Here is a 254,776-nt window from a genome sequence, read left to right on the forward strand (position 1 = left end):
TTTTTCAACTCAACTAAATACTCTAGTTAGGATACATACCTTTTGACTAAAACAATTAGATTTTTTAAATTAATTATAAAATATATGTTCCCCAAAAATATTATTCAGCTTCAATATTGTGAAATAATTAAGTTGACCCGATTGAAACATTTCATATAACAAAGGTCCTGAAACAAAGAAAATTATTGGGCTAAAATCCTCTATCAGCTTTGAGATGGCAAACCCAGCCCAGACTTTAAAGTCCAAATTGCCATTCGGAGGCAAATGAAAACAGTAAGTGGTTCATTTAATATTGTCCAGAAACTAATTAGACATCACGGGATATGAGTGGTGCAGAGTTATTAGGAAATGGTGTTGGTCACATTATTTATAGTTATTATTTGAAAATATAATAGTGTTTTTGTGTTACCCTTGCTTGAAGCACGTGGAATGCAACGAAATTGTGTTAGTTGCACTTATGGTATTCATGGAATATTTGTGTGTTGTAATAGGTCTTTCTTTTGTGGTTATTTTGTGTCTTCTTCTTTTTCCTATCTTCATTCTTGAGATTCATAATTTGATGACTTACGCTTAAACCAATTTGTTTAGGGATGAAAAACAAAACAATCAATATTCCAAATAAGATATTTGGATCTTCTTTCTCTCCAAGGGTTTCTTGAGCATTCTTTTTACATATAAGAAATTGTTTGTCCCCTAGATTGATCACTCTCACACCTTTTGCTCGAGGTTGCAATCAAATCAATTATGACTTCTGAGATTGTTCTCGAACAAAATATACTTGGATATTAATTTTACATAGTGAATGACCCATTATGCTCTTGGAAAAATCTAAAGTTAACTATATATAAATTTTTAATCTCATCTATCTGATAAAGAAATGATTTTGTTATATATATGACTAGTGAAAAACATTTTTGGTTATATTATTTATTTCGTTCAATTTCAACTCTCTGCCATAATTTTTTAAAATGCAACAATGTGGTATTAAAATAAACGTTGGTAGTTTTATAAATTCACTATGTGTATTGATTATAAATTACATCATGTATAGTATTGTTTTTTTTTTAATTATTTTACTATTAATTGGAGGAAAAGTATAATATATATATATATATATATATATATATATAATATACCGCTTTTAAGCTTCAACAAAATATAATAGAAGGAAGAGTATAGAGAAAATCAAATGTTATATTTTGTTGAAGCTTAAAAGCGGTCTATTATATATATATATATATATATATATATATATATTATAAGTATTTCAATATTTAAGGGTTAAATATGTTTTTTTTTTTTTTCTTTTATGTTTTCATATTAAATTAATTTTCATTTTTAGTCCTACTTTAAATTTTAAATAAGAAAATTATTGCAATTGATCTTTGTATTATTTTTATACGATAAACAAAATTTCAAGATCAAAATTATAAAGGAAAAAAAATGATAATAACCTATTTCAATAATTTCTTTAAAAAAATATAAGATTTGAACCGGAGACAAATCAATTTCACAATATAAAAAATATATTTAATTCAATATTTAACGAGATTTTTTGAAGCAAAATAGATGAAAAAGAGATTTGATATATGATTCTGTACGCAGTAATACCAGCAGGAGTTGCATAAGTTGTAGTATTCATGCATGCATGACTGAAATTGTAGGAACGATACAAAACATATAATGTAGAATGAGGTTGGTAACAATTGGTATTATATGTGTGAGGGATCATACTTATCCCTATATATAAGTTCCATATCGATTATGTATGGGTCTTTATGAAAATGCTTCCTTCGCGTTTTGGTGAACTTCAAGGGATACTTCTTCTCCATGCTTCTGTTCATCACCTTTCTCCGACAGTTTTTCCAGTTCGAGCACCGTGCACTTGTTTTTATTCTATTTCTTCACTCACAAAAATACCAATTTAACAAAAATCAATGCCTTTCTTTCCCTGCTCTGAAGAACAATGGACAAGACAAACAAAAATTAAGTGGTAAATCAAATATAAAATAAACTATACGCAATTTGATTCATTTTTATTTTTTCATTTTTAAAAACTGTGTTAAAAATAATAAATATTTTAGAAAAAATATTCCTTTTCAATCGTGCTAAACATGTTTTTAATTTATAAAACCTAAAAGATTAAAATAGTATTATAAAGAACATTAGTTTTTATAACATATTTGTTTGTATCATAAAAAAAATAAGGTAAAAATATTTTTCACAGAATATCTCGCAAGGAAAAAAGGGGTAACTATTTTTTTTAAAATAAATGTTAATTAAAAATTCCAAATATATATAATAGCTTTTGACAAAATACACCCTATAGCAAATCTGATGAATAGTTTCAAGTGTATTCTCTTTGGCTTCAATTGCATACATTTCTCTAAAATTTTATCATCCAATAACAAAATAATGGAACCAACCACTCTGAGTATGTTTCATCATTGATGTGTATGCATGACTTGACTCTCTGATTATCACTACAAAAGTAATCTCTTGTAAATTATGTGTACGAGATATTCCAACACACTTTTTGATGTTGATGTCGACGAGATATGTAAGAATGGTTTTCTCTTTTCTCTGTTGAGTGCAGCTCAATCTTGGACCAATTTTGGAAGAAAGAATTGAGACTAACCATTTGTGAAAATGAGTAGACATTGAAGTAAAGAGCCATGTAACAAGAAACTTTGTTACTCGTAGTGAAGAAATTCCAAATCACAATGTTTTACAACATCTTCTGTAGACATGTATTCGAGAGGAGTGTGAGCTTGAGACATTAACAAGCTTATGAGAAAATTATCATCACTCAATTTAAGAGATATAAGAGTATTTTCAAAGTACATAGTAAAGGAAAGAGGAGTGGAAGTCATGGTCAAATGTTAATAAACTCCTGGAAACCATCTTACAGAAGAGAAAGATGATAGAAACAAAATTATATTATGATGATTCTCAGTACTAAAGAAAAACAAATATACATAAAACTTACTAAAACTCTATTAACATGAACAGTTACATTATGAGGTACGGTTAGATTATAAAGTGGTTTTGTGTGAATTAATACTTTAAAAAGTAAAATTGAAAATGAATGCATGGAGCTTGTATTGTAACCAAGTAACCAGTGACGTTGGTGAGGGAGCTTTTGCCTTTTATAAATAGATAGAAGAGGAGCAAGAGATACTTGCAGTTTGTTGTTGGTTGGGTTGGGTCTGCTCATTTTGCTTTGGGCAGTTCAGTATGACTTTTTCCCTCTTTTCTTCTGTCCTTTTCCTTCTTTCTGCCTTTTCCACCCTTTCTCACTCCCTCACTCCCCTTTCCCACCACCACCCTCACTCTGCCATACACAACTACAGAGATGCTCTCACAAAATCCATCATCTTCTTTGAGGGCCAGAGGTCAGGGAAGCTCCCTTCTAACCAGAGGATGTCTTGGAGGAGGGACTCTGCTCTATCTGATGGCTCTGCCATGAATGTATGATACTGTTAACACCAGAGTCTTACCCTTGATCTAAGTCCCCATTTTTTTTGTTATTTGGCCTGTGTACTTTGCTTATTTCGGCTCCAATGTACAATGCAGGTTGATTTGGTTGGAGGGTACTACGATGCTGGGGACAATGTCAAGTTTGGTTTTCCCATGGCCTTCACCACCACCATGCTTTCTTGGAGTGTTATTGAGTTTGGTGGGGTGATGAAAGGTGAGTTGCAGAATGCCAGAGAGGCCATTCGTTGGGGCACAGATTATCTTCTTAAAGCTACTGCTCATCCAGACACCATTTATGTCCAGGTTAGTCTTCTCTTCTCTTCCTAATAGTTTCTTTTATCTGTCAACTTTTCTCGTGTTATATTGGTGCGCCAAAATGCTTATGACTACGGAGAAAGCAAGGGAAGTAGGGTTATTGGGTGTGGTTTTTTGCAGGTGGGAGATGCGGAGAAGGACCACGCTTGTTGGGAGAGACCTGAGGACATGGATACCCCAAGAAGTGTTTTTAAAGTAGATAAGAACAACCCTGGTTCAGATGTGGCTGCAGAAACTGCTGCGGCCCTTGCAGCTGCTTCTCTGGCTTTCAAGAAAACTGACCCAGCCTATTCCAAGACTTTGGTTAGGAGGGCTATTCGTGTATGTGATTTATTTGACATGAAAACCACGTTTTGATTGTAAAGGAGTTATCTCAAGTAATCTTGAAAATGTGATGTTGTACCTGTTTATGAATATAGGTTTTCCAGTTTGCTGATAAATATAGAGGATCCTACAGCAATGGGTTGAAGTCCGTTGTGTGCCCTTTCTATTGCTCCTACTCGGGTTATCAGGTAATGTTGTAATATTTAATGAGAAGCAGAGTTGTACTGCATTTTTGTGGAGAGCAAGAACAGGTCATGAATGATGATGCCTTTGAAAATATGTTAGGATGAGCTGTTGTGGGGAGCTGCTTGGCTTCACAAGGCTACTAAGAACCCAATGTACCTAAACTACATTAAACTCAATGGACAAACCCTTGGGGCTGCAGATTCTGACAATATCTTTGGATGGGATAACAAGCATGTTGGAGCAAGGATACTGCTTTCCAAGGTCCAAAACCATCCCTTTTCTTTTACAGGGCTGGTAACATCAACAATAATGGTTTCCAACTCATGTTTGTGTTCTTGGTTTCAGGAATTTCTTGTTCGGAAGGTGCAATCCCTACATGATTACAAGGGGCATGCAGACAATTTTATCTGTTCTGTTATCCCTGGTTCCTCCTCTTCCCGATTCACCCCAGGTAAGTTGCTTTTGATTTCCTTTTTCTTACGCAACTATGTGTTAGCGTGTAAAAAGGTGATGTTTTGTTAACACAGGTGGACTTCTGTTCAAGATGGGTGATAGCAATATGCAGTATGTGACTTCCACCTCGTTCATACTCTTAACTTATGCTAAATATTTGACCAAAGCCCATGTGGTTGTGAACTGCGGTGGAACCACAGTGACTCCAAAGAGACTACGAGCTATAGCCAAAAAACAGGTACAGAAAGACCAGACCCATGAGTAGAGGGTGCTAAAATATTCTGTTTGATCTTGATTTGTTGTTATTTTCAAGGTGGATTACTTGTTAGGAGAGAACCCCTTGAAGATGTCCTACATGGTGGGGTATGGACCACGGTATCCGCGAAGGATACACCACAGGGGCTCATCGCTGCCGTCCATTGGTGTTCACCCTGGCAAGATCCAATGCTCAGCAGGGTTCAGTGTGATGAATTCAGAATCACCCAATCCCAACATTCTAGTGGGTGCCGTTGTTGGAGGACCGGATCTGAATGATGGGTTCCCTGATGAACGGTCAGATTACGAGCAATCAGAACCTGCTACTTATATCAACGCACCTCTTGTGGGATCACTTGCTTATCTCGCACACTCCTTTGGCCAACTCTAGGAAACACTGTCTCCAACTTCTGTGTGCACCTTTTCTTTTAATCAAAATGTTAACCAGTTTAAGTGTTAATTCCACCTCGTTGCTGTTGATTTTAATGGAAGATGGTTTATTTTATGTTTACACGCTTGGTTCCTTGTGAACATTGAATAACTCAAAAAGTATAAAATAATTTGAGGGTGGGAATGTGAGAATGTACAGTGATGATGGTTTGTTGGGTTCCCTAACAGAGGGCCTAATCCTTGAAAGTTGGAAGTAATGAATAGTTAATAAACAGTGAAAGAGTAGCAGAGGATATAAATATAATAATGAATGGGATATAAATATAAATATAAGTGTGCTAAGATGATCCAGTAATAATATTTATTTGAATATTCTACTGGGTTGCACATAACGAGCTTTGACCGTTGAAAAGCATATAGAGAAATGTGGATGAAGATTGACATGTGAAGTGTAAGAAGTAGCAGGTAATGAGTGGTGCGAGGTGAAGGGATCATACCTAAGATGGAAAGACATTCCTCCACCCTCACTCACATAAATGTTCAACATACACATTATTTCTTCCCTGTAACTTTTTGAAGAATAAGAACATATATAGGTTTTGTTTTCTTCTTATTTATTATTTTAAAAGTACTTATACTAGAGTTCTTAAAACAAATTCTAACTTCATTGCACCAATGTATTTTTAACAAGAGTATTCTTAAAAGCTTTTTCTCCAATGAAATTATTTTAAAAATATATATCTCCTATCTCTTTCTATCTACAATTTTTAGTTTATTTAATTATAACTTAATTTTAAGATTCTGAAAATATTTTTATGAAATAATGTTATAGAATTTCTTTTTGTAAAGAAATCAAACAACAGTAGTTTATGATTCCTTCTTCTATGATCTTAGTTCATGGTAAAAGTGTTATTTTCAAACTTCAAAATTCAAGGCTATTTAGCATGTAGTCTTACACCCAACAGTGAATCGATCTCATCACAAGTTCTAAGATATACTCAATTTTTTATTCTTACTCATCAGTGAGGATCACAATCCAAGTCTAGATCATTGCCAACTACTAATCAAACGAAAACAGGAGACATTCAAACTCAACAACCAGTGCTCACCAGCTCTCATATAGTCCAACTTAACATAGATAAGTATCCATGAAACTCCTCTATGTCGCATCACATCACAAGATTTGAGAGCACGAGAAGTAAAGTTTTATTTGTATAGATTCTTATTATGTCTGCTGTCATGCCTCGGTAAAAGTATCTAGTTAACTTGCATCATCCTTTGCTAGCGGGACAGATTTTGCCTGCAAAAAAGGTAGTAGAGCACAAAATTAATGCTATAAATAAGAAGCCACAGGGCAAACCTCTTCATAAGAACTAAGAATGCATGTAAGAAAAATGCCACACACAATTATTGACTGCAATTGAGTGAAAAGTTACAATATTTTGTTATAATTTTGCAGTGTTCAATAAATTCGAGCTAACAATAGATAGTATATCTGTGAAAAATAGAAAAAATTAACTATAAGACTACTATATGTTAACTCAGTTGTAATTTGAAAATTTTGATTTAGTCATGAAAAGATAGTTGGGACTATAAACGTGTGGTGGGGCAGAACCATGAACTAATGCTAGCACTGTTCAAGATGATAAAGCTCGTAATCCTGCATGAACAAATGTCATGTGACTCACCAAATCGCGGAACTTGAGGATGTAGAACATCTCAATATATCGTCGAGTTTCACGCCTCTCTAATTTGGAAACGTATTTCCAGAAACTGTAAACTCCCGCCAAAGTCATGAGCCTTTCAGAATAAATCTTCCAAGTGTACCTGTTCATATTAGCTGAGCTTAGCATTTGTCACAAGAAAGGCAACAAAGTTTTAGCTTTGATTACCTACCTTTCATAAATTCTTTGAAGACCAGCTTCAGATATTTTCTTCCAATGGCTTGGGTCCTTCTTGCATTTCTGGAAGAATTCAACCAATAGCTCTGAAGCTTGTTCAGGGTGATAAGGATCAATGTGAAATCCTGATATACCATGCTCAATGATCTCAGCAGGACCACCATTGGAAGTAGCAAATGTGGGGAGTCCACAGGTCATGGCCTCCACAACTGTAAGCCCAAAAGCTTCATAGAAAGCAGGCTGAAAAAATGGAGTAGTTACAAAGAAAACCTGAGCGATTAAATCAAATAGGAAAGAGATATGAGTATAATAATTATAATATTAATACCTGAACGAAAGCACCTTGTGTGTCTGCTATGTAGCGATACAGCTCCCCGTTACGTGCCCTATTTGTCTGGGCAGCAATCCAACGAAAATCACCATTTAATTTGTACTCTTTCATGAGGCCATGCATCTTCTCAATTTCTGCAATTTCTTCTCTGTCGCTGGACTTCTTTACATCAATGTAACCAGCTACTATGACAAGGTTGACCAGTTCCCTCAATTTGCTGTTCTTAGCAAAGCATTCAACCAATCCTGTTATGTTCTTCACTCTGTCTAGCCTTGCCATGGAGAAAATTATGGGCTTTGACTTGTCATTCAGTGATCCACTGTCACATAGAGACAGTGATAAACGCATTAGCTTTGGCATGCGCATAACGCCAAAACACATCTTAACAGTTCTTACAAACAGCTTGAAGTATTATATCCCTTATTCGGAATAAGTGTGTGGTGGTCTGAGTGGGTTTTCAAACATGGGATCAGTACTGAAGGACAAGTTATGACTTGAAAGTGGAAGCTGATGGACAATACTTAAGTTTATGCATGATGCATAACAGACAACTAAGTCAACTTTCATTTATATTGATCCTTTAGAGCATGGATGGTAAAGGAAGAACTATTAAATTAATCATAAGATCAACTACACATGGAGATACGGATTAAAGTAAAAGTTTTGCATCTGAAATAGACTCACGTGTATTCATCACTCTGTGCTGTATCATACAATAGCTGTTCAATTGAACCATGTAGGGATGTAAGCCTCTTCTGCTTTTCAGAGTAGGGGAAATACATTGACATATCTGCTCCAGGAGAAACAATATTGAACTTGGGATCAAAAACATCAATGCCATGGACAACCCTATACAACCCAGGAAGAGTAAAACCAGTGTGGCTCTCATACTGTCCAACGGTATTTTTCCTGAAATATAAGGTGAAAGAAAAAGAAAATGAAATGAGTAGCATTCGCATACCGAAAACCAAAACATACATAAAGGTTACTATGAAAAAACTTAAATATAGGTTAGCATCAAGCATGGATATCTGAGATGTCTAGAGAGATGCTTAAGCAAAATAAATGTAGGTTAGCACCAAGCATGGATATCTGAGATGCTCAGAGAGATGCTCAAGCAAAATAGTTAACTAGCCTACGTGCCTATCATAGAGGTTTCCAAGACAAAAGAAGTGACTAGGTGTATGATATAACTGAGTGCAATTTTGTAAGCCATAACTAATTATGTTATACCAAAACAAAGAATCAATTTCATGGTACAATCATAGGTAATGAGCCATGAGTAAACTCACACAAGAGATTATGACAGTAACTCCAACAGAAAATCTCATGACAATGGGTTTATATCAGTATTTTTCCTTATCTGTTGTTAATCTTGCTCATTTTGACCAAGTGTGTGAGACTCTAAACTCACTTGGATTCCTAGCATAATTGATAACATTAATAAGACATGTGACAAAGGGGATAAAGGTGTAGAGCGATATCAAGAATTATGATTCTAACACCAGTAAGGTAAACATATACAGTGAAAAATATTCTTACGTTCCTGCAATCTCTTGGTAAGTACTGGTGATGATAAAATCAGCATTATTCATGGCTATTAGATCAGCAGTGAACTGGCATGAAAAGTGATATTTATCATCAAATTTCTTCCAATATAAATCTGAATCCGGATATTTTGTCTTCTCAAGTGCATGCGCGATGGTGCACTACACATGTGAACATTCAAAATCAATTTAAGGTGGATTGTCAGCAGTAGATAACACGAGATTTCACATTTAGAAAGGCAAAGTAAGTTAAGAAAGAAGAGGGACAAGAACCTGTGTAACTCCCATCTTATAAGCCAGTAAAGACGCAACAAGATTCCCATCACTGTAGTTTCCAATGATGAAGTCAGGATAACCTTGTAACTCAGCAGCAATTTCACTGGCAACATCCTGTTGACATACTCAACCATCAATATTAAATGAAAATGATAGCACAAGCAGTAAACGTTCTGAGTTACTCGACTCTTTAACAAATCTAAATTAAGCTAAGAAATTGTTTAAATTTTAATAATGATTCATGGTCAAGTGAACAATTCAAGCTATATATGTTTATGGTCTTTTACCTCTGCATAAGTCTCTAGATAAGGCCACACATCAAACCTTGAAATCCATTTACGGAGAGTTCCTGACTCTGATCTGAATGGAACTCGCAAAATATGAGTGTGGTCAGTACCACTGACTCTTTCTAGTCGTTGATTGCAAGTTGTCCCCTTTGCATCAGGTATTAGCCTGGTAACCTTCAGAACAGCCGAGAATTTAACTTGATTTGAACTCAAAAAACAATCAAATACAATAGCAAGATCGAAAGAGTTACACGTACAATTAGAATTCTAGGAGTGAAATCTAGTCCTTGTTTCTTAATCCGAAGGAGCATCTCATTCTCAAGGGCACGCACTTGATCTAGTATATAAACAACCTGCATAGAAAACCTTTCATGTAAGATAAAAGGATGGAAACAACTAAGGGAAACGAAAAGATGGGGCATTGAAACAACATATGCGTATCCTGCTCAACTATTCTTTTCAGTATATGGCAAATATGATACCTGCCCACCAGTGTCTGGCAAACCCAAGACATTGGCTTGTCCGAAGAAGCCATGAGGAGATAATATAACAACATTGAATACCATTGGCACTCTGCCAAGAAAAGTCTCTAGTGTAGAAGGATCAGGAGCCTGAAGAATATCCAGTAGCAGATGCATCGTTTCCAATACCCTTTGAGCAGTATCACCCCAACCTCTCTCAAAACCCATTCCTTGTAACCTACATTCAGAACGGATCATAGGGGGCAAAAAGCTAAATTGTCCTACAAAATTCTCACAGCACTCTATTGCAAAGTCAATACACGTAAACCCGTTATCACATATCCCTTACACATATTCAAACTCTGAATAGGGTGTATCACGTGGAATCTTAGAAAGATAATCCTCAGTCTTGGCCAGAGCAGCCTGAAGTTTGGAAATGTTATGTATTCTATCATTTAACATCAGAGCCTGCAACATGGACAACAAGGGAGAGAAAATGTTCACAATTATTGATTCCTCCTACTAAAACAAAAAATATAACTAAGACATTGAGTACTCATAAGCCAGTTTAAGAGGATATATATCATCAAGAGAGAAGTCCATAAGTTTCATTTTGAAACTATAGCTGCTGTCATGTAACATAACCATATTATTGAAGTTCATAACATAACAGAACATACTTACGTGGCCCTTATATTTGTGAGCTCGGAGGAAATCAAGCAAGGGTTCCAAGGAATCTTTGTTGCGGAACATATTTGATGAAAGGTGGCGATTGAGAAATTGGACACCATTGCCAATAGATGATGAACGGGATGGACGAGGAAATGAGGCATTAAATGGCTCAAAATCAAGTTCCAGTACAAAATTGTCATTACTCCTAATGCAAAATAAACAGAAACAGTCACCAATTTCAGAAACAGTCCAGGGTCAGAGTTTATTTCTTCAATGAAAGCTAAGCAGTATTTCTTACTTCCCATCCACGAGTTCTTCCTTAAAGCTGAGATATTCAGAAACGCTTAATTGCTCCACGCTGAGTTCAGAGACATTAACACGGACATATTCCCAAACACCAGGTCTTGGACGAACTCCTATTGCCACAAAAGGAGGCAAAACTATGGCTTCCTGTCACAAAAATAATGCTACACATTTTAATTACATATCTTAAATCTTCCAATGTGATTGCGAAGTAACTTTCCCGAATATCACAGTTTCAATCGTTGACAGTACCAACAACAGTACTGGGTAGCTGACAATGACAATAAATTTTCGTAGCCATTGTCAATCACACACGTCAATTGCATGCACACTTGAAATTCCAATTTAATGCTTTGTTTTGAATATAAAATATATATTTGTATTTATTAAGCCCTTATCGCTAGGATATAAATCAAGGTCCCAAATACTTTGTATTTATTTCAGTTATTTAAAATAATAATTGATCTTTGCAGGAACTGAAAAGAAATTCCTAAAGATTATCACATAAGCTATAGAATAAGGCTAAAGTTGGGTGGAATCTTTCATCACACAAGTACCAAACTCTTCAATTATTTTTTAAAAGAGTATTTATTATCAGGCCACTTAAATCTCATTAATTAAACTGGTTAAACTTCCTTTAGTGGGACCTGTATGAAATTTTATGAAATCTTAAAAAATACTGAAAAAATCACAACATTTTTAAGATAGTATTTGATCTAAACCCAAAATCACCTGTGCAGCCCTGACAATCTCACCGAATGGGCCATTTTTAAGGTCCAACTTTGCTTGCTCGTCACCAGGGATGTTGTCAAGTTCATCAATTAAGTTATGAGGTTGCAAAATCCCTTTCCCCTGAGCCACATACCTTAAAAAACAACAACATGCAAATACCTTAAAAAACAACAACATGCAAATACAAGCACACATAGAAATGAGACATACTAAGAAAGGTGCATCAAAGACATAAAAAAAACATGTGGGGTTGATAAACTAAGAACCTGGAGAGGAGAGAAATGAGTTCGTTACGATGAGCTGAGAGAGTGTCTTGAACTCGGTCTCTGATACTGGGAAGCCGACCAAGTGTTGGTTTTGATGGTTGCTTAGCCATGTCCGAACACTGTTGTTATGTATATATATTCGTTAAGTTGCTCTACTTAACTGCAAACTGATTCAGATTGAATTTTTTGGAGTTTCAAATTGCAAGTGGAAAAACATGGGAGTTAAAGAAGAAAATTGTTATCGATCATTAGAGCTGAGTTCATTTATATAGCGAAGAGAAAAGGAAGGAGAAAGGGTACACGTGTCAATCATTCACTTTTTTCCTCAATGATGTTGTTGAATGAGTACATTTTTATATTTATATCTTTATATATTGCTTAAATAATCTTAGTATTTTGTACCATTGTATGAGTAACAACACTTCTTTTAGTTTTTATTTCAAAGAGATGATAAGTCAAATTAAAGTTAATTACCTAACAAATCGTCCAACTATCTTTTTAAGTTAATAATTACTATAAATTTAAAACTCAAATTAAGAGTTTTAATAATATAAGAGAAATTATTTTATACTTTAATGTACAGGTTTTTTAAGAAATAAATATTAAAACCTATGCATAGGTGTTTTAGAGTGTTTGTCAGTTTTTTAATTGATTTTAAAAAAAAATTGAAATCTCATCATGTTCTTTTTTTTATAAAAAATTTAAATCTAATTTATACTCATGTTTATATAAATTATTTTAAGCCAATTTCAATATACTTGTTTCAATTCAAATCTATATTTTTAAATTTAAAATTCAATATAATTAGTTAGATTTGGAGTGAGTATTTTAGTAAGATTTAAACAAAATATCTTAAAAATGAATTAGTTAAGACAATTTAGTAAATATGTAAAATTCCTCTTTAATTACACTTGAGGTGTCTTTGGTTCAGTTTCAGTTGAGAAATTATCCAGTCTATCTCTATTAAATTATCATTTATCGTTATATTAAATATTTATAAATTGAATTGTCACTCATCGTTATTTTAAAGATAAATCTTGTTCCTCTCATCAATTATAATATATTTTCAAAAAAAAAATGAAAAAATTTCAACAGACATAAATTATAATATTAAAAATCGAAAAAAAATGTAGAATATACTAGGTGTTCATATTTTAACAAATCCGAAAAATAAGAAAAAATTTATAAACAAAGAATTAAATAATAAAAAAATAATGCATGAAAAAAGGTTTCAATTAGAATAATCAGACATTGATCTTCTAGTTGAACCATCCTACTATTAACAGTGGTATATAATCCCTTATTCTCTTAAAATTACAATTTAATCTTGAAAAGTAGTTTAATTATTTAATAAAAATTAATAACTAAATTAATTCAAATAAAAATTAATTTAAATTTATAATATATAATAATCTCAATTTTTAATGACAAATTTATTCAAATAAAATGAATGTGACTTTAATATAATTTAAATGCAAATTAACTTGTTCCGAATAAATAGATATTTAGGTTTCAAATCCAATCTATTTTATTGGATATACAGTTATCCATCCCTAATCAGCAGAAAAATGTTTTTTTCTTTTACGATTCGAACAAAATTATAATCCTAAAAAAATATACACTTAAACATATATAACAGAAATTATTTTTTTACATGATTGAGTACAACGGTGTTTAATTTTGAGTTTAACTACTGACTAAAGCGTCAGAAATAAGCTAAATACATGAGTTCACTTTTGCTTTAACTTGTAATTTTAATTTTTGATGAAAAATTATGTCTAAAAATATAAACACGCGTATAAAAAATTATAAATTTGCTAAAAGGATATTTTTCAAAAAGTGTATTGGTAATTGAAATTTTATACTTTCTATAAAACAAATTTCTCAAAATATTTTGTATAATTAAGGTGGTTGGTGTTAATGTCATAAGAAAACGAAAATTCTCTTGGAACAGAGACAGATACGCTTATTAGGTCATCAACCTACCCCAATAGACATTCATGAATCTATCTATTGTTCTTTAATACACATCTTTTGTGTTAGCATCATGAATAATCCAATAAACAGTTTCAAACGTAAAAAAGAAAAAAGGGTCACCAACACATCTTATCCTAAACTTTTATAAAATAATAAAACCTTGTGCTTGTGCCTTTAATGCACTCATTGATGATTGCCAAAGGAATCCATTGATTTGGTAGTGGCTCGCACCAAAAAACTCACTGGGTTTCACCTTCTTTATCCCATTATTATATTGAACTCAATACTGTTACTATTTACTGTGACGTGCTTCTTTTTTATATGTTTTTGGAGATTTTACGCCATTAAAAATAAGTCAGTTTATAATGATAAATTTTATTCGAGGATTTAATTTTATAAGGTTAAGTATTAAGAAATAATTTTAAAATTAATTGAATTTTATAAAGTTTTTAACACTATAAAAAATCATCAAATTATAATTAATTCTAGAAATCAAAATAATTAACTACTATTAAACTAAATTAGGTATTATTTTAAAAATTAAAATATTATTAGTATTTAAAGTAATTTTTATTATTAATAAAAAATTATAAAATAATTAGTATATAATAATTAACTATATTTTATCTATTAATATTTTAGATTTTAAATTAGTTTCTGAACAATTAATTGAGATCAATTTAGAATCTAAAATATTAGTTGCTAAAATCTTTATAGTTAATTTAAATACTAATTTATAAATTATTTATTTTATTAATAATAAAAATCACTTTAAATTTAAATAATTTTTTAGTTTTTAAAATGGTATATAATTTAGTTAATATATTGACTAATTATTATTTTTATTTAATTTTAATTGTTATTTAATTAATTTTTTATAATATAAAGTGATATTTATATTTATTTATATTGTAAATTGTCATTTTTAGTTGATGTGAATTTTTAACATTAAATTAAATAAAAAAGTTAAATTTATTATAGTATCTATTATTGAATTTTTTACACCTTACGAGTTTTGATAAGTTGAAATTCACTTTTGAAGAGTATATGCAGCATGATCTTGTGGTAGTTTCTGGGATATGCACCATGATCTTATGCATTCAGTATCTGCCCATGGTTCTATCACCTTCGGTATTCTGTGTGCCATAATTGAACGACCTACTTCTGTTTTTTTAATAAACAACACACTTATATGCTCTGGGATTTGACTAGCGAACATTTTTTATTTTAACTTGGACCTTTTTTTCTAAAGGAACTTAACTATTTTATTTGGACAAACATTTTAAATCAATACGTGGCTGAGACAAAATTTGGATTGTATTTTTTATGATATCTTATATAAAAAAAATGATGAATCGCTTTGAAAATTTCATTTCAACCTTCCATGATAACATTTCTTGCTCAAACTTTAATTATGTTAATTCTCAATGCATTGTTTGTCAATGAAGTTGTTTAGGTTATTTTTAGGAGTTTTTTTTGTTTTTTTCTGTATAAGTTTAATTTAGTTTCCTGTATTTTTTATATTATTTTTTATATGATGACGCGTAATATTTAACATAATTTTTAAAAACCAATATAAATTGTTTTGGTCAGTGTATTGTTATTTGAAGTAATTAAATTACATTCTCTTACCTTAAAAACATGATCTTCTTTTAAAATATGCATGCAGTCTCATCATCTTCTTTAAACGATCCACTTTTCTATAATTTTTATTATACACATAATATATTTTTTTGTTGTATTTTAGAAAAATAATGTTAGGGATCCAGTGATTCTACCTTGTTGATTTTCATGGGTGAAAAACTTCTTAAACTGTCATACTGTTTCCGTTTTGTCTATTAGGCACGAAGCTTCATTGATAGGGTTGGGAAATAAAACCATTACTCTCTTCATTCACTTTCTATCAACATCTTACAAACATTACTACAAAAGACACATAGACCTAATTTCTCATGTTTTTACTCCTACCTTCATTGGTTACTCAACAATACCACATCCCAATGACTTTTTATAGAGAATAAGTTGAAAATAACAATTTATTATAACCAATTTTATAACTTCTTTCTCTTAGTTGTACTTCCATATTTTTGGATTTGAATGATACATGCAAAATGTATTTTGATCCTCAAGTCAGACTTCAACATTGACACTCAGTGTTTAACATTAAATGATTGCTTACCTATCCATTATGATATATGCTAATTTATATAATTATTATAGGTTCATTATCATTAATAAACCTAATTAAAGGAGATTAATAAATATTTAGTCGTTAATCATTCTGTTATTGGTTATGTGAGTCACTATCGATTGGATACAAATCTTATCGGTACAATAATTTTAATAAATGACTGACAAAATAAATGATGCATTAATTTTCTACATATCATTAAATATTAATAAAATAATAATACTTTATTACGAGAGATATAATTGTGATATTTTTGTGAGTTAAAATTAGAATTAACATAATAAATATCAACATATCATATATCTCAATTGACCTCGAGTAAAATTTATAATAGTTTATGCTTAAATTTTTTATAATAAAAAACAAATAATTTCTATTTATACTTTATTTATTTTTTTCACTCCAATTCATTTCATCTAAATATTTTTTTTACTCTAATTCTCTTCTCCCTCTTTTTTTCATTTCCCTTCTTTATTTTTTTTATCATCAGACAAAATATAAAAGAAACAAAAGAATCCCTTCACATGTAATTATTCTTGGTCACATGTGTTACAAAGCTTATCCCTTCTTTAAACATGTGGCTTTCTTTATGAAGTCTTTCTTCCTCTTCTTTTCCTACAATGGTATATGGTTTCTGACCAAATTGAGCAAGTCAATGTTTAAGGAAGGCATATGTAACTATGGAGAACATATTACATCGGAATCTATAATATTGATGTGATATATTTTCTTAAATTTTATATTTTATATCGATTTTTATAATTAATACAATATGCCATCACATATTATATCATTAAGATCTATATTAATAATAAAATTAGGTACAAAATTAGGTATAATATGTCTTTAATGGATGTAATATATATTATTTGGTCTTTTACCTGAAAAATAATAAAGTGAAGTCATATTTGCCTACACCAAGATCATATCATGCACCAGACACGACAGCACACTAATCAACACCAAACCCTGCAAATTATCTCCAAAAAAAGGACGTGTGTCTTTTTCACAGTAAAAAGTTTTCTTCAAACAGTTCCTGAGTTTTCCAGATGGGACCACCTTCATCTGTTCTATCTCAGACTAACCACAGATTTATGAACGTGTGTTTTCTTAATTTAATATTCTGGCCACGTAGCAGAATAAACTGTCACCATCAATATTAGTATTATAGTGTGAATTTTTCATTTTATACTAACTTAAATAATGTTATCTTAAAACACTTTATTGAAGAAGTTTCTTTTTCCATTTTATGTGCAAGTATATAATAAGTCATTTTGTATGAAATACTAAAAGAAAAAAAATTATAAAATAAAAAATAATTTTAAAAAATAAAAATAATTAGTTTTTATATTAATTAAATTAAAAGTTATTTTAAAGATTAAAAAATAATAATTTTTAAATTAATTTCTATTATTAAATTAATATTTAATTAATTACTAATATTTTAATTATTAATTATTTAGATTCGATGGAAAAATTGGTAGTTAAATAGATAATAATTTAAAAATTATTTATAAATAATAAAAACAAATTTTAAAATCAATAAATTTTAAAATATATTTAATTTAATTATTAGTAATTAATTATTTTTTATTTTTAAAATTATTTTTTATTTTATAATTTTCTTCTAGAAAAATTTACATAGCAGTGGTATCATTAAAATGGAGATGGTGTATTGTTTCAGTAACACATGAACATATGTAATTTTCATATCAACCTTGTCTGTCTAAGTTAATTGAGTTGACAGGTAGCAGAAGTGGAATGATGGATACCAAATTGAAAATATATGGTTCATTATTTAAAGATGAAGATATATTCGAGTGAATCAATTTTATGTTTGTATCAAATATGGTTTAATTAGTTTTTTTCTTTAATTCTAATTATATATTTTAGTTTAATTCTAATTTATATATTTTTGTTGCAATAATTATGCCTATAATTTTTTTTAACATTACGCTGCATAACGAGAAAACACAAAAACTATTTACAATTTGTTTACTAAAAATTAATATTTTATTAATATATGTTTTTATATTATAATTAAATAATAAATAAAATAATTTAAACTTTGTGAAAATATTTTAATTTCTTATTTTAAATATAATTTTTATTAATATTTTTTAACTTAAAATTATTTAATTTTTATCTATATTTCTAAAATTATTTTTTATATTAATTTTTTGGTATTAACACTCGTACTGGTAAAGTTTTGCGTCATCTTCCTGTTAGATGGAGTTTCCTTCACCAGGCTGGGTTAAAATTAACACTGATGGGGCTGCTAGGGGTATCCTGGTCTTGCTACTTGCGGAGGTATTTTTCGTGGGAGTATGGAGGGATTTATTGAAGCTTTTTCTGCATTTCTTGAAGTTCAGACTGCTCTGGTTGCTGAGTTTTATGGGGTTATACATGCTATGGAGGAAGCTCAAAAGATGGGGCTTACTAATGTCTAGTTGGAATGTGATTCTACTTTGGTTTGTGCTGCGTTTCCTGCTAGGACAATTGTTCCTTTGATGGATGCTTCGTAATCGATGTTTGTCTTAATTACTGTGGGAAAATTAGGTTTACGGTTACTCATATTTTTTCATAAAGAGTCTTTTCTTTGGTATAATAGGCTTCCACCTTGTCTATTCTTGAAATTCTTTATGAATAGGTATAGTCTACCTATGTATCGTTTTTGTTAACATATGGATTTTGGTATAATCTCCCCGTATTTTTGTATTTTCTTTATTTTTTCTTTTGTTCAAATAATACTTTTTTCATGTGATGGTAAATGATTGTTGTAACTTGAGATGTCAACCCAGCTGAGATCTTAAGTTGCATAGTGATACCTAACATGGAAGCTTTTATTTAAAAAAAAAAACAAAAAACATCCTTAGTCTCTTTTTTCACTTTCTCTTTTCCCTTTCACCCTATTTCCAAATCAAACAAAATTTAGTTTAATATATATATATATATAATTAATTAAAATAAATCAAATGGCTTTGTGTTGACATGCACCAACTTTCTTCTTCCTACCACTGACAAAATTATCTCTTTCCACTGCTTACCTGGAGCATCCAAAACATGTATTTGGCTGTTCTTCTTTCATTATAAATTCAACTTCATTTGTTAAAAAATATATTAAACTTAAGTTTGACTTATTTATAATTTAATTAATTTTGATTTTATAAAAAAATACCTTTCAATTTAATCACTATAACATTTTAGAATTATTTTAACACTAATTTGCTTAAAAAAATATACATAAACACAAAAAGTATATATATGCTTTTAGAACCATGGTTGTGATATATTTATACATTATAGTATATACCATATAACTCTTATTAGTTATCTTTTATAAGTTTAACAAATCTCCTAAATATATGTATAATATTGTATGAAAAATAAAATATTCACACCAAAAAACTCGATGTTATTATTTATCATCTCCTTTTAACAATATTTTATTTTAGTTTTAATAATTTTTATAACTTTTCTTTTATTCATATGTATCGATACTTTGTTATTGCAAATTTATATATATTAATCAAGTTAAATATATTAGACTTTTTTTACACACGTTATAAAAAAAAAATAACCATAATTATTTACCAGATATTAATATAACTACAATAATATATTTAATTAACACAAGTTTTTTAAATATTGATTATTAAAGGATATGAATACAAAAGTTAAAGAAAAATGTTAATATTAATGGTGTCTTTTCTAATTTTTAATTGTTTTTATAAAGGTGTATATTGAATGTACATAAATGGTTATCACATAGTTTCTCTTATTCATATTAACAACTACTCTAGGAGAAATGTTTTTATGCGGTGTTAACGATTTAATAACTATCTTTGTAGCTCTAGAATGTTTCAGTTTATGTTCTTATCTACTATCTGGATATACCAAGAAAGATATACGGTCTAATGAGGCTACTACGAAATATTTACTCATGGGTGGGGCAAGCTCTTCTATTCTGGTTCATGGTTTCTCTTGGCTGTATGGTTCATCCAGAGGAGAGATCGAGCTTCAAGAAATAGTGAATGGTCTTATCAATACACAAATGTATAACTCCCCAGGAATTTTAATTGCACTTTTATCCATCACTGTAGGAATTGGGTTCAAGCTTTCCCCAGCCCCTTCTCATCAATGGACTCCTGACGTATACGAAGGAGTGCGGTTCGTTCGATAAATTCACTACAAGAAAATCATGAAATAAAAACCAATTTTTAGAGACCAAAATAATTAGTTACAATAGGAACTAAAATAGAGACCATTTTAAAAACTATAAAAAAAATTGGTTTCTAAATTAGTTTATATCATTTTTTATTATTGTTAAATAGTTTCTAAATTGGTATTTAATTAACAACTAAGGTTTTGGATACCAATTTATAAACTATTTAACAATAATAGAAACTAATTTAGAAACCAAATTTCTTTTTAGTTTCTAAAATGGTCTCTAATTTAGTTACTATTGCAACTAATTATTTTGGTTTCTAGAGATTGGTTTCTATTTCATGATTTTCTTGTAGTGATTTCTATCTCTTTCTCTATTTCTGAGATGTTTGGATTCTTCAAAACTCCATAGACATGCAAAACCTTTATTTTGTCGGTTTTGATATCATATCTAAAAAATTGACTTTAAACCTTTTTCTATTTTCGTAAATAAAAAAAATTATTTATTTTAATAAATAATTAATTAAAAAATATGCTATAAAAAATAATTAAATAATAATTAATTTAGAGAACAAAATATTCACTATATTAAATAATTTAGAGACTACATTATAAACTAAAGAATACTAATTATTTAAAATTATTTAAAATTATTAATAAAATTTTGTAATGTAATTAAATACTATATTTTTAGTAGCTAGTAATCATAAAATATAATTATTTATTTAGAGACACTTTTTTAAGTCTCTAAGATGTAATTAGAAACATTTTTGTAGTCACTTTTAATCTATTTAGAGATTAATATCTAGTCAATAAAAATAATAAAATTAAAAACTATTTTTTTTATCTAATTATCATATTATTAGATACTTAAATTTTTAGTTATTATTGTCTAAATATAGATACTAATTTTGGAGTAACTAAATTAATATCAATAAATTTTAAATTTTGTGATGCTTTTGAACCCATAATATTTTATTAGGATTTTGAAAACCATGATATTTTACAAATTTTTTGAAACATGTGATATTTTACGGAGAGTTTGAAACTCATGTTATTTTACAAAAATTCTAAAGTCTATGATATTTTACAAATGTCCTAAAATCTATGATATTTTACAGGGTTCTAAAACCTTAATAAAGTAATAAATAATATTTAAACACTATAAAAGAATCAGTAAATAAAAATCAATTTTATATTTTAGAGACTAAACAAATTACTGGTATATAAAGTAGTTTATATTATTAATAAATAGTTCTGAATTAGTATTTAAAGTTGATAGCTAAAACTTTGATAACTAATTAGAATCTAGTTTATAAATTTTATTAATAATAAAAACTATATACCAATAATTTTTTTTCTTTAAAATAATATTTAATTTAATCAATATTAAAATTAATTGTTTTTTCTCTAAGATTGATTAATATTTAATTTTTTTTCAAGTGAAATAACTGATTTCGGTACGATTCTCTTATAATAAAATAATTAATTTTGATTTAGTTTAATTTTAAAATATCAAACTACAAACTGAATTGAAATACTGGGTTTCAGACAAATTTAATCGATCTAAAATTTTATATATTTGATTTATTTTACCAACTTTTAGATTGATTTTCGTTTAATTAAATTTGTAAGAACAATCTTTATGTTAAATTTAAAATTAGGCCTTTTATGTTAAAACTTGGACTAGTCCAAAACCCACTCCATTTTTTAAAATTATGAAAGTTATAATTATAACAACAAAATATTTTATTATATAAGAAATTAATAAAAATAAATAAGTCATTATAAACTAATATACAAATATATAAGTGCTTTTATTTCGCATTATTTTACTGTTTATATAACAATGTCAAATAAAATATTTTTGTTTCTATTATATAATATAACAATAATAGATAATAAAATGCGTCAACTTTAATAATAGAAAAAATATTAAAATTGTAAAAGGTGCTTATGAAATGGATAGTAGATAAACCTATATTATCAAATTTTTATTTTGTGATTTTATTAATTATAAGAAGCAGAAATAAATAAAACTAATAAGTTCGCCTAAAATTAGGTCAACTAGCTCAATCCAATACAAAAAAGATACGAGTTAGGTTGGATTTAACGAAAATAATTTCTAATGACGAAATCATTTCTAACTTAAATTTTCACAACTTAACCTATAACTTTCAGACCCCTCTCTTTTATATTTCCACTCCCACCACTTTACTATTTGCACCATACTTCATATGTCTGCACCATGGTTTCAGAAGCCTGGGCCCATTCTACTACCTATCATTTTTTCTATCTGCACAACGCTTATTATATATGCACTTCATTTTAAAGCCTGGGCTCATTCAACTGGCCCAGCACTTTTGCTATCTGCCATTCCTTTTTATTTTAAACATCTACCAACTTTTAATTTCTTTTAATATATATATATATATATATATTATTTTAAATTTTAATTTATAAAATAAGTTCCTGCACTGATTTTTTTTTTAATTTTCCTCTAAATTAAAATACATTAAAAACTAACATTTGCCTTAATTGGGCCAGTTATAAAACTAACATCCTGTTATATGTTTTACTAGAGCATCTTAAAAATTGTTTAGTTTTTACTAGAGCATCTTAAAAATTGGAGATTCATCTTAAATTTTTTTATTAATAAAATTATAATTTTAATGTAGATATTTCAAATATGAATTTTATAAGTGAAGCGCAAAGTTATTTACGTAAATTACTATTTTCATAATAGATTTTCAAAGCTAATTGCTAGTGATAATAACTGCCATACAAAATAGCCAAGCACCAAAGACCAAAAAAATCATCCTGATCATCTTGTTGAAGTTTTCCCTTTCAATAATTTTGGCCTAATTCATTCTTTCATTTTATTACGTAGGAGCATTTTAGTTTTAATAGGTTTGCATTACAAAAAGGTTTCTTTTACGTCCACATTTACACCTTAATTTTTTTTTTAGTTCAATTTCAACAAACCGACAATCATAGAAAACTTCAACAAACCAGCAACGATAAACCAAACATTCAACAATAATAAACTTACCTGATAACTCATGCAGCAACAATAAATCAAATTGAAAATTTTAAATGCGGATCAAAATTAAAATTTCAATTTCAATTTACCTCCTTCTCATCATCCTGAACCACACATTCCTCAACATGATGCTCACCAATATCCACACCACCATCATCAACATCATCTTCTAACACATTCAAGTTCCATACTAGCTAGACCTTCCTCCTCCTCACCACGAGGCTCCACACCATCCTAAACATCACCTTCAACAACCACATTTTCCACACCATCATGCTCACTGATATCATCTTCTACACCACCAACATCACCCAAAATCAACATCACTTCGACCTCTGCAACAACGTGCAATAAAAATAAACGAACTTCAACATATTTATTTACAATTTTCAACATTTCTATTGCACCAATATCATCAACTAGAAGTTGCAATCTATTTTCCAACCATTTACAACCTCCACGTGAATACCACATCTCCATCTCTTGTACGGTTAAAACCCCCATCTCCTTTACAATGCCAGCTATTTCAAAGTAGCTTGATCTATTAGAGTCACATGACCATGTTGATGTATCGCCACTAACATATCTCCAATCACAAAATGTCCCACTATGGTAGACCACAAGCTCAAAATAACCTTCTAACATGATATAGAGTTTATAAAAGGTATTCCTATAAAATGTACATATGACCACATATACCAAACAAATTACAAACAAATCATTCAAGTAATTATGTCAAAAACCAAATGTTGGCTCAAAAAATTTGTTCACATTGTGGGACCCTACATCATAAACTACTTTGTAAATGTTCTCTCAAAGTAATCAAAAATAGAACATACAATATATAAAATAAAGCAATGAATTAAACAACATTTAAAGACCCCGTAATCATTCAACAAACACAGGGTAAGTGAAAAAGTCCTATCCTTAGAAAGGAGCAAACACAAAACTGCACAACGCTCAACAATAGTTGCACTTCACACAATTGTTGTACATGAGACAATTGCACTTCATGGGATCGCACCTCATAAATTTACTGTTTGTCACACCGATTGCAATTAAAAAATCCTAATTGCAATTCAAAAAACCCTAACCTCTAATTGATTTTTTACTAATATATGAATTCACGCCACTTCACACCTCACACAACACTCAATATTACTTCTCTTAGTTACATAAACAATATTTGACGCTCTAAGGTGAAATTTAACAAAATGACCAATTTGAATATATTTTAAAAAATATATACAAAATTGATTTTTTTTAAAATAACCATACTAGATTAATATTAATCTAAGTAAGGAAGGTATTTATACCTATTATTTTTCTGAACATATGCTATATTAGGAATCCACTTTCTCTGAATGTATGTCGTATTAAATTCTAAATAATTAAAAATGAAAAAGTTAGAAATAATTAAACAGTACATTTCCAAAAATTACATCACAATATAACTTTTCTAAACTATAAAATAAAAAAAGAGAATATAAGTTGTCTAAAACTAAAAAAATACTGAAATTATTTTTAATAACTTTCTCACAATCCAATAAATATTTCCTTGAAAGTTGAAACAAGCATCTCACGTCTAAATTGTAAAAAATAAAAAGTTAAGAATAAAAAATGTAAACGGGTCCGCGAACAGAGAAACAATGTTTGGAAAAATATACGGTCTGAAAACCAAACAAAGGAGCACGCTTTACATTTCAATGATTCCATGTGTTTAGGAGAAGTTTTTCCCTTCTCATTTCTTTTCTCAGGTCATTTTTCTTTTCTGCCACCCCTTTCATTTCCAAATCCTCCTATCAATTTCGAAGCATCCCCTATGCTGTAACAAATTATTTGTTAATTGAGATTTTTTTTTCATATAAAATATGTTTTTTTTAAATGGGTATCATTGTATGATTTTACCTTTTTGGATCAGGTTAAAGTTTCCTTTTTGATCTCGCTCTTGAAAGTGTTCATGTTTGTTTTCCGTTTCCAAGTGGTGTTTTTGTATTAAGAGCGATGGAGTCTTATATTGGAGATTTTGGGTTTTAGCTTTCAGAGGCGTATTGATTGAGTTCCATTTCATGTGAGGCTATAACACATTTGGTTTCAGCCTAAGTTTTTAGGTTTAGGCTTGGATCCTGTAGTTCATGGCATGTATTTGGGTTGTCTAGTTGCTGCGACTTTGAACATTTTACTTTTTGTTTTTGTTTTTGAGAGAGTTGGATGGTTTGTTTTGATCATGCAAATTTGGTGTTGTTGAGTGTATTCCTTTTGGTGGGCACTTTTACTTTGAAGTTAGTAGGTTTAGGCTTTTGAAAGAAAAGAGAATTAGTGGGTTTGCACTAAACTGAAAGATTCCAATTATGTTTATTCCTCCTAGTGAGCTGAATTTTGTGTTAGTATGTCTTTGCACTGTATTCTTTTTGCTTTCAGTTCATGTTTTTCTGTGCAGTCATTTTTTATAGACAAGGACGCTTGCTCTGATTTGTTTGAGTACTGTGTTAATAAAGCCTGCAGAAACCTTCAATTCAGTAACTTATATCATATTAGATGTGTTTTTATTTTTTTATAGATATTGATTGCTTTGATGTACAACACTGGCCGATTTGAATTGGATTAACATGCAAGCATAATTTGTACTTTAGATAATATCTTATATTGGTTTAAGTAAGTAAATTAGTTAATGTGTTCTAATATTGTTGAGCTGTCAAGGGAGGTCATTGTTTAGGGATTTAAGCTTAAAAATGATGTTACAAAACTGTGAATATGTGTTTTTCACCTAGGGACTTTCCGTAATAACTGTAATTTGTGTGTGATAAAGTGATTGAATTCTGCTTTTGATTAGAGTGTAAAAATATTATCAAAAGTTGAATAATATGTCATTTTTAACTACAAAAATAGGATTTGGTACTAACAAGAAAATAGCATCCTATCTGTAATCTGCTTGTATGATTATAAATTGAGCATTCTGTGTCCTTCAATTTTTTTTTTTTAAATTTAGTGTGAACTCTCTTTAAGCCGTGTTTTCTACGAATAGTCTAAGGTGAGACAGTAAGAGCTATCAAAATGTACATGTTGCATCATGTAAAGTGGTAAAAAATGAAAATAACAATTGACAGAAAAATATTTGACCATTTTGTGTTCATTTTCAAAATAAGTTAGCTAATCAAGTGTTACCTTCGTGGTCAAAGCAATTATTACAATGTTCACTTTACATAATTGTAAGCTGGTTATTGCTAAGTGTGCTAAAGGAATGCCTTAGGTACTAGCCTGAATAAATAATCAGAAACTTGGTTTTCTAAGATGATTACTTATTATAGTTTAAGCTCTTTGTTTCAAATATTGGTGCTAAGTACTGTTTAATTTTTCGCTTTATTCTGCTTCTTTCATGGAATCTTGTATGTATTTTTTTTCTTTTCATTTTCATACTTTTATGTTATGGGATTGTTTTTTCCTCATACTTAAGATCAATTCTGTGTTTGATTTAGGCATCTTTTAAAAAATGTATTATTTCAGTGTAAAATACTTTTATAATTCAGGCCTTTTCTCGTCAGTCAGTTTGAATTTTGGATTTCCTTTCAAATTTGTTCAAGTTGATTTTGTGATCTTCAAATTCAATCTTCTGTCAATTTTCAAATGGGCACCTTGCAAATTCCTATATTTATTTGTTCTAATTGTTCTTTTTCAAAGTTCAGCAGGTTGTGCTGAGGCTTAGCTTATCCTCGAAGCTTATTCTGGACTTATATCAGAGAACAAATGGGTTATATCGGGTCTCACGGTGTTGCAGCTCTTCACAGATATAAATACAGTGGAGTAGATCATTCCTACGTGGCCAAATATGTACTGCAACCCTTTTGGACCCGCTTTGTTAATTTTTTCCCCCTATGGATGCCGTGAGTACTTTTATCATTTGAATGAAACGAAGTTCTTTCTTTATTTTGACTTGATTATTTGTTTATATAGAAACATCTCTTTACTTCAAGGAGGATAAATCTTAGTATGAACTTCATTTGAGCAGTTTGAGTGTTTTTCTTAGTCATGAAACTTTTGTTATAAATAAATATTATAATAATAGTTTTTTTAGAGTTATTGTAGCTTGATAATATCATTGTCAGTTTGAGTGATATGCACAAGGCTAACACTATCCCTAGGATATCCATTCACAATCTTTTCTTATGTTTGTAATTTAGTTTTGATTCATATATATATGTCTGTTTTTTTGCTTTTCTTCTATTTACTTAGTCTCTTAAAATTTCTTATACAACCATCACAAGAATTTACATATTTCCTATGGGAAAATTCCAAAATGATATTATTTACATAGAAGTGTTTTCGTTGACCTGTGGAATAGAAATCATCTAGTCACTTATATCATCTGACATGGAGGTTATTTGGATGGGAATAGTTCTCTTCCTGATTGAAATATATGTTGAAATTTCTGGCTATAACTACATAATCAATCACTCTTATTTTTTTTGTAATTTTAGTTTTTGAGTTCTGAATACACTAACTCATACCTTTTTGTTTTATTTATCCTGATGAATTGGCATTCTTCAAATCTTTGCAGTCCAAATATGGTACACCTTTACCTCCTTTCTTATTGTAGCGTCACCTGTTGTTTTTAGCATTCTAATTGACACTGATGAATCATAAATTTCTTGATTGCAGATAACTCTCATGGGATTTATGTTCTTAGTAGTGTCTGCATTGATTGGTTATGTAAGTGGAACTTGAGTCAGTTATTCTTCCTACTTCCAAAATTAAGTCATAGCAGTTATAGCTTCCCAATGCTTCACTTTATTTTTGTCATTTTGTCAAATGATAGAATGAAATTTGCAATTTTTAAAAACAGTATATGAAAAGGAAGCGTATTTAAGATTGTTAGTTAGTTTCATGCATTATTGATAATTTCTTTTGTGGAATTGTTCTTTACATGGTTAAGGTAGGCAATTTTGTGAAACTGTATTGAAACAGTGAATTCCTAGATACATTATACATAAATTTTATCTATTTATTTTGCAGATATACTCCCCACATTTGGACTCAGCTCCTCCAAGATGGGTTCATTTTGCTCATGGACTACTTCTGTTTTTATACCAGGTAGGATTAAATACTTGTAGTGCAGTACTTGCCAACTTTGCAGTCTCTTTGACTTTAGTTTCTATCTTTATTTTTCCCTGTTTTTCTGCCTTGATGGCGACCAACTGAAATGAATTTTACTTATGTGGTAATCAGTTGCCTTGAATTGTTATCTCACTTGAAGGGCATAATATTCTCCCTCTACTAATCTCTTGAATCTTGATTATAATGGTGTTGTTTCACGAGTCTAAATGATTTGAATTACTGAATCTTTTAGATGTATAAACCTGGTGCTCTCATGGTTAAATTGAAGCCTTTTATATTATGATATTATTGAAATTTTTTACCCTTGACTTTGAAAGATGTTTACATCTGACCTTCTGTTTCATATTGCAGTGAAATTTCCATAAAAAGCAATCAATAATTGGAACTCTTTTTTTAATGTTTTCCGCATTGCCATTCTGATTATTTATATCTTACTATGTTTAGTTGTTCCATGAACACTTGTAAATACATGTAATATTCATTTCATTGGTTGATGAACAATTAATAAAATTTCTCTCGTTCTGTTTCTCTAAGGCATGACAACTAAGCAAATTCATATGGTTTATCCATGGAAGATCTTTACTACATGGCCAATTTTCCATTATTTGCTATAATGATTTGATTTATTGCTTTCTTATGTTTGTGTGTGTGCTCTAGACATTTGATGCGGTTGATGGGAAGCAAGCTAGACGTACAAATTCTTCAAGCCCATTGGGGGAGCTCTTTGATCATGGTGATTTTCTTGCTTGTATTTTTTACTCGATTGTTTTCATTATGCTTACCTGTTTGTTATTAATGAAGATATTTTCAAATTTATTTGCAGGGTGTGATGCACTTGCTTGTACAGTATGTCTCTTTTAGTTTTGGCTATTACTCTTAAGTGATTGGAAGAGATTAAATTAAAGACTGTTATATATGATAACTTGTTTTCAGTTTGAAGCATTGGCTTTTGGGAGCACAGCCATGTGTGGAAGAGGTACATTCTGGTGGTGGTTAATATCTGCAATTACATTTTATGGTGCAACCTGGGAGCAGTAAGTTATCATGTTCAATTAATATATGATAGATGATATGTTATATAATATTGTTAGATTTTGCGATGTCCTGTTTGTATTCTTGTATTATAATGAAAGTTTTCTTATACTTAAGCTGTCATCTTTCCTTGTGTAAAATCACAAATTTGGAAATTTGGCATGATTATATATTTTAATACCACATTGCATATATGCTGTTGGACAGACTAGGAATATTGATTTCTTTTAAATGTTGTTTTGGATGCAGCTATTTCACCAATACTCTTATACTGCCTGTTATAAATGGGCCCACGGAGGGTCTTATGATAATATACATCTGTCACTTTTTCACTGCTATCGTGGGTATGTCTTTTGTTGTGTTCACACACACAGCTGCTAACTTTGATAAGAATCCTTGTATGTTGTTGTTGTTGTTGTTCTTATTATTATTTTATCATACAGGTGCTGAGTGGTGGGCTCAACCATTTGGAAAGTCTTTGCCATTTTTAAGTTGGCTTCCTTATCTTGAGGGTAAGACATCCTTCATTATATAGTATTCTTTCTGTTTTGAACCAAAAGGTTGTCTCTGTTGCTATTTGTGGTAGTTGTTGTAGCTGTCCCAAGTTTCATATGTAACATCTAAAATGTATTTTTTGTATTTCCTTTGCTGAAGAATTTTCATGCATTTGGAGAGAACTTTTTATACATTTGATTGTCTTTTACATGAAACAATCGGCTCAGATGTTTACTTGTGTTATATGAGCTTTGGGAGTAGGGTAAATAGTCATAAGAAACATATTTTCTAAAGTGCATAAATCATTTGCATAGGCCTAACTAGACTCTTTAAACACATACCTCCCAACCAAATCCATGTGAATTCCGTAATAGATTTCCCACCATCACACTTCCAACCATTCCTATCCACTGAAGCCTCTACTTTATCATAATTTTTCTTTTGTCACAAAACCCCGAGGACAAGGTTCTCATTCAACCCGGTGGCAATGATAGAATGGGCTTAGAGACAATCCAAAGAAGAAAAAGAAAATGGTTCAAAGGTTTTATAGGATGATCCGAGAATACTAAAAATAATATTTATAATATGTAGTTTATAGTTTTAATTTCTTAAAATGAGATTATGATATTTGTATTGTCATAATTTAGTTGATGACATGTGTTAAGTTTTTGATTAATAGTACAAACATATCAATTGAGAATGACATAAGAAGCTAGCCAATCACAATTATATCTATTCATTTTGCGTAAATATGGAGTAATAAAGTTAAGGTTGTGTGGTTCAAATAACAAAAAGTGGGTTCCATTTGCTTGTCCAGTATAGCTTATCATAATAAAGATTGTTGGTTTATATAAAGTTGATGTTTCAGATAAGTAACTTGATTTTTATTTTTCTTGACTGCTTTTCAGGAATCGCAACATTCAAAGCTATATTGTGTTTGATGATAGCTTTTGGTGTTACACCGACAGTTACATGCAAGTATGTATAACTAAAATTATTAAGGTTCAACATTGTTAGCATGTGCAATACCCCCTTCTTCTTGACCCAAAATTTGTTCATTTTTTCCAACTCTGATATCTCAGATATTTTCTTTTATGTTGAACTATTATATACTGAAACTGAGATCTAAGTAGTTGGAATATAGAAAATAACTGCCTACATTGTATCTTTTAGAATAATTTATAGTTTCTTAGATTATCTTCTTTAATGGTTTCTTGATTTTTAATTTTTAAGTCTAGTGCTACTACTATAAATAGGGACCAGTGCTTTATATTTTTTATGGGATTATAAATTTATAATACATCAAACCAATTTAAACTCATGTTAATTTGAGTCCATTCACCCTTCTATTTTTCTCAAATCCTGTAATTTCAATACGGCATTAGAGTGGTGTCATTGTACATGATCTGTCCTGTTAGTTTTCTTTCCACTGCCTAGATACTTCAAGTTAGGAGACCCTGTTACATATGAGAATTCTGGTCACCAAAACCTTTGGGTGGTTGAGTTTCTGGTTTTAAAATTCAATTTTCAAAACAAAAATGTGTTCAGCAAAGAATGCAGCTGGAATGGTTTTTATCTTGATTATGAAACTTTTTTACATTCATTTTCAAAACCAAGGAAAAATATTCGTAAAATCGATTTAGCTTTAAAAAAAAAACTGTTGCTATCTTTGATAACATAGAATTAGTGTTCGAATCAGCCATAAGAATCACTATGCACTCGATGTTTAAAACTGAAAAGCTGAAAAAGGACGAAAGAGGTTAACTATCATTTCTTAATGACAGTTGTTATAGAAATCTATTTATAAGAGTTGTCCTAATGACAATTGTACACAGAAATAGGCAAGTGCTTTTTACCACAATATACCCCACATTAATATATTATCCTATTATTCATTTTTTACTTCCTGAAACCCTATAATCTCAAGACATGTTTGTATTATGACATTTTTCTTTCTTGTTATGTTCATTTGGTGTTATTTTAGAGAATGTAGAATTAATTACCTTAAATCATCCAGAATCTGATAAAAGTTAGCCAACAAATATCTGCGTATATGATATAGGCTAAAATTTTACACCAATTTAAGTACAGAATGATCTTTGTATTTCCATAGTTTATTTAGCTTATTTGATGGTCAACATTATTTTTTTGTTCCATACAGTGTTACTAATGTTTATAAGGTTGTGAAGGCAAGGAATGGAAACATGCCACTTGCATTGGCAATGGTAATATGTTTTTTTTCATATGATATTCTTTCTCTAAAATCTGGATGCTTTATTAATGTGTTCATTCTTGGGCAGCTTTACCCATTTGTTGTACTTGTGGGAGGAGTGCTTATGTGGTATAAACTCAACTCAAGATGCATCAATTTTGTACCCAATTTGTTTGAAAGATATGCATATTATTCTATTATTCTTTACTTATAAGCACTTGAGTGATTTTTGGTGCAGGGATTATTTGTCACCATCAGACATCATGGGGAGATATCCACATTTAGTTGTTATTGGGACAGGACTTACTTTCGGATACCTTGTGGTATGACAGTTGTGTTTAAATTTGAAAAATTGTTTGCTTTTCTTGTTTTTTTTCCTTTTCAATTCTTATAGCAGCATTCAGGCTGTTTTATGCCTTATTTTCTTTGGTGTGCATTTTAGCTGGTTACCATTTATTACCGTAATTATTCTTGGCTGATGGCTCTCTGTAGAATTTGTGTAGGACTAGATATCCATCAAAATGTAATGTTAATTGATTTGGTTATGGGGGCTTATTAAATATTTACAATTTCATTTGATCTACCAGAACCTAGTTTAATTTTAGTGTCATGGAAGATATGAAAATAACAGAAACTTCGGGATTGTTGAATAACAAATAAAATTATATAAATAATCTACAGAATCATCATGATATCTTTTAGCATATTCAAAAGTAAAAAAGAAAATTGGTTACTCTAATTTTTTAAGGATCTAGATCCAAAAGACTAAGTAGATTTTGTACTTATTTTTTCTTTGATGGAAGAAAAGAAGTCTGCAGAACAAAGTACTCTATCCATAGAGAAAATAAATTAATATGGAAAAAATGTTTGTACGGTTATTGAATATTTTGTATCACGTTTTCTTATTGTATTTATCGATTATCATTGGAATCAAGAAAACCTTTACCAATATGTGAGAAATAATTCATGCACCATCTAGTTTTGATAAGCCAAACAGTTTTCTTTTCCCATCATAAATAAGTATGCTGTATTTTTTTAAAAAAAAAAACTCATGCTAGCTAGGCATCATTATGAATTTTGACATCTCAACTAGGCATCATTATAAATTTTGACATCTCAGCTAGGCTGACATTTCAAAATCCACTAATTATCTGCTATCACATGAAACATAACATAAAAGAGAAAAGAAAGGAATACAAAACATGGGGGGACCAAACCAAAAAACCATGGAAGAAAAAGGAACACAATCTAAACCCTAAACAATCACATTTTCTTAAAAAATAAATCAAAGCCGCTGAAATGAATGTGTAGTTTCTAATAATATTTTTTCTAATTACTATAGAGATATTAGGATGTTTTTATGATGGATTTGAAACAAATATGTTCTTAATAAGCACAAATTCATCTTCTTGCAGTGTGTTCTAGAACCTTTTACATATATTGCTTCTATCTTCCTTTTAAAAACAACTCCATGTATTATTGATTTTTATGAGGGAAGCTTAAATTTGCAGGGGAGGATGATTTTGGCTCATTTATGTGACGAACCTAAGGGTCTAAAAACTGGGATGTGCATGGTATGTTTTAAATATCCTGAATTACTTTATTAAGATGCTTGATTTGGCTGTTGTCCTCAATATAAAACTGTGAAAACACAATGATGACACGGGTCAAAAATTGTTCAGGCTTTCAGCAAACTTCTCTTTCATTTATGTTTACTGTAGCTATAAAACTCACATAGTACGAGTCTCAATCCCTTAAGATTGTTATATCCTTTAGGTTCAGCATTATTATGCCTAGTGTCTGGATTATTGCGAAACTGTGTCATTGAATGATTAACATCAGCCTTACATATGCAGCCTCCTTTATGGAAGCGAAACACCATTTCAGCAACCCTGCTGTACTCTTTCAGCATTCAATATATGTATTTTCTCTTTGAAGAAAAACATTGGTATTCAATCTTAACTTGAAACAAGAGTTGTAATGAATTAACATGGAGGTATAACTGGGGACAAAATATGTATATTTTCAGTTTGGTGTTTTTATGATTGAATGTCTAATATACATGATGGGTAGGGTGGATGTTCGATGTTTTTTTCAAGTTCACTATTTTTCTTCTATAGTATGTATAATGTTCAAATTAGCAGGATTTGTTGATGAAGGGAAGTAGTCGTTGCTTGCCTCCAAAACCATTTTCACATTTGGAATGATATTTTTCTTGTGGCATTAGAGTAATTTTAGTTTCTAAACATCAAATATTGATTCATAACAATGCCTTTTTATTCAACAAAAATCTTTATTTTTCAAGTTTTGAATTTGGTACTCAGTCATCAATCTTTGATCTAGTAACATAATTGAGCTGAAGCTCAATGGCTGAAAACTTAATCCGTTGAAAACTGGAAAACTTCATCAAACATATCAGTGATGTTTTCTTTGAAGCATTTAAGAATAAAATTCGAATACAAATCTTTTCAAACAATAAAATTTAATTCACGCATTTTTCAAAGGAAAATTTCTAGATTGACTTTTCATATTAAATTTTTAGATTATCTAGCATCTATTCAGTGGTATAACAACATTAATATTATTGTTTGGAGATTAATCTTAATGGTCATTGTCTATCAATGGTGGAATGACAAAAACATGCTAGAAAACACTTTGATGATGATTCCATTTCAGTGATTGATTGTCATCATTATTGATATAAGCATTATTTATCTTATTCAGTCCCTCGTGTATCTCCCATTGGCCATTGCTAATGTACTTGCATCAAGGCTGAATGATGGGTATGTACTGTGATTTTTCATTCTGAATTTCGTTAGTAGATGCTTTTCACATTCTTTTGTTTCTGATACTAAAACTCATTTATATATATATATATATATATGTATTTTTTTTTGCAGGGTTCCTTTATTAGATGAGAGACTAGTTCTTCTTGGTTACTGTGCATTTTCAGGTGCAACTGCTTCTCATTTTTCTTAGGAGTTAGGAAAGTGAATGAGTAGTTATATATTGACACTTCTCATTTTTATTAGGAGTTAGGAAAGTGAATATATACATTGACACCTAAATAGTAGTGCCTACAACTCACAAGAAACTTGTTATTTCTCTCTATCTTTTTATCATATCATATATCTTTCACGCTTGCATTTCTCTCTGTTTCTCTTTCTAGGTGTAGATTAGCATGTGAGTGTTCATTGATTACTTTTTAAAGCAAAATATTCTTTTAAAGAGAAAGAAACAAGTACAATAGAAAAAAGGATAAATATCCTCTCAAGGAAACACAAAAACGCAATAACCTGGACAGAGAAGAGCACCATAAATTGGCTAAGTAGACTTTATCATATAACATAAATTCTTTGGTTGTCTTTGGACATTTTTTTTGTATATTTTCCCCTATATAGATGATAAAAAAATGATTTCACCATCTCCAAAAGCCTCAGACATTCCCAATGCAAAAATACATTTTGAAATTACCAGAAAGAGTTGACACCACAAATATGTAGCATACACCAATGTTTGACTATCATGCTTTTCGTATCAGATGTTGGGTCTTATGATTATGGCTTTTATTTGTTTTGCTTGTAACGTAAAGAAGCTCATCTCACTAAGAAATTACTATCAAGTATTAACAAACTATTACAAACATGAGAAATTGACACATCAGCATTGCTGTATTGTTCTTGAGTTAAATTTTGTTTTGGCTAACACTTGAGGTTGATTAAATATATAATTTGTGTATACTTTATCCCGATGACTCTTTGTTTTACTTAAGGATTCTGTTTCTATGAACACAGTGACACTTTACTTGCACTTTGCCACATCAGTCATTCATGAAATTACCAAAGCCCTGGGAATATACTGTTTCAGGTAAAATTACCAATCCTTATTTAGTATGCATGTTGTAAAGTTTGGCATTTGTTGTTCCCCTTAAATCATTTTTAGTTATGAAGTCTAATTTATTTTAGATCATATAAAAAATTTGTTTTGTATGCTATTTTCATCGATCCTTGCTTTTATCAATACACCGATTTTTCTCAAGACAATGGCCCTTGGCACTAAATCTTACCTTTTGTTCACTTGCAGGATAACTAGGAAGGAAGCTTAAATCTACCCAGGATTTCCTTTAGGTATGCCTTTACTAACTAGTGATTTTGGACATGTTATATATTTTCTAAATTTGTCAATTTCAATATATAAAGTAACACTTTTCTTTCCTCTGTGTCTTGCTTAGCCATTATTTTTTTCTTTTCAGCTTGCATGTCAAGCCAAAAGTACTGGCTAGGCTTTGGTCAGTACTAATTTTGCTTTATTTGACAAATTTGAACTAACTTGGAGCTTGTAATTGTATATTATTTCATAGATAGACTAGGAGATCTATTTGTTCAGTGTTTCAATTCAACCACTATAAATATTTATTTTAATTTTGAATATGACTAAAAAAAATCTGCATATTTTGTTTTATGTATACATATAGATAGATATATTTGAATGTGTCTTTGACATGGTTATTTGAGAATATAAATAATAGAATTATAAGGAATTTGTTTGCATTAAAAAAGAAAGAAACTTACCAAACTGTATTGTCATTAGTATAGATTCATTGGCATTTTTAAACTGTAGTTACAATTTACAGAGGAAAATTTTGGTTACAAATTATGTGATTTATTAATTCACCCATCAAAATGTCACATGTCCTCTTTTTGTTGTGCCACACATCTACCCTTTTCTCATATTCTCACCCACCTTCGGTGATAATTTTCCGCAAGTGATACGGTAATGAGAATATTTCCATGAATATAATTTTTTTTCCTTTAATTCCCCAAGTAGCACTGAAGTTGGGATACGGTATCAAATTCTCACCTTTGTTATTTATTAGAAAAAAAAAATGTTATCAGAATTTGGTTTATAGGGAGATGAATTTTGAGGTATTTTTTTCCGATAATGAACAAGAGATGAAAAGGATTATTTGTTTTTTATTCAAAAAAAAAAAAATGTTCTCAGAATTTGATTTGGTTTATAGGGAGCTGAATTTTGAGGGTAATTTTTTTTTCAATAATAAACAAGACTGGAAAAAGATTGTTCGGTAATCCAGTTTTTGAAAAATATAAAACGTACAAATTTTAGGAAATGAAAATGTTCACAGAAATTAGTTACTGGTTATTCTGGTTATTGATGGGCTTAATTTTGGGAATAGTTTTCAATTTTATTTCTTATTTTCTTTGTTAATGTGATAGAGATTTGGGTTTTATGATGGTAGTGACTTATAAGAACTTAATTTTTTTTTATATATATTTCCAGCATTGAAGTAAAGAAAGAGCCTAAGATATCATAATTTGGATATAATTTTTTTTATTTTGGTGTCTAAAACTTCATCCAAATGAACTATGGATTATCCAAAATTTTTAAAAAAAAAGTATAAAAATGTTTTAAAAACTTAATTAAAAATATGGATTATCTAGAATGTTTGTACAATTTGGTATACAACCTTAAATCCGATTTGAACTATCGAATGGTACAAGTTGTTATTTAAAATTATAAAAAAAAAATGTCCTAATTTGCTAAATCTAGTATAAAATTTTATAGGATGATACGAGAATATAAAATTTATATTTTAAATTATATAATCTATAATAAAAAGCATTTTGAATTACACAAAAATTTTGTATTCTAAATTGTACTATCTAATGTATAAATTTGTATCTCATTATAAATAAAAATGAATAATTTTGGTATTTAATACGGAGGTGCTGGAAGAAATCAAATCATGGGGTGAAAGGAAGAGATCACGGGGTGCAGAAATCGCACGACTGTTTCTTCTTGTAAAGTCATATGTTCTTTTCTTACTCCATAAATTTTTGTTCTTCCAAAAATTTCTCTATAATATTCTGGATTATGTAGTTTAAAAGTCTTTTTTTTAAATTTGTAATTAATTCTTGGATTATGTAATTTCGAAGTTTTTTCAAATGCATGATTAGTTTCTGGATTACATAATCTAAAAGTCTAGATTAGCTTCTGAATTATGTAATCTGGAAGCATTTTTTCAAATGCGTGTCTGGATTACATAATTTGTAAGTTACTCTCAAATCCAGACTTCTAAATTATATAGTCCAGAATACAATTTTTTAAAAATATATTATGGATTACATAATCTGCAAGTTATTTCTGGATCTGATATTAACTTTTGGATTATTTAATCTAGAATATGTGGGTGACTGAAAAATAAAAATAAAAATATTTTATTTTGTATGGAATGGTAGAAGAACATATGGAGGTGCTAGGTGCAGGAAGAAACAGTGAAATGGCTGATACTTTACTGTTGACACCTTGTTAATGATTTTTTCCCCATTAAAATATCTCTTGCAAACAAACGTTTTTATGGGTCTAACATTCAAAACAAAACAAATTTATTACATAATTAATATATTTACACGCTTTAATAATGTTATACTGTTTATTTTTTAATTGTAATAATTTTTCATTTATTTTAACATGTAACCAATAATACTAATATTGACAATGTTTGTGTAAGATTATATCAACACTAATATAGAAAGTTGTACAAAATAAGTTTAATTAAACATGAATAAGTACAAAATATATAAGGAAGGTTCTTAAAAAAATATTTGAATTATATTCAGGTTTGAATTGAATAAAAAATTTAAGTATTTTAGAAAATTAAATTAAATTATTCTATTATTTTAATATGTAAAAGTTGCATTGCTTCTCAATAAAATCGATTAAACTAAACTGATTATAACTTATAAAAATTAAAAAATATATATTTTAAAATAAAATGCTTATTGGTAGTAATTTAAACAATTTAAATATCTTCTAACGTACATCAATATAGCATATTTTACGAGTGTAAGAAGCTTGTGTCACGTGTCTTACACTAGTAGGAATAAAATAGTGATAATTTGTATGTGGAATTAAGTTTTGTGAGCAACAAACCTTCAACCACTGTCTTTGTTATTACGACTACTCTGATTCGTGCTTCACATTTGCGAATGTTGTTGTATATCCAAGAAGAAATAATAAAATTTAGTAACCTAAAGCATGAAGCATGTGTGGTATTTATAGAGTTTTACTCATAAAGTTAAAACTCTCTAATTCTAATTATGATTAATAGTCAACATTCTCTCTTAATTCTGATTTGGAATAATCTTCATGCCTAACATATCTCTTAACTTGATGAAAACATCGATCTTCAATGGCTTAGTGAGAATATTTGCAATCTGATCTTCTGATTTGCAGTATTCCAATTTGATCATGTTCTTGCCAACTTGGTCTCGTAGGAAGTGATTTCGAATATCAATGTGTTTACTTCTTTGATGAAAAATTGGATTATTTGCAAGATTAATTTCCTCTCAGTGTGAGACATATTACGCCTTATTCATTCGGTATCTTGAACTGAAATTTTTACCATACATTCTTTATTGTGTGTATTGAGTTGTGGCTGAGATTTCAACCCCAAGTTCGTTCCACAAGATTTGTAATAAACCCTAAACCCACAAGGTTGCAAGTACTAGGTTACAGGTAGCAGGTTGCAATTAGCAGGTTGTAGATTACAGGTAGCAGGTAGTAGGTTGTAGATTGCAGGTTGCAGGTCACAGGTAACAGGTAACAAATTGTAGGTAACAGGTTGTATGTTGCAGGTTACATGATACATGTTGCAGGTTACAGATTGCAGGTAGCAGGTTGCCGGTAAGAAGTTGCAGGTTGCAGGTTGAAGATGCAAGTAGCAGGTAGCAGGTTGCAGGTAGCAGGTTGCAGGTAGCAGGTTACAAGTAGCAGGTTGCAGGTAGCAAATAGTAGGTTACAGGTAGCAGGTAGTAGGTTGTAGGTTGCAGGTAGCAGGTTGAATGTTGCAGGTACCAGGTTGCCGGTACGAGGTTGCAGGTAGCAAGTTGCAGGTGCACGTAGCACGTAGCAGGTAACAGGTTACAGGTAGCAGGTTCTAGGTTGCAGGTAGCAGGTTGCAGGTTGCAGGTAGCAAATAGTAGGTTATAGGTAGCAGGTAGTAGATTGTAGGTTGCAGGTTGAAGGTCGCATGTAGCAGATTGTAGGTAGCAGGTTGTATGTTGCAGGTAACAGGTAACAAGTTACAGGTAGCAGGTTGCAGGTTGCAGGTAGCAGGTTGCAGGTTGCAGGTTGCAGGTAGCAGGTAGCAGGTTGCAGGTTATAGGTTGCAAGTAGCAGGTAGCAGGTTGCAAGTAGTAGGTTGTAGGTTGCAGGTTGCAGGTAGCAGGTTGAATGTTGCAGGTTACAAATTGCAGGTAGCAGGTTGCTGGTACGAGGTTGCAGGTAGCAAGTTGCAGGTTGAAGGTGCATGTAGCAGGTAGCAGATAGCAGGTAACAGGTTACAGGTAGCAGGTTGTAGGTTGCAGGTAGCAGGTAGCAGGTTGCAGGTTGCAGGTAGCAAATAGTAGGTTAAAGGTAGCAGGTAGTAGGTTGTAGGTTGCAGATTGAAGGTCGCAGGTAGCAGATTGTAGGTAGCAGGTTGTATGTTGCAGGTAGCAGGTAACAGGTAACAGGTTGCAGGTTGCAGGTTGCAGGTAGCAGGTTGTAGGTTGTAGGTTGCAGGTAGCAGGTTGCAGGTAGGAGGTTGTAGGTAGCAAATAGTAGGTAGCAGATTGCAGATTAGAGGTAGCATGTAGTAGATAGAAGGTAACAAGTTGTAGGTTGCAGGTAATAGGTAGCAAATAGTAGGTAGCAAGTTGCATATTGGAGGTAGCAGGTTGCAGGTTAGAGGATACATGTTGGAGGTAGCAGGTTACAAGTAGCAGGTAACATGTTGCAGGTAACAGGTTACAGGTAGCAGGTTGCAGGTTACAGGTAGTCGGTTGCAGTTAGCAGTTAGCAGGTAACAGGTTGGAGGTAGTAGGTAGCAGGTAGCAGGTAACAGGTTGCATGTTGCAGGTTACATGTAGCAAGTTGCAAGTTACATGTAGCCGGTTGCAGTTAATAGTTAGCAGTTCGCAGGTTGTAGATAACATTGTAGATAACATTGTAGATAACATGTAACAAGTAACAGGTAGCAAATAGCAGTTTGCAGGTTGCATGTAGCAAGTTGCAAGTTACATGTAGCCGGTTGCAGTTAGCAAGTTGCAGGTAGCAGGTAGCAGATAACAGGTAGTATGTAGCAGGTTGTAGGTTGTATGTAGCAGGTAACAAGTTGTAGGTTGCAGGTAGTAGGTACCAAATAGTAGGTAGCATGTTGCATATTGGAGGTAGCAGGTAGCAGGTTGTAGGTTGCAGGTTAGATGATACATGTTGGAGGTAACATAGCAGGTTGCAGGTTAAAGGATACAGGTTACAGGATACAGGTTGCAGGTTACAATTAGCAGTTAGTAGGTAGCATGTTGGAGGTAGTAAGTAGCAAATTGCAAGTAGCAGGTAGCAGGTAGTAGGTTGTAGGTTGTAGGTAGCAGGTTGCATGTAGCAAGTTGCAAGTTACATGTAGTCGGTTGCAGTTAGCAGTTCGCAAATTGCAGATAACAGGCAGCAAGTAACATGTAGCAGGTTGCGAATGTTGTTGTTATATATCCAAGAAGAAATAAATAAAATTTAGTAACCTAAAGCATGAAGCACGTGTGGTATTTAGGGTTTAGGATTTTACTCATAAAGTTAAAATGAGTGGAGATATATTTGGCCAACACAATCCTTTTTTATACGTTATATTAAGTGAAATTAATATTCTCCCACTTAATCCAATTTTTATTAACAATAAATTAAATATATAAATCCTGATAAGTCCTTCGATAGTAAGTATTATCATCTTCAATGTATTATAAAATAAACAAAAAATGTTTTTATATTATAAATTGGCCGAATCAAATCTCAGCATAAGAGATAAAATAATCTATTATACTATAGAAAATATTCAATGCAAAGAGTCTTATGTGTAGTTCCATGCTAAAATTTTCATTGTATAAATAAATAAATAAAATGTTTACTGAGTTCGCTCTATTTACAATTAATTATAAACATTGGAAATATAAGTTTATTTTAACATTATAAATAAAATAAATCGTGACTGATTTTAGTCATAGAAATCAATTGTAAATATTGAAAATTTATTTTTAAGGGCGAAATTATTGATAACGAAATGAAATAAATAAGGAAGTTGTACTTTGATGTTTGTGTAAGATTATATCAACACTAATATAGAAAGTTGTACAAAATAAGTTTAATTAAACATGAATAAGTACAAAATATATAAGGAAGGTTCTTAAAAAAATATTTGAATTATATTCAGGTTTGAATTGAATAAAAAAATTTAAGTATTTTAGAAAATTAAATTAAATTATTCTATTATTTTAATATGTAAAAGTTGCATTGCTTCTCAATAAAATCGATTAAACTAAACTGATTATAACTTATAAAAATTAAAAAATATATATTTTAAAATAAAATGTTTATTGGTAGTAATTTAAACAATTTAAATATCTTCTAACGTACATCAATATAGCATATTTTACTAGTGTAAGAAGCTTGTGTCACGTGTCTTACACTAGTAGGAATAAAATAGTGATAATTTGTATGTGGAATTAAGTTTTGTGAGCAACAAACCTTCAACCACTGTCTTTGTTGTTACGACTACTCTTATTCGTGCTTCACGTTTGTGAATGTTGTTGCAGATTGTATCTTGCAGGTTACAGGATACATGTTGCAGGTTACAGATTGCAGGTAGCAGGTTGCCAATAAGAGGTTGCAGGTAGCAGGTTGAAGGTGCAAGTAGCAGGTAGCAGGTTGCAGGTAGCAGGTAGCAGGTTGCAGGTTGCAGGTAGCAAGTTGCAGGTTGCAGGTTGCATGTTGCAGGTAGCAGGTAGTAGGTACCAAGTTGCAGGTTACAGGTAGCAGGTTGCAGATTGCAGGTTACAAGTAGCAGGTTGCAGGTTGAAGGTAGCATATAGTATGTTACAGGTAGCAAATAGTAGGTTACAGGTAGTAGGTTGCAGGTCGCAGGTAGCAGATTGTAGGTAGCAGGTTGAATGTTGCAGGTTACATGATACATGTTGCAGGTAACCGGTACGAGGTTGCAGGTTGCAGGTAGGAAGTTGCAGGTAGCAGGTTGTAGGTAACAGGTTGCAGGTAGCAGATTGCATGTTGTAGGTAGCAGGTAGCAGGTAGCAGGTTACAGGTAGCAGGTTGCAGGTAGCAGGTTACAAGTAGCAGGTTGCAGGTAGCAGGTTGCAGGTAGCAAATAGTATGTTACATGTAGCAGGTAGTAGGTTGTAGGTTGTTGCAGGTAGCAGGTAGCAGACTGTAGGTAGCAGGTTGAATGTTGCAGGTTACAGGATACATGTTCAGGTTACAGATTGCAGGTAGCAGGTTGCCGGTACGAGGTTGCAGGTTGTAGGTAGCAAGTTGCAGGTTGAAGGCGCACGTAGCAGGTAGCATATAGCAGGTAACAGGTTGCAGGTTGCAGATAGCAGGTAGCAGGTTGCAAATAGTAGGTTACAGGTAGCAGGTAGTAGGTTGTAGGTTGCAGGTTGAAGGTTGCAGGTAGCAGGTAACAGATTGTATGTTGCAGGTTACAATATACATGTTGCAGGTTACAGATTACAGGTAGCAGGTTGCCGGTAAGAGGTTGCAGGTAGCAAGTTGCAGGTTGCAGGTAGTAGGTAACAGGTAACAGGTTACAGGTAGTAGGTTGCAGGTTGCAGGTAGCAGGTAGCAGGTTGCAGGTTGCATGTACCAAGTTGCAGGTTGTAGGTTGCAGGTAGCAGGTTGCAAGTAGTAGGTTGCAGGTTGCAGGTAGCAAATAGTAGGTAACAGGTTACAGATTGGAGGTAGCGGGTAGCAGATAGAAGGTAACAAGTTGTAGGTTGCATGTAACAGGTAGCAAATAGTAGGTAGCAAGTTGCATATTGGAGGTAGCAGGTTACAGGATGCAAGTAGCAGGTTGCAAGTAACAAGTTGCAGGTAGCAAATAGTAGGTTACAGGTAGCAGGTAGTAGGTTGCAGGTTGCAGGTTGCAGGTTGCAGGTAGCAGGTAGCAAGTTGCAGGTTTAAGGTTGCAGGTTGAAGGTGCAAGTATCAAGTACCAGATAGCAGGTAATATGTTGCAGGTAGCAGGTTGGAGGTTGCAGGTTGGAGGTAGCAGGTTGCAGGTTGCATGTTGCAGGTTGCAGGTTACAGGTTGCAAGTAGCAAGTTGCAGGTAGCAGGTTACAGGTAGCATGTTGCAAGTAGCAGGTTGTAGGTAGCAGATAGCAAATAGTAGGTTACAGATAGCAGGTTGCAGGTTGCAGGTCGCAGGTCGCAGGTAGCAAATTGTAGGTAGCAGGTTGTGTGTTGCAAGTTACAGGATACATGTTGTAGGTTACAGATTGCAAGTAGCAGGTTGCCGGTAAGAGTTTGCAGGTACCAAGTTGTAGGTTGCAGGTTGAAGGTGCAAGTAGCAGGTTGCAGGTAGCAGGTAATAGGTTGCAGGTTGCAGATTGCAAGTAGCAGGTTGCAGGTAGCAGGTAGTAGGTTGTAGGTAGCAGGTTGTAGGTAGCAGGTTGTAGGTAGCAGGTTACAGGTAGCAGGTTGCAGGTAGCAAATAGTAGGTAGCAGGTTGCAGATTGGAGGTAGCAGGTTGCAAATTGGAGGTAGCAGGTAGCAGATAGAAGGTAACAAGTTGTAGGTTGCAGGTAATAGGTAGCAAATAGTAGGTAGCAAGTTGCATATTGGAGGTAGCAGGTTGCAGGTTAGAGGATACATGTTGGAGGTAGCAAGTTACAAGTAACAGGTAACAGGTTGCAGGTAACAGGTTACAGGTAGCAGGTTGCATGTCGCAGGTAGTAGGTAGTAGGTTGCAGGTCGTCGGTTGCAGGTTACAGGTAGTCGGTTGCAGTTAGCAGGTAGCAGGTTGGAGGTAGTAGGTAGTAGGTAGCAGGTAGCAAGTAACAGGTTGCATGTTGCAGGTAGCAGGTTGCATGTAGCAAGTTGCAAGTTACATGTAGCCGGTTGCAGTTAACAGTTAGCAGTTTGCAAGTTATAGATAACAGGTAACAAGTAACAGGTAGCAGATAGCAGTTTGCAGGTTGCATGTAGCAAGTTGCAAGTTACATGTAGCCGGTTGCAGTTAACAGTTAGCAGTTCACAAGTTGTAGATAGCAGGTAGCAAGTAACAGGTAAGAGATAGCAGTTTGCAGGTTGCATGTAGCAAGTTGCAAGTTACATGTAGCCAGTTGCAGTTAGCAAGTTGCAGGTAGCAGGTAGCAAATAACAGGTAGTAGGTAGCAGATTGTAGGTTACATGTAGCAGGTAACAAGTTGTAGGTTGCAGGTAGCAGGTACCAAATAGTAGGTAGCAGGTTGCATATTGGAGGTAGCAGGTAGCAGGTTGTAGGTTGCAAGTTAGATGATACATGTTGGAGGTAACATGTTGCAGGTAACAGTTTACAGGTAGCAGGTTGCAGGTTACAGGTAGTCGATTACAATTAGTAGTTAGTAGGTAGCGGTTGGAGGTAGTAGGTAGCAGATTGCAAGTAGCAAGTAGCAGGTAGTAGGTTGTAGTAGCAGGTTGCATGTAGCAAGTTGCAAGTTACATGTAGCCGGTTGCATTTAGCAGTTCACAGGTTGCAGATAGCGGGTAGCAAGTAATATGTAGCAGGTTGCGAATGTTGTTGTTATATATCAAAGAAGAAATAAATAAAATTTAATAACCTAAAGCATGAAGCACGTGTGTTATTTAGGGTTTTACTATAATTTAAATTGAGTGGAGATATATTTGGCCAACACAATCCTTTTTTTATACGTTATATTAAGTGAAATTAATATTCTCCCACTTAATCCAATTTTTATTAACAATAAATTAAATATATAAATCCTGATAAGTCCTTCTATAGTAAGTATTATAATCTTCAATGTATTATAAAATAAAAAAATGTTTTTATATTATAAATTGGCCAAATCAAATCCCAGCATAAGAGATAAAATAATCTATTATACTATAGAAAATATTCAATGCAAAGAGTCTTATGTGTAGTTCCATGCTAAAATTTTCATTTGTATAAATAAATAAATAAAATGTTTACTGAGTTCGCTTTATTTACAATTAATTATAAACATTGGAAATATAAGTTTATTTTAACATTATAAATAAAATAAATCGTGACTGATTTTAGTCATAGAAATCAATTGTAAATATTGAAAATTTATTTTTAAGGGCGAAATTATTAATAACGAAATGAAATAAATAAAGGAATGAGAAAGAAGCAACTATAAAAAGAGAGGAAGTGTGTTGGGGTCTAGAGTTTTCAATTGAAACATATTAATGGTTCGTATTTATTTGTTGAGGCATAACGTCATTGCCTACCTTGCCTTTCTATATGGCACAACACCGATTCTCACCAATTTCATGACATCAGTTATTATACACGTTAGTATTTTGTACTTCAAAATCAACCATGTGCGATTAGGTTTAATCAAAATTTAATAAAATAGAATGTATAACTACTTTAAATTATCAATAAAATAATATTTAATTTAGTCATTATACTGATTAATTATTTTTTTCTTCAAATTAATTATTAATAAATATTTTTTTTAGTGAGAACAAATATAAATAAATTAAAAAAAATAATATTTCAAATTCATAATATGTTAATTTAAAAAATAAATATAGTAACTTTTTTTTTATCTTATTTATATAAAGTAATGAATATATTAAATAATAAATTACACACCTAAAATAATCTAATTATCTTATTTAAAGCATTCTTCATTATGCCAACTATCTTAATAAATGTTGTTTATTATTTGAGTTTAATAATTCCAAGAAAATATTTATAAAAGTAAAAAGTAATAATTACAAAAATTAAATTGAGTTACAACTAAATTAAATTTAGCAGAATTTTTCGAATATTCGCTTGTTACATTTTGTTGAGTTTCATAAGAAAAATTATTAAAATTCTTTAATGGTTACGGTTTTTGGTTTAATGGTTAAGGTTTCCAGTTTATTTTTAAGTGTCTCATATTTAAAATTTTATCATCATTATTAATTTTCATAGTTTTTTCAATCAAAATAATACAACTACTTTTTTTAAAAATTATTCCATTATTTTAAAAAATTAACAAATTTTATTTAAAAATAAATAAATTAAAATTATACATATTAAATAAAATTTTAGTAAAATATGATATACCTGAAATTGTACATTACACCTTACAAATATAAATTCAATATACTTCCAATAAACTTTCAATATACATTGATCCATAATTTTTTTTCAAAACCAAATGAAGAGATAACTTCACAAAATCCAAAACCTATGTTGATGCCAAATATTAATAAGTTATATGCCAAAATAAGATTTATGAGCAACAAATCTCCAACTATTTATATACATCCTAAAATTTATATGTACGAAGATATATTTCACTGAAACAATCCAATCTCTATACCTTATATGATAATGAATTGAATCTAGTTGATCAACATGATCTTAACTTTTATAGTTTATATTAATCCTCTAAACATTTAGGAATATTTTATAATAAAGTAACTATAATTTTTTACCTTCAATTAAGATAATATTTAATATCTCCTTTAATATTGTTTATCTTATATAAGATTAAGAGATTTTACTTTTAAAAAACACTTTTTTACACTTAAAAACTGATTAAATGTAATTGCACTGTGACAAATATAAATTCAATTATATAGATACGATAAATATAAATTTAATTATATAAATATCATATTTCATATGTGAATTCATTATATGTGTTAATTAAAATCGTATTTCACAAATACCCGTATTTATGATATTTTTTAAATTATAAAAAAAATAATTTTCACATAACTCGTATTTATGAAATTCACTTTTTTAAAAAATTACAAAAATATCAATGATTTATTATTTCTTTCAAATTAAATCGTATTTTTTATATATTTCATTTTTAAAATAAAATAAAATTATTTAAACATTTACAGAAATATAACATAAAATTACATTACTTTGAAAAACAAAATCTCATTTCCATCACAAAACTAAATATGTTTAAGTAAAAAAAAATTGTTCAAGTTATAATTACACTAATAAGGTTCGGTCACACGTAAATTATACATTTGCAGAAGTTTAAAAGTGTCTAAGTCAAAATAATAATTACTAAATGTCAAATTCATTTCATGAATATTAGATTGAAGCTTGTCAATTAATGAGAATTTGTTTGTTTTTATCAAATTAAGGAGAGTTTGGTGTAACATCAAGAGGAGTTAATAATTCCTACGATAATATATCCAAATTCATATCCACGAATTCCTCGAATAAAATTGATTTTTTATCATTAAATATTTTACAATTAATGCAATTAAATACTTATTAATGTTTTGCGAATAGTCATTAATTTTTGTTTTGTTTTTAGCATGAATAAAGTTGAAGTTCAATTAATACAGAGAAAGGAGAAATAAGTATTAATTTATTTGGTTTTAATAGAACAGAGTACTAAATGTAAAAAAGAGAAAAATATCTTTACGAAACGGTATTTGTGTGGCCTGAGCTAAACTCGATATCTCCTGGAAGGTGTGTTTGTTATCGCTCGCACTTGTTTCATCTCTTCCTTTCTTTCATTCCTTATTTGAACAACAGAACCACTCTCACTCTCCAATTCCAAATCCTATTCCAATTCCCTCTCAATCCAAAACTCAATGACCTTATCTTTCGCTCGTTGCTTCCGATTCCGCACACTTTCGGGATTCAAGATTCAATGAGATTGCTCTCTTCCAATAAAACATGGCCTCTGCATCCTCCATGTCAGGTACGTCTACTAAACCTTCATTAAAACCTTCTCCTCCCAAATCTGCATGCACACACGTCTCTTCCAATTTGCTTAATTCCTTCTTTCCACTCTGTTGATGCGCTCTGGATTCTTTATTCCCTGTGCCAATTCGCCGGATTTAGATTCTTTAATTCTACTGAATGTGCCTTTTCGCGTTTGGTTCATAAGCTCTTGTTCTTTCTTTTGAGTGGAAGACTTTGCGAGTGTGGTTTTCTGAGTGAAGGTGTCATGCTGCAGTTTCTTTAGAATGCGTGAACGCCTGCAAGCTGTGGAGAGGGGACGGGAGCGGAAGATTTGACTGTAGTCTTCTTTCGTGCGCGTGGAAAGCTCCGAGGGCTCTCACCGGCTTTCTTGCGAGCACTGCTCATCCTCCTCACCAGTGTTCGGACTTGTCCAATGGGCGTAATGGACGACGGAACCGGTATAATTTTGTAAGTTTTTTATGTTTCCCTTGGCCTTTCGAAGTGTGAGTGCTTTCGATTTGTTAATTGCATTAGGGATGCTGGTTCTTGGTATGAGAATGATTGGCTGATCATTTTCCTTCTCTTTTGACCACCCTTGTTGCATTCTGTTTATATCGAGTCAGTATGGTTAAAATGGATGTTTATATTACTAACTATGTTATCTGTTAATCTGCAAAATTGGTAGGGATGTGAAGCCTTTAGTGTTGGTGGTTCGTGTCCCGATGAACCACTTGATATTGTACTTTTTGAAGAACTGTCTAGATCAAACATGTCTCAAGTTGCTCCTAGAAGATGGCAATTATGTTGTTCTTCAGCGTTCCCTTCGAACACTGCCACCGAGTTTTCCCCAAAAAGTTTGTGGGAGGTACAGTCCTGAATTTTACATAATCTTTTCTGTTCTTGATTATAGTTCTGTGAATGGGGATTTCCTCTTTGCTAGTGGCTGAGTCGTACCATCTATCATATGATTGCCTCAGGACCTTAAACCTGCTATTTCGTACCTGTCTTCTAAAGAACTGGAGTTAGTCTACAATGCTTTTATGGTGAGTTCATTAGCTGAAGAAGCATGCTTAGCATACTCTTTCTGGCAAAATAATATCTTCAACATAGTTGGGTTTATTTAATTTGTTTTGTTTATTTTTATTCCTGGTTGTTACAGATGGCGTTTAAAGCTCATGATGGTCAGAAAAGACGCAGTGGTGAACCCTTCATCATTCACCCAGTCGAGGTTGCTCGTATTCTTGGAGAACTTGTGAGTTATAAAGAAAGGCTTCCTCTTTTGTAAAATTTACGAAATAAATGTGCTTAACAAATCAATGTTTTTTATGGATCCACCCATTTGTCCAGGAACTTGATTGGGAGTCAATTGCTGCTGGATTACTTCATGATACAGTTGAGGATACAAATGTTGTTACTTTTGAGAGGATAGAGGAGGAGTTTGGTGCAACCGTACGCCACATTGTGGAAGGAGAGACCAAGGTACTTGTTATTTTTGAATCTTGATTGAAAAACATTGATGGAAGTCTAAAGTGCTCAATAGCTTTAGTGCCATATTCATAAATTTACCAAATGAATTAAATGCACATTGCATTCTAAATTCTAACTAGGTATCAAAACTTGGAAAGTTGAAGTATAAGAATGAAAATGATTCCGTTCAAGATGTGAAAGCAGAAGATCTTCGACAAATGTTTCTGGCTATGACAGAGGAGGTGACCTAATAGATTCTTGTGTATTCCAAATGTATTGTATATTGAAAGCGGTTTGGCAACTAATAAATCTGTCATTTCAGGTTCGTGTTATAATTGTCAAATTAGCAGACAGGTTGCATAACATGCGCACGCTATCACATATGCCTCCACATAAACAGGTTAGGGCCACTCATTTGAAAGACTTTTTGTGTAGTGCCACCGGGAGGAAACTGTTATGGTCATGCAGTTCTTTTACTCTGAAATAATAATATAGTATGAAAAGAGAATGGATCTTCTCATGTAATTTTGTTGATTTCCTTCTACGTAACATTGAATAGGTGGGTCCCTATCTAAAATTTGAGACTGTCTATAAAGAGAGATGCACACAATTTTCCGATTACCTCGTCATTTGAAAATCTAACTTGAAAAGATACATTCCCATACCAAAAGGACTTTGCAATAGTAAATTTAGGGACTTTGATAGGAATATTGTGAATTAGCAACATGAAACTGAGATTAATAAATCCATGAAACTATCAGTGTCTTGAAACTAATGATGACTTTCATTGTTATAAAGAATTATCTTTTTTGAGTGGCCTTTACTGCATTCCATTATTGTCATTGATTTTTCTAAAAATGTGACATAATATGAATGGTACTAAATATGCCCAAGGGTTACATTCAATATCACCATTGTTGGTTTTTTGACTGGTTCTCATCATAGGCTGTTATAATACTAACACTCAGGCCTGGGGGTGGTGGTTAGGTATAGTGCTCCCCACAACAATGAGTCAGTAGTTACCTAAAGCAACCGTTATTGGTTTATAGAAATATTACTGTTTTTTTAATCTTGTTATATGCATATCAAATGGATTGAGTGCATAGAAATCCTTGCTCCTAAATTGTGTTTCTAACTTGAATACACTGTGCACAGACTAGCATTGCATTGGAGACATTGCAGGTATTTGCTCCTTTGGCGAAGTTGCTTGGGATGTATCAAATTAAGGTATCCTATAATTACATAATCTCTAAGAACTAGCATGCATGTTTTTTTTTCAGTAATGCCATGAGTCTGCATATTTTGAGTAATTGAAATTCTTTTAAGTTAATTATAATAACTTAATGATGCATCCTATGAGGGAAATTCTGATATATTATGATTCATAGATATTCTTGTTTGATGATGCAGTCAGAACTAGAAAATCTATCATTTATGTACACAAACGCGGAAGACTATGCTAGGGTGAAGAGAAGAGTAGCAGAGCTATACAAAGAACATGAGAAAGAACTTTTGGAGGTAATGCTACTCTATCTTAATTTGGTGTTTGAATAGATAAGTAGACAAATTATAACTGCTTGCCATCTTTCTATATTTCCATTTATTGAACCTTTTCTTCCAGGTGATTGTGTCGCTATAGTCCATTGATTAAGCTTATTTGTTCTTTTTGTGATAGGCAAACAAAATATTAATGAAGAAAATCCAAGATGATCAATTTTTAGACCTTCTAACTGTTAAAATGGAAGTCCGTGCTGTATGTAAAGAGCCTTACAGGTTAAGCCACAAATCTCAATGTCAATGCTACCATTTTGTTTATTCAACGGTTTATGTTGGTTGACTTGTTTGACATTTTAAATGCCATAGTTTTTCTATTCTATTCTTCTACAATCATTATGCATCCCTTGTTTGTAATTTGAGCTGCTTTTCTGGCTATTCATTTAGAAATATTGCTGATCATTTGCAGTATCTATAAAGCGGTTCTCAAATCAAAAAGTTCAATCAGTGAGATTAACCAAGTTGCACAGGTTGGCTTTCATATATGTCTTGGATTACTTAATGTTATAAAGATTTTGCATAAACTTTTAAGTTTGTTTGTTGAAAACCAACTTTTTGTTGTAACCAGCTGCGTATTGTTATTAAACCAAAGCCATGCGTTGGGGTTGGGCCTTTAAGCAATCCACAGCAGGTAACTACTTATCAAGGTCTCAAACATGACTTCTTCACTTCCCTTTTTATTTGGTATATAAAAAGACTTTTCTCTCGTGTTTTCTCCAGATTTGCTATCATGTTCTGGGGTTGATCCATGGAATCTGGACCCCTATTCCTAGATCTGTGCGTATGTTATTTTTCTATTCTATTTGAGAATAGAAAGAAAGTGTTAGTTTTAAGAGAAATATATTTTCATTGCTTTGTGACTGGTCAGAAATATTTGATTTGTGCTAGGTGAAGGATTATATTGCAACCCCCAAACCAAATGGCTACCAGAGTCTCCATACCACTGTGATTCCTTTTTTGTACGAAAGCATGTTTAGGCTAGAAGTCCAGGTTTGTTTGTTTTTTGCATTTTCTAAATTTTACTTTTGCATGTTCCATTTTCACTAACTAATTTTTATAAACGGTGGTCCAGATTAGAACTTCATCTGGATCAGCTACAAGTTCATAATAAAATTTTCTTATTAGTATCTTACTTTTTGCAGATTAGAACAGAAGAAATGGATTTGATAGCTGAGAGGGGCATTGCTGCCCATTATAGTGGGAGAGAATTTGTCACAGGCTTGGTTGGAAGTGCAACACCAAGTAGTAAAAGCTCAAGAGGGAAGACAGTTTGTCTTAACAATGCCAATATTGCTCTCAGAGTATATTATCTGCCCCTGAGATTACAATACGATAGAAATAATCTTTTAGATTTTAAAGAGAGATTTTGGTGTAGCCATTACCCAATTTTGATGCCATTAGGTTGTTGGCCTAATGGTAAACCTTGGCTTTATAATTGCAACCAAAATAAATTCTTGATGCTGATCTCATGAATGAAGTATTTCCGTTCCTACAGATTGGCTGGCTCAATGCAATTAGAGAGTGGCAAGAAGAGTTTGTTGGCAACATGAGTTCTAGGGAATTTGTGGACACTATTACAAGAGATCTGCTGGGTAGTCGTGTCTTTGTGTTCACACCAAGGGGAGAGGTAAGGATGGACTATGTCATGTATTATATGACTAATTCCCCCTACCCGCCCCCCTTCCAGATTGATTGAAGAAGACAATTAGAAACTTGTATCTGAATACTGGCTGCCGTTTCTTGATGATTTTTTGTCACAATATTTGCAGATTAAGAATCTTCCTCAGGGTGCAAGTGTCATTGATTATGCTTATATGATACACACGGAAATAGGCAACAAGATGGTAGCTGCAAAGGTATCACTCCCCACATTTGCATGCTTAAATCATGTTAGTCATAAAAGAGATGTAAATGTGTTGCTAAAATATTAGAGGCACATTTGGTGTAAATGCAGGTCAATGGAAATCTTGTTTCTCCCTCACATGTACTTGCAAATGCAGAAGTTGTGGAGATAATCACATATAATGTCAGTATTGTTCAACTCATCCTAGTGTTTGTTTTTTATTTGATAGATTTGATGTAATTGGAAACTCATTATGTTTTAAGTATATGTGCAAATATAAATTTACTTTGCGATGTTAGAATTAGGAAGATATTGAATTATATGATTCACTCTCTATGCTCTAAGTGTGTGCTATCTGTTAGTTTTGTTATTAAATAGTACATGTATGCATGCACTAATTTTATTTGTTAGAATACCTTGCTAGTATATATTATATCTTAGCATATCATCATAATATATTTGTAGTATCTTTGACTACCTATAGAATATATTATGAAACAATTATTCTTTGAAGTTGTTAAAATATTATGTTTCCTTATGATTCTCAAATCATTGAGGAATCAATTACTACTAGTAATCTTGTTGGATTATGTTTCCCCTTCATTTTGATTTGTATGTTTCTTCCATGACAAAGACAAATTGGTTACACGCTTTTTACTCTGTTATTTAAGGAAAATGTTTTGTTTATAGATACATAAATGGTTAGTCACAATTATCGTATATATTTGCTTTTCGCTTCATTAGAGCTCATAATTTAACTGTGTTCGTAGGCACTTTCCAGCAAATCAGCTTTTCAGAGGCATAAACAGTGGTTGCAACATGCTAAAACACGGAGTGCGAGACACAAAATAATGAAGGTAAGATTTCGTATGAAGGCTTTGTTGGGTTTACCATCTTCAACAGGCTTAACCTTGAAAAATTGTGTTTTAAATAAACATTTTATATTTCGTGTAGTTTCTGAGGGAGCAAGCTGCACGCTCTGCTTCTGATATCACTACGGAAGCAGTCAATGACTTTGTTTCTGATTCCGAGGGGGATAGTGAATCTGAAGAACTATCAAAAGGTTCCAGTGGTTCCAAATATCCGTGGGGTAAAACGTTTGTGAATGGAGAGGAAATATCAACTTCAGCAAGAAGTGAGACTGTCCATAGTAAGAATGGAAGTGTTTGGACCCCTAAGGTCAACGGGAAACATAATAAGCATGTGCAGCATGAAAGTTTCAACGGAAAAGGGGAGATGTTACTGCAGGGTGACCTTGTTGCTAAGATGATTCAAGTTAACATTCCAAAATATAAGGAAGTCCTGCCAGGTTTAGAAAGCTGGCAAGCCCAGAAAATTGCTTCTTGGCACAATATGGAAGGGCACTCCATCCAATGGTTATCTGTAGTATGTATTGACCGAAGAGGTAAGTTTGCTATTCTGAACAATATTTGATTAATTCTGCTCTTGCTTGGATGTGCAAAATGCAAATGAATATCGTTGATAAGGATATGCTATGCAAGAGTCGGGGTAATCATAATAATACACTATCAACATAAAATGTTAATCGATAATTTTTACTCATTATCCGTGCCAGTAAAATGGATGCTTTACACCTTGTGGCCTATTAACATTGTGGTAACTGCATTTTCGGATCTAATAATGTAAGAGTGGAGTGCTATCTAGATGAAACATTGGGTCAGAATTTGGCTTAGAGATGGGGGATGGTACGACGGAGACACGAATATTAGTAGTGTTTCATTAAATGCTCTGGTTGATGACTCATCTCTCTGACACATTAAACAAACGTTATTTCACCATCTCGACTGTAACCTGTTGAACAATTATTTCAGGCATGATGGCTGAGGTCACTACAGCATTGTCCACTGCAGGCATAGCCATATGTTCTTGTGTGGTGAGTGTTTAAGCCAAAATTCAAGCAATTATACAGTACTCAAATAAGACGTCTCGACATTATATTAGTATGGTTCAACTTTTGGCATGTCTTTGACACGTTTTACTTATCAAATGACCAGGCTGAGATTGATGGAGGAAGGGGAATGGCTGTTATGGTATTTCACGTTGAAGGAAATTTAGAAAATTTGGTACAGTATAATGTCTGAAAACACTCATTGTGATTGATACTTAATCTAGATGATCCTTGTTCATCAAATGTGTACTTTGTCATCTTACAAAAATAAATTGTTTTTCAGGTCAGTGCTTGCTCTAAAGTAGATCTGATATTGGGTGTTTTGGGATGGTCTACCGGTTGCAGCTGGCCAAGCTTAATGGAAGACCGTGGCGTTCTCGAATGCTAGTTGATTCGATTGCTTTGTCTTTTGGCGTCTACTTCAGCCAACGATTACAGACCCAGACCAGGGAATTAAGTTTTGTCCACAGCAACGTAGGCATTTATGTGGCTAAATTTTGTTTATAGTTCTTATATATTTATTCGAACTTACTAACCTAATAATCCGGCAGCAGCCTATTGAGTAAAAAACTCAAAACTCAAGGCACTGTAAATAGAAAAGAGTGATAGGATAAAGGAGTATACAATGTAAATTACTTGTGCAGAAACTAAGCATTTTACCCAAGGAGATTGCTAGGGTGTCTCTTGCTACAAAATGTCACTTTTCCTGGCCATAAGTCTTCCATTTCTACTTAATTTGGGAAAAAACTGCTAATAATTGGTATTTGTAATAAGCAGGATCAGTAAACGCATTCTGTTTCCTTTAAAAAAATTACCTTTTTATTTTATGCAAATAACTTGACTTTTAAATTTTTTAATTGATTGGTATATGGCTTCTCCAAATGGATTTATTTCCACTAAAAATGTTAATTACCTTTTTTAGTACACTTTGTTGTCAGTAGGAATTCGTAAGAATTCATCAAATTATGATTTAGGCTATACGTAAACTAAAAGTGAGAGCTACAAAATTTCATAAATTTTAAATGGATATTAATTTTAATGTATTATTAATGTAAAATTTTGGCATAGATATATTTCCACTAAAATGTTAATAACCTTTTTTGGTACACTCAGTCGTTAGTAGAAGTTCATCAGAATCCATAAAATCATTATTAAAGCTAAGTAAATTTAAAGTGAGACTCGTAAATTTTGAACAGAGATTAATTGGCATATTAATGATGTAAGTTTTTGTACAGGTAATTAGTTATATTGTAATTTTTTAAACAATTATTAGAAGAACGATAAATGAATAATGAATAATATAAAAAAAAAAAAAAACTACATCATCAGTCTAATTAACTAAAGAAACAATAAAAAAATTGTATTAAAAATCATGTTATAGCAAGCAATCCTTTCTCCATATATCTTAATCCATGGCAATGTACTTTTCCAAACTCATTGAGAGGATAGTGAGTATGGTTACTTTTTGCTTATATAAAAGAATGGTTAAATTTTAAGAAACCTATATTTGTGGGACTGATTAAAATTATATTTTAAGATGATCTAATGGGAAAACCTTTTAACATTTGATTCCCTAAATTCGCCTCACTACCGAATGACCCTCATCTAGTACATAAAATGACTCCTGTGGGCGACGGGTGAGTAGAACTAAGAGCATCAGCAGCGCTAGCAACAGCAATGGAAAAACCCAGGTTAATGGTTCATAATTCGGAACCATTAAGAAGTTCAGATTTTGGTTCAAATTTGCTTTGTGTGTCATTATCACCTCCTCCTCCTCCTCGTCGGAGCTATCCATATCAGAGTCGGAGCAGACATGGGTGACTCCCTTGAATTTTTGCTTTGCATGTTGTATCAGCTCTGAGGGCCAAACTTGCTCCTCCTTGTAGTCCAGAGAGGTGCTACCTGTTTCTTTTGAGCTATCCTCTGCGCCAGCCTCTGAAACTTCATCGGACATCATCTCATCCTCATCCTCGTCCTCGGTTTCAGTTTCGGTTTCTGTTTCTGTTTCTGAGGATGTTAGATCGTCTTGATCTACTTCATCCTTTTCATCCGCCTCTTGTTCTTGGCCACTTGGTCTGTTAAACAATGACACCATGCATTCTTCCGCAACCCCACTTCCGTTGGACGAAGCCGCACTTTCTGGGCGCGAAGAGTCAGAAAACACAATTTCCTGATGTTGAAAGCAGGTTGGGCTCTCCTGATCACCACTTCTCGGTTTAACCTCGCTTTTCTCCTCCTGAAAATATATCCAAGTTTTTCTCACAATTCAAAGGCCATACACAAACTCAAGCTTTTACATTCATAAAAGGAATTAAGGATTGATTACTTGGTCGATGCTCATATTGGATGTCCAATAGCTGCATGCAGTAACAGACAAACACTGGTTAACGAAGCCTTGGAACAGGACAAAAAGACACAAACATGTACATAAACAAGGAAGTGCATGTTCCTAATAAATAATGTTCACTTAGCATACCACGTGGCATCTCCATTTTGGATCGATGAGTTCTTAATGAGAGAGGTGAGACTTTGGTTGGTGTCATGATCTTCTTCACTCTTGCATTCGTGTTCGTCCAACAGCAATTGTTGGGGTTTAGGTTTAGGTTTAGATTGTTGATCATGGGTGCCCTTTGCCTCTCGTTTGTTGCTGGCGAAAGAAGCAACTGCCATGAAACCTGCAATGGCCAAGGCTCCACCGAATACAAAAAGACCCGCAATCCCTCCTTCGCCGCCAATACACAAGGCACCTAATGGAAGGACTTTCTTCCTTCCTTGCGTGTTTGTGATGGTGCTCTTTTTGTCCTCCATGGATATGTATGTATATATCTTTGTTTCTTAACAGTTCTTGTCCCTTTTTGTTCCTTTGTTTGTTCAGAGTGCGACACTAGGTGAAGGAATGGGGTTGTATGTTATAAATAAAGGAGAAGGAGAATGAGAATGAGAGTGAGAGAAAGATGTTTGTTTATCGACCATGCATGCGCAATTATAGCTTCATGGACTAAAACTTGTCCACTATTCAAATAAAATTACTTAATCATGCCTAATCTCACTACACAGATCCGTGAATAACTCTCTCATTGCCCTACTTTTTCTAACTCGCACACACGTTCTTTTCTGTGGAATAAAATAACCACTGCTTAGCTTACTATCTCTCACCACTATTCAGATATATGCTCTTCATGCTAATTTCATTTACATAACTTTATAATAAACCTTCATTTCTTTTATACTTTTAATAATGATAAGGGTTATGCCTCCAGTGCGAGAAGGTAGCATCCCAAAAGTATTTCTTGAAAGGGATGAAAAAATCACTCAGAAACTCAAAAGAGAAAATAAAATATATATGTTTTAAAGATATGGTGATTTTTATGAAATGGAGTTTGAATAGTTAAGTTTTTTTTGTATTTATAAGATTTTTAACTTAACTAATGAAATCTTCAAATTTCATGTTATTCAAACCATTAATACTCTTAAAATAAATTTTATTTGATTCTTACGGAATTCAGTTATTGGGAAACTTAATTTGGCATGAAACAATAAATGGTTATAGTTTGGTAAATAAAGTTGTCAATAGTTTCTTTTTGTAATTTAAAAACAAACTATAAGTGGACCATCAACCAATTGTAATGTGAGTTTCTTTCTAAGGAAATAACGGTAAAGTTGCTTCAAAATTTATTTATTATATAGGTTTTCTTATTTGTAATCTAGGGTTACAGAAATCATATTTGTAATTACAAGAGAAGGTGTTGCCATTGACAGAAGAGTTACCTTTCCTCAATAAAAAAAATCATTAAATAAAAATTAATTAAAATTAATTATAGAGATAAAAAATAATTAATTACTATAATAACTAAAATATATATTATTTTAAAAATTAAAAAAAATTATTGATATTTAAAGTAATTTTTATTATTAATAAATAGTTTCTAAATTAATATCTAATTACCTAACGTTTTAATCTAAATATTTCAAATTAAAATTTCGAATTTTGACTACGATTCATGTCTTATAAATATGAGTATATTTTTCATTTAAAAATGCAATTTGATTGGTAATTATAATTCAATTGAATTTGTAACTAAATTTTTTACTGCATAATAATTTGATTTAGAATTTAGATTTTTATACATATTTATTAAAATGAATGACAATGTGTCGGTTAGATCAATTTAAGGATAATTTTTTTAATTATTATTTTGTAACGTCTAATACTTAATATATAGTATCTCATTTAGGGTATGTTTGGATTAGAGAGGGGATATGTGGAGATTTGAGAGAGTAAATCTATGAGGATGTGAGAAAAAGTGTGAAGAAAGTGATAGTGTTTGAATTGGAATATTCTAGAATGGATGTGTGAAGAAAATTTATGGGAGTTTGTGAATAGTGTGATGATTATGAGGGAATTTTGATTTTTTTTTAAATGTATAAAATGTTAATTTGAAAATTTACCATTACCTATTAATTTTTTTAATAATAAAATGAGTTTTTTTTTTAAACATATTCATAAATTTTAAAATTATAATTAAAAAAAATATGTATTAAATTTAAATAGGCATAATTTAAAATTATAATTAAAAAATATGAATTCAACAAATTAAATAAAAAGACTTCACGTAATTTTTAAAAATATTAAACATGTATTATAAAATTTGACAATAAATCAGAAAATAAATCATATATTATATAAATAAATAAATATATTATTTGTTAATATTAAAAACCCTATAATAATGAAAAAAAAAATACTACAACAACAAAACACAAGGTAATTAACAATAGAAAAAAAAATCATAAAAAATATAATTAAATAAATTATAACCCATAAACATAATATACACAAAAATATATTAATATAAACACAAGAATAAATAAAATAAAAACAAAATTTTAAGTAATTTCTTAAAATATTAAACATATATTATAAAATTAAAAAATAAATCACATCTTATATAAATAAAAAAATAGTATTTTTAATATTGAAAAATCTTGCAGTAATGGAAAATAAAAAAATACTATAACAGTAGAATAAATAAGGATAAACTCGAAAATGTCATGCTGACTTAACTTTTCCTATACATCTCTTCATTCTGATGAGAGATAATATTTATTGTTCACAGCTATATTCTCTCATTCTCTTCTTCACATCACAAAATCTTGGATCCAAATAATTAATATCTCATCACTTTTTTACTTGTGAACAATACATACACAAACTTCTTTGCCTTTTATATGTTAACAATACATCTACAAACTTCTTTACCTATAAAAAGTACATCCATAAACCCTTAGTATGAGTTTAGATTTAGTTAACGCTAATAGTATTCCTACTCTAAGACTATACAAATGTCATAACTTTCATGATTAGGAAGTATTTTTTAACAGACACTAATCAGTCAACTTAATATCGACGGATGTCATTTATCTTAATATTTTTAAGTTGCAAATTTTCTTATACTAAAATAATTAGATATCATTTAATTATAGTGTTGTGATATTTCTAAGTAATTTCTAAGTAAGTAATTTCTAACCATATTTATTTTAAGTAAGTTTATGAAAATTTATGTTGAAATTACTTCAAGACTCAACATTAATGAAATTACCACGAAAAAAAAATGGTGTAATTTTTATTTCATTATTTATCAATACTTAATTTAACTTAATTACAAAAAAAATATTTAAAGATATCATTTAAACTAACATAATTACATTTTATAAAATATAAACACCTAAATATTATTTTAAAAAATTAAAATCATTACATGCTTAGAAGTTAAAATATAAACACCTATGTTAAAATAAATAAATTCATCCTACCATTTTTTTTAATAAAAGTTAATAAAAGAATCAAAGTCGTGATTTGGATTACTGTCTTCTTCATTAGAAATTCGTACACCTAAAAGAAACTTATCTACTTTATAATTTGTTTAAATTATCTAAATTCGTAAATTTCTCATAAAAAGTAATTTTTTTATTCAATACAATAAAGTGTATACTATATTTTAAAACATTCATTATTTGAAAAAAATATAACAATTAATTATTAATATGTAGAATGAAATTATTTAATTAATTTAATAAAATTATTGACGTAATTTAGTAAAATTTATTAATTTATAATTAGATGAAACATGTATGTATTTATTGTTTTCTCATTCAAATTAAAAGCAAAAATCTAAACTAAAATAAATATGGTTCAATTTAAATTAATTTTAAATTGAAGAAAACTTAAATGACCTTTGTTTATTTTGTTTATGTTAAAATAAACACCTTTTGGACTTATTTAGGATAAGTTTGTTCCATTTCTCAAAGTTAGAAAAGAAATTTGAACATGATTTGAATTTCAATTTGATCATTCAGATGAAAATATATTTAAAATGTCCATTCTGAAATGTATTAATATATTCTAAATTACATATTTTATAATGTCTTTTTAGATTTAAAATGTATTATTAGATTGAAAATTCAGAATATATTTATATATTTTAATTGTATATTCCGGAAAAGTATTTTACAGATAAAAAAAACATACTAAAACGTACAATTCAGAGTATTTTTTTTCAAAGAGATTTCATTTTCACCTTCTCATATGGATGTAGAATACAATGCCATTAAAAGTAATATAAACTAATTTTGGACGGTTTCTTCCTATAACTCCATACCTTATTTTCTCACCTCCATGAATTTTCAAATTTTCAAAAATACCCTTCTATAATATTCTGGATTATGTAATTTGAAAGTTATTTTTCAAATTTGTAATTAGTTTCCGGATTACATAATCCATAAGTTTTTTTTCAGATGCATGATTACTTTTCGAATTACATAATCCAAAAGTCTTATTTAACTTCCGAATTATGTAATCCAGAAATCTTTTTTCAAATGAGTTTCCGGATTACATAATCCAGAAACTATTATATGGGGGTGACACAAAAAAGATAAAAATGTATTTTATATTGTGTATGAAAGTGGCAGAAAAAGATATGGAGGTGCAGGAAGAAACAGTCCTAATTTTGGTAGAAAAGAAGAAACGCAGAATTGGGTGTTTATATTGGGCCGTCAGAAAGTGAAACGGGCCGTGGAAAGTAGTCCATGGCACTCAAACCCAAACCAACACGCATATTATTATTACCTGTGCACTTCATCCAAAACCCTAGGCTTATAAGGTGCTTCCCCTTCACCGTCAGTGATAAGCTTGGCTGCACCAACATTTGCAGCAAAAATGGTTTCGCTCAAACTGCAGAAGCGCCTCTCTGCAAGCGTGCTCAAGTGCGGCAGAGGAAAAGTTTGGCTTGACCCAAATGAAGTCAACGAAATCTCCATGGCCAATTCTCGTACGAACTCCCTCTCTCCCGCACTTTTTATAATTATTCATTTCATTCCATTACTTTCGTTTTAGGTTTTACAGGATCTGAATCTTGTCGGTGTTTTTAAGCGTTTGTGACAATATAAGGGAATGCTAACACGAGCTATTTTAGTTGTAGATTGCAAATCCTATTTCACAGATGTTATCATTGAGTGTTCTTGGTTTTTCTAATGATTGCATAGCATTTGGGGGACCCAAATGCCTTACTCGAGATTCTGTGTATTTTTTTTAAACACTTGGGAGTTTTTATTTTCAGGCCAGAACATAAGGAAGCTGGTTAAGGATGGATTTATTATCAGGAAGCCCACCAAGATTCACTCTCGCTCACGTGCCCGTAGGATGAAGGAGGCCAAGAGAAAAGGACGTCACTCTGGATATGGTATATTTAGTCACAACCCTAATTGCCCTAATGTGAAATCCATTCTATCTCATTTTCGGGGATATAATCATTGTTAGATCATTTGTTTTTTTTCTTTTCAATTGGTTAATCCTTTCCAGTCTATTTTTATTTATATTATATTTATATTACGAAGTAAGCACTTGAAATGGTTTAGAGTTTTTTAAATAGTTTATGATATGTCCTTAAACATATTTCTGAAATAATCTCTGCACTATAACTAGTTAAAAATGGGTCAACTTACTTTTCTTTTGATTATAAAACCATTATGTATAATTAGGTGCCTTGTTGCCTGCATAATATTTACCTATTCAATAAGACTTTAATGTGCAATGTAATCTTTATGTTTAATTCTTACTGTCCAAGACTTTATTGGTATTTAACTTAGATATCATGAAATTGCTGTGATATTATAATAGTTTACTGAGTTTGCCATTTTGACCAACAATGTTGTTAAATGGTGGTGCCATGGCAGAACAGTGTGGTGTTTTTTTTTTTCCTGACTGCCATGTGTCATGTATGAAGTGACTCCTACAATGTTGGCACCATAAGCCATAATTGCATGTTTATATGCATAATTTTGGCTTTCTGTCGTTTTCTATTGATAACACTCTTTATAATTGGGTTGATCAAGTTTTGCAAAATAGCAAGTTTATAAGAAACGTTTATGGGTGAGACAGCGAGGAAATATTGGATTAATTATATTGTTTCGTGAATACTACTAGGTAAGCGTAAGGGTACAAGGGAGGCAAGGCTTCCCACTAAAATCCTTTGGATGAGGAGAATGCGTGTGCTCAGACGCTTGCTTCGCAAGTACAGGGAGTCGAAGAAGATTGACAAACACATGTACCATGACATGTACATGAAGGTTAAGGGTAATGTTTTCAAGAACAAGAGGGTTTTGATGGAAAGCATACACAAGTCGAAAGCAGAGAAGGCAAGAGAGAAGACCTTATCCGATCAGTTTGAGGCCAAGCGTGCCAAGAACAAGGCCAGCAGAGAAAGGAAAATTGCCCGGAGGGAGGAACGATTGGCCCAAGTGAGTTTCATACTGCATTGAGTATTTATATTAAATTTGAATGTAGTGATTGTTGCAGTTGGGGGGTTTAATGCAATCAAAATTATTCTTGCTGAAATTGGAATTTGACTATTGGCTCTTGTAAAATATCTAGGGTCCAGGAGAAAAAGTAGCTGCACCCAGTGCTCCTGCTGCTACAGCGTCACAGCCTGCCCAGTGAGTAGTTTAATTTATGCTTGTCCCATGTTTGCTCCCTTTGGGCTTTATGTGTTGTCTAAATGAACATCTTTTATTGCAGAGCACCAAAGAAAACCAAGAAGTGAGCCACATTCTGATATTGGCTCGTAGAAATTTTTTGGCTGCCAGTCTCAGTTACTGTTTTAAAGTAGTTTTGACAAGTATTGTGGAATTTCTGTGTTGGCTTAGACCTTCTTTAGTTTTTATTTAATTATATGAGATTATAACATTATGCCCGTTCTCTCGGTTTTGGTTTTTTTTTGTATGGATATCATTATTGTTTGGAAATACTTGTGTTAATTCTTTTATCGCTATGGCTTTAATGTTCTTGAATCGTTCGCCTACTCCCGATCGAATTTGTTTTATTTGCCGTTTTAACAATTCAAATATTTACATAAATATATATTGTTTGTAATATATTCTTGTACAAATACGCATAGGAATGTTTAATAATTTATTGAGATTAGTGCGATGTAAAATGCAAGGATAGGAAAAGTAAGTTATTTTGTAGTTAATTTCATGTATGGATAGGGTAATTTACCGTATTTTGTTTATTAATTTTAGAGAAACTTATTTTTGAAGATATTTTCGTGAAAAAACTGTTAAATGTGCAATATTTTAAATTTAAATTTTAAATTGCATTTTATAAACTGTCTAATTAAAAATATTGATTTGGTTCTAACTAGAGCATAAGATTCATGTGCTTGCCATTCTTAGAAGTGATTTTGAGTCAAACTTGAAATCAAAGCATAAATTTAATTCAATGCATAAAATGAAGATATGGATTTTACAATTCACCTGTAGTTGTCAATGTAAAATATCTATAGTATTATCTCTTTCTCATATTGTTTTAGACATTTCAAAAATATATATTCAACAATTGATGTTTTAAAATTTCATTTTTTTTTCTTAAATATACTTTTATTTGATTTAATTTAATATATTAATATATCTCAGGTGGTGCAAACATTTAGAATTAAATTAAGGTATTAAAACAACATATTTTAGCCTATATGTAATTACATCCTTAACATATCTTTCTATTTTAAGGTTAACGTGCATTAGTAAAAAAATGTTTAATAAAATTAAAATATTAGTATATCTAATTTAAACTAAAATGTCCTTTTCTAATGTACTGACCTTTCATGTATATATCACCTATAGGAGTTAAATAAATATTTGAAAAAACATTAACTAGACTTTATAATTTCTAAATATCAATTATTTGAAATAAATTTTTTAAACATAACATTAAAAGATATAAAAAAAAGTATTAAAGTTTTACTTTTATGAAATATTTCTTGATATATGTATTACCTTAAATATAAAAATATAGAAAGTGTATAATATTAGGATGGTGCTGAAAACACATGAAGTATCATAGGTAAAATCGTATAATTGAAACACTTTAATTCAAGGCGTTTGGTAAAATGAAAATAGAAGATAAATAGAGGAAATAAAAGTGCTTAATTTAAAGAAATAAAGAAAAAAAAATCAAGTAGGTGAGAAAGAATATAAATAGTGTGAACATAAGAATGGGATTTCATAACTTTAAATTTATTCCTTCTTTTTAATCAATCAACCTTGTGAGTTAATTAAATACATAAAAGAAGCTAAGAATCTTTGTTTCCGCCTACAAATTTGTGTCATGGTGAAAGATATGCAGTAATTGAGACGACATTGAAATATATGAAATATGAAATCTTAATACTTGGTCTTAAGGTTTGATTATTGTGATTTCGGTAAAAATGAACTTTAATTATTAAATGTAATTGTGCATAAAGATACACATCGTATTAGCTTTCATCCATCTATAAAGAACAACTTAATGCATTTCAGAGGTGAGAATTTTTAGTACCTGAACGTGATTATTCTCTGATATCATGGTAAAGTGGAACTGACCATTTTCCTTTCAAGTATTAAGCTCCAATCTACAAATTCTATACCTATATCAAAGCTTCTTGGTATGTTCACTTGTATAATATTTCTTTGACAATACAGTTAAAGTTCAACACAAACTACAGACAACGAACCATGTAACATGGTGAGAGATGGAGAATTGATTCATACCGATACTGTAATTTTTATGAAGACAAATGCCACTAACGCAATATATACTACAAGTCATATTAAGTAACGGATCGTCTCTCAACTTTGTTCCGTTGTATTGTATTCTAGTTAATACGGCAAGAGTTCGGATGAAAACTGTTTGTTAGAAATATGCCTGACATCCTAATCTACAGCTGCAAACTGTAAATTATACAATTTAGAACATGCAAAATGAAAGTGGGTTTACTCCATCTTGTCGACTGCGATTGGAAGGTATGCCATTTTGGTGTCTTGGATATTAGAAACTTCTTTGATTGCGCCGAGTAGAAAAACCACTGTCGTCTTCATCTTTGATGAAGGGTTTAAATCTGGCGAGGCCTCCACTTCCACTATATGCTTGGCTTCTGTTTGTAGCTTGATGATCTGATGGATCTGGATTGCCACAAATCCCAAGTTTGACGATAAATGTAGCTGTGCTTCCTTTGCCAGGGCCCTCGCTCTCAATCCATATGTGACCTCCCATGAGGTTTACAAATCTGAATCAATTTCGTGGAGGAGTCAGACTTAATAGACGAAAGACAACTATTATTTACGCTTACAGTTTTAACATCCATTTAGCATATTTTGAGAATTGAGAGACTGCTGCAAACTCAAAGTAGTATTCGATGTTTCTCCCCTACCTTTTACAAATTGCAAGCCCAAGACCTGCACCACTGCTAGGTCGGGCTGGTCCACTCCGAGACTGAGCAAACTTGGTAAAGAGATGAGGAATATCTTGTGGGGGAATCCCACATCCAGAGTCCTTAACCTGAACAAAGGATGGTGCTTGTGTTAATAATAATAACGATAAAGAAAAAGCAAATTTAAGTTAACTTCTAACAGTCGCTAAATTGACAACAATAACAAGAAAAAATATCTTTGGTTTAATTCCTAGCCTTTGATCTCGGTATATCCATATGGATGATCTGGATGTCTCAATCATTTAGATTACCAAGGAATACAATCACATCACTATATGAAAATGTAAAACACGTGGGATTTTACTAAAAATTTATCCAAAAAATTAAAAAAAGTTAAGGCTGAGATATTGAATGGCAGAATCATAACCTGGACTCGTATGTAGAAATGGCCATCACTTGATGTTGGATAAAACTCTGGAGGTCTCCAATCTTGTAAAGATTCTGGTTTTGCTACAGAAGCTCTTATAGAAACATAACCCTCCTTAGTGAATTTGACAGCATTACCCACCACATTCAAAAGTGTTTGTGTTAGCCGCTTTTCATCTCCAATGGCATGAGCAGGCAGATCAGGAGCCAGAATTAAAGTAATAGGTAATTTTTTCACAGATGCTATTGGCTTTATCAGTTCAACAATCTGCATTCAAGATAAAAAACAAGAACACAATACTTAAACTCAATACACAGTAAAAGACAAGAGAACTATGTTACTGCTATTTCGGAACAATAAAGCATAAAAACTAATAGCAACTACCTCTCCCAAAACAGCATGAAGGTTTAATTTTCCCATTTCTAATTCGAGGCTACCATCTTCAAGCCGAGAAAGATCTAGAACATCATTAATGAGTGTCGCCAAAACATTACTACTCTTCAACACTGTCTCTATCATAACCCTCTGCTCTGGAGTGAGTTCAGTCTCCAAGAGAAGTGACGACAATGCTATGATTGCATGCATTGGTGTCCTCATTTCATGATTCATGACAGCAAGAAAATCATTGCGAGCATGGATTGCCATCTCCGCCTCTCGCCGAGCCAAATCCAGAGCAACATTCTGCTCCATGAGTTGATCACGGGCTCGCATAGACTCCTCCAAAATAGCAGCATGAGAAAGGGCAACTGCTACCTGTTTGAAAACTACAAATGAATTCAACAAGTAGAGGAATAGACACTGACTATAAATATTTTGAAAAGTCTTAACAATACACAGCCATGTTGCCCATTTGACGGGAGGCATATAAAGAAAAAAAAATTCCACCATGACACCAGAAAGTGTAAGCAAATTTTTGAAATGGCAATTTCCACACAAATAAAATTTCAAATACTAACATAGTCATTTAATTTAGTAAGAAAACAATATTCCAAGAAAGCATACAACTAAATGAAATGTTTCGCTTGTAATTAATATAGTTATTCGTATTAGAAGGCATACATAGAAGTAAGGAATGAGTCCTACCCCACCCAATGAACTACAGATTATATTTAAGCTAGAAAGAACTACATCAGATTAGCTCAATCTCTTCAGTCAATATATGCTACTAGACAGTATCAAATGTCTGTTCTCACCTTTACCTGATATCCAAGAGAGCCAAGAGAGGTTTGTTACTATTCCGCATCAACTAGGTATATAGCCAAAGAACCCTTTATAGTGACTTGGATCATGTTCCCCCTTGAGTTAGGCCCAGTCCATTCTCAATTTTAATATAGTATCAAGTCTATTCTATTCCTAATACCAGAGACATGATGAAATTTGTGTATTGACTACATGGTGGAGGTTGAATAAAATAGAGAAGTAATAAATACAAATATCATAGAAATTCTAATAATTTCAATCACCAAGTGAAAAGCAATTAAAAATATTTTTATTATTATAATTACATCATTCGACCTTGCTTCCACCTTAGTTAGCTTTTATGATTGGTTTACCAAAAATTTACTGTCTTTTTCATTTCTAAGTGGTTGAGGAAAACCTGTAAACCCCGAATCACCATTGTTTAAGGCAAGGCCAAATGACCCAGGGTTAATAACCATTTCCCAGTTCTCTTGAATATTCCACACTCCAGAACAAGTTCAATATGACAGTAAGAACAGAACTTCCAAGTGCCAAAGACAATGAATATGACTGTCTAAGCAAACAAACAATGAGTAAAGGAAAACACAGTAATGGAAATAAGGTATGAGGAATATACAATCAAAAGCAAGAATAACAAGAAAAAGAAAATGACAACCAGTGTGATAAAGGAAATCTCAAATGAATCCAATACCTGATCTGCAACCACGTCAACAAGTTCCAACTCATGGTCTCGCCATTTTCTAACACTGTCAGTCGGGAGGATGAGAACCATGATTGCATAGCTTTTTGCTGAAATATCGGGCCAATCATTAATTTGAAAATTGGACAAATTTAGAAGTGGCACCCGAACAGCAACAACTTCAGGCGGCACATATCTTCCCACGAGAGGTCTGATCCGGGCCAGTGGACAGGTGGGTGGTATCCGCATAGCTCGAGGGCTGTTGAAAACTTCATTGACAATAGGATTGTTGGTTTGCACTGTAGACCCAACTTGAACATGGTAGGTTAAAGTATGGGACAGTTGCAGATTCAGACCATTTCTGGAAGGCATCCATAATGCACATTCCTCCAAGCCCAAAGTCCTCCCCAGCTCCACAAGAGTAGTCTTTAAAATTGTATGCCTGTCAAGTGTGCTCCTAATTTCATGAGTCAACATTCTAACATGCCTTCCAGTCTCTTCCTGAGTAAGAATAAGTCCCATCTCTCTGTCAAGCTCCTCGGCCTTGTTCTTGAGGAACAACTCACGCGTCTTGACACTCAACAGATCAGGAATAATGTGCACAAGCATCAGAGCCGTCGCGCAAGACACAATAGCACAGGACACTTTAGCAATCGTCATGACAACAGCAACAGCCTTGGAGTGCGGAGAGAATGTCCACAGGTTTATGAAATGAGTTGCTCCACAGAGGACAATAAATGCACCAAACTGCATAAGCACCCATCTATACGGAAAGAAAGCAGACTTCTGCACAAAGTAGATGAGCTCCACCGGAATCGAAAAATAAGCAAGTGCAATCAGAACATCCGAGATATACTGATACTTGACAAGAAGTTCATCCGGCGGATATTGCGTATCTATACAATCACACGACTCCATCATCTAACCCCGTACGAACGGATCTGTAATAACAGGATTCAAAAATATCATTCTCCCCGTAATTGTATTCCAAAATTTCACAAACTAACCCTAAAACACGAGTCGAGAAGCCGAACCAAATACTTCAAAAAAAAAAAAAAAAAACACTCCAACACGTTTCAATTCAATATATATTAGTGAAATCCAATAATCAGTGAAATCGTGCTAAAATCTAGCGGCAAAAATTAACGGCGTATTTAATCTAGACAGGTTAACCGTGAAAAGAAATCTGGCGCAAGCGAAAACAGTGAATTAAGCAAGGCTTAGAGTGCTTTGGAAAGTGTATAGAGAAATAAGGAGGAATGGATCGAGAGAGAGAGAGAGAGAAGTGATTGTTACCAAAGGAAGAGGAAACGGAGCGGTGGATCAGGTGGTGGAAGCGGCCATTCGGTTAGGCGAAGAGGTGAAGAAGAAAAAGGAGAGAAAGAAAGAAAGAGGAGTGTGTTGTGTTGTGTTGTGTTGGGTTGGGTTTGTAAGTTAAAAGCATGACATGAAATGAGGCACTCATTGAATTCAATAACCTTAACCCCTCTCACGGACAAGCATGGCAAAACTCCTACTCCGACTCGGGCGTGCCATGCCCTTTTTTCCATGCTTCTCTCATTTTACTTTTCGCTTTACACACGTGCCACATCGTTTTCGTATTGGCTGTCACCTTATTGTATCTTTTTCCCTTTCTTTCTCATTTGTGGTAATATTTGCCAAAACTTAATACCACTTTTGCTTTCTGTTTAGAGCTTAGGGAGTGAGAGAATTCATTGGACGGTGGTGGCCCAACTCGGCTTCACTTTTCTGTGTACGTGTAAAATTTAAGTTCGATTCACCCATTCGCAAAAAATACTGAACCGCAAATACAGGGCTTCTAAATTCTGATTTCTTGTTTGTGTTCTTTGAATTTGGTCCACTATATGGATCTGTGTTACCTTTTGCTTTGAGTGTTGACAAATTAGTGTGAAATCCAGCGCATCCGGTCCAAATTCCCAATTGCATTCTTTTCTTTATCAAAACCCACGGCTGCTGCCTCCATAATCCATATTATTTTAAACACCTTTTAATTAATGCTAAATGCTTCACTAACCACTAATTAATTCCTCCCTCAAATTTCACTCACATTTCATATGTATTTTTTCTTAATCAAATTATATTTATTTTAAATATTATCCATTCGTGTTCTCGTCTACGTTAAGATATATCTTAAAATAACGTTTATAAAATAAAATGAATTATTTCGATTTTAGAAGGATGAAAAGTTTAAAAAGTATCTTTTAAAATTAAAACTAAAATTGACATTGTAGGGATATCGTGTGCGGAAGCATGATAATTTCAACCAAAAATTATGACAAATTAAAGTAACAAGTAAAGTGAAAATGATACCAGAATTTTTAGGTGAAAAACCCCTTTAAATAGAGGTAAAAAAACTACCGGCAAGAAAGCCAAAACTTGCACTATAACAAGAGCAGAAATAGAGAGTATAGGAAAAGAGAGAGGAAGCAAGTGTGAGTTGTTGTTTGTTGTGTATACATTGTTTGAAGGAAACCATTATATATAGTGGTTCTAGGAGACAACAATAATAAATACAATTAATGGTAATTAACCTCCCTTTGATGACAATTAATTGTAGCAATTAACCTCCCATTGATTGCAATTGATCGTGACAATTAAACGAAAATGTGAGTCATAACCCACAAACATATTTTTCACTGAGAATGATAATTACGAATTTGATAGGAATGGAAAAAAATATTAAAACTAAAATCACAATTTGTTAAAAATATATTTAACTTTTTTTTTCTAAACGTATGTATTCACTTTTAACTTTCTTAATAAACTAATAATTAATTTGTATCCAACAAGAAAACACACACAAACATCAAACATTGATAAGAGTCTCATTTTAGTAAAAATGTGACACCGCATCACCAACATTTTCACCTTCTTGTATGTGAGAAACAACCATCATGTTAGATGATGTGTCATTTTTATTGCATCTTTTCATAATGAAACAATTTTATTCCAACTAGTATTTATTTAATTCCTTATAATGAAATTTATGTCATAACATTGTTGTGGTGTTCAATTTAGATAAAGTTGGTTGTATTCAGATTATTTAATAATCAACAATATTTTAAAATGATTAATTCTAAAAAATACAGAAAAAATAAACACTTACAAAAATAAAAATATAAAATATAAAAGAAAAACGCATTTGAATCCATTTAAACCATATTTTCGTAAACATTTACAAAATAAAAAAAAGTGAAATAAATTTATTTCATACATAAATTAAAAAAATAAAATTGATTTTATAAAAGCTAAAAGAATAAAAACTCTATCCATTAACTTACATAATTCATAAAAGCTATTTTTAAGTTTTTTTTTTTTTGTTTCTTATGTATGCATTCTACTGTTTCTACTGACAAATCTATAAAGGCGCACATGTTGGTATGGCAGTGCAGTTGACTGACTTGGCTAGGCTAATCAACCATGTGTTTTATAGCTCTAAGCAAAAGAGAACAGTAAATTGGCAATGCACTATAATTCACAAAAACTCTCTTTTATCATGTTTTTTTTCCATTATTTCTATTAAAAATATTTTATACTTTTTTTCTGAAAAACAATTTATACACCATACTTTTATAGTTACTTATTTTTCAAAACTATATTTCTTTTATTCTTAAAGTCTTGTCTGTATGAAGATGAAGAAGAGTATTAGGAGGAAATAAAAAAAATACGTAATAATAAATCTATCACTCTAACATGTTTGTATCGAACACGATCCTTGAAAGACACTCGTCCAACATAATTCTAACATGATTCTAATATAATTTAAAAAAAAAACACATTAATTTTATAAAAATTAAAACTTATCTGTATGAATTTTTAGTATAATTATAAAAATAAGGAATAAATCCTTTTAAATTAATAATAAAAAATATATTTATGATAAAAAAACTAAAATATATTTATACATATAAATATTTATTGTCATATTTATATAATTTATAATTATATAATATATAAATCCGTGTCTTGTATCTTACATTTTAGATATTATACATATATTTGTATCCGTATCCATATCATATCAAGTTAAAAAATGATAATCATAATAATAAATATTTTATTTTGCGGATAAAAGTTTTTTTTTTTCATCTGTTTTCTCTCCAACTAAATAAAAAAAAAACCATTGCTCATTTTTTTTTCCCATGAAACATATGATTACTGATCTATCTAGTGGGTGAATAGCAGCTACTGTACTGCAAGTGTGATGTGTGCATCCCAAAAATCTGACCCCTTTTAACATATTTAATAAAATGTCTTGCAGGTTGAAAATTACTCTTTTCTATCAGTACTGGGACATAACTACCGCACATTTCGTGATCTGCTTCCAACTACGAACTCCTAAACCAGTTATCTCCATTCAATTATCACGTGAACCCAATCCTTTGGTTTACATTCATACAAACATTTGAGTGGCGCAAAAAATAAATACAACGTAAATTGGAGTTAACTAACTGGTTTTTTCAGTTGTAAATTTTAAATATTTCAAAAATTAAATCATTTCTTTTTTGTTTTTCCTTCAGCCTCTAATTAAAAACATTCACATTAAAGTTGTTATCATTTCAAAATTAGTTTAAGAATCTAATTAGTGTGAAAGAGTTTTACAACTGGGTTAAAAATATTTATTAATTCAATTTTAGCCAAAGGCATTTTATTTTGAAAAATAAATCTAAAAAAATCACAACCTTACTCATTAGACTCTTCAATAATGGCATGTGAATGTATTTTTTTTCAAATGCGCGTTTTGTGCATTAATATAAATGTGTAAAATAATTGTAAAGTGTTACTTAAATTTAGTGTATATTTAAGCCTTAGTTTTATTTCATGATATATGTTATTCCGTGCATAATTTGCATTAGTGGTGTAAATAACAATTAAGTGATCAATTTGAATGGGTGGTGGAGTTTTGATAACTATTAAATTTTTTTCTATTCAAATAATCATAATTCTTCATCTCTTGATTCTCACATATTCCTTTTTCGTGTTTTTTTTTTTCAATTCACAACCATAGACTCCGTTTTTTCTCCTTACTTTCATAAATTAAACTTTCAATTGGTTAAGAAAAAATCACTAGAACATGTGATATACATCAAACTTGGGGTTTACAAATTTAGAAATTCTTTAAAGTGAGTTTTGATCAAGCAAAAACTTATATGGGAAGAGAGTCAAATGCGACAATATTTGATTATAAAGTATCATTTAAAAGAAAGCCCTTGCTCAAGTGGTATTCTTCTTATTTTAAATATATTTTAACTTGTTTAAATTATTCTTAAACTATCATACTTAAAGATTGATTCTTTTATAGTGTGGTGATTGTTGTTTGATTAATTTATTTTGATATATTATATTTATATAACACAGAGTAGCTAATGAATTTTAAAAAGTTTGAGAAATGATTGTTGTGAGATATATTATATAAATATGTAGTTATTTAATTGGTAATTTGACCCAATTTAAATAAAATATGACCTTTCATAGATAGTGATAGAAATCGATGAAAGTTTTCCCAAAACAGTTTGTAAAGTTTGTGCAAGGAGTTACCCAATTCCCTCTCACTTCTCAAGCTTCATGTTTTTTACAAGTGTTTTTTACTATATTGGAGTTGCATTTGTTCTCTTTAAATGATTACTTTAATTAAATTTATGTGATATTAAATAATATATTAAGTTTGAACAAAATAAAATTAAAATAATTAAATTATATAAATAACTATGCATTAAAAGTATTAAATTTAAAATAATATATAAAGTAAATAACATATTATTATTATAAGGGTTAAATTTGAATTCAATAAACGAGTTTTCACTAATTTTAATTAAATTTATTAAAAAAGAGTTATGTTAAGAAAATTCATTACGGAAATGAATACTCTATATTTAATATTTCATAGTGCATTTAATCCTCTATTTTTTTAGTTGCTTATTTGATTCTCTTCCTTTTTCTTTTCTTGTAAGGCATATGAATCCCCATGAAAAAAAATAATATCAATATGTGATGCGATAAAAGCATGTTCACATCATCTTTTTTCCCCTCCCTTAAGCTACGTAGACATACATGCTATGATTTGTAAGACTCAAAATCATTGCTACTCAAATCAGGAGAGAAAGACAGTTAGATAATACAAAGTTTTATAAGAATTGAGTTTAATATGTTAATTTATATGATATATAATTTTATCTTTAAAGTCTAATTCAACAGTGATGATAATTTGGATAGGAATGACATTTCAACCATTACATAGTCAATATATTTAATATTTTAAAAGTAACTAAATATATAAGATGCTGATACATTATAATAATCTCTATTAAAAAATTCAAACCTATCTTATAAATTAATTTTATAAAATTAAATTAAACTTAAAATTTATTTTTTAATATTTTATCAAAAGTATTTAGGTTATTCGCTATTAAAATCCCACATCTAAAAAAGATAAGGATATTATAGTTTATGTCTTCTTAAAAACACAGACTTAATATAAGTTAGGTAACAGACTCTTGGAAAACTGTGTAACATATTTTCATCCTTTTGTGTAAAAAACATTGGAAATGTGTTTCATTATAATTGTGTAATTGTCTTATCGACGAGTTATTTATTATTGATCGAAAATAAGAAAAATGATTAATATTAAAAGAAAAAAAAAAACTCTCTTATGCTCTCTGTTACACCAATCAATAAAAATATTTAAAATTATGTAAGTATGAGTATTAAAGTTCTTAAAAAGTATGCACTTCTTAAAAATTATTATATATTTACAAATCTTTATCACAAGATAAGTGATAATCATATTAAAATTCAAATTATATAATTTAATTATCACCTTTAATAAGTTTGAATATATGGTACTTGTATTCGTAGATAGATAAATTTATAATAATAAAAACTTAACTAAAGAAACATGCTATAAATAATTTTGTTATGTAATTGTTGTTATTAATGATTTTATATTTATATTTATAAATAAATTACATAATTTTATAGTTAAAAATAATAATACAAAATAGCCATTTTTTTAATGAATAAAAATACATTATAATTAAAATATTATTGAATTTTAAAATAATTTTAAGAGACATATTTATATTATTAGTTTCCAATTAATTCTAAATCCCTAACACGATTTTATTCGATTTGGTTATATTTTTAATTCAAACTTAATTTTTAAAATATAAAAAAAAATTAATCAATTTTGGTTATTTTTTACAGATTTAATTTAAATACCTTAATATTAGATCAAGTCAAATCACAATCAATAATATTTATTAAACTAAATACTACTTTAAATAAATTTTTTATATAAAAAAACATAAATAAAAAAACTTCAAAACATCAAATTTACTTTTCTCAAGAAAGGCGCTTACGCAAATTGACCGTGAAGGTTTAATTTATGTCTCTCTGGCATAAAGATATTTTATTTAAAACTTTGGTAAAAAAAATACAACTAATTGCAGTACATTCTTAATGTGTATACTAAACAACCCCGTTGACATTTATTAAATTTTTAAATGAATTAATGCAACATTTGTTTGGTAAGAATTTATTTTTTACCAAGGTGGGTAAAAACAAATATTTAGTATATTTTTAGTATTAAATTAAAAAAATAATGATGTCATTCTGAATAATGAGTTTGTAGGTAGAAGTTTGCTCAGATGATGAGATAGGTGAGTTGCTCAGAGGACACGTGACTTAGGCGCAAATTAATGTAATAAATTAGTTTAGTTAATTAATAAAAATAAACAATTGTACAATTTCATATATTTGTCGGCACACGGCATGGGAAGGACCATAATTTGCCAATTTCATATATTTCCATAGTATATTAAAATAAAAATAAAAATATTGTTGTGATTTATTTTAGAATCTGTGAAATATTATTATTTATTATTAACTTATATTAGTTTCTTTGTTGTTGGATGCGTATAAATTTGTTAATGTAGAAGGTAATAGAAATGTACAAGCTGGCATTCTGGTATACCTTTTTTAGCTGGCTATTTCTCTTACCACCTTTTTTTATTATTTTTTTATGAGTACAGAGTACTTCCCTGCACTATATACGAAATACTGCTTCACTCTTTCTCTTGTTCTGTATTCTATGTTCTTCATCTAACTCTGGTTCCCTCTCCTTTGCTCCATGCAACTGTTCTTGCACTGGTTTCAGAACTTTGTTGATTCATTGCAGTTTCAACTTGTTGCTGCTCAAGCACACATGAAGGGGCTAGTAAGTACGTTGTCTTGTCATACCATAATATATTTTAAACTAAGGTTTTTTTTTCTAAGGTTGTTATAAACGGTTTTTTTCTTCTTCCAAGGTTTGTTCGAAGATAGCCTTTAAAATAGTTTGTTTCACTCTCTTCAACAATTACAGTATGTCTTGATTTTTGTTCATGTGTTTGGTTTGTACAGTAAACTTCCAAGTTCATGTAGCAGTCATAAATTATGTCAATATCTTGTCAGGTCTTAGGATCTAATATAGAATTATGTGGAGAGAGTTTGAGAGAATAGAGATCGGTGACTCCGCTAAGGTATGGTAGTTGAGATATTGCTTTCTTGTCTGTGAAAATTGATGTAGAGATAGTTCAGTTGGTACAATGTATGATGGTAAGATATTGTTTTCATATAACATTAGAATTTCAAATGCTAAAACGGTTTGCTTGATTGATTTACGTGTTTCAGTTTACTTTCTGATGAAGTATTTGCATATCTGTAGAGTGTAGGTTATGTTTCTAGACATTGTATCCAACTGAATAGATTGTTATAGTTTCAGAAGCACTTTCTTATTGTGAAGTTGGAATTGCACGTAATTCTTCTTCTTTGGTATCTTGTTTTTAGGTGGCAGTGCTTTTAGTTGTGGCAATATGCACTGCTGTGGAAAGCAACGGAGAAGAGAATGGTGGAACATGTAAACGGAATGCGTTGAATGCTAGGCCTCACAGTGTGTCGATCTTGGAGTTTGGGGCTGTTGGAGATGGAATGACACTGAACACAGTTGCGTTCCAAAACGCAATATTTTATCTCAAGTCATTTGCTGACAAAGGGGGTGCCCAACTATATGTTCCATCTGGCACATGGCTTACTGGGAGTTTTAACCTCACCAGTCACCTCACTCTGTTCCTTGAGAGAGGTGCTACGATCCTTGCATCTCAGGTTCGTTTTATTTGCCTCTTTCTTAATAGCAAAGAACAACAAACGTAGAATTCTAGAAGTGTCATAGAAGAAGAAATGGAACCAAAATCTTTAATTTCATTTTCCTAATCCTTGCCTAGCATGGCTGGTTGTTAACTTGTTAACCTTCTGAATGCTTCTTGTACTATTTCCAAAAAAGTGTAGATGATGTGATTCTTCTGCATCCTTAAAAAATTACTATTATATTGGAAAATATTTTGATAAAGGACCTAATTTGTTCTCTCTCTTGAAAAATTTTAAACTTTTCTTTTTATCTTATATCACTTCAGGATTATTCTCATTGGGATGTACTGGATTCCCTCCCTTCTTATGGTAGAGGAATTGGGAGATATCGCAGCTTAATCTACGGGCAAAGTTTAAGCGATGTGGTAGTTACAGGTGAGAAGTTTCTTTGTTTACCATTTTATCTTTCAAGTTTTCTCTCATGGTATATGCAAAGCAATTCTTGCTCACTTAAATTGGTATATTTAATAAATACAACAGGTGATAATGGAACTATAAACGGGCAAGGTTCTATCTGGTGGACGCTGTTCAGTTCTCATTCCTTAAACTACAGTCGACCAAATCTTGTAGAATTTGTTGATTCCGTTGATGTCATAATTTCCAATTTGACTTTTGTAGACGCTCCAGCTTGGGGCATCCATCCAGTATATTGCAGGTACCACAAGCTCCTTTTTGGGTTTACTGACCAATTTCTAAAAGGAATCTGTTTCCCCCCTCTTTTTAATCTTTCTTCTTTCCACAACGCAGTAACGTTCAAATTCAAAACATTACTTCTCGTGCACCACCCGAATCCCCTTACACAAGTGGTATAGTTCCAGGTATATTAATTACTTTTAGTTGTCTCTTAGCAAACAAGCCACACACCTTTGAGTCAAACTTTTTAGTTTGCTAAAAACCTTTTTTTCGCAACCAATATGAGTTTTAATTATAGCTGAAGAAAGTATTGTTTACTGTTAATTGGTTTATTAGTCCCTTGATTTTGTCATCATTTTGATATTACGTAGTCTTGCATTGCTTTCCTTGGAGTTTATTTTGCCGGTTATTATGGGGGGGCGTCATGGCTCATTAGTTATTGAAACTTTCAGATTCTTCTAAGTATGTATGCATCGAGAACAGTAACATTAGCACGGGTCATGATGCAATTGTGTTGAAGAGTGGTTGGGATGAGTACGGAATTGCCTATGGAAAACCAACCTCCAGTGTTCACATCAGCAATGTTTACCTACAATCATCGTCAGGTGCTGGCTTGGCTTTTGGGAGTGAGATGTCTGGGGGAATATCAGATATTATTGCAGAAAAGCTTCATATACTTAACTCGCCTATAGGCATTGAACTGAAGACAACTAGAGGCAGAGGTGGCTATATGAAAGGCATCTTCATTTCTGATGCAGAATTGGAAAATATTCACTTGGGAATAAGCATGACAGGATACTCCGGTTTCCATCCAGACGACAAGTATGACACAAGTGCACTTCCAGTTGTTGGTAGCATTACTTTCAAGAATGTGATGGGTGCAAATATTGATGTTGCTGGCAATGTTTCAGGAATAGCTGAATCACCATTCTCAACAATCTGTCTTTCAAACGTGACTTTTTTTCTCAGTTATGAGCTATCCCCTTCATGGTTCTGTTCTAATGTAATTGGTTTCTCCGAGAAGGTGATTCCTGAGCCATGTCCCGATCTCCAGAGCTCTTATTCTAAGTACTCCTTTTCTTGCTTTACTTCCCTATATCCACAATTTAGTAATGTCTCAGGCTCTTCGGATCAAGAATTATAGTCACACGTTTCATTCACTCTGTACGAGATACAAATTTCACTATGCATCTAGAGCCTCTTCAACTTCGTCCATTTTTCCACTAAACCCAAATTCTTGATGCAAATATGTTCCTACTCTTCAACATTTCAATCAACCTTCCATTTGTTGGTGTCAAGTCCAAATAGTATACTTATGTACAGCCTTAATTTCTTCATTCTATGTGAGAATTTTTTTATGGTGGAGCCTTAGACGCTTTTTGCTTTGGACGTATCATTTAAAACAAGGAGTGCTGCTACCTTGATTCTCTGTCTATCATGAATTGGCACTGTGGTACACGGTGTATTGGTTTTTGTTAAAGCAAAGCTGACAGTATTCTCCTTAATTCACAGTATATGATTGCTTCTGTTGACTTGCTTGGTATGGCAGAAGCATGCATGGTGCTGGAATCTATTAACCTTGAACTGCATGACATTGTTTTATTGTCACAGCAAGCATAGCCAATCTTAAAATAACACGAGGACAGGAATATTAGGAGATAGATTTTGATGAACAAGGTTGAAAGGCTGGTGTCCAATATCCAATGTTAGGTCAGTGGTCTTGATTCTTCTGCTTTTCCTTTTCTCCGTTGGTAGACAGCTATACTTGACTAAATCTGATGGATTGCGAGAGGCCACCAATGCCATCAATGGCTGTGCATTGTCCCACTCCACCCTGGAGCTGGGAAACCTGAATCAGCTGGTTACATCACTTCAACTTTCTTACGTACCATCTAATTAATGGAGACACCACTAAACCAACAATTGGCGTGCAAAACATGGTCACCATTGTCATCAAATCTATAAGCGATACGTTACTTTCTTCATTTGCATTATATTCACAGCTATGTAAGTACTATCATGTTTTTCTTTACAAGAACTTGTAAGGATTTTCTAAAATAAAAAGATTCTCGTACACTTTTAAGTCTAACAATACTTAAAAAGTCGTTACATCGAACAATTATTTAATGATGATTGTTTCTTTATTATTTGAAATGGAGGGGCCTGGTTTCATGTCCTTTGCATTAGTATTTTTTTCATCGCCATCAAGAACTTTGTAACACAGGATTACAAAGTTCTGCTACAGCAAACATTTAGACATGGTGAACCAAAAAAGAGAGTGCAAAATTGATTGATTTACGGGTGAGAAGCATTTGGCTATACACTTGTCAGCTTAAGAATTTTGTTTAGTGCAGCTTGATTCTCTTTCATTGGCCAATTTCAGTAGTAAAATTAGGAGAAAAGGAAGAATAAATTCGTCTCCAAAGCAAATTTGTTAATACTGCTAAAGTCTTTAGGACATAATAAACTTGTCACTGTTCTGAATTGAAATCAAAACTACTACAATTTGTAAACACAAGTCACATGAGAACCGGAGGAGAGGGAGAAAATCATTTTGAAAGAATTGCCGAAAACAATTAAAAGAATAGTTTTCTTCTAATTGAGAAGTATGGAGAACCTAAGTAAAAAATCCAATTTTTTTTTATTTTTTTTTTATTTTTTTTTTATTCTAGTGTATGTTATTTTTTTTTATGTCCTCACTAAGTTTACTAAGTTTATGCGTTTGGAATTAGTCATGGTCATACATCAAGTTGTGTCAGCACTAAATTTATATGCTTGCAATTCATTGTCAACATGTCGTCACCAACTTTTTAAATACTGATACAACATACAAAATATTTCCTTACACACTACAATTTTTTTATGAAAAAGTTATATAAAATTGGAAAGATCAGTTAAACATATTAAAAACAACAACTTACTGTAATAAGTCAATATACAATATTATTTTAACTTTTAAAAAAATGAAGAATCACCTAAAATATTTGTTATTTTCTATTATTAATAAATATTCATAGATGTTATTTGTTTCATATTTTCGTATGTAATTTAAATTAAGTTAATGGATTGATCAAATGAACCAACACAATGTCTTATCTTGGTTTGAATTTCATCCGAGGTAAAGGTAAAGTATCTTTATGAATAATTTTTAAATTAAGAAGCATTTGCTTAATTAGATTGAACTCATCCTCTATGTCAATTCTAATCATAAAAAAGTCTAATTAAGTGTGAATAAGTTCTTCCAGATATATTTGATGCCTTGTAACAAAATTGTTTTAATAGAATTGATTTCTTCCACTATACACCCGTTTTTTTTATGTAAAAAGTGTAATTAAAGTTAATTAAAATGTACATTTTAACTATGTTTAATAGTTTAAAATTAATCTCATTCAACTTTAAAATGAAAAAAATAAATACAAAACAATTCTTTTTTCACTCAAACATGATAAATTTTAGTTTAGTTAATTTAGATGCATTTACATGTGTTTTCTCTGTGTGTGTGTATAATATTCAATATTTCAAAATTTATTTTATCAAAATCAATTTTATTCAATTTCTATAATGAACCCTTAAGCTTTTACCACTTACCATTTATAGTCACCATATTTGCTGATATTGATATCTTAATTTGCAGAGAGAGAAAAAAAAATGGCATTATTGATAGCTGAAAACTTAACGATGTTAATAATTCTGAACTATTTAAACTGTAGAGTGATAAAAATAAATTATAATTAATTGATTGTAACACTGGAATCATACAATACGTGTCCTCTTTGTAGGACATGGTGTCCTCCTTGTAGGACATGGAGATGAATTCCAGCTAAACCCATACTTCCATGTCCCTTCATTTTCTTCCACCATCATTTCCCTTAACAATCCCTGCAGATCCTCCATTGTCCCTTTCTCATCCTAAAAAACAATTATTTTAAGAAAACCAATAAATAAAAACTCCTCTCAGTGTTAAACATGCTAACCAAAGTAATCAATGTGGATTGCCATATACTTAATAGCCAAGTCTTGTTTTGAAGTTTTATAATCAAAATAGAGAAATTTGTAAATAAAAAAACATATTTTAATATGAAATTTTAATTATATTTTAGTTACTAAAATTAAGAACAAAAATATAATTAGAGTTATATTCATAAAATGATAGAAACTCAATCAATTTGCTACTTCCATTCTATTCCTATAGTATTTATCACATCCTTGAAATGGAATGATTCTCCATTGAAAAAAAAAAAAATTATTTCTGTCTCTAAATTGAAAAAAAAAAATAGTTCCTCAAATTTAAAAAGTACAATTTAATATTAAAATCAAATAACATTACAGGAAATGGTGATGTTATACAGTATGTAGACAATGTTAAATGCAAGCAGAGTCACTTTCTCAACCTAGTATGGTTTGAAGAACTAAATATTATTTTTTTAAGATTTAAGAAGTTAAATTTATTTTTTTTCAATTTAGGAGACAAAAAACGAAGTTGTCTTAAATTTTAGATACTAAAAATGAATTAAACTGAATATAAATATATGATTTAAACTAGTTTAAGTAGAACGAAGCACATTTTGAATGATTTAAAATTAATTTCAATAAAATGAATCTCAATAAGCTTCTGCATCACCACTTGCATACCTTGGGTCTTACATTCTGCATCATCAAGATCATTTCTTGCATGAAATCAAGAAATCCCTGTAATTTTGACATACGAAATTCAGCCATAAAATCTCATATGATAATTAATTAATAATTCATAGCATGAAACCCACCTCATCATCGTCCTCTCCAATTAGACCAAACAAACCAGCATCATATATCCTTCTCTTCCCTGTGTTGGACAAAACTACATTTACAGAGGAAAACAGAGACATTCAGTTGCGGCTTTCTGATAATAAAAGTCACATAACAGGCACATAGGTTTAATTTGTTGTCGAAAAGTAAAGCACCTGAATAAGCCTCTTGAACGTGCTGAAACTGTTTTTTTGCCTCTGGTGCAAACTTTGGGTCCTTGGTCCATCTATCAGGATGCCACTTCTTTTAAGCCAAAAGTTCAACACAAATGCACTCAATTCAGAACCATGTTAAATTCAAAAGAAATGAACAATATAAACATGGTACAGTGTTTAAGTTGAGAGAGTAATATACAAGGAAATACCAGAGCCATCTTACGATAAGCGCATCGAATTTCACCATCGCTCGAATGTTTGTCAATCCCGAGCACCGAATAGAAGCAAACGGCATCGTTTGACTCCACGATGCCTGACATTTTTGCTTGGAACAGTTAAAACCTAAAGGTGAAATGTTGTTGTTTTAGTTAAACGATGTGGGAGCTTGTGGAGGTTCTCGTAGTTTATTATGTTGTCAGAAAGGTTTGGAAGTGAAAGATCCATGTTGTGCTCTGCACCCAGAAAGTTCCAGAGACTTCCTCTGGGTCTTCAATGTTGTCCACCAGTTACTTGACCAAAGCACAAATCGTTATTGCCTCGCCACGTAATTTCCATTATTTATTTCCTACCTTATAAATTATTTTAAAAATTATTTTCATATTTAAAAAAATACATTATGAAAAAATAAATAAATTTGGAATAGATTTTTGTGTTCCGTAAATAAAATTAAAAAAATCAAAATCTCATTTTAAAAATAAAGTCTGTATTTTAGAAAAGAGATTCTGAAAATAAAAAAATTTAAAAAATCTAACTGGCGGATAAGTGTTCTGGATCCAGAATGTATTTTTATTCACAACCTCTACGGTTTCTTTTGAACTTTCATATATTTTTTTATTTCCAAAAATATCTCTATGTAATATTTTGAATTACGTTATCTGAAAATATTTTTTCAAATTCGTATTTAATTTTTGGATTACATAATTTGAAAGTTCTTTTTATATATGATAAATTTTGGATTATGTAATTCAGAATTTTTTTTTAGCTTTCAGATTATCTAATCCAGAAGTTTTTTTTTCAAATACGTGTTCGGATTATATAATCCGGAAGCTTCTCTATGGGGGTGTCGCAAGAAGAATAAAAAAGTATTTTTCATGTTTTGTATGGAGTGGCAGAAGAACCTATGGAGGTGTAGGAAGAAACACCCCCTCTTAGGGTATTTTTATCATTTCACATCCAAATTTTATAGGGTGAAGGAAGCAATTGCAAACTTTAGTCCCGTGTGCTTAAAGTCCAAATTTAGACCCGGACATAACTCCATATTGGGCTCTTAAACAGTGACAAAAGTCAATCATTCAACATTGGGCCCCAGACTGATTTCTGTGGGGCTGGCAAAGGTTTTGGGTTGCTCCAATATGAAATTTTTCTTTCAGCACCCCAATGAAGTTCTTACACCTGCTATTCATCGAGGAGTGTAATTTTTACATTTCGAAGCCCGTTTCAGAACCAAGAGGAAAGTGCTAGAGAATTTTACGAGGATTAAAAATAAACTCTCTCTAAAATAATTTACAAGAAAGAATGAGCAAGAATAGGTGAGTACTTGAATCATAGGTTTAGTTTGTGAGAAAAAAAAATTACTTGTTAAGGTTTTCATCCAATTATTTAGATGAGTTCAATTGAAAACTTGAGTTTGAATTTAAATTAGCTTAACTTTTTTTTTTATAAGATAGGCTAAAAAAACTTATTTATTACATGATTATTTATGTTTTCTTGTTCATTAAAGTAGTTATATTTATTTCCACTAAATGATTTAGAAAAAAGTGGGGGAGGGATATAAAATATGAGGAAATTGATTTGTACAAATAAAAATTCATTGCAGTGTGATGAGTTTAAACCTTTACATCCCCTAAAGTGTAAAGAATGTCATTATACAAACAAAGCAACTGGCATTATTGCTCCATTATCCTTGTGTTGTTGATGATTACAAAAAGCAAACCCAAAAAATAATATAACAATAGCTCTCTTTTTCTATCTAAAAAATTGAAAAAATATTTAAAAAAATCAAAATATGAACAATCACTCTTTATACCTTTTGAATAACACATTGTTTTATTTTCTACTCCCACTTCTACGTTTCACATCAACTGGAGCCGGATGCCTTCCTGTTCGATGTGAGACGCCATTGGACTGTTTCAATGAAGGTGAAGGACCCAGAGGAGAAGAATGAACAGCATTCTTGCTGCAAAATTGAAAATATACTATTATCGCCAAAGACACACATTACACATAAAAATAACCTGAAAGAGACTATGTTCAGTATATCAGAAAAACATTTTACTAGAATATGACTTTTGCATTACCTCAACTCAGGGCTTTTTGCTGACTTAGAGATAGATCTTGTAGTTTTTGATCCAATTCCATTGGTCATGCTGCTAAGTTTGGAATGATTAAATTGCCAAAGCAAGTCAGGTTCTGAGGAATCACTGGTTGCAGCATCAAGCTCATCGGTGTCATCTGAACCCACAATGTTAAACTGGTTGCCTCCTATGAACATATTGTAGGATTGTTCTGAGTACATTTTGGGAGAATCTTTAAGATATTTCTGATAAAAGGCCTCAGATAAGTTCCCATTGCTTGTTTGCCAACACCCCAAGAGGTTCTCAGTTTTGTTTACATCTTGCTTGTTGTTCACCATGACCTTGTCAACCCATTGTCCAGAACCAGATTCTTTGTCATCCTCCGCATAGTTTTGTCCAAGACTATTGTTCACCGGGGGCCATGGTGGTGAATTTGCTGAGATCTCATCAAAATCAAAGCTCTGAGTTTTTTGCCTCACTGTGCTATTACTCTGAAGCTGCAGGATGAATTGTTCAAATTCCATCTCAGTTTAACATGGAACAGTCAATGCTATGAAGTCATGTTAGTTTCCCAATGCCCATGAATCATTTTTGCTAAGTAAAATGCCTATAACTGTGTTAATCCGTAAAATGATAAATGTCTCAGCATTTCATGCATGGTATATATGTGTTTGTTTGTTCCTATGTCCTAACCAAAGTAAGTATCATATCAAAATTTTCTAAAATAAATTCTCCATACTAAATATAAGGAGATTTCTGTATAAATAATAATAAAAAAAGGTGATTTCTGTTTTCCTACATGCATCAAATTACTTTGTACGAATTCGTAATAAGAAAACCACGACGAAAGAAGTATGTATACCTCTATATTGCCGACCTCCACCATTGGTCGCCGGCATCCAAGCTGATCCCCAGTGTCAGGATCTCGCAGGTTCACATGGTAAGGTGAAAGCTCATCACCCTTTGTCCTGTATTTTTCGGAGCTGCTGCATAAGGAATGTTCTGATTCTCCTTCCTTTCTTCCCAGTGCTGCCTTAAGGCTGGCAATCTGAAACGTAATTCAGTAGTTAGATTTGATTGGACTGAAAATGAAATTACTAAAAATATGGTAAGAGAACAACAAAATTTAGATTTGACTATCAACCTGTTCTTTGAGCTCTTTAACATCTAAACTATCTTTGTTTACTCTAGCGGCACCAAGTTCAACTGTGGCAACTCTTTCAGCAAATTTTAGGGTACTAACTGTTTCTCCAATAGCATCACTCTCTGGACTTATGTGAACAAACATTAGCGTCTTTGCCTGTCCTCCTGAAACAATCCCCCCAACATTATCAGAGAATTCAAAGGCATTGTGGTCCTAAGGAGCAGAAAAAAATATGGCTGGCAAACCAACATCTTAAACCTTACCAAGCGAATTTTGGAGTAGTTGTGTGAGTTTACTGTTTCTGTAAGGTACATGTGAGTTTTTCTGAGCAAGGGAAGCAATGACATCTCCCAGAGCTGAAAGAGATTTGTTAATATGCTGTGCCTCTTTTAGTCTATCTCCTGTGGCCTCAGATTTATCCACCCTCTCACTTCCTGCCAAGTCAACCAAATGCATGCATCCACGAAGGATAGCTCCAGATGTCAAATCTCTTCCTTGAACATGAACAGTCAAGCAACTGCCAAATTGATATTTGAAAGAATACAATATGGTTAGCTGTGTCCAAGAAATAACATGACAAAAGGTGAATAGGATACACCACACCTGTGAGACCGGCTACTGCGGTCATTAAGGGCTGTTGCTCCAACTGCACGGTTCCTTTGACCAAGGTTCATTAGTTCAATAACATCAATAGTTGATGATACAGGCACAAGGCTTGCTTCTGGAACGCTGAGTCCTTTTTGAGAACTACTTCGAATTTCCAATGTATTTATAGTTAAGGGCAGCAAAGCAATCAATGACATGTATGTTCTAGAATATGTATCAATAGTTTCATAATGCATCATATTTAAAACCTGTTTTCATTTGTTAAGAGCAGCAATCAATGCAATGTATTATAATTTCTGAGATTATACAAAACCAAAATAAATAACACTTATTGTATACAAAACCAAAGAGAATCAAATATACAGGTAAAGGATATCTTTTGTTTGTTCCATCAGTGACCAAAAGATCCCTGACTTGCTCATTGTAAATCTCAATCATTTGAACAGAAACATCATAGCGGAAAGTGTCCTTTCTTTGATCCGCTATAAGAAACAAATCGCTTAGAGCCCTATAATTTACACCTTGGCTTTTCTCTGTGATTTCTTTTGGTCCAGTCTACATGTTAAAAGCATTAATCAGCAAAAGATCATTATTTATTTTTCTTTGTAGAGAAAATTCTAAAAGGATATGGATCCTACCATAGTGTAAGTTTTTCCTGATCCTGTTTGGCCATATGCAAATATGCAAACATTATAGCCATCAAGAACAGATCTAACGAGTGGCTGCATGTCCAAGAAGACCTCAGCTGAAACAAAAGAGGAATTTATAATCATACTAAACAATAGGAATCCTGTAGATAATTGAAAGCAGAAGCAAAAACCAACCTTGGGTTGCTGATGGTCCAAAGATTTTGTTGAAGTTGAAGGACCTGCGTCCCTTCCCATTCTTTGAAGGAATATTAACTGTGATAGTTCCATCTTCTGTATTTTCCACTGCGCTCAAATGGTTTGGTTGTCCAGGAAAGAATGGTCTTACTCGACAGTACACCCTAATACTCCCTGATGAAACAAATTTACTAACATTAATTCAATTCTGGGGTTAAAAAATCACAAAGGCATAACGACGCGGACCAAAAGCAACAAGCAAACAGTGATATTTATTACCCTTAAGATCCTGGACTTGATTGTATAGCTTGCGATTTTCTTCAAGAACTCTATGATATCCAGAAGCAGCGTGAGCTAAGCCATGAACGTGCATTCCTAGAAAGGAAAACAAAGAAGTTAAAAAAGATGTAGTGTTTCATCCACCAATCACACGGCAGCAAAGGAAGTAGGAGAAAATAGTAGAAAGCTTAAAATGAATTAATCACTGTCCTTACCAAGATTGGAGAACTCCTCACGAAATTTCATTTCCATGAACTGCATACCAGATTTTGTTGTGTGAAGAGTATGTCTTAGCTCCTACAATAACACAATAAATGGAGATATTAACTAATTATTAAGAAATTGCAAAGATTAAACGTGATAAGTATTGTCTCTGATTCTCTACTTGAATTTGTTTTTGCTGCTGATCAAAGAGCATTTTCTGCTTCAGAAGTTGCCTTTGCGATTCCTTGTCAGCAACTTGATTTTTATGAATGCGATCTTCTTTTTTTGTTACCATAGCATTAACTTGACTTTTATGAATGCCATCTTCTTTTTCCGTTACCGCATGAATCTTCTTCTCGCCCTAACCGCAAAATAGGTGATTATAAGAATTATAGCATTTTCAAGTTTCATGAAGGTCCTGAAATATGTTCAACACTAGCCATGTTACCTTTTTATCTGCCACAACAGAACCATTGCTTTGAGAAACAGTATCAATCGAAGTTACTTTTGCCTGGGGAAGTCACAAGATAATGAAGAAAATCAAGAACAGCTTGTCACCAAAGTCAACTTAAGTAAGAACCAGTACACTCTAGGAATGGACTAAACTCATAACAGGACAGATCGAGTAGGTAAAATTGTCATACCTTATCACCTTGGCTAGCTATTCGTTGTTCAAACTCCTCTACAACCTTGCTCAAAACAGATTCAACCAACTGCTCCGTGTACAAGAAAAATATTAAAAACTAGCTTTAAAGGCACTCTTGCTCTTAGTATTATGAATGACTAATCGGAGCTGAAGCAGCAGATGTGTGGTAACAGTACTGTGAGTGTAATATTGTTTCATAAATAATGTTATAATTTTCTAAAGCCTTTTATCATAATATAAGCTTATTTTCAATAAGAAACCACTTAATCAGTAAAGTTGTGATGAAATTTAGCTGTGAAACACGTAGAGCTATTTGTTATCTTACCATTGGAACTTCTTCTGGCTTCTTATCTGATAGAATCGCACGAACAAGCGAACTCAAAGAATGGGAACCAGACTGCAATTAAAGAAATATAAAAAAAAAATCGTTGGTTATTCTTTCGGTTCAACTAGACAAATCCAGAGCAGGTACCAAAAACCAAGCGTACCTACCAATTTATCAGAGTCTACGTCAGAATTAAGAACAGTGAGATGTTTATCATTGATCGATGAAGTCCTTGACAAGGAATTAGTAAATGGGTCCGAGTTTTTCCTAACAAAAGATTTGGCAGACACAGTGGGTTTGAGATTTCCACCAAATTTCCACACGCCATTTGCCCCGCTCATTTTCCATTCACTATAGGACTTCAGGGCCAACACGCAATTGACAATCCTAGACGATTTTCCTCCCTAAGATAGCAAATAATTCAATAGAAAACAAAAAACTTGTGTCATTAACAATTGAATTATACATGATACAAATTGATTACTTGTCCAATGCTTTATTCACATACTTGTTCCAGATCAGATGCCTCAAAGGTAGGAAGTCCAATTTCTTGGACAGCCACCAGGAAATTCCTCACGTTTTCAAAATACTGATATGCTGTTAATGGTGCCCCATCAGGGATCGATGCAGAATCAACAGGACTCTCCACAACCTTAAAAGAAGAATACAGTGTAAACAAATACTTACCAAACATTGGAAAATCAAACTAAACAATGATCTAACCCACCTTGGGAACAGCTCCGGATTGAACTTTATTAATAACATTACAGAGAATAATCCCACTTCTCAAACCAAGCCTAAACTCTTCCTCAGAGGGCTCCGCTGGTAAATCTTTAGCCGCAACAACTCCCACCATTTTTCTCAACCACCCCGCTGCCTCATATCTTCTGGATGCTGCATGGTGAAGAACTTTCCATTTCAGGGTAATTGATAATTGATATAATTTGAAACAAAATTCAGATACTTTTTCTTTGAGAACAAATTGAAACTCGTCAAATTCCAGTTAAAGCAATCACTATATTAAAAAAACACACTTTCACATTAAAAGATTATTTTTCAGTCGTTATTATGAGTTATAAGCAAATCCAAAACTGAATTTTGAAGGAAGCCCAGAAAAAATAACGGGAAAGTACCGGCTTCTTCTGCTTTCCTAGATTCCAAATCAAGATCTTTGAGGCGATGACCGTGCTGCTGAAGCACGTCCTCCACCACTGATGCCACAGAAAAGAACAACGCCGCCTCTGCCGCCATAACATGAACACGAGAGACTGTTGTTAACAAAGATGATGATGATGATATCCCCGGGCACAGACCAAGAAGGTCATCTACATTGCAGAGTCTGATCCATCAGGTGGAGGATGAGGAGAAAGCTGGATTGGAATTGAAGATAGAGAGAAAAGAAAAGAAAAGAAAAAGAATGTGATGTGAGGAACAGAGAAGAAGGAAGAAAGAATGAAAGAAAAGGAGAAGGATTTAAAAGCGTGTGATCGATATGGTGCTTGTTGATGATGGTATTGCATTGAGTGTTGTTGAAATATGTTTCCATGTTAGTTCCATTATATTACCTTTCGCTTTTCTTCTCTTTTCTTTTTCTTCTGCCTCTTGCAGATACAAAGTGGAAGGTATTGGTATTACAACTCCATTTCTGTATTCAAATCCTCTTTATACTCTCCTCTCTCTCCTCTTCCCTTTCTCTTTCCCCCCACCTCAACACCCGAACCTACTCCCAAACCTCACTCTTTCAAACTTATATTCACTAAAATTAAGATTTCTGTTTTTCCCAACCCTCACTGCGCTTTTAAGCGCGTGAACTTCTCCCACCTCTTTTACTTCAATATTCTAGTAGCCATAAAGGGTAAATATTTTTAATATGTTTAACTTGAAAAATTAACGAAATATCAACAAAATATGACAGCTTAAAATATCAAAATGAAAATTTTAAACTTAAGAAATGAGAGTGGCATCCTAAAACATGTATTTTAAAGCTCGTTGACATTTAGTGATTATAGTTCCAAGTTTAATCTTTATTTTGAGTTTTACAAGAATCTTGTTTTAACTGTTCATTGATTGTTAATGATTATAGTTGTTCCAATTTTAATTCCCACTTTTAGTTGTAGTCTTTATTAGAAACAAAATGTCCGTTACAGATGACAATTTTTTCTTTAAATATTTCAAGACAGTTATATATCTATGATTCGAAACTAAAAGACCACGTAATAAAATGACAATAACCTCACATTAGTTAAGTGTTAATTTACACCCAGAGTAGATAATTGTAGTTCATCCGTAAAATTTTTAAGTATTTTATAATGGTCAAAAGAATACTGTGACTATTTTACACTGAAAGTAACCAAAACTTAACTTTAAACAAGTATTGGACCTTACAATTTTAACTTCTTCTTATAAAAAAGTGTTCTTGTATACGAGGATGTTACAATTGTAACTTTTTTATATAAAAAATGTTATTAATCGATTGAACAATTTATTTTTTTATTTTTTTTAAGTTCCAAACTTCGACTCTTTGATCAGAAGTGTATTATTTACTATCTTCGATACTGGTACAAAAATAAAATTTAAAACGAAAATAATTATAAAGAAAAAGTGAATGGTTTAGTTTTTGTTTCTCTTGAAAAGATCTCTTAAGTGTAGATTGGTGATGATTTATCTTGGATACTAGTATGCCTAAAAGGGATATTATGGTTGGATTTTAGGATCCAAGGGAAAAAGAATGTGCAGTTAGATCTTCTCTGCACAGCCTTGCTTCAACTATAAATCACCTTCACCTTTATTTGCAGATTCTTTTATCAAAACTCAACTATGTTTTTTTTTGTGCTGCTCCAGTGAAGAAACAAATACTAAGGGAAAGAGACCAGTGATAATTTCTCAAAAGTAAACCCAATGATTTCTTTTTTCTGTTACAAAGGCATGCAATGATGTATTTGAAACAATCTTAGTGATGCTGCTTAACCAATTAAAGTAAGACTCAACTTTGGTTACATGAAATTGTTAATGATTTACATGATGCTTTAATTTTGGTAATGTTATGGCCAGACCAAGCATTTGCTGTTAATAATGATACTTTGATTTGGGGTCATTATTATCATAAGCTATGATTTTTACACTGTTCCATTGAGGCTCATGAACTTGTCCTCATTCCCACCACCAACTTTATCAAAACCAACTTGGTCACATGAATACTTGCCCTCCTAATTATTTTCTTCTCTTTTATTCCAAGTTTCCAGCTTAAGAATTACGTACAAAAGGAAAGACATAAAACTTTGCTGGTATAAACAATGCCCTAGTCTTGTTGTATTGGTTGTCAGATGTAACCTTTTATTCTTAAACAAATTGAAGTGTATAGTTTAAGAGTTAGAGAATTATGACAGTCGCGTAACAATGATCTTTTCCTTATTCTATGTTTGTGTATAATGTTTGAGAAATAAAGTAAAGCAAGAATAGAAGAATGGAGAAAAGAAAAGTGAAATGCCATCTATTGCCTAACTTAACGGAATAAAAACCCCTTCTTTAGGGTTCAAAAAATAATAATTCGCATGTAGCTGCTAAATAATTGTGTGAGAGGTGGGAGTGGTTGGCTTTCTTTGTGTTGGTCAAGGATGTATTTTGTAAAACTTAAAACATTCAAAAAGTTACTTTTAGTTAAAAATAAAAAAACTATTAGCCGAAAGTTGTTTTCGAATTTAAAATATTTAGTATTTATTCTACTGTCTAATAAATGTAAATGATGTGAAAGGATTTGTAAATATAATTTTTTTTATACAAATTAATCTTGATATTATAATTAAATTAAAATATTTTTCTTTGTCTAAAAAAATAAGAAAATTTGTTTGGTGTTTTTTAAGAATCAAATTACAATGTCGTATACATTAAGTGTAATAGAATCCATGGTTATGAATAAGTTATTTAACTTGCATTTTTATTCAATTAAAAAAATATACTGTTGATGAGATGGTTAAAAGGTTGTCAGAGAGAGGGTTCAGAGAATTAAAGATAATTAAAACATTTGAGAAAAAAAAAATGACTTGGTAATATCCTTTTCTTCCATAGTAAGTACTATTGCGTTAGAGAAAAAAAAATACAAGTCTCAACAATGTATGATTTTTTGAAATTGATATCGGTTATTTTCTTATTTATACTCTTAATAGTTTTTTTTAAAATTAGTGTCGTATTTCCAACAACAAAAAATAGTAGTACCTCTAGTTATTTTTATATGTTTTTTAAGCTTTATGAAACGCACATAAAATATTAATTATGTGTTAGCTTATTACCGTGATTTAACTAAATATTATACATTATGTTGTTTCATTTGGTTTAATTACCAAAAGCTAAATAAACTAAAACAGGAGATATAAGGTAGTAAGTTTTGCTCTAAAACTAGAAGGGAGAAAAAAAATAGGTAGTAGATATGATTTTTTTTTCACTAACAAAAAAAACGTAAAGTCAAACAAATATAATTTAAAAGGCATTTTAAAATATATGTTATTACGAAATTTTGATTTCATAATTTATCTTCTACATCATATGTTTAGTTAAATTTTTTCTATAAAAATTTATGTTTCAAAAAGTCAAGTTCATTGTTAATCACGGTATCCGAAATATTATCTATTTTGGAGTTCAGAACTTCATCACGATTTTGTCCTTGAAAAAAGTTTTGTTAGGTTAAGAGAGAAAAATATATTTAAATTTTTCTTGACCTCGACTCCTAAGCGATGTTGTACTATATTGGACATACGGGAACAAACTCATTAGTTGAGGGTTAGGGAAACAAGTTTTCGTTCCCACAACGACGTCAATATTCCGACCTCAAATTTGTTGGAACAAGATTGTTATATTCAATAATTACATTCGAGGTATTGTCAATTTTAAAGTTCGGAGTTTCGTCACGATTTTGTTCTTAAAAGACGTTTCAAAAAGTTATGAAAACGAATTTTTAATTCTCACATACGACACCAATAATCCGACCTTAAATATGTTAAAATAATTTATAAAAGAAAAAATATTTTTAATTTATGTATAGTTTATTTTATTTAACTTTTTGTTTTATTTTTGTAAAAATAGTTAGTGGAACTATGGATGACGATTTTGTTACGCTAAGATGGTTAGATGAGAGTAATAAGAGATGGGTTTGTTGGGTGCATTTTGGTGATTAATTATAGAAGAAGTTAGCGAGAAGACTCCTAATGGTAACTGAAGTGGTATGTTGCAGTGTGTTGAGTGCGGTTAAGTTTCGAAGTCAGGAAAATAATAAGTAAAAAAGGTTGAAAATGAAGAATGGATTATGCAACCATACAATTTGGTAGAATTTCTCTTTCCATTAGTGCAATGGTTGTTGGGGAACAGTTATTTCCCAAACCTTCAAATTAAAATGGAGATTGTGAAACACAATGCAACTCATCAATTTTGTGCCCTTCTAATCCAACTCAATTTGGCTAGGTTATTCATAGATAAAATAAAATGCTACCGTTCTAAATAACGTGGAAGATAACACACATATCTTAAGGAGATTATCGTTTGTCACTCCATTAAAATCTCATACAAGACTTAAAAATAAAAATAAATAGTAATTCAATTTACAAGACTAAAAATATATTTAAGCTATCAATTTTTATTAATTATATTTTATATTTGTAGTTAAATTTTTTTTATAACAGTTTAAAATATAAACAAGTAAATAGTACATGAGTTAACATTATAGAATTTTAAAAATAATTATATTTATTTTTAAAATAATAATCTTAATATTGTGTTTGAATAGAATATTTCTAAAAAATTCAAAATACATTAAATTTTAATTATTTTTATTTTTAATTATTTCATTTTTCAAATAAGTTTTTGGATAAAAAGTTATTTAATTTTATTTTTTTTATTTGAATAAAATATTTCAATTACTATCAAATAACACCAATGATATTTATAGAAAACATACAACTTTTATGCGAGTGCACATTTGAGTTTTCATCTATTTACAATATAGTACATATTGATGCATGGTTTAGTACAAAAAAAATGTGCTTTAAATATGAGCTTTTAACTATTGAAACAGGATGAAAGTACAAAACATGAAGGGAAGATGCATGAAATTACAAGAGAGAGATGGAAAAAAATATCACTTGTCAATTTAAAAAAAAAAAACTGGAATTTATATGAGAAAAATGGTGTTTTACCTCATTATATTACGCAAACAAATATATTGATACAATTGACCATTTTCTTAGGTAAAAAAATAAGTCTTATACTCGGTTTATGTTTGTATTTATGTATATATTGTGTATGCGGATGAAGGAAGACAAATTTTCGTGTTTGTATCTACTCATTTGCATGAATGTAGGAACGATGAAAGATGAGTGAGGGAGTATAATGTATTATGACTCAGTTGGAGTGAGAGTGGAGCATCATAGGAAAATTCACGTAGGATCCTTTTAATTTTCGTTTTTACCTCTAAATAAGTGTGTTTATGTGTATGACAATGTGTAGTATTTGATTAGGAAGCTTAACCATTCCCAAAAATAATTTTTTTATATTAATTATATATAACATAATATAAATTAAATTAAATAATCATAAATAATATTAAAATTATTTAAATACATTAATTTATGGTGTGTTTGAATTAGACAGTGAATTTGTGAATATTTGAGGAGATGGATGTGTGGAAATTTGAGAGAAAAATAAGAAGAAAATGAGATTGTTTTGATTAAGTATGTAAAGTGAATTTGTGAGTAAAATTTATTGAAGTTTGTGAGTAATGTATTTTTTGTGAGAGAATTTTTAATTTTTTAAATTTTTTTAAAATATAAGTTCAAAAAAAAATTTATCTTTAAAAGTATTTGAATAATGAAATAGGAGATATTTTTGTGTAAAATTTAGTTAATTAGGACTTTATACTATTTATTTTTGGAAAAAAATATTTATCATTATCAAAACATGGAAAATTGTCATAAAAATCAATTTTTACATTCAAAATTAAATTTTAATAGTGAAAATTGTAAAAAAAACATTTAAAAACAACTTGAAGTACAATAAAAAAAAAGACATTTCTTTTTAGATTCACAGTCAAGTGACAATTGTAGTAAAAACACAATTAATACTAGAGTTAGGATTAGAGTTTTTTTAAGGATAAGATTAGCATCATAACTAATTATAATACATAAAAATAAATTTATAATTAATTATAATACACAAAATTACATTCATATAAATATAATTATAATATACAAAAATAGATTCATATAAACATAACAACAAATTCAATATAAACATTACAATAATTTTTTCAATATTAAATATATACTATAAAAATTTAAACTAATATAAAATAAAAATATTTTTTATTACTACAACCTTTTGTAGTACTTGAAAACAAAAACATGTTTATAAAAAAAATAAAATATATATATATCGATTATGACAAAACACATTTATTTATTGGTTATGACTTGAAAACTTTAAAAAAAAAATTATGACTCATTAAATGTACTACATAATCTATTATTCATTCAAAACATGTGGTAAACAATTATGCATCCAATAAAATGTGTTGTATAATCGATTATTGTTTTAAAAATATAAGTATAATAGTTTATGTTGCAACCAAATTATAATCGATTATTTACTTAAAAATAATGCATAATTGATTTATATTTGTGTAAATTAACATGGTAATGGTAATAGATTATGGGTTAGCTCAAGCACAAAAACTTTGAAGAACAAGGGAATAAAAGTGCATACATTTATATGACTTTTACTTTAGCAACTTCTCTGCTATTGAGATTGATAGAAGAATGAAAATTGTCTCTCATCACACATATATCATTCTTGTTCTTCCTTCTTCCTGAACAAAAGAAGGTTGCAACCAAACAAGATTCATTTGTTTTTGTGAACAGATTTGTGAGAACAGATAAAAGGAGAGAAACAACAAAAACACAAAAAATTAAAAATAAACAATGGGACAATTTTTTTACAATACTTTTACTTTGTACAGTTGTAAAGATTTGAAAAAGAAAATTAAACGAAACATATAATAGACTACATCCATAAAAAAATTATCGAATAAAAATTAATTATATATAAATTATTTTTTATTATTAACTTATTAAAATTTATATCATAAGAAAATATATATAATTAATTATATAATACAACATAATAAAATATAAATAATAATAATAATAAGTTTAATCAATTATAAAATAACAATAACAAAATGTTAATAAACATAAAAAATAAAAAAATATAATTATAAATATAAAATCATATAAATAACAATATTAATAAAATTAAACAATAATAGTAATAATAATAACATTAAATATATTAACTAATAATAAAATTATAATTTTTTATTTAATATATAATTTTTTATTAACTGAATTTTATTTAATAACATTAAATTTATTAACTAATAATAAAAATAACTTAGTTATTATATATATTATTATGTAAATTTTTTAATTAATTATATCTATCCACCATACACTTTTTATTAGTTTTTGGCTTAATCTAAAAATCTTACTTCCACGTCTCTTTCTAATATTTTGAGTTCTTAAGATCCATTTCTCAATTTAAATATATTTTTTATATACACTGAATTTTAAAAGATTAAAAAATATTATCACTTTAGAGGCAAAACATTTGGCAGTAACGAGAATTAGATGAAGTAGGTCCCAAGAAAAAAGACAAAGATGACCCCATAGTTGTGAATTCAACAAAGAAAGAGTAAACAGCACCCCGTAACGTTCAAAAAATTCAAATTCCTGGTCGGGAACCATAGCTATTAGGTTCGGAGGGCCCACAAGAGCGTCTTAAAATGGGACCCACTTTACCAACAGTTATAGGTCATCCCTTCTGAACTCGAATGATCGGACGGCAAATAAACCCAAGTAAGCCATAGTATTTTTCCACGTGGCAAACTTCAACTGGCAACCGAGGTGAACAGATCAAATCTCGGTATTTTGATTGCCATAAGCGCGTGGAGTATAATTAGTAATCATAAAAAAATAATTTAATCATTAAATTTCTTATAAAACTAGAACCAATCCTTAAAACTTACTTTTAGAATCTCTAATCCAAAGAAAAGAATAATGAAAATTAAATGCTAGCTTAATGTCAACACCATAATCTATAATTCCTTCAATACAAATCCATTTCAATGTAGCATATGCTTACACACATATGAATCTTTAATTTGTATTTATAATAAGCAATATTAACTTTTTATTAAAAATTACTCTTTTCGAATAAAGTAATCTCTTTTCATGCATTATATTATTTTCAAAAAAAAATTATCTCTATGGGTTTGTTGTCAAATCTAGTTATTATAATTGGAATTTGTATTATTAATATTATTATTTTAATTATAAATGTTCATGTTCTATGTGATATTAGAAATAGTTGTTTTTTTCACTTTTTTATATATACATATCTCTAAAATTCAGTGTAAAATCATTATATAATTTTCCGTATTTTTTCAGGGAATTGAAAGCAGAATTGGAGAATATCAAACACATATGGGACCTGGAGAATGGTTGAATAATGATGACACTTTGTTTCTTAATTAAAGGTGTTTAGTTTTGTATTGTAATTTGAAATGCTAATAAATATATAAGAAAAGTTGTTAATTGCAGTTATTATTGAAAGGGTAAAGTTTGCATGTTATTGGCTTTTTCTTTATGAGTTTCACATGTTAAGTGAGCCCACAGTATTATATGATTATATGAGTGAATTCTCTTTGTGAAGTTCACATCACATTCAGCTGCAAAATGTGTCAACTCTGAAGATGACCAGCCACATCATACAACTGAGCCACATGCACCAAATATTAATCACTCTTTAATCTTTTCCTCCAACTCACTATTTTTTGCCTATATAATCTCTGCATATACCTTCCACAAATCAGTAAAAATTCAAATTTGTTTACTTTAAAATCAAAACAAACATGTAAGTCAAAAATAGTTGCTAATTGATTATGACAGTGACTACGATATTTGTTTAAAACTTAAAATGCTCGAAAGAGGACAAATGTGTCCACGTTATTCCAATTGCTCTTGGCGTTTTGTATCTTTTTATTTTCAAAATGAAAGAAAAAAACAAAGTTTGAATGTCATGACAAATTATTAATTCCAAGGAGAATTCGATAAAATGATGGTATTTTTTTTATCAATGAATTCAAATTCAAATTCAAATTTTGTTGTTATTACCACTAATGAAAGTCTAACTAAATGAGTTTACTCACTAGTAAATATTCTTTATTTTTTTTAAGGTTGATGTAACTTAATTTTAGTCTTTATCTATATGACCCAAAATATAAGAAGATTGTCACTTATTACATTGATCATAGCAGTGAGTTTTTGGAGGATAACTTTGGGTTTGGTGAAAAATATTCCAAAAGGTAGAAAAGGACGAAGAGGCATATTTGATTTCCTTTAGAAGTTAAGGCATTGATGAAAACGATGATAAGTGGGAGTAGTATAGAACAAAAAAAGTCAAGAAAAAATGAGCATATAATGATATTTTTTAAACGAAAGCTAAGCTTAACCATTATTTTCATTTTATTTTATTTTGTTTTGTTTTTGGCAGTGAAAGGTGTTGATGCGTTACCAAAATGTGCCGGTAGAGTAGGTGAGTTGCTTTTGGTGAAGAGTTTGAACTCTAGGAAGGGAATGAAAAGGGTTCATTGCACATTTAATTTAATTAATGGATTATTAATGTTCAAAATTCAAATATACTATAGTCCAGAAAACAAGGTCCCCCACCACCATTCCAAAACTAATGATAAAACTACAGAAATTTCAATTTCTTTTTCCGTAGATTACGATGCTGGTAGATATTTTGCTTAATTGTATTTTCTATTCCATGTAAATATTTTTTTTAAATGTGTTTTTTGTCAAAATTATATTACATGTGACATCTAGATGCATCACATACTTTCATAAATGAAAAATAAAAAGATAGCGATATTTATAGAATTAAAATAACTTGTATGTGTGTTTATCTCTTTGAGAAAAATTCATATCCAAATTATGACATGGGTTGGAAATTGAAGATTTGAAGACATTTTATTTCAAAGATAAAGACATTTTATAGTACATAGGTGAAAATTAATTTATGAACTAGTCTTGTAAAATTAAGTTAAATTTAAAATTTACTTCTTAATATAATATTAGAGTTTATTTTAATAAAGTTTGTTGAGTTTATCAGGTCACTTGTTATCAAAATTTCAACGCTCCTCACACTTAGACCTATCAACTCGTATCCGAGACTACATATTTATGAATTATCCAATAATGATAACTTGAACAACTCTGGTTAAAATAAACTTTAAAAAATTTTAATATAATATTAAGAAATGAACTTTAAATTTAACTAAATCTTATAAAAACAACGCTAATGTAAGAGTTATTCTATTTATAGATGATTTGAAAGATTCTCACAATAACAAACAATTAAGGTTAAAGAACCTCTTAAAAGAATGTTTATCAACGAAAATGATTAAAAAATCTTACTATTGAGCAATTATAGAGATTACTGGAAGATATCACAAGTTATTTCATGAATTTATATGTTATTATAATTTCAAGATTGTGATTCTGGCCATCGGTTTGATACTTACATGTCAACATTTTAGGATTTAGTTGTTAAGGATAAAAAACTATTAATAATATATAGTAGTTATTTTGTTCAGAAGAATAGCAGAAATTAATTTACTGAAATTTCTAAATGGTTGACATATCTTCCATCTTCCATCATCAATTTAAAGACATTTATTTTATTAATAACTCCAATGACTTTTTTGTATTTACGTGAGCATTCGGCAGTTTTGATGTGACTTAAAATAATACATAAAAGGTTTATACTAAGACTTTTTAAAAATACCTAAATTGAAAAATATTTTTATAAATTAAAAATAGTTTTTCACAATTTAAAAGTTAAAAATTATTTTTTTGTACCAGAGATTGCTATTAAATTTACTACTAATAATATTAGGTAAACAATGATATTACCATTAATCAAAATTAGTTTATCTATCATTATTAGGTAAATATAGTCACTGTTGCTACGAATTATAAACTCCTAATTAGTAACATTACCATTAAGTCGTTACTTTTGTTGTGAATTTAGAAAAATAAAAAGAGAGAAAAAGTTTCAGGTATTTTCAAATACCATTCTCAATCTATGCAAATCTCTATAAGGAAATATACATTATTCACGATCAATTGTTCTAAATATCAATCATTAATATACTTACAAACATCGAGAAAAATTAGTCTAAACAAAATCATTTAAAAAAAAATAAAAATTACTCTCCAAGTATATTCTTTAGTCACATACATAGGTAAAGAAAACAATAAGAGAATGGTAAAACAAAGAAAATAAAATAAAAGGATTTCAGCATTGTAATTGATGACGAAAGTTCTTTTTTGAAGCTCTTACATTTTTTCAAAAATATATTTAAATAAACTTTTATATAAGGACTTCTATAAAAAAATTATAAGCTACAATTTTGTTTGTACACAAATTAAAAATAAATAAAAGCTTAGAAAGGTTATATAAAACAATTCTACAACTAATTTTATATAAATTAATTTAACTTAAAAGAAAAGTTCATTTATTTCTTTTTACTTTTATCTATAATGCAAGAAAATTATTTAATAAAAATCAATTTTATATACTAAAAATAATTAGTTATTATATTAACTAGATTAGATATTATTTTGGAAATTAAAAAAAAATATTAATTTTTAAATTAATTTTTATTATTGATAAATAGTTTTTAAATTTGTATCTAATTAATTACGAAGGTTTTTTACTAAATTTATAATCTAAATAATTGGTAGTTAAAACATTGGTAGCTAATTAGATACCGATTTATAAATTATTTATCAATAACAGAAATTAATTTATAAATTAATAATTTTTTAGTCTCTAAAATAATATTTAATTTAGTCAATATAACAACTAATTATTTTTAGTGTCTAAAATTAGTTTTTATTTAATAATTTTTTAGCAGTATAAAATTTTATATAAATTTTGTATCCAAATTACTCTTAATTTTAAAAACCTTTATTTCAAAATCCTAAGAGCAATAGGACATCAAGCAAAACAGCTAGCCTCAAGATAATGTAAAAGATAAAGGTAATATATATTTTGTTTTGTCTCAACATGGCATTTTCTACTTTCAATTTCTAATTTTACTTCAAAAAATTTAGTCCATGTTTTTCTTAATTAGGATTAAATATAAGTCTGCCTCTAAGAAATTTGTAATAAAGTATTTGACTTTGAATCACAGAAACTCATAAAATTAATAGTTTCTTATTATTTTTATTTTAAGTTATGATCCACTAAATGATGAGTTAAGTCCTAGCTTTGTTGGACCAAACAAAGGACAGGGTGCCCTTCTCTGATCCTCATATATATCCAAGTTCATGACATTTCTCCAATGTACTATTTTGTACTTCTCATCTTACATTCTTTCATATTACTATCTCCCTTAGATTTAACTACTACAAACTTACTTTGTCTTCATTATCTCATAATTTGTTCTTGTAAATCACAATATATAAACAAATATAAAAAAAATCTTTTACAAATCAATTTGATAGAATTTAGTTAAATTTAAACTTTTTTTTTAAGATGTTAAAATTTATCATATTAAAATTTGTTAGAATTATAAGATATGTTGTTATTACATTATTATTAAGAAAGTGAGTTAACAATCTTAAAAATAAATATAATCAATTAATAATATATAAATGATCATAAATTTAACGTTAAAAATTATTTTATATTACTAATAATAGTGGTATATTTTTCTTAATTTAATTTCACTTTAAATAAGTTTTCATTCATAATTTAAACTTTAGACCTCTTGAATACTTGTAGTAAATAAACTATTAGAATGAGTTATTGTCAATTCTTTTTATATGACAAACAGTAAGATGTTAACATATTTCATCATAACTCATATTATAATACAGTTTATACTAAAAAAAATTGTTTGTTATGTAAAAAAAAATAAAAAATTCATTCTAATAATTTTCTTACTATAAATAATGAAGAGTTATAAAATTTATATCATCAATAAAAATTAAACTAATTTCATATTATAATATAATAATAAAAAAATTGCAAAAATGAAAGGGAGATTAAAGTAATATATAGTCGTTTTCCTTTAATATTTTGGAAGTGGTCGAATGAAAGTAGACAAAGGAATCCAATGGCATGTGTCTTGTCTAGCCGTCCAAGGATGTCTTAAACTTTGGATCCCAACGAGCGGACCCTAATGCATGCTTAGTCTTTAATCTTGATGCTAAGTTACTAACGTGCTTTATATTCACCACTGAGTTGTCTGATTATGGCTCATCATTACTTCAATTTGCATAACCTAATTGACATTGTGATGGAAAGAGGATTGGAGGAATTTTGTAATGAAATAAAGGGTATTTATTTTGTTATGTGATGAAAAGTTAAATAGAAGGGTTATGGGATAACACATGTTCCCCTTTAAAGAGAATGTGGGCATAGGAAGTGCAAAAGATAGCATGCTTCGCAAGGAATTAGGAATATGATGGAGACGTGTTCTCTTGCTCCCTTTTGTTTGGTATTCAAAACTCCCTTTCATTTTGACAACTTAGCTTTGCCCAAAACCTCACACCATCAATGTATTCTCCTACCATACCACTTTCATCTTTTCATCCACTGCTTTTGTTTCTTTAATAATACTATTTCACAACACCAAAAAGCAACCACTCAGACCTCAATTTCAGTCCCTACCATGGCTATTCCTTTTTTTATGACAATAAAATTGTATGTACATATTTTTTTTATTTTCCTGTTCAATGAAGAACTAGTGTTTAAAAAATTGCAGGTATTACTTTTATAGTATCAATAAGTCTAAGTAAATTAAAGGAGAAGATGACACACTTTTTAAAATATATATTTTTAATTCATGTACTTTTAGACGCTTTGAATTTGTAATAAAAAAATTATTGAGTCATTGATAAAAAATTTTACGTGACAAACGAATTGTTAGGTAAGAAAACACTAATATAGAACTCATTTCAATAGTTTTCTTATTATAAATGTTTAAAATGTCTAAAAGTTTGAATTATAAAAAAACCAATTTAATATGAAAGTACATAAAGAAAATATTTAACTTTTTTTATTTTATGTCTATTAAAAATGTTATATATAATACACATAAGATTTAAAATGTTATATAATGTAAAATTATTAGACTTTAATTAAATTTTGGTTAATGCAAGTAAATATTAGTTTTTATCCAGGCCAACAATATTATTTGTCTTAGAGAAAATGTTCACTTCATGCATACATATGAAATGAATTAACGGTTGCTAAAAAGGTTAAGTTATATCTATTTAGTAATATGTATTTCTTATAGAAACTTTGATAACATTGTATATTGTATATCTATTGCTTTAAGAACATTGTATATGAATATTTTCATTCGAAGAATGCACTTCAAGTGGTTATTCCTTATTCATTTTATATTAAGTTTTATTATAATGAAATCCTAATATCAAAATTTTATGTTTAGTTTTGAAGTGTAAAATTTACTAAAGTTATACTTGCATAAAACAAGTAAAATATGTTACTCAAGGTATATAAGTATATTGGAGTATCTCACTGACATGATATAAAGCTAAAAATATAATTTTGGATTTTTTTTATAAGTTTTATTGTGTTTCTTTTTGGTGATAAAGGGGTTTATTTGTCATAAACAAGGAAAGATTGAAAAGCACAAGAGAAGGTGGTTCATTCCTATTCTCGTAATAGTAAATAATGATGTTTGTTTGGAAACTAAAGGAATTGGAAGATTTAGTTGCTAGTGGACAATGATGACTAATTAGTGGGAATTAACTCAAACTTAGTTAATTATTATGGTGGTTAGAGTCACAAATAAATTTATTCCATATAAAGATGTATTTAAAATGTATTCGGATAATATAAATGAACTTTGAAATAAAATTAAGTTTTCTATTTATGAGAATTTTAAGGAGTTTTAAGTTATAAGAATCTCAAATTTTAATACTGTTAGAACAATATCTGGGTATCAATCTTGTGACTTATTACTCATTTTCTTAAGTGTGATATGACTATTTTCTTTTTTAAATTAAATATCAGAATGATCCACTTTTTATTTCCATACCACTTGTTATAAGAGTCTTCTACTATTTTGTAAAATTTTGACTTTCAATTTGTTATTTAAAAAAACAAAATTATGGCATACACATTAATTGAAGATGTTGTTCAATTCACTTTATATCACAAGTCATTTATTGGTGATTTTGTTGCATTAGAAGGTTGAAAAAGAAATTAAAGGAGAGAAGAGAAAAATGAGAGAAAAAATAAATCATGTATAAAAATAAAGGGAGAATGTTTGAGGATTTGAAAAAAAAAATGAAATTGTGAAGAGTGAAGGAAAGTTCGAGAGAGAAAAAACGAGCAGAAAATAAAATTAGACAAAAAAAATTGTGAGAAAAATAAAAGAAAAACAACAAAGAGTTGAGAGAAAAATAAATAAAAAGAAAAGTTAAGAAAAAAAAATGAGTCTAGAGAAAAGGAATCTAAAAAAGAGAGAGAGATAGAAAAAAAAAGGAAAAAGATAAATAAATAAAAAATAGTGAGAGAGCTAGAGAAAGGAAAAAAAAATAACTAAGAGATATTTTTTATTGTGCAAATACTGTTTCTTCATGCAACAACGTGAGAGAAAAAAAAATCCATGGGAAGTTCCAACAACTAGTAATCTCGTATCAATTAACCAATAATCTTAATTGGAATTCTAGTTCTTGAATAAAAAATTATTAACTTTTTTCTTATCATGATATTAATTTAATTTTTCTATTTCTTTTGAAAGAAGTGTACTCATAACACTTGAAGATGAATGATGTTGAAAAAAGATAGCATAACATGATGTAGAGGGAATGGCATAATTTTATTTTTTTTAATTCTTATTATACTTTTTAAATGCGATAGATATACATTTTTAAGAGAAAATTAATTACATAAAACAAATCAATATAAAAAAGTTATATATTTTTTATTTTATCCTTCACCCACTTATATGTAGTATTTGTCTACTTCAACTAACATTTGAGTTATGTTCTCTCTTTTTTGTGAAAACATATTTTAACTCATATTATCTATTGTTTAATTTCTTTAAAACTACACACAACAGTTTTTATCTCTGGCCAACACCTTTTGAAAAATATTTTAAAATACTATTCATTTTTTTAAAATATTTTTAACATTTAAAAAAATTAACATTCAATCTTATAATTATTAACCTATCAATAATAAAGCTAAATTTTTACATTTGTAACCTCAATTGTTTTTTTTTTTTTTTTGTTTATGAATGCATGATTTAACTTTTAACTTTCTATTTAATGAACTGATGAAATTAAACAGTTGATTATATATTGAATTTAATCAATTAATCACAATTTTTTGAGAGACACAATGACTATTATAAAATCTTAATTTATTAAAAAAAAATCCTATTTCTCATATTTTTCTCTTCACCCAACAGCTTCGTATTTCCATTTTATTCCTTACAAATTTGTATCAACTTTTTTTTTCTATTTTAGATTTTCTTTATTTTTCTTTCCAAAGAAATCAAGTTAGTACACTAAAAATAATAAAGGAAAGAAAAATAATAATTAGTTGTGTAGCGGTCGGTACTAGACAACCCATGTCATTCGATCTCAATGATCGACCGACCACATTAATATATATTAAAGGTGTTCAAGAAATGACAATAATGACAATTGTGGAAATCTTCTACGAATTATGATTTTGTCATACCAAATTCAGATGATATCAATATACCAATATACCATATACCCTCCTTATAAATAAGGGATCATGTTATAAATCAATTAGCAACTAGTATTTGATTGATTCGACCTATCACAACAAGAGCTCATGATTAAACATTATAAATAAACCCTTTACAGAGTTATAAGGGACGCTCTATTTAGCTTTACAATATACATTTTTTATTTGGAGTACCTTTTTCAGGTCCACCCCGACTACGCACCAATAACAAAAGGAGGAGACTTGAAGGAAGGAGCAAGAGTCTACCGACAAATCAACAATTGCACAACCAGTTTCAAGTACTATCTATGTCCCTCTTTGTCCATAGAGGTACAGGTTGAATATGTTATTTTCAATTTGGTAAGCAAAAAATATTTTTTTTATCAATATATCTTCCATATAGATAAAGTGTTTTATTTTAGATTTTCAACACAATCCCTCATGTCAAAGCTACTAACTCGTGCATAAGACTATATTTATGGATAATTCGATAACAATGCGAGTGACCCATCACAACAAGGACTCATGTTATTTATAAATAAGGGATCATATTATAAATCAATTAGTAACTGATATTTGATTGATTCGGCCAATTACAACAAGGACTCATGTTATTTATAAATAAGGGATCATGTTATAAATCAATTAGCAACTAATATTTGATTGATTTGGCCCATCACAACAAGGGGTCATGACTAAACACTATAAATAAATCATTTACAAAAGTATAAGGTATGCTCTAATCAGTTTACAATATATACTATTTACACAGTACTTACTTGAGCGTTTGAGTACATTTTTCAGATCCACCTCGACTGAGCATCAATAACAAAATGAAGAGACTTGAAGGAATAAGCAAGGAAACTACCGACAAATCAACAATTGTACAACTAGTTCCAAATACTATCTAGGCCCCTCTTTGTCCATTAAGATATATGTTGAATATGTTATTTTCAATTTGTTAAGAAAAAAATAATAATTATTAATTTGGAATTTACTTTTTTTAATATAATAATTACAATTATATTCTATTATTATCTTAAACCAATATTACTATCAATATAAATTATTTTCTTATTAGTCATAAATCAAACCGCTGAAAGAAAATATTGCTCAATAATTATTGGTGCATTATAAGTTACAAATGAATTAGGTAGAAGAACAACATAGTACTCCATCCATTTCATTTATCATTCATTTAAGATTTTCTTACACGTTAGAAAAACAATAAATAAGTTAGTACAATTTTTTACATAATTAAGATGTTAAGTAGTTCTTCCACCAATTGGTTTATAATTTCTGCAATCATGATTATTGAACAATAATCGCTATCACCTAGTCGGTTTATGACTAATAATTAAAAAAAATATATATTAATCTGAATATTTGTTAATACAACATTAGAATAAAATTGTAATCATATAAAAAGAAATAAAAGACAGCTAAATGTCAAAAATTATATATAAAAAAACTCTAAAACAAAGGGAGATACAAAGAACATCTAGTTTCAGAGTCAATGCAGCAGCACAAACAGGCAATCGTTTTGTTCCCTTAATATGTCACTGTGTAAACTACATGAATAACTGTTTAAGAACTATTGTTGGTTTCAAAGTTGTCCGGCTTTTTTGGTCAGATTTCTCCATTTGAAAATTTACTTATACACAAAGCAAACTATATATTCTAGCTCCTATACATTTTTTTAGCAGTTTGTCACCACCAAAATGATTTTATAAGAGAAACCAGTTTTGCAGCAATCATGAATTTGATCATTAAAGGAAACGACATTGTTAAATAAATACCCCATGGCTCATATCTTAAATGTGTTTATGTCTTCCATCTAGCAATTTTGATTCGCTAATTGCATGATTCTCATCGGTACAACATATCGTGCTAGATACTAAAGAATATTATTCAGCTGTTTCAAAATAAATAAAAAGTTCCACTTTATCGTCGTTATCACTCAAAACTATAATTATTCCTCAGTCTCCCCTACAAAGACTTTGCACAAGTTTGAACAGGGAAACCGGGCTCAATTGGGGTTGGAAAATATGGGGGCTCTATCATACATAAACAACTAAGTCACAAAGAATGATATCTGCATCGCCAAGGGATAGATTACTCAGCTGGACTAGCTTATGCTTTGGAATCTAACAGCTACAGAAGACAGATGACCTCCAAAGATCAATTGTCACAAAATATGAGGTTGTGGATCAGAAGGAAAAAGAGAAACAAGAAATCGGTGTATCATTTCAAAGCTGGTGAATGTGATTACAGCAGCTGGCGTTGTCCTCAGAAGGTTGGTGGCACAACCTCGGTAAAAACCTGATATGCCTTCTTGTTGAAAAACCTTTCTAATACAGTCAATCACACCAGAGTACCGTCTCTCTGAATGATGCCCTTGTTCTTGCAGTCTGGAACGTACGACCTGCAAACAAAATACACAAACTTTCTAATGTTTATTTGCTCAAAGAACAGAAATGCAAAAACATTTTTGGAATATTTATTAAACACTGATAATAGATTCTAGATCCTTTTTTCCATCAGATGGTGGGCAAGCTATAACTCATTCACAAGACCAAAGGTATGGTATAAGTACCCTATGTGGACAAATAACCTGAACTAAACTACCTCAATCATTCAGCAACATACCTCATGAGGATAAGTTAATGTGGATGCAAAAATTTTGGAAACTGATGATGCAATTGCAACATCACGTGCACCAAGTTTATCCATTGCTGTGTCATCTGATACAAAATAGTTAAGACATTAATTAACTGCCAAAACTTTCAAGAGTTCACAGAAAGCCGTGGACATGAAATTACCTTGATTTGCCAGATAAAACTTTATTGTCTCGTATGTAGGAAATTGAATGGCAACATGACTGATACCAGCCAAAGCAGGTACAAGTCCACTGTTTGTGGAAAAAAAAATTGAAAGTCATTAAATCATTCAGAATATTTCCAAATGCATTGACCATCACGGTGCATTTGTGTTACGCAATACCAACCTGTACAGGCCCCGAATGCCCTCTTCATGTGCAATTCTCCTTAATGCAGATAGTGTGCCCCTATATGGCACAACACCAGATCTTATTCCTTGGGTCTGCACAAAAAATACCGCAAACTTATAGTGCATAATACATAAAACGAATTCATAATAACAATGTAGGTTCTATTGTCTCTATGGTTTTGGCAAGATGAAGTTCATGTTCATAAATACTAAAATGAGGAATGTTCGTGCAGTTATCCATGCAATGCCTTTAATAAAATTCATAAGCCTTTTCTCCTAAACGGATAACATCATAACACTATCTGCCCACAGCAATAAGATTGCCAGTAGCTGTTTTCTGAGTTCAATATCTTCCCAAACCACGAGTAGGGGTTGTGTCATGAATCATGACATCATCTTGCACAGAGGTCAGACAGAAAGGAAAACAATGTCTTATTTATTTCCTTATCGGTTAATTACCATAAAATTCTAGATTTATGGAAAAAAACTGTGAAATACCAAATTTCATGATAATAACGACAAATAAGACAGTCAAATGAGCTTTTTACTCTACAATAAATTTCAAATAACATGTATCACTCTGTGCATCATGCCAATTTTATGTGAGATGTAACTGGCAATCAAATATATCAGCCTAATTTTAGATTGAATGAAGAAACACACTTGGAGTCTAGTCTTGACAACCCAGAGGGGATTTGTGAACATGGTAGTTGCAGCTCCAGCACCAGAAGCAGCTATCATATTAGATCCAATTGAAAGATGATGGCTGTCATCTGCATACATTACATAGCTATTATAATTCGTAATCTAAATGGGAGAAGGGGGGTGACACAGCAAGTTATCAACATAAAAATAAAGGTTAATAAGTGGATTAATTAATTTTATCACACAAAAAGAAAAATGCTTCCAACAATCCTTTCTTTGGATCAACAGAAAATAATCATTAATGGACTAACCATCAGAATGGAGAAAGCTCTTAAGCTGCTCATATGTACTAAAATAAACCTGCAGATTCATAAATTGATACAATTAGAACATCAATTGAAAAAGTTGTGGACGCACTAAAGATTTATACCAGAACAATAAAATAAATTCTTCAATAATTAACTAACTTTTCTTCAGAAGTAGTCATATTAAGGTGGTTCATAGCAATGGCCAGGACCTTTTTTGGTCACCTATCAGGAATCACTAGGTAACTGGTCAATTAGTTACACCTTTAGTTAAGAATTAAAGTTCACTATTCAGTCTCCATCTCAGTGTTCTATATATATTGTCCATTCTTTTATTTATTTGAATGGCTTTGTGCACTTATTTATTTGAAAACCAATGCAGTATGATACTTACCTCCACATTGAGGAGTTTCTTTGAATGAAAGTGGAAGATGTTTTATTGTTTTGATATGTTCTGTTCACCTTCATTTTGTTTTTCCTTATTATAAGTGTTTTTTAAGTCATCACCCTGAACCAGCCATAAAAATGGAGGTTGGTTGATATGTGGTCCAGGGCACAATGATGCTGTACTCCAGTGTAAAAAAAAATAAAGTGAATCAAAATCAAATCTGACCAACAACCATGAAATGCACATATTTTAACTCATTTCAGTAAGTACTAATGTTTCTCATGAATGACTTCATACCCCAGGCTTTTCAGAGATATAACATGATCTTCATTTATGACAACCTTTCACAAGAGACACGGTAGGCATTAATTACTATAGTATATTTCATTACCAAATTGATGGCTGTAATTTAGAAGAGCAGTTACAAATTTTGGACATGAAAGGTAGTGAATTTGTCAAGATTTTATTTGTTGTTTAATCCATCAAGAAAAATAACACATTCAAACAGAACATAGACGGGAGAAACGACTCACCGCCCAATTTGGAAGTAAAGCCAGCACAGTGGGCGCAAGCCCTCGGTACATTCCACGTAACCCCTCCTTGCGAAAAATTTGCTCCAAACTACCAACTATTATGCTGCCTGCGGACAAATAACAATCATAAGCTAGAATCTCAATATTGAGTTTCAGCAGTTCAACCAATAGTAAAATAAATTCCCCACCGTTGTTTCATCCTTCATATATTACTATTAACAAACTGAAATCTAAAAACAATGGCAATAACTCTTCTTTCGAATGACAGGCTAAATACAGGGCAGGCAAACCTTACTCGTTATCTCATTTATACACCAGAGTTAAAATAAATCAAAGAAATAAAAAAGGAGCCGGAGGGAGGCTTGCGGTTATACCTTTAACACTTCCATTGGTGAGTTGCGGGACACCATGAACCTGAAACCTAGTTTTGATGACATCTAAAGGACACACAAATGTAGCAGCAATAACCCCTGCACCAAATTACATACACGAAAACAAACAATTACAAATCGAATTCAGCAGAACGGAAAATTGAAAAAGAAACTGCGACAAGAATAATATAATTGAGGGATACCGGCGGAAGCACCGGCGGCGGCATTGCAGAGGAGGCCCTTGGGATTGATATGATTAACGGGGTGGGCGTCGGCAGACATTGGCGGCGAAATCGAGGGAGAAAGTGGCGAAAATGAAAAAGGAATCCTCTCTGGAGAGGGCGGTGGCGGAGGAACAGGGTAGTCGCATGGCCTGAGAGTTAGGGCACAGGTGAAAGACAGAGTCTCTCGCTGGATGGATCAATCCTAGAGTTTTGGGATTAGATTAGGGTTTGGATGAGATCCAAGAACACGAGTCAAAAACGATCCTTCTTCCTCTACCACAACACCAAACCAAACACCAAATACATCTCTCTCTCTCTTTACTGGGTCCCGCCTAAAAGAATTCCAATGTTTATTTATTATGCATATCATTAATCAATTTATCTTCCTTATTAATGCTAAGAAGGAAAGAGAAGTTTAACCAGTTAGTTACCAGGAGTTCTCTCTTTTAATCTTTATTTCTCAAATATCACACTTTACTTATTTATTTTATTTATAAATAACGTAAAATATCAAATTATGATTTACAGTAATATTCTCCTTCGTTTATTTCACAATATTTAAATAACAATAACAAGCATAAATTATTATTAAATAATAATGTTCGTGTTTATTATTTAAATTAAGTATTTGCATTTATAATATAAATATTAGTTTTATTTTCTCTCTTTTGTTATTTAAAAATTATAAAATTAGTATTTATACTTAAATATTATTTTAATCATGTTAAATTATTATTTATATAATATTATTTAATTAATCACTTTTATAAAAGAATTATTAATTAAATAATTTTATGTTGATCATCATAATGAGAGATAAGAGAAGAGTTTTACCCGTTGATAAACAATGACAACCGCATAATAAATTGTTAATATATTCCTTTATTTTTTGGATTTGAAGCAATATATTTCCATTGTTTCAATTATATTAGATATTTAAGTCGTTTTGTTTTTATTTCTATCGCATTTAATTTATTTTTTATATGCTTAAGTCGACTTCTTTCAAGGTCATTGAACCTACCTCTATTTTGATCGATTTCTATTTGTTGGATCCAAGTTAGATATTTGTATACTCTAAATGATTGTATCATGACCCGATCATGACAGAATACAATATTACTTTATCATAGTTGTAGTTTATATTTTAAGTAAGATATAAAGAAATCGTAATGATAGAAAATGAAAAATTCGTACACAAATTTGTCTTATTCCTGAAATGTCTATACTTTAGACAAAACTGATAAGTAAAATCAAATGGCTAAACATGTAGGGAATTTTGCATATAGAAAAATTGTCCACGACAAAATAATTGACTTTGTATTATTTGATTAGTATGAATTACACTTTCATGACTTTCTAGCATATCAATGGATAAAATTTATCATGGAGATCTTATCAAGATATGGAGATCTTATAAGATATTTTATTTGAACTTGAAAGTTATTGATCCATCTGGTTGTTCAAGTTTACAAAAATAAATATCAAAATCAAACCTATTGATTATGTAACATTCTAGAAAAAACAACTTAATAATTAAATAAACACTGGTGTTTATTATGCATGTAAACAATTGAGTGTATAATTTTGAGTAAATAATGAGTTATTTTTCTTACTATGTTTGATTTTTTATAATAACTTTGTAATAATTTAGAAATTAATAAAAGTGATAAATAAGTTTAGAAAACCAATCCTAATTAATTGCATTATGTGACCCTGCATTATACCTTGTTAGATGAAGTTCTAAGTCATTAACACGAACGTCTAAGCTAATTATGTTATATTTATCACTTATGGTAAAAACATTTTATCTATTTTTTACCTAAACCTATCTTAGCCGAATTTGGCAAGGAAAGACAAAAGTCAAAATGGTTAAAAGAAGGGCATTACTTCTTGGTACAAATAAGATTACATCATTACCATCAATTTTACCTACATCACACTTTTTCCTTTAGATAATCAAACTAACAAATAATTAAACATTGTCCCCAATTATCCACATTGTTTGAGACCACTATAAATAGGAAGTTTGACCTCACAAAACTCATGTTTGTCATTACAAAACCAAACAACATTTAGGTAAAAAGAGATATTGTGTTGCTTCTTTTACAAATCAAATCTTTCATACTTGAAACCATCTTAGCTAAGTGAGAGTATGAAGTAGTTTTCCTTTCATTTTTTGTTAATATAAATACTTTGTTTCATGTTAATTAGTTTTAGTAAAATCAGTGTATTTTTGTGTTTGGAATGTGTAAATATATGTTATTAAGTGTTCTAGAATGTTAGAAATTGTATGGTTGAATATACTTTTTGTAAATCATGTGAAAAGATATTATTGATGAACATGAAAAACAAAATAGTTGATTGTTTCTAAATATAATAAAACATTTTGTGATTATAAAACTCTTTATGTCAATTATGCACAAATAATTAATTAACTTTAGTAAGCATCAATATCCTATGCATATTTAATTTATTACTTTTGAAAACAACCAATTAAATGTAGTAGTATGGGTTAAAAGCACCATTCTATTTAAAATAATTGATTAAGTGAATAAATTATGTATAAATTCACGGTCATATTTAATGATAAACATCTAATGTTTATGCCTAACCTAATCTGAGATTGAAAGAGGACCTGATAGCTATGACACAATATACCTAATTAATTCTGTTTATATATTATTAATAAGTTCTAATACAATTCTTGTAAAAATAGTTTTTAAGTTTAATTATACTTCACAAACCTGTTTAGAAAATTAAATTTCACTTCACTCATTTTGTTAATATTAGTGTAAAATCTTCATAAATATTTGTTTAGCTATTTTTTTATTTTATATTTGCAACTCGTTAAGCACATTCAAATATTTAACTATTTTTGTTTTATATTTAAAACTAATTAAGAAAATTCAAATTTAAAAGTGAAAGAATTAAATTTTCTAAATTCATAATGTTCTTATCAAATTTAACTGTTTGAAAGAAATTTAAAAATCTTGCTATACTTCTATAACACTTTTAATTTACTTAAATATTTTCATATAAATTATATATTAAATCATTAGTTAATTAAAACAATATATAAAAGTTGATACATAACCCCACTTTTTAATTTATTAATTTTCGGAATACATTTTTTATAATTTTAATATAAAGTTTATAAATTTTTTATTTTAATAATTATTGTAGTAATTATTTTTTATTACAAGGAAAGATGGAATCATTATTAAAAAAAATCATTAAATTGCAATTAATTTTAGAGACAAAAATAATTAGTTGCTGAATTAAATTACAGACCATTTTAGAGACTACAAAAATTATTGATATCTAAAGTTTCTATTACTCATAAAAATTTATAAAGTAGTTTTTAGATTGATACTTAGATACAAAGTTTTTATCCACTGATAGTTTAGATTCTAAATTAGTCTCTAAAAGAATAATTGAGATCAATTTAAAATATCTAAAATATTAGTAGCTGAAACTTTGGTAACTAATTTAGATACCAATCTAGAAATCATTTTATAAATTTTTATTAATAATAAAAACACTTTAGATACTAATAATTTATTAATTTCTAAAATAATATATAATTTAATTAATATGTTGAATAATTATTTTTTATCTAAATTTGATTATTATTTAATGATTTTTTTTATTGCGTGTTATATATATATATAATTATAAAAATATCTACTTTTTTCCTATAAAAAATTATATAGTAATACTTTACTAAAAACATTTTTTATCTTCAAATAAAAATGTAATATTAATTTAATAAAAGTAATTTGGTTTTCGTAGACAACTTTAATAAAGTTTTAAACAAATAATTAGTAGATATATATGTGTGTATTTGAAAAAGAAATTTGTTTGGAATATTAATTTTCCTTCGAGAGTATAAATGATATTATTTTAAAGACTTAATACTATTTTAAAATTATATACTTTAATATTATTCTCCCCTACAACTTTAATAATTTTAAATACGTTAAAGACATATTATTTTAACATTATTTTTCTAATTATACAGTTTTCAGTGTAATCTGTATTTTAATAATAGTAAATATAAAATGATTAAACATTATGTTTAAAAATACATTATTGATCAGAATCATCTTAATAATAAAAAATTAATATAATTTTTTAACATAGTTCATGCCTATAATAAAATAGCAGTAAATTCACAAGAAGGATGAAAATTATGTATTTCCTAAAATTAAATTAAAGTCTAAAAATTAATATACAGCATGAACATTTTTTAAATATACCCACTACAATTCAAAAATCCAATATATCTTTTATAAAAAAAACAAATTAATAAAAAAAAAGTTTTGAAAACACTTTATAAATTATTTTTTGAAAACTGATAACATAAAGTTAATTTTGTAATTTAAGAGTATTTATTATTGATGAACACTTTTTAGAACATGATCGAAGAATAATTTTTTTCTTAAACAGGTATATAAATTTATCTATACATTATAATATATAAATAAATAAAATCATATTTTTTAAGGGAATTATATTCCATATTATGAGATTAAGTGATAACCCTAATAAGGTTAGGGTGCAATCGTATCCCCCCTCAGAGCAGATTCAACCTTGTCCCGGAAATCACTATCCCCACCAAAGCAAACTTCAAACTCTTCAGAAGGTGTTCTTTTTTGTTATCGCCATAGTTAATTGTTGTTTTGGAAGAATTGTGATAGATTCTGTTCTCTTGTTCTTCTTCATGTTTTTTTATTTGCCAGATCATGGTTACTCTTATCACTAACCAATTTCGGAATTATTACTTGATTATCAACCATAATTATATCTCCAGAAGATTACAATTATGCTTGCCTTGAACAATGCATGTGCACTGGTTATGATTCTGTATGAAATACTCATCAACCATGTTAGTGATATAAGTAATCTTGTGCTACATTGTAGAAATGGCTTTAGGAAACGGCACTGAACGCCTAAGAACAATTTGGACACCCGAGATGGATCGTTATTTCATCGATCTTATGTTAGAGCAGGTTAGTCAGGGCCGGGAAGTTGAGGATCATTTGTTTAGCAAAAGGGCGTGGAGGCATATGTCTTCAAAGTTCAATGCTAAGTTCAATTTTCAGTACGAAAAAGATGTTCTTAAGAACCGCCACAAAACGTTAAGGAATCTTTACAGGAGTATTAAGAACCTTCTTGGCCAACCAGGGTTTAGCTTGGACGAAAAGCGAAATATGGTCATTGCTGATGATCAGGTTTGGGATGAATATGTCAAAGTATTAAAATTTTACATAATTTTAGATGGTTTCAACTGTACTAAAGTATTTCGATAGTTTATTTTCTGCATAACAATAATGCAGGTAGATGTGAATGCGCTATCATGTAGAGTAAAAAAAAGCTTACCCAATTTCAAAGATTTGTGCACTATTTATGGACATGTGATGGAAGGGAAAGGTAGGTCTTGTTAAACACTAATTTGTATATGTCATGCTTGATTCTTAGGAGGTCCAATTTATGTTTCATCATCTAGTGAATGTGAATTTCCAGGTGATGCTGCATTAGAAGAGTTATCTAATTCAGGCGAAAGGGGAGCAATTGTTCCTTATGTATCAAAGGATGTATGTGAGGATGCTGATGAACTTCTTCGTGATGTTAGGGCTGATGAAGACTGTGGAATCTCTACCTTGGATAAAGCAACTGATGATTGTGAACAAAGAATATCGAAGGAAACAACACCCTCTTTTGGTACCCGGACCCGGACTTATTGGCAGCCACCGATGGATCGTTACTTCATTAACTTGTTGCTTGCTCATGTGCGAAAAGGGAATCAGTTTGATGGTGTCTTCAGCAAACAAGCTTGGATGGAGATAATTTCATCATTCAATGAAAAATTTGGTTTTGAGTATAGTTTGGAGATTCTTAAGAATAGGTACAAAACTCTGAGAAGGCAATACAATTTAATTAAAAGCCTCCTTCAGTTGGATGGCTTTGCCTGGGATGAAATACGCCAGATGGTTATTGCCGATGATTATGTCTGGCAAGATTATATTAAGGTGCGTATCATTTAAATCTGCTGGGAAATTGAACCTCTTTGGGCATACACTTAGAAGTATAATTTGTTATATTGTCAATAAGAGTTGCCTGTCTTTACCCGAGTTCCCTTTCATGACGATTTATGGAGTTTGGGATGAATGCTTCTGGAAAATGGTTTTGAGTGAAGTCTTATATTTTATTCTTGTTTTATTTTCCTGAAAATAATTGTATCTACTCATTTTTTTCAGATGCTTTCTTATAATGAATTTAGTAATAGACTCTCACTCTTCCTCTGCAAGTTGAAAAGGCAAAATCTACATATTTCATAAATTCTGCATAGCTTAAGGGTGTTTCTGGTGGTAAAGGTGTAAAGCAGATAGGTGTAGGAAGGTTTTAATTTTCATTTAGTGATAATGTGTCATGATAGATGAACATTAGGATCAATAAAAATATTTATTTTTACTCCTGCCAAGATTTGTCCTTCTTCACTGCATTGTATAAGATAAAATAGTCTGGAATAAGAAAATGAGAATAGGGTAATCTTTTGATTATTCTTAATGTTTGGATTTATTACCTAACTCAATCCCATAAAACCAAATTTTAAGGAAAGAGTTGTCTAAGTTTTATAAGGACTACATTGGTCATATCTTTAATGAATGTGAAATTTAAATCCACTAAGACCAATGCCTTAGTGATTGCACTTTGTGATGCTTTACTCAGCCATTTTGGTCTGCCCTTTTGTAGATAGTCCTTTTTGAGATATGGGTCACGAAGACAGGCCAGAGTTAAGGCAGGCTAGGATGCTTATAAGTTGCCTTTCCAACACTTGAATTATGTGAAAGCAGATGTTAGAAATCCTACGGTCACTATAGTATATAAGTATGTACAAATCTTACCTTATAAATTGGTTTTTGAGAATGAGTTGGACTTAAAGTCTATTTTCTAAACAGAAAGATAGACACAATATCTTGTGCAGGGGGGTCAAACTCTATATTTAGTCCCACAATTTTTAATTTAATAGGTGTTTATTTATTTCTTAACATGACAAACTGACAAGAGATTCTTTAGATCCTAATAGGTTTTACAATAATATACTATCCTCATTGGCAAAGCTTGTGAGCTAATCTAGGGTAAATAAATTTGTTTGCTGAACTGTGGTGGACTTCTAGGTGTTGAGCTTTCATAGATGATGTTTGAGCATGGAATGAAGTTCTTTCTAGAAAAGACTCTTCGACGCTTAAGTCAACAAGAAACCAAAATGATAATTATGAGCTTTCATAAATAATATTTGATCCTAGGTGATGTGCTTTGATAGATGATATTTGAGCCCTAAATGAAGTTTCACCTAGAAAAATTTCTTTGACGCTCAAGTCAGCAAGAAATCAAAATAATAATTATGAGTGATAGAGCGAGCATGAGAAAGAGATGGTACTATCTTGGATGAAAGCATGTATAACTAGGCCTTTAGGCCTCCATAGATAAAGATAAATAGTGGAAATGGATATTAAGTTGTATTTAGGAGACTTTCTTACTACGCGTTAGTTGAGTAGCTGTTATTTGTAATCAAGTGGTTACCAAATGACATTGGTTGCCTATATCTGAGATACTTGGGAGTGTGTAGGTACAAAATTAAACACCTAATTTCTATATTTTTGTTTGAATTCTCTACATTTTATTTTCATTATATTTTTCTAGATTCAAAATAAAAACAAATGCTTCTCACTTCATTTTCCTTTATTCCATGTACTTAAAGCCATGCAATGATTGTATTTCATATTTATCAACCTTCCCATTTTCATCCTTTCCTAGCATGCCTTGGGAAATTTCAATACTTTTCTAATATGTTAATTATTTACAAGGTTTAAAACATTTGAGGTGTCTATGCAGGTTCATCCTTATGCACGACAATATATGACTCGACCTTTGCCATACTATAAAGATTTGCGTGTCATATGTGATCCAAGTTTTGATGAAAAAGAATATTTTCTGCCTCCAGATAAGCATCAAAATGCAGTTGATTTTAGGATCGAGTGTCTTTCAACATCTAAAACTGGTCAGTCTCCATTTACACCCAGTTCCAATGAAGAACAATTTAGCGGTGTCAATGAGTTAGCTTATATAGGTCAGAAACAGAAGCGCCAATTAGAGAACTCTTCTAGTTCTACCAGTCCTAAAAAATCAAGGAATGATGAACAAGGCATGGCTGCTGCACTCCATGAGATGGCAGCTGTAGTTTCAACGGTGTCTGCAAAAAAGGATGATACCTCAATATCAATAGAGAATGTCATAGAAGCAGTGCAAGCATTGCCTGATATGGATGACGATCTGGTTTTGGATGCTTGTGATTTTTTGGAGGATGAAAGAAAAGCTAAAACATTTCTTGCATTGGATGCCAAGCTTAGGAAAAAATGGTTGATTAGGAAACTTCGCACATAGGTGTATCCTACTCCCCCCTTCATTTTTTCATTTGTTACTGATTTTGGTCCATATTCTAAAAGAAGTATTAGCTGATTATATTTTTTTGGGAGGATTCTAAGCAGATTAGTGCTACTAATCATTTTGAGAATAGAATTAGTATTTTGGAACTCAAATTAATTTGTATATTCATCATGTTTAGTTAATGACTGCACAAAATGCATATAGCAATACTAAGGTTATGTGAATGTAAAGTGTTTCAAAAACTTGCATCCTGCAATTGATTACAATAGATAGGAACTAGATATTTATTGCAGTAAAATAGGATAAATCCCGATTACAACAACTCACAAAACAAGGAAAGTAGGATACGAAGGGTAAACAACTGCAGTGCTTGAGAGTCTGCGTCCCCCTCATCCCTCCCTACCTTTCTCTTCTGTTTATCTTTGCCTTGCTTACTCTTTCCTTTTCCTTCGTAGTTCATACCCTCCTTGCTACATTAACAAGGTTTATCAACCCAGTTCCCTCTTATGCCCTCTACTCACACGTCCCACATGTTCTGACACATGAACCCTAATATAATCCCTTCCGTGAGAGTTTATCATCACAGCTGTTATTCCAGTTTATCAGAGGTAGCATAATGATGGTTATAGTTTTGCTAAGGTCTCATATTTTAGTTTGATGCCCTTTTGAACACTGGTCCTTATAACGTTAGTCGCTACTCATTCTACATATATGGACCCGTCATTTTACATTTTAATTATATATAATTCCTTTTTTGGATGATGAATTGGAAAAGCGTGTTCTAATAAAATTTCCCTTGTTTTTTAAACAAGAAAAAATGGGAAGACGGTATAATATTATTTTTATCTTTCTATGTTGGATGATCTTCCTTGCATTGCAAGCCAATCACTCATGGTATTGGAAAAACTACGTTTCCGAGCCTTCATGCACTCTAGCATCTGTTAAAAGTTACTCCGAAAATTACAACACTACAGATGATAAAATGATTCAACCAGGATTTGAAATGGTGAAAAGTGTATTAAACAGGATGAGTTAAGGCATTCATTTTACACTATAAAAATCAAACTACCGTTAAACATTAATGGAGTTAATACAATGGCCACATTTGTCAACGGATTAAGCAAATTGCACATTTGAAAACATCCATTGGTCAATCGACTACCAGAACAACTCATCATTATTGGCACGCTTTTATCACATAATTTAATTATAGCAAATAGCAAGAGTAAGGCATTAAGCTACTAAACCTGTTATTACAACGAAACACAAAATCCTGAGAGAATACAAGTGCGTACGCAATTGTTCTAAACCAATAATAGCTTTGTCTTGAATATACATTACATTTAATTCCTACATAAAGCTTACTACTCTATACTAGGTGTATCTCAGTGCCATAGAACAGGAAAAACATTGGTCCTGTGACTAAGAATAATTTTGAAGATTGAAACTACTATATATTTCCTTTTTTTACCCATTGAATTGAAACTAGTAACTGATGTCCTTAATTGTCTCAATCAGAAGCCAGAATCAAAGATAGTAGACATCAAAAGTCCCTGTACAAATTTACTGCGCTGTGCTTTCTCTATTTGGTCTTTGTCAGATAAATGTGGCTGAACATCCCTGCAATAATTAAAGTATTAGGTACATATTTAAGAGAAAGATGAAAGTAGTTACGTAAAATTAAATATCTAATAAATAGGTAAAAAGTCAAACAAGAGAAAGTCAACAAGAAGATAATGAATGTCTTATTAAAAGGTACAAGTAACAAAAATAACCATTTTCCCTGAGGTCCTAAGCTTAACAAAGTGTAGAAAGAAACAAAAAAAGACCAGCGGTTTTTCGGGTACTTGCATATGCAGCTATGTTTTTGGTTCGAACCATCATTTGCCTCAATGCACCTACCTATACTAGATGTAGAAGGATGTGGTCCAGACAAAGAACACTTAAATTGCCCCCTGATTGATGTATTATCATCACTACTGCGGAGCTACAGCTTTAATTGCATTAATCTAAAAATTACTTGAAAATAGCAAGCATATCCAACTGTTGCAGGGGATGCTTCTAATGATTTCAGGTGGTGTGCCTGTTTTGAGTATTTATAGATTATTGCTTCACAAAGTGAAAGGTGGTCTGCGATAGATTATTGCTTCACTGGATGAAAGGTGGTCTTAGAAAATCAAGTTTTTTGGTACTGTTGATCATCTAAAATAGGATTTTATTTTTTGGTCCCAAAACTGACTTTTTTTCATCCACAAACTCTATAATCATGGATCAAAATAAATTTGTGATTTAGTAGTTGATGTTTGACAGCACATGAATAATGCGAAAGGACACATAGTTGATAGAGTGATACTTCATCATACCTTTCTAACACTTTATCATTTGAGTGCACTTCTTCAACGCTTATTTCACTTGAAGAATCTGGCAGCACATTTTCACATTCATCAACAGCAGATGCACCACATAAAAATGACAGCCATGGATCACTTGATGTGTTGGAGGTAGACATCCCAGCAGAAAAAGATTGCCAGTGTTCATCTGGTTCACCCTTTCTTGAAAAGGAAAGATCTGGGTAGGATTCATCTTTGTAGCATTTTGATTTCAGCTGACTGTAATCTCCAGTAAAGGAAGTACATACTTGAATGAAGAACAAAGACTTTGGTAAAAAGGAGATAAAAGGGAAACAAACTAATACTATTTATCAATAAATAAAACCATTCCTATCAAGCAGATCAGAAAGGATATCTTAAACAAGTTCCCATGTTGTGCTGCTATATGATCAACGACATTTGACCCAATCCACACGGTACATACAGGACAAATCTGCATGAACAAACAGAGATAGAGATAGTTAGTGCAATTCAACAAGCACAAACATAGATAGTAATGCAAATTGTAAGCAAATTGAGAAATATAACAATTGTATAAGAAAAGAGTACACACACACATCTGAATTTTAAGGCTAATGCAAGTAGCCAGTACAAACTTCTAAATCCGCCAACTGAAACCTAAAATTAGGATAAATACTACAACAGATCATTTTATGCCCCTTTCTAACAAGTTTTGTAAATTATGTGATAATCATGCATAGTCTACCTAACACACTTGGAACGTCCCTGATATTGACTCGATATAAAATTATTATAAATCCATTAAACGTTTTGATATTATAAGCATGACCATTAAAGAAATTATCATGCAATGAAAAACAAATTAGTGATCTAATTATTACTAGGAATTGTTTGACAGCTCTGGATTATTTCTCATAGTTTGAGGGTGAAGAGGGGTTGCACAGTTGATGGATTTAAAAGTTCATGGTGGTTACTTGCAATCTCCCTAAAGTCCAAGGTGTGTGTGTGTGTTTGCCTAGTCATACTCAAATCAACCGACAATAAAGTAACATTATCAACTTTACATGGAAGCTCATTCTAGATGTGCCAAAGATCTAAATTGAATTCATGTGTGGAGTAACCACTTCAGGTTCTACAAGCTAAGATCTTGTCAGGAACCACATCTTTAAGGGCTTCTGCATAGATGCAAGATATATAAAAAGCTAATAAGAACATCAGAAAAAGGCTTCACTTTGACAAATCCCATCAATGGTTAGCCCCAAGTTAAGATAAACATGCTATTAGTCGTGAACTAGAAGTAATAATGAATATTTTCAGAGGCAATAATGGAATGCAGAAATGCAAAGGTCAATTTAAAAAGCTGTCTCATTTTTTCAAAGGAAAATTTCAAGCCTGTTGTCCGCAATGATGGCAAGGAAGCTATTGAATTAAATTACAAGCATCATAAACATGGCCGATGATTAATCGCAAGGTAATACTTTTAATAAAAATATATGTAATTTGATGGATACAATTAGCATATTTCAAATGAAACTACCAACACTAGTTTCTTTAGTTCTTCGTGAATTTGTTGTTCAATAAATCAATTAAAAAGCTAATAACTACGAAAGGAACTTTCTTGCAAAGCACCAAACCACCCAATCTGAATGAGACAGTTTCAAAACTATAAGGCTAACAATGAACTGAGATATATCTCTATAAAAACATACCAACTAGAATAGATTAATCACAGTCACGCAGCAATAAAGAAGCATCAACAACAAGGTAAAGGGTATGGAAAAAGTTCCCATGCAAAGCTAAAAAAACAATACCAAAGGGGAATCAATTAAAGTGAAAGAGAAATCAAATACCCCAGACTTGGCTTCTGTTGAATGGTCCAAGTCAATATGACAACATAGTTCAAGAAGATCAAAATCTTCAGCGCAAAAAGGGCATGGATAAGCCCACCTAAAATCCTCATCCCCATTGACCTCATCAAAATCGACGAAAAGCTCTGGTTCAACGACAAAGCAAAAAGGTTAAACATTTAGCCAGAACAAGACACCCCACAAAACCAAAACCAACAAAAACAGTATCCACAAGACTAATGAACAAAACGGAGGTTTGAAATAAAGAATCACCGAAGTGTGACTTGAGCCTGGATTGGTAGCTTCTGGAGGCAGTAGAGCGGCCAAAACTGAAATTCTCGTCTTCCATTGACTTGCGCTAAGTAGTACAGGCACACGATGGAAAAAAATAAAAGGGTATTTCCGCTACACGGCAAAGTTGTCTGAGAAATCGTTGTTTGTGTGTTTTATTGAGGGTGCCGGTGTAAGATGGGAGTGGTGTGTGTACTATGTGTATATATATATAATGTTAGTGTGAAGAGAAATAGGACGAGGAAAATACTAGGGACTTTCGGTTTGGGTTTGTGCGTGGTTGTTGCCTTGGGGATCTTAGCCTACAAGAATTCTTGTTATTTGAAATTTACCCAAACGCCCTCCGTGTCCCTTCTGCACCACCACCACCACATATTAATGTAGCCTCCCTTGTAGGCCAAAACCCATTCAAATGTATTCTAGTCTTACCCAAACAGGAATATAAAAGTATTTAGTGAATAAAATTAAAATTGAGTAAATAGCTTCATAAGATGAAAATCTGCATATTTGCACAGCTGCTTTATAAGCACCTAAAATATTGTTAATATTATTCTGTTATGGAATGGTATATTGTATTTTTGCATATCGTATAGAAACTAGTAGAATTGAAGCACAGAAGAATTATAACAATTTGGTGCAATTAAATAGATAAGTCTAAATATAAGTATGGAAATTATTAACCCATTTGATCAAATATTATTATAATTTATTTTTTAAATTCATATAAACTCAGGCCTAAAGGTAAAATTATTTTAGTTTGGACAATCCTAACTAATTTGTATTTTTTATATGTAATTATTTGAAATGTTTAAATAACAAAGGAAGAACTCTGATGTTAAGCGTTCTCGGCCGAGTACTAGGATGGTTGACCTCATAGAAAATCTTGATGTTGTATTTATTTTATTACTAATGTATGCCTAAAATGTGATTCTGTTTTGGTTTGTGCTGCGTTTACTGCTATAACTAATGTTCCTTTGATGCTTCGTAATCGATGAAATACTAATTATTGTGAGAAAATCAAGTTTAGGGTTACTAATATTTTTCGGGAAAAAAATGTATGTGTTGATAATTTGGCTAATTCATTGGTATAATAAGGTACCATCTAGACTGTTTTTAGAATTCTTTATGAATAAGTATAATCTACATATGTATCGTTTTTGTTAACATATGAGTTTTGGTTTATTCTTCCACATTTTTGTATTTTTTTTAATAATATTTTTTTCATGTGATAACAAATAATTGTTGTTACTTGAGATGTCAGAATAATTAAGATGTCAAATTGCACAATGATACCTAATATGAGAATTTTTATTTAAAAAAAATATTTTAACCGAAATAAAGTAGTTAATCTCCAAATTTAGAAAAGAAAAGGGGAAAGGAAGGTTTAAGAAAGTGTAGAGATAAGTATTATGTTATAATGTACCTAGGCATACCTTTTTATTAAACTTTATACTCATTTAGATTAAACGTGGTATCAATTATTTAACTTTTTATTTTTTATCTTCTTAAAATCAAATACCATTTATACTATCATGAGATGTAAAGTTTGGAAATCTTTTAATTAGATGATTTTACTTTTTAATAAATAACAAATAATTTATTTTATATACTCAATAAAATAAATAATCAGATAATTTTTCTTTATTTTCAAATAATTAAATAATTTATATTAAAAAAAATAACAATTACGTAAACTTTTAAGTATTATTTTTTTAAAATCACACATATATATATACATTTAAATTGTATTATTTTTATATTTTTTAATCAATTAATATCTCTATATCATTGTGTAGTCATTTTATAATTTTTAATTAAATATTTTAATTTTTAATAAATATGAATGTATTTATTTATTTAAATAATAAAAAAGTTGTTTCATTTTTGTTCTCGAACTAGGTTGGGGACTGGGAGAACTATTGTCTTCAGATGTCACTCGGTCGGTCGTATCTCACTTCCTCCTTCGGTTCTTCTCGCTGGATGACTCCTCAGGCGGTTGGGGTACCTGCAGATGACACTCCAACGCTCAAGTCAGTGGGGTATCGTATTCGGCTGGCTAGAATACTGTAGATAATGACGTACCTTCTTCCTTGGAATGCGTGATATTTATATTACCTTGATGGACTCTCGCTGTTTGATGACTTTTTACGGCAAGTGCACCGCGTTTGTCAAAAGTAATAATTGTCCCTAAGGACGAATATCGTCGATCCCACAAGGAACAGTGAATTATCGAGTACAATAATCGTTAAATATAAAAACAGAACAATTAAAAGAGTTTTGAATTAATTGTGTTGGCACTGATCAATAAGAAAACAAACAAAGAATTAGTTGTTTCAATTGAAAAAATAAGGATTAGTTTCATCTCTCTCACTCTCAAGTATTTTGATTAGCATGTCAATATTAAGTTCTTTGATTGAAATTGATGCCCGTATAAAAATCATTTATATCGATTCCTCGCATATAAAATCCTTAAGAATGTCCCCTAACTATCGATCCCTCGCATAATTATAAGAACAACTTAGAACGAAGCTCAGACGTTTAATAGCAATTAACATTTCAAGTCTATTCCTAGCACTCAAATATGTTAAGTATTGTTGTTTAGGTCCGAACCCTAAAAATACCTCCCGGTCAGATTTAAGATTCTCAATTTGTCACGGAAAATTAAAAGTAAAACAACAATACCAATAATCAATCAAGAACTGAATATTAATATATAAAATATCACCTCAATACATAAGAGTTTGAGCAGATTACTCCCAATTCCAAAGGGTAGAATTAGCCACGCATACTTCTATCACCTTCCATTCTCCCAATTGGGTTACAATTCACTCTATGGTGTTTTCCTCTCAATCTGGCACACTAAGGTTGAGCCTCTAGCCCTCTATTTATCCTAGTTTTCTAGGGTTAGGTTGTTTCCTATGTCGCGCTAATGGGCTAAATGATAAAACATAAAAAAGGCCCAATCTTTCTTTGCATCTTTTTCCATTCTGGGACCTTCTATCTTTATCTTTTTAGCTCAAATCATTCATCTTTAATCCAAATCTCCAATCTTCCTTAGAAATCTGCAATTAACACCAAATTTAAAGATCATAAAAAATGTAAAAAGGTATAAATTCATAAATTAGGGATTATTTTATATGTAAATTACCAATAAATCCTCATAAGTGCCTATATTTTAATATGAAATATTACAGCTTAATTCACTAAACAACAAATCAAATTAGAAACTTATGATGCTTCCAATTTCAAATATAGAAAATTATAGACACACTCAATTTCCAGAATCAAATCAAAACAAATAAATGACAATTCATCAAGGAATATCTTCTCATATGCTCACGGGTAAGTGTTTATTTCTCTTTATTTTCACTGAATCATAACAAATCACAGTTGCTTTTCATTTCATCTTCAAATCACAAACATATTAGAAACATGAATCTTGAGGTCTTTTCCAGGGTTGTAATGAGGTTGGGCTTCCAAAAAATATTGGTTTTTCTTAGATAACAAAATGCACATATTAAAGAAGAAGAACATATCTACAATTCAATTATAGAGAACATATATGTTATCTAATTACCACTTTCTTTCGATGTCACATTTTCCCTCATTTTCTATCTTTCTTTTCTATTTATTTTTCTTCTTCTGTTCCTTTTTTTTCTTTTCAATAATAGGAAAAGATTATTCTTCTTCTTCTTCTTCTTCTTCTTCTTCTTCTTCTTCTGCTTCTTCTTCTTCTTCTTCTGCTTCTGCTTTAGGTTGTGCCCTCCAACATCGAGGGTGAGATCCGGTCGGTCCCTGATGACGACCTCCTTGACGGCGGCATCAAGATGATCTGCCGGGGTCTATTTTTGGCCCGCCGGGGGGCGGACGCTCGGAGGAGCCGGGTCGAGGACATATCACGCCTCGAGCACGATCTCCAGGAGGCCAGGCACAACCTAAAGCAGGCCGTGGAGGCCAACACGACTTACGAAAAGAAGTTGTGTGCGCAAGCGGCCGAGCTGGAGCTGCGCCAGAATAGGTTGGCCGAGCTTGAGAAGGCCGACGCCGACAAAGCTGCGGAGGTTATTCTCCTTCGCAAGGCATTGGAGACGGCCGACCGTCGGGCCACCTTAAGGGAAGAGGAAGCTGCGGCCGAGCGCGAGGCCAAGAGGGCGGCGGAGGCTGAAGTTTTGAAGACTATGGAGGACACCATGGTGCTCATTGGCCAGAGCTTCGATCTTGCCGTTCGACAGGCCGAGGTGCTATACGGCGGTCCACCTCCTTCTGGTCAATTTGACCAAGACATGGAAGTTGTGGATGGCCGTTTGGTCCCTGTAGCGGCCGGTCCACCTCCTGGTGAAGAAGTTGAAGCTGATCCCTCTAATGAGGTTTTGAATATCGTAGATTAGGCGGCCAGCTTTTAATTTTGGACCCTTGGGGCCGGGGTGTGGCCCCCACCTATTTTCAGTTTAATATAAGTCTTTCTTTCTTCAATTGTTTCTGCATTTTCTGGACGATCGAGCCTTTATGAGCCGAATGGTTAAACTTAAATCGTAAAATTAACAAAGTAAAAAGAACTGAGCGACCGGTCGGTGGATGAAATCAATTGAGTAACTTGTGATAAGTGAAATCAACCAAGTGCGTGTAACGGACTTCGATAGGTCGGCCGTCCTTTAACGAATTCGATTTAGGCGTTTATTTTAGGCGGGCTTTTGCCGATCGTTGTGTATGCCTCGGGGGGTATGCCGGTTAAGGCTACATCCTGGCCGAAATGGGTGCAGGTTCGGGAGGGTATGCCGGTTGAGGCTACACCCTGGCCGGACCGTGTATGTTACGGGAGGGTATGCCGGTTAAGGCTACATCCTGGCCGAGTGGGTTCGGGAGGGTATGCCAATTAAGGCTACATCCTGGGCGACATGGTTACGGGTTCGGGAGGGTATGCCGGTTGAGGCTACATCCTGGCCGGACCGTGCGTGTGGCGGGAGGGTATGCCGGTTAAGGCTACACCCTGGTCGAAATCGTTCGTGTCGTTCGTTGTATACACTTATGTACGAAACGCCTCGTTAAAACCTCTCTGACCGATGGATCGGCCGGGCGAGGAAAGAGTGCGTAGATTTTATTCATGTTTAGCTGAAATAAAACTTTAGGTGCGTGACATTCCACGTCCTAGGTACAATTTTTCCCGATAGGTGTTCCAAGTGATAAGCTCCCCCTTCTCCCACTTCTCGGATTCGGAATGGTCCCTCCCAATTTGATGAGAACTTGCCGTCCGACTTCCTAGCGTTGCTGCGCATTCTCCAGACGAGGTCACTTTGTTGAAAGCTTCTGGGCTTGACCTTTGAGTTGTATCTCCTTGCCGCTCGGAGCTTACATACCGCTTCGCGTATCTTGCTTTTATCTCGAAGCTCGTTCAAGAGGTCGAGGCCGACCGTCAGACTTTCCTTATTGAGGGATAAGTCGAAAAGTTGGCGTCGGATGGATGGCTCCCCGACTTCTACTGGTATCATGGCCTCGGTGCCGTACGTGAGGCTGTAAGGGGTCTCTTGTGTGGTGGATTATGGGGTGCAGCGGTATGCCCATAAGACCTCGGGCAGCTCCTCCGTCCATCTTCCCTTGGCAGTGCCAAGCCTCTTCCTTAGTTCGTTCAACAGAACCTTGTTGGCCGCTTTAGCCTGTCCGTTCGTCTGTGGGTGCTTAATGGAGCTTGTGAGGGATTTGATGCCGAGGTCGCCGTAGAAAGTCATGAGGCCTTGATCGATGAACTGTCGGCCGTTGTCGGAGACTATTGAGTGTAGTATGCCGAACCGGCACACTATGTTTTTCCACACAAAATTTTGGATGTTTCGGGCGGTGATTGTGGCTAGTGGTTCGGCCTCGATCCACTTGGTGAAGTAATCTACTGCGACCAGCAGATGCTTGGTCTGGCCTTTGCCTGGTGAGAATGGACCGATGATGACCATTCCCCACATGGCGAACGGCCAGGGTGATGTCATGCTGTGCAGTTCTTCTGGTTTTTGGTGGTGGAGGGGGCCAAACTCTTGGTATTTTTGGCATTTCTTAACGTAATTAGCGCTGTCTCCGTAGACGGTCGGCCAATAATACCCTGCGCGGATTATTTTGGCTGCCATCGTTCGGGCTCCGGAGTGGCTCCCGCACGCCCCTTCGTGGATTTCTTGTAGCACGTATTGGGATTGTTCCTTGGTGAGGCACTTTAGGAGTGGCATTGAGTGCCCCCTTCGGTATAGGTCTTGACCGATCATAGTGTACCGGGCGCACTGCCGTCTGATGTTCTTCTCTTCCCCCGGTTGGCATGTCCCGTGCTCCAAGTACTGAGTGATTGGGGTCATCCATGTGTGGGTCTCGGTGATTGTCATGCATTCGGCGTCACCTACACTCGGCTGTGCTAGTCGCACCTGGACGACCGATCGGTGGTGGCTTTGCTTTTTTGTAGATGCCAGGCGAGAGAGTGCATCGGCACGTTCATTTTCCTCCCGTGGTATGTGCTGGACCGCCACCGTGTCGAATTTGTTCATGACGTTACGGACGGTGTGGTAATATCGTTGGAGGAGGGGCTCATTGACTTCGAATTCTCCTTTGATTTGACCGACGACCAACTGGAAGTCGCTCTTGCATGCGACCTCCTGCGCGCCTAGATCATTTGCTAAGTTGAGGCCGGCCAGTATGGCCTCGTATTCCGCTTGGTTGTTCGTTGCTTTGAAGGAGAACTGGAGGGCTTGCTCAATCAGCAAGTCCCCAGGCCCCTCGAGGACGACCTCGGCTCCGCAAGCCGTTTTGTTGGAGGAGCCGTCCACGTAAAGGACCCATTTGGCTGAGGTTTCTGTGTTCCTGGGGAACTCGGCTGCGAAATCCGCCAGCCATTGGGATTTAATGGCACCCCTCGGTTCGTACTTGATGTCGAACTCTGAAAGCTCGACCAACCACCCTATCATTCATCCTGCAAGATCGGGTTTAGACAAAATTTTGTATATGGGATAGTTGGTCCTTACCCTGATTTCGTGGTTCTGGAAGTATGGGCATATTCTCCTTGTTGTCAGCACTAGGGCCAGTGCCACCTTCTCTATCATTTGGTACCTGGTCTCGGCTGCATGGAGCGTCCAGTTGACAAAGTACACCGGGTGTTCTTCGCGGTCCACCTCTTGGACGAGGGCGGCGCTGACCGCTTCCTCAGATACCGCTAGGTAGACTACTATAGGTAGGTCTAGGCGGGACTTTTGGATGACGGCCGGCGAGGACAAGAATTCTTTGAGCTGACCGAAGATTTGTTCACACTCCTCGTTCTAGCTGAATTTCGAAGTTTTGCGGAGCATTATGGCTATCGGCCTGATCCGTTCGGCGAGGCGGGGTACGAATCTGGAGAGTGCTGTCAGTTGGCCGAGCAGCTGTTGAATTTCTTTCAAGTTTTTCGGGCTTCTCATTTCCGTTATGGCCTTGCACTTGTCGGGGTTCGCCTCGATTCCTCTGTGGGTCAGCATAAAGCCGAGGAATTTGCCGCCTTCAACGCCGAACGCGCATTTCTCGGGGTTAAGGCGCATGTTGACCCTTCTTAAGGCGTCGAAGACTTCTTGTAGGTCTTTGATGTGTTGGCCGCACGAGTCGGACTTCACCACGATATCGTCCACGTACACCTCTACGCTTCGGCCGATCATCCCTTTGAAAATCTTGTCCATGAGCCTCTGGTAGGTAGCCCCGGCGTTCTTTAGGCCGAACGGCATTACCTTGTAGAAGTAGTTTACACCGTCCGTCGTGAAAGTCGTTTTACCTCTATCGCTATGGTGCATGCTGATTTGGTTGTAGCCGGAGTAGGCGTCTAAGAAACTCAATATCTTGTGGCCGGCCGCTCCGTCTACGAGCCGGTCGATGTTGGGAAGGGGATATGAGTCCTTGGGGCTCTCCACGTTCAAAGGTGTGTAGCGGGAGAAGCGGAGTCCGCGATTGTCCCTTTTCTGGTCCCGACCGGTTCGGGACCTTCCTTGTCGCTCCCTATCTTCCTTCTTTTCCCCGCTTGCCTCGGCTCGGGCGTTGTTTCTGAATTCACGAAGTTCCTCCAGCTGCATGAATTTCGCCGCTCGTCGTCTAAGATCGTCGAGGTTGGTAGCAGGCTGCATGCACAAGCTGTCGGCAAATGGGCCAGGTCTGAGGGCGGTCAGCATGTGATGCATCGCCACCTCAGGGCTGAGGTTTCGAATGCTCATAGCGGTTTTGCTGAACCGGTCAATGAACGTTCTGAGGGACTCCCCCCTCTCTTGACGAATGCCGACTAGGGCTATGCATGTCAGATGGTGGGGGCGGCTTGTTGCGAACTGGACGTCGAACTTCGCTATTAGGGTTTCGAAGCAATCTATAGAGTGCGCTGGGAGCTTGGTGAACCAGCTCAGAGCGCTACCCTTTAGAGAGGTTGGAAAGACTCGGCAGAATACTGCGTCGTCCGTGGTGTACAGGCTCATGTGGGTCGTGTATGCGTCCACGTGCTCATCTGGGTCGGTCGTCCCATCATACCGATCCCTGTTGAAGCCTTTCCACTTGTCTGGCAAGGGGGTTTCCATGACACGGTCGGTGAAGGGATGGCGTCTGTCCGGACCCGCCGGAGCGGTAGTGTTGATTGTCTTGCTGGGATGGGACTCTCCATCCATTTCCAGAGTGAAGTCATTCTTGGTGTCTTTCTCGGCTTGGATGCCGACCCCGGTGGCGTGGGACCTGCCGGCCTGATTAGTCATGGCAAGGGACGGCACCCCCTCGACCAGTTTCTTCATCCGCTTGTTCTCTTCTTGGAGGTTTTTGATTTCCTCCTCATTCTTCTTAGCGGCTTCCTCGTGCGCCTTCTTCATCTCTGCTAGTTCCTTCTGAAGGGCCATCATCATTGCTGTTTGATCTGCTTCGATCATGCTTGCCATGCTGCGGGTTGATACCATCTACTGCTGTGGTCTCTGCTAGATCTCCTCGACCCCACGGTGGGCGCCAATTGTTCTCGAACTAGGTTGGGGACTAGGAGAACTATTGTCTTCAGATGTCACTCGGTCGGTCGTATCTCACTTCCTCCTTCGGTTCTTCTCGCTGGATGACTCCTCAGGCGGGTGGGGTACCTGCAGATGGCACTCCAACGCTCAAGTCAGTGGGGTATCGTATTCGGCTGGCTAGAATACTGTAGATAATGACGTACCTTCTTTCTTGGAATGCGTGATATTTATATTACCTTGATGGACCCTCGCTGTTGGGCCGGATTAGGGGGTTACTTAGCGATTAGGGTTGGATTAGGTCGTTTCCTAACCACAGGTTAACCTTTGCTAATTGGGTCAACCTTTGACTTGAGCACCTCATGTTGGTCGGCCACGTGCGATGCACGATCGACCTCCTACCTTAAAGTATGGTCTTGACACATGGGTTGACTGGTTCACAAGACCGGTCGGTCATCCCGGTACAATTTCAAAATGATTAAATAAATTATATTTTTACAAAATAATGGCTACATAATTTTTAATACTATTTTTTATTAAATTATATGTATATATTTAAATTATATTATTTTTCTATTTTTAATTAATTACTCAAAATTAATAAAATTGTATATATTTTAATTTAAAAATTTAAAGCGTATATTTCAAGAATTACAAACGTATATAGACCAATTAAAATTTACAGTTTTTATGAGATAAAAATAAAATTTAAAATAAAGAGAAATTAAGAAAAAAAACCCGAATAATTAAGAACACGTTAACCAATATTCTTCTGAGGTAAAACATGCTTGAAAGTTCAATATCTTATAGAGTAAGGTACTTACGGATGTGTTAATTTACTAATATAACCCTTGTTAGTGACTCTTAATCTGAAAAGCTGGTACCATTTTTGTTGCTGGTAGTTTTGCAGGGAAAGCAGAGAGTGTGGTTACTTGAAATAGGATTCAATGGCGACGAGAAATCGAACTGTGGAGTTTAGGAAGCACAGAGACGCCGTGAAGAGCGTGCGTGCTCCTCTCTCCTCCTCCGCATCTGCTTCTTCCACCGGTCCCGTCATTGAAATGGTTTCACTTCTTCCTTCCAATCGATCATCCTATGCTCCTTTAAGCACCGAGGACCCATCCACCTCTAGGTTTTCCCTTTTCACCAAGTCACACTCCATTTCGTTTCTGCAAAAGTCTTTTTGGGCTTTAATTTCGTATATTCACATGCATAATAGCGATGCCCTATGTGTAAGTGCCTTAAACCTAGGTGTTGAACGCTGTTGCATTTGATAGTTAATAACGCCTTTAAAATGTTAGGGATGCGTTTACTGTGGGGTTGCCACCGTCTTGGGTGGATGATTCTGAAGAAATAGCTACGGCTATACAACGTGCTCGGGTTAAAATTTCTGAGTTAACTAAAGCTCATTCGAAGGCCTTGATGCCTTCCTTTGGGGATGACAAAGAGGATCAGCGTCTTATTGAGACACTCACCCAGGAAATTACATCTCTTCTTAGAAAGTCTGAAGTGAGGCTGAAAAGACTTTCTGCTGCTAGCGGATCATCTGAGGATTCTAATGTTAGAAAAAATGTACAGGTAGGGTAATTTTGCTGTAGAAGTATTATGTACTATCATTCTATCATATGCCGTGCAAACTAATTTGTTCAGACTTTAGCTTTTTCTTCAGTTGAGGTTGCCTGTTATTGACTTCCTGTTCTTAAGGTCGATATAGGTTCTTCGGCAATTATTTGTTTTGGGTGCAAAAAAGGAAGTTACAAGTTAGTTTGTCGATGAGTAGGTAGCCCAAGCTCTGCTTGCTCTCAGTCAGTTCAGGACTCTGGTGACTGTTTTAAAGATATATAAGCTATTGCGTAGAGTTTATCATCTATTTGACTATGATTATGAGGCCTTATTTTGCCTTAGTCTCTCCCATCGTTTGAAGGCCTATTCATATATTTTTCTTGTTTCTCCTTGTTTTTCATGTAGTACTGTATGTGATGTGAAGTTACGTGTTATCCTCATTTGGATTTTGTTGTTGGGTGTTTAAGAGGGTTAAAGGACAGGGAAAGTGTAGGGTGAACCCCCCTATTCATGTTTGAATGTTACCAATTCACCAGGTAAAGGAAATAAGGGGATAGTGAAAAGAAAATTATTAAAAACAATATAAATTTATTATTTCACCCCTCTATTTTTTGAAAAAAAACCCTAATGTAATTTAACTTCATATACTTTTTCACCTTAGAAAAGTAAGGAGGGGTGTGTGAAAAATCTTCATTTCCTTCCCTACTTTTAGGTTACCCCGACAAGAGAATGGCTAATCAAGGCTTTCCCCTCGTTCTATTTTCCCATTATAATCCCTCATCCAAATATAATGTTAGTTTCATCACAATGATTTTACACTCTTTATTTTGAAAATGGTTTCTTTGGTGAGAAGTGGTTTCTAAATAGACAAGACTTTACTTCGATCTTGGTTGCTTGCTCAAAATTTTAGTCAATTTATAATATACCAGTTTTGCTTTTAACTTGAGATTGGTATGATTGGCTCTTTTGTATCTACTTTTGGCAGCGTTCCCTTGCTACAGACCTTCAGAACCTATCAATGGATCTTCGGCGAAAGCAGTCAGCATATTTAAAACGTTTACAACAACAAAAAGAGGTTGCGACTTTTTATGTGTAGCTTATTTTCCACTCCAAAATCTTCTGTATGCCGCCACTTTTGTTGGTCTGATTCTCTGTTTGATAACCTATCAATCTACTTTTGTATCATTTCTTGATTTATTTTCTTTCTATTGTTAACTCTATTGGTATTCAAATGCTTGAATTTATATCCTGATTCTGTTGTGTCTGCTGCATCAGTGGGACTGCGGTGTTATTTTTTGTGTTAGTTTTTATGTCGCTTCCCTAATGTCTATCTTTGTGTGTAATCATGCAGGGTTATGACGGGGTTGACTTGGAGATGAACTTTAACGGGAGTAAATTTGGATCACATGATGATGAATTCAGTGATGTGGTATGCGTTCTTTTTGGCAACTAATTTATCTGGCAGGACCATATTTTTTAAGATACCGTATGCTGTGTAAACAATTATAGGAGACGTAGGTACTGAGGGAGGAGAAGGATAAATTAAAAACTGTTTGCAGTGAGTATAATGTAATGGTTACGGTACAAATGATGAACCCCTTGTACTTGTACCAAATTCTGAACCCCAGTTAAATAAAAAAGAAAATGAGATAATAAAGGAAATATAAAACCAATCATTGAGATGATAAAGAAATGTCAATTAACTGTAAGATACTTACTCTTAAAATTAATTAAAGGTATTATTGATATATTTCATATTATTCTAACAGTGTGTAGGATGCATTTATTTTTATCTACCAAGTGATGAGTGGTGATTTATTTTCTTTCCTAGCAATTATTGATGCAAAATTCTAATGATGAAACTACTAGATTTCTGCCCATATGCAGTGATCTCTTCTGCCTTGTCAATTCAGAAAGGATGAATAATGAATAAGACATGTAACATGAATACTATATGCCATGGACATACGGCAAATTTTAAAAATTGTAAGACACAACATAGGTATAATATAACGTATAAAATTTAATCTAAATTAACATATATTAAAAATCTTTGATCACAAGAGAGAACTCATGTTTTAAAAATGATCATCATTCATTGTAAAAATAATAATATGTTAAATTTATCCAATTATTTCAGTGTCCAATTTGTATTGGCAAAAAAGGTTTTAAAAATAGAATTAAAACCTGTAAAGATGAAACCAAAAGTATTCAATGTATTTATGCAGTGTCTTACATGAAAATGTGTACAACACATGATTTGGCTGGCTAGTATTTTGTAGTGTCCATGCCTTTTAGCGTTCAACCTTGTCTGTTGTAAAAGGGGTGTAGGTGTGTGGAGGACTTCACCATTTCTTGAATTAACAAAAATATAAGGATATATTTACCACTTATTTGAATCTGAAATGATGTTTCTCTTGAAAGGAATAGCTTGATTCATTAGGTTCATTTTACTTCTGATGAAATTGTCTCTCTGGACAACATTCTATCATTACAATGAAGTTGACAGTTTAAAAGGAACATTAAATGATATGAAATGTTTACTTACATTCTTCTTCATCCTGGATGAATTTATATCCAAAGTAAGAGATAATGATATTTGTTATTTGATTAACTCCAGGGTTTTAGTGAAGAGCAAATGACAAAGCTAAAGAAAAGTGAGCAGTTCTCAGTGGAAAGGGAGAGAGAAATTGAACAGGCAATTTGAATGCATTCGGTGTGTTGCTTGAAGACTAATCACTTTGTGTACCATGTCTTACTAAGTAAAATTTGCTGTAGGTTGTTAAGTCAGTTCATGAACTTGCCCAAATCATGAAGGATCTCTCGGTCCTAGTGATAGACCAGGTGAATGCTCCACCACCCTTGTATAAAATGGATTTCTAGAATAAAAAGGTGACTCATGAAGCTGGTATTCATGCAGGGAACAATTGTGGACAGAATTGACTACAACATTCAGAGTGTTTCTACGTCCGTTGAAGATGGCCTTGAGCAGTTGCAAAAGGTTCTGTTTTCTCTCATGCTATTACTTTCTTGAGTAGACCTTACTCAGTCTTTATGATTGCAAATTGGAGTGCTTTTCTTTCGGAATCTTTAGCTGCTGTTTAGCCTGTTAACATCATTTTAAACATATACTTTGTGCATTGCAGGCAGAAAGAACGCAGAAAAAAGGAGGGATGATTATGTGTGCCACGTCGCTTGTTATAATGTGCTTTATCATGCTAGTTCTCTTGATACTCAAAGAGATCCTCCTCTAGTCATATAACGGACCACTTTCCCGGCCAGCAGCATGTTAATTCTTCCATTCTATGTGAATCAAATTGCATTCTGTTTAAAGACAACTATGATAATGCCCTTCAGGTACGGTGAATTTGTTTTTAAAGTGCTTGAGCTCACAATTTTGCCTCCTTATTGAGAGGCAAGTTGGTATGACATTGTACAGCATAGCATCGTGTAAAACATAAATAGTAGTTAATCTCGCAGTGGCCAATTTTCTTTTTAAAAAAAGGAAAGTAGTTCTAGATAGACACAATCTTGCAGGAGGATACGAAAGACGAAGCAGAAGAGCAACTTGTATACATCCGAAAGTCATCAAGCATGTTAATATTTTGTCAGTTTTTCTTTTTCTGTTCACCTCTTTACAAGCTAAATGCTTGCTTTCTGCCACTGTTTATATTCCGCGAGGGAGAAAATTTCAAAATTGTATAGTGATTTGGCCTTATGAGTATTTTACAGCAGCAAAGTTAAATGTTATTATTTTTATTTATAGGAATATAATATTTCATGGGTTTAAAAGTCGAAACTTAGATTTTATGAAATGTTAGCTAAGTTCAAATTTATGTTTGTATTAAATATTAGTGAAATTCATTCATATATTTCAACTAGAAATCAGATGACAACGGGGAGATAGTAAAATGGGTTTTGCTAATATTAATATTCTTTTATATGTCTGTTTTTTCTAGAAAAGTAATAGCATTTATTACTGTGGAAAATAATTCTCCTTTTTAGCAAAATTATCTTTATTAAAATACTTAGAACGGAAATGTAAATATTTTTACTTTAGCATATTATTATTAATGTATTATTGAACTTTTATATTTTGTATTAATTAGAATTTCTTTAGTATTAATTTTAAAGTACTTTATTTTATTTTATTGCAAGTACACGGACTAATCGAACTATTGATCTTTTTCATTTTCTTTCTTCATCTAGTGATAAAAGTGTAAATATTAGTGGCAACTAAAAGTTGAAGTTCTTTTTTGAAACAATTTTTCTTTTCATGTAACGATTGGATTAATCTGAATATGCTATCAATTTTTGAAACAGCTTTTTTTTATTTTCAAATATTTTTTAATAAAATGAATGGAAATAGTGCATCAAGAGACAATTTCTTCATTTTTATAGGAACAACACTGATTATGACTTTGTTAGAGTTATAAATGATGATGTCTTTGTTGGATCCACATAAAATGAGATACATATATGTGGGACTTGGGTACAATGTTGCTTAGGAGAATATCCTAACTTATCATAAGAAACCTTTCTCCTTGTTCTTTGCCTTCTGTGTCAAAAAATTTGCATGGTAGTATTATTTTTATTTTAAAAAGTAAAGAAGTCGTGATTCATATACAACTTTCACTCAATTTATTAAAAGAAAATCATGCTATTTTATACACCACTTCTATAAAAAAATAAAAAATAATTAATATTAAAATCGTGTTTTCAATGATAATTTTAGTAAAAAATCTAAGCAAAAATCATGTTTGACTATTCGATTTTTCCATTTCAAAGTCTCCATGCATTATTTATCCATTTTTGTAAAAGAATATTTGTATTCATTTTGATAAATTTCCAAAAAAATTACACCAAATCGGTATACGGAGCATGTACAAAATTAGATTATATACAATTTAATTGTATGAGAATATATATAATATTATTTTTGTTATTAAATAATATGATCTTATAAAACTAAAAAATGATTATACTAACTTATCATTCTATTAAATAGTTATTTTGTGTATTGTATTGTTTTAGATATTTCTTTTACGAAGAAAATGAAAGAAAAAGCTTTGTAAAAATATATATGAATACGTGGAAACGAGAAATATTTAAAGTTAAATAGAATTTGAAATTGTTTAAAAAACCAACTGTAGAATTAAAACATACAGAAAAAAATATGGTATCAGTAATAATATTTTATTTTAATCACTAAAGTATAAAAAAAGTAAAACATGGAATGCGTTTCTTGTATTTTAATTACAATGATATGCTTTTATTTAATACAAACGTTGCAATAAAATTTTAAATATTTTTGGCTCCATGTTTTCCTTCAGACCAGATCTGTCTTTGTTAGAAACTATAAAACGAAAGCAACTATTAAGTAAATTAGTGGTCCAGATCTATCAACTCCAGAATGTAGTAATTCAGCGGTCACGATCTATCGACCGTTGCATTTAAGTCTCAAATCGACCGTTGCACCTTTCTTTGCTACTTCTACTTCTCTGCTTCTGCTTCTTTCTCCAATTTCAAATTCCACACTCTTAACAAGCTTATGTTGAGGCCATTGAGGATTTCCGTTTTCTCACTATTCCTTCTTTAATCTCTCACGCCTTCTCATTTTAGCAACATGGTCAAAACGGCGTCGTCCCCTTCTTCCTCTCCGGTCACCATTACGGTGTCGTCCGGAGGACGACGCAGAAGCATGGGACTAACCAGTCCCGTTCCTCGCGCCTCAGTCTCCACCAACAACCCAACTTCTCCTCTCAGAGCTTCCGGCGGAGGTAGGAGACTCTCTGGCGCCGGCGCTTCCAAAGGCGGTGGCATCGAAGAAATGAACTCTGAGTACGTGTCGTACACCGTTCACATTCCCCCGACGCCGGACCGCAAGCCCCTGACAATCTCGGAAGACGGAAAAGGAAGCACGAGTTTCATCTCCGGCACGATCTTCACCGGAGGCTACAACTCCGTGACGCGTGGCCACTCCTCCGTGGAAATCGAAGCGCTGCCGAAATCGACGTCGGTTTGCGGAAATAAGGGTTGCGACGAGGAAGCAATGAAAGGCTTGTGTAATCCGTGCGAGTGCGGGTTCAAGATCTGCAGGGAGTGTTACTTTGAGTCTGGTGGGAACAATGGTGGAGGAAAGTGTCCTGGGTGCAAACTGCTTTATAAGTATGCGAGTGATGATGAAGATAATGAAGAGGGAGAGGGGTCTGAGGGTGATGATCAGCCTCTGCCTCTGCCTTCCATGGCGGAGGTCAAGTTGGACAAGAGGTTTTCTCTTGTGAAGTCCTTCAAAGCGCAGAATCATCCTCAGGAATTTGACCACACGCGATGGCTGTTTGAGACGAAGGGGACATATGGCTATGGAAACGCTGTGTGGCCTAAAGATGGTTACGGTGCTAACGGGTTTGGACCCCCACCGGATTTTGGAAAGAAAGCGAAGAGACCCTTGACCCGCAAGGTTGGAGTTTCAGCTGCTATTCTCAGCCCTTATAGGTCAGTTCAATTCTAAACCTTTTTTCACACTTTCTTTTCTGCATTCTCTCTTCACAACATGCTAATAGTGGTTGTACTTTTAAAAAAAAATCTTGATTCTTTCACATACATGCGGGCTAAGGAATCAGACTGTAAACATGTTCAAGAGACTTAGTTTATTTATATGCTAACCATAGCATACCATGTTTCCATGTTTTGGTTCTTTCCTGCATTAACAATAAAAGGAAAAAGGCATTGGTTTGTATATCTATTATTTTTTATTAAAACATTTAAATCACATAGGATACTTGTGATTGCATCAGTGTTTAAAATATGGCAACTTATAACTATTTCTGTACTTGCCTATTTTGGTTGATGAATAAACTAGTTTCTAATGATTTCAGGATGCTTATTCTGCTGCGTCTTGTTGCTTTGGGTTTATTTCTTACATGGAGGATAAGACACCCAAACCATGAAGCGATTTGGCTGTGGGCAATGTCTATAACTTGTGAGCTATGGTTTGCATTTTCTTGGCTTCTTGATCAGCTTCCTAAGCTGTGTCCCGTGAACAGAGTCACTGATCTATCTGTTCTGAAAGAGCAGTTTGAGTCTCCAAACCTGCGCAACCCAAAAGGGAGATCTGATCTACCAGGAATTGATGTGTTTGTTTCCACGGCAGACCCTGAAAAGGAGCCTCCTCTTGTGACCGCCAACACCATTCTCTCCATCCTTGCAGTTGATTATCCAGTGGAGAAGGTTGCCTGTTACTTGTCTGATGATGGTGGAGCTTTGTTGACATTTGAAGCTCTTGCTGAGACTGCTAGTTTTGCTAGAATTTGGGTTCCTTTCTGTCGTAAGCACCATATAGAACCCCGAAATCCTGAAGCTTATTTTGGGCAGAAACGTGATTTCCTCAAGAACAAGGTCCGGTTGGACTTTGTGAGAGAGAGGAAAAGGGTGAAGAGGGAATATGATGAGTTCAAAGTGAGGATAAACTCCTTGCCGGAGTCCATTAGGAGAAGATCCAATGCTTACAATGCTCATGAGGAGCTACGAGTCAAGAAGAAACAGATGGAAACAGATGCCAATGTCTCCGAACCCGTTAAGGTTCCTAAAGCTACGTGGATGTCCGATGGCTCTCATTGGCCAGGAACTTGGGCATCAGCGGAACAAGACCACTCGAGGGGGGACCATGCTGGCATAATTCAGGTTTCTAGACATCTAAAATATCATATTTTAGTAAATGTGTTTATTAAAATCACTGTACATGTTTTTAGTTACACAGAATCAAACGAATAAAATTTCTGTAGATATTTATACTAGAGATTTTTTAACATTTTTATGCACCAGAACTAAAAAGTAAAATGACTAAATTTTAGTAGAGATAACACTTGAAATTTTAACATTTTTGTGGACAAAAACATCATTAACCTTGTCCTAAATGTTAAAGGACTAACACTGAATCCTTTCTGGTATTTGTGTAGGCAATGTTAGCTCCACCAAATGCAGAACCGGAATTTGGTGCAGGAGATGATGGAGATAACTTGATTGATGCAACAGATGTTGATATTAGGTTGCCCATGCTTGTTTACGTGTCTCGTGAAAAGAGGCCAGCATATGACCACAACAAGAAAGCAGGGGCAATGAATGCTCTTGTTCGCACCAGTGCCATCATGTCCAATGGGCCATTCATTCTGAATCTTGATTGTGATCATTACATCTACAACTCCTTGGCTCTAAGAGAAGGTATGTGCTTTATGCTTGATAGGGGTGGTGATAGGATATGCTACGTTCAGTTTCCTCAAAGGTTTGAGGGCATTGACCCCAGTGACAGATATGCAAATCACAACACTGTGTTCTTTGATGTGAGCATGAGAGCTCTGGATGGCTTACAAGGTCCCATGTACGTGGGAACAGGCTGCATATTCAGAAGAACAGCTCTGTATGGATTTAGTCCTCCTAGAGCCACAGAACATCATGGGTGGCTTGGCAGGAAGAAAATTAAGCTGTTTCTGAGAAAACCAAAGGTCTCAAAAAAGGAAGAGGATGAAGTTTCTGTGCCAATAAATTTTGATCATAATGATGATGATGCAGACATAGAGTCCTTGCTTCTTCCCAAAAGATTTGGGAATTCTACTTCTCTTGCTGCGTCCATTCCTGTGGCGGAATACCAGGGAAGGTTGCTTCAAGATTTGCAAGGAAAGGGAACACATGGAAGGCCAGTAGGTTCTCTTGCTGTGCCTCGTGAGCCATTGGATGCGGCCACTGTTGCTGAGGCAATAACTGTAATATCTTGTTTCTATGAAGATAAAACTGAATGGGGCAAACGAGTGGGATGGATATATGGTTCAGTCACAGAAGATGTGGTAACTGGTTACAGAATGCACAATAGAGGGTGGAGATCAGTGTACTGTGTAACCAAAAGGGATGCTTTTAGAGGATCAGCTCCAATCAATTTAACAGACAGGCTCCATCAAGTGCTTCGATGGGCTACAGGTTCCGTTGAAATCTTCTTTTCAGCTAACAATGCGTTATTAGCTAGTCCTAGAATGAAGTTCCTGCAGAGAGTGGCATACTTAAATGTAGGAATGTACCCTTTCACCTCAATGTTTTTGATAGTCTATTGCTTTCTACCTGCGTTGTCTCTATTTTCGGGTCAGTTTATAGTCCAATCTCTCAGTGTAACTTTTTTAGTATTCTTGCTGGGTATCACAATCACACTGTGTTTGCTTGCACTGCTGGAGATCAAATGGTCAGGAATCACTCTACATGATTGGTGGAGAAATGAACAGTTCTGGCTAATTGGTGGAACAAGTGCACACGCTGCTGCTGTTTTACAAGGGTTACTGAAGGTAATAGCAGGAGTGGAGATATCATTCACTTTAACTTCGAAGTCAGCCACTCCAGAAAATGAAGAGGATGAGTTTGCTGACCTCTATGAGGTGAAGTGGAGCTTTCTAATGATCCCTCCCATTACTATTATGATGGTGAACGCCATTGGTATTGCTGTAGGAGTAGCTAGGACCGTGTACAGTCCCTTTCCACAATGGAGCAGACTAGTAGGAGGGGTGTTTTTCAGTTTCTGGGTCTTGTGCCATCTTTATCCTTTTGCAAAGGGCCTCATGGGAAGAAGAGGAAAGATTCCTACCATCATTTATGTCTGGTCTGGATTGCTCTCCATTATTATTTCTTTGCTCTGGGTATACATAAACCCTCCTTCAGGAAGAACAGAAGATTATATGAATTTCAAATTTCCTTGAGTTTGTGGTAGACGAAGTTTCCTTGAGAGGTAGATGTGTATGTAGTAGATTAAATTCAATTATGAGTATAATTTTTAGTTTTTGATTTCTGATTATTTGTGACCTACCCTCAATGTTCTGTAGGTCAGATGAGAAATGAAGTTACTAACTTCAATATCTTGTAGCCTTGAATTTTACTGTTAAACATCTCAAATGATTGAGATGGTCTCCTCCTCTTCATCTAATGCATGCTTACATTTCAATAATTGTACTTATAATTTCCTATTCTAATTATAATTCACGCAGTCACTTTTTTACATTATATTTTTAGGAATGAACACATCATTTTTAGCTTTTTAGGTGAAACAATTAATTATCAAAACTTGTTAAACAATTAATAATCACATAATTAGACATTTTTTCATTTTTTTCATTTTTTTTTATAATTTTAGGGATATTTTTTATATGTATAATTTTATTTTAAGTTTTTATTTTCTTAATTACTTTTGGGGATAATTATATTTTAAATTACATATTTACTTTTTTATATTATTGTTAAATATGATTGAGATGGTCTCCTCCTCTTCATCTAATCTAATGCATGCTTACATTTCAATAATTGTACCTATAATTTCCTATTCTAATTATAATTCACGCAGTCACTTTTTTACATTATATTTTTAGGAATGAACACATCCTTTTTAGCTTTTTAGGTGAAACAATTAATTATCAAAACTTGTTAAACAATTAATAATCACATAATTAGACATTTTTTTATATAATTTTAGGGATACTTTTTTATATGTATAATTTTATTTTTAAGTTTTTATTTTCTTAATTACTTTTGGGGATAATTATATTTTAAATTACATATTTACTTTTTTATATTATTGTTAAATATGGTTTGAAAAATCTATAATTATGATCGAAATTTTCTCAGGAAAGCTAGCTCGCATAAGAACGATATTAAACCGAAAGCTTATCAAATCAGAATTTGTATAAGAACCTTTTCATTTCCTGATTAGTAGGTGCCCAAGTCGCCACTAAGACATTGCATCTAACGGGATATAAGGCTCGTATTATTTATAGAGTTCACATTCATTATTTTATTTGCAAATACCTACAATTGAAATTAATTATATTAAGGTCAATAACTACTCATTTAACATAATTTTTTAAACACTAAATTCGAAAATATTTTTGTAAATTTTTTTATTTTTCATACAAACTATTCAATATATTTTTAAACTATTTAAATCAACAGAAACCTATAATGAACAACCACTCTTAATAAGTATCTAAACTTTTACATACTCATGTCAATGATCACTTATTTAACATAATTTTTAAACACTTAAGTTGGTTACATGATATTATTATAAATTTTATTTTATTCAATACATTTTTTAAAGTATATAAAATATATTTTTTATACTAAAATATTTTTATATTTTAAAAATGGAAAAATCTTTTACACGTGTAATTTACTCTTTTCCAGTGATCATTCACATTCAAATGACTGTGTGACAGTGGAGTCATCACTACCTCGGGAATTTTTTGACTTATTCTTGATAAGAAGTTCAGGCAATTATTGATGTAATCTTTTTAACACTTAATTGGGACAAAAGACCTATTTCTCATTGGCCACAAAAACACAATGTTCCTCTTAAGTGACAATCTGGGTTGTCATTTTGCCATTCGAATATCGCACTATAATACATCCCAATGTTTGGCCTCATCTAATGCCCCCTCTTATGCTTATCTCCACATTTCATATCCGCCAAAACACGTACAAAATAAACCAAAAAGTCGTGTTTGCAAATTGTGATTATAATAATGCCAACTAAAAAGAAAACTGATCTTTCACCTTTTGCCTGTAGCTTTAGCTCCATCGATAGACATGTCCTAACCCTTCATTAGAATAGTACATTATCTTAATAACCTCAACGCAGATCTAGAGAGACTTTATTCCCCACTTTAACTTATTACCATATTATTATATAGCAACAGCTAGCAATGCTGAAAGCCAACCACAATAGTTTTTATTTATTTATCATAAAACTGTCAATAAAAACCTTCAAAAGTTTAACTTTTAAAGTTTAATTCATACGGCAAGAAACTTTTGCGACAGAGAATTTCTAAATGCTAGAATTCTTAAAGCCTGCAAGTAAGCAATGGCCCCTTACTTTCCAGTTTTCACAACGAAAATGTTTAAAAAAAGGGCAGATGTGAACATTAAGATTAACGGAATTGGACCCCGAAACATCTCAGTGACAGTGAGAAAACACTTAACAGCAACAATGACTCCTAGACCCCTCATCCAATTCTAGCAGATGTAAAAATTGAACTTAATTTGTTCCACTCCTAGCTATCACAGCACAATCTTTTATGTAATTTTTTATTAATAAATGAAAGCATCGAACAAAGTCTGGATTGAGGAATAGGAGTAGGACCCAGTTTTTGTTTCATTAATTGTAGGATAGAAAAATGTGGGAAGCATAAATCCAATGATGGAAGAGAACACAGAAGACAGAGAATTGCCAGCTATGCATGCGGTGCAAGGGACAAAGCGAAAGTGACAAGCAATGAAAAAGAACGCAAAGGTTGAAAGATAGCTAAAATGTTCCGCCACTGCCACCCAAGCATGGTTTCCCCTTAGACTACCTGCCAACACAATCCAAAGGCAGAGGCTCCTTGGATTATTCTACTGCCTAATTTAGCAGCGTTGCCGGCCATATTGGATGCCTCATTTAGCCATCAACTTCTATTTTAGCCAGTAAGCAGCAGCACTCCCTCTCCCTCAGCATAGATACTATTTTACATGACTTATACTGTTTTTTATATTGAAGTATTGATATTTTTATTTAAAATATACCTTAGTTTTAATTTTATACTTCTTTAATTCAATAATCTACTTATATATTAGACCAAAATTAGACGTATCAATGTAAGAGTCGTAGAACATGATGATATATCATATGAAAAGATCATAAGATGTTAAATGATAAGAATAAAAAATTATTTTTCATAAAAAGGTTATACTTATATTAAAGTTAAATAAAAAATTACAAAAGTAACTAGAAGAAGATCTTCAATATACTATGATACGATGTTTAGTCTGTTAAGACTACTTCAAGCTCGTATATCATAAGTATTAATGGATTCAAGTTTTTCTTGTTTTTAGTTCTCAACTGTATTTTCTTTGCGAGAACATCTTTTTCAAATTCTGACTGTCAAATACTAAATGCAATGTAATACGGAATAAAATTGTTATTGGATACCAGGTCTATCTACTAAACTCCATTGGTATAGATTCAAGTATAAATAATCCTCACAACAATTTTCAGTTCACACTTGGGACCTAAATGTCACCAATTACTAAGAAATTAACAGTACACCACTTTATGTACAAGAAGAAATCGGGAGATCTAGTTTTTCTTTCTTTCATTTATTTTTATTTTCAAGTGAGGAATGACGGAAAAATAATAGAATACAAATGACAGAAAAAGCATATACAGAAGAAATACAGAAATAATAACATCTAACTAGGGACAAATGATGACAGAGGAGAAAGAAATTGAGTGTAATACGTATGTACTAGGCAGCAACAATTTAGTTAAGAGGGAGAGTGTGCGTACAAGTCAAAGGGAGCCCACAGAGAATCGAGAGGGCAAGGACGTTTGGAGTGTAAACGGAGCCAGGGTTTTCCACTACCGGACCAATGCAACAAACTAACCGGACCAGGGTGCAACCCACGGCAACTACCCTTCACGTTATCCCCGCCCAAACCGTGCTGGTTCCATCGGTGCTCAATGGGCGCCACGTGTCCCGCGAACACCAGCAAAAACGGCGGCAGCGAACCCAGCTCGTAGATCCGATCACTCTTCTGAATCTCCATCCACCTCTCGATTCTTCTCGTGTACCCCTCCTTCCTCCACTTCACCAGATCCATGACCATCACCCCCGTGTTGAAGTAACACGCCCTCCGCTGCGCGAACGTCCCCGATAAACTCGGCTCCGACCAGAACGCCGCCGTGAAGTACTTCGTGAAGTTCGCGTGGCAGTACTCCGGCGCGCCGATGGCGCGTGAGCCCAGACTCGCGCTCCAGAGCTTGGCCACGTCGTCCACCACCACAAGATCGGAGTCCAGGTAGATAACTCGCTCCACGCAACTCTCGAGAAGTTCGGCGAGGTAGTTCCTGGCGTAATTGAGAGGCTGCTCCAGCGCCTGGCGCACGGAGGAGGAGATCAAGTGGGAGACGGTGTTAGGATCGAAGTAATAGACGTTGAATTTCAAGTGCGGGAAGGTGGACTCCACTAGGGTTTGAAGATTCGTGTCGGAGACGAGGAAATGGAAGAAGACGTTCTCCGGACAGAGGGAATGGCGGAGGATGGAGTGCACGGCGGCGATTGAACCGCGGAGATATTCGACGTCGAGAGTTATTGCGACGTGGACTAAAGAAGGGTCGCACCCTTTTGTTTCGTCGGGAACCCAGGCGCATTCGTGGGCATTACGGAAGGGAGGGGCTTTCCGGAAGGAAAATCGGTGGGAGGATCGAATTGCTTCGGATTGGAAGGAGGGGGAGAGAACGATAAGAACAATGACAAACATTGCGGCGGAGAAAAAACCCGAGAATCTCGTAATCCGAAACATTTTATTTCTGTTTTTTGGTTTTTGCCCCCTCCTCCGCTAGGGTTCAGGTTGCGGATGGCGTGGGGGGGAAGCGAATTGGGGGAGAAGAATAATCCATGCGGAGCGGTGCTAAGGTGCGCACCGTGGCGCTTTCTAATCTTCCTCTGCTTCTGTTGTTGTTGTTGTTGAGGTCATGTGTGAGTGGTAATGGTAATGTGCGTTTGGTGTGGAAGGGAAAGGAGGCGATAAGGGAGGGAGAGGGAGTGTTTGGCGATTGCAGTTTCTACTTTCCACTTTCCACCACTCAAACACAACTCCACCCTTCAACAAACAACACTATTCCCAATTTTATGACCATTACCACTGTGGCATTGTTTAATGGCTAAAAACTGGATTAAATCAGGAATTACAATTAACACTTCTCCTCTTCTTATACTCTCCCCACTCCCCGCGTATACCATTTTCAAACCCCCGTCTTTTCCTCGCTGAACTGGATTATGCCAAAATCCAAAAATTAAAACTAAAAAAAAAAATTAAGCTCAACAACCAATTTTTTCAATTATTTAAACTATTACCATTATGATATACTAGCCCACATTTTACTCAATTTTATGATGATAAAAATTTAATATAAATGTAGAAATAATTTTACATATATAAATTATTTTGTATGAGTTGAAATTAAAAAATAAAAATAATAAGTAAAAGAAAAATAATAAATTGATTAAACAATTATTTTTTTTAGTTTGAGTCTCTTTTTCTTTTAGTTTTTTCTCTTCTTTCATTAGTAATTTTAGGATGAGAGTGTGATAATGTTTATATTAAGATTAATATTGACTTGATGATAATAATAATAGTATAATTGTTTGAAATGGAGTTGTAGAGGATGATTTTTGCAGTGAACAATTTCCTTTCAACTAAATCAACACCACCATCTCGAACCGCTGTGAGGCACGACCAATGTTCTAAAGGACAAATTATTCATTTAAAATTGTATAGGGGTTTGCAGGTTTAAATTCATTAGGTGCATAATGCAAAACCCCTCCTTGAATTGAACTTTCCCTTATAAATGGGCTCATTGGCCTATTATACCAAGACTATTTCTTCCTGCACCTCCATACCTTCTTCTCTCACCTTCATAAATTTTTAAATTTCCAAAAATGCCCTTCTATAAAAATTATGAATTATATAATCTGGAAGTCATTTTTCAAATTTATAATTAGCTTCCGGATTATGTAATCCGAAAGCCGTTCTTCAGATGTATGATTACTTTCCAGATTACATAATCTGGAAGTCTTATTGTTTCTGGATTATGTAATTCGGAAGTCTTTTTTCAAATGTATTTCGGATTACATAATCCAAAAATTAATTTATGGAGATGACAAAAAAAGGATAAAAATGTATTTTCATATTGTGTATAATCGGAATTTTTATTTATTTTGATTTATAACAACAACATATCAACTCACTGATTTATTTTAACATTTCACCAAAAAATATTTTTTTAACTATTTTGTCATTGAAGAGGAAAAGTAAACAAATCAAGATGAGAAAATTAGAAAATAGGAACTTCACTTAACACTGTAGGGTTGAGCTGAATTGTTAAGTTAATAATCGAAATAATTGGATTAGGTATCTGATTTGGAAATTTCTCAACCATGCTAAAACATGAAAAATACTTAGTATTTCCTGAGATTATTTTCACTAAATTATATCGTAATTTTTTAAGTAAATAAATAAAAAATTACGTATCATGACTTAATATTTATTACGAAAGCACAATATAATTATGCATGTCAATAATAACATATATTTTATTCTTTTAATTAAATTCATATTTGATTTTTCTTAATCTTCTATTTTATTTATTTATTTATTACATATCTAACTAGACAATATTTTATTTCTTAACTGACTCGTTTATTTATAGATTTTACCACCCAAATCTTATTATTTCAAACCATTTTTGTCAATCAGCATATTTTACACATATTTTGACATTAAACTTTACTGTTTACACATTTCTACCTTATTTTTTAAAGCATTTTTCATTATATATTTTTAAATTTTTTACATATTTAACCATTGTATATAATAATAACAAAATAACACTGTTTAATAAAAAAATGATAAAATAACGTTACACTTTAAGAATACCAAACATTTTATTATACAAAAATGGTGATAATAAAATGTGCAAATATTAACAAAGATGGTGAAATCTACGCGAAAAAAACAAAAAAGAAAATGATACTGAAAATTTTAACGCAAAAATCCTCAACTTGAAAAGTAAAATTCACATGACCTAGTCCAAAAAATGTCTTTACTATGAGAGTATGATTACAATATTGGTTTCTCTCACTCTCTCAGGATAACACTTAATCTCACCGAAAAGGATGAAATACAATGTCTTTCTAATTTATAATCTATGGTTGATATTTGTTCTCTTATTTCTCTTTATGTTGCTTTTTTCCCTTGCTTGTCTTTCTCTCCTTCACAGGTTCCTTTATATAGAGGACGAGAGAAAAACTTATTCATAAAGAGATAATGGATAATTAATATTTCTCACATTTTCAAGATACCTTGAAAACACCATCTTCAACTTTATACGTTGAACTTCAAAGTTTTCAAGAGAGATACAATTCCAAAACTTTGAAATGTTCATCATTAAGTATTCAATTAATCAATTACCAATATCATTGATCATTTCATCATTATCTCTCACTAAATTAAGAAGAGATTTTCTAACCATTACCATTAGTAGAAAAAATAATTTGTTATGATAAATTTTTTTTAATAAGACAGGGTTTCAACCTATATCTGTTTAACCCTAACACAAGTTGGATTATCCACGCCATGATATCATTAAGATAGAATAGAGATAAAGTTCCAGTGTTTCTAGCGCAAGGACTCGTTGAAAAAAACACTTAAATAGCCTATAAATAGACCCTTGAGAAGGACTAACCCGATCCCATTACTGTTTATTGGGTCTATGCCAAACATTCCCAATAGATCCGCGTTTGCGTCAAGGACAAGTTAAGGCCAGCTTAGCTTTTAAGAGAATGTTTTTATTTATTTATTTTGATACTTAAAAATATAGTTTTTTTTTTCATTTTTTTTTCTCTTTATCATATTGTATAAAAAAAACTGTAAAAGTAGTTTTTTTTTTCAATTATACTATTTCCATACAAATCCTTAAAAATGAAATAAAGATAAAGCGTGTTTTTGTAATTAAAAAGAAATCATGAGAACGTGGTAACCATTGTGGTGATACCGTTGGGTGTTGGATCTCGTGGCAGCAGCTGTCCCTGTGCCATAATCAAGGACTTGTACATATGAACGATCATCTTCTGGTCGTACTCCTTCGGCGGTGGGCCCCTCCCGAAGCCGCCGGTGGTGGAGGTAGAGTCGCCGGCGCCGTAGCCGACGGCAGAGGCACCCATGGAGCTAGCCAGACCCAGCATCATCCTCATGTAGGCGTCTCTGACCCACAGCACCAACTTCTTCGGGGAAGAGATTTTGCGGATTTTCATCTTACGATTGATCTTTATGCGCCATCTTCTTCTTCTGTTATCTCCAAGCTGAACCGTTTCTCTCTCACGTTCTTCCCACCCATGCAGTCTTTGGTATCCCCCTATGCTTCTCCTCCAGTACTTCTTCAACCCCACAGAGATACCTTCCATTGCTTTATCCTCTTTCTCTAACTCAAACACAGAATATGTAGACCAAACCAAACAAAAACAGAAGAGAAAGAGCTAAGAAGGGAAAGCAATGAAGCTTGCCACATGTTGATGCTCTTTATATACTCGCTACACAAATAGAATAAACAATAATAATTCTTTCGTATCCACTTTTCTCTTACTTTCACCTTATAATTCCTTTTAATAATAAAATATTATATTTAACTAACAAAAATTAATATAAAAAAATTGAAATAAAATAATAATATTATTAGTTCTTAAGTAGAATGTGAAAAAAAATATAGTAGCATTCTAGGATAAAAGGAAGGAAGAAAAAGGATAAATAATATACTGTAATTGAATAAGAGATAAATGATGTAATGGATAAATAAACCAACATTTTCAATTATTCAACAGTTTTTAAAATCTTATTTTTTATCTTATTTTTGTTCGGAAAAAAACACTAAATGCACAGACTTAAATCCATGCGTTCATTAAGCTAATATCAGTAGTTTGGTGAGAACAGCTATCTAGTATAATGTTTACGTCACGTAACATTTAATAATAATGATGATAAAAGTGTTATTATTATTAGTTCCTAGCTATACACTTGAAGTTAATGCATACTTGTGATGGTTCCAAACCGAAGATTCATCAGAATTTGTTTTCGTGTTCTAAAAAGATTGTGCGTATCAATGTTTTAATTCATTGCATGAAAGGAGGAGAAATTATAAATAATAAGTATGAGAAAAGAGTGGTTGTTTGTGTAGTGAATGTTAAATCAAGTATACCTACTTGCACTTGTCTATCTAAAGAAGTTATAATTTGAGGATGCATCCTCTTTTTTTTTTTTTTTTTCTCTCTTTCATTCTTTTGGAAAGGAAGAAAGTCATTTAATTAAAGAAGCCCCTACAAACTTTTATATCGATTTATGCATAATTTTTAATATAAGTATGATATTATACCTAAAAGTTTTAGTACAACTTACACATTTTTCACTAATATACCCATTTATCTTTTCCTTTATTTGTTTTTATTGATGATAAGAATGTATAATCCTTAATGAAAACCTTAAAGGTATTCTACGTGGATAACGAGGTGGGGTAGCTTAAAGTTGACTTTTTGAAGGTTATCTTCCTTCATATGTTCCTCCGTCTTTCAGCTGGTGGTTGAGGAGACGACATTTTCATATTTTCGCCCATAAGTCCTTGTCATTTTTTATAAGTTTTTTTTTGGAAAAAAATCATTAAGTAATATTTTAAAATAAATATATTCTAATATTTAAGAAAAAACTTATCGGTTGTGGATAATTTTTAATTAAATAAAGCTTGAAAAGAAAAGTGGGAAGGCACCTGTAAATGAATTAATGTTTTGCGCATAGTGTAGGTATAAGTGTATAAATGTGGTCGGCATGCATGTGGAGGTATCAATTAATTTCCACCGAGTTACTTTGCTTTTATTAATTACATCATATCTGCAAACCAGATTAACCAGTTTCCAATAAATGCCTTCCTCCAAAAATATTCTTACACTAGTAATATTTGTTAGGACTGAAAATCACTGCAAAAACACCATTTACCACATTATATTTATTTTTACACCAATTTTATAATTTTTTCTCTTTCTATATCAGTTATAAAAATATTATTAATTATCATTTCAACTTGAGTTTCTCCATCATTCTCCTTTTTTAATTTTTTTTTTTTAAAGTTCTTGTTCTTCTTGTAACAACACTTTATGAAAGCTATTCCCGTAAAAGTGTTGTGTTTTCTGTTATATTTATTACACTTACTTCCAGCAGTTGCGGTGATTAATTGAGTTGACATTGACGGAGACTATGGTGTTTACATGGTCATGTTAATTAATAGCAAAACATCACTACAATACAAAAGTTAATTAAAAAGTCTTATATACTGCTATTATGAGTCAATAACTGGTTCCTTATTCTTGTCTATATGTACTTTATTCCATACAAAATAAACTATCAGAATTAAAGTTGTAGTATAATAAATTTAGCTAAATAATACCGACATTTAGATTAAGTCAGAATTCTCCAAATATAAATATATTTTCTAGGTAGAGTACGTTTGAACGAGTATTTTCATAAATATTTTTAAAAATTAAAACTAAAATTTGATCACATATGATTTGGTCAATTAAGATTAAAGACGAATATATGTGCTTGAACTTGCTATCTAATTAAACTCTTAGTACTCCTAATATTTTGTAAATGTTCTACATTTATGACCAAATTTTACTCTTTAACTTTTGTTAGAAAGTTTTATTTTCTATACCAATTATAAAAATAATAAAAAAACTGTTATAAAAACTTCTTTAAAGAACTCATATTACACAATTTTTATAACTCTTTCTATGACAATTATACAAGAACCGTGTGTGTAATTGTTTTTAAAAATTGTTTGTTTTAATAATTTTCTTACCTACATAATATATTTCTTGGATGACAAATAAAATGTTTATTTAGATATTTTCAAATAAAACAAAAGGTTAAATATACTGTGGACAGTTAAATGTGTAGGTGGGAAGCTTAACACACTATTTTTATCCTATTATTACTACTAATTATTTTTTACATTTATTATTAATATTACTGTACCGGTGACGGTCGGACGACTGATTACATGTCTCAGTTTCTATCATTGGGCTGACCGATATCATGGTCCGCTTCAATGGGTCGACCGACATCTCAAATCCAGGTACGCTCAAGCAGAGTTAGTGAAGCTAAGTGTATTGGCGAGAGTTGAACGACTGATTACATGTCTCAGCCTCCATCACTGGACCGACCGACATCACGGTCTGCTTTAATGGGTCAACCGACATTTCAATTTCAGTTACACTTAAATAGAATCAATGAAGTTAATTCACGATTAAGGACTAGGTAAAGTAGCCATAAACGCAATCCAACTCCCTAATCTGACCTAATAAAAAAAGTTCACTAAGGTAATATAAATAGCACACATATCATCATCAGATACAGTACTCTGACAATCGAGTGTTGAATACCTTTACTGACTTGAGCGTCGAAGTGTCGTCTACAGATACCTTTATTCGATATTTACGAGAAGGCCGAAAGCCGAGGAGTATAGATTACGAGAAGACCGAGAAATAAAGCGAGTAGAGGTGAGGAAAAAAGTGAACGACCGACTAAGGAGAAGTTACATAAATTTGAAAGTTTATTTGGATTCCAAGGATCTAACTCTCAGTTATACCATCACTATAGAGAAGACATTTAAACTCTATATTATTTTTCACTAGAACTGAAGGATAATGAGAGACAATTGGGCATCTATTTCCATGTTTATTATTTTAAATTTTTAAAAACTTTCAAGTAAATATGCAGATTATTGTTGCTATAAAAGACTTCCTCATATGAGAAGAAACTAGGACCTGATTTAGTACGCCTCATATGTGAAGAAACCAGGACCTGATTTAGTACGCTAGTGGACAACAGAGTTCCACCCTTATTTAATTTTATTAATATAATAAAGTATTTGTCATTTTAAATGAGATCAGACACTGCACTCTATTTTTATTTTCTCCTTTCAATTTTAATTCATCTAAAAGTAAATAAAATAATTTCATTTTCAATTACTCTAAATTCCATTTTTTATTTATTTTTTATTTCAACTCCTCATTCAAATTATTTCTCTATATTAAATTTCTATCATTATAAAAATTAAATAAAAAACAATTATAAAAATTAAATAAAAGACAAAAATACAGGCGCAAGATACTATTAATTTTCTTAATATATCTCTAAATATTGTTATTTTAATATTTTAAAATATATTTAATTACAAATTTATTTTTTATTATATTTTTATTTCAAAATTCTTAATTTATCTGACATAAAACAATTTATAATATCATTTTTGTTTTAATAATATAACGGAACGTCCATATCATTTCTATAGATTGTGAAAGTATCATTTTTGTTTTAATGATATAACGGAGTGTACATATAATTTCTATTCAATATACTCATCAATTTTTTTAACAATTTATATTTCAATTAAATATTTTATTATTAAAAACATTTGTAATATGATTGTTTCTTTAAAAGAGGGTTGTTATTTTACAAATGGTGAATTTTTGTCAAGAGAGTATTATGTGCACACTCAACTTCTCTTATTTCAGTATGATTAAAATAAGTACACATTTGATTTGCTATGATTCTCAGAATTCCTCCCCACGAAGAGCCCTCAGAACCCTCGAATGAGGTGCATCAGGGTCACCGCACATGGCCCGTTGCCGCCACATCTCCGCGGCCCTCAGCAGCGTCTCCTCCGCTGTCTCCATCTGCTCCGGTAGCCACCCAATGACATCGACGCCTCGTCCAGAATCTGCAGTCTTATGAGAGGCTCGAGATATCGGCTTCCGTGAATCCACGAACTCTATCTCCGATAAGGGAGATGCTTTATGGTGCTTATAGTAATCTTTATCGTCCTCTTTTCCTTTGTTTTCATCCTCCGGCCACGGACTTCCATCAAGGCCAGCACAGCTCAAATCTTCAAAACCTTTCCAACTATGCTCCCGTTTCTGCTGAATGTTTGGGTCCAATCGCTGGTTCACCCCCTCGCTCTTCAGTTTCGGGAAAGGTTCACATGGAGATTTTGGAGACTTCAACATCTCGTGTGCTTTGCTTGCTCTGCGTTCTGTTTCAGCAATCTCGGCATTCTTAGCATTATCATTTGTACTTATACCCTGCAATACGCATACCAAAAGTACGTGAAAATTTGAAACCCTTCGAGACAGAGAGAATGAATGTTATCACTTACTTGGGGTTGTCCCCTGTGAACTCTTGGCCCAGCTTCTTGTTCCCCGGAATGAATTTCAGGGTCTGCAGTCCGACTTCGAGTGCCGGAGCAAAATCCACGTTTTAGAGTAAAACGAGTGGTTGATGATAACGCAGAAGAAGCTCTTCTTGTTGCTTCTACCAATCTTGACTGCATCGCAACGTTGTTGCTTTGTTTCTATGCCTTGTCTTTGTTTTTGGACTTAAAACTGTTTGGGACACCTTGACATCAACTTAAGATTTAATGGGATTGGATTGCACCATAGCTACAGCGAAAAAAGAGAAAAAAAGAATGTGAGGGACGTTCTGGAAATCCTGCGACACGTGTTCTGGTTTTGACGTGATAATGTTTATCTGTTGCCACGTGTAATGTGTGTCTAAATTAAGAGAAGCACACTAGAAGGAAGCACATTTTCCTAGAATGCTCCATTTTTTTGTCGGAAAATTAACACTAAGAAAATGGTATGATGAAAACCGATGTTGGTTTGGGCTATCTAACAGTTTTGTGTCAGCCCAAACTTGGTTACATTGATTAATTTTTTTAATTTGGAATGAATTTTGTGTTTAGATCAGCCCAAGAGAAATGAACAGCAAACAGACTGAATGAAGGCAATTTCTTTCTCAACCATATCAATTCTAACTTGCACCCTATCATTTTCTCAAATTTCCAAAATTATCCTATCATTGTTAGAATTGATATGGTGCAGGGGAAATTGCCCTGAATGAAAACGTTAACGTTTGTTTACACAAAAAAAATATAATTACCACTAATTCACACAAAAAGTAACAATAACCTCAACTGAAATAGATATAATCAAACTATAGTTTCCAGTCCAGTACATGAAATTCCCATTATCAAATCTAATCAACATTTCCTTTGGATAATAATTTTATAAATTTTAAAATATTTAAATATATTAAACTTGAATGGATCATATTTCAATTTTTTTTTATAAATATTCTATTTGCATATAGCAATTCAAATTTCAAGAATTTTAATTTTCTTAGATAAAATATTTTAATTATCAATAAATACAAAAAAATATTTAAATAGTTGTTAAATTTAAAAATATTAATATTAATTTTTTAGTCAATTTTTATTGATGTCAGTTTTCGGACAAAGTTTTTCAAAACTATTTGCAAAATAATTTCTCCATTAATAGATAACTGATATTATTTTCTATTGATATCAATCATAATTATTTAGATTATCATCTATCAAAATTGGTTTTTATGACGTTGATGGTTGAGAATATTTTTTCCAATTTTTATTATCAATTGAAAAATTCTTCATTTGATATTGGTAAAAACTAATCCTAGTTAGTCTGACTAAAACTTTTTCGTTAATATCCGGAATAAAAATCATAATAAAATATTAATAAAAAATAACATGTGTGAATAATATGTGTCTATGATAAAAAAAATCTCTGTAAACATAGACAAAAATTAATAAAAAATTGTAACAATTTAAATCATAATAAAACTTCAATCAACATCAATAAATGGACTTTAATTGACATCGAGAATTATTTTATTAATGTTTTAGTTTTAGTTAAGTCACATAATCAAAGTTTATCAAAGAATAAATTACAAAGATATGAGAATATGAAAAAAAAATCAAATTCTTATTTATTATGTTGAATTTAAATTCTCTATTTTAAGTAATTGAATTATTCAAATAAAAATTTTAGAACTTTTAATAATTTGTAAAAATTCCTTAAGTTATATGAATTTTAAATTCTATATAAAATAAACTATTTTCTTAAAAGTTCGTATTAAAAAAGGTCTGTGAAGCAAGCATATCAGTTATGAAATATTTCATAAAACTAAAAGAATTAAAATCCAAAATAATTAAATAATCTATTTAAATTTTAAAATAATCAAAAGTTGACTCAATAAATACTATTCGTCCAAAAAAAATATCACACCACCATCGTTTAAAGTTGAAGTCTATAAGCTAAAAATATATCAGACTCAAGCAACTGTTCATGAATAACACACAGCAACCACCACCGATGAATTTTATCACTACTTTTTTTTTTGGGTTAAAATATATAAATTGTTTCTGCCTCTCATTAATTTAAATTTAATATAGAAACTAAATATTTTTTATAAAATTAATTTTAGTTCATAAAACATAATTAAGACATACGTTTAAATTACTTCATCTTCAAATGTGTTTTTTTATCGGGAAAAAAAATTAATGAAAGATCTTTCTCGTATCTTATAAACAAATTTGCACCAATTCTTTTATATTACTTTTTATTTTAGATTGACTTGATCGTACATAAGTATTTATTATTTATTTTATTTTACAAATATATTATATGAATTAAAATAAAACAATGTAATTATTATGTACACATAGACTTGGGGAAACTTCTTGAACTTCAAGGGAAATTTTGACCTACTAATGGGAAGAGGTGGTACCATCTAAAGTAGACCAACCATATTCTCGATAAAATGTGATCCCATTGAATAAAGAAACTAAAAGTTTCCCTTGTTTCAAATAAAACATATATTTATTTCAAGCTCGAATTTAAACTCATTTATTATTATTTAATGAAATAATATCACAAAAATACTATTTAATGAAAGGTATCAAGTACACTCTAACCCCTATTCTGAATTATAGTAATTCTTCTCTCACAGAAAATTTCTTTGCAAGAACTATCTAAGTGTTGTTCATCACAACTTAGAAATACCCATTTCGTCATCCAAAATTTCGGTAACAACATAAAATATATACAAAAATTAAATATTTAATAAATTTTGTTAAATAGAAATGTTAAATGTTTTATTTAAAGTAAAAGCATGGAATTTGAGAATAAGAAAATTCAGAACCAAAATTATATTTAAGAATAGTGGAACACATATTAAGATATCGATATTAACATATTTTATAATATATAAATGGAGGCAAACCATTATCTTATAAATTATTTTTATAAAATTAAATTAAATTTAAAATTAATATTAATATTAATAGTATCCATATCTTTTTTATAAGAAGAAAAAGAAAAGAAAACTTTCCCTAACATAATAGCGCCTTAACATCCTAAACGATGTGGTACGTGTCCAAAGTTATGTATTTTATCATCTCCGACAGCTATATTCATACTAATGCTGAACTATTATTTTCTACTTTTCTTTCTCTTCTCAACACAAATCTTTGATCCAAACATTAGTCATTGATCAGAAAGTTGAATCCAGAGAGAGAGGCAAGGGGCCTATGTTTCTTAAGTTACACGACACAAATCACATGAATTGCGGTTTGGGTCTGACTCCAAGTGGAACAACAACCATGAACCCACTTCCAACTGTAAAGGTAAACCAGTGTGTCTTCTACGTGTGAATCTCTGGCCCCTCCTCCCAACACCTTCAGAAAGATGAGGTGCATGCAACACCAAATAAACATTTCTAAAACCCATCTCCAGTATTATTACTAGTAGTAGTACTTGAGAGAATAATTATTACTCCTTCAGAAAGACGCTGCACCTTCACACTAGTTCAGTGTCTTGCTTCTTAGAGCTCATACTAGAACCAATCTTCATGTTTATTAATGACTCTGGTCATCCACCAACGTAGCCATTGCATTCATGTCACGTCTCGATCATTGCTACTTTCATGCTACCAGTTTTATCTTTGGTCCATCAATTCCACTATATATATGTGCACAACCTTAGAAAGAAGAAAAATATATACGTAACATCTTTCGATATAAGACTAAGAGGAGACTCGTTACAAAGGATGCTTTAATGTTCTGGACAAGCAATTTTAAATTCCTAACCAGAAAATCCCTATAACACAGTCTTAAACCCTACCTGGAGACCCTGTACACGAACAAATATTTTGTTTGGTGACTCACGTGGAATTATTTAACTGATTAAATCCTGACCTTGGAATATATGGACGATCCTGGTATCATCTCGGGACAAAACTGTGGACATCACTGTGTCCAACAATGCAACTAGATGGAAGTATAAAAGCAGCCAATAGCATGCATAGTTGACCTTAGATTTGAAATCTTATCCATTTATTAAAAGGTCTTCTTGCTTCATCATTTGTGTCCATGATGGGTTTTTCTTCCCTCCTTCGAACTGAAAAGGGGAATAGGGTGGCTTGCCCTGTGGGCCATGTGCCAGGATTTTGCAATCTTCATCATGCATGTGCTCATAAAAATAACTCCATTTCGTATTTGATCTCAACATCAAGCACCAGTACTGTTTTGGACACATCCAGCAATAAGTAATAACCCTCCAAAAAATTGTTCATACTTTTTCATTGATGTGAATCATTTCATCTGTCTAATTTATAAACTTAAATGCAAGTTCATTAGTTGCCACATGTTTAAATATGCAAATAGAAATCAGATTTTCAGGGAGAACAATTTAAATTAAGCGCTTATATGCCTTCAAATTAGTTTAATTGATTATGGTATATTAGATATAAATGGTTGAAGAAACACTGAGAGATTCTTGCGCGTAACATTATGAAATAACATGTTACTACGTTCCTATAATCATTACAAGATACCAAAACACCATAATGCACTGGAAGAGTGAGAGACGGTACAAAAGTAAACAATAATGATAATGAAAAGAAATTTGACTTTGTGGGATGTCTGGGTTAAGCTTTAATGTTATTCAGGTAAGTTATTTTATATATATTAAAAGTTTATAGTTATTTTTACGATAATGACTTTTTAATATAATAACAATTATGTACATTTGATTGAGTTTACAGATAGGTTTTATTTGGTTTTTTTAGTGTCATTCAAACAACATTAGGTTGAGGTTATGTGACTTATTATTAGTTAATGATTTAAAGAAACTATTGAGCACGGCTATAGTTATAAATTGACGTTGAAAATGATTGACTATAGATTATTAATTGTGAACAAAGGATGGCAGAAAGACATCTGTCAGACTCAAACGCATACATTAATGGGTTTGGGTTTGAGTCTTTTAGGGAGAAGACAAGCCGTGATTAACAAGGAAGATTTTGTGAAAATTGTCGAAAAGTAAAATGCAAAAGAGAAAGACTGAACTGGGAAAAAAAAAGGAGTGGGCCATTTGCTGTACTTGGTTCTGCACTATGTATTCCATTGCCTGTGCAAAGCATAGTGATACCACACATCCAAGGAAAACTTTTTGTAAAGACACACCAGAGAATACAAGGTTTATATACTGGAAGTGCGCAAGTCTGAAATTATCTGAGAAAGTTGAATTCTGATATATATAAGATAGAAAAAAAACACATTTAAGTTTTCGTATTAATTGTTTTATTAACTTTGTTTACAATTATTTGTGTTTGTAGTACATACATTTCATTTGTAATTCAAAGAAAAAGAAAATGTAGAGGCACGAAGCTATGAGAAAGCTAGGTATCCATCACTCAATTCTCTGTGGTTTGGTCTATCTGAGAGAATCCAAAACATGGAGGGAAGCAAGATTTGACACCATTAGAGTGGTGGGGGACTGAACCAAGTAGCTGGGTTCTTGAAATGCATCTGAATTCTGAAATTCTCTTGCTAAAGTAGGCAAGTACACATAAGAAACAGAAACTGCACATGGACATATACGAGCGCTGTCTTGTGAAATGATTCAAATTAAAGGGTGATGAGAATGGGGCCCTTTCCATAAATAATTTTGGGTATTTGGTTGTTTGAAAAGGTGCTGCAAAAAGTGCAAAACTAAGTAGAGTTGTTGTCATGAAGAAGTAGATGCTTGAAGCGTTTCTCACACAACTTGTTAAGATTCTTCACAAAGCAAGGGTCAATCGAAGCAGGGTTATGGGAGACACTGTGATCAGGCGATCAAACCCAATTGAGGAGTGAAGAATGCGAACAAAGAACACGCGCGTTCTAGTGGCCGACATCAATCTCGTCTTCTTTTGGATATACATAGTAAGACTCAAATACGTGTCGAGGTCTCCGCACACTACCAATTCTCCTATCTACTATTAAAAATAAATATTAATGATTACAGCTGAGAGTTCCAAATTAATCTTTTAAAATACTAAAACTTATTTAACAAGTTAATGTGCTCCATGTGAATTTTAAAAACCAAATCTTAATCATGCCTCAAAAACGTCACTATTCGTTAATTCTATATTATTACCCTCGTCATCAGAGACTCGTCTTAACTGACTAAACGTTTTTAGAAGCAAATTCAGTAAAATGATAAAACAGATGGAACAATTAATTTAAGTACACATGCAGAGTAAAAGTTACTTGAAGGGTGGGCATGTAGATTCAGAGTTTGTGTAATATTGGAAAATGATCGTTTATGGTTACTTTACTTTTTTAAAACAACTTAACAACTTTTTTCTAAAATTCTGATTGGATTGTGAAGTGATTTGAAAAATAAATTTCATGTTAAACATGATTAGAAAATAAGAACAGACTAAAATATATGAGAAAAGAAAATTAGAAAAAAAAAGAAAACTCATATTATAGTATTCCACACTTCCAATGGTATGTAAACATGAAAACAAAATAAAGAACAAAAATCGACAACAATAAAAAACAAAACAAAGACAAGTTGGTTAGATAAAAATCATTTATAGATGATGGATGCATGAGGTGTCTATCGACAATAGCGTCGGTAATTATCTATAGACAATATTCATTAGACAACTTGTTACTAATGTCACTATTATGAGAGTCACTCACAAGTTAAGAATGTATGTCAAACATGCCCAACTTAAAATAAAGGTTATTAAATTGTGAGGGAGGTAAAATTTAGTGACAATGTCTTGTTGAAGATTGGAGGTGAAAAAGAGAAATTTTTATCAATCCAATATTTAACTTTTCTCAAACGATGTGACAATGAATAACAATATGTTTGGTGTATTTATGCAAGACTTTGTAGAGAATTGAGTATGATGGATGCAAAAGTCATCTAGAAGATATGTATGACACTATATATCACATGTGGTGGAAGCTAAAGTCCTAGCAGAACTCATGAAAATAGTAGTTTGCTTCTTAGAGATCAATGGAAGAATTCCCAAGGTAGATGATATACCTAGTGATAAATCAATGAGTATTAGGGTATGAAGCCCAATTAGAGTCTCTAAAAGCCTTTAAACAGGTGTTGTTATGTCTATCGAAGAAGATTTATTTTCCAAGCATAAGCTTCAAGTAATGGAGGATATGTTGAACTTAGCGATGATGATTAATGGTGAGAGTATTAACATATTGGCTGAGACTATGAATGATATACATATCATGACACATATTAGTCAAATAGACAAGTGGATCAATTGTAAATGGGTTGGAGTACCCCTAGTACTTCTATTTATTAAATCTTTATTGCTGATTAAAAAAAAAAGACGAGTGGATCAATGAGTCGTCTATAGTCGGTCGGATAAGGTAAAGGTTTGCTTTCGCCATGAGAAACTTTAGTAGAGTTATCCATGGGTATTAAGATAAGAGCTGAAGTAAGCTTTCCACTGCCAACAAGAATGTTAAAAGTATATTTGCATTGAGAGAGATATATTTCTTTGTTGTTTCATGCAACTTCAAGGCCAAAGAAATATGTGAGAACTCCCTAAACCCTAAAGACATAAAGGGATTTATGAAGATGATAAACTTGGTTTTGAGAATTGTGTGATATTCTAGGCAGAAGTTGCATGTATACTTCTTCATGCAAATCTCTATAGAGAAAAACATTATTAACATCTAATTGTTTAAAACACCAATTGTGGATAACAACTAAGGAAAGTATAAGCAAACAATAGTTAATTTTGCTACTTTATTATCAATACCTTCTAATTGCTTTGATGAATAATGCCCTTAAAATCAAAGTAATTTTTTATAAGAAATTTTTCACATATTTGATGAAGTTCATTAATAAATTCCTGGTTTCATTTTATTTTGCATAAGATGAATCCAAGTCAAGTAAGTACAATCATCTATAATTAAGAAAATATCTATAAGCATGATTAACTAGGTCCCCAAATATCAATATGCAATAAATCAACGGGAGCAACAACATGTGAATTACTCATATAAAAAGGTAACAATTTTGTTTAGCTAAGTGACAAGCATTACAAGGTTAATCCTCATCAAAATGAAATATGAATGTAATTGTTTTACAACAGATAATCGATCATCATATAAGTGTTCTAATCTAGCATGCCAAAAATTAATTCTTATATAGTTATTGTTTGGATCAACATTAGATGTATTGATAGAACAAGTTTGAACAATAGAAACATTGAGAACATATAGACCAACAACAACTTTAATTATACCAATCAACCATGAAGAAAAAACAAGAAAGAAAAAAAAAGCTGAGATAAGAATAAATAGATGAAAAACAGAGACATGCATCATAACTCTTCAAAACAAGAGCTCTCTTAAAGTTTTGATTGGATTGCAAAGTGATTTGAAGAACAAATTTCATGTTACTCATGATTAGAAAATAAGAACAAAGCAAAAACATAGAGAGAGAAAAGAAAGAAAAGAAGAAAACTCGTATTATTGAATTCTACACTTCCAAAAGGAGTAAAGTGGTATATATACATGAAAACAAAGTAAAGGAACAAATACCCACAACATCAGAAAACAATACAAAGACAAAGTGGTTAGTAAAAATCATGTATAGACGCAAGAGGTGCAAGATGTATCTATAGTTGATAACTTCTATAGACGATAATCATGTATAGATAATATTCGTTAGACAATTTGTTAGTAATGTCATTATTATAAGACTTTTTAATAATAAATATTATAAAATTTTAATAATAAAATATTATTTTTAGATTATAAATGTAGATACAGTTTTAAAATAAGATAATAATATAAATAAATATGTATTATTTTGTTGATTTCTCATACTTCTTATAAGGATTTTCTTTAAAAAATGGTAGATATGTTAAATTCGTAGACTTTCTGAGTTAAATTGGTGGATTTTGACATAAATTTGTCATATTTTAGATAGAAGAAAATTCGTATAAGTGTCAAATTTAAACAAGTTCATTTAATTTAGTAATGATAATTGTATCTTAACAAATGAAAGACAAAAATAAATAAATTTAAGACTGATAGATTTTTTATTCCTTTATATTATTATTTAGGCTTGCTTAGGAATGTCTAGAGGTAGGTAGGGTTTGGAAAACATGTCAGTCAATCAAATAAGAAAAATCTTGGATTGAATTATATTGGATTTTGTATTTTTTTATTAGACTTTATATAAACAATCAATGATTGAATTCGATTAAGTTGGGAATATAGACTAAAAAAATTTAAACTTCTTTGACTAAAATGTTGTAATTTCAAGCATTTTTCTTATAGATTTTTTAGAATAAAATTTTAAAAATAGGCTATATTGTTTAATATTTGAATAATTAAATAATTCAATATTTGAAAAATATATAATTTTTTCAATAAATACTAAAATAAATTGAATAATAGTTTTATTATAAATATTAATATTATTTAGTAAATCAGGTCGAGTTAAGTAGTGGTTTCAATCTATACAATCTCACTCAGTAGAAGAATCACTTGGTTGAATTTGTTTCAATTTAAAATAAAAGAAAATTAATTTAATGATAAAGAAAATTTAAAATTTATTTTGGCTGGATTATTTAGTGAGTAGAGATACTTTGACATCATTAAAAAACTAAACTTATATCCTTATTAAAATGTAGACTTCTTACATCAGAAACCTTAAACAGAACAAACACTTACTCAGCCAACCCTATAGTGTTGATAGTACCCAATCACTTAAGAATATTTTGCTCTTTTAATTTTAATTATGTAAGTATAAACTCTATATTTATTAATTTATTACAACGTATTAACGTTCTCATCCAATGAACACTCTTTATACATTTCACTAACTAAAAAAAGTACATTTTACTGTTTAAGTAACACTGACTCGTATATAAGTATTGCCAATTAAACTGTTTTGGTCTAAATTTATTTATTAAATGACTTTAGGTTAGTAATTTTAAAGTTTTTTTAAAATTATAATTTTAAGGTATTAAGATATTAAAAAAAAGCCAAACTTAACAATATGATTTATTTAAGTAAATATAAATAATATAAGATTATTATATTATATATTTCGTAGAGTCTCCATAAAATATATTTTTAATCTATAAATTTATTTATATAATAATTTAAGTATGAGTTAAGTAAAATGTTATTTTGAGAATTTTACTGGAAAAAAATCAGTTTATAAATGTGATAAATGTGATAGTGGTAAAATGTTATTTTATTTTATTTTATCTTTTTCTGTGAAATTTATATTTGAGATTTTTTTTTCAGTTATAATCTATTACAGGTTATTATAATCAGTTTTGAAGGTAATGTGATAGGTATAAGTATTAAAGCTATTTTTTTTTTGGAATTAAAGTAATTAAGTAGTGAAATTGAAATAGTTAATTTTGATGAATAGGTGATTATTTAGAAGAATCTTAGTTATTATTTTAGAGAAGAAAATGAATAGGATGAACCCTAAACTTCCATAGCTATCTAAGCTAAATCCTTATCCTGGCTTCCCATTTCCACGCCCTATGAATGAAGCCAAAAGATCCATCACATCACAACCTCCTTTGTCTCATAGCTACACATACACAACATAAACCTATACAATACCATGGAGAAGGATGTTTGGTTTGCATACATCTAGTCACACCATACGTCAACCATTTTTTCTAGACTTCAGGACTCATAGCATACATTGAATTCAATTCAACCATGGCCAATTCATTTGCTTTATCAGTTAACCACAACTATTCAGAGAAACGTGGGTTTACCAAGCAGCAGATAGGAGCAATACTTAGGCACTACAGAGTCACGCCTAGTCCATTCAATGATGTAATGGGAGTACACTGCGTCCACATTTGAATTAGATCAATTCAATGCATGTTTAAAGCAAATTGGACATAAAAAAGCAAGTGACTAAAACTACATAGGTTTTTCCATTAACATGTAAGGTGACGTATTTTGAACCACATCTCAGAAGATACACCTTATGATTTCAACAAATATATGCCTGTCATATTTGGCATCTCTGCAGCATTTATCAAAAGGAATTGAAGTAGATTTAACAACGGCAACTTCAGAATCCAGACAAGTGGATGAAAATAATGTGTTGAAGGGAAAATGACAAAAGAGTTGTGGTTACATGGCATGGAGATTAAAGATAAGTGTGTACATCGTGCTAGTAACTTTTTTTTAACTTTCACAAGTTCAATGTCCTGTGTCCTGTTGTACTGTATTGCACGATCACTCTCCGGGTCCCTTTTTATTGATACATGAATCTTATCACAAACTAGAAGTCATTAACTGGTATTCAAGTCTTTTGTCACATGTGCTCTATATCTTATATATTATTCTCACTGTTAGAATAATAATAATTAGTTAAATACCACCGCACTGTAAAGCGCATGCAAAACAATAACAAGTACATATAATACAAAGTTTAGTTAAACGTTATGTCAAGAATCTTACATTATGTTGTCGCGTATTATTTATGTGTGAAATGAAATACCAAGTTCTTTGATTTTAATTTATGAAACTCTTTACTTTTGTTTTTGAAAAAGACTTAAAAAGCTTTTATTAAAAATGTACTGGGTGGATAGTGAGTACTAGTGGGGGTATATGGTAAAGTATTTTAGAAGTGAATGATGAACCCAATTGGGGTGCAGTTAAAGTGTGTGTGTATATATAGGGCAGCAGAGATAAGAAGAGTTTGAATGCATTGACAGAGAAAAGAAAGATGTCTGATAATCACAAGACTAAGAGTTCGGCACCCAAACTGTTTGGTTTCCCACTAACAGAGCTAGAGGAATTTGCAGAAAGAAAATACGATGTTGGAGAGGACAGAAAATTCAGGTGCCACTACTGCAAGCGAGTTTTCGCAAACTCCCAGGCCTTAGGGGGCCACCAAAACGCTCACAAGAAAGAGCGTCAGAGAGCAAGGCGATTCCAAATCCACCACCACAGACGCTCCTCCGTGCCACCATCATCTGCTTCAGTTCCGCCTCTTACCTTTCTCACCTCGCATGCAATAATACGATCAGTGCCACTTTCAGTTACACTGCCACCCATCTGCCTTCCCTCTCCTTCTACTTCTACCACCGCAAAGCACTTCTCCTCGCGCCCTATTTTCCTTTCTTCTTCCACTCACCCCACTACTACTATCTCTACTACTTCATGTTTTCCTTTTCAGCTTTATGCCTCACCCGCTGTACTGCAATCTGCATCTACTGTCTTTGATTTTTCTGCAGACAGGGAAGTTGATGTCCATCTCAAATTGTAGCTCTGTCAGATCATATTGCAGGTTAATTATATGTTATTAGTGCTACTTTTACCTCCTGCTTCACCTTCTTTGCTCCAAATCTTATCTTTTTTCTACCCTTCTCTCTTTAAGATTATGCACTTGCTTTACTAAGTAAGAGACACCGTTTCAGTAATTCCACTCAGCTCGTTAATTTTCATTTTATTACATCCCATAAATCAGATGAGAAAAAAAAAACTAGCAAAATTTAATTAATCCTTGCGCTAGTTATAATTTATTTTAGTTCAGAATGTCACTGCATATGTAACTGATGTTGCAGCATTCATTCATCTCTAATTTATCCATAGCAATATGAGAGATCATGGTAAAATTGCTACTAAATCTGAGCTAAGATCAAAATGGTGTATGACAATACAGTTTTTTTTTAATCAGCAAAAAAATTAAATAACAGGAATCAGGGTGATTCAACCCTTACACATATAAAAAAAACTATGAGAAAATACAGTATTAACTAATATGATAGCATGCATATTTAGTTAGTTGTGAATTAAACTAATTTTAAAAACAAGGAATTGATGTATAATGGATTATTTCCACACACCTATTCAATACAAATAATTCTCATAAGATATATCTTTCTTCTTCTCATAACACTCCACTAACTATGTTAATTACATATTTCTTGTCTTTTCTTATCTCCCATAGATCTGGCTAAATATTATTTTCCAAACTTGTATATAATTATTTACTACACCAAAAGACAGTTTTGTTATAAAAACCGATTAGGGATATTTATTTGGGCCTAACAGAACAATATCTTTGTATGGGCCACGGTATTTATTTGGACCTAACAGCACAATATCTTTGTATGGGCCATACCGAGGAGTTTAAAGGGAGGCCCAAGTAACAGAAGAAGACAAACATTTGATTGAACTCCACACTCACAATGGAAAACGTAGGCATCCGAACTGTACAACCCTGCACATAGCGCAGATGTCTTGTATTATATAATAACAGTAAAGATTCTTTGATACTTTGTTTTTTCAAACTTCATTCTACAATTCTATTTAATAATAAAATATTATGTTTAATTAATAAAAATAAAATTTGAAAATAAAATATATATCTAATTATTAAGTGAGACTAAGAATTATTGGTACTCAAGCTATAGTTACCCAAATAATAAAAATTTGGTATGTGCTTAGAGTCTCTTTGAGTGTTGATGAGTGATCACATCTTTTACTCAAAATAATGATACCATTGGGATTTGAGTACCACGTCAAATCTGGTGGAACCGAACTGACGTCGTATCGTATGTAAAACGAATCATCACACATGGTAACACCACCAAAATGGACAAAGTCATTGGTTTTACTGCAACTCAGGTATCTCACACTGCACCACTCCTGAGTGCTCATCTTTTCTCTCTCTAAATTTTAATAAACCGAAAAAAGCTTTAAAAGGAGACTTTCTAGTTTGTTTAATCACGGACAGTACGTCCCAGATTCCGAGCGAGCACAAAACATCAGAACATTGCTCATTCTTCGCCACACAACACCTTTCTGTGCTTCATTATACCCTCTTCCCAATATACCCTTTCTCGAAACTTCCAAACCCTAATAAAAACCCCTCGCTCCCTTCGCCCTCCTCCTGCGGCAGGACATGCAGAGTCACGGGTCGGGTCATGGGCCGGGTCACCAGACTTACGGTGGTGACAGGAGGATAGAGGTTGTGAGCGGTAGAAGCCACGGTTGGAGTGGTAGTCGGTCGCCAAATTCTACTCAGGTGAGTGAAAAGCCTTGGAGATTCAGCGATCCAGAAGCGAAGAGGAAGAAAAGGATAGCGAAATACAAGGTTTACGGCGTGGAAGGGAAGGTTAAGGCTACGCTCAAAGAAGGACTACGATGGATCAAGAAAAAGTGCTCTCAGATCGCCCATGGCTACTAATACAGCAACTTGTTGTCACGTCAAGTGCTGATGTGGCAATATGTGAGCGTGGAGATTGCAGTTCTCACTTCTCACCCTCACATGCAAAGGTTCTTCCTCTGGATTCTTTGTCCTTCTCAAACCACTTCAAAGTAGGAATCTCTTATGCATTGATAGAGGATTATGTTGTTGCTTGTATGGGTGTAACCTGGAATTAGAGCCATTACCAGCTATATTTTCCTAATCCCAAATTTGATGTAAAAGGTATTCGTTCTATGTTTATGAACTGTCATTTACTTATGAGAAAGATACATATGAAGCCCAATATGTACTGCTAATTTTTGTTATTTCATTGAAATGAACAAGAGGAGAAAGAAACTGATGTCAAGAAAAAGAAAAGAAAACTTTTGAGAAGGTCATGATAAACTAAACACTCCACCTAAAATATACTTATCAGATGCTTCTTCTAATAAATAAGAAAAAGGATATTTAAATAAAAATTAATTTTTAGAAAAAAATTAGTTGTTATAATAATTAAATTATAGACCGATATTAAAAAAAATTGATTTTTAAATTAAGTTTTATTAAATATTTTTAAATTAGTGTTTAATTAGTAATGTTTTTTTTATTAAATTTAGAATTTAAATAATTGGTAGTAAAATTTTTGATGACTAATTAGACACAACTTTAAACACCATTTAACAATAATATAAATTAATTTAAAAATAAAATTAAATTAAATTAAAATAGTCTCTAATTTAATCATTATAATAATTAATTATTTTTTATTTATAAAAATTGATTTCTTTTTCATGATTTTCTTGTGATTAATTTAAATTTAAATATAAAAATATAAATTTATAATTAAATAATATAAAAAAATATTAAAATAAAAAAGTTATAATGCGATAAAAAAAATTTGTTAATATATCATTATTCAATAAATAATAAATAATGTATGTTGTGAGTATAAAGAATTTACATATATTATTTAACTATTATCACTTGAAATTATTTTATTTATTTATTTATTTTGCTCAGCACTTCAAATTATATTAGTATCCACTTTTAATTAGTTTATAAAAAGATTATATTAAGAGAGGATATAAATTAAATTGGAAAATTTCCACTGAAAGTAAGAGAAGGAAATTAGTTTTTTGGTTTTAATTATTCTGAATGTAAAAAAAGGTTATATGACATTAAAATATAAAATTTTATAGTTAGGTGATGTAAAGACTTAAATTGCTCAACTTTGTTTTGTCTTCTCTTATTTTCTGGAATCCTATCTATAATTGTTCATCAGAGATTTTATTTTCTAGTATAAGTCCTTGATTTCTGATTTTATTACATTAATTATTTTGTTGATTTTATCAATTATTACCTTAATTATTCTCTAGGGGAAGTTATACTTTGGATTAGGTTATGCGATTGTTCATATTTGTTTTATTAATTAATTTTTAACAGTAAATAAATTTATTTGATTATGAGATATTATTGAGGGTTTTTTTATTGTATATGATTATTTTTTCACAATAATCTTATATTTTCTTTTATGAACATGACAAAGGGAAAATCAAATATGTAGGACCTATGAATACGTATCCTTATTAGAGATATTATAATATAACATGTCAGTACACAATCCTCCATGTTTTGACTGATAAGATTAGAGACACCAAAATAAGACCTACCAGAACACAATCCTCATATCTTTAACAATAAGACTATATATATAAAGATATATCAAAATAAAACTCATCGGTGCATAATTATTCGATCTTTAGGGAGAAAAAATTGTTTTGAAATTTGAGAACCAGTGAACAAAACTCTTCCCATAGTAAAAGTTATTTTTATTTTAGAATATTAATTATTTTCAATAATAATAGAGACACAGTGAATAATTAACACCAACTGATATTACTGAAATTTGTATTATTTAAAATTGAAAGATGAAAGAAATATCAATATCCACTCAATTATCATAGTGGAATAGAAGATGAATTACACAGTTTTGAAACCATGTGCTTGTTAAACTTTGGAAAATGTTTTACAAAGTTTTACGGTAGGTCAAAATATTATAGGTAAGAGACGCCCTTTTAAGTCAAATCGATTGAAATAAGAGCTAGCACTAAGCGATGAGACTATCTAGAAATCTAAAAAAAAATCTATAAGTACACGGTCTTCAACATCTTGAAATCTCAAAACAAAATCTATAAGTACACGGTCTTCCAATCTTGAGTTATAAGATCATTAATTTAGAGATATTCAAATACGATCTATTAGTATATTTTTTTAAAAATTATTAGTTTTTTTTTTAATTTTGATTGAATATTTAAAAGGGAAGAAGGAAACAAAGGAATTAGAAAAATTCCAATTTTTACAGGAAGTGTTGAATTAAGATTTTGAAAACATTTTAAGAAACTTGATCTATATTAATACATAATTTTTAGTTTCGGAAAATTTGACTGGAAACAAACTTAAATACATTTCTGAGTGAATATAAGAAACGAACAACTATAAAGAGCAAAAAAAAAAGATAATAACAAAAAAATGTAGTATTCTTACTAGGAAGCTTTAACGGGAACACAAATAATTTCCTTTCAGCGCAATGTTCTTCATTCATCTCCTTATTTGGAATTTCTTTCTGCACCCCTATATTTTTCTTCCTGCACTCCTACATTTTTCTTCCTGCACCCCTACATTTTTTTAAATACCGAAATTACCCTTTCACAGTTTTATGTGATTCTGGAATAGGGGTTTCGTAAACAAAAAGTGTTTCCAAAATAGGGATTCTGTAAGCAAAGAATATTTTTGGAATAGAAAAATTAAAAGACAAAAAATAATTTCGTAATATCCTTTCTAGAATATATATTTTTTTAATTTTCGGATTGGTAAATCCAGAATTAATAAATTGTGTTATGAGAAATATGTTCCGTAAATATTTCAGAAAGAACAATCTGGAAGTCATTTTTAAAAGGGGTAAAACAGTCTTTTACGAAAATGATGAGATGTTGGAAGAAATTTGTTAGGGTGTAGGAAGAAACAACCAAAAAATAATCTCATATTAGATCCATGTTTTAGGCGAGCTAATCCAGTTCAATTACTTTATGGAGACCTTACACAAATATCAAAGGTCCATTAAAATTAATTGGATATACAATCAAACATACTCCACTAACAATTTTTTTATGTTTTTTTTATCAACAATGAATAAATATAATTAAAAGAGACATTTCAATAATGTTTCAACCCTTACACAATAAAAGAGCAAGACCAATTAGCCCTTCACCTGATCTATATAGAATCCAGTTAATTAGACTATATAGTCAAAAACAAAACAACAGGAAAGAAGCATGTAGAAGTCTAAAATACAACTAGTCAAATCTAGTGACAAGTACCAGATATACACAACATCCTTCCAAGAAAAGAGAGATGATATATTGACAACATGCTCCACTATACAACCTCTACTTGATAATATAAAAAAGGGTATTTTTGTCATTCATACAATGAAATTATAAGTGAAGAAAGAGAGTTGTATACTGGAGTAAGGTTGTTAATGTATCATTTTTCAAAAGAAAAACTTCATTTTAACTATCGAAAGGCCTTAGTCTAATCCTTTGGCAAGTAACATAAGAGAAATCATTTGCTTTCCTTAAGTTTTCTCACCACATTACCAACGCAACCCCAGGGCACCCTTTATAGATAGGATAAAGAGCATCACACATGTTGACATATTTCACTTACCTGCACAAGAGATTCACCTCGCTCTATTACCCAATCTACGACCATTCCTTTCTTCACTATTCAAGGCTTTTTTTTCAACATTTTGTTTCATTCTATACCAACCGAGTAACAATGTACTCTTCAAGGCCATCTGATGACTTGCAACCATTAATCTGCAGAGAAAATCACAACAAACCTTCTAGTTGTGGAAAATAGTCACATAAGATTCACATAACTCATTTTTTCAGATATTTCATACAAATCATGGGTTTCATGCACTAGTTCGAATATGTAAAGTTTGTCAACCTTTCCTTAACTGTAATCCATGGCCAAAATTTTCTTTGTGCCACAGTGAAAAGCTCTATATGATTTACTCTCCCATTCTTAAAAACACACATGATTCTATGTTTTCATATTTCTCCTATAATTGCTACCTAGACATCCCTCCACATTCTATTAATCACTCCCTTCATACTTGTTTCTCAAACATCACGAAATGCATCTTTGCATCATAATGGTTGACCGATAATACTCCCAGTCACGCAAAACACAAACCCCATATTCTCCAAGTTACCTTACACTTGAAGAAAAGATTATTTATCGTCTCTTCTTCCTCACCGAACATGATACAAAGGTTGCCACATCTCAAGAGCTTATCCTTAGTGGCTATTCTGTTATGTAACACCCTCCAGGTTGTAACATTCGTAGAAGGCAAAGTCTTTAGCTTCCAAAATCTTACAAATAGTGCTCCCTCTTCAACTTGTTCTTCTAACTTTAGGGAATTATATCTTGATTTCACAGTGAACTTCGTTGTATCTACATTCCTCAAAGTCCTTTTGTCATCTGTTCCTTCTCCCTTCGCCATTAACCTCTTGTTCTCCAAACACTACATCAATTGTTCAACTTGTCTTGCTTCCCACACGAAGAGTCTCATTCTCCACCCGAGCTTCCACACTCATCTATTGTTATTTCATTCTCCAACTTGTCACAAGTTACGTTCAATATCTGAAGAAATCAAGAATAACCTAAGAAATTATGCATTAAATTTTCATTATCCACCCACATATCTTCCCAGAATCTAATTTTTTTCCCATCAACTATAAAAATATTGTTAGTTTCTTATATATACATAGTTTATATATTTTTTATTTTTCAATTTTGGTATTTTAAATAAAATATATATATATAAAAAATACATGTTTCAGTTTCTCTTATTTTGTAGGTTTATTTTTGTTTTCTTTTCTACATGGGAGTAAAGGTGTGAAAGAGCACAAATTTGAAGTTTTGACATCTTCGCTGACACGTGATGAAAGAAGGAGAAAGCCACATATGCTTCCATGATGGAAAAACCAAAATAACCTTACTTTTTCTATGCATGACTTTTACCATTCAAGGTGTAGATTTAACCTTCATAAGTAATGTGGTGCTTGTCTAAGTGGTGGAGTGATAGTTTGTTGACAAGAGAGCTTGTTAATTAAAGTGAAGTTAGACATGAAGAAATAAGGAAAAGTTTGGTTATATTATATAATAGATTATATTATAATATAATAATAAATAATGTTAAAATTAAAATAATATTAAATATTAAATAATTTTATATAATAAAAATATTTAATAACATTATTAATAAAAATAAAATTATAATAAAAAAAATATTTTTTTCTTACTTAAGTTGCAACTCGCTAACCTAAATAAATTAAAAGTTTATTTAAATGACATTTAGAAAACATTGTAAGATGAAAGAAGATGAGAATTTGATGATGATTAAGTGGTCTCATAATTTTTTTTATATCAATCTACATTGTTTTCCATAAAAGTTAATTTCACTTAATCACACACGAAAGAAAGAAACAAGCAAACTTCCCTTCATTCACTTTCCTATGATATCATAAATTTCTTCATCCTCTCTACCATTAACCATGCCATCTTAATATTGATCCTATATTTAGATTTATTCGAATGCCATAATCACCAACCCAGTGACCTTTGATTTCGCTCCACGTAAAGACGATCCACGGTATCCATACGCTGCAGCCTCATTTCTTGGTAGAACTGAGTAATGAAATCCTCAGCCTTGGAATCGATCATCTCATCCCCGTCTCCATCAACTTGCTCCTCGTCCTCCTCCATGATCACCTCTTGCTTCTCATTCTCCTCATCACTTTGAACCAGCTCGTTCAACCCCACAGCCGAAGCGTAACGGCTACTGGGTGGGGAAGGTGAGTAAGGCTCTTCCTCCGCCACAAAATCAGAAACGTTGCCACCGCAGTCCTTCGCCGGCGACTTGGGCGAATAAAAAACGGCGGCGGAGTCAGAAACGGAGCGTGGGGTTTGGTTGCTTTGAAGGTGCAATGGCCTCATGGAGCCCACAATCTTTCTCCACCTGCACTTGGACCCATCGTCGATTTGACCAACCTGGTGAATCGCCTTTGGCTTTCGGGAACGTCCTCGCATGACGAGGAGCGCCACCCTGAGAAAGCGCATGCCACCGCTCATCTTCTTGACCTTGAGGGGTTTTGGTTGGTCAGTCTCAAGAGGGTACATTTTTATGTCGGGGATGTTGATGATGGAACATTCATGATCATGATGACCTTGTTTTTCCATAAATTGATGTAAGGAGGAGGACGGAGGAGATTGAGGAAGGAGTTGTAGATGATATTCTCACCCCTGAGGGGAGATTTGAACGGTGAAAGCACTGAGGAAAAACGTTGTGAGGAGGAAGTTTATATATGAGCAAGATAGAAACGGAAAAGGAGGGCCAGCGGCGCAGTGTTGTGCATTGGTGTAAGGTCGCCATTGTCGACTTTTATTTTTAGAGCAATTCTTGTTTATCTTTCAAGGCTTTGTAAATTGTATGGTGTGCATGATTTCCAAAGTTAATTGATCAAAATAACCTTCTTTTATTATTATCATTGGTTAAATATTCTCTGTTCGTTTTCCCGGTTCTCAGTATACGATTTATCATTTTTTCAAACAATAACTTTTGCTCATTTATTTATTTATGGTTGATGATATTTTCACATTTGTTCCAGCTTATACTAAAACAAAATATTAATATTTATAATAAAAAAATCTTGGGTAAAGGGTGGTGGAGGATGTAAAAAAAATATTTTTGTTTATTTATAGTTATATTTATTAATTTTTTAAAAAAAAACTATAGATTAACTTGATAGTTACACATATGTTGTGAGGAGATAAATTCATTTTTTATTCTTATCATTTTCAGAAACATATTTTTGAGAAATACTTACCATACCACGAATAAGATTAATTTATTACACGGTGACTTTGCGGTAAAATAATGAAAAATATCAATTTAAAGATAATTTAATGGTCTCCATCTTTAAAAAGAAATATGGATTTTGAATTTAAAACTTTAATATTTTAAATAATATATATATATATATATATAAAGGCACTATTTGAAATATCTATGATAATAATTTTATTGATAGATGGAAGAAGATAGGAATCTTAAATATGTAAAAAAATAGGTTTTATGTAATAGATGGACAATTTGATTATGTTTAAAAGTGTTCTTCACCTACTAGTATCTAGGGTTTGATTAAACTTTTTAATTAGTGGTCTATAATGTTTTGTTTGAATTAGAGGGTGAATTTGAGAGAGAGGATTTGAAGGGAAGTTGTGAAGAAAGCGATGCGTTTGAATTAAGATAAATATAGGAAAAAGTGTAGAGAAAGTGTAGGGAAAGTTCATGAATGATGTGATAGGTATAATTAAAATTGTATTTTTTAAATTGATAAAAATATAAGTTTACAAAATTAACCTTATATTTAAAAACTGTTAAAAAAATAATTTAATTTCTTTACCTATAAATTATAATTATTTTTAATTAAAATATTATTTTAGTGATTGAAATATTATTTTGGGTAATATATTAGAACTATTTGATAAAAAAAAATATTTAAATATTTATAATTATAAATATTTGATAATTTTTTATAAATAAAATTATTATTTTTATCTTTATTTTTTCATATTAAATATTTTTATTTTTATCTTTATTTTTTTATAATGAATCTAATTATTACATAATTTTATTTTTTATTAAAAAATTATTTCTTATTATTATTAATAATTATAATTTATAGTAATTATTAATTATTATATATTTTTCTGATATAAATTTATTTAACATTTAATATTTTTATTTTAAATATTATTATATTATATTTAATTATGTAATTTTATTTTAAATAAAAATAAATAGTAATTTAAGTTTAAAATAAAAGAATAATAGAATAAATTATAAATATTTATTATATATATATATATGTATTTTTCTTCACCTTCCTTCGCAAATCTGGAAAGAAAAATTGAAACAAAAAAGTGTTCTCGAATTACGTGTTATTCTCAATATTTTTGCTTGGTTTTTGTGCTTTACCTTATCAAGTACATCCTGTCTTTCTTTCTTATGAAACAACCAGATCCTAACCCCTTGTTTGCTTCTATGGATGTACTATTCACAAGCAAAGAAGTGATGGGATATCAGTTATTTGGATTTGTGGTTGTGTGGGAAAAGAGGGAAAGGATATACCTGTGAATAGTAAATATCCTCTCTTCTCAAAATGAAGAGGTGTAGAGGGAAAGGCATGCCAACATCCCTTATTTCTAAATTTATCCTCATTTAAATGTGTTACCATGCTTCATTTGAATGTATTAGTATTTTAAAAAAAATATTGTACAATGTTTAATATATATATATATATATATGTGTGTGTGTGTAATATTTAAAATGAAGAAACAAATTATCATAAATTTTAAGAAAGTTTTAAGTTTGTTTATTATTTTCTAAAATATAAATTATGTAAATAATGATAAACCAGTGTAAAAAAAATAGTTAAATAAAATCTTCCATTTATATATTAGTTATTAGAGTAAATCAGGTTATACCTATATTTTAAGTTCTAATAAGATATTTTATTAAATGTGGTTGGATTTAGTTTTGTTTAAAGAAAAGAATATACTATTTCTAATTAATATTGAAAATATTACTTGGGTTGGATCATGGGCATCACCAATACTAAACATTTTTCATTTTATTTTATCCTTATTTTTTATTATATTTTTTTATGAAATCCTTTTCTATGGTTAATTAAGTTGTATTTTTGTTGTCGTAGTATTTTTTAGATTGCTTTATTGTGAGGTTTTTTAATATTAAAAAATAGTAATTTTCTATTTATATAAAATGTGATTTATTTTCTAATTTTATGGTATATGTTTAATATTTAAAGAAATTATTTGAAGCTATGTTTTTATTTAATTTATTGTTGTGTTTATATTAATATATTTCTATGTATAGTTATTATGTTTATGAGTTATAATTTATTTATTATGATTTTTTTTCTATTGTTAATTACGTTATATTTTTTTTAGTATTTTTTATTTTTCATTACTACAAGATTTTTAATATTAAAAAATAATATTTTTTTTTATTTATATAAGATTTGATTTATTTTTCAATTTTATAGCACATGTTTAATATTTTAAATAAATTACTTAAAGTTCTGTTTTTATTTAATTTGTTGAATACATTTTTTTTAATTATAATTTTTATATTATGCATATTTACATTTAACATATATATTTTTTTTTATAATTTTTAAATCTACAAAATATGTGAAAGTTGTTCATTTTCAAACACAAAAAAACAACTCATTTTATTATTAAATTTTTTAATAGGCTAGGGTAAATCTATAAAGTAACATTTTACACCTTTAAAAAAAAAAAATTCCTTTACAACCATCACATCACTCACAAACTCCCATAAATTTTCTTCACATATTCACCCTAACATACCCCAATCCAAACAACCTCACTTTCTTCACACTTTCCTCACACATCCTCACACATTCACTCCCTCAAATCCTCACACATGCCCTCCCTAATCCAAACAAAACCTAATGCTTTGTTTGGATGAGAGAGTGGAAATGAGGAAGTGGATTTGAGATGATTTGAAGAGAAAGTGTAAAAAAAGTTAAAGTGTTTGAATTAAGATAAATAGAGTGAAAAGTGTAGGAAAAATTTATGAAAGTTTGTGAGTGATGTGATAGGTATGATTGAAATTATATTTTTTTTAATTGATAAGAATGTATGTTTACAAATTTACCCTTATATCTAAAAATTGTTAAAAAATTAATTTTATTTATTTATTTACAAATTATAATTATTTTAATTAAATTATTATTTAAATATTTATAATTATAAATATTTGATAAAAACTTATTTTTACATTAAATATATTATTATTTTTATCTTTATTTTTTGTAATTAATATAATTATTATATAAATTTATTTCTATATTATTAAAAATATTTTTTTATTATTTATATTTATAATTTATTATATATAATATGATTAATTATGTTATTTTAAAATAATTATTTTTTATTATTTTATTATATTTTAATATTTAAATTATAAATTTATTTTAAATAAAAATAATAATAATTTAAGTGTAAAATGAAAATGATAAAAAAGTAAATTGTAATTAATTAATTAAATAAATATTTATTTATTTAGCAAATTGTAACTTTCTTCGCAATTTAGGAAGAAAGTTTTGTTTTGAATTTTTTTTTTTTTTGACTATTTCTGTATTGGTTTTTACACTTTCTTCACAAACAGTATATACATTATTTCCATCGCCTTGAAACAAACATCGCCTAAGGATTGAGATAAACTGTTTCATATTTATTAATTTTTTGTTACTGATGATTTTATTTTTCTCTTTATCATTTTCTTACATGTAACAAAATAATTTATCTCTATGTTCTCTCGTCCCGTCTCTATAATATTCTAACTTCAAATTTCATAAATTTCAAATTCAAAATCTTATATGGTAAATGCTATCTAATTAAATTTCATTTTAAAGTTATTGTTTCAATTAGTTTAGTTTTTACCTGAAATTTCCAAAAATACAATTAATTAAATTGGTGGTTTAGAAAATTTAAATTATTATTGCAATTTTGCCTTCGAAATTAATATAAATATAGTTAATTTTTTTTATGAGAATGTTGACATATTATATTTGATGTTTTGGTTGATATTTTTTTTATAATAATGTTTTATTTCATTAAATGACATTTTAAGCTTTGTAATAAGCACTTAAGACTACAAAGAAAATCATGAAATAGAAAGCAATTTTAGAAACAAAAAATAATTAGTTGTTATAATGACTAAATTAGATATCAAGGGACAAAATAAATTTTTGGTTTCTAAATTAGTTTCTATTATTGTTAAATAGTTTCTAAATTGGTAGTTAAAATCTTGGTTGCTAATTAGATACCAATTTAGAAACTATTTAACAATAATATAAATTAATTTAAAAATCATTTTTTTTAGTTTCTAAAATGGTCTCTATAATCTAGTTACTATTACAACTAATTATTTTGATATTTAAAAATTATTATTTTTTTATGATTTTTTTTTAGTGAAAGTGGTGTTTCAACCTTTATACAAGATAGAGGAACTTATCACACTCTCTACCACCCTACAAAACATAGATACCGATAGATCTGATTTTTTTGGTTGCCCTCACTGAATAAGCACAACAATAGCATTGAAAAAATGCATCAAAAAAACACAATCAGTTGCTAAAACAGCGAAAATAGAAAACATATATAATTCAGCCCACAAAACAACATGTTGCATTAGACAACAACCAAATTAGGCATTAACTCTCACTCTTTCCTTGTGCTTGAAGACATCTGCAACTTGCTTCTGCAATTTGTGTGCCAAGAAAACAACTAAAGACACTAGCCAAATAAATGCACAACCCACCAACTTCATGTTGCAAACTGCTACAACTTTGTTTCAACTTTACCCATATTAGAAGTCCAGATTGCATTTTCTTCCGATCAACTACAAATAACCGAGGCTACCTTTCCCTATGGTAATCTCCAACCTGCAAGCCTTTGAACAGCATCCACAAAAAATCAAAATGAAATAACAGATACAAAACACAGAGATAATGCCCCTCCAATGTTTGAAGAAACCATCATTTTACTGTCATATAATACATATACTCGGTTATTAGACTCAATCTGAAAATGATAAACATGTTCTTTGGAACTTTTTTTTTAATCATACACACGACTTTGTACTTGAGTTAGTGAAAAGATTTCAATTACATCCATTTTTTCTTGATTAAAAACTATTCCTATACTTCCAAATTTATTTCTGATAAAAAAAATTTATGTTTCCAAGTACAACAAAAAAAATGGAGGTTCACGTAATCAAGTTGTCTATAATTTTTGTTTTTTTAGTTGATTTGTGTTGTGTTTTCTCTCAAATGATACATTTTTTGCTCATGGGAAAACATGACAAAAAATCAACTTCTTCTTTCAAATTGATTCTTGTCTAAAGAAATAATGCATTACTCAAATAACATCTTTTGACTTGAGATTTCATGTGTAACTTAACTATTTAATGTATGGATGAGTTATTAGAATTTAATTAAAGAGAATATTTTTTAATGATATATACACTTATAAAATTTGTTTGTGTAATTAATTTGAAAATTTATTGTGATTATCATTAATACACGAGTATATCATTTGGTAGGGAATAAGCTTAGAAGTAGTTAGTGTCATTACTAGAATTAAGAAGTGGTTGTGTTGGGATGAATGTATATGCATGTTTTGTATGATAATTAAGTTATTTTCTTATGAAAATATTTTAAATAATATATATATATATAGAGAGAGAGAGAGAGAGAGAATTTCTTATATTTTGTCAGATTTTTTTTCCATACAAAAATATACAAGAAAATATTTTTTTCTATTTTTTCTAAGAATTTTAATTGGTATTCATCCGTAGATAATTAGTTACCATAGCATTTCAAAAAAAATCCATGCGGGGAAAATTCATCACAAATTTTCTTAGAAAATATCATGAAAAATATTCACATCAAATTTTCATGCGAGAAAAATTCATCACAAATTTTCTTGAAAAAAAATCATTTAAAAATAGTAAGTACATTTTACTGTGAATTTAAATTTCTCAAGTAATTTTCCTACTAATTTAAATCCACAAGTAATTTCTTGAAAAAAAAAACTTCCCAACTATTTTTTCCCGCGAAATTGAATTTGTAGGTATGTATTTTATACTAATATTTTTGCAAAAAGTTACAAGAATTTTTAATAAAAAACTTAAAAATATATAATTTTTTAATAAATAACTTGTTAATTATTTATTTATTTTATTAACATTAGCACTTAAAAGATAAATTATAAAACTATTACTTAAAATAGCATAAATAGGTATTATACTTAAATTATGAATATTGTAGCCTGTTTAAACGGTATTATGGAGGAAGATGTTGGTGCTGATTTTCATTAGTTAAAATATATAAAATATTTGAAATAAATGAAAGAAAAAAAAAACTGTATAAATTCCATTCCTTTGTCAACTTTAATACAATCCCTTCTTGTTAATTATACACACTTTTCTATGATTGAAGTAAACAGTTTAATGGATAAAAACCTTTTATTTCTCATTTCCTTTGAAACATAATTTTTTTACTACTCGGAGAAGAGGCATAGAAAAGGATCATTATACAACAAATTAAGCAAAATTTAATGCAACAGATGATGCTACAATTAACATAACTAGAAGCATGTGTTTTTTACAATAGCCCCATTAATAGCACTCTCAACTATGATCTATCCAAGTCACATTCTATTACAGTAACAATTTATGCAAGTAAGTCCCCATTTGGCCACCTTTGATTTAATAGTCTCAATCAACAACAGCAAGTAAACGAGACATTTCATGGAAAAATAATTGACATCAATGAAAACAAGTTAATTTTATAAAATTAATTTAGAAAATTTAACATTTAATTTAAATATAATAAAACATGTTAACCAAGTGATAACTTCCAAAACTAGGTAATTGAAGATCACAGCATTTACTCCCTGCAAAGTCAAATACAAATACAATTTTTTATTTATAAAAAAAAATCAAAAAATCAAAGTAGTATAATAGCTATCGAATATCAGCATGTCACATATAATTACTGTCACGTCATTGTCATTTTCATTACTAGGTTTATATTGAATGGGAAGAAGATGCCACATATTTTAAATATTGCATTAAAACTATTAGTTTGTTTTTATTCTTAATAAAAAAATCATTTTAATTTATCTTTTCTTTATTTTTGCAAATCCTATTTCATTTATATTTTTGTTTTGTTCTTGTTTTTATAATAATTTATTTAATGCATAAAATTTGACTTCTTAAAACATCCACCTTTAACTGTTGTATTGACTATGAGATCTATTTTTTTACTATTTATTAAAATAACATTATCTGTAAATTTATATCCACAGTAATTTTTGTAACAAATAATTCATAATTTCGAATATTTTTCTTCCCAAATGTCAAGTGTCTATAATTAACAGAGTAACAGAGGACTAGGTTAAAGTAAGCCTATGAAATTCGGACACTCTTCTTAAATGGCGTGTCGATGTTGGATATGAGTATGACATTTGTAAGACATGTATCCGTAAAGTGTTCAATTCAAAAAGTATTTGTTAGATTTATGACAATTGTAGTACGATTCCAACACAATTTTAAAAAGAAAAAATAAATTAATTATTTAAAATTTAAATTTTATTATATAAATTGTGATTATGATTATAAAAATAAAAAATAAATCTTTGCGAATCAGTCAGAAAAACATCTGCTAAAAAAATAATCTGAAACATACTTGTGCACATAAATTTTTATTATTAATTTATATAATTTATAATTATATATATATATATATATATATATATATATATATATATATATATATATATATATATATATATATATATATATATCCTACATTTTTAGAAATTTTATGTATTTTTGTGTGTGACCATAAATTTTAAGGAATGACATGTATAACTTTGAGCCCTTTTTTTTCATTTCTTTCAAACATTTTATATAAAATACAGTTTCTCATTCATTACTCTATCATTGCACCCTAAAGCTTATTTCAGGCTCAGCTGATAAAATTTAAAGGGTGGTACGAAAATCTGATCATTTTTATCTGTATAGGTACAATAAATAGGTTTAACCTTTATCGATACCCTAACACCGCTCCTTTTATTACAACCTTATTGATGCCCAACTTTGTCTGCTAACTATTTCCATAACCTGCCATAATCATGAATAAATTCAATCAATGTATATAGGATTTTTAATATTAAGAGACCCACACTAGTAGTTAACCTTAAGTACTTAAATCCTTAATATTGTTATAAAATATAGCTAATAACAACATGAACAAAATCAATTTTTTTAACATAGATGATCATTGTCTTTAAAAATTTATTTGTAAAAGAAAATGTCTAAATTAATATAGAAGTAAAATAATATTTTTGAATAACTTTATATTCAAGAATTTCAATATACTTATTATCGTGAAAAATTTTCCACCAACAAATTTGTGGATATTTTTTTAAATAAATATTTGTCTAGTAATGATTTCTTCATCTTCCAATTTATATTCTTTATGTTGGTGTTCTAAATGGTTTTCCAAAATTGATTTTATTTTTTCCATCTCTCACTATCTAGATCATTTGTGTAATGAAGGTTTAGAAAATTGCTAGAAATAACGGAATTACATAACTACCAACAAATAATTGATGTTTAAGGAGTTACTCAAATCGTCGTTAAAAATTTAGAAGTGAAATAGTATGCATAGGTTTTTGAGAGTCTTTACTCAGTTTCAGGTTTTTGGTAGCCTTTACTCAGTTTTAGGTGAAAGGAGTTTTCTTAAAAGAGGATATTAGCTTTGACCCCTTTCTTGATTTTTTACATGGGATATCTCTAAAGTGGATCTCTTAATATTTATTAATTCTTTATTATAAAATACACCAACATAGATAAAAAAAACTATCAAATTAAATAAATAAAATAAAAGATGACACTTTAGTAACAAAATATTTTTATTATTATTACATTTTATCTTTAAAGACAAGGATATGTCTTACAGAAATAATCCTATTAGAAATAAGTAGGAATAATATTATTCATAAGTAATAAAAATCTGTTTTTCTAAATATTTAAATTAAATTTGAAAATTTCCGTATTTAAAAAGTCAATAATCACTTACTATATTCCCATACTATTTTTTTTAAAATATTATAATATTTTATTTTATGACATAAACTGAATTTATACCTATAAGATATCGTATTTAAAAATTCAAAATTTAAGGTTAACTTTTATTTTTCTTTTATAATATAGTCCTCTGAAGAGGTTTTCTTAATGCTGGACTTGATAGGACCAGTCTAATAGATAAAATAATAAAGTTTAATCACCAGATCTGCAAAGAAAATCATTATTTGCTTTGAATTTGTAGATCAAACAATAATTATATGTTATATTATTAAAAAAAATAGTTAGAGTAATTTTTGGACTCAAATTTAAGTAAATTTCACAGAATATAAATTCAGGTTTAACTTTTAGTTTGATAAAAAAAAATATACAATTTGATAATTGTTTATAGATGAAAAGAATGTAGGCAAATGAAAGTATCTATTCATTAATTAGTGAAAATTAGGACTTAGAAAGGTTTTTCAATGAAAAAAAAATACTCAGTTTTTACTATATGCTAACCTTGGTTGTATTTAGGAAAGAGGGACATAAAAATATATAAAATAAAAAATTATTAATTAAAATAATTGTTACATGAATGTATGAAATATAATAGTACTATTATAATACAAAAATGTTTTTTTTAATTAACTAAAAAAACTGTAAAAACTAAAAAAAAATTAAGGGTGTCCAATCCGTATAAAAAAAAAAATACTTATAGCCTGACAGTGTGAAACTGTAAAAACCTTAGAGATATAGCCATTGGTGACTTCTTCCATCCAAAACCATTAGCTGCATAAAGTCCTTTAAGCTTCCGCAGTATGGGAAAACACAATCCCTCGGAAACCAAAGTCTGCGCACAGTTTACAGTAGCTATTTATCTGTAACATAACCACAACTAATTATGCAAGAATCATGGTTAATGGACATTGAACACATGTGTGCAATGAAGTACTGTATATTCACATTTTAAGCTAAGACAAAATAGTTCCTTCCTTCATGTTTCCAGTTTTTACATCCCAAAAAGCAAGGGCAAGGAACAATGTTCATTAAGGCCTAAAACTGAAGTGATCATGGCATGCAGAAGAGGTTTCAAGAGAGAAACCAATCAACCATGTCTTTTTGTTTCTGATGATCAATCTCACCAACGCTCTGAAAATCCTTTTCCCAGTCTTCATCTTGACAAAGCCAAGTGAGAAGGCTCTGGTACTGTTCCCATGACACAGACTCATCCTTATGATCCAGCAGCACCTTGCTTTGGCATAAGTCATAATCAGAAGTCTTGTCTGAACAAAAGTACTGCAACATCTCTTCCTCATTAATAACTTCCTTGTCATAGGGTGTCCATATGTCATCTTCATCTATTATTATATTTTCCTCACCTTCTAACCATATGCCATTATTACCTCCATTTTCTTCTTCTTGAGTAGCAGTATTTCCATTGGTGGAGGAATGCTTCTCAGTCTCAAGTGGTGGTGTTGGTGGAAGAGGAACGGCTGGTAATAAAGGTTGGTTTTGTTTTAGGACACATGATGTCTTGTTTTTCTTCATGGCCCAGCGACTGGTCCTGCCACGTTTCCTCTTAGGAGGTAGGGTAAGCGTGATGATGTCTGTTTTAGCATTAGATGAACCTCGAAAAGTGTAAATTTTTCGACTCAAATGAGAGTTCCAATAGTTTTTAATCTCATTGTCGGTTCTTCCAGGCAAGTGGCTAGCTATCAACGACCACCTGAAGTTTAGACAACTCACAACTACAATCATTATTTATCTCTTTGTACTATGTCAAATGAAGTTCACATGGAAATAAGATAAAATTAATAAGAAAAAAAATCATACATGTTGATGGTTAAAATTCCAGAATGTGAAATGTTAACACATACCTTAATATTTTTTTGTGTAACCAACTTAATTACTAAATAAATCATGAAACTAATAAGATTTAGTTATTTCTATTGTTTATAAATTTGTTTGTTTCAATAAACTTTTAACTAGCTAATAGTACAAAATGCTATAAATATATATATATATAACTTAAAATCTTATATAGTTGAATTAAGTAATTTTAATAATTTCACACTTGAAAAAATATTAAAATTATTTTGTTGGCTTAAATTTGTAAACAAAATTGACTTTGTAAGTATAATAAAAAAATGGGTCAATCTCATTAATAAATAAATATGGTGATATAGTGATAATATAAAATTAATATTTTCTAAAAAATATATTTTAATTTTTTTATTATCACTACAAGAAAATTATTAAATAAAAAAAATTAAAATTAAAAATAATTACTCATTATATAAACTAAATTAAATATTATTTTATAAAAAATTAATAATATTTAAAATAAATTTTATTATTAATAAAATATATAAATTAATTTATAAATTATATTTATTAATTACTAAGATTTTAATTATAAATTAATTAAATTATAAAATTAATTTGTATTTAATGATTTTTTTTAAGTAATGTATTACTTTTAGAATAACCTCCATTCATAATAAGTATGATTAATTATTTTACATACAGATTGATAAAACAATAAATAATAAATATTTTTTTGGGATAAATTAGAAATAAAATAAATCATACTACTTTAAAAAATGAGAACAGTAATTAATTTTAATTAAAAATAAGTAAAATTGTGAATCAGGCTGAGAAAATAGTTAATAAAATTGAAAAGTGAAAAAATATTGAAATATAAAGAATAATTCTACATGATTTATTAGAAATTAAGGATAACTTTTATAAATTAACCCTTTATAAATATTATAAAATATTTTATATTTTATATAGGGTATCAAGTTATTAGAAAGTGATCTATAAACAGGAAAGGATAGGATCATGGTGAATATTGAATTATTTTCATTAGTTAAACATAAATAATTAAAACAATATTTAACAACACACATAATTTTTATCTCTTATTGTTTTTTATGATTTTTTTTCGTTTGCTCATTATTTCCTAAAAATAACAAGAAATAAAAAAATTGAATTAATTTATTATTAAAAATGATAATGGATTATGCTTTATATTATTATAACTTGTTGTTTTACACTTTTATAGATTTTTCTTCTTCTTTTATTACCTAACAATTTGTTTTATTCACTACTCTCTTCTATCTCTTTGGTAAATAAAACAAACTACATGCACTATATTATTGATCTGTATTTAGTATTCATTACACATGTATGAATTTTTTTTTGAAATAAATCTGTTTTTTTAAATTATACAGATAATTTTTTCTAAACTTTATATATGTAAATAGATCAGTTTATCATTTCCGGGTCAGAAATTCAATTTCTAAAAAGATGAATTCTGATCCGTAAATAATGGTGACTCATATCCAAAAACTTATATTCACCCTTCTTTATAAAAAAAAATAAGAGTTTTTTATATATATCTTTCAAATTGAATTTGAATTTATGAATAATAAACTATTTTATTTGTATAAATAAAATTAGGAAGAGTTTATTCATTTATTTTTTTAAAACAATATAGGTTTATGTTAGAACAAGATATGGGAGCCTTGTTCTCTAACTGCTGCATCTCTTTAGTAAGATTGGAAAACAGAGGAAAAGACAACATTTAAAGACACAAAAATAGCTAAAAGAAAGACAAAAATAACTAAAAGAAAGGGTAGAATTCTTTACTCTCTTTCAGTCAAAAGTAAAAACATTTTTTTTCTGTTTTCTTTTATTTGTTAAACAAATAGAAATATTATTATCTATATTTTTATGTCTCTATTTTCTTTTATGTTATCTAAAAAGACCATAGTTTTTTCTTTAAACATAATTTTACAAGAATTGTTATCCATGTATTTTTCTCTCCTTGCTCTCTTCCATTAAACCAAACATTAATGGCTGATTTAGTAAATCATTTTAAATAAACTTTGTCTAAATTTAAAAAATGAAAACAACTTTACAATAATGGTTATAACAGTCTCTTTACTCTTTTCTCCTTTCATATAAACAAGAAAGTAATTCTTATAAAAAATCTTAACAAGACAATAAAGTTTGTCTAAATTAAGCTCAATGAAAGAACTTTCAATAATTGTTTTCAAATTTATCTCTATTCTCTTTTTAGAAGCTATTTGAAGGATTTAGTGAAGTTGTTTCAAATAAAATTGGTGTAATACGCAAATGAAAACAAAACTATTCACCCAAAAAAACTCCTAAATGTTCATAAATTTTTTATTTAAGGGCTCTGATACACTAATACCGTAAACAATATATACATATATTAATATTTTATTTCTTTTAATTTAAATTATTATTATATATTATAAACAGTGTTAAATGTATGTATTTTTCTATTCATGGTATAAAAAAAGAAACTTTTCTGTTTATTTAATAATACTGGCATGCATCATTTTGAGGGGCTTTTGTGCTTAAAGTAATCCTAATATTCAGTATGGATAGGACAGATAATAATATAATAATCTTTTAATAAATTTTTGTTAGAATAGACAATAAATGATTTTCTTACCATATTAAAAAAAAATTAAAGTTAACTCAATTGAATATTATAAAATACTTCATCGATCTCTAATATAAAATATGTTTTCTCTAATATAAGAAATTGTGAATTTTAATTTTATGGAAGCTGATACTTAATTTATGTTTCATTCTGATATTTTATTTTTATTTAAATATTGAGAAATGTAAATGATGCAAAATTGTGGCAAACATGAACTATTGTTGTTTTTAGTTTTAAAATTATGAAAGCAAGTGGGTTTATTTCAGAAACGAGCATCAGAATGATCTGGAAACTAACCTGTTGCCAAGCGAAGTATGCAACTTCACAATGGTGTTTTCTTCCTCAGCAGAAATGTCCCCTCTCTTTAGATCAGCTCTTAAATAGTTAATCCACCTTAACCTGCAACTCTTCCCACATCTTAACAATCCTTCAGAAGCCAAAAGTGTAAATGGCAGTGAGAGAAAAAGTCATTGGATGAATAGACCCTTCTACAGTAAATTTGTGTCTGGAAAGGTCACACTCAACAGAAAGGTACCCAGCAAAGCAAAATATGTGCACATAGATAGTTGTGGTATTAATTTCTTTGCTACCTGCATTTTTTGGCAATGACCTCCAAGAACCTTCTCCATTAGCCTGAATGTACTTGGTCAAAATTTCATCCTCCTCCATTGTCCACCTCCCCTTCTTCAATCCCACTTTCTCACAACAAGGAGCCCTTCCCATATCTGAGCTGCAACTTCCCCACTATGTGCCACTGCATAAATATGGTGGTGCAATAATTCTGCACCAACAAACTAAACTAACCACTTTTGAAAGACCCTACCTCTTTCACTTTATATGAATTATGCTGGCTCTATAGGGTGTGCCCGCTGCATGTTTGAGTTTCTTTATGTGCCACCTTATTGTGGCGGTTCTGTGATAATAGCAAATGCTGCAGTTAGCAGCACAAGTTATTAATAAAGGGTAGGGTAGTAGGCAAGTAAAAGGTGAGCCCGGAAGAAGAGATAGAAAGAGAAAAAAAATAAGAATCTTGATATATTGATACCCTTACACTAACACACATTTGACTCTCTTGGGTCAGAGTTAGATTGCACGCAAATGAACCGTGCGAATTTTTAAAAAGGGTAAAAAAAATATATTACATCGGTTCTTAGAAACAACCTGTGTAATATACTCAGAATGATCCATATTATATCGTTTAAGTCATCTAATCGATGTAATATATGGTTCATATTAAAAAAAAATGAATTTTTTTTTCATAAAGAGTGTGTGAGTCATAAACATCACATAGGTAACCACTTACAGACACACGGGTAACCAGTTTTGCGTGTGCCAGTATATGTGGAAGAACCTGTGGCTAGGTAGTTCTGGTAGGATTATTACACCAGTTAAGTCATCTAACAGATGTAATATATGGTTCTTATTAAAAAAAATTGAATTTTTTTCATGAAGAGTAGGTGGCCATAAACGTCACATGAGTAACTACTTACACACACGGGTAACCAATTTTCCGTCCGTCACATAAGTAACCACTTACAGACACACGGGTAACCAGTTTTGCGTGTGCTACGGGTCATATATTATAATATAGAGTTAATATCACATCTTCACCTAATATCACGTCTGCAACATCAATTAATGTCATGCAAGCGGTATCAAGTCAATGTTAGTGACAAATGGTGAATGTTAATAAAACATATTTAAAAATAAATCATATATACATTATGTAGTACATATTTCAAGTTTATAATTTACAAAATAATATGTTTAACTATATAGATATTGGTAAAAATTATAACAATTTAAGACCACTTAAAAACTTTTCAGTGTTTTTTTTTAAATTTCATCTACTATTTTAATGCACGCTCAACATATTTATATTTAGTATAATGTGTTTGATGATAGTGGGGCTGTACTGCATCAGTGGTGGAAGAGGAACCACGTTGAGTGTGTCTGAATGCATGATCGTGGCTTTCCCACCGTCGAGGGACATGAGCCTCGACTGACGGAGCATTCCATCTTCCTCATTAATGCATTAATGTGTTCATGTATTCACTTACAGCCACAGCCCCTTCATTTACTTTTTAATTTATTGTGGTACTAACTTCTGATTTGGCCTCTTTCCATCCTACACTGCCTCCATTTCAAATTTAATGAAAGTAAAAAATTGTTGCTTTTTTATCAGAATATAATTAAATAAAAAAGGATACTTTAGGTATTCCACTTCATCAATTTCTAATCTCATCTTTATATTACTTTTTCCGTTAAGTTTTTTCTATTGGCTTAATATTTCACAAATATTCATTACTTCAAAATCATTGTTTAACAGTGTTATTAGAAAATAGTTATAATAAGAGATAGTTGTCAAAAGTTGGATGATGAAATCTTTTAAATAAAAGTGATCAATACATATGAGAAAACAAATTCATATCACTCTTTGTTTTCTTCTCTTATCTACATTGTCTTTTTTTCTATTTTTCAACGTTGTTACGGTTGTCTTGTGTGACATCTTTGGCATTTGGTTGTCACTCTTCTTTCTTTGCGTCGTGTCGCGTTGTTCTCTCTTGAAGCATTGTTCATTCTTTCTGTTCCTTCTTTGAATGTCTCCATCTAGGTAAGTCGTGCTATTTATAGTTTCTACTACATTCATTTTTTAAATTTAGTTCACATTGTGTTTTCCCCTGGTATTCATTGCATTCTCTATGAACTTTTTTTAGATGTTATGTTTAAAAATAAATTGTGCAATCTAGCTAGGTTATCAAATTAAACTTTATTTTTTATCAGTAAATATTTAATTAATTAAATAAAAAAAAATATTTTAAGAGTATTTCAACTTTTATACAGAAAATCAAACATCTAATCATCTTCTTACAAATCCATAAACATAGACAAAACCTGCTAAATTATGCCTTAAACTCAACAGAAATGTGCTTTTAAAGTTTGCATAACAATGTGCTTTTATATATAAATGACATAATAATTCTTAATCCCATAGTTTAGTTTATTATTTAATTTAATGCAAACTTTACGAAATATAACATTATTTTACGTTCAACATCCAATTACAATTTAATTATATAATACTTTTAGAACTAAGTAGTTGTTGTTTGAATTAGTTGTCAAAATTTTCTAAAATATAAAGAAATGATTAAAATTTAACTATCTCAAATGATGAATATGTGATATGATTACAACTTTTGTTATGATTCAATCATGGATGACTAATAATACGACATGCTATGTGATATTAGAAAAAACAAATATTCAAACAAATATGTAGAAAAATAAGTACTCTAGTAATATTCAACCTCCATTATATCCTGTTTTCAATTAACTTTTACATAATTGTTAACCATGTTAAGGTTGATAATCAAAAGGTGAATTGAAAAATTATTTTTATGTATATATATACATACTTGTTTCTTTGTTACTAATGATATATTTTTTTAAAATTAATATTAACACTTATCCATTGATTTGTTAAAAACATGTGATTGATTACCATTATCCAACTACATCAAATGTGACCTCTGACAAAATATGCTAGAGTCAATACTAAGGTCCCTCTTACTTAAACATGTTGTTAATGAGAGGGACCACTAACAATTAACATCAACACTAGTGTAGGTTTTTATCTAAATGCTAAATCTTTTAGCAACTATATTGAAATGGGGCATGAGAAAAAGTTCTTAGTTTTTTTTTTTTTTTGATAAAAAAAAAAAAGTTCTTAGTACTATTATGGGACCATGTGCTTGCTGAATGAAACATTATTTCACACATGATATTTTGGTAATACATCTAATTTTAATATTCTTGATAGTTTTTGTATTTCATATTCATTGAAATGATCAATTGATAGTTTTTTTTTTCATTTTTCTATGTACATGCATTTCGATCCTAATGTGGAGATAATGAGATTGCAGGTTTTTTCTTTCGTCAAAAAAATTGGGAGTTAAGTTAAAATTGATGATGACCTATGTTTTTTTAAGAAAAAGTGAAAATTCATTTATCAAATACACAAGTTGACAAAAAAATGTGTCATTTATTTCGTGAATATGTGAAATGGAAGATTAATACAATTTAGTTTATTTACATGTTTAGTCATGTGTAAAATATATTAACTAGTTGGTAAATATTGTTTCATTGGTGATACGATGTTGGAAAAAAAAAATATAGAGTACCTAAATAAATAATGATACATCCGTTTATTGTCTTGTAGAGGTTATGAAAAAGTTAAACAAAGCATGATAAAAGAGAAGGAGAAAAGTTGACCTTCCCCTACTGTCGAAGATGGTTGAGATTCATTTAAATGGAAGCAAGCTAATATTAAAGCATCATAATATATACTTAAGATGATGGACTCATTTTGAGTCTTTGACTGAATTGTAATGGATATATTTTTTATTATTTTTACTTATTATTTATACATAACTTCAATCATAATATATTTTGATTATATTATAAGATTCTTTACTTCAGTGTCCAAAATACTTTTACTCCTCACAATCACGATGTATTTTGACAAAGTGAGTACTTTAACTGTCATTACAAGAAAATTGTGAAATAAAAATCAATTTTTAGAAATTAAAATAATTAGTTACAATAGTAATTAAATTAGTAACCATTTTAGAAACTAAAAAAAAAATTGGTTTCTATTATTATTAAATAGTTTCTAAATTGGTATCTAATTAACAACTAAAGTTTTAGGGACCAAATTTAGAAACTAACTAATTGGTAGTTAAAACTTTGGTTGCTAATTAGATACCAATTTATAAACTATTTAACAATAATAGAAACTAATTTAAAAACCAATTTTTTTTAGTTTCTAAAATGATTTCTAATTTAGTTACTATTGCAATTAATTATTTTGGTCTCTAAAAATTGGTTTGTATTTCATAATTTTCTTGTAGTGTATAAGCATGTTGTTGGAGAGGTTTGAAAATTATACCAAAGTCATTTAGTGGTTAGTGGTTATTGGTTATGTTATGATTCTTATATTTTAAATTAATATTAATTATAATTTATTATTAATATCATTTTAATTATTATTAAAGTTAACATTACTATTAATTTTATATTAACATTATTATAATTATTATTAATTTTTTAAAATTTATTGACGAAATTTACCGATAGATAATATTGACTACCAATTACTAACGGATATTATCAATAATAATGTTTTATGTTTAATTATCGAAAAATATTGCACAAATTGCTTATTACAAAATAAGACTTTACCTATTTTAATCAAATAATATTTTAATAATGTTTGACATATATTACATGAAACTTATATAATTGTACCCTAGTTAATGTTATTTTGTCTTAAGTGTCTAAGGTAAATATACTCTTTTGAAAGATAAAAAGAAAGATGAGATCACTTAATATGAGTGCAAGTTAACACTAAAAAAAAAATCATCAAATTGTAACTAATTTTAGATATTAAAGTAATTAGTTACTATTTAATTAAATTAGAGATGATTTTAGAGACTAGAAAAATTATTGGTATCTAAAGTAGTTTCTGTTACTAATAGAAATTTATAAACTAGTTTTTAAATTGGTATCTAACCATTAGTTACCAAGGTTATATCTACTAATATTTTAGATTCTAAATTAGTATCTAAAAGACTAATTGAGACTAATTTAAAATCTAAAATATGAGTAGTTAAAACCTTGGTAGCTAATTTAAAAATCATTTTATATTTTTTTATTAATAATAGAAATTACTTTAAATATTAATAATTTGTAGTCTCTAAATTAATATATAATTTAATTAATATAGTGATTAATTATTTTTAGTATATAAATCTAGTCGTTGTTTAATGAATTTTCTCCAGTGTGAGGTATTTAATTGAATTAGATTCACTTTATTTGTTTGCTTTTATAATGTTAACTATACCGTATTAATTATGATGTTGAACTGTAATGTAATAGAAAAATTTTAGACTATGAATACAACTACTACATATAATACAACATAACATATGATTAACATTGTGACTGATGAATAAATAAATAAAATATTTGTAGTTTATGAATTTATATTACGGTTGTAGTATACTTATTTTCGTACATGTTACTTATGATAATGATCTTAAGTTGGTTTTAAAAATTACAATTTTTAACTATGACTAAGTTAATTATGGTTCCAAATTTGTGATTGAAGGAATTTTTTTAATTCTCCCTAAAATTCTCTTTTTGTTTGCTTATATATTTTTAGTCCGTTTTATAGATACTATTTAAAGAATTAAAATTAACTTAACCATTGGACATTACCATATTCACAGTATACCAAATGTATTCTTTGGATATTATATTCTGTTTGTGTAATTAAAGCATTTAAGGTGCTAATTATGAAACTAAAATGAAAATCACGAGGTTATCTTTGAATTGATGTAAGACATGAAATTGTGTTAGGTGATTATTTTTTAATTTTCATCAAATTTAGGCACGAATGTGATAGTGTCAAATTTAGGGACTAGATTATAGGCTTTAGAAATTTTCACACCTACCCTCAAATATAAGTTATAACATTCATGGTTCAATGTTTAGACTAAACTTTTATATTACATTTAAGGTATATAAAATATATTCAAAATTCAAATTGGTTGTTATATCTTAAAATAAAAGTTTATTCCTTTGATTGCTTCCATAATTAAAAAGTAATTATGTTTTATTTATTGTATTGTTAGTATTTTATTACCCTTTTTATCATAACATATTAACTTATTTGTTAAAACAATATTAATGATTTATTTAAATACAATGAATATATTACATTGAAACATCATTTTCACTTGTGTTTTGATGAGAAATAGTTGTTTCATCAACTTTTTATTTTATTTTATATATTTATATATATAAAAAATAAAGATATTTGAGCACAGTAATGCATTACATTTAGAAACAATTTTACCAATATTTGGAGTGAAAAAAAAGGAATGTTCAAGCAATTTTTGTTTTTTACATATCAAGGTCAATGTTCTTCTTTATACCCCACTCACATATATACACACAAAATAAATTGTGTGAAAGAAAAACAAATCTTTTAAAATTAATTTTTAATAATTTAATGAACCATTTTCTGCTGTGTTTATTTTTTAAAATAAGCGTTTCTTTAATAAAGTACGTGGAGTTTTATTTATTTTTTATATGTTTGTCTAATCTGATTTTTTTAAATAATCAATTTTTACTTATTTTAATAAGTAAATCCTATCACTTTTTTATATAAGCGATTATTTCAAAAAGCTTTTTTCAAAAATATTTATTTTAATTTTAAATAAAGTGACCCAATATCTTTCTCCCTACATGTATTTAAAGTTATAAAAAATTAAATATCAGTAAACAACAACCAACAAAAAACCTTCACTCTGCTTTTGTAAATGTAAAACATTTGAGATCATTTAATTTTATTTGAATATGAGAGTGGAGCATGATGAATTTGTTTATTCTAATTTTTCAGTATGATTTTATAAATATGTGAATATCATATTAATGTAACAGTTATCAACTTCAAGGTAATGTCCATTGTCTATTTTTACCTCCTTTCAACTTTAGTTTAAGAAAATCATGAATAAATTTAAATGACTGAATACAATTAATCTAATCCAAATCAAATTCTACAATTTGGATTCAGTTTATGGGTTTAATTAAACTCGGTTCAAATATGTCTGTAAAACTCTAAAAATAAGTTAGCATGTTTATATACAAGAAGTCAACATTAGATCAAATAAGGGGCGCGTCTTCTAGCACCCCGTGTATTTTTCTTCCTGCACCTTATATTTTTTAAAATATTCAAATTATCTTTCACAGATTTTTGGAACATATTTTTTAACTTTCAGAATGAAAAATCTAAAATTCTTAAAATGTGTTTTAGAAAATATTTTTCAGAAATATTTTGAAAAAAATAATCTAAAAGTCATTTTTAGAAGTGTTAAGACAGTCTTTTTCGAAAATGATGAGTTGCACGAAGAAATTTGTGGGGGGTGCAGGAAGAAACACCTAAAGAAGGGTGGCGTAAAGAGGAAATATAGTGTGAATAGTTGAGCCCGTTTAGGAGCCTTCATTGGGCCGAAAGCAAAAAAATAAAAGGGCTGAGTCAATTTCTCTCTGCACCATATCAATTCTAACATACACCCAATCTATTATTTAAAATGACATAATTGCCCCTTAAAAATGACGAAAATAACCTCCGAAACTCTTTTTCTGGAAATATTCCGGATTTAAATTTCCAGAACACATTTTTGAATTCCAGAACTTTTTATCTATAATGCATTTTCAATTTTGTGTTTTGAATTTTTTATCCAAAATGTATTCTTTTTAGTTTTAAATTATATTTATTATTCCAGATTTTCAAATCCAAAATAAGGGTAATTTTGGAAATTTAAAAAAATGATAGGGTGTAGGTTAAAAGTGATATGGTGCAGGAAGAAATTACCAAGGGCTGATTATACCTGCACCATGTCAATTCAGACCTGCACCCAACACACTGACGTGAAATGTCTGTTTTCTCCTTAATAATTTAAAATTTTTGTCTTCTGGATATTCATATCCATAAGTCAAATGACAAAGTTTTGGATATACAAATTCAGAATTAATAGCATCTATAGATTTTACCATCCGGAAGCTTACTTGAACAATATAAATGACCTATCGGATGTCAAGATTCGTAAGCAAACATAAATGAGTTTTGGATTTCAATTCTCAACATTATTTACAACACACCATTCCGAATATAAAAATCCAGAACTCATAACTCATTTTCAGATATACTCATTCAGAAGCTTAAATGAAATACAAAAATGACCTTTCATATTTTGAAATCCATAATATATAAAAATTACTTTTGAATTTATGCATCCGTAAGAAAAATGAAATGAAAGATAATGTTCTTTTTCCAGCATATCATAAATGATATGGTGCAAGAAGAAATTGCCAAATAAAAGTAGCCCAAAAAGCTGAATGGCAATTTTGTGAATTGGAATTTACGGAGTTTCCAGGACGTTAGGAAGGGAATGAAACGCGTGAATGGGAAAATCGACGTGGAGAGCTATGATTGGTCGGAACAACTAAAGGCTCACGGTGATTGGTCAGTTTGGAAACGAACACGTTGCAAAGCAAAGCGTATTGTCGACTCCATACTCCGTAGTCAAGTCTTGGCGGAATCACTTTGAGGTCCGCCACTGTAAGATAGAAGCACCACCCACATACACCATACATACGCATTACAAGCGCAATATTCCTTAAACGCACGCATTCCCGGACCCTAACCCTCAATTTTGATTCCGCTTCCAACGAGATCCCAGGGACCATAGCAGAGCCCTAAAATTCAAATTCCCTTTCGGAGAGATCCAAATCTCTTCATGGCGCATCGAAGAATCAAGCTGTTTTTCCTTCTGTGCGCTCTCTCTTATTCTCTCAGTGCCATTGCTGGGTACCTTTCCTCCCTCCCTCTCCCTCCTTTAAACACCGCGTACACTTACTTTCTTCTGCATTGCACTTTTCTAATATATGTGTATTTTCGTTTGAACGTGATTCAGGAAGAGCTATTACGATGTACTTCAAGTGTCGAAGGGTGCATCGGACGAGCAGATAAAGAGGGCGTATAGGAAACTAGCCTTGAAGTATCATCCTGATAAGAATCAGGGCAATGAAGAAGCGAACAAGAAATTTGCTGAGATTAACAATGGTATATTTGTACCTTTGGTTGATTTGGTTTTCATGATCTGTTGTGCTATTTCCATCTGGGTTGGTTTTTTAATGGTTTTTGTGGCTGGTTTCGTTTGTTATTACTGGCAGCGTATGAAGTGTTGTCGGATAGGGAGAAAAGGGGCATTTATGACAGGTATGGTGAGGAGGGTTTGAAGCAGCATGCTGCTGGTGGAGGTGGAGGTGGTGGAATGAACTTCCAAGATATTTTTAGCACGTAAGTCATTTTCTATGGCGTTTGTTGTATTAGTTCTTAATCTATCCCTGTCGACATGGTTTTCTTGTGCTAATAATCACTATTTCTTCATTTGACATCATTGTGCTTTAATTAGTATATGTACATAAAAACATTCAAAAGAGTACATGAATGGGCCAAGAGAGGCAACTAACTGAGGAAGGATATACAGGTTTTCTATAATATTCTTACTAACTCACTTTAATAGTCTAATCAGAGCATTTATGTGGTTTTATTGATCTATGTTGTAAATCTCAATTTAGCCATTGATTTTTGGCCTAAGATTACATTGTGGTGAATAGGCTGACTGCTGTGTTATGGATGCCTGCATGGTCTAATTTGCGGTCTTGGTTGTAGGCTTTGTGACAGTTGCGGTGTGAGATTATTATACGTTTGCATTAAAAAGTAAAAATAAGAATTTGACCATTATTCTAATTATTGGTATATTATTTTACAATTATGATGAGGTGCCTTCTGTATTCCGTCAACATTCCACATGACCTAACCCATTCAATTATTGACTCTTAGAAGTTAAAATAGAAGATTAAAATCTAAGTCTTTGTTACTATTTTGATAAACAAGTGAAATTGAACAATGCTAAGGATTTGCTAGACTGAATTGTGTCTCTGCGGCCATTTATGTGAACAAAAATTAAACTGCACCTACTGGCTGTTGTGATTGCGAGTAGCACCGCAACAACAATATCATATTGCTGTTGCGGACAACAATTCAGAACCATGGATGTGTATTTATTCTGCCATATTTGTGTGTTTATTTTTATAGCATGGGGCCCTGAGTTTGGTTTTATGAGTGACGCTGTGAAACATAATTGTTTGTTTTAGTTTCTTTGGTGGAGGATCAATGGAGGAAGAAGAGAAAATTGTAAAGGGAGATGACGTGATTGTTGAATTGGATGCTACACTTGAAGATTTGTACATGGGGGGTACGTTGAAGGTGAGGCCATATCTAGTTGTCGTTCTGGCTCTGAGTACACACATTAATTCTATATATCTGATGTGTTTGTGTGCCACATGCCATTGTTGAATTTCAGCTAAATGTTTTATTCTAAGAATATAAACCGACATGGAAGAGGTCCTAGATTTTCTAATTGGTTTTCATGTGAAACATGGTATCGGCCAAAGTACACTTTTATTTTGCTACATTAGCCAGTAGAAAATTAGAAATAAAATGAGCAGCAACTAATAGTTGAGAGGTGAAACTTACATCTAGATTTGCCACGTGCATCTAATGGTCGTGTCATGTAACATATTCCACGTACACATGATATCTGACAATTCCTGTAGTTTTTCTTAATTTGCTTCTCCAATTTATCGTAGATACTTATCGTCTGTCTCATGCGGTTAAATATATTCATTGAGGAAGCACTTTAACCACTTGTCAGACATAGTTTAAACTGTCACAATAGATATTTTTAATGGAGAGATTTGATCCGTTACTTAATGACTTAATCATGCATCAATGACTTGAAATATAGAATTTCAGAGTTATTTGGTTATTATTTCTCCTTTTTATGGCCATTGCATTTCAATTTTCAGGTTTGGAGGGAAAAGAATGTACTAAAGTCAGCACCTGGGAAAAGACGCTGTAACTGTAGAAATGAGGTTTATCACAAGCAAATTGGACCTGGGATGTTTCAACAGATGACAGAGCAGGTAAAGAGTACATCTGAGAATGTTGATAGGAAAACATTTGTCTTTACCCTTGTTATTTTTTAAAGATGCCTATACCGCTAACACACTGATTTCATGTTTCATGACATTTACTGCCATATGTGGAAAATTTTCACCCATATTTCTGAATTTACCTGTCCAGGTCTGTGAGCAATGTCCTAATGTCAAATACGTAAGGGAGGGGTATTTCGTCACTGTTGATATTGAGAAAGGCATGCAAGATGGACAGGTAATCTATTAAAGTTCATACACAGACTTTAAGTATGCATAGGATGTCATATTACATTTTCATAAAATCTGTATACCGTCATGTGTACTATATATAAATTCGGAAGACTAAGGGGTTTATAAATCCAATTTTAGTTTTAAAAAATAATCATAAGCTTCAAAATCCTAAATACATAAAATTAGCTTATCTGTTAAAAAATTTAAGCCAATGTTTCCAAACAGAATACTTTTTAAACTACGTTTTTTACAATAAAAACTGCTAAATATAATTTTAAGCTATGATAAACCTGCTCTTCATTTATGTATTAACAGGAAGTCAAACTATTTACTAAATTGTACCAATGGCCATACGCAAGTTATTTCTTGGTTTCCAAACTATCTACGGTCACCTAGTACATAAAATCCTCACTGTCAATATCATCAATGCTTCTAAATTATCGTTGGTACATTCTTTTTTTCTATTTTTCTGTGTCTATATTGGGAACTCAGTGCTATAATTACACTCGAAGAAAGTGAATGTTTAGTTATGCAACTCCAACAGCCAAAACCTTTTTTTCCACTACATGGATTTTGCTACTTGAACCAATTGACATTGTTAAGCATGAGGGAAACTGTAGTAGTAAAGTGAGAATAAAAAACTGAAATTCCAAATGTGAGAAGGGCGGAGTTTCAATTTTAAGGTTTTCCGCTTACCAACCAAGGAGTCAAAAAGCTGCTTTGTACTGCGCTTTCTGTATCCGTTCTCTATTTTCCACTTATGCTGATTGTACAATAAAAATGAATGCTAACAATAAGCTTTTTCATTTCTCTATTTTCCACTGTGCTCTGCGAGTGTTATGTTGCAATTAAATGATGTATACGAATTGTGATTGGGGGAAGCTTGCTGATTTTTTTTTAAATTTAAAACTTTGACAATTGAAGACCGTAGATTTATAAGTTATTGTCCTTTCACAGGAGGTGCTGTTTTATGAGGATGGTGAGCCCATAATTGATGGAGAATCTGGAGATTTAAGGGTTAGTAATTTGTTACTTTCGATATCCATGATTATTGGGTATACAGGGTGTTGACAATTCATGATTGAACAGTTTCGTATCCGTACTGCACCACATGATGTCTTCAGAAGAGAAGCCAATGACTTGCACTCTACTGTAACTATAACTCTGGTAAGTATTGCCCTTTGGTGATTTGCATATCAATTGCTTGAGTTGTACGATGCCTTTGCTATTCTGGGCAGCACGGCTTATTTGAAATAAAGACATTTGTTGATTTTGCGAACCGGTATATTGGCATCCTTAAAATTCTTTACATTGTGATATTAACATGAATCTTCTTCAGGTTCAAGCCCTTGTTGGTTTTGAGAAGACCATTAAGCACCTAGACGAGCATCTGGTGAACATAAGCACAAAGGTGAGTAAGAAATATCCTTGCTTCAGATCCCAATTGGTGTTGGTGTTGGTGTGTGTGAGGAACACAATTGACAAACTTATTTTGACTGCTCAGGAAATCACAAAGCCAAAGCAGGTGAGGAAGTTCAAAGGGGAGGGTATGCCATTGCACATGAGCAACAAAAAAGGAGATCTTTACGTCACTTTTGAGGTTCTATTCCCCACGTCACTAACGGAGGAGCAGAAAACAAAGATACAAGCAATTCTTGGTTAGAGTACAAAAAAGATACGTATTACTTCGTCCATTATGTCCTAAGGGTGACATGGTTAAGTGGTTATAGTAAACGCATACCTAGGGCTTCCCCTCCATGCCCTTTTTTGTTAGTTATCAAATAGAACCCTTTCCCCTTCGTAATGATGTGCATCCTGTAATCCTTTGCCGTCCGGTGAATTCAATTGCTTTCTTGGCCGTGCTACTATTTTGATGCAAGGCGTAACACTAGCTGAAAAAAATGCTTCCATTGTTTTTGTACCGTGATGAATTCGTTCATCTTGTTCACTAGATTAGATTGCTATAGAACTTTCCGTCTTACTGAAGTTGATACATTTGTAGCTGCGGAACTAGATTAGAATGCAGATGGACAATAACCTTTGTACGTTACGTATGTACTTGCCCTCAATTCTCAACGGTTATTAAACTTTCATTTCAACAAGGTTGGTAAACTCATTTGTTTGTTGTTGCGAGATTTTCTCGTAGATGGGCACGTGACTCGTGTTTATGTCTTCGTGCATTACTCATTTTGATTGTTTTGTTTGCTCACCAAGAATGTAATAACATTGGGGTGCACATAAACAAATATTTTAATGATTGATTTAAATCAATGATCGAGGTAAAACCTGTAACTACTCTAGCCACTCTTTTACAGCTACAAACTAGGTCAAGTGTAGTAATGCCAATGTGGGCTTCGAAATAGTTTATCTTTAAGCTATTTGACTTTATTTTATGATAATATTTTAAGTGTTTGAATTTAGTAAAATAATTTGTAAACTGTAAACTTTTTCGTCCAAAATTTTAATTTGATGCAGATGTGAAAAGATGAGAGAGCATCTTTATCGTCCAAAATCAATTTGTAAACTGTAAACTTTTTTCATGATGTTTGTCATTGAAATTTGATATTTGGTAAGAGCTAATCCTCTATAAGAACAAGTTCTTACAAAGAAAAAAAACTACTCTCCTTTTATACAAAAATCAACAACTATAAATAAATTTGAGTTTACAATGATTTCTTGAAGTAAAAAGTAAATATAATTCTTGATCATGACAATGTGTTATTAAAGATTTATTAAAAATAGTTTAAGAACTCAAAAATTAGTTCAAGGAGGATAAGATAATAAAGAAAGAAAATCATGGATTAAATACCAAATTCAATATCTAACCCAATAAACAACATATTTGATTAAGTTGGGTTGAATTTGACTCAACCACTCAAAATACTTAATTCAAAGTGTTTTTTATTGGATTGGATCGGTTTGATTTCATATACCCACATACACAGTGAAAATTTCCATCTAACAATGTTAAAACAAAATATCATCAATCTGTAATAGTAATTTTAAGTGAAGTACAATTCATATCCATTAAAAATATGAATGTTATCTAATAGTCCTTAAGATAGATAATTTTAATTTGATTCATTTTATGAGGCTTCATTTAAATTATCCATTAATTTTATTTTCTTTACGATAATGTCTTTTATTACTTAATTTTTCGGAGTCTTTGGTGAGAATACAGTCGAAACTAGTTAAAAATTGTACCTCAATTAATTAGATCAAACGAGTTTAAGGAAATAAAGTTTCAATTGTTTTCAAAATAATTCTAAAAAAGTGTTCGTATATTGCAAATTAGAATCAAAGAATATATTTAACACGCCATTTTAGTTGAAAAGTTTGACCGTATTGTTCGTTGAAACATTACATTTTTTATACATAAAGTATCTTTTTATTTTCAATATTTTATACATAAAATTTTGACAATAATGAAAAATAATTTATTATAATCTACATACTTGTATATTATATTATTTATTTTAGATACTATATTATTAAAAAATATTTATTTTACTATTTCATGATTATAATTCGATATATTAATATTGTATACGATATATTTTTGTTTTATTTTATTATTTTAAATATCTCTCGTATTGTATTTGTATTTAAATTATTTTATGTTATTTTAAATATATTATGTCTATTAAATTATGTTTATTTTTTTATATAGTTTAAATTTTAATAGAAATACTATAACATTTTATATAAGATTAATAATAAATACACAATATTTAAAATATATGAATTAAAAGTAAAAATAATTATTATTAAAAAATTATGGGATGTAATTTAGGACCTCCAAAACAATGTTAGTTTTTGTTTTACCAATAACTGCCTGTTGGTCTTTTCCTCCATTCTTATATATAACATCAGTGTAAATTATCTTCTTTTATTTCGCTAAGTTAACGAATTCAATATTTAAAAAAGAGTTTAATATTAATTGCAAATTACAAATGATAAAAAAACATAGTATAGACACGACTAATTTTATCATTTAATTTTTATTAATTATTTTATCTAATAATTTGATTATACATTTATAATTTAATAACTTTTCGTTACAGCAATTACTTTCCAACAACCAATCAATTTGTTAGTTAGTTTTATCTAACATAATCAAAATTAAAGACGAGTGATACTTCCTCCTTATTAACTTTTATTTTGACAATGTTAATACTTCCTTCTTATTTTACTGAATATAATCACTCAACCATGTCATTATATCTATTTCATCTTTATCTACATCAGTCTGTACGATCGAGTAGAGATCCAACGAGACTAATTAGTAATCCAGCACTAGATAACGTCATCATTCAGTACTAATAACACCGAGTGCAGAGTACCAAATACCGAACATCAAAATCTTACTTGAATGTCAGAGTATCTTTTGCAGGTACCATCCGAATCTAGAATTCACGAGAATTAGAGAAGGAGAAAAGAGAGATGAGTGTATAAGGAGTTCATTCGAGAGGAGAGAGAAAATAGTAGATTGATCGACTGAAAAACAAAATCTGTTATTCTTTTCATTTTTTTTTATTTATTATCTTTATCCTTAAATTAAAATTCATTAAATTCCATAAAATATTAATAGCTAGGAAAAAGTATATTAAAATTTGTATTTGTAAACTAAAAACAAAATTTATATATTTATTTCTTTTTGAATTTCAGTTATAGCATAAATCATACATCTCTGAATGTTTATGTAAAGATTAAAGAGAAAAGATATATAAGAAAGTTTTGAGTAAAGAATAAGTTTTGGAAAAATATTTGCATGTGATAGACACAGCAAGAAATAGATAATAGTGTAGATTGAGAAGGGAGGAGATTTGGTAAATGCAGGAAACGAGGAAGGTGGTGACATGTGTTGTAGCGGGCGAGTAGAGAAGATACGCTACCCAAGTGCGTGACGGTGACAATCTCCCCAAAAAGATAGGAACAGGTTTGAGGAAGAAACCGAAAGAAAACACAGAATCAAGGAACACGTCAGTGATTGTAGCCATGTTGTTCATTTACACTTTATACGACGTGGTACTTGAGAACAACCACGCGCTCTGCCACGCACTTCATAATAAAACGACAGAGCTGCGACAGAGCTTCATAACTTGCAAATTTCGAAATTGGAACGAACCCTCAGATTAGCAAATAAAATTTCCTATTTTTGGATATCCGTTTGGTTCCAACGCTTACTTTCTCTTCTTTCATCTCATTTCGTTCAACACAGATCGAGGGAACCTGAAGAACCTTTGGGTTCCACCTTCTCCTTCCCTTTTCTTCTTAATCTGCAAACCAAACCGAACCAACGCGAACAAATCGTAATACTGAGTGATCGTAACGTAACGTAACGTAACATAACCATAATGGATGCTCTGTGTTTACACAGTAGCATCTGTAAGATAGCTCCTTCGACCATTCCCATTACTGCAACTGCACGCGCAAATGATTACGCGTCGCAGTCTCAGGTGAGCACGGTGGGACGCTCCCTGTTTTCCAGATTCTCCTTTAGATACCCTTTGACGTCTTTATGGCCACAACAACTCACGGGGAATGCCTCCGGCTACAATGGTCTCGCCGTAGACGACGCCGTTTTGGCAGAGAATGAAACTAAAGAAGGAGAGGGACAAAACGGGAATTCGGTTTTCAAGATTTTTCATGCAAGGTCTGTTTGGAGCGTGGAACAGAGGAACGATGAAGCCAAAGTTGTTATAAATGATCTAACGGATGAAGAGGAGGAGGAGGAGGAAGAGTGTGGTGGTTGTAGGGTTGATTATGATGAAGACGAAGAGGAAGACAACGAAGAAGAAAATGAAGAGGTTTTGTTCGATAGAGACTCGTTTTCGAGAATGCTTCGGAGGGTGTCATTGCCCGAAGCTAGATTATATGCACGCATATCCCACCTGGGCAATTTGGCATATTCTATCCCAAAAATCAAAGTATTTTAAATCCTCCATTTCCTTCTTTTCTAGCCAACAATTTGCATTTTACTATAAATGAATCAGATTTAGAAATTTTCAGACACTGGTTTAGTGGAAATTTTGCATGATACCTTTGAATATCATTCTCTGAAGATTTCCTCAATGTATAATTGTCAGGTCACTGAGATATACGAATATACTTTTCTAAAACCCTTCTATGGTTTAATGTGGATGAGGCACTAATTAGCATTTTTGTAATCAAAACTAGGAATTTGGTTTTTCAAGAATCACCAATTTATGATACTAATTTACATCATGTCTTTGTTAAATTAGCCTGGGATCCTCCTCAAAAACCATGGACTGCGTTTTGTAACTTCATCCATAGAGAAAAAGAAATTAGCTGTGGCAGCCGAAAAAAACCAGACATCAGCTGCAATTCCGAAAGAAGAAGCTAACGAGAAGGATGTGGGAGAAACAAAAGAGAAAAAGAACGGTGGACGCATGATTTGTGCATGTACTGCATACGAGATTGCTGCTTCTGCAGCCTCTTATCTCCGTACTCAAACAAAGAGCATACTTCCATTCACATCTTCCAATGCTGTGGAAGGTGAAGGTTCACATGAAGCAAGCAATAAAAGCTTTAACGGAGATAAGATGACAAAAACAGAGGAGGCCGCTCTGAAGGCAACTACTGATTCGGTAACAGCAGTTGTTGCTGCAAATGAGGATGTAAAACAGGCATTTGCAGATCATTTGAGCTCGACAACCTCTTCACCCTGTGAATGGTTCGTATGCGACGATGACAAGACTGCTACAAGATATTTTGTGATCCAGGTGTGTGATATTAATCAGGAACATGATTTTATTTTGTCATAGAGAACATTTAATTGCAGTATTCTTATAAAAATGGTAATGCATGAACACTTGAACGTGATAAAAGCATTAACGGGTAGCTAGTAATGCCATTTAGCAGTGAACATTTTTATGTCAATTTTGGATTTATATTTACTGTGATATGTCCAATTAATCATTGTTATAATATGCAGGGTTCCGAGACATTTGCTTCCTGGAAAGCGAACCTACTATTTGAGCCAGTTAAATTTGAGGTAACTATTATTATTGAAAGCTAAGTTAGCTTAGTGTTTCTTTTTAATGTTCCCCCTTACTGAAACGAGGATTTATTTTTGTCAGGGGTTAGATGTTCATGTACATAGAGGGATATATGAGGCTGCAAAGGGAACTTATCAACAGATGTTGCCAGAAATTCGTGCACACCTAAAATCTCATGATTCCCGTGCAACTTGCCGTTTCACTGGTCATTCTCTTGGGGGAAGCTTGGCATTACTTGTAAACCTTATGCTGTTAATAAGAAAGGAAGCACCATTGTCTTCTCTGCTTCCTGTCATAACATTTGGCGCCCCATCCATCATGTGTGGAGGTGATAGTCTTCTTGACAAGTTAGGATTGCCACGGAGTCATGTTCAAGCAATCACAATGCACAGAGACATAGTACCACGAGCATTTTCTTGCAAGTACCCTACCCATATTGCTGAACTGCTAAAGGCCGTTAATGGTAACTTCCGCAGTCATCCATGCCTTAATAACCAGGTAAAGTCCACTTTTTTACCATTTGGGTAATCACTAACCAACATAATCAAGCACTTATTTAACAAGCTTATGAATTTAATTTTCATACAGTTATATATCCAGTAACAGTTCACTCTATCTCTTAGAGGGATTATTTACAATTTCCTTTGCATTTTTAGCCTCACTGAATTCTTGATGAATCTTTTATTGCAGAAGCTACTGTATGCACCAATGGGTGAACTCTTGATCCTACAGCCAGATGAGAAATTTTCACCAAGTCATCATCTTCTGCCCTCGGGCAGTGGTCTATATCTTTTGAGTGGTCACTTGTCAGAATCAAGTGACACATTAAAACAGATCCGGGCAGCACAGATGGTGTTCTTGAACTCACCACACCCACTTGAGATATTAAGTGACCGATCTGCCTATGGATCCGGAGGAACCATTCAGAGGGATCACGACATGAATTCCTACTTGAAATGTGTGAGAACCGTGATTCGCCAAGAACTTAGCCAGATTCGCAAGGCAAGGAGAGAGCAAAGGCTAAAGGTGTGGTGGCCTCTGGTGCTCCCATGTGGAAGTGGGAGTGGGGCAGTTGTTGGGGGGTCCATGATATCGGTGAATGTGATTCACGACCATCTTTCTTTCTTTGGCATCATCCACACTGGGAGTGAGTCATTGAAAAGGTTCAGTAGGCTTGTTGCATCGCAGCACATGCAATGGTTTGTAGTGCTTCTGTTTCCTGCACGGTTGTTACTGGTTGGATGTAACTTGATTAGCTTAAGATGAAGACATAACCATTCTTCGTTCTTCAGATGGGACAGTTATAGGAGGGCACATTGTTGGTGACACAGTTATACCATTCTTTATTCTTTCATTTCAAAATTTATTGTATCTCTCTTCAACAGCAATTGTATAGAGAAATACAGCATCACATATTCACAAGCACATTTCTGATTGCTTTAGCTCTCACCAACTCACGCTTTTATGTCCAATATACAACCAATTGAGCATTAGGTGAATTCTTATTTATTCATATTTGGTTCATGCATGTTAGGACCACTTCAAAGTCCTGCGAGCACACCATGTAATCATTATTATAGCAAGTAATTTCACAGGCATTTACTGATTTCGGGTTATTGTTTATTTTATAACATTAAGTGATTAAAAGCTTTTATTCCAAAATTGTTGAACGAAGTGTAAATTTATAGCTCATAGATTATATTTTCTACCACTTCTAATGTTATTTTTAAGAGAAAACTTAAGTTAATCTGCTATGAAAAAGAAAGAGGCTGCCAAGTCTTGTAAACGTAGTAGGTTCTGTCTTTACGTCAACTACCGCCACGACCCAAGCTGTGCAGATGCTGAATCTGATTCAAGCATTATTGGAACATGGCACCCATGGAAGCCCTCGTTGAAGAAGAAGATTGTAGTGGCACAAGAACACGTAAAAGAAACAATGTACAATCAAGAAAAGAAACACCAGACGATCAAGATTGTTGTAAGAGTAGACGGTTCAAAATTACATTGGACAGACGGTCCTAAAATACAAGGAACAGACAGTCTGTATGCAGGAGCAGACGATCTACAGTAGACGCTCGAGAGAAAAATTTAATAGACACACCCTATAACTTAAACCCTATATTTAATTATATTAAACCCTAATCTTTGAACCCGTAACCCTAATCCTATAAATAAATTATATTTCATTTTCAATTAATTTTAGTGAGAAAGGTAAAATTGAAATCTTACTTTTTTTATTAATTACAAATTTTTATTTATCAATTATTCTAGTCTGATCACATCAACTTTAATAATTTTTCTACTATTTTACTATTTTTCTCTTAATAGAAACAAACTCACTTTCCTTTTAATTCTATCTTTTTCCTATCCCTCAATCCATCTTAAAATCAAATCCAAAAAAATCATAAATGGCAATATAAACAGGATCCACTAACAGAAAAACTGCAACAAACATTGAAATGGTCCAAGTATGCAAAAGAAAAATCCCTAACACCATTGGTTGTGTCACTAAATTTTATCATCTCTATCCATCCAACAAAGCAACATCACTCTTCATTATCTTGAAATTTCATGTGCAGATAACTCAAAATCTCAAACATACATCCCAGATTAAGTAAATAAAAAAAATTAATTCAAGTCTTTACCATTTCACATCAAACAACCATTCGTTCAGGTCCATTTAAGCTAAGAAACCTTAAAAAGCCACTATTGTTTGGTTATCTTGTGGAACAACTTTTGGATTTTAGATGGAAGTTATCTGAGGGGCGTTTCTTATTGGATCCATACATTTTTATTTTTTTTTGCACCCTACACTTATATGAATTTACAAAATTAACTTCAGAGTTTTTAAAAATCACCGCAGACCACCCTCCTTTTTTCTTCTCTGCATTTTCATGGACATGGTTGAGAACAAGTAGTGGAAATGACAAATTCGGAATAAGATGGGAGAGTACATATATTACATTCCAAAAAAATAGTCCATGACCATTTTGGAATATCCTTTTTCTAAACACATTTTTTGAATTTTAGATTTACCATTTTGGAAGTTGAAAAATGTGTTATGGAAAGAGTATTCAAGATTTTTTTTTGTCTTCCGTATTTCTTATTTTGAAAACATCTTTTACTTGCAGAACACCCCTTATTTCGGAACTACCCAAAACTGTCAAGGATAATTTGGGTGTTTCGAAAAATGTAAGGATGCAAAAACAAAAACCATCTATGAGATATATACGGCCCATGCGCAAGCCCAATCATAAATGAAGCAAGACTCTTGCCTAATATTGCTTATTTCTTGTGTTCCTCAAAAAGAAAATTTGAATATTTTCTTAATTATGACATTAATACTGATTATTTATTTTTGAAAATAATTAAAAATTATTTTCTTTCCGACATTATTGATTTCATATATGAAGTGATATCTTATCTTGCTTAATCCAGAGATACAATTTGTTACTATTTTTAAAAGAATGCTACTAAAATTTGAGTAGTTGTAATTAAAGAACTAGACATCTTTTTCACTTTTTAAAATTTCAAATTCTTTTAAATTCTTTAACTAACCAAAAAAAAATCTGAAATTTATTGCAAAGGATGATGAAAATATGCTTTTTTTATTTATACGTAAACAATATACAAACAAATTTTATTTATGTAACACATTTGCATAATTTTCTTTATAAAAAAAGATAGAAAGCAAAAAATTAAGTATAGTAATATTATAGCAATATATATCATGTAAATACTATAAGTAATTCTTAAATTACACTTATGATTTATCTTTCAACTTATCTTAAAAGAAATTTATTTCTCCTATTTATTTTGGATAAAATATAATTATCAAATTCTATTAAACTCTTTTCACGGCTAGAGAATAGACATTCTCTTGACATAAAAATAAATAGGCACTTAATGGATACATTTGAAGTTATAGAACAATTGTAAATGACCTTGAATGAATAGTTGATATTAAACACCAACTATGTCTTCGAATTTAATTATTTAAGTAAATGAAGCAAACAAACACCCTGCTTTTATTTTATGTCATTGTCCTTTTATACTGTTAGCAATTATTACAAATTTATGCAATTAAGGATTCACCACAATATTTGGTGCAAAAGGAAATTAAACAAAATATAAAAAGCAAGAAGAGGTAGGGCTGTTTCTGTTTCATCTGATTCTTATTAGGGGACAAAAGAAGGGTTTGGCTTCATGTTAATTTTCAACCTGTGGGATCACAAAAGTCTATAATTGCACCACTACTCCTTTTCTTCACACTTATATTTTCAAGTGGAAACACCAGCAATGAACCAAACTATAGTACAAAGGCGTACCCAACTCACTGCCTACCACTTTTTCAGGCACAGATCAAAACTTACAAAGACATATTGCATTACTTTTCTTTCCCATTCCCATAATCTAATTCACATGCTCCTCTACCACTCTACACAATTATGACCTTTATGGCCCATACTCTTTTCCGTGGACTTTCATCTTCAGACACATAAAAATTGCATTCACAATTGTTCTGCCACCTCTAGTGTAGTTTCACACTACTTGAGTCCACCGAACAATGCATCAGATATGATGATTCAACTCATAATGAAACTCTATCGACACAGATATGACTAATAGCATATCCATAAAGTTTGCATTATATATGTATAAGAATAGCCCAATGAAGCATTGGTATCTTCAGATCCTATATCAGAATCTCTACTCAAACAAGTGATGTGTTTTGAGATGTGATTACCATTTTCCATATATAATGTTAAGGTTGCAAATTTAATTGACTGTTGACAGAAAAACCATTCTGAATGAGTTGTAAAGGTTGCTTACTGCAAACTCGGATCTCTATAAAAGCATTTCTTTCTCTTTTCAACTCATAATGAAACTCTATCAACTCCCAGGTCCCAAACAATAAGAAAAAAACATTTCTTTTCGTACGCTTTCTTTTGTAATTATCTGCATTGTTATAGAATTAATTAATGAAAACAAATCATTTGAAAAAAATTGTCAGAAATTTTGGTCCAGCACATTATGCCACCATGGTTTGACAAAGACCCAAGAGAAAATCCTATAGAGTTCATCATTGTTTGGATGGAGAAGCCACATGATAATAGCACATGGTGCCCATCACTTCCCCAATTGCTCCCTGCATTCAAACATGTGTTTTTTTTCCTTCTCAAAACACCTCTAATACATGTTTCTACCTATCTCAGTTTCAGCCCCAGTTTCTGCAAAACATTTGCTTATAACTGTTATAAAATGTCCTCTCCTCTTAGTCTAGTCCCATCAAATATTTTAAGGAAATTGAAACTCTTGAAGTTATTAATTCACTAAAAAAAATAATGAAATAAAAATTAATTTTTAGATATCAAAATAATTAGTTGCAATAGTAACTAAATTAGATATCATTTTAGAAACTAAAACAAAATTTGGTTTCTAAATTAGTTTTTATTATTGTTAAATAGTTTCTAAATTGGTATCTAATTAGCAACCAAGGTTTTAATTACCAATTATTTAGTTTCTAAATTTGGTAACAAAAATCTTGATTGCTAATTAGATACTAATTTAAAAATTATTTAACAATAATATAAACTAATTTAGAAACCAAATTTTGTTTTAGTTCTTAAAATGGTCTTTAATTTCGTTATTATTACAACTAATTATTTTAATATTTAAAAATTAATTTCTATTTTATAATTTTTGTTTGCTTTGCTCCGTCTAAATACGGCGTAGAATAAGTGTTTATAAATTTATAGTGGCATTATATCACATGGAAGACATGTAGTTAATGTGTGTGATCCTAGACTATCCCTAATTAGTGTCTATAGATTTAACAAAGTGTAGAAGTTTAAACCAGAATGAGGAAAGGATCAAGTGCCATACTAAAACATGCACAAAAGGGGAAGAAAAAGTCTTCACAGATGCCCTCAAAACCCTGACAGCAGAATAAAGGAGTAAAGAAATAAAGCCCTCGTAACGTGAGAAGCAACTTTTTTCCCAAGAAACTCAAACGTGCTTTCAATTCGAAAATAAAAGTTTTTTTTCGTTCATCAAGTTTTAAAGTTTGACTTTAAACTAATCTGTCTCAATAGTTAACCAAAAAACCAAACTGTAACAAAAACAAAGCAATTCGCCATTGATTTCAACCCTGCGTTACACGAAAAGGAAAGGTTAATGGAAAGAATAAAATAAGATTCTGTCAGAAGAGTAGTTCGAGAACACTAATTTGCCTATCGTTCTAGGTAGAAGAATTTTGTTGTCTAAACAAATGATGGAGATGTGCCGGACATGTTCTTCTCTTTTCCACCAATACAATTCATTGTTACAAATCTACCTTATAAAGGAGAGATTTATTTATACAACTCTTAATTAATAATTGGAAAACAATATCAACTTGGTAGTAATTACAAAGTGGATTCACCTACCTTCCTTACATCGAGAGTGACAATTTGTGTGTGGAATAACATATTATGGATAGTTCGATAACAGTTCGATAGGTCCAACAAACACTCGTTAGGATATAATCAAAATGACTTTGATGTCATATTACAAAGTGAACTTTAAGACTTACTCAACCCCATAAAACTGGCTCATGGATAAGGTTTACACCCACTTATATATAATGAAATAATCTCGAACAGGTATAATAAAAAAAATAAAAGACAAATATTGAATAAATGTAATATCTTATAAATAAAATACACCTTTCAATTTTAATTCTATGGAAAAAAGGAAATTCATCAAGAGAAGAAAAAACTTAAAAACACTACAGTATTAGGTGTGCAGCGTTGAGAAGTTCACAACACATCCAACTAAATATTTATTTCATGTTTCATAAATTCAACCAAACTCACATTTTGATCCCACTCTGGTCCCATTATTTAAATGTTTGCTTGGAGTGAGTTGGAAAGCACTTTTTAGTGCAGGTGGCTAACACGATGTAAGGTGGGAAGTTATTATTTTACATGGCCACAATTTAAATTCGTATAATCTGATTCCAGTGCCAAACATTGAAGTATTATTAATTCATTTTTCTCTTCAATTAAGGGTTTTCAGAGTTCAGTTCTGTATTTTTCCTATTAATAGCGAGAACATTCATAAAATTTGTACTATTAATTGACCAATTATTTGGTAAATGAATGGTCAATAATACAGAATTGTATGATTGTGGATGACTAGAGACATGTCGATAATATAAAATCATTTTAAAGGTTGAAAAATGTGAGAACATAATGATAGATAGAGTAAAGTGGAAAAATAAAGTGGCGTTGTTGAAGGAAAAGGGACGTCAAATCTTTTCTTTTAGTTGTTTATTCTTGGTAAAGTAGAAAAGGCATTAAATCACTTCGAAGCAAGGAAAGGAAGAAAATTTTGGATCTCCCGGGAAAGATCAATGAGACTATTCAACACTTATGGCTCTTTACGAAGCTTCTAAATTAGGAAAATAAAAGTTGTAGAGATGGCCGTCAAATAAATGCCTCACAAATATGGTTAAAAATTTACTTGTACTCACTCATATCCTTTCCGATAACTTAAGGGCTTAAGAATGACATTCACTATCATTGTATATTAAACACTTCATAATTTATTATTAAAAACGTTTAAATTTATTGAGATAACTTAATCATCAATAAACAAAATTCTAATAAATAAATATGTGAACACTCTAAACCACATGTAATAAATTGGGTCATTTTTTTTAGTCCAATGAAGTTATAAGAACTTAAATTAATAATTTGTTCTATTATAAGATAGATTGTCGTACTCTGTCACTTTTTAATTTTTTTATAATTTTTTATTTTGAATCTATTTATTTGATTATAGTTATTATATCACTTTTTTTAATAATAAAAAACTTAAATCTTAAATCATAAACTTTAAACTTTAATATTATATAAAAAAATATTAATATAAATAAAATTTTATATAAAACATTGATTATTACTTATTTTAATTAAAAAAAAACAAAAACATAATTGTGACCTGTTAAATTGACGAATTAGACAAATTAAATTGATGAGTTAAAAATATTGAACTATTCCATCTAAAAATTACTGAAATTTTGACTCACTTGAATGTTAAGTATAATTGAAAGACCCCATAGATCAAATGCCTCAAATCACTGAAAACCAAAAACATCCCAAGTAAGAAGATATCCGATTCTAAGAGATGAAGATATATGTTGGTCCGTTCTTCACATATTATTGAGAAACCAGACCATTATTCACCCAATACCTCTCTCCTCTGTTTTGGAAATTCTCAATGCCATGTAGTTTGTTTTTCTTTATCCTTTGACACAATATTTTTGACTTACTATTTGCACTTATTCGCAGGTGAAAGAAGAATAAGATATTTTCTAGTGTCACGTTTTAAGTTGGTTTCACACTTTGGATTCAACTCAAGATCTAGTCAGCCGGTGAGTTCAAAATTTTCTTTTCTGGCAACAGTTGTATCATTGGTCCAAATTGACAGCCAGGGAATCACTGTAACAACACAATAATGCATCTTTTCGTGAGAGCAGAAAAACACAGGCCTTTCCATGAATCAGAAGCCACGCCTCAAATCATGAACCATTATTACTCTTGGAGGGTGAAACCCACGTTGATTGGAACTATTCCCTCTAAACATTGTTCAAACCAAAGGATTGAAATTTTTCATTTCCTCTGTTATATCACATTCTCTTTTTCAATGTTGCTACCAATGCAACAACACCACCAACCCCCTCAGACTTGCTAATGCTAGTTTTCACTCGCACTACAACAACTCATTCAACCTAAAATATAGCAGTACGGAATCTGTATACAGAGACAATAAAGTTAATGACATCTTGTACCTAATCCCTCTGTTTTCTTGTGCTGAGTGCAGATTAGACCCCCTTGCTCTTTTGTTGTATCTGAATGTGTATGGACCTGAAGGAGAGAAAAATCTGACACCCCTTTTTCCTTGTTCACTTCAAAACTTTCAACAACTACAATATGACCACGTTCACATACCTCAAAGTCATGTGCAATAATAAGCACGAAAAAGAATTAGCAAAACAAAACAACTCGGGAACAACAAATTCTTTTCTTAGATACGAAAGCAAATAAAATTTAATGGAATTTGAGGTTTCCTGATAGACTATTAGCCTCATAAAAGTAGAAAGCAAGCAGGGAAAGGCAATGGAAAAAGGAAATCAACTGCAGATTTCAAGTTACTATTCCACGCAACTGCCACCATACCAAACAGTAGTAAAAACCTATATTTTACACTACCTAACAAAACAGATATCTCAATAATTTTTTCCATTAATTACACACCTGAAAAGAAAACCATATTTTTAATGCATACAATAACTTCCAGAATCACAATCACACGTGTTGCACTTTTCTATTCTGCACTCTTATTTTTTTTATAAGTAAAATATATATATATATATATATATATATGTATGTATTATCATGGGGTTTTATTTATTATATTAAAATAAGATAATTAAATATATTATTTATTTTACATGGATTGAAGTTATGATATAATAATAAAAAAATTATATAGAACACGACATTATAAACACTACCCTAATTATATAGATAGAATGTGAGTAATTATTTTCTTCTTTTTTTTCTCCTCTATGTTTTAATTCTTTTGTGTTGTTATATTTTTTTTACATTATTGTCCTTTATTTCGAATTTTATATTATTATGACTTCAAAATATTAGTAAAAGTAAAATAGAAAAACAATTTATATAACCAAACAGAACGTTCTTATTGTATATTATAGATATTAATCTTTTTTCACTAATATTTAACATTTTTCTTCGTATACTAGTACTCAATCTCTTTTGTAATAACTCACTTTTTAACGAGACATTAGTATTCTTAAAACACATATTTAATTTAATCAAAATTTAAAATAAAATGAAGATTCTAAATGACTAAGTATAGTTGACACCATAAAATTGGAAACTCAAAATTTCCATTATCACAATATTTAATATTAAGTATATATAATAATGAATTTTAAGTGTAAGTCAATCTTATAAAATCAATTTATAATGGGAGGTTTACAATCACTTATAACATACTTTCACGCTATGTCAGACTGTCAATTTGTGTGTGATTCATTAAAATTTGCAATCATTTATATATTATTAAATATTTTTATTTTTAGTTGATATAATACTTTAAATATATTTTTTAATTTGCATATAATATTATATAAGTAAATTTTATAAGATTGAATTAGAAGATATGATAAATAAGAACACACAAATTAAAATGTGCACGTAATTCATGATACAGGGAGAATGTATTAAGCATGCAGCGTCTCATACACCCATATTTTGAAAAACCTGTTTCTATAACCTGCATCTGAAATGAATATTAATCTTAACCTATTATATCCACTCTGTAGAACCCATGATTTATAAGGGTTGACCTCACTCACAAAAATGCATTGGTATTCTTTAATTTACTGAGTGCAGAATGAGAAAGCAAGTGATATTAGATTTGGGGTTAGGGTGGATTTGGTTACACAGGTTCTGAATAACTCACAGAATTTCCAAGTAAAACTCACTTAGATCGCGAGTTGTGTATGTAGGATTTAAAAAACTGCATGCAAAATTTTACCAAAGAATGTAAACTCGCACCTATGTGAGTTACGATGCGAAACTTTTGTTCAATGTCTAACTTTTACAAAACAAAACTACTTTAAATGTGGAATCGAAGTCATCCACATATTAAAATGTATATTAAAACGTGATGACAAACAAGACATGATAGGTGCACATGTATTTTATAATTCGGCGGTGAAACCTCGTCTTCAAATATCTAATCGAATCCATTTATGTTTCCCTCAGCATTCTTCTAACCTTAATTCAAAAATTTATAAATATTTGAGTAAATTATGCTATATATTCTAAAATTTTATTAAATTACACCCTAATTTTTTTCATTATTACTGGAAAAAACATGTGTATTCACATTTTTACTAGATTAAATTATATATAATTTTAGTCATTTTATAGTTTTATTATTTTTATGAATAATTAATTAAATATTGTATAATTACACATATATATATATATAATTTTGTAAAAAAAAATATTAAAAAATTATATAGCTGTTATTTTTTAAAATAGAAATTATTTATTTATTTTAAAATTAAGAAAAGTTTTTCAATTATTTATTTTATTAAATAATAAATTATATTTTATTTTATTTATTAAAGAGTAAAATTATCCAATTAAAAATAAAATTAAATATTATATTTTTTAGACAACTTGTTTTCATTTTGTAGATATAGGTTTTTTATATAAATAATTATTTTAAAAAGTTTAGAAAAAAGGTTACTCAATGCATAAAATAGTAAGAATTTGTGTATATCAAATTTATTATTAATGTAATTGTTCTCCAATTGGATTGGAACTAAGAGAATGATTCGAACCACTATTCGGTCGGTCGATCTGTACCTTACTCCTTCTTCTCAGTTGAACTCCCACGCTCTCGTTCTCCCACTCCTTCTCTTGCAAGTTCCAGACTCGAATGATACTTGCAAAAGGTACTCCGACGTTCAAGTCAGACTTCAATAGTCAGTAGTTAGAATTAAATAATTGTAACAACTATTATTAAATCAATATATAAAATAAAAATATTAATAAAAAATAGATATATTTAATTTTTCATTCATTTTTTATTTTTATAATTTAATGTAAGCAATTTTTTTTCTTTTTTTTTCGTCCCTCTCATTTTTTTTATTTTTTAATTCGAACAACGCATTTTAATAGTAGGAGCGGTGATATCTTGAAAAATATAAAGGAAAAAAATAACCAATTAACAACTTAGAGGAATATTAATATATGTTATTTAAATGGTTATCAAATGAATGTACTTTTTTTTTTGGGTGAGTGTGAAATTATCATTTTCTTTAACAGTAGTGTAATTTTAGGATACAAATAACTAATACACTTTGCCTCTTCACTCTAGGCGTTTGAGACATGAGGGCCGTCGGATCTTAATCCACCATGCAGGACTAACGATTTAGAGGGGAATCTAAATAAACCTGAACAATTATGATCTCACTGGAGATTTCCTATAACATATGATGACAAGGTGAGATACACATCTCACCATCAACCAAAAAAAAACAGAATCAGAATCACTTAGGTTGTTTCTTGCCAGGTCTATAAGGAACTCCAATAAACCAAAATCAGAATCACTTATATAAGAAATCAGAGAGGAAGAGACCAAAGATCCAAGAATAGAGTCTGCATTCAGTACTCATAATCTGTACATCACATAGAGATAATAAAAAGATGACTAATAAAAGAAAAAAAGGAATAGGTAAAATTTTCCGAGAGTCTAAACATATTGATTTTGCTTTGCATAATTTGTACATCACACAGTCAACGAACCAACCAGAGATTACCATCTCCAACATCCCCCCACCAAACATTTCCATTTCAATCAACAGCTCAACGCTTCATACTTCACTGGCATGGACCGATTAAACCCCACCTGAGAAAGCAAGTTCCCCACCACCGCAATGTCACGGCAGAAAACGCCCTGAAACATCGCCGGATTCACAGTAGAAGAACACACCATGGACCTATTTTCAGACATTTGAGCAATATTATTATTGTTATTATCATTATCATTATTATTATTATTATTATTCTCCTCACTGCTCCGGGTACACTCAACCTTGCTGAACGACTCAGGTTCATCGGCTTTTTCTTTCTGCAGTTGAATAGCCAGGAAAGCAGCCTTCTTTCTCTGCTTCTCAGCAGCTTCCTCATCCATGATGTTACTCATCACATTAGTGTAACCCTTCTGAACCAATCTATACAACAACAAAGATGACATCTTCGCCCTCTCTTTAACCGACTCAACATCACGCTCATCCGCAAGCTCACACCTTTCGATGAACCCTGTTGCCTTATCAGGCTTGTGCCGCAAGGAAAGCAACAAGTGAGCCCTCTCCAACTCCGACCGGGAACAACCTCGTCGGACACCAATCAAAGCATAGTAATCAACGTTCCCTGTTTCTCCAGATGCTAGCTTCTGTTTCAGTTCTTGAATTTTAATAGTGAGGGTGCAGAGTTTCCCAGGAATTTCCCTATAACGCACGTTGTGGCGCTTCCACGCAGGACCGGGAAGCTTGCGGTCTCGTAAAATTGAATTGTAGAGAAGCTTCAAGTGTTCGAGGTCGTGAAGAGAATCGGGTAAACAACGAATGTTTTCGAAGAGTGAAGCTCTGATTTCGAGTGCTTGAATGCTAGTGGGGTCCAAAGCAAGTGTGCGGTTACAATCCGCAATTGATTCTGCGATTCTACCGGCGGAACGGTGCGCGGAGGCGCGGAGGATGTAGCATTCGACAAGGAAGCTCTGCGGTGCGCTACGCCGGCCGTCCACAATTTTCGAGAAGTGGCGGATGGCTTCTGAGTAGAGCCCGGCATCGAGGGCGGCCAGTGCGGCGGCGCGTCGCCGGAGCAGGAACTTTATGTGGCCGAGGAGTTGGGTCACGCTCTCGGAATCCGCCGCAAGAAGAGTTCGCGGTGGAGTTGTAGGTGGCGCATTTGCGGCGTCGGTGGAGAATTGGATGTTCGTAACATTGAAGCTGTCTTGTGACCAGCACACACTCTCGCGCCGGAGTGTAGCGCTTGCAAGACGTTTCCCCGTTTGAAGAAGAACCATTGCATCCTCCATTAGGCCTAGGTGGCAGCATGCTTCACCCAATACCAAGTATCTGTTTGAAAATTCCACATTCACTTAATTAATCTCACTCAAATAATAATAATGCTAACATATATAACCGTAATGCTTAATTTAAAGATTAGTTCTTTACATTACATATGGTATATGTTTCAAATAATAATTTCATCAGTTGATTTTCTATTTTTGACTCTAGGTTATATGTGAACTCATATTATTTAAAACATTTAATCATCACTCAAACCGTTCTTCTTAAAGTGTTAATTCGAGTTTTTTTTTTAAAAGAAAAGAAATATAATAAATCTTCTTTATTTTACTTTTTTATTTCTTTATGTATATATAAATTAATTAAAAATAAGATAAAAGGTAATATGTAATTAATATTACAATGAAATAGAAAAAATGACACTAAAAAGAAGAATTGGATGAATAGATTTGTGACTAGAGTGGAATAGGGTGTCAGGAAAATAGATAAAAAAAGATGACAGAGCATGAGCAATGAACCTAAACAGGTCTACCCGAGACCAGAAATTTAAGTCACATTATTTATTCACGCCAACCGAGATTACATTTTAACGTAACAAAGCTCTCCGTTAGCATGAAATCTTGAAAACATGAAATTCTATCTCTTAATTTTGAAATATAGGAATGTAAGGGAAAAAATGAAAAGAAAAGTACAATTTCGTAACGGGAACTGCGTTTATTTTGTTTTCTCTTAACCATAAGAAGAAGGTTGTGGTTTTTGAGTTAATAGCAGAGAAGACAATGTACAATATACACGTCTGGTGTAGGTCATAAATGTTAAAAAAAACCATAGCAGTAAATATTTATATTTTTTTTTTATCGTGCGTTGAATTACAACCTGCGTTGCGTGTATGGGTGACAGCAGGGAGCATTTACTGAAACCCGTTTAAAGTAGTTATTTCCATCTGATCTCAAACTCAAATAAAAGGCATTAACTATGATTAATTAATTAAATAAAGCTCCCCGCAACGAAGAAACTCCCTTTTTTAAAACCTGTAAAAACTCCAGGGCAAAGCAAAACCAATGAAACAAAATAATGCAAGAGTGTCAGTGAGAGAAAATAAAAGGAAATAATGAAATTACCTCCACTGCCCTTCCTTCTCGCAGGTTTTATACAGCCCTGCCATGACCTTCTTCTTGAGGTCGGAAACAGAGAAACATTTAAAGCTCTGATCCCGCTCCGACGACTCAGAGGAAGAGAGAAGCTTCACTCCCTCTCTCGAAAGCTGTTGCGAAGAGGTGTCGGAGGAAACAGAGGAGGAGGATGAGTCATCGTTGATTCTGAGGCTCGGAATGTAGTCCTGAAGCATATCCGCAACCTCCTTGAAGCGGCGCAAATAGAGGAGAGCCCTGGCTCTGAGCTCAAGCGCGTGGTCGAGCCTGGGAGAAATGGCCAGAGCCGCATCTAGAAGATTGAGAGCCGAAGCAATCTCCCTCTGATCTTGCGTGGCTATAAGACTCCGAGCGTCTTTAATGTATTTCTCAACAATCTTGAGAAGGAAAAGAGTTGTTAAGGTGTGATGTGAAAGATTTGCAATGAAACCGAAATCGTAAACCGAAGCGATACCTTACCTTTCGATTGGTAAGCCACCAATGCCTTTTGTCTGTGGTGGATAGAGTGTGAGTAGTAATGGCCATTTTTGGAGCTAATCTGTTGAATGTTGGAGCATGGAAGTGTATTGTTGTCCCTTCTTCTCCCACCTCCCTCCTAATGAAATTGTGAAAGGGAGAGAATATAGATGGGGAGGTAGAGAGAAGAGAAGAGAAGAGAAGAGAAGAGAAAGAGTGTTTGAGTGTGGGAGAAAGAATAAAAGCAGGGAATAGAAAGGTGGAAGAAGTGTAGGGTTTTTTTATATGGGTTTCGTGTAGATGTGGTTATAAGGTGAAAGCAGGAGGGGGAAACTGAAAATTTGACAGAATTGACCCTCGTGGAAACCTTTCATCCTTCTAATTCATAGCTGGCATTGCCAACACACCCTGGACTCTCTCTCTCACACACGCCCCCACACACATGACCTATATACGTATGTATGTATACTAGTATTTATTTATGATTCGGTACCTGACTCAGCCGGTGACTGCATTATTGTAACTAGATATATCCGGTCACTCATCACGGGTCCTCGGTTTCAAGTTTCAACCACCAAGGAAAGATAACTGCAGCCAAATGTCCCAAAAGTAAGCAAAGCTTCCAAGCACAGGTTATCTTGGCTATTTATTTCTCCTACCCAACCAATTCAATCACGGATTTACCCTTCTATACGTTGACCTTATGCCATTTCCTTCACCCCTCCCTGAATTCATCATATTTTCCTTTTTCTTTTCTTATCATTCTTTTCAAACAAACAAATGTTACCATCGCTCATTTTTTATTCTGTCGCTTTTGCGTAACGCACCCATGATTGACTCAATGAGAATTGTGAACAAAGAGGCCAAAAAATAGTAGCTCCACATGTGAGCTTCCAGGGTAATTGATCCATCAAACAAACACACTCTCTCAATTTCTAATGTAAAACAAACCGTGATATTGGGGATATTGGGGATGGGGACAACCACTGTATCACAAAGGTACTTACTACATGCACAAATAATCACTAATCAACGATTTACCTTCACATTGTTCACAAATTCATAATCTTGTACTCTTGAGACAGTTCTGCACTAATGTATATACATACATCCTCTATTTTTTGTTAGTATTTTTTACTTATTGCATGAAAAAAAAATGACATGGTAGCTCCTACCCTGATTAAGCACACCTTTTTTTTCTCTCTACTTTGGCATTGAATGATCATTATGACTTTGTAACTTTTCAAGTTGCAATTATCATAGTGAGAGAGACAGGCCATCCATAATTTGGCCATTACCATAATTTGACAAGTAGATATTACAGGTACACAGGGGGATATCATGAATCAACACCATTTTTTAGTTCTTATTATGATAAATAATAATTTAATTCTTAAATATGTTAGACACTATCTATTTAGTTCTTAAAATAAGTTGTATTATTAAAATTTATGAGACTATTTTTTAGGATTTAGTTATTTTGAAGAAGATGGGTGGTGGTGTTGTTGTTTGATGTTTGTTTGGTTGAGGAAGGAGAGGCATGGATGATATGATAAAAAGGAGAAAGGGTTGAAATAAGAAGTGAGGGGATGAATTAGTAAAAAAAGGAGGAGCATATTTATGGGGAGTGAGAAAGGGAGTGTTGTCTCGTAAGACACAGGAATCATGCTTTTTCTTTTTGGAGGGTTGGTTCGCTTTTTATTTGAGCCACATTGATTAATGAATGCACATGAATTGGGATTAGATGGCAAGATGGGTTTGTCTTAAAGCCTCTCCAACTTACCTTTCCGTCGCCCCCACAATCCCATTATAACTAATGCTGCACTACAATTTCATACTGCCATGTCTCTCCTCCTTCACCCACTGTTATATACTCACCAGATAAACCCAAGTCTTCTTCTTTCTGGACCAGGCCTATCATACTCTGTCACTTTGAGTCTTTCATATAATAATAATAATAATTCTCTACTCTGCTGTAACATGATCAATGATTTCACTCCCTCTATATAAAAATATGCACATTCCTTTTTTCCAATCATAATGAAGAAAATTTATCTCCAAATAATTGCACTTGGATTTCCTTTATGTCCTGGAAATTCTTTATTCATGTTGAAGCACATGAGTCTGATTTGGGCATGCCAAAACCCACCACTAATGGATCATGTGAACTGTGACCCTTCCTCCGGAAAGAAAAAAGGACAGTGCTCACTGCTGCACTACTCGTAAATTATTATCATTATTATTGACGAAGAGAGCTACGATTACTTTCTTTCTAAACACATGGTAAAATGGGTCTCAACATGAGATGTTCTCTGAATGCATTTCAGTTTTGTAAATTCCTAGCGTTAGACTTGTCCAAATGTCGAGAAGGTGGGTGGTGACAACTTTCACTTTCCTTTGTCTTTTTTGTTCTTGTTTGCTTCTAGTTATGCTATGGAAACGTGGATTCAAAAGTGAAAAAAACTTTGTATTTATATCTGTTCATCATCGATGAGATACCAAAATTAATTTTGCCATAAAAGTTAATTTTCACATTATATCGTTAATGAGAAGAAAAGAGAAAAAAATTATTGTGAAATATAAAAATGTGTGTTGTAGTAATTCCAATAACCAATACCCAGATTCTAGCAGTGAGTACATGTTGTGTGGATTAAACCCAAGATGTTAATTAGTCTGAAATTGTTCTTTGTTTTTTTATGTTGAGATTTTGTTATTGAGTAGTATAACAACCTAAGCACCATTTGTATTGGCTGTGTTGTGTTGGAAGCATGATATATTGGGACCATTTGAGCCCCTCAAAGGGTCTACAAAGTTTGGTTTCTTCCATACACATGGCTGCCATTCTGCTATACGCAAGAAGAAGAGCTTAGGGACCCTTCATTTTGATGGTGACCATCTATTTAATTTATTGCTAATTCGGTAGGAATCATGAATGGAAAGAAATTAAGATGTCCCACTTGTTTTATGTGATACACCCCCCTTAAGCCCTTATAACACAAAAGTAATTTCATGCACTATACTTATCACTTTAATTGGTGGGTGCTATTCAATACTTGCTTTCTCTGCATCTCCTCATGTCCCTCTTGTTCCTCCATTGCATGGCCATAGCTTCTTAATTCCATCTTCAGTGGGAGAGCCATTATTATTTCAAATTTCTTAATCCCATCTATGTTTGTTTGTATGTGTGTATGAATGAAAATGGGGTCATGAATTATTGGAAGGAGCTTTTTAAAGAACAGGGTAGCAAGCTCATTTAAGTTTAACTCTGAGACCAACACATGCAATGTCTAAGGTTTCTTATGCTAATAAAAACACTGCTTCTGCAAAGTGGCATCTATATCACTACCCAACACAGAAAATAGGCCCTTTTTATTAGACATTGTTTGATTGTTGTGCCCATAATTTATAATTGGACTTATCTTCATTCCGTTATCATTTTCCTCCTACTATTTGCCAATTATTAGTTTCCCCTTTTATTTCAATGCGTTTTCTTTGGGGTTCTATAATATACCTCTCTCAAGTTCTTATCTCACTTTTCTTCATCACATGTTTTGAACACCTAATACGTATATGGCTGAGAGAAGCTAGTTGATAAGGTATATATGGTCCTACAATTTGTCTTTCAACTACTTATCTTCTCCTTTCATCACTTTTCTAATTCGAAAGTGGTTAAAGAAGTGTAGTATATACGCCACCCTGTTATACGTTACTGTTTTTGAGTTTGATCAGTTCCAACTAATAAACAGGTCTTATAACAAATAAAAAGTTCCAACAAAATAAGATTCTAAATTAAAATTAAGAATAACTTAGTCTCCTAAAAACTATTAATGCTTAGATAATATTAATGTCTTTTATTAAATATCTTCATTACATTAAAATGTATATGATAAGTATTTCATTCAATTTCAAATTCCATTTTGATATTTAACTAGTGTGTTAGCATGAAAGTACTAATAAGTGTGATTAGAACTATAGCAAAATAAATAAGACTGTTTTTCTAATTACAATTTTTCCTACATTGTCTTTCTAATATATATATATATATATATATATATATATATATATATATATATATATATATATTACATGAATATATTTAGGGAACAGTATATTTTATTATTATGTTTTTAATTCCTAAATATAATGCTATATGTTAATACTATTATACAATATTCGTCACTATATTAGATTAATATAAAAAAATTACTTATATAATTAAGTAAAAGTAATTGACAAGTCAACTTGTAATAGATACCTTGGTTACTAGATGTAAACTAATTAATTGATTATATTAGAAGTGTTTGGTATAATGAGTAGATAAGTTAATTGACAAATGTAAAATTCATAAAACAACATAATTATATAAGTTTTAATATATATATATAAATATAACTTGTGTTTTTTAGATAAAAATATATTTTATGTAATTATAATGTTTTTTAATAATGAAATTATTATTATACTTTTTAGTGTTTTTATCAATGACTTAAGGGTTGTATATTTTTTTTATTCGATAAGTCATGTTATTGAAACTAAATGATCTACGGAGTATTAATTAAATTAAATTTTTATTTATTTAGAATTTTTATTTTATTTTTTAATTTAAATTATTGGTACATTGAGTATTTTTTTTACAACATGTGTAATAAAACATTGATTACTTCAATTTGTAATATTAAATCTTTTTAATTTGAACTACATGAAAAATTAAAAAACAATCCAATAAAAATAGTATAATAATTAAAATAAAATTTAATATCTTTTCAATTATATTTTTATCTTATAAAGGATTTATTCTCTATAAAATTTAAAGTAATAATAGATTGAAATAAAAAAAATATTAAAATGTAAAAAAATAGTGAGAAAATAAAATTAAACAAGCTACAAGTTATTAAAGTAGTTTGTAACTTATAAAATGGCTACTTTAAGATACACCATCCAACATTTTTATAAAGGTCAAGCTAACTTACAAACTAGTTAAATAAGCTTATAATATTTATTTTTTTGGTTTTATCAAACATATCTATTTTTTCTCTCTTAAAATGTAGTCAAATTATTTTATTTTTTAATTCTTGAAAAACATAATTATAGTAATTAAAGAAATTATAATACATGTTTTAGTTAAAATAGCTATTTTTAAAAAAAAAATTAATGTAACTTTAACATTTTAAACAATTTTATATTTCATTTTTATTTATCTAGAAATAATACATATACTTTTTAGAATAAAAATTATAAATCACATTTTTATATGTTATATATTAATTTTACAAAAGTATAGATGATAGTTTTCTTTTGTATAGGTCGACAGAGAAAATTATTAATGATGGGTCCAAGGATACAACAATGTCTTCTTTTTTTTTCTTTTATATATATTGCAATGATAGTAGGGGACCATTTTCTGTTAATAATGGGAATCTAAAATGGTTGTAGTACCTAATTGCGGCTATTTTAGTACTATGTAATTAGAATCTCTCGTTACTTCTTCTTGCCATGCCATGATTACAACTAATTCAGTTTTAGTTCTAACAATCGCCAAACATTCCTCTTATTAATTAGCTTACAAACTATATAACTGAACTACTTAATTGTTGCATCGCTTCACCAAACCCCCAATAATAATCAAAATCGATGAATATTGTAGATAAAAATGTTGATTATAAGTATCAATAATATATATATATATATATATATATATATATTACTTAATCTTTTATTAGGAACTTGGAGAGTCAGATGTCTGGTCTTCAATTATCATTACACAACAAGTTTGAGACATATGGAGAGTGCATGACTCTGTCATGGCGATAAAATCTTATTGGAATTTTTTAAAGTTTTTCTCATCAACAAAACTTCTACCTAGTTAAAACTAATGTTCTGCTAGAAATTGACGAGAGTCAGACGTTTGTTCTTCATTTAACATTGTGCAACAAGTTGGAGATAGATGGAGAATACACAACTCTGTCATGGCAATAAAGCTTTATTGGAATTCTTCAAGGTGTTCATCATCAAAAATTATATCTAGTGAAAATTAGAAGACCAAGTGATAGGTTACCTAGACGGTCTGGTGGCCTCTCGGTGTAAACCAGTATCCACGTCAAATTATAGGTTAAGAGCGACGGGGTCATAAAGCATAGTTAAATGTTTATTGGGGCTGCCTTAATCCTTCTGACAAAGTAAGACCCAATAAAATAGTATTGATAAGAGAGGACCCTCAAGATAAAATGTAATGTTATTTTGAACTCTGAACTAGACCACTTAAATTGACTTGATCTAACTTGAGCGTTAGAATATCTATACAGGTACCTCACCCGACTGGACATTAAAACAAACGATCAAAATTAAAAAAATGACAAAAATTATTCAATAGTTCGATCTCGAAAAAATTATAAGAACTACTTAAATATGTAAATTAGTCATCATACTTTAATTCTTAAGAAGATTTTAATTCTTAATTAAAACTACTTTTGAAAACAGTTATTTTAATATCTCAATCATCGTGATTTGAAGGTTTAGTCTCGATTAGACTTTTGAAGATGATTATGCTCCCATGTCTTTTAAGTTGATGTTATATATCTACAGATTTATATTTTGCTTTTGATTCTGAGTTGTTGGCAGTGTTAGGTTGGTTACGAAATCTATCAAAACGTGTAAATTATAGTATTTTTCTTATTGGTAACTCTATTTTGATTATAATCAAGTAACTCTAAAACTAATCTCGATCACTTAGTTGTGGTGTGGCAACAACTAATATTACTCCTTCTATTTCTTGGTAATGAATGTCCACTTCTTGGAGTATGTTACTGACAAAATAAATTGGTTTTTATCATCTTCAACTTCTTTTATCAAAACTATAATTAAATTATTTTTAAAAGTATCGATAAAAGGGACAAATGGGGTAAAGTTTGTATACCGCACAAAATAATTATTTTTTTAGAAACTGGTGAGTCTCAATAAGAAAGTAATTTAACTTTTGACTTTTTATATATTTTTTTAAATTGGTTGGATTTCTCATATTAATAACCCTTGAACTTTCATCCTATGTTAATGTAACTACTTCTTTGATAAGGAATCATAACATCTTGTTTTTGTTCACATACTTCAATAACTCTTTCTTGATCATGGTAAATATTGTAGGATCAAAATCTAAATAATCAAATTGATTATTATAGGTTGATAACATCGATTACTATTTTTGAGCAAGGAGAATATTATTCAGAAATAATTGTTGTTTGAATTTTTACTATGAGAATTTTATTTGCAAAACTGTTGCGAACTTTTTTTCTTTTCTTTTTGATTCATTTCTTGGATTCGATTTCCTTGACTTAAACGTGTAAGGTAACTCAAGATTTGACCTTTGTCATGTTCTTTATCTTCTTTATATTAGTGATTAGTGTGGAGTCTTTTATGATGATTTCAATAAATATCATTAAAATTTGACCAAGTACTATAACGTTTAAATACATTTAAAATATTTTCAAAATTTTCTTGCATGTTGCTTTATATTAAAAAAGTCATATATATATATATATATATATATATATATATAATTAACCTACAAGAATAAGTAGGATATTAATCATAAGAAACATCGAAAACATGTTATTTATAAATATCTCATGACCAAATTAAATTATTTAAAATGAATGATATGGCTCTTGCAGACTTATTAAGTCAAGTCAAGTGAATACATTTTAATAATTTTAAACTTATTTCTATATGTTTGAGTTTCAGATTAAATAAAAGTAGATAAATTAAGTACTACCTAAGAAATACTTATATTTTATGAATTTAAATAGTTGATATTAGTGAAAAACATTTCCCTAGATTTACCAAAATTATAAGGATAAAAGTTTGTTTGACGTTTTAATAATAAAAAATAATTTTTTTTCTTACAATTGTACTATGATACAAAATACTCAACCTATCAATTCTTTATATTATAATAAAGGATGATAATACTTTAACACCACATTCAATAAAATACATACATTTCACATTCTAACAAATTATTATTTTAATTATATTTATTTTATTTTTAATTAAAAATATAATTATATTAATATAATTGATTGTCAAACATGTATTATTTTATATTTGGGTGTCAAAAGAAACTTTTCCTATAATAAAATAAAAATAAAAAAATTATGTGAAATGAATGAAACTGATTCAAATATCATTAATTTAATCATAACGAGGAAAAAAAAATGTTGTGCTCTAACCCATATTTTATATTAAGATAAGAAGATGAGGCTTTGAAACGGAGGCACTAAATGATTTGATGAGAATGTTAATTAGTGGATTTTTTTATTTATGGTATTTTGTGAGTGAAATAAGAGAGAAGCCCTTCTCCTTTGGGATAGGGTGAGAAGGAAGGGACAGAGTTATCCTTTATCCGTATCTCCCAATAATTGGAAACATGGAGGCCAAAAGTAGGCGTCAACATTTGTACTGCTGTGCTGTGCTGTGCTGTGAGTTGTACACTTCTTCTCTACACATTGCTTTCTTTCTTTCTTTCTTTCTTTTCAATTTTACTGTCTTTTCTCATTCTCCTTAGAACAGTACATAACAGTGCCATGCCATGGCTTTCTACTTTGCTCTTTCCCACTTTGCTTCCTCTCCCCTCCCTCAATTCATTCCTTTTGCTTACCACAAACAACCATGTTCCTACTTCAATAACAGATACTTCAATTCAAAAAAATTATTTGATTTTGATGGTATGCGAAAAAATTTCAAACCAATAACAGTCTTAATAATTTCATGAGTCAAATAATCTGTTGACACTAGAAATCTGTTAGAAGAATAATAAATAAATTGTTATATATAATAGTATGAAACATGAATCTGATTAGGGTGTTGAGCACTGAGGCTTCTCAAATTTGAAACATGAATCTGAGATTCACAAATTTGAAACATATGGGGACAGTGATGTTTTGGTATGGTTGGTTTCTGAGAGCTCATCAACCATTCTTGTGGATGCAGCACATTCGATCTAACCATGTCAACACCAATGCCACATTTCCAGTTCCCAAAGCCGTCTTTTGTTTTTATTTTCTCCTTTTCTGTTGGCTATGTTTTGTTGGCCCAACAAACATGCCATGCCAGCTTCGCTCATCAAGTGCAACATTATTGTTCCACGTGATTTTGCCTTCTTATCCACTCTCTTTCTATCTGAGTCACATAATTAAGCATTCACAATCTCTTCTATCTCATAATTATTATATTGATACTTGAAGTTTGGATTTAAGGTAAAAGCTGGTGAATCTCAAAAAATCCCTCGAATTGTAAACTGTTATACCTGAAGAACCAAAAATACTTTTACATATTAAGAAGTTTAAAAAAATATTTTTTATTAAGTATTATCTATTTTTAAATCATCAATATTCCCCTGTTAGCATCTGCTAATTACAAAAGCAATGAACCCCCGAACATTCTATATATGTTTTAAATTTTGTTGGTTGAATTCAGAAACTTGAGCAGAATAAGCGTAGCCACAAAGCCACACCAGATGTATAGCATGTCAGCATTCTTTATTTCTTTAGAATTCGATTGTATATGAAATCAACATTTTTTTTAGAAATGTTTATGGATTGTGAACCCAATCTTATTATTAGCAAAGAGGGGGAAATTACGGTTACAATGAGAAAACTATCTTATGACCAATCTCCTCTCGAAAATGGAACGAATCCTATCACGTTTTTTGACTGTGATAGATGAATAAAATCTAACACGTATTGTCTTGAATCCATGTTTATCAACAGTTTGTCTGTGAATAATGGCTCCTTAGAGGCAAGGTTTGTAATTGAAAGCTAAAGCTTGAAATAGTAATGTATGTACGTGGCATGAAGTGGAGTGAAGGGCACAGAGATAGTGAGTAGATGGCCCAAAAGATCAGGATTTGATAATCCCGAGTGCTGCAGCTTGAAGTGAGACGGAGTGTTTAACATCACCGATGTTAAAACTGTGTAGCCCCAATGGGATTCTTCTGATCCCAGATTTATCCACTACACTTAGGAGCTTGCACACGTGAATATGGATTCCAACTCGGTGTTGAGCCTTGGCAGGAACATGGACTTTGTCGAAGGCCACAAGTTGCTTCTCCAGTGCCCAATGCCCAGCAGCTGCAGGTGGAGCAGAGAACACTAGCAACGTGTGCGTGCAATCTCTGGACCCCACGTTTTTAACGTCCACCTGGAGGGTGATGAAGAGGTTGTCACACCGCGCATGCGTCACTCTAATTGCCCTGTTGGAAATGTCGGTGGCATTGGAACGCCGGTGACCGTTCAGGGGAACTGACACCACTGTGGGAGCACTTGCTAGTGTATGAATAAAGTGAGTGTAAGTTAAACCGTGCCCAAATGGATACACCACTTCACCCGTGTAGAATCTGTACGTTCTTCCTGGATACCCTGCTGATTTACTTGCTCGCATTGCCATCTTTGTCATTGGCAACTTTCTCAGATACTCTTGTGGGTACCATGTCATAGGAAGCTTTCCCCCTGATACCAAAACATACATATTTACATTCCACAAAATCATCACAAATGCTAGTAACACGTCCTACGATAACCACACAAACCTGGGCTAGATGTTCCAAACAGTATATCTGCAATGGCGGCACCACCAGCTTGGCCCGGATAACCGGCCCAGAGAATACCCACGATTCGAGGGTTATTCTTCGCAAAAGTGATATCAACAGGCCCGCCAGACATTAGGACCAAAATGGTTGGTCCCTTTGAGGCAGCTGCAACTTTTGAAACAAGGTCTTGTTGACGCCCAGGCAAAAGCAAGTGAGTCCTGTCCACTGTCTCAGCTTCGATGGACTGGTCCAAGCCCATAACTAAAACGGTTGCATCCGCTTGACGGGCTGCGTTTATAGCAGACCCGAAAAGGTTATCATTCTTACACGCTACATTTTCACAACCCAACTGATGAACAGTCCGCGCATATCTTCCTATTCCTTGTAAGGGGCTGGTGTATCCACAAGCAATACCTATTAGAAACGCAGTGAGAGAAATTAGGCAAATTTAGTTTGACTTGGGGACACATTGGACTAAGCATTTTCCCATGGCAAATTTACCAGCATAGTTTCCAATCATTGTAACATCGGCTTTGGCATTGGGCCCAATGACAGCCACAGTTTGATGAGGATGTTGGGAGAGAGGCAAAACAGGACCAGTGTTCTTAAGAAGCACAATTCCTTGTCTTGCAGCTTCAAGAGCGAGCTCTTGATGGGCCGGTTTGCACACATCTTTTGGGCCCAATTTTCCATACTCTTGGGCCGATGGCTCTCCATCAAACATCCCTAACCTCATTTGGACGGTTAGTGTATTGACCAAAGCCCCGTCCACGTCAGCTTGGCTTAGCAAGCCCTTTGTTACAGCATCCTGCGTGTGGACGGCTAGGAAAGGACCACAGTCTAAATCCAAACCTGTGACATGGCAAAAAAAAGAAAATTTATGTTTTGATTTTGGCTAGTAATAATAGTGAAGGAATGAAAAGATGAATAGGTTGGGAAATGGAGTGACTAGCCTGCTTTAATGGCATCTGCAGCAGCTTCTTCTGGCGTGGATGCATAATGTTGATTACTATAAAACACTCCAACGGAGTCACAGTCTGATACAATGTAGCTGGGCACAGAAAGGCAAAGGAATGAGTATGAACAATTGAAAGTATGAAAAGAGTATTTAAGTAGGCTTACCCGTCAAGTTGCCACAGGCCACGAAGTGTATTCTTGAGGAGGTTGGGGTCCGCACAAGTAGGAACTCCATTCACTTGATTGTAAGAACACATCACACTCGCTACTCTCCCTTCGCTCACACACATCCTGAATGGCACATCGAATGTATCCTCTATGTCCTGCTTACTTACCTGCGCATAATATCCCATAATCAACTTCAAAAACCAAACTAACTCATCTCCTATCATTACTCAATCAACCCTACCATTATCAATTATTAATAATTCTAATTAAATAAAGGGCACCTGTGCATTAAAGTGGAATCGATCCACGCCGTTCCAATTATCGAGGTCGTAAGCCGTGAAGTGTTTGCAACAAGCAGCGACCTTCAACCGGTTACCATGGGTTCCCTGTAGTCCTCTAACGTAACTAACGGCATATGTACCGGCTAGCACAGGGTCCTCACCGGGAGTTTCCTGTCCCCGGCCCCACCTTGGGTCCCTGAAAATGTTAATGTTTGGGCTCCAGTAGGTGAGCCCTGCAACTCCACCGTTGTACATGGCCCTTGCCTCATCAGACACAACCTGCACATTAACCCCTACACTTCAAACTAAAATTAAACTGCATCATATAAGTTTTTTTTTTTTTTTTATCTTTGTTCTTCATCCTCATATTTGGAAGATTGGGTATGTCATTATTATCTTCAAGTGGCTTAGTAGAGGGGGACACTGAACAGCCAAACAGGTCCCCAGACAAATGATATGCAAGTTGAAGCCAACCAATCATCCATCACCAAAATTAAATTGAATATTTTTTAGGAAAAGATATTAACTAATCATTATTTCGTTGGAACCTTATTATTTTATTAATTAAATGGGACATATCTTCGGTCTAATCAGGAACAATAATCATATTTTTTTTAATAAAAACTAGATGCAAGTGAATCTCATTCTTCTTTTATAAATTTCAATCCCGACTATCTTTTATATTGTTATTTTAGATTAAACTACTTCAAATTAAAAAAGAAGTTATATTAATAAAACAGAGAAACATATTAATTACAATGATATTTTTTAAAATAAATTTAATATATGTTTATTGTCATTACTTAAATTTAATATTTTTAGTAATTAATGATTTGAAAAAAATCAACTTTTTATAAAACTATTTCAAGTGGATATGAACTATAATGATTTCAATAAAAAAATTAAAGTAATTCTTAATATCACTAATTAAATAAATTAAATTATTCAATAAATACAAAATTATTAGAAGAATCTTCTTACTAAGAGTCACTCTATTCCATGTTTTACATTGACTAAAACTTTCATCATACAAAAAGTTTGTATAAGAATTGATTCACTTTTTAATATATTAAAATTTATCTTAAATAGGTTTATTGGATTTATGTTATTTCTCAACATATCCTAACAAACCAATATAAGTTATATAATTAAAAATAAATCTAATGTACTAGAATAAGTTAGCTTAATTTCATTTCATATATCAGTTATAATAAACTAATCAGAAGATAATGCAGTAGAATTTGCAAAGATTCTTGGGAGTTTTTTTTCTCTAGTCCGTGAGTGAAAAGTGAAGGAGCAACATAAATTAAATGAATGGCTCCCTCGCCGTGCACAATGCACGCTGTTCCATAATTCTGTGCAAACCCAGCAAGCCCCACTCTCCCTACATTATTTATATACTTATATTTTTTTTCTTTTTATTTTAATTAAGTAAAAAAAATAAATGAAAAAAAATCTTTTCTTTTTATGATACAAAATTTTAAATTTAAGATCTTATTATATTACAAGCATATTATGTACACCCCCTCTTACGTTTAATTGCTACTACTGCTACTACACTTGAGACTCCATAATCACTCTCTCTCACGCACGTGACTGTACACAGTATTTTTTAATGATACTTTTTTTATCAAAACTAAATTAATCTTAATAGTCTAGACGGTAGGAAGAAATGTTAACACCAATCTCTAATTTTAAATATAGAATAGTAATTAGCTTTTAAAGTTTATACATAGCCATGGATACAAAATAATTAATTTATGCAGAACAAAAAAAAATTGTGGAATTTCTCGTGTATGGTAGCTGAATATTAAGTATTCGGCGCGCCCAGGTCAGAGAACAGGAGTAAAAAGTGAAAGTAAGAGTAGCATGATGACAACACAACTTGACTGAATCTTACAAAAAAATAAGAAGAAAAAACAAAGCGTGAGCAAAAGAAAAGTCAAGCACTTGAACTGGGGATGACATATGAAAATGATTTTAATGCAATTTATGTTGTGACCTATATTTTATTGTCACTTTATTACCACACACAAACAAGATAAGAGAGCCAATGTTGCCAACTAAAAATCTGATAGCATGTGATAAATTTGTTTTAGTGTTATTTTTTTGTGTTGTGTGGTGTCAGTGCATGCAAATTACATTCATAATTAATATCGATTTTCATTTCTCAAACTTATGACACTTAATTATAATAATTGTAAAATTTATGGAAAAAAATCTGACCCGTCCGATTGACTCCCAGAGAGAAGCATTGAAGGAAGCAGCGGTTGTGATGACTTGGGGGAAGCTAGTTGCGCCGGGGAACTGTGCATTAAACTTGACTCCGGGACCCACATTTGAAACGCCGTGGAGTGCCTCCGACCACCACTCGTAGCCTTTCATCCCCAGCCGCGGAACCGCCGCGGCATTGTTCACCAGAAGCCTAACCTTCTCCTCAAGTGTCAACCTTCCGATCAGGTCCTTCACCCTCTCCGTTATCGCCACCGAGACCTTGCAAAACGGTAAGTTTTTTGTGACGGCATTTTTAGGGTCGCAGGCGAATGCGTCACGTGCCTCACACGTGTGGCGGACCAGAAAGAAGAGGAGGAAGACAGCGACGAGGGATGAGAAGGTTGAAGACATTTGGAGCATAAAGAAAATAAAGGTGAGTGAGGGTTGGCATGTTAAAGAATGGAGTGAACATTATATAACACAACACAATAGCTCTGTGCGCGCGTGAGAGAGAGAGAGAGAAATTGCAAACGACAGTGTAGGATGATAATGACGACGTAATAGAGAGGCCAAGCTAGTAGATGGCTCCTTTAATATGATGATTGGATTTTCCACTATATCATCTTTTACTTAGAGTATTACACTCACTAATATTATTATTATTATTTTATTATTATTGCATCAAACAACTTTTTGTTTGCTGGTGAGATCAATAATGTTTATGACTTACCAAAGATACATATATCACTCTCTGTTCATCATTTAACATATTAACAACCACCCAAAATTCACCTGTGATTTTGAAGGACAACCATGGTATAAAGGAAAGAGTTACTTCTATATCACATACTCATATACTATCTTCATCTTCTTCTTTCTTTACTTACACCAATTACTTAATGTACTGATTCACTCTTTTATCCTTTTTAGGGTAAAAAATTTTATACAGATTTATTGGACAAATATAATTTATCTTATAAGGAAAAAGCAGGCTTAGTTTGTATAAATAATTCCATTTTATAAAATGATTTGATTTTCAAATATATGTTATATATATTGGCTGTAAGAATTATTGTTGAGTTTGAATTGATTTATAAGTGTGTTAAGTGGAAATTTGAATTATTGTTATAATGTAAATAGGGTTGAAATTGGGTCAAATTTTGTTATGAGAAGTCTACTACCTATTTCATATCTTATGTATAGGGTTGGACAAATAAATTTAAGTCATTTGCTGAACAAGTTAAGAATATTTGAAAAGCGGTATTTAGTTGAAAGATAAAAGATTTAGGTTCTGTGAAGACCGTTCAAGCTAGACCTAAAAAATAGCTATACCAGATAAATAAATTTGACTAATTTTATAAATGGAAACATAGTTAAGCTTAACTAATTTTTACTGCTAATTAAAACGATAAATTCTATTTTATTCATAACAATCATGACTACATTCTTTTCATTAAAATTTCCGTTATAATGATAAAATGAAAACGGAAATCTTGTTTATTTAATTTATTAGATACATGTGGGATATTTTTAAAGTTTTTTTCTCCTTAGTTAAATTGATGTGATAAACTAAGCTCATACAATTAAATGATGATACACCTTATTATACCAAAAATATTGTTTAGTGCGTCGCAATAAAATTCATAACGAGATATGATGAGATGCATAACTATTTTATTGAGTTATCTATCACACTCTAATATTTAGTTGATCACGCTCGTCAAATTTGTTTGGTAGAAAAACGAACATTTCTCTTACGATAATTTTTTCAAAGATTAGATTTTCAAACTATGTACGTACTCAAATGTTTGGGTGAGCATTAAATTATTTTGTTTTTGGATTATTTAATTTTTTTATCAAACTTTTTTAATCCTTTCATGGGTATAACATAACATCCTAGGATGTCGATCCAACATTTGAGAGAGGGACATCTCTAGTTCTGTTTGCACATAGTTTATATATATTTTTATTAAAGATTTTCATTTTCTCTAAAATAAGAAATAATTTTCGGAGAAAAATATAATGCTGATTTGAAAAAAAAAAATAACTACTACTATAATAAATAAATATAAACGATTATTATTTTTAAATTAATAATTATAAAACTGCATTTATTATTTTAAAAATGTGTATTCCTCTAATCAAGAGAGCCAAATTAACATATTAGAAATCAAATAAATAGTATGTATGAACTAATATTTGGTAAGTAGGATCGAATATCTTCGCATTGTAGGTAATATTTTCCATTGCTTGTTTCTTTTTATTGTTTCACACCTGAAAAGCACAGATGAGTAATGTAAGAACAAAAGTGTACTTAATCTGAAAAAAAAAAAAAAAAGAGGAAGCTGCAGTTATCACTTAATGAAGAATGTATAAGGTTTTTCTCTGTCAAATACCCCATATCCAGAAATATTAATTGACATTCTTCCTGCAATCCATGAAATGAATCAAAAGAGTGAGAGACACGAAATGTAAAACTTTTTTGCAAAGATTCTGTGGCTTGATAGTTTTGGCCCTTTGAAGTGAAGATGTTAACTTTGTGCAAATCTTCTATAAAAATGGGTAAGAGTAATTAGTATAACACAAATAAAAATTCAGACACCGAAAAAGTAGAGGTATCAGTCAAACGTAGTGGAAATTATAGATGAAGAAAGCATAGGTTGGATTACAAGAAGCTAATAAGAGAGATTACATATCTGCAAAAGTGGTTGTTGGTTGGGTTGAGGGTAACTTCACGTAGAAGTTAGGGTAGGCACGGAGCTTTTCTGTCTCAGATATTCAAACTCAGAGTGAGTCACAGTGGATATCTCCAATAGCCAGCCATAGGAAGGATGAACATTTAACAAAAAAAAGGAAGATAAACATAACTTCATAAGAAAACAAAACATTGCTCTCACCACTAATCAACTTTTTTTTTTAAATTCTCGAACTCGTAAGGTAGGAGGAGCCTAAGAAAGTCGAAAAAGAGAGATAACATTATTAATAGACAAAGGCCAAATTCAATGAAAATTCGAGATCCCAAGAAGTTGCTCCTAGCCTCCGAGGTGGAACTCTTTACTATATTTATATTTAGTGATCACAAAACTTTACCAACATAATGAATTGCTTATCAACGTTAACCAAGTATATTTTTTGGGTCGATTTTCTTAATCTCCACCATAATGTAGTAGACATATGTAGGAGGAGGCATCTTTAATTTTCCATGGTGTTGTAGAGTTCCAATTGGGTAAGTGTATTGAAGTTGAAGATGAACGCGTGTAAGCAGGGAATGGGATTTTATATATTAAGAAAATATCCACTTGTGTTGTGTGTGGGGGGTGAGTTGGTGGCAGAAGACCATTAATGAGAAGAATGGTTAGGTTTTTCTTGGGAAGGCCTCCATAATGTATTACGAAAGTGTTGTCTGGTTCCTTCCGTGACTGGACCCATTTTCATCCTTCAGTCTTTGCTCCCAATAATCTTTCTTTTCCATATTCTTAAGGAAAGATCTATTTATAAGGAATATTTAGTTTTGATTCAAGTGGTCCATGACTATGACACATTTGAATATTGCCTCGGTTCACTGCATCTGTTTAAAAGGAGGCACACCTATGTCTCAGTGGATTACATTATACAAACTTTTAGCTAACTCATTCACTCCTCACTAACTGCAGATGCCATAAACAAACAACAAATGGAAGAGAAAAGGAAAAATACAAAAGAGAATCACGAGAAATTGACGAACACTGAACCATCATACTATCATAGTTCAGAGTCAGGTTGAAGTCAGGGTCAACTACTGACCTGCTGGACCCACCTTTTTATATAAGCTTCCAGGTATCAGATTTGGTTAATTTCATACAAATTTCAATTTTACATATATAACATTAAAATAGGTATAAAATTTCTTAGTAATGGGTCTGTTTGTTGGTAGTAACAAACTAGTGATTTGTTGATATACCAAACGAATGATGATGTTTTGTGTACTCCAAAATCCAAATAGAAATCAAATGGAACATAATGCTAAATGATTCGTAAATATACTTGAGGGCTAAGTTTGAGCATTTACTCTAACTAATGGCTGATTTTTCTTTCACCATACCCAACACACCTCAAATGTCCATTTTGTCTTTAATAATGTAAAATATTTTCCTTTTGGATATTCATATCCATAAGTTAAATTACAAAATTTTGGATATATAAATTCATAACCAATATGTCATTTTTGGATTTTACCATCCAGAAGCTTAATTGAATAACGTAAATGATCTTCCGGATGTCAAGATCAGTAAGCAAACATAAGTGAGATCCGGATCTCAATTCTCAGCACCATTTACAGTACACCATTTTGGATATGAAAATCCGAAACTCATAACTCATTTCCAGATATGACCATCCGGAAGCTTAAATGAAATACACAAATGACTTTCTGGATTTCAAAATCCGTATAAAACTCACTTCCGGATTTGTGCATCTGTAAGCAAAAATAAAATCAAGGACAATGTTGGATTTAAAATTTTGCGTTGGGTGCGTGTCATAAATGATATGGTGCAGGAAGCAATTGCCCTAACTGATACTTGCAATAAGTAGGCCCAACTTCTTCCACAATCAACTTGCTAAGAAAGGCCCAATATAAAGACCACTGCCCAATAATTGGTAGGATTTATGCAAGGAATTAGCCAATTACTTTCTGCACTTCATCAAATTTGAACTGTACCCCACTTATATGTGAAATCAAAAATTTCCTTAAATGAAAGAGGAGATCCCCTATGGACCCACTACATCATTTCCGATTTTTTCTAAAATGTTCGTGGAGAAGTTCACAACAAATAAGGTGAAACCAGATCGATATTTTTCACATCAACACGAGGATGAATTTTGAACTAATTATATTTTATGCAATATATTTGTTCTAATAGAAGAGGATGCCTCTCAACTAGAACAGTTAGTTGAGATCGATTAAACTTTGAGATAGTCACTGATTGTATCCTTGCAAGTTGTATGGAATCTAAGGAAAAGAAGGGGCTCCAAGATGGTCATTGATTGAATTCACCTGTAAAAGATACTCTGAGACTCAAGTCATGAAGAACATAAAATATAATGACTGTGGTCCCTAACCTCGGACATAAGCCTCTAAAAGTCAAGTTTACTTTGACGATCTTTAATCAACCTATATATCCCTTAACATCAGATTCGCCTCAAAATACTATAATATTTATTTTTAATATGTTTATAAACATTTAATTTATAAAAAAAATAACTTATAATATAGAGTTTTGTAGATGAAATTTAGTGAAAACATTCTATCTTAACAATAAATAAATATATATATATATATATATATATATATATATATGAAAACTAGAGAAAAATCACTTAGTGAAAGACAATTCAGAATCCAGCCATTTCATTCTACCTCTACTAAAAAAGAAAAACTAGAAAATTATAGTTAAAATAAGTAAGTTGTCCACCTTTGCTGAGTGTCACAATTAAGTGTCGATGACGAACCCTTTATTTTTCTCAACAATTATTTTCTAGCAATCGAAGTGACATCGCGAAAACAATAATGAAACGATTTTATTTTTCAGAGATGTGAACTTAAATGAAAATAAAAATAATAACCAAATACTTTTTATTTTTAGTGAACATCGATAGAAAAAATGATAAATCAAATTCAAGAGGGCACAAACACATATCGTGTACAGTATATTTAAAAGCTTATTGTGGCATTGTTTCATGAGAGTATTAAAATGCTTTCTACAGAACCATCACATCCCTCCCTAATTTTCATTTTTCAAGTGGAATGCTGTTCATGTTTTGTTTAGTTAGCTACGTCTGAACGTGGATAGAGCGAAGGTTACTTCCAAGTTGACGTTATATATTAAATGACGGAAATAATTTGATTATTTCATCCAAATTTTTAGTCAACGTACATACTCACATACATGCAAAACCAAGCCTAAAGCAAAGTAAAAATGAAGTGCAACCATAGGAGAGATAGAGAGCAAATTCTAAGAAACAAAGTGATAATACGATGAAAAAAGGTTAAATATAAACATATATCATGTTTTTCTTTTATCTCATTTTCTATCGTATTTTTCTTCTTACTTATTTCTTTCTCTTTCTCAACCCCCGTTAATCTAGAATCGGGTGGGTGATTTTATTTTCCCGGGTTGAAAATTAAAAAAAGAAAAGAGTAAAAATAAAATGAAATAAAAAAGGTGAGTTTAGTTCCTTTTAATGTAATGGGATTAGTCATACTTCTCATTTATTTACTTATTCAGCTTTGCAATTTTACCATTATTCAAATTAATTGAGAATATTCTGTGCTAGCATTAAATCACCAAAATTATTTTTCTCTAATTTTAAAATTAAGCAGTTGTCCAATGTATGTTGGTAGTAGTAATGTATATTCTAACCTAACTTGGAACAAAAATAAATTACAGTGCTACACGATGTTTCATAGTTTATATGAACACGTATGTGCAAATAAAAAAAGTTATTATAAGAGCTCACATTTTGATGGTCTTGCTAAATTCCATAACATTTAAAGAACAGGCTTCATCAAATTCTTTCACCTTGGCAGCTTCACAAACTTCACTCCTTTAAACACCAGTTTTACATAACACAAACCATGCCTCAACTATCTTACATAAAGCAACAATTCAATATCCACCAATTTTAGACGTAGTTTCCCAAAGTATTGTTTTTTTAATTAGAATTTGAATTTAATCTCGATCAAAATATCGAATTAAAACTCCACTGCTAATTAAACAACAACACTGAAAGCGATTGAATGTACCAAAATCTAAATCTTTGCAGCAGTAAAGGTTTTGAGGAACAATAACCATCGAGATAGTTTTGTGTTAACCTTCTTCTCTTTAATGGTGTCCAAACTAGGCTTCCAACCTTTCCCCGACAACTGCCTACTCAAATACTCCGGTCTCCCTTCCACCATTTCTGGCAAAAACTCAGAGAAACCGTACTTCTCTTCGGCGTTCTCCGCCGCTTCCTTATTCTGCAACACTGCAACCTCTCTCTCAGGGTGGAACAGCCCTGCAAGCCAAGGAAGAAACCCCGAAGAAGAAACAAAATACTTGGAATGCAGAGCAGAGTTAACGATGAAGAGAATGCGGCGACTATCCTGGCTGCTCAACCCCACAGGCTTCCCTGGCTTCACCGGAACCATCACATAGGTTTTCTTCATCTCTAGCTTTTGGTCCGCTGGCAGCGGCGCTGGCCTTTTCTGCTTCACGGCGGAATGAAAATCAAGCACAACCTGTTGTGGGTGCTCCATCATGAGCTCCGCCGCCGTTAGCGGTTCGCGAAACTCTCGAACCGAACCATCCCAGTAGACGATTTTGCCGGTGGCATGATCTCTGGCTATTTGGTTTCCCATGAGAGAATATTTAATTGGTTTGAGTGAAGTTCCCACAACAGGGAATGTGAAAAGACTTTATATTGAGGGTTACGTTAAGATGTTTGTTAAACCGCTCCATCTTGTGAAGGATATAATGGTGGACTTGGTAGTTAGATTTTGCTGAGTCGTTGGGTTCGTGAAAGAGTTTTACAAGTACATTTTTTGACTTCGAATTGCCCTGTCTCCAATGTTTATTAATTAATCTCACAACAAAAAAAAAGATTGTTACTACTTCAATGTTTGATTAGATTATTGTGGGTTGATGTAGAATGCACCTTGAGTTAGGGTGGTGGTGACCAATCATATTGCTCTTAATTTTGCCTTCTCTATTCACCTAACAGCAAATGAATTCAAGGAACCGTTCAACTGCAATTTAGTGAATAATAATTTGATTGGGTTATATTATATTATATTATATTATATTATATTATATTATATTATATTATATTATATTATATTATATTATATTATATTATATTATATTATATTATATTATATTATATTATATTATATTATATTATACTATAGTTTGTATATTGTATTTGACTCTGTATAATTTTATTGGCCTCTCAAATTTACCTGTCTTTTTCCTCCTAATTTTTTTCTCCTTCCACTCCTCTGCAATTTAATTCAACCAATTCTGGGTTGCTTGTCGGTGCTATTTTCCATAATTTTATTCTCCTCACCTTTTCTTTTCAGTCTCAGCAGTAGCAATTCTAATAGCAAATGTTTATTTTATATAATCAATTTCTTTTTTGTAGATAAACATTCTTAAAATATGTAAATTTATTATAGTGAAAATATATTTAGTTTCATGTAAAAAAAATTAAATCAAAAGAGATAAAAGAAAGATAAAAAAAAGTAAATTATAAAAAATATTGTAAAATTTTATTATAAATAAAGTAGAAGTAGGCGTACGTAAGTAAGTACGTGCATTGAAGCTAGGATACCCTACGTTGCTGGGTATCATTATTAATTTGACGTACCTTAATATGGAGGATGTGAATGTGACGAATTAATTTGCTCATATTGACTTCATGAAGCTACCACACTATTTGTATGCAAAATTCACTCCAAAACTTTTATTCAGATTTATGCAGTAATAGAGTAAGATGAAACAGGGCAGAAACTATTAGGCTCACGATCACAAAATTACTTGCTCTCGTTTTCATTTATTTTTATTCATGAAAAAAGAAGAAGCAAAGGTTACACTAGTGGATGAATTGAAAAACATTTGGATACCAAATATTAGGCTATAGTTAGAGTCCAACGAATACATATTCGAATAAGGGTTAGGAGTAAGTTGTAACTAAAAGTATAAATGTGAATGTTGCAAAGGTGTATTTTTGGAATCTTAACAACTTTCCCCCAATCCCAATTTTGTTATCATGGGACACTCAACTCAACCATGCAAATATAGTTTAACAAAAGTTGTCGGTGGTGTGTCTCCTTTGCCCCACCATTTCACACTCATTCACCACTTCATATATACTGCTGTAGATCCCCATAACTGCAATTATATACTTCAAGTACCCAGAATTTTAATCAATAAAGACTCTTTTCATCCTACAAATTATAACAATAAACTAAACTTAGATTCAATTTTTATTTTAATCAAAGCATTTGTTTTCTTTTTTTTTTAGCATTATAGGTCGAATACGATCCTATGCATAAATAATTTATCGATGTATTCTTGTAATTAAAAGTGGGAAGGAAATGCATATGTGTTGATCATCTACTCATAGGACCGTGTCGAAATAATAATCCATAAACAATTAATAAAACAATTAATGATAGACGAAGACGTGATCTTTTTAAAATAATATTAAATTAATACAATTATTTCTATATTTTCTAAAGTGTTGGAAATAAATATAAATAAATAAGAATATAATATCTTTTAAAAAAGTCTTACGTTAGCAAGTTAGTTCATTAGATTGACAAATTTAAAAATTAAAATCCATAATATGTTTCGGTTGAGATATGATTAAAGTTGATGGGTTACCTGAATTTATAAGCACCCATAACTTTTGTCTCTACTGTCCACGTTGCTAAAATAAGCTTATATCTCAAGTTTTCGTTTTATTTTTTCTTAACACATAATCAAGTAAGCACAATTTCAAAGGAGTAAAAAAATTTATATAGAATCTCTAAAATCAAACGAAATGAATAAATGTGCTATAACTTTAAATCTCACTAACCATAGAATCAACTCAAGAATTATCACAATCATTGCAAAGTCACGCTCATAATAGTAAAATCAAAGCATCTCACATGCCCACCTACCTTTTGGTTATCCTAATACTAATACAATCATTTCACTCATAATACAAAAATATTCTTCTTCTTTTTTTCTTTTTCCAATCCTTATATTTGTTTGAATAAAAAGAAACAAATATAATTACAGTAGAAAATGAGTTTTCTTTTATTGGATTTAGATCTATGAAGCTCGGACACTCCTCGTATATGGCGTGTTGGTGTCCGATACTTGTGTCGGACACCCACACTCGTATGACACCTGTAGGACACGTTTCCGTGAAGTGTCCAATTCAAAAAGTATTTGTTAGATTTCTGATAATTTTAATACGGTTCTAACACAATTTTAAAAAGAAAAAATACATTAATTTTCTAAAAATTCAAATTTTATTGTATAAATTATTATTATGATTATAAAAATAAGAAACAAATCCTTGTGAACCAGTCATGAAAAACATCTTTATGCTCCAAAAACTAATTTGGAACATACTTGTACACAAATCTTTATTGTCAATTTATATAATTCATAATTATATAATATATAGATCCGTGTCTATTTTAGAAATTTTACGTATCTCCGTATCCATGTTCGTGTCGTATCAGTGTTTGTGCTACATAGCTTTAGATCCAAGTGCGGAAAAGTTATCTTAGAAAGAGCGTCACCATTTTTACATTTTACATGAGATTTTGAACAAAAATGATACGTAATTAATTAATAAATATTAATAAAATAATTATGTAATATATGTTTTATATTATAACAAAATGAACATTTAAATAATTTAATTTTGATATTTTTTGAAAATATTAATTTTTATCTGAAATACATTTTTTATTGAGATCTTATAATTATTTTTTACTTTTTTTTATTTTTTTTTTCTAAATTATTTTTATATTAAATTACTTTACTATTTTATTATCATATAAGTCAAATCATCTACACACTTTTCATCCACACCTTCTTTGATCCAAATAATTTTACTCTTTACTTTTTTTTTTCAATTCATTATTCAATTTAAATAGTATAAAATAAGATAAATGAATGAAAAAAACTGCAAATATATTTAATTGATTTAAATTAATAAAATCAAAATATAATTATTCTTTTATACCATCACTTTAGTAGGATGAAGTTATTTTCTCTTTGAAATCGTAAATGAAGTTGAATTTGAATTTGTGATTGAAATTACTCTATAATTAATTATAGTTAGCACCCATAGATTCTATCTTATATATATAGGAGAAATAATTTGCGTGAGTGATTATGGGGAATTTTTTTTCCCAATAAATACATGTTTTTAAGTCTATGTATTAATGGGGATAATTCTATAATATAATCATTTATGTAGTTTCTAAAAGTAAGATTTTTTTAGGCATAATTTTGAGTGATGTGGAATCTTTAAAATTTTCTCTCGTTTTCACATCATCAACAAATCATACAAAAGATAAATAAGTATACAGTCTTCTTTAATAATATGTCCTATTTAAAGCTATATAATCAATCTTGCAATGTCATTACTAATTTATATAGATTCTAAAGTAATAAAATTCT

The 254,776-nt window shown here is 31.3% G+C and overlaps 27 protein-coding genes across 41 annotated transcripts; 12 read left to right on the top strand and 15 right to left on the bottom strand.

The window, feature by feature from the left end:
• The first annotated feature begins 3,094 nt into the window (after positions 1 to 3,094).
• On the top strand, positions 3,095 to 5,518 carry LOC137814763 (endoglucanase 17). Its single transcript, XM_068617655.2, has 8 exons — positions 3,095 to 3,471; positions 3,577 to 3,783; positions 3,916 to 4,116; positions 4,215 to 4,307; positions 4,405 to 4,566; positions 4,651 to 4,756; positions 4,833 to 4,996; positions 5,072 to 5,518. Exons 1-8 carry the CDS (start codon positions 3,238 to 3,240, stop codon positions 5,402 to 5,404), a joined length of 1,500 nt encoding a protein of 499 aa, XP_068473756.2. The 5' UTR covers positions 3,095 to 3,237; the 3' UTR covers positions 5,405 to 5,518.
• An 860-nt stretch (positions 5,519 to 6,378) lies between these two features.
• On the bottom strand, positions 6,379 to 12,585 carry SUS3 (sucrose synthase 3). Its single transcript, XM_090305416.1, has 15 exons — positions 12,180 to 12,585; positions 11,914 to 12,046; positions 11,177 to 11,328; positions 10,891 to 11,083; positions 10,556 to 10,674; positions 10,228 to 10,444; positions 10,003 to 10,098; positions 9,746 to 9,919; positions 9,456 to 9,572; positions 9,178 to 9,344; positions 8,320 to 8,544; positions 7,633 to 7,954; positions 7,300 to 7,544; positions 7,092 to 7,230; positions 6,379 to 6,703 (listed from the first exon to the last, which is right to left on the bottom strand). The coding sequence occupies exons 1-15, from the start codon at positions 12,287 to 12,289 to the stop codon at positions 6,665 to 6,667; spliced, it is 2,448 nt and encodes an 815-aa protein (XP_090161542.1). The 5' UTR covers positions 12,290 to 12,585; the 3' UTR covers positions 6,379 to 6,664.
• A 12,600-nt stretch (positions 12,586 to 25,185) lies between these two features.
• LOC137814771 (choline/ethanolaminephosphotransferase 1) lies at positions 25,186 to 36,948 on the top strand. The gene is made up of 18 exons (XM_090305441.1): positions 25,186 to 25,314; positions 27,244 to 28,264; positions 28,568 to 28,645; positions 29,327 to 29,402; positions 29,493 to 29,515; positions 29,603 to 29,703; positions 29,951 to 30,045; positions 30,145 to 30,213; positions 31,105 to 31,174; positions 32,358 to 32,421; positions 32,497 to 32,537; positions 32,647 to 32,731; positions 33,920 to 33,982; positions 35,133 to 35,191; positions 35,309 to 35,361; positions 36,203 to 36,275; positions 36,492 to 36,535; positions 36,661 to 36,948. The coding sequence occupies exons 2-17, from the start codon at positions 28,223 to 28,225 to the stop codon at positions 36,511 to 36,513; spliced, it is 1,014 nt and encodes a 337-aa protein (XP_090161567.1). The 5' UTR covers positions 25,186 to 25,314; positions 27,244 to 28,222; the 3' UTR covers positions 36,514 to 36,535; positions 36,661 to 36,948.
• An 11,916-nt stretch (positions 36,949 to 48,864) lies between these two features.
• Positions 48,865 to 56,613, top strand: RSH1 (RELA/SPOT homolog 1). 7 transcript variants are annotated; one of them, XM_068617656.2, is made up of 24 exons: positions 48,865 to 49,161; positions 49,420 to 49,613; positions 49,831 to 50,010; positions 50,123 to 50,188; positions 50,305 to 50,397; positions 50,493 to 50,624; positions 50,753 to 50,854; positions 50,935 to 51,012; positions 51,768 to 51,839; positions 52,023 to 52,130; positions 52,288 to 52,385; positions 52,576 to 52,636; positions 52,735 to 52,797; positions 52,887 to 52,943; positions 53,055 to 53,156; positions 53,309 to 53,467; positions 53,662 to 53,793; positions 53,936 to 54,022; positions 54,121 to 54,192; positions 54,780 to 54,866; positions 54,964 to 55,414; positions 55,842 to 55,903; positions 56,025 to 56,093; positions 56,202 to 56,613. In XM_068617656.2, exons 1-24 carry the CDS (start codon positions 49,137 to 49,139, stop codon positions 56,304 to 56,306), a joined length of 2,655 nt encoding a protein of 884 aa, XP_068473757.1. In that variant the 5' UTR covers positions 48,865 to 49,136; the 3' UTR covers positions 56,307 to 56,613. The 7 variants fall into 7 exon arrangements, with proteins under 7 accessions (XP_068473757.1, XP_068473758.1, XP_068473759.1 ...); XM_068617658.1 differs by having other exon boundaries at positions 48,878 to 49,161; positions 49,351 to 49,613; XM_068617659.1 differs by having other exon boundaries at positions 48,878 to 49,161; positions 49,420 to 49,603.
• A 648-nt stretch (positions 56,614 to 57,261) lies between these two features.
• On the bottom strand, positions 57,262 to 58,781 carry LOC137816092 (uncharacterized). The gene is made up of 3 exons (XM_068619187.2): positions 58,395 to 58,781; positions 58,245 to 58,275; positions 57,262 to 58,154 (listed from the first exon to the last, which is right to left on the bottom strand). The coding sequence occupies exons 1-3, from the start codon at positions 58,724 to 58,726 to the stop codon at positions 57,492 to 57,494; spliced, it is 1,026 nt and encodes a 341-aa protein (XP_068475288.1). The 5' UTR covers positions 58,727 to 58,781; the 3' UTR covers positions 57,262 to 57,491.
• A 4,204-nt stretch (positions 58,782 to 62,985) lies between these two features.
• Positions 62,986 to 65,263, top strand: LOC137814765 (large ribosomal subunit protein eL19x). Its single transcript, XM_068617663.1, has 5 exons — positions 62,986 to 63,246; positions 63,535 to 63,657; positions 64,401 to 64,714; positions 64,848 to 64,909; positions 64,992 to 65,263. The coding sequence occupies exons 1-5, from the start codon at positions 63,135 to 63,137 to the stop codon at positions 65,014 to 65,016; spliced, it is 636 nt and encodes a 211-aa protein (XP_068473764.1). The 5' UTR covers positions 62,986 to 63,134; the 3' UTR covers positions 65,017 to 65,263.
• A 1,796-nt stretch (positions 65,264 to 67,059) lies between these two features.
• ERS1 (ethylene response sensor 1) lies at positions 67,060 to 71,801 on the bottom strand. Its single transcript, XM_068617664.2, has 6 exons — positions 71,262 to 71,801; positions 69,978 to 70,906; positions 68,471 to 68,839; positions 68,087 to 68,353; positions 67,660 to 67,787; positions 67,060 to 67,515 (listed from the first exon to the last, which is right to left on the bottom strand). The coding sequence occupies exons 2-6, from the start codon at positions 70,884 to 70,886 to the stop codon at positions 67,278 to 67,280; spliced, it is 1,911 nt and encodes a 636-aa protein (XP_068473765.1). The 5' UTR covers positions 70,887 to 70,906; positions 71,262 to 71,801; the 3' UTR covers positions 67,060 to 67,277.
• A 6,223-nt stretch (positions 71,802 to 78,024) lies between these two features.
• LOC137814769 (putative polygalacturonase) lies at positions 78,025 to 81,894 on the top strand. Of its 4 annotated transcripts, none has more exons than XM_068617667.2 (6): positions 78,025 to 78,201; positions 78,813 to 79,127; positions 79,436 to 79,544; positions 79,650 to 79,824; positions 79,917 to 79,987; positions 80,255 to 81,894. In XM_068617667.2, the coding sequence occupies exons 1-6, from the start codon at positions 78,115 to 78,117 to the stop codon at positions 80,944 to 80,946; spliced, it is 1,449 nt and encodes a 482-aa protein (XP_068473768.1). In that variant the 5' UTR covers positions 78,025 to 78,114; the 3' UTR covers positions 80,947 to 81,894. The 4 variants fall into 4 exon arrangements, with proteins under 4 accessions (XP_068473768.1, XP_068473771.1, XP_068473770.1 ...); XM_068617670.2 differs by having other exon boundaries at positions 78,064 to 78,205; XM_068617669.2 differs by lacking the exon at positions 78,025 to 78,201 and adding an exon at positions 78,367 to 78,505.
• Positions 81,895 to 83,513: 1,619 nt separating this feature from the next.
• LOC137814770 (uncharacterized) lies at positions 83,514 to 85,279 on the bottom strand. The gene is made up of 5 exons (XM_068617671.2): positions 84,955 to 85,279; positions 84,746 to 84,833; positions 84,569 to 84,642; positions 84,435 to 84,491; positions 83,514 to 83,711 (listed from the first exon to the last, which is right to left on the bottom strand). Exons 1-5 carry the CDS (start codon positions 85,063 to 85,065, stop codon positions 83,556 to 83,558), a joined length of 486 nt encoding a protein of 161 aa, XP_068473772.1. The 5' UTR covers positions 85,066 to 85,279; the 3' UTR covers positions 83,514 to 83,555.
• Positions 85,280 to 86,535: 1,256 nt separating this feature from the next.
• On the bottom strand, positions 86,536 to 92,840 carry LOC137814768 (kinesin-like protein KIN-14I). The gene is made up of 20 exons (XM_090305449.1): positions 92,633 to 92,840; positions 92,201 to 92,437; positions 91,795 to 91,961; positions 91,576 to 91,719; positions 91,235 to 91,471; positions 91,068 to 91,139; positions 90,741 to 90,809; positions 90,545 to 90,607; positions 90,278 to 90,457; positions 90,108 to 90,189; positions 89,893 to 89,988; positions 89,614 to 89,787; positions 89,428 to 89,534; positions 89,164 to 89,344; positions 88,787 to 88,946; positions 88,447 to 88,700; positions 88,184 to 88,347; positions 87,902 to 88,087; positions 87,043 to 87,536; positions 86,536 to 86,921 (listed from the first exon to the last, which is right to left on the bottom strand). The coding sequence occupies exons 2-20, from the start codon at positions 92,316 to 92,318 to the stop codon at positions 86,792 to 86,794; spliced, it is 3,078 nt and encodes a 1,025-aa protein (XP_090161575.1). The 5' UTR covers positions 92,319 to 92,437; positions 92,633 to 92,840; the 3' UTR covers positions 86,536 to 86,791.
• Positions 92,841 to 110,805: 17,965 nt separating this feature from the next.
• Positions 110,806 to 114,757, bottom strand: NDT1 (NAD+ transporter 1). Its single transcript, XM_068617673.1, has 9 exons — positions 114,372 to 114,757; positions 114,172 to 114,267; positions 113,798 to 113,904; positions 112,883 to 112,931; positions 112,590 to 112,699; positions 111,925 to 112,019; positions 111,740 to 111,828; positions 111,567 to 111,661; positions 110,806 to 111,342 (listed from the first exon to the last, which is right to left on the bottom strand). Exons 1-9 carry the CDS (start codon positions 114,448 to 114,450, stop codon positions 111,106 to 111,108), a joined length of 957 nt encoding a protein of 318 aa, XP_068473774.1. The 5' UTR covers positions 114,451 to 114,757; the 3' UTR covers positions 110,806 to 111,105.
• Positions 114,758 to 118,927: 4,170 nt separating this feature from the next.
• LOC137814773 (Myb/SANT-like DNA-binding domain protein) lies at positions 118,928 to 122,995 on the top strand. 4 transcript variants are annotated; one of them, XR_016523579.1, is made up of 6 exons: positions 118,928 to 119,037; positions 119,316 to 119,626; positions 119,705 to 119,825; positions 119,919 to 120,424; positions 121,149 to 121,283; positions 122,292 to 122,995. XR_016523579.1 is itself a non-coding variant. In XM_068617674.2 (5 exons), exons 2-5 carry the CDS (start codon positions 119,318 to 119,320, stop codon positions 122,838 to 122,840), a joined length of 1,485 nt encoding a protein of 494 aa, XP_068473775.2. In that variant the 5' UTR covers positions 118,928 to 119,037; positions 119,316 to 119,317; the 3' UTR covers positions 122,841 to 122,995. The 4 variants fall into 4 exon arrangements, 2 of the variants coding, with proteins under 2 accessions (XP_068473775.2, XP_068473776.2); XR_016523580.1 differs by having other exon boundaries at positions 119,732 to 119,825; XM_068617674.2 differs by lacking the exon at positions 121,149 to 121,283.
• A 1,074-nt stretch (positions 122,996 to 124,069) lies between these two features.
• Positions 124,070 to 127,610, bottom strand: LOC137814774 (protein DEHYDRATION-INDUCED 19 homolog 6). Of its 2 annotated transcripts, XM_090305434.1 has the most exons (6): positions 127,315 to 127,599; positions 127,045 to 127,187; positions 126,259 to 126,369; positions 125,588 to 125,666; positions 125,207 to 125,453; positions 124,070 to 124,463 (listed from the first exon to the last, which is right to left on the bottom strand). In XM_090305434.1, the coding sequence occupies exons 3-6, from the start codon at positions 126,268 to 126,270 to the stop codon at positions 124,358 to 124,360; spliced, it is 444 nt and encodes a 147-aa protein (XP_090161560.1). In that variant the 5' UTR covers positions 126,271 to 126,369; positions 127,045 to 127,187; positions 127,315 to 127,599; the 3' UTR covers positions 124,070 to 124,357. The 2 variants fall into 2 exon arrangements, with proteins under 2 accessions (XP_090161560.1, XP_068473777.1); XM_068617676.1 differs by lacking the exon at positions 126,259 to 126,369 and having other exon boundaries at positions 127,315 to 127,610.
• A 9,491-nt stretch (positions 127,611 to 137,101) lies between these two features.
• On the top strand, positions 137,102 to 141,645 carry LOC137814778 (syntaxin-43). Of its 2 annotated transcripts, none has more exons than XM_068617679.2 (8): positions 137,102 to 137,415; positions 137,585 to 137,861; positions 138,832 to 138,921; positions 139,198 to 139,275; positions 140,467 to 140,544; positions 140,625 to 140,690; positions 140,767 to 140,847; positions 140,993 to 141,645. In XM_068617679.2, exons 1-8 carry the CDS (start codon positions 137,231 to 137,233, stop codon positions 141,098 to 141,100), a joined length of 963 nt encoding a protein of 320 aa, XP_068473780.1. In that variant the 5' UTR covers positions 137,102 to 137,230; the 3' UTR covers positions 141,101 to 141,645. The 2 variants fall into 2 exon arrangements, with proteins under 2 accessions (XP_068473780.1, XP_068473782.1); XM_068617681.2 differs by having other exon boundaries at positions 137,155 to 137,515.
• A 1,605-nt stretch (positions 141,646 to 143,250) lies between these two features.
• Positions 143,251 to 147,825, top strand: CSLD5 (cellulose synthase-like D5). Its single transcript, XM_068617677.1, has 3 exons — positions 143,251 to 144,341; positions 144,725 to 145,529; positions 145,805 to 147,825. Exons 1-3 carry the CDS (start codon positions 143,473 to 143,475, stop codon positions 147,578 to 147,580), a joined length of 3,450 nt encoding a protein of 1,149 aa, XP_068473778.1. The 5' UTR covers positions 143,251 to 143,472; the 3' UTR covers positions 147,581 to 147,825.
• Positions 147,826 to 150,991: 3,166 nt separating this feature from the next.
• On the bottom strand, positions 150,992 to 152,695 carry LOC137814777 (putative galacturonosyltransferase-like 7). The gene has a single exon (XM_068617678.2). It carries the CDS (start codon positions 152,211 to 152,213, stop codon positions 151,176 to 151,178), a length of 1,038 nt encoding a protein of 345 aa, XP_068473779.1. The 5' UTR covers positions 152,214 to 152,695; the 3' UTR covers positions 150,992 to 151,175.
• A 2,628-nt stretch (positions 152,696 to 155,323) lies between these two features.
• On the bottom strand, positions 155,324 to 155,979 carry LOC137816093 (uncharacterized). Its single transcript, XM_068619188.2, has one exon. It carries the CDS (start codon positions 155,873 to 155,875, stop codon positions 155,435 to 155,437), a length of 441 nt encoding a protein of 146 aa, XP_068475289.1. The 5' UTR covers positions 155,876 to 155,979; the 3' UTR covers positions 155,324 to 155,434.
• Positions 155,980 to 159,934: 3,955 nt separating this feature from the next.
• Positions 159,935 to 160,943, bottom strand: LOC137816235 (GATA transcription factor-like protein). The gene is made up of 2 exons (XM_068619310.2): positions 160,672 to 160,943; positions 159,935 to 160,597 (listed from the first exon to the last, which is right to left on the bottom strand). Exons 1-2 carry the CDS (start codon positions 160,843 to 160,845, stop codon positions 160,070 to 160,072), a joined length of 702 nt encoding a protein of 233 aa, XP_068475411.1. The 5' UTR covers positions 160,846 to 160,943; the 3' UTR covers positions 159,935 to 160,069.
• Positions 160,944 to 172,230: 11,287 nt separating this feature from the next.
• Positions 172,231 to 175,186, top strand: LOC137816236 (zinc finger protein 6). The gene has a single exon (XM_090305464.1). It carries the CDS (start codon positions 172,424 to 172,426, stop codon positions 172,964 to 172,966), a length of 543 nt encoding a protein of 180 aa, XP_090161590.1. The 5' UTR covers positions 172,231 to 172,423; the 3' UTR covers positions 172,967 to 175,186.
• Positions 174,608 to 175,186, top strand: LOC150029684 (uncharacterized). Its single transcript, XM_090305468.1, has one exon. The coding sequence runs from the start codon at positions 174,608 to 174,610 to the stop codon at positions 174,890 to 174,892; it is 285 nt and encodes a 94-aa protein (XP_090161594.1). The 3' UTR covers positions 174,893 to 175,186.
• A 5,099-nt stretch (positions 175,187 to 180,285) lies between these two features.
• LOC137816237 (uncharacterized) lies at positions 180,286 to 181,288 on the bottom strand. The gene has a single exon (XM_068619313.2). It carries the CDS (start codon positions 181,199 to 181,201, stop codon positions 180,566 to 180,568), a length of 636 nt encoding a protein of 211 aa, XP_068475414.1. The 5' UTR covers positions 181,202 to 181,288; the 3' UTR covers positions 180,286 to 180,565.
• Positions 181,289 to 191,664: 10,376 nt separating this feature from the next.
• LOC137814780 (transcription factor MYB111) lies at positions 191,665 to 196,121 on the bottom strand. The gene is made up of 3 exons (XM_068617683.2): positions 195,786 to 196,121; positions 195,493 to 195,622; positions 191,665 to 192,441 (listed from the first exon to the last, which is right to left on the bottom strand). Exons 1-3 carry the CDS (start codon positions 195,916 to 195,918, stop codon positions 191,805 to 191,807), a joined length of 900 nt encoding a protein of 299 aa, XP_068473784.2. The 5' UTR covers positions 195,919 to 196,121; the 3' UTR covers positions 191,665 to 191,804.
• Positions 196,122 to 204,170: 8,049 nt separating this feature from the next.
• On the top strand, positions 204,171 to 209,173 carry ATERDJ3B (DNAJ heat shock family protein). The gene is made up of 10 exons (XM_068617682.1): positions 204,171 to 204,631; positions 204,738 to 204,886; positions 204,997 to 205,123; positions 205,984 to 206,095; positions 206,698 to 206,814; positions 206,975 to 207,061; positions 208,015 to 208,074; positions 208,147 to 208,224; positions 208,397 to 208,468; positions 208,562 to 209,173. The coding sequence occupies exons 1-10, from the start codon at positions 204,561 to 204,563 to the stop codon at positions 208,718 to 208,720; spliced, it is 1,032 nt and encodes a 343-aa protein (XP_068473783.1). The 5' UTR covers positions 204,171 to 204,560; the 3' UTR covers positions 208,721 to 209,173.
• Positions 209,174 to 212,343: 3,170 nt separating this feature from the next.
• Positions 212,344 to 215,588, top strand: LOC137816238 (phospholipase A1 PLIP2, chloroplastic). The gene is made up of 5 exons (XM_068619314.2): positions 212,344 to 212,987; positions 213,303 to 213,803; positions 214,016 to 214,075; positions 214,161 to 214,577; positions 214,770 to 215,588. The coding sequence occupies exons 1-5, from the start codon at positions 212,415 to 212,417 to the stop codon at positions 215,343 to 215,345; spliced, it is 2,127 nt and encodes a 708-aa protein (XP_068475415.1). The 5' UTR covers positions 212,344 to 212,414; the 3' UTR covers positions 215,346 to 215,588.
• Positions 215,589 to 226,316: 10,728 nt separating this feature from the next.
• Positions 226,317 to 229,668, bottom strand: LOC137814781 (uncharacterized). The gene is made up of 3 exons (XM_068617684.2): positions 229,374 to 229,668; positions 228,885 to 229,291; positions 226,317 to 227,811 (listed from the first exon to the last, which is right to left on the bottom strand). Exons 1-3 carry the CDS (start codon positions 229,437 to 229,439, stop codon positions 226,530 to 226,532), a joined length of 1,755 nt encoding a protein of 584 aa, XP_068473785.2. The 5' UTR covers positions 229,440 to 229,668; the 3' UTR covers positions 226,317 to 226,529.
• Positions 229,669 to 239,042: 9,374 nt separating this feature from the next.
• LOC137814782 (putative beta-D-xylosidase 2) lies at positions 239,043 to 244,155 on the bottom strand. Its single transcript, XM_068617685.2, has 7 exons — positions 243,582 to 244,155; positions 241,356 to 241,634; positions 241,072 to 241,241; positions 240,903 to 241,000; positions 240,451 to 240,801; positions 239,950 to 240,363; positions 239,043 to 239,869 (listed from the first exon to the last, which is right to left on the bottom strand). Exons 1-7 carry the CDS (start codon positions 243,987 to 243,989, stop codon positions 239,262 to 239,264), a joined length of 2,328 nt encoding a protein of 775 aa, XP_068473786.1. The 5' UTR covers positions 243,990 to 244,155; the 3' UTR covers positions 239,043 to 239,261.
• A 5,909-nt stretch (positions 244,156 to 250,064) lies between these two features.
• LOC137814783 (uncharacterized) lies at positions 250,065 to 251,148 on the bottom strand. Its single transcript, XM_068617686.2, has one exon. It carries the CDS (start codon positions 250,945 to 250,947, stop codon positions 250,357 to 250,359), a length of 591 nt encoding a protein of 196 aa, XP_068473787.1. The 5' UTR covers positions 250,948 to 251,148; the 3' UTR covers positions 250,065 to 250,356.
• Between the last annotated feature and the right edge of the window lie 3,628 nt (positions 251,149 to 254,776).

This window comes from Phaseolus vulgaris, chromosome 1 (assembly GCF_051622355.1).
Source record: "Phaseolus vulgaris cultivar YP4 chromosome 1, ASM5162235v1, whole genome shotgun sequence".
NCBI classification, from domain to species: Eukaryota; Viridiplantae; Streptophyta; class Magnoliopsida; order Fabales; family Fabaceae; genus Phaseolus; species Phaseolus vulgaris.

Coding starts and splice junctions, on each gene's coding strand:
- LOC137814765 (XM_068617663.1), top strand. CDS start 63,135: ATGGTTTCGCTCAAACTGCAGAAGCGCCTCTCTGCAAGCGTGCTCAAG. Junction 63,658..64,400: donor AGGACGTCACTCTGGATATG/GTATATTTAGTC, acceptor GAATACTACTAG/GTAAGCGTAAGGGTACAAGG. Junction 64,715..64,847: donor GGGAGGAACGATTGGCCCAA/GTGAGTTTCATA, acceptor TAAAATATCTAG/GGTCCAGGAGAAAAAGTAGC.
- LOC137814782 (XM_068617685.2), bottom strand. CDS start 243,989: ATGCTCCAAATGTCTTCAACCTTCTCATCCCTCGTCGCTGTCTTCCTC. Junction 241,001..241,071: donor GGCCTGTGGCAACTTGACGG/GTAAGCCTACTT, acceptor TTCTGTGCCCAG/CTACATTGTATCAGACTGTG. Junction 240,802..240,902: donor TGCAGATGCCATTAAAGCAG/GCTAGTCACTCC, acceptor GCCATGTCACAG/GTTTGGATTTAGACTGTGGT.
- LOC137814778 (XM_068617679.2), top strand. CDS start 137,231: ATGGCGACGAGAAATCGAACTGTGGAGTTTAGGAAGCACAGAGACGCC. Junction 140,545..140,624: donor GGGAGAGAGAAATTGAACAG/GCAATTTGAATG, acceptor AATTTGCTGTAG/GTTGTTAAGTCAGTTCATGA. Junction 140,848..140,992: donor GCCTTGAGCAGTTGCAAAAG/GTTCTGTTTTCT, acceptor TGTGCATTGCAG/GCAGAAAGAACGCAGAAAAA.
- LOC137814781 (XM_068617684.2), bottom strand. CDS start 229,439: ATGGCCATTACTACTCACACTCTATCCACCACAGACAAAAGGCATTGG. Junction 229,292..229,373: donor GGTGGCTTACCAATCGAAAG/GTAAGGTATCGC, acceptor TTCCTTCTCAAG/ATTGTTGAGAAATACATTAA. Junction 227,812..228,884: donor GAGAAGGAAGGGCAGTGGAG/GTAATTTCATTA, acceptor ATTTTCAAACAG/ATACTTGGTATTGGGTGAAG.
- CSLD5 (XM_068617677.1), top strand. CDS start 143,473: ATGGTCAAAACGGCGTCGTCCCCTTCTTCCTCTCCGGTCACCATTACG. Junction 144,342..144,724: donor GCTATTCTCAGCCCTTATAG/GTCAGTTCAATT, acceptor TAATGATTTCAG/GATGCTTATTCTGCTGCGTC. Junction 145,530..145,804: donor ACCATGCTGGCATAATTCAG/GTTTCTAGACAT, acceptor GTATTTGTGTAG/GCAATGTTAGCTCCACCAAA.
- LOC137814770 (XM_068617671.2), bottom strand. CDS start 85,065: ATGTCAGGCATCGTGGAGTCAAACGATGCCGTTTGCTTCTATTCGGTG. Junction 84,834..84,954: donor CTTATCGTAAGATGGCTCTG/GTATTTCCTTGT, acceptor TTGGCTTAAAAG/AAGTGGCATCCTGATAGATG. Junction 84,643..84,745: donor CGTTCAAGAGGCTTATTCAG/GTGCTTTACTTT, acceptor CTGTAAATGTAG/TTTTGTCCAACACAGGGAAG.
- ATERDJ3B (XM_068617682.1), top strand. CDS start 204,561: ATGGCGCATCGAAGAATCAAGCTGTTTTTCCTTCTGTGCGCTCTCTCT. Junction 204,887..204,996: donor ATTTGCTGAGATTAACAATG/GTATATTTGTAC, acceptor TATTACTGGCAG/CGTATGAAGTGTTGTCGGAT. Junction 206,815..206,974: donor TTCAACAGATGACAGAGCAG/GTAAAGAGTACA, acceptor TTACCTGTCCAG/GTCTGTGAGCAATGTCCTAA.
- LOC150029684 (XM_090305468.1), top strand. CDS start 174,608: ATGCAGAGTCACGGGTCGGGTCATGGGCCGGGTCACCAGACTTACGGT.
- NDT1 (XM_068617673.1), bottom strand. CDS start 114,450: ATGTCTGCCGACGCCCACCCCGTTAATCATATCAATCCCAAGGGCCTC. Junction 113,905..114,171: donor CACCAATGGAAGTGTTAAAG/GTATAACCGCAA, acceptor ATTTGTCCGCAG/GCAGCATAATAGTTGGTAGT. Junction 112,932..113,797: donor CTTTACTTCCAAATTGGGCG/GTGAGTCGTTTC, acceptor ATGAATCTGCAG/GTTTATTTTAGTACATATGA.
- LOC137816236 (XM_090305464.1), top strand. CDS start 172,424: ATGTCTGATAATCACAAGACTAAGAGTTCGGCACCCAAACTGTTTGGT.
- LOC137816092 (XM_068619187.2), bottom strand. CDS start 58,726: ATGGAGGACAAAAAGAGCACCATCACAAACACGCAAGGAAGGAAGAAA. Junction 58,276..58,394: donor CAAAATGGAGATGCCACGTG/GTATGCTAAGTG, acceptor TACTGCATGCAG/CTATTGGACATCCAATATGA. Junction 58,155..58,244: donor CCAATATGAGCATCGACCAA/GTAATCAATCCT, acceptor ATATATTTTCAG/GAGGAGAAAAGCGAGGTTAA.
- LOC137816237 (XM_068619313.2), bottom strand. CDS start 181,201: ATGGAAAAACAAGGTCATCATGATCATGAATGTTCCATCATCAACATC.
- LOC137814769 (XM_068617667.2), top strand. CDS start 78,115: ATGCAACTGTTCTTGCACTGGTTTCAGAACTTTGTTGATTCATTGCAG. Junction 78,202..78,812: donor AAGCACACATGAAGGGGCTA/GTAAGTACGTTG, acceptor TCTTGTTTTTAG/GTGGCAGTGCTTTTAGTTGT. Junction 79,988..80,254: donor CACAAGTGGTATAGTTCCAG/GTATATTAATTA, acceptor TGAAACTTTCAG/ATTCTTCTAAGTATGTATGC.
- LOC137814783 (XM_068617686.2), bottom strand. CDS start 250,947: ATGGGAAACCAAATAGCCAGAGATCATGCCACCGGCAAAATCGTCTAC.
- LOC137816235 (XM_068619310.2), bottom strand. CDS start 160,845: ATGCAGTCAAGATTGGTAGAAGCAACAAGAAGAGCTTCTTCTGCGTTA. Junction 160,598..160,671: donor TTCACAGGGGACAACCCCAA/GTAAGTGATAAC, acceptor TGCGTATTGCAG/GGTATAAGTACAAATGATAA.
- LOC137814773 (XM_068617674.2), top strand. CDS start 119,318: ATGGCTTTAGGAAACGGCACTGAACGCCTAAGAACAATTTGGACACCC. Junction 119,627..119,704: donor TGGTCATTGCTGATGATCAG/GTTTGGGATGAA, acceptor GTATTTCGATAG/TTTATTTTCTGCATAACAAT. Junction 119,826..119,918: donor ACATGTGATGGAAGGGAAAG/GTAGGTCTTGTT, acceptor GTGAATTTCCAG/GTGATGCTGCATTAGAAGAG.
- LOC137816238 (XM_068619314.2), top strand. CDS start 212,415: ATGGATGCTCTGTGTTTACACAGTAGCATCTGTAAGATAGCTCCTTCG. Junction 213,804..214,015: donor CAAGATATTTTGTGATCCAG/GTGTGTGATATT, acceptor TATAATATGCAG/GGTTCCGAGACATTTGCTTC. Junction 214,076..214,160: donor TTGAGCCAGTTAAATTTGAG/GTAACTATTATT, acceptor TATTTTTGTCAG/GGGTTAGATGTTCATGTACA.
- SUS3 (XM_090305416.1), bottom strand. CDS start 12,289: ATGGCTAAGCAACCATCAAAACCAACACTTGGTCGGCTTCCCAGTATC. Junction 12,047..12,179: donor CTCATTTCTCTCCTCTCCAG/GTTCTTAGTTTA, acceptor TTGTTTTTTAAG/GTATGTGGCTCAGGGGAAAG. Junction 9,920..10,002: donor TCACTCCTAGAATTCTAATT/GTACGTGTAACT, acceptor GCTGTTCTGAAG/GTTACCAGGCTAATACCTGA.
- ERS1 (XM_068617664.2), bottom strand. CDS start 70,886: ATGATGGAGTCGTGTGATTGTATAGATACGCAATATCCGCCGGATGAA. Junction 67,788..68,086: donor ATTTCTACATACGAGTCCAG/GTTATGATTCTG, acceptor TCCTTTGTTCAG/GTTAAGGACTCTGGATGTGG. Junction 67,516..67,659: donor GGGCTTGCAATTTGTAAAAG/GTAGGGGAGAAA, acceptor AAATTGATTCAG/ATTTGTAAACCTCATGGGAG.
- LOC137814763 (XM_068617655.2), top strand. CDS start 3,238: ATGACTTTTTCCCTCTTTTCTTCTGTCCTTTTCCTTCTTTCTGCCTTT. Junction 4,117..4,214: donor TGGTTAGGAGGGCTATTCGT/GTATGTGATTTA, acceptor TTATGAATATAG/GTTTTCCAGTTTGCTGATAA. Junction 4,308..4,404: donor GCTCCTACTCGGGTTATCAG/GTAATGTTGTAA, acceptor AAAATATGTTAG/GATGAGCTGTTGTGGGGAGC.
- LOC137814768 (XM_090305449.1), bottom strand. CDS start 92,318: ATGGCGGCAGAGGCGGCGTTGTTCTTTTCTGTGGCATCAGTGGTGGAG. Junction 90,608..90,740: donor TAGCTAGCCAAGGTGATAAG/GTATGACAATTT, acceptor TGACTTCCCCAG/GCAAAAGTAACTTCGATTGA. Junction 88,348..88,446: donor ACTACTCCAAAATTCGCTTG/GTAAGGTTTAAG, acceptor GGATTGTTTCAG/GAGGACAGGCAAAGACGCTA.
- LOC137814777 (XM_068617678.2), bottom strand. CDS start 152,213: ATGTTTCGGATTACGAGATTCTCGGGTTTTTTCTCCGCCGCAATGTTT.
- LOC137814771 (XM_090305441.1), top strand. CDS start 28,223: ATGGGATTTATGTTCTTAGTAGTGTCTGCATTGATTGGTTAT. Junction 29,704..29,950: donor TATGGTGCAACCTGGGAGCA/GTAAGTTATCAT, acceptor TTTTGGATGCAG/CTATTTCACCAATACTCTTA. Junction 32,732..33,919: donor TTACTTTCGGATACCTTGTG/GTATGACAGTTG, acceptor TTAAATTTGCAG/GGGAGGATGATTTTGGCTCA.
- LOC137816093 (XM_068619188.2), bottom strand. CDS start 155,875: ATGGAAGGTATCTCTGTGGGGTTGAAGAAGTACTGGAGGAGAAGCATA.
- RSH1 (XM_068617656.2), top strand. CDS start 49,137: ATGGCCTCTGCATCCTCCATGTCAG. Junction 50,855..50,934: donor TTCTGGCTATGACAGAGGAG/GTGACCTAATAG, acceptor CTGTCATTTCAG/GTTCGTGTTATAATTGTCAA. Junction 52,131..52,287: donor ATGAGAAAGAACTTTTGGAG/GTAATGCTACTC, acceptor TTTTTGTGATAG/GCAAACAAAATATTAATGAA.
- LOC137814774 (XM_068617676.1), bottom strand. CDS start 127,390: ATGGAAGACGAGAATTTCAGTTTTGGCCGCTCTACTGCCTCCAGAAGC. Junction 125,667..127,044: donor CAACAGAAGCCAAGTCTGGG/GTATTTGATTTC, acceptor TTGTTCATGCAG/ATTTGTCCTGTATGTACCGT. Junction 124,464..125,206: donor AATGATAAAGTGTTAGAAAG/GTATGATGAAGT, acceptor TAATTATTGCAG/GGATGTTCAGCCACATTTAT.
- LOC137814780 (XM_068617683.2), bottom strand. CDS start 195,918: ATGGGAAGGGCTCCTTGTTGTGAGAAAGTGGGATTGAAGAAGGGGAGG. Junction 195,623..195,785: donor GTCATTGCCAAAAAATGCAG/GTAGCAAAGAAA, acceptor TGGCTTCTGAAG/GATTGTTAAGATGTGGGAAG. Junction 192,442..195,492: donor CATACTTCGCTTGGCAACAG/GTTAGTTTCCAG, acceptor TCTAAACTTCAG/GTGGTCGTTGATAGCTAGCC.